The 288,358-nt window shown below is 42.9% G+C and overlaps 7 protein-coding genes and 1 long non-coding RNA gene across 22 annotated transcripts in view; 4 read left to right on the top strand and 4 right to left on the bottom strand.

Annotated features, from left to right (window-relative positions):
* hlcs (holocarboxylase synthetase (biotin-(proprionyl-CoA-carboxylase (ATP-hydrolysing)) ligase)) overlaps positions 1-7,083 on the bottom strand; it is a 146,371-nt gene extending 139,288 nt beyond the window's left edge. The window contains exon 1 of the mRNA XM_078232760.1: positions 7,006-7,083. The gene's annotated coding sequence lies outside the window, so the exon portion shown is untranslated. The remainder of the gene's footprint in view (positions 1-7,005) is intronic.
* A 77-nt stretch (positions 7,084-7,160) lies between these two features.
* ripply3 (ripply transcriptional repressor 3) lies at positions 7,161-10,948 on the top strand. Its single transcript, XM_078232761.1, has 4 exons — positions 7,161-7,299; positions 7,717-7,783; positions 10,152-10,210; positions 10,506-10,948. Exons 1-4 carry the CDS (start codon positions 7,205-7,207, stop codon positions 10,705-10,707), a joined length of 423 nt encoding a protein of 140 aa, XP_078088887.1. The 5' UTR covers positions 7,161-7,204; the 3' UTR covers positions 10,708-10,948.
* A 24,437-nt stretch (positions 10,949-35,385) lies between these two features.
* pigp (phosphatidylinositol glycan anchor biosynthesis, class P) lies at positions 35,386-42,999 on the bottom strand. The gene is made up of 5 exons (XM_078232019.1): positions 42,865-42,999; positions 41,392-41,506; positions 39,499-39,571; positions 38,653-38,771; positions 35,386-35,698 (listed from the first exon to the last, which is right to left on the bottom strand). The coding sequence occupies exons 2-5, from the start codon at positions 41,471-41,473 to the stop codon at positions 35,490-35,492; spliced, it is 483 nt and encodes a 160-aa protein (XP_078088145.1). The 5' UTR covers positions 41,474-41,506; positions 42,865-42,999; the 3' UTR covers positions 35,386-35,489.
* A 15,985-nt stretch (positions 43,000-58,984) lies between these two features.
* On the top strand, positions 58,985-65,973 carry sh3bgrl3 (SH3 domain binding glutamate-rich protein like 3). Its single transcript, XM_078231886.1, has 3 exons — positions 58,985-59,032; positions 61,824-61,991; positions 65,666-65,973. The coding sequence occupies exons 1-3, from the start codon at positions 58,985-58,987 to the stop codon at positions 65,792-65,794; spliced, it is 345 nt and encodes a 114-aa protein (XP_078088012.1). The 3' UTR covers positions 65,795-65,973.
* A 4,820-nt stretch (positions 65,974-70,793) lies between these two features.
* Positions 70,794-115,622, bottom strand: sh3bgr (SH3 domain binding glutamate-rich protein). 15 transcript variants are annotated; one of them, XM_078232738.1, is made up of 12 exons: positions 115,417-115,622; positions 93,902-94,087; positions 92,776-92,856; positions 87,832-87,894; positions 83,181-83,276; positions 81,628-81,720; positions 77,954-77,983; positions 77,512-77,541; positions 77,225-77,251; positions 75,202-75,234; positions 73,817-73,888; positions 70,794-72,582 (listed from the first exon to the last, which is right to left on the bottom strand). In XM_078232738.1, the coding sequence occupies exons 1-11, from the start codon at positions 115,459-115,461 to the stop codon at positions 73,862-73,864; spliced, it is 711 nt and encodes a 236-aa protein (XP_078088864.1). In that variant the 5' UTR covers positions 115,462-115,622; the 3' UTR covers positions 70,794-72,582; positions 73,817-73,861. The 15 variants fall into 15 exon arrangements, with proteins under 15 accessions (XP_078088864.1, XP_078088865.1, XP_078088868.1 ...); XM_078232739.1 differs by having other exon boundaries at positions 81,649-81,720; XM_078232742.1 differs by lacking the exon at positions 75,202-75,234.
* Positions 115,623-142,916: 27,294 nt separating this feature from the next.
* On the top strand, positions 142,917-221,085 carry LOC144506068 (lebercilin-like protein). Its single transcript, XM_078231885.1, has 6 exons — positions 142,917-143,426; positions 161,882-162,019; positions 168,810-168,903; positions 191,236-191,345; positions 196,638-196,743; positions 220,280-221,085. Exons 1-6 carry the CDS (start codon positions 142,917-142,919, stop codon positions 221,083-221,085), a joined length of 1,764 nt encoding a protein of 587 aa, XP_078088011.1.
* Positions 221,086-232,198: 11,113 nt separating this feature from the next.
* get1 (guided entry of tail-anchored proteins factor 1) lies at positions 232,199-274,245 on the bottom strand. The gene is made up of 5 exons (XM_078232754.1): positions 273,819-274,245; positions 242,688-242,853; positions 241,190-241,257; positions 239,598-239,712; positions 232,199-235,887 (listed from the first exon to the last, which is right to left on the bottom strand). The coding sequence occupies exons 1-5, from the start codon at positions 273,906-273,908 to the stop codon at positions 235,814-235,816; spliced, it is 513 nt and encodes a 170-aa protein (XP_078088880.1). The 5' UTR covers positions 273,909-274,245; the 3' UTR covers positions 232,199-235,813.
* An 80-nt stretch (positions 274,246-274,325) lies between these two features.
* LOC144506517 (uncharacterized) lies at positions 274,326-277,454 on the top strand. Its single transcript, XR_013499920.1, has 6 exons — positions 274,326-274,656; positions 275,419-275,442; positions 276,017-276,049; positions 276,129-276,179; positions 276,257-276,361; positions 276,436-277,454. It is a non-coding gene; the product is annotated as an uncharacterized LOC144506517 (long non-coding RNA).
* The last annotated feature ends 10,904 nt before the right edge of the window (positions 277,455-288,358 follow it).

Below are 288,358 nucleotides of genomic sequence, written 5' to 3'. Positions count from 1 at the left end.
AATGTCCTGGGGACCACAGCTTTGGCTAATTCAACCAAGACTACCATTTTTTATTGAAGGCTATTTATATCAATTCCTTTTTTGGAGGCTTTGAATTATGTTGGGGTACAAATTTTGGCACCCCGCCCTTACTTCAACAATCATTCAAGAGTGAGCCTACACATTGATCCTGCCCTGATACAATGTCCAAATATGCATGCTTTCCAGTAGGAGCAATTGGATAGTGATCAAAGTGGAAACCCTGTTTGATGTTCCCCGCCCTAGTCCAGAGGGGCCTTAACTGTTGTCGTTATCTAACTCTGCACAGACCATAAATTAGAGATTGACTCATCCAGACATTCTGCCTCAGCAAACTGAACAATGCGACACTTTTAAAAGTGATTACCTACCAGACCTGCATCTTTGTACCCCCCCACCACCCCCCAATCCACCTAACCTGATACCTGCAATAGGCACTCTCTCAGAAATGGTCAAAATCTGTTAGAAGGTGACCTTGTCCCAAATTATCCTTTAAAAAAATCCTTGGCTTCCACTTTGTACTTTCTCCCTGCTAACAATTACATACTTGATATGGTTTTTCCACTTTGTAGAGAATCCAGGCGAAAGGTTGCAACATCTCCATTTTTAAAACAACCAATTTTAATGCTAATACACCCTACCATGGTGCTGCCACAGATTTTGCTTTTAAACCTGACTTTATTTAATCAAATGCAGAAAAAACTCAAAATACTCAATAGATCAGATAGCATCTGGGAGAAACAAGTCAGTCAACAGATAGTTCAAGATTAAACACCCAAGGGGGGCAGATTTTCACAACTTGGCAGAACCACCTTGATTGGAAGTGTTTTGCTCCAGGGAATAGGCAGTTGCATGACCCTCAGGGCTTCTGCCCTGGAAAGCAGATCAGTGGTAGCCACAGGGGTGGCCAAGTGCCAAGGCAGGCTGTTTAAAAGGGACTTTCTCAGTCGCTCCGAATTCATCCCAGTTGTTTGTTTATATTTTATGCGCTCTGGCCCTCACCTCTCATGCACCCTCCCCCCTCCCCCCACTCCTCCTGCTGCTTCCATGCCAACACATGCTGTCACCCACTTCCAATGGCCTTTCATATCCGCCACACCAACTCATCCAGAATGCATTCTGTACAGAACCAATAAGCCCTATGTTAGCAATGACATGTGTGGAACTGCTTAAAAAATGCCCATTCTTAATTTTCTTTAAAAGAAAACATTGATGCTAAAGGCCTATTAAAAAGTCAATCAACCAGACCTTTAAAGCATCAATAATAGAAGCTATGACCATTTTATACCTCATTACTTTGTACAGTTAAACATTGAGCCATTGACAAAGGAGATTACACAGAAAATAGCTTATTATAACTTTACAAATATGACAATCTTCTCTGCACCTGTGTCAACAAACTCACTCACATAATGTAGTCTGAGCTCTCATATGGTTTGGCTGAGTTGGAGGATATGAGGGGCCTATAGATGAGTGAAGTTGCATGAGTTGGCGTGGAGAGGGCAAGGTGGGGGCAAGGTGTGGGCATGGAGAGGAGTACGGGTAAAACATTTTGAACATAGCTTTCAAAAGATTCACAAATCCAGGCTATGGTGATACTCCTCTGAGATCCATGGAGCATGAATCATGCAGAAGCTGGTCCAACTTTGTGATAATTGTGGAGGGGCCAGGATATGCCTACACCTGCAATGAAGCCAGCCAAGTCGAGACCTCTGGGTGTGGGGTCTGCATCTGTATCCTGCGGCAGCATACATTTGAGGTGCCGGGAATGGGGGCAGCAATCGAAGAATCATGTCATGAATGCCATTTTAAAATCCACCACCCCTGCTCTGACATAGTCAGAGGCATGGAAATCCAACTCCCTGCCTCAGACCTGCTTGAGTAACCTCACTTTTTCTGTTTTTATTTTCAGATTTCCAGTATCTACTCTATTTTGCTTTATGTTGGCAGACTGGTACAAAAACTAAAATCACATGGGATCTGGGGTGGGCTGGCTAGATGGATACAAAACTGGCTTGGTCATAGAAGACAGAGAATAGCGATGGAAGGGTGCTTTTCACAATGGAGATCTGTAGCTAGTGGTGTTCCGCAGGGATCAGTGCTGGAATCTCTGTTGTTTGGAGCATATATAAATGAACTGGAGGAAAACGTGGGTGGTCTGATTAGTAAGTTTGCGGATGACATGAAGATTGGTGGAGTTGCTGATAGTGCCAGGGATACAACAGGATATAGACAGATTGGAGACTTGGGCACAGAAATGGCAGATGGAATTTAATGCAGACAAATGCGAGGTGATGATTTTGAAGGATCAAATTTAGGTGTGAATTATACTGTAACTGGCAGAACCCTTAGGAACATTAACATACAGAGAGATCTGGACGTGCAGATGCACAGTTCCCTAAAACTGGCAATGCAGGTGGCCAAGGTAGCCTCTCAATATGCAAGGCAGTGAGCCCTGCTCTTCTTTGATTTGATTTATTATTGTCACATGTATTAACATACAGTGAAAAGTATTGTTTCTTGCGCATTATACAGACAAAACATACCGTTCATAGGGAAGGAAACGAGAGAGTGCAGAATATAGTGTTACAGTCATAGCTAGGGTGTAGAGAAAGATCAACTTAATGCAGGGTAAGTCCATTCAAACGTCTGAAAGCAGCAGGGAAGAAGCTGTTTTTGAGTCGGTTGGTCCATGACCTCAGACTTTTGTATCTCTTTCCCGAAGGAAAAAGGTGGAAGAGAGAATGTCCAGGGTGCGTGGGGTCCTTAATTATGCTGGCTGCTTTGCCGAGGCAGCGGGAAGTGTAGACAGAGTCAATGGATGAGAGGCTGGTTTGCCTGATGGATTGGGCTACATTCACAACCTTTTGTAGTTCCTTGTGGCCTTGGGCAGAGCAGGAGCCATACCACGTTGTGATTCAACCAGAAAGAATGCTTTCTATGGTGCATCTTTAAAGTTGGTGAGAGTTGTAGCTGACATGCCAAATTTCCTTAGTCTTCTGAGAAAGTTGGTGGGCTTTCTTAACTATAGTGTTGGCATGGGGGGACCAGGACTGGTTGTTGTTGATCTGGACACCTAAAAACTTGAAGCTCTCGACCCTTTCTATTTCGTCCCCATTAATGTAGACAGGGGCATGTTCTCCTTTACGCTTCCTGAAGTTGATGACAATTTCCTTCGTTTTGTTGACATTGAGGGAGAGGTTATTTTTGCCGCACCATTCCCAAGTTCTCTATCTAATTCCCGTACTCTGTCTCATCATTGTTTGAGATCCGACCCACTACGGTGGTTTCAGCAAACTTGAAAATTGAATTGGAGGGGAATTTGGCCACACACTCAAAAGTGTATAAGGAGTATAGTAGGGGGCTGAGAACACAGCCTTATGGGGCACCAGTGTGGAGGAGGTGTTGTTGCCTATCCTTACTGATTGTGTTCTGTAATATTACAGGATTTTACCCTCCTGAGATTGAAGTCATGTGGCTGAAAAATGGAGTGATTAAGTCAATTAAGAAGGCATATGGCAAGCTTGCCTTCATTGGCCATGGCATTGAATACAAGAGTTGGGAAATCATGTTGCAGCTATATAAAGCCTTGGTTAGGCTGCATTTGGAGTATTCTGTGCAGTTCTGGTCACCACATTACCAGAAAGATGTGGAAGCTTTGTAGAGAGTGCAAAGAACATTCACCAAGATGTTGCCTGGTCTCGAGGGTGTTGACTATGAGGAGAGGTTGAATAAACTAGGATTGTTTTCATTGGAAAAATGGAGACCTGATAGAGGTCTACAAATTTTTGAGAGGCATAGACAGGATGGATGGTCAAAGGCTTTTTCCCAGGGTGGATGTGTCAATTACAAGGGAGAACAGGTTCAAGGTGAGAGGGGGAAAGTTTAAGGGAGATGTGCAGGGGAAGTTTTTCACGCAGTGTCTGGAATGTGCTGCCAGAGGAGGTGATGGAAGCAGGCACATTAGCAACATTTAAGAGCCATCTGGATAGGTACATGAGTGGGGAGGGAATAGAGGGATATGGATTGAGTAAGGACAGAAGGTTTTTTGTAGTTTAGTTAGGGCGCCATGATTGGCACAGGCTTGGAGGGCCGAAGGGCCTGTCCCTGTGCTGTACTTTTCTTTGTTCTGTTCTTTGTCTGTACATATATATTATTTCCCCTTAAGCTGAGAGTAGCAGATGTAAGTCTAGACATGAAATTATAATTGATTTGTATCTACAAATAAACACTTCAATCCTATTAAACAAGATTAAGCAGTTACTGGATAAGCAGTAGGTCCTTACTGGTATTATACATCTGAATTGGGTATTTAGAATCTAAACTGCTCTTATTATGGTGAAATGCAGACCTTCTGTTTTAAAAGGAAATGGGTCATTTTTATGCTCATCACAGGAAAGAATGTTTGCACAGGGGAAATGGGATACTTTCCCACTTTAAGCATCCAGTGTCGGCATCAAGCACTTTCACGTCAGGTTCCAGTGCAGCAGCCAGCTACAGAGTAAAAATATATTACTCTGTCCTAACGAAGTATCGAGCTCCAACTTAGACCTAACCTCAGAAACACATTCTCTATTGCACCAGTGTGATATTTCCACCAGTCCATAGTCTTTCTAAGTGACACCGATTTTGTGCTGGGGACCGCTGGTCGCAAGGAATGAGATTTTGATTCAAAAACACAAAGTGCCAGAAAATATTCTGTTCTGATGAAAGGTCACCAGCCTGAAGTGTTACCCCCGGTTTCTCTCTCCACAGATGCTCTCTGACCTGCTGAGTATTTCCAGCATTTTCTGTTTTAATTTTGATTTCCAGCAGCGTTATTTTTGATTGTTCAAATGAATTTCACAAAGGATAAAAACTTAATAGTCAATACAGAGGGGACTTTCATCCCATCATTCAGAGAGCTGTGTTTACACTCTAGGGCCAGTGGGAGCACCTGAGGCTCTGGGTGGTTAGCAGACCCGCTGAGAGAGGTGGAGGACGCCAACCTTAAGGTGAGGTGCCCTCTGTTGACTTGTCAAAGATACAATATATCCTGTGGCCCCCAGCTGCCAGATCGTTATTGTACAGTGGGGACCTGTAACTGTGACTGTGACTGCTCTGCCCCCCTCACCCAACCGTCTGGGATTATAGAACACACTCTCTAGTTCCCCCATGCCACTGGTTACCCCGAAATCCCTAGCACCTCCTTAAACTCTCTGCTCCCCCTAACCCCCCGATACTCTCCAATCACTCCAACCCCCGCTACCCTCTAAACCCTGCTCTTCCTGCTACTCCATAACCTCTACTACCCCCTAAACCCCCACAATCTCCAATTCCTCCCCCCCCCCCCCCCCGCCCCACACACACACACATACGTAACATTCCCTGAACTCTCTGTCTGCAGCCGGGATGCCGCTTCCTGGCCGGAGATAGGGGCAGTGGGGAAGTTGCTGACATTCCCGCCCCCAAAGCCGCTCCAACTCGGGATGTGGGTGCAAGCTGTGGCTTAACTGGACGGTAAAATCTGTGTTTTTCTAAGTCGCACTCCCTGAAAAGTATGGCTTTCCACTGAGAGCACTGGAGCCTGGAAATATCCCGAGTACACACTCAGTTCCAACAGAGTGTGGCTCCTCATTCTACATAATCACAACTAACTGCTCATTTGTGGGTTGTCCACATAACATATTGTGTGGGTCACATAGTATGTGCATCAACTGGCTAATCCCGTGTACAACACACAACAGGCCTGTGTCACCTTGGTTTTTTTAAAAATCCGATGTGTAACTCATTACAGACGTGTTTAACTTAACTTTAATTGTGAACTGAATGTGAGGCGTTAGAAAACGCTTCAGGCTTCCCCATCTCCGCGTGTTAACCAAGAGAGACCCAAATCTGCTGGGAATCCCAGAAACTGTGAGGTTTTGACAAGCTGTGTGTATTGTTTACCCCGTCCAGCTTCAAGTGAATATCACATCTAATCTCATTCAGATAGCGTGAGACTCTAATTTTGCTGTAAAATGCCGGCTACTTTTATCTACCCAGTGTTCTGAGTTTGAATGGGTTGGGTATCTCATCATGAATCCATCCATTACCATGCTGACAGTTCTACTCAAAATTTGGAGAACTATGTCTTGCATATTAATTTATTATGGTATTTGCTACCAAATAAACCTGTTGGACTTTAACCTGGTGTTGTGAGACTTCTTACCGTGTTCACCCCAGTCCAGCGCCGGCATCTCCACATTATGAATTTAGAAGCAGGACTAGGACAGTGAGCCTGTTCCACCATTCAATAAGATCAGAACTGACCCCACTACAACCTCCGATAACCTTTCAGCCCCTTGTTAATCAAGAATCTATCTAGCACTGCATTAAAAAATATTCAAAGACTCTGTTTCCACTGCCTTTTAAGGAAGGAATTTCCAAACACTAATCATCCTCTGGGGGGAAAATACATTCTGATCTCTGTATTAAATGGGCGGCCCCTTATTTTAAACAGTGACCCTAGTTCTAGATTCTGTCACATCCCCTTCACATCCACCCTGTCAGCATTTTAAGTGTCCTGTGAAAAACTCCGTTCAAAAATGAAAACAGGTACTTTTCTTAGAATGCCACCCATATTCTGTTATCAAAAGTCTTCCTTAATAGTAATTTGACATGACAGGGTAAGTTATATTCAGTGTGGAGAAGATTATTGATCCGAACGAGGACAGATCTGATTCATGGGGCTAGTTAATGGGGGCGGGGGGGGGGGGGGTGGGGGGAACAGGAAGAAATGTGTTTGTTGAAATCTTCAAATGCACGATAGATAGTGGGAGGACTCCCAAAGCAAACTGGTAATTGTTTTGAGCAGAAGCAGAATTAATGCTTTAGAACACTAATTCGTTAGAAGAATGCGTTTCCCGCTGGGTTTGTGGAATTGGTTGTAACTGTTAGGGCTGAGGGTGTAGGGAGGGAGTTTCAGGGATCGCATCTGCAGCTAAGGAGCCTGGCGTGAGCACTTACCATCAAAATAAAGGAATCCTTCAAAGATGCTGCAGCGGAGGCTAACGGAAGCACACGCCTCCCCTCACCCCTCCTCCATCACCCTCGGTGGGTTTATTTGTCCTGTCGGAGGAAACTCAGATAAGACTTGCAGCGTTTGGGTGATGAGATGTCATTTGTCGACTGGGCTCTGTAGCTGGCTCGCTGGAGCAGTGGTATAATGGCCCTTTACTGTGTCCGGCCCAAAGTGAGTCCAGCCTGCCAGTGCTGCAGGGGCGGCCAGGCAGCAGCACGGAACCCCGGGCAGCCTCACAAGTAAGCTTTAACTCTTCCATTCATTCATAAAGCAGGCGAAGTGTAACTAAGAGAAGAAATTCCCATTTGAAGTCAGACTTTAACTCATTGGATTAAAGCGAAATATTTAAATGTCAGTTAGTAACGTCAGATAACATGAACAATTACAAATGTTTAAAAGATCTGTTCAGTTCCTGAAAACTAAAACAAATTAAAGATCAGCTAAGAAACGTTTAATGGTCTTTAACTTCCAATAATGTGCGGATTGAGTTTTACTATAATGAGTTCTCTGACACCCCTGGATTGCCCTTGAATCGGTAGTTGCTTCATGTTATCATTTAAAAAATGCAGCAAAGGGAATTTAGTTCCTTTCCCGGATTTATTTTTGATGAATTAACGACGCCTTGCCTTGTTGTCCTTTTGCTTCTTCGTGTACAGCTCCTCCGCTTTGTGGAGACCCTGGATAGCGACAGCCAGAGACACCGAAAAGCAGAGGCAGATCTCGGTAAGAAAGACATTCCGGTGTCCTCGCCTGTTCGCTCTGGGTTATCTGAACTCGCTAGTGAAGTCACTAAAGCAATTTAGATTGAGCCGCCGCCACCTATTATTGGGGTTTGATTTGATTTAATTTATTATTGTCACATGTGTTAACATACAGTGAAAAGTATTGTTTCTTGCGCGCTATACAGACAAAACATACCGTACATGGAGAAGGAAAGGAGAGGGTGCAGAATGTAGTGTTACAGTCATAGCTAGAGTATAGAGAAAGATCAACTTAATGCAAGGTAGGTCCATTCAAAAGTCTGATGGCAGCAGGGAAGAAGCTGTTCTTGAGTCAGTTGGTACCTGACCTCAGACTTTTGTACCTTTTTCCCGACTGAAGAAGGTGGAAGAGAGAATGTCCGGGGTACCTGGGGTCCTTAATTATGCTGGCTGCTTTGCCCAGACAGCAGCAAGTGTAGATAGAGTCAATGGATGGGAGGCTGGTTTGCATGATGGATTGGGCTACATTCACTACCTTTTGTAGTTTCTTGCACAATTTCGCACAAGAGGAGATTGTACATGAGATGCATGTCTCATGCAGAGATATTAACTGGAGCCAGTACAAAAAACAATCAAAAACAGGGGATGCCGAAAAGAAATCAATGTCGTTTCATCATAACTGAAAACATATCTTTTCACTTACAAACGCCCCTTAATCTGTCTTGTATATCCAGCATTTCCAGTCATTTCTGCCTCAGGTGTCAAACTCTAGTTTTAGTTATTTTTTGTTGTCTTTATATATACCCACCATTTTCTGTTTGCCTATCGGCTGCTTGTATATATAACATTTTCTGTTTGCCTTTCCAAAATGTATAAGCAGCAATTTATATGAACTGTATATGTTCAGCCTTCTCCTTTAGTATCTCTCCTGTCCACATCCAGGGTTCCCTCCAGTGTCCTTATCAATCATTCGTTGTTTGTATGAATATATATATACCCAGCATTTTCCATTTGGGGACCCTGTCTCACCAATGACTAAATGTTTTGAGGTGATGAAGTTGGTGGCTGATGGAAGCCTTGTAGACGTTGTTTTAAGTTTAAGTTTATTTATTAGTGTCAAAAGTAGGCTTACATTAACACTGCAATAAAGTTACTGTGAAAGTCCCCTAGTCACCACACTCCAGTGCCTGTTCGGGTACACTGAGGAAGAATTTAGCATGGCCAATACACCTAACCAGCACATCTTTCAGACCATGTGAAGAAACCGGAGCACCCGCAGGAAACCCATTGCAGACAGGGGGAGAATGTGTAGACTCCACACAGACAGACAGTGACCCAAGCCAGGAATCGAACCCAAGTCCCTGGTGCTATAAGACAGCATTGTTAACCACTGTGCTACCATGCTGCCCTTGCCAAATAACCTCTGATAAATTGTTACACTCAAGAGTACTAGGTAAGGTGGCATCTTATGATATTTGACCACTGAGATTAGATTAAATAAAGAATTGATTGCATTCACAAATACAGAGGGCAGTTCTCTAAGAGGGTCAATCAGTATTGGAAGCCAAAGTCAGCATTTTTTGTGGAACCCTTTACCTCCTTTATTACCGGTCTGAATAAAGGCACTGGGGCAATGATTCACAAGTTTGGGATGATGCAAATACATTGGGAGGGTTGAGGACCTAGGATCTGGGGAATAGACCTGTGCAAATGTCTTTCCATATAAACAGGTGACGTATGTTGCGCTTGAGCAAGGACAGTTGCAAATATCAAGAATTACATACTGGAGCTTACTGAGCAACTTAAGAACCCGAAGTTGTACTTAATGGATGATTGAAGATCCATGATCACTATAGCAAGACTGTTGAAAAAGCAAGTATGATGTGTTGCCAGGACAATTCGATTATAAAACTGAACATTAAACCTTTCCTGATACGAACGTGGTCGATCTGTATCGTGTCCAGTTTGACCCTCACACATAATGGATGATATCAGAAACTAGGGGAAAGGGTCAATGCATTTGACTGATACCTCTTTCAAGAGACTTTATTTCTAAGTACAAAAGAAATAGGATCGGGAATTGACCATCCGACCCCAGTACGATTACGGCGTTCTCGTCGACAAACTTGACTCCTTCACAGACCCAAAAATCTGAGAGTGTCAGTCTTAAATAATACAACAGTAGAACACCCACGACTCTCTGAGGTAGAACACTGGGTGCAGATGTTTTTATAAGCCTACGGGCTAAAGTGTGTCCGCAGAGGACCTGTTTTTTTAGGTGCTTATGATAATATGCTCTCAGTTGTTCGTGTCCAACAAGGTGTGTTCCAATGTTCATAACTAAACAGATATTTTTCGAAGAAGTAATATATATTTTTTACTCCATCCAGTTTGGTTCTGGGAGCCCCCCTGAGTCCAGAAAACCCTTAGGATTTCAACACCCAGTCAGGTGGGTAACAACCACAGGCCATTCTTGCTCTTACTGGCTGCCTGTAATCTTCATTGCAAATACTCTTTTACAACAATTCATAGCCACCAAGACATATATATGTATATATATATATATAGCTGCATTTATCAGTCCAATGTAAAACAATCAAACATGTTAAATGCGGGACTAGTAAATGTCGGTTTTACAAACCACTATATTATTGGGACAGGTATCAGCAAACTAAAATCAATGCAGATTGTTTTAAATTAATCTCATGGGGAAGTCCCGTTAATCATCGTGTTTGGCTTTGCAGGCTGTATCTACCCAGATCCAAAGCCGAGCATTATCTGCTTCATATGGGAGAAAAGGTTCTAGCCAGCTTCCCTGTCCAGGCAACAATTCATTTCTACAATGACGATTCAGAGACCGAGGACGAGGAGGAGGAGGAGTTCATGTCCTGTGGCTTAGAGTCAGAAAATGACCCGGAAACAAGAGGAATGTTTTGGAAACAGTGAGGAGAGTCAGAGGAGGAGACGGATCAGCTTCAGAGCGGAAAAACCTTGTCTTCCCGAAGTGATACCACAACAAAACTACAGGACAACTCAGTCCTCTGCTCTCCATTCTTAATTGTAGCTGTAACTTAGACAGGGGCAATTAGATATATTATCGCCGCAAGGAAATGACAATTTTGCACTGTTGTGGATGTATATATGAATATATTTTGTACAATTTATTTTATTACTGTGAGAATTTTAAAGAAATAAATCTTTCACATGGGGGTCAAATTTAACAAAGCGGATCCCACGAAACACAGCGACTTTCTAAATCAGTCTATTGTCTAATTAATACAATTGAAATAACTTTTTAATTGGTATGAAATAACGTTATGTGTGTAGATCAGTGCCTGTAGGTGGTGCAATGGACTCAAATATCGTCCATTTACAGTTAGAGTCGAATCATAGAATCCCTACAGTGCAAAAGGAGACCATTCGGCCCATCGAGTCTGCACCGACCACAATCCCACCCAGGCCCTATCCCCCTAACCCCATGTTTTTACCCTACTAGTCCTCCTGACACTAAGGGGCAATTTACCATGACCAATCAATCTGGCCCGCACATCTTTGGACTGTGGGAGGAAACCGGAGCACCCAGAGGAAACCCACACAGACACGTGCAAACTCCACATGGTCACCGGAGGCCAGAATTGAACCCAGATCCCTGGCGCTGTGAGGCAGCAGTGAGTTAGAGTGAAGAATAGAGTATCTGGACATTTACACCAACACTGTAGAATTGATACAAAGTACTTTCACCTCACACAAGTGTTGCATTAATAATGTAAATACACCCTGAATTAGGAGAGAACCTCACACTAGACCTTCCTACCTCTGCACTACTGACACAATGGAATGTCAGAAAGGAAGGGAAAAATTTCTACAAACAGTTGAAAATAAGATAAGGTGGAATCCATTCTACATAATGCTTTTATACAGTCTGCTAATGTTGAGAAATGAAGCCTTTTCCCTCTGCATCCATTGCGCATCACAAGTTGCTGTGTCGGGTGTGACGGTACCTTATGGTTCACTGACAGAGTTTGAGTTACTGTGGCAACATGCACCTTTTGCATGCATGTTATTATGCAAAAGGAGGCCATTCGACCCATTGTGTCTTCACCAGCTGTCCAGATGAGCATTATGCCATTCTCTTGCCCTTTCCCCATATCCCTGCACACTCTTTCTATTCAAATAATAATCTAATGCCCTCTTGAATGCCTTGAGTAAACCTGCCTCCACCACACTTCCAGACCCAAAGCACTCACTGTGTGAGGAAATTTTTTCTCACATTGCTTTTGCTTCTTTTGCAAATCATTTTAAATCTGTGCCCTCACATTCTCCACCTGCCTTTTACAAATAGGAAGAGTTTCTCCATATCTGTCCAGCCACCTCATGATTTTGACACCTCTATCAAATCTCCCCTTAAACTGCGCTCCAGGGCGAACAATCCCAACTTCTCCAATTTATTCGCATAACTGAAGTTTCTCATCCCTGAAACCAATACAAGTGTACTTAATATACCCAGAGTTTAATTTATGAAAGTGTGACAGCAATTTCATTGGTTTTTCAGTAACTAATTTTAAAGCCAGACAAAATTTAAAGTAAAGTTAAAATTTATTTATTAGTTACAAGTAAGGCTTACCTTAACACTGCAATGAAGTCACTGTGAAATACCCCTAGTCGCCACACTCCAGTACCTGTGCAGGTCAATGCACCTAACCATGTCTTTCAGAATGTGGGAGGAAACTGGAGCACCCAGAGAAATCCCACACAGACATAGGGAGAACGTGCAAACTCCGCACAGAGAGTGACCCAAGCCGGGAATTGAACCAAGATCCCTGGTGCTGTGAAGCAGCAGTGCTAACCACTGTGCTGCACCGTGCAACACCATTTAATCAAATTTAATCAATTTGAGCAAAATACAATGGATGCTGGAATCTGAAACAAGAACAGAGGATGTTGGAAAAACTCAACAGGTCTGGCAGCATCTGTAGGGAGAGAAAGCAGAGTTTGTCTCTGATGAAGAGCCAGGTTTGCACCAACTCTCCGACAGAGCATTCCACCAGGCCCTATCCCTGTAACCCCACTTATTTACCCTGCTAATCCTACACTACATGGGGGGAATGCTCCCATCCTGCCCACCATGGGAATCGTAGTAGGCAGGGGTCAGACCACACAATGGTCCATTGACCTCGGGCAGGATTCTCCAGTTTTGGGGCAAGCATGGTCATAGAATCCAACCCTACATCTTTGGACACTAAGGGGCAATTTAGCATGGCCAATCCACCTAACCTGCACATCTTTGGACTGTGGGAGGAAATTGGAGCATCTGGAGGAAACTCACACAGACACAAGGAGAACGTGCAAACTCCACACAGACAAGGCCAGAATCTAACCTGGGTCCCTGGTGCCATGATGCAGCAGTGTTAACCACTGTGCCACTACTGGATAGTCGGAATTCAGAACTTAAAAACACAATGCTTGAAACCTTCTCAGATGTTGAATGATTTTTAATTGGATTTTCTATTGGGGTGTAGGAGTGAAGATGACTTTCTCTGGAATAATGTACTTTGTAATATAGTTAAATAAACAAAATTCAAGCTATGCACCATTTGGAAGTATTATGAATTTTGAGCATGATAGTGACAGAATTCAAGAGGACATAGACAGATTGGTAGAATGGGCAAATACATGGAAGGTGGAATTTGACACAGAAAAATATGAAGTGATTCATTTTTATAGGAACAACAAGGAGATGCAATATAAACTGGAAGGAACAGGGGGAGAAGAACCTGGAATATAGGTGTGCAAATCATTGAAGGTGGCAGGGCTGGTTGAAAAAAAATGGTTGAAAAACCATTTGGGAGCCTAGGATTTATAAATCAAAGTGTTCAAAATCATGAGGAGTCTAGGCAGAGTAGATAGGGAGAAATCCTTTCCATTGGTGGAGGGGTTGAGAAGCAGAAGGTACCAATTTAAGATGATCGACCAAAAAGCAAAGGCAACATGAGAAAACCTTTTTTTCCACAGTAGACCTGAATCTAGAATACACTCTCTGAAATGAGGCAATGGCCTAGTGGTATTATTGCTGAACAATTAACTCAGATTCAAATCCTGCCATGGCAGAAGGTGGAATTTAAATTCAATAAAAAAGTTATCTGGAATTAAGAATCTACTGATGATCATTAAACCATTGTTGATTGCCAGGTCAGCCAAGTGATGCCCACGTCCCACAAATTAATAAAAAAATGTGGTGGAGACAGATTCAATTGCATTTTTCAAAAGGGAACTTGATAATTATCTGAAGGTAAAAACTGCTGGAGGTTATGGAAAAAAGGTGGAGGTGGTGCTAAATTGATCTAGTAGATCAACACAGACTCAATGAGTCGAATGGCCTCCTTCTGCGCTGTAACCATTCTGTAATTCTATAATTTCTTGCCTAGGATGTAAGAATCATCCTTTGAACAGAGGTAAATGAAAGAAGTAAGAGGAATTAGCTTGAATTCCTGCAAGTTGTGCCATGTGCATGTTTCATTGTAGATGTTCAGTTGAATGTTATTGTTCACTGATCATAGAAGTCATTGACATCTATAATTAGTTCTTTGAAGTTCTGTTGATAATCATAAAGATTCCAATGCAGATTACAAGAAAATAATTTTCTCTCCACTTCCATAAATTAAAAGAAATGCTTCAACTCATATAATATGTAACATTGAAAAGCAGATGCAACATTATGGATCCAGGATCTCTGCTAAATTATTCCTCGGTATCTGCATTTTGAGACTTATTCCTATGCCTGCTCTCTTATTTGAGTGTTACTTGTAAAGGCTACATTTTCCAAGTGCATTTTTATACTTACTTTATGTTTTTACATTTTGAGCTCACAATTGTTTGACTCAGCTGACTCTCCACTCTCATTTCAGAATATTTGTATTTACTTTCAGTAATCTATGCTTATCAATCTTCCTGGACTCTCACTGTTATTAATACAGAATTTGACCCAGGACTTGTGGACACTCCTTAGCTACAGTTGTGAAAGCATCAAAGAGGATGCAGTTGGTGTGGATTCTCTTCCTGTCCTCAAGTTACTAACATGAGGAAGTAATGGCCATTCTGCAGTGGGTGTAGCTGTTTTTCTGAAAATGATAGATGACTCCAAGGGTCATTAAATGCCCCTGAAGTCTAACTATTGACATTTGCCAAAGGAACTTGGCCACAGGTCTAGGTCTCATTATCAGTGGGCAGTCACAACCCTTTTGTGTGGGTAAACAAAGACATTCACCGGAATTCTCTACTTTACTAATATAGAGGTCAGTACATTGCAGCTAGTGGTTTACTATTATGTTCTATGGATCCACTCACTGAAATGCCATAACTATATCTGTCTGTAAAATCTTCCATCTTGATGCCATGAAAAAATCTATAAAAGTTAACAACATTGTAATTATGCAGGTAAAACTTGAGGGGAAAATAGTTTTTTGTGGCTTGTACAGCCTTTAAGTGGCATTGTGATGTATTCTTCCCAACTATCAACAACATAGAACAACATCTTGAGGCACTTCACAGAAATGTAATCAGATACAAATAGACAAGGAGCCAAAGAAGGGATATTAGAAGGTTTGACTGAAAGCTTGGACAGGTGACAGCCTTGCTAAGTGCCAGTCTTGGTTCAGTGGTAGCACTTCTGCCTCTGAATTAGAAGGTTGTGGGTTCAAGTTTCACTCCAAAAACTTGAATTGATTCAGGCTGGTGCTTCAGCACATTACTGAGGAAATTCTGCACTGTTGGAAGAGACATTAAATCATAATTCCTATCTGTCCATGTGGATGCATGTAAAAGAACATGTGGCAGTATGAAGCAGAGGTTTTCCCTGGTGACCTGTTCAATATTTATCCGTCAATTCATATCACTAAAAACAGATAATTTGGTTATCTCTTATTTATGGGACCTTGCTGTGTATGGATAGCCACTGTGTTTACCTACATTACAACAGCAACTGTACCTTATAAGATGTCCTGAGGTTGTGAAAGATTTTACCCGTAATTTTACCGCCCCACCCGCCATGGGAATCGGCGCAGGCGAGGGGCGGACAATGGGAAGGTCCGTTGATCTCGGGCGAGATTTTACGGTTTCGGGACAAGTGAGGCCATTAAATCCCGCCCATCTTCATGTAAATCCTTTTTCCCTTTATTTTGGTGATGAGATAAGTTTTAAAGATGGTCTTAAAGATGAAGAAGGAGATGGTGCAATGGATAGACAGAGAGACGTGAGGAGGGAAATCCAGAGCATCCTAGATGGATTGGTGGTTGAGGGTTGAAAGCATAAAGGAACAGAATTAGAGGACCACAGAGTTTTTAGAACATTGTAGGGTTGGAAGAGTTTACAGAGATAGAAAGCAGTGATGCCACAAAGCAATTTAAACAAAAGAACAAAAACAAACAAAGAACAAAGAACAATACAGCACAGGAACAGGCCCTTCGGCCCTCCAAGCCTGTGCCGCTCCCTGGTCCAAACTAGACCATTCTTTTGTATCCCTCCATTCCCACTCCGTTCATATGGCTATCTAGATAAGTCTTAAACGTTCCCAGTGTCCCCGCCTCCACCACCTTGCCTGGCAGCGCATTCCAGGCCCCCACCACCCTCTGTGTAAAATATGTCCTTCTGATATCTGTGTTAAACCTCCCCCCCCTTCACCTTAAACCTATGACCCCTCGTGAACGTAACCACCGACCTGGGGAAAAGCTTCCCACCGTTCACCCTATCTATGCCTTTCATAATTTTATACACCTCTATTAAGTTTCCCCTCATCCTCCGTCTTTCCAGAAAGAACAACCCCAGCTTACCCAATCTCTCCTCATAACTAAGCCCCTCCATACCAGGCAACATCCTGGTAAACCTCCTCTGTACTCTCTCCAAAGCCTCCACGTCTTTCTGGTAGTGTGGCGACCAGAACTGGACGCAGTATTCCAAATGCGGCCGAACCAACGTTCTATACATCTGCAACATCAGACCCCAACTTTTATACTCTATGCCCCGTCCTATAAAGGCAAGCATGCCATATGCCTTCTTCACCATCTTCTCCACCTGTGACATCACCTTCAAGGATCTGTGGACTTGCACACCCAGGTCCCTCTGCGTATCTACACCCTTTATGGTTCTGCCATTTATCGTATAGCTCCTCCCTACATTATTTCTACCAAAATGCATCACTTCGCATTTATCAGGATTGAACTCCATCTGCCATTTCTTTGCCCAAATTTCCAGCCTATCTATATCCTTCTGTAGCTTCTGACAATGCTCCTCACTATCTGCAAGTCCTGCCAATTTTGTGTTGTCCGCAAACTTACTGATCACCCCAGTTACACCTTCTTCCAGATAGTTTATATAAATCACAAACAGCAGAGGTCCCAATACAGAGCCCTGCGGAACACCACTAGTCACAGGCCTCCAGCCGGAAAAAGACCCTTCCACTACCACCCTCTGTCTTCTGTGACCAAGCCAGTTCTCCACCCATCTAGCCACCTCCCCCTTTATCCCATGAGATCCAACCTTTTTCACCAGCCTACCATGAGGGACTTTGTCAAACGCTTTACTAAAGTCCATATAGACGACATCCACGGCCCTTCCCTCGTCAACCATTCTAGTCACTTCTTCAAAAAACTCCACCAGGTTAGTGAGGCATGACCTCCCTCTCACAAAACCATGCTGACTATCGTTAATGAGTTTATTCCTTTCTAAATGCGCATACATCCTATCTCTAAGAATCTTCTCCAACAACTTCCCCACCACGGGCGTCAAGCTCACCGGCCTATAATTACCCGGGTTATCCTTCCTACCCTTCTTAAATAACGGGACCACATTAGCTATCCTCCAATCCTCTGGGACCTCACCTGTGTCCAGTGACGAGACAAAGATTTGCGTTAGAGGCCCAGCGATTTCATCTCTCGTCTCCCTGAGCAGCCTTGGATAGATTCCATCAGGCCCTGGGGATTTGTCAGTCTTTATATTCTCTAACAAACCTAACACTTCCTCCCTTGCAATGGAGATTTTCTCCAACGGTTCAACACTCCCCTCCGAGACACTCCCAGTCAACACATCCCTCTCCTTTGTGAATACCGACGCAAAGTATTCATTTAGGATCTCCCCTACTTCTTTGGGCTCCAAGCATAATTCCCCACTTTTGTCCCTGAGAGGTCCGATTTTTTCCCTGACAACCCTTTTGTTCCCAACGTATGAATAAAATGCCTTGGGATTCTCCTTAATCCTGTCTGCCAAGGACATTTCGTGACCCCTTTTTGCCCTTCTAATTCCCCGTTTGAGTTCTTTCCTATTTTCTTTGTACTCCTCCAGAGCTCCCTCCATTTTTAGCTGCCTGGACCTAACATACGCCTCTCTTTTCTTTTTGACCAGTCCCTCAATTTCCCTGGTTATCCACGGTTCTCGAATCCTACCCTTCCTATCCTTTTTTACAGGCACATGCCTGTCCTGCAGCCCTAACAACTGTTCCTTAAAAAGACTCCCACATGCCAGATGTGGATTTACCCTCAAACAGCCTCTCCCAATTAAGAGCTGCCAATTTCTGCCTAATCCCACTAAAGTTAGCTTTCCCCCAATCCAACACCTTACCCTTGGGACACCACTCATCCTTTTCCATCACTATCCTAAAGCTAACAGAATTGTGGTCACTATTTGCTACATATTCCCCTACCGAAACTTTGAAGACCTGAGGACAAGAGGATGACTATTTTAAACTTGACGTATGGTAGCACCAGGAATCATTGTGGATCAGCAAATACATTGGTGATGGATGTCTAAGACAAGGCACGAGATTGCATCCAGGCAACAGAGTTTCAGATTTGCTGAATTATGGAGGGTGGAGGATGAGAGGCTGGCCACTGGCTAACTCAAGAAGTTGCTGTCTCTGAGATAGTAACATCAGAGGCACTTTGTGGTCCAGGCCGCCGGTGGCATTTTCTGCTGCTGCCAAAGACAATGGACATTTGGTTGATTCACTGCAGGGGTCAGAAAATCCCACCCCATGTGTTTCCATTAATTTTACCACCTCTGTCCCCAACACAAGGTAGTTTTATTCCAGGCCCACAACCCCTGCAATTGTAGGATTGGTGCAGCTGGAAGTGCTTTTGTTTATTGAAACCTCCTATTCTCATTTTATTGTTAGAATGGCCCTTTCCCTGAGAGGTTTGTGCTTTAATGGCAGATTGAATGATGCTAAGCCATAGGCAATTTCCAATTATTGATTAATTTCTTTTTTTCTGGTGACAAAGTGCTTAGTTTCTAGCGAGAGCTGTTGAGATGTTTTCTTGCTTAACTTTCTTGCTTTTCTTGCTACTGGCAACAGATTGTCATTTGATTTTATTTCTTTGATTTTATTTTACAGGATTTTGCTACCAAATAAACCTGTTGGACTTTAACCTAGTGTTGTGAGACTTCTTACTGTGTATGTATATCCACAGTGATGTTGGGGAGGGATTTCCAGCAGCAGTGAAGGAATGAATATGAATAGTTCAATGTCAATATATTGTGTGGCTTAGTGGGGAGTTTACAGGTGGTGATGTCCCCATGGATGTGATGTCCCCATGGATGTGCTGCCCTTTTTCTAGGCAGTATAGAATGTGGGTTTGAAAAGTGCTGTCAAAGAAGGTTTGATGAGTTTCTGAAATGCATTTGTATGTGGTGCACACTGCTGTCACTGTGTGCCGAGGTGGAGGGAGTGAACATTTAAAGTGGTGAATGGGGTGCTGATCAAGTGGGCTACTTTATCCTGTTGACTGCTGTACTTTTTGCGTTGTTGGAGTTACACTCATCCGGGCACCCATCCTTTCTTCATTATCCACTGCCAGTCATCTGCTCCATGAGCAGTGTGCTCAGTTTGCTTCATCTATCACATGGTGCTTTTTGTCAAATGCCACTTCTTTATGCTCTGGGGATGGATGGATTTGGACTTGCCTCTCTTCCTCATCTCTAGAAGGAAGGACAAATCCTTACCACATTGGAAAATTGTGCAGCATGCAACTGCAATGTTGGGTTTTACTGCAGGACTTCCTTAGGACGGATGAAGTAGGATTTTGCATCCTGCAACTAAAATTATGCCCTGCTCTTACTTTGTTGGACAGTTTATGCAACTTACTTCCAAGATTTCTAATGCTACCAAAGTCCATACTCGGAAAATCATCACCATCTTCCTGTTTCTCCTGAAACTCAGTGATAATCTTCTCAGCAAAGCTGTAGAAAAATAACAAGAATGTAAAACTTTGTAACTTCAGACAGTACATTCCCTAAGAAAGCTTCTTTAAAATAAAATAATGGATGAATTTAGGCATTGATCTATCTTTGAATGATCAAGCTCCTATAATACAGATAGAAGTCGACAATCAACATCGTTTACACTGAGTTGTGGGCTGCACAACATTATATTAGCATCATATGATAGTGACATGTAATTGTTAGCTTTAGTTGTTAACTTCATACAGTTAATGTGATTAAAAATATAATACAACTTGGATGGAGAAGAGGCCAAGTGGCTTATTAGCCTGTTTCTTGTGCAGCCCATGCACGATCACCTCAAGAATCAAACCTCTGGCACTTTCCACCCAGCCCCTGGAGTGGATCATAATATTTTATTCCACAGAATCAAATGATCTAAAATTTAAAAGCAGCATCCAAGCACTCAGTGTGAATTCCCTTCTCCAATTACTGGAAAAGTGAGTCAACTCTTCCTGTCGACAATGGCCAGCTTATGTACATAAGGCACATCGAAATGAAAGATTTGCATTTATATGGAACCTTCCAGGGTTCAAGGTGCTCCAGAGCCAATGCAGTGTATTTGAAGTGCCGTCACTGTTATAACATATCTTAGACTCTTTCCTGTCTTGCATATTTATTATGAGCTGCTTTTAAACATGTCTCTTTCCTGGGCCATTTGGGCCCTTTCTCATTATCCTTTTTAATACTAGAAGCTTTGTTTTCCCATTGCCGTTATGTTATCCCTGACATTTCATCATCCTTGGCCTGCAGATGCAGATAATTTATGTTTGGACGCAATCATTTCCTGATTTAATAAATTGGTCAACTGCAATCCGAAGCTCCTCCTGTCCAATGGCGTTATGTCATGTTTTGGCCTCATGTAATTTTCCAATATTTACTGACAGCAAAAGTTAATTTACACCAGTTAATCAATGTGGAAGGAATGGATTTCCTATTAAATTTGCGTGGTTCCAATTAACTTTCCACTGGTTGGCTTCACTTAACATAGATAGCAAATTAAATAAAAAGAAAAACACATACTAATCATAGAATCATACAGTGCAGAAGAGGCCCTTCGGCCCATTGAGTCCGCACTGACACATTAGAAACACCTGAACTCCCACCCAATCCCATCTGCCTGCACATGGCCCAAAGCCCTGAATGTTATGATGTGCCAAGTGCTCATCTAGGTACTTTTTAAAGGATGTGAGGCAACCCGCCTCTACCATCCTCCCAGGCAGCATATTCCAGACCGTCACCACCTTCTGGGTAAAAAGGTTTTTCCTCACATCTCCCCTAAACCCCCTGCCCCTGACCTTGAACCCATGTCTCTTCAACTAAGGGGAACAGCTGCTCCTTATCCACTCTGTCCATTCTCCTTATAATCTTGTACACCTTGATCAGGTCGTCCCTCAGTCTTCTCTGCTCCAACGAAAACAACCTACCCAACCTTTCTTCATAACTTCAATGTTCCATCCCAGGCAGCATCCTGGTGAATCTCCTCTGCACCCCCTCCAGTACAATCACATCCTTCCTATAATGTGGTGACCAGAACTGCATACAATTCTCTAGCTGCGGCCTCGCCAGTAGACAACTCCAACATGACTTCCCTGCTTTTGTAATTTATGCCGTGATTGATAAAGGCAAGTGTCCCATATGCCTTTTTCACCACCCCACTAACATGTCCTTCCACCTTCAAAGATCTGTGGACAAACACGCCAAGGTTTGTTCCACACAACTTCCTAATGTCCTACCAGTCACTGAATAATTCCTTGTCAAATTACTCCTTCCAAAGTGCATCACCTCACACCTTTCAGGATTAAATTCCATCTGCCCATTTGACCATTCTGTCTATATCTTCTTGAAGCCCAAGACATTCAGCCTCAATATTGACTAGTGACAAATATTCAGACAAAATCACCTTGGCATAGTACCAAGGTGAGATTATATTTTCACCATTATTTCTACCCAACATTACCACATGCTGTTAGACTGCTGATTTAACTGTCTGATTAAGACTGAAATGGAATCTATAACTAGTGCAGCACTCAGCTAATCAAAAAGGAGCAGATTAAATACTATTCTAGTGACACATACTCAAGCATGTTAAAATATATTTGAGTATTATTTTTCATCATTTTGTCAATGAGACCAATTTAAACTGTTAAGAATTAAGTCAGCCAGAAATCTAGTTAAAATTGAAGACAGCTCAGGCAAGCTCTATGCTATGTCTTGAGACAAAGTTCCATGAAAGAAAACAACAACAAGATGAGCAAGCGTATGGATCCATGAGCTTTAGAACTGATAGTTTATTAAAAATTCCACAGCTCACTTTTTAAATCCTGTGCTGTAGAATAGTTCTCCCTCTTTTTATCCACTACTTTTATCCTCTTCTGATGATACTGACTCAATACTAAGTATCATTCCATAGGTGAGTGACTTTTTAAAAATTCATTCGTGGGACATGGGCATCGTGGGCTGGCCAGCATTTATTCTTGCCTGAGGGCAGTTGAGAGTCAACCACATTGCTGTGGCTCTGGAGTCACATGTAGGCCAGACCAGGTAAGGACGACAGATTTCCTTCTCTAAAGGACATTAATGAACCATATAGGTTTTTCCGACAATCAACAATGGTTTCATGGTCATCAGTAGATTCTTAATTCCAAATTTTTTATTGAGTTCAAATTCCACCATCTGCCGTGGTGGGATTCGAACCCAGGTTCCCAGAACATTAGCTTAGTTTCTGGATTAATAGTCTAGCGATAATACCACTAGACTATCACCTCCCACATGTTCCTAAATAAATCATAAACTATATAAATCAATCTTTATTCTGCTGTGCTTATTTAAAAATAAACTTTGCTGAACCAAAAGATGGTTACTACAAGTCACCTGATGTCTAGAATTGTAAGATGATCACTGAGGTATTTAATGGCTTGCACTGAAGACATGCCTGACATGTTGCTCATGGAATCTCACACCTGGGACTGTCAAGGAACTATTGAAAGGAAATGTATGTCATTTGCACCCTTGTAAGCTTACCCTTCTAGTGGAGTCCAAGGGTCTATCAAGACTAAAGTTACCCAGAACAGGGTCATCAATATGGATAATGACACTTTTAGAGGCAAATGGCTAGACATTACAAGCCACCAAAAAAATCCAGATCCAGATGCTGGATATGCATCCCTTTATGAACTAACTAGGGAAGAAAGAGTCCACATGACTCAAGTGACCATTTTGAATATATATATTCAGTTGAGGACTCAGAAACAAGCAGTCTGCAGATTTACATCTTATCTGCAAGACCAACAACAGGACCCCAGTTTGACCAAGCAACCTGCAATAAATCCTCCTCAAAAGGGATTGTGGTCGGTACGGACTTGGTGGGCCGAGTGGCCTCCTTCTGCACTGTAGGGATTCTATAAAAACTTGTTTACCTGGAAGTCTCTGACCATCACCCCCTTCACCCAATTACCTCATAAATTTATCTCCTCCCTGGCTTTTCAAAATGTTTGGGACCTTTAAATTTACCTGGTTTACAGCAACAAGTATGGTAAAAAAAAAAAGAGGGTGTGGGTTCACTTACCCCAACAGGCTCCAGAGCCACTGCACTATATCTTGCATCATGCCCAGGACAGAAGTTCAGGCTAGAAATGTGCAGTTCCAGACTAAAGTAAGGAAAAAAGAGTGGAGTGGCAATCCAACTGTGATTGCCATTCTACTGAAGTTCTGGCTACAATAGTTTGCTGTATGAAACTGTGGGGCCAGTAGATTCTTATTGTCTGTCTTATGCTTCCATAAGAGTTTCATGCTAGGAACTGTTGAAAATAGACCCCTGCCAAGATATTTATACCCCTTGCATTCTAACACTGCTTCACGCATTAGGCAGTTCACTAAAAAAGATTGCAGTGCAACCTTATATTGGTGATAACGAGCCTATGATCAAAGATGGCTAAGGGGTGAGATTGAGGGCAAGTTTAGGTCTATATTGCCTCCCTCCCCCACCAGACCAATCCTTAAAAACTTTGGACATATGATCTGATTCCGTTTATCTTAAGCTCCTGAGTAAATCATTACACTGGGGACCCTGCTCTATGATGGAAGTCTTGTTTGTTTGACTGCTTTATCTAAAAGCAGTGATGACAGTTCAAAGCCACTGAATTGTCTGTGTTCTGTGTAAACTATGATAGGCCTGGGCTTAGGTGAAATTCTGCTGCTTTGTACTGATTGAAAAGCCATGGTGAAAACCACATTGATAAAGATCAACCACGTATTTCACTTGCACCCCTAAGATTCGGGGTCACGGACTGTAAGCTGTCACTTTACGTTGTGGCTGCTTCTGTGCACTGAGTGATCACAATCTAGCACACCCTAGTCGGAGAGCTAATAGTAACAAACCACAACAGTATTAATATCAATGAACTAGTTCAGAAAATTGTAAACTAGCGCCTTAAAAGAGCGGCATTGTGGTGCAGTGGTTAGCACTGCTGCCTCACAGTGCCATGGATCCGGGTTCGATTCTCGGCGTGGGTCACTGCATGTTCTCCCCGTGTCTGCGTGGGTTTCCTCCGGGTGCTCCGGTTTCCTCCCACAGTCTGAAAGACGTGCTGGTTAGGTGCATTGGCTATGCTAAATTCTCCCTCAGTATATCAGAACAGGCGCCGAAGTGTGGCGATTATGGGATTTTCACAGTAACTTCACTGCAGTGTTAATGTAAGCCCTACTTGTGACACTAATAAATAAACAATTATAAAGCAACCTCACAAACAATGTACAACTGGATATTATTCAGCATTTTGACCTTGCATTCAATTGTTTTATATTAAGTTCTGTCAGTTCAATGTCTGCCACAAAACTGGCTAAACTCACTCAAATATGTCACTGAATGTTTACTTGACAAGAGCTACGAATCCATAATCTTCCTGAGCACTCAGGGTAGGAAGTATGGTGAGTTTGTAATGGGAATGCTGATTGATGCCATGGTCCCAAAAATTATTAATCTGTCACTAGATTTCTGGACCCATTACAACATAGAATTGCTAGATAGGGATCCTCAGTCAGATATTCACCAGGCTACTAGTTCTCTACGGGATTTTATTTTCCAACAAGGGGAAAGGTACTTTAATGGAAGGATTGTGTAAAAGTAAAATACAGGGCGGCACGGTGGCACGGTGGTTAGCACTGCTGCCTCACAGCGCCAGGGACCCAAGTTCAATTCCAGTCTTGGGTCACTGTCTGTGTGGAATTTGTATGCTCTCCACAAGTCTGCGTGGGTTTCCTCTGGGTGCTCCGATTTCCTCCCACACTCCAAAGATGTGCAGGTTAGGTACATTGACCATACTAAATTCTCCCTCAGCATACCCATACAGGAACTGGAGTATGGCAACTTGGGGCTTTTCACAGTAACTTCATTGCAGTGTTAATGTAAGCCTACATGTGACACTAATAAATAAACTTAAATTTGAAACTTACTGTGGATGTTGGAAATACCTCAGCAGGTCAGGCAGAACTGTAGAGTGAGAAACAGAGTTAATGGGCAGGACTTTCAGGCCTCGCCCGCCATAGAACCAAAAATTCCCAGCCGAAGTCAACAGACCTTCTGCTGGTCCATCACATTTTCCATCCCGCCTTTGATAATTCCTATGGTGGGGATGACTAGACAATCCCACCAATGTTCAGGGTCTGTGACTTTTCATCAGAACTGGGAGAAGTTAGAAATACACTAAGTTTTGAGTGCAAGTTCTGTGAATCTAACCTCGAAACCTATTGCATTTCTAACGTCTCCTGGTGCTGAGAAAAGGCCTGAAATATTAACTCATTCTTTTTTCTTCATCATGCTTCCTGACCTGATTTGATTTGATTTATTATTGTCACATGTATTAGTATACAGTGAGAAGTATTGTTTCTTGAGCACTATACAAAGCATACCATTCATAGAGAAGGAAAGGAGAGAGTGCAGAATGTAGTGTTACAGTCATAGCTAGGGTATGGAGAAAGCTCAACTTAATGCAAGGAAGGTCCATTCAAAAATCTTTCGGCAGCAGGGAAGAAGCTGTTCTTGTGTTGGTGGTACCTGACCTCAGACTTTTGTATCTTTTTCCCGAAGGAAGAAGGTGAAAGAGGGAATGTCCGGGGTGCTTGGGGTCCTTAATTGTGATGGCTGCTTTGCTGAGGCAGTGGGAAGTGTAGACAGAGTCAATGGATGGGAGGCTGGTTTGAATGATGTATTTGGCTACATTCACAACCTTTTGTAGTTTCTTGTGGCCTTGGGCAGAGCAGGAGTCATACCAAGTTGTGATACAACCAGAAAGAATGCTTTCAATGGTTCATTTGTAAAAGTTGGTGACAGTCCCCACCCTGCTCCCAGTATTCTTTTGAAGATTGAAGTAAGGCCTTTGATTGCATTGTGCCTGTAACAAATGCTAAAGTTTAAAAAGCAACACATCTCATAGCTGTCAAATGCCTTGTCTTGGTGCTAACACTCTCATCTCTGAGTTGCAAGGTCACTGGTTCAAGCCTCAAAGACTTGAGTGCATCATCCTGACTCCCCAGTCCAGCTACTGAGGGAATGCTGTGATGACAGATATGTTGTCTGTTAACTGCAATGTTTAATTATCCTCTCAGGTGGACATAAAAAAAATCCCAAGACATTTTTCAAGTAAGACAGCACAGTTCATCAGGTGTCCTGGCCCTCATTTATCCCTCAACCAACATTGCTAAAAATTCTGCTCTAGGGAACACCTCCATTTAGATCACAAACACATCCGGAGCTTCCAGTCGTGTTGGTCTAATTCTCTGCCCACTCCCACTCTGACCTCTCACCCTCGGACTCCTACATTGTTCCAATGAAACTCCACATCAGCTCAACACCCCATCATCAAATCCAGCATTTTACAGCTTTTCGGACTCAACGTCACCAGTTCAATAATAACAGCAGAAAATGCTGGAAATACACACCAGGTCTGACAGCACTTGAGGCGAATCTGATGAATGGCCACACACTTGAAGTGACAGTTTCGTTCCACACAGATACTGCCAAATATACTGAATATTTTCAGCATTTCTTGTTTTTATGTCAGATTTCCAGCATCTACAGTATTTTGCACATGTATCAAATTAAATAAATTCACATCAGACCCTCATCCCTTTTTCTTGTTCCTTCATCCATAACTGTTGGTGTTTCTGCTTTTCCCATTTACATAGAAAATAGAAGCAGGAGCTGGCCAATCGGCCCTTCAAGCTTGCTCCATCATTCATTATGATCATGGCATCAAATTCGGTACCTGCTGCATCTTTTTCCAGTTCTGAAAAAAGGCCATCATCTGATGTGTTAACTCTTTCTCTCTCTCCCTAGATGCTGCCTGACCTACTAAGTATTTCCTGCATTGTTTTTATTTCAGATTTCCAAAATCCCTTGTATTTGGATTATAAAATTAGATTATTTAATCATTTATCTCATTGCTTTTTTGGGGATATTGCTGCCTTCAAAATGTCTGTTGTGCTTCCCTACATTTCAGCAGTGACCAACTTTGAAAGACTCGATTAGTGTTATGGGATGCCAGTAGAGGCACAATATAATGCAATTAATATTTCAAATATTCTAATTGGCAGCTTTATAATAGCATTACATGATTTGATTTATTATTGTTACATGTATTAGTAAACAGTAAAAAGTATAGTTTCTTGCGCACTATACAAAGCATACCATACAGAGAAGGAGAGGGTGCAGAATGTAGTGTTACAGTCATAGCTGGGGTGTACAGAAAGATCAACTTAATATAAGGCATGCCTATTCAAAAGTCTGGTGGCAGATGGAAAGAAGCTGTTCTCGAGTCGGTTGGTATGTGAACTCAGACTTTTGTATCATTTTTCCTGATGGAAGAAGGTGGAAGAGAGAATGTCCGGGGTGCGTGGGGTCCGTGATTATGCTGGCTGCTTTTCCGAGGCAGCGGAAAGTATAGACAGAGTCAATGGAGGGGAGGCTGGTTTGTGTGATGTACTGGGCTTCATTCACGACCCTTTGTAGTTTCTTCCGGTCTTGGACAAAGCTGGACCCATACCAAGCTGTGATACATCCATAAAGGATGCTTTCTATGGTGCATCTGTAAAAGTTGGTGAGAGTCATAGCGGACATACTGAATTTCCTTAGCCTCCTGAGAAAGTAGAGGCGCTGGTGGGCTTTCTTAACTATAGTGCGGCGTGGAGGGACCGGGACAGATTGTTGGTGATCTGGACACTTAGAAATATTAGCATGGAACCCAGCGATAAGTTCGTTTCCATCCTCTCAACCATGGAACAACGTGTAGAACAAAGGAAGCAAGTGGGAATTTATAAGATTGAGAGGACAGGATTCTCCAGCTATTCACGCCAGTGGGATTCTCCCATTCCTCTACAATGAAAGATTTGGCTGAGTGCCAAATTCTGTCCACTCTGGCAGTGGTGGCAGGGATTGAACGGCCAGAGAATTCCAGCCTGGAAAACAGTTGTGAATTTGCATGAACTATCCTACGCTGTTGGGTCAAAAATGTTTGCTATCTACTGTATTATGCCTTCCATCAAACTCTACATCATTTATTTCTTTGTTTCTGGTTTTGCACTTTGAAGTTTCAAAAATTTGTTCAACTGAGGTTTTAACTGACAAACCATCTCAGGACCAAAACCCATGACCTTTTGTCTTAAAGTCAAGTGATGAACTTAAATAAGTGCATATATAAAAGCATAACTTTTAAAAAATATATATTTTGAATTAACAATTGAATTTTCTACCATCTTAAAATCATATGTACCCCTGTTTCCCTGTGCTTTGTAATGCTCATTGCACTTGTTTCCAGATCTCTGTTAACATTAAATGGCTGCTGGAAGATGCTATAAAATGATCCCGTTGAACAGGGTCCTCTATTTTCTCTCCCAACGGCTGAGTTGAGATTAGAAACCTACTGGATGGAAAACTGCAAATTTAAATCCATAAAACATCAATCTCTACTGCAGATTACATGTTTGTCGCCTGCTGGAGCTAATGACACCTGATGATGAAAAAAACACTTGTGAAGTGTAGTACTGATGTCAGGCAAGACAGTGAGTGGCGGGGGGGCTACATTGGTCTTTGTTACCCTGAATAAAACACCCAACCATGGTTCCTAATCTTGGTCACTGTCTAGCAACCCATGATCATTAGTGGGGAACAGAGGTGGATTCAGTTATAACAAATTTGTGTGGCCTAAGTCCCCACCAGTCCCATATATCAGAGAATATATTAATTCCCAATGTCAAAATTGACACTTGATTGAGTTAATGTGAACCCACTCATGGATTTACATAGATTATACGGCTTAGAAACAAACCATTCCACCCAACTAATCTGTGCTGTTAGTTAGATTTCAGCCGCGTCTCCTCCCATTCCAGCTATCTCATTTTGATCTTTCAACATAACTTTATATTCCTTTTTTTCTCTTGTAATCATCAAGTTTCCTTTTTGAAGCATCTAAACTTTTTGGCCCAATGGTCCCTGTGGCAGCGAATCCATATTCTGACCATGCCAAGTAAAGACATTTCTCCTGGAAAAGAATGCCTGAGACAATAATCAATGAAAGCATGATTGTAAAAGAACCAAGGGGAGATATTTTATGTGAGATAAAAAATGCTGAAATTTATTTTATCAACGTGGTTTAGCTTACGGTTGTGAATGTAAAGTGAGTTTAGTAGCCAGCTCAGTGTACCAAAATCTTAAACTTGGTGTTTGCGCATACTGACTGTTAGAAATGATCTTGTATTTATGGCCCCGAGTTTTGGATTCTCTTTGAAGTGAAAATATTTTTTCCACATCTATTCTGTTCAATTCATCCATAATTTTAAAGACTTTTATCATATCTCCTCTTACAATCAGGAGAGAAAAAAGAAGATTTTAAAAAAAGTTTCACAAAGAGAATGTCTATCAAATGTAACTGTCGCTCAACTATGACAGATAGGCAGGTAGTTTGAACAAGTAAATTATCTCACCTGGACAGATGGCTCCAGCTTGTCTCCCCCTAGCTAACCTTATTAGCTTTTCCCATCATCGTAGCATTTCAACAATTAAACAAAATGACAGAGTCTGCCTTTAGCAACAATGATAAAATCTTAAAGTGGAATTTACAGTTCTCTGTTACCCCTCTCCCACACCCTCAGGTGACATCAGATTACCTGCCACGTCTAAACTATGGCCTTGAAGGAAAGACAAAGAATATGCAGTCACGATAATTTTTTGTTAAATGCTGATGAGCTTTCTTTTTACTTTGAAACACAAATTGCTAATTTTTCCATAAAGTAATCTCTTGCCTGCTGAGCAGGCAGTTTTAAAAAAAATCTCATTCTACATATATAATCCCAGTAACACAAAATAACTTCATTCCCCAGCCTCTCACTTATCATCTCTTACAACAATGCTGATAACAAATTTGTGAGGTTTAAGTTCTCCATTTGAGTTTTATGGAGACCTACAAAATGAGTGAAACTCAAAGAACAAAGAACAATACAGGACAGGAACAGGCACTTCGGCCCTCCAAGCCTGCGCCGCTCATGTGCCCACTAGACCATTCTTTTGTATCCCTCTATTCCCAGTCTGTTCATGTGGCTATCTAGAGAAGTCTTAAACGATCCCAGCGTGTCCACCTCAATCACTTGCTTGGCAGTGCATTCCAGGCCCCCACCACCCTCTGTGTAAAATACGTCCCCCTGACATCTGTGTTGAACCTTGCCCCCCTCACCTTGAACCCGTGACCCCTTGTGTTCGTCACCTCCGACCTGGGAAAAAGCTTCCCACTGTTCACCCTATCTATGCCCTTCATAATTTTATACACCTCTATTAGGTCGCCCTTCATCCTCCATCTTTCCAGGGAGAACAACCTCAGTTTACCCAATCTCTCCTCATAGCTAAGACCCTCCATACCAGGAAACATCCTGGTAAACCTCCTCTGTACTCTCTCCAAAGCCTCCACGTCCTTCTGGTAGTGTGGCGACCAGAACTGGACACAGTATTCCAAATGTGGCCTAACCATCATTCTATACAGCTGCAACATCATATGCCAATTTTTATATTCTATGCCCCGTCCAATAAAGGCAAGCATGCCATATGCCTTCTTCACCACCCTCTCCACCTGTGCTGCCACCTTTAAGGATCTGTGGACTTGTACACCCAGGTCCCTCTGTGTGTCTATACTCCTGATGGTTCTGCCATTTATTGTATAGCTCCCCCTTACATTAGATCTGCCAAAATGCATCACTTGGAATTTAATCCAGATAAATGCGATCTGCCATTTCTCCGCCCAATGTTCCAGCCTATCTATATCCTGCTGTATTCTCTGACAACTCAAACATGAACTCTTGACTATAAAGGTTGCAAATTGACACCAAGGAATAAGTTGATGTCAAATGAGGAGTTAAGAGTTCATGGTGAGGCAGCAGGTTTGGATATTTGACATGGTTCTATAGGTTTGATTTTAAAAAGGAGTCCATATTTTTCTTTTTAAGGGGAACTTCCTCGAGCCAGTAAAGTTTATTTATTAGTGTCACAAGTAGGTTTACATTAACACTGCAATGAAGTTACTGTGAAAATCCCCTAGTCGCCACACTCCAGTGCCTGTCGGGTGCACTGAGCGAGAATTTAGCCTGGCCAATGCACCTAACTAGCACAGCTTTTAGATTGTGGGAGAAAACTGGAGAACCCAGAGGAAATCCACGCGGACGTGAGCACAACATGCAGATTCCGCACAGTGACCCAAGCTGGAAATCAAACCCGGGTCCCTGGCACTGTGAGGCAGCAGTGCTAACCACTGTGCTACCCCAGTAGTTAGTTAATATATAAAATGGCTGAGTTTTAAAATGTGGTTAATATGCTCTACTCTGCACTTGAACTGCAATGCTTTTAAATGCACTGAAATATTCCGTTGCCTTGGTTGACCATCATTGAGGCATATGACTAAATGTCCCCTGATTCAATTCCTGAACTGTGCATTGTTAGCTTACTCAACTGTGGCCAAAATCTATACACCTGCCTTTGGCTCATATGCATGAAAAACATTGCTTAACAAAAAATTATCTATCTCAGATTTAAAGATAGCAACTCATCTAGCGTCAACTACTGTTGTGGAAGAGAGTTCCAAACCTCTACCACCTTTTGAGTGTAGAAATGCTTCCTAACATCTCTCCTGAATGGTCTGACCCTAATTTTTAGACTATGCCCCCTAGTTCTAGAATCTCCAAACCAGTGGAAATAGTTTATCGTTATCCACCCTGTCTTTTCCTGTTAGTATCTTGAGGACTTTGTTCAGATCACTCCTTAACCTTCTAAATTCTAGAAAAAACAGGTCTAATTTGTATAATCTCTCCTCATAATTAAATCCCTGAAGTCTAGGTATCATTCTTATAAACCTACGCTGCACTTGCCCCAAGGTTAAATTTGTCCTTCCAGATCTGCTCACAGTACTCCAAGTGGGGTCTAACCAAGATTTTATATAGCTGCAGCATAACTTCTATATCCTTATATTCCAGTCTTCTAGATATAAAGGCCAGCATTCCATTAGACTTCTTGATTATTTTCTGCACCTGTATATGACATTTTAAAGATATATGCACTTGAACCTCCAAGTCTCTTTGGACCTGATTTGATTTGTAATTGTCACATGTATTGGTATACAGTGAAAAGTATTGTTTACTGCGCGTTATCCAAACAAAGCATATTGTTCATAGAGTACATAGGGGAGAAGGGTACAAAATGTAGTGTTACAGTCATAGCTCGGGTGTAGAAAAATATCAACTTAATATAAGTCCATTTAAAAGTCTGATGGCAGCAGGGAATAAGCTGTTCTCGAGTCAGTTGGTAAATGATCTCAAACTTTTGTATCTTTTTCCTGACTGAAGGTGGAAGAGAGTACGTCAGGGGTGCGTGGGGTCCTTGGTTATGCTGGCTGTCTTTCTGAGGCAGTGGCAAGTGTAGACGGAGTCAGTGGATGGGAGGCTGGTTTGCGTGGACTGGGCTACATTCACAACCTTTTGTAGTTTCTTGCGGTCTTGGTCAGAGCAGGAGCCACACCAAGCTGCGATACATCTGGAAAGGATGCTTTCTATGGTGCATCTGTCAAAATTGGTGAGAGTGGTAATGCACATGCCGAATAGCTAATGTACTAACTTCATAACATCTAGAAAGTACTCTCTATCCTTTTTTGGTCCAAAATTAATAACTTTGCACTTGCTTAGACTGAAATCCGTCTGCCAGTTTTGTCCATTCACCTAGTCTTACCTTCTAACATTGACCGGAATCTAGTTGTAATGTTGAGGGTCCTGATGTTAGAACTGGAATGCATGAGACTTCTGCTCGCAGGCTGGACAGCTGACCACATACAATCACTTGGTAGCCCACAAATTAGATATTCACGGACCAAGTGCCCAGCCAACAGTGCAGTGGGGAGGGGAAGGAAGTCGACAACCCCATCCTTACCTCACGGGTTCAAAGGTCTGGGCACCATATTTAAAAGGGCACTCGGGCATTCATTTATTCCCTGAGATCCAGCAGCATCAATCTTGTTGTGTGGATGGAGGCCTTGAGACGACAGCTGCTGATCTCCCTTCACTGCCCTTCCCCAGATAACCTGAACTGCTGCTACATCTGCTCATACTCCACCTCCCAACCCCCTCCCCCAGTTAACTACAACGGTTGTTACCACCTGCTATTCTGGAGTTACGTCTCAAAACAAAATGAGTAATCTTGCTGTTTAGCTATGTAGGTTCTCCTCCAGTCCATCCAGCTGAAATTATTGCATGCTTCTTTTCCATTGTATACTACCCATTGTCTTGAACATGCCAGACAGTGGCAATGAGGGTGGATTTCCACAAGTGTAGCATTTACATGGCTCAAGAAGGAATATTAAAGTTACTGACTGTAAAATACATAGGCCTTTTGCTGCAACTGCTGGCTCATGTTAATGCCTGGATTCTGGTAAATCCAACTTCTACCAGGGCATAATCCTAGTTAGGAGAAAGGACACTGATCGTTTTTACCTTTCTCCAGAGACACCAAAGCCTATATGACATGTCCAACCAGTTTTCCTTCCTAACTGAACTTCTCAGTATCCAATGCAAGTGGTCCCATGTTCAAGGTTCAGGATCAAGCTGCGAGATAAACTTATGGCAAGAAAGGGGAGTGGACATAGGAATGAGGATTTCAGCCTACTCCTACCTAATAAAAATATCTTGGGAGGGGAAAGACAGCCTCAGCACAAGCATGTTACTTTACAAAAGCCCTCACAACAACCTAGGTTAAGCATTAAATGAATAAGGCTGGTACTCAGCCAGAATTTGGGTGTCTGGAACATCAAGGTGGTTGGCATAATGCGTGCTGCCCTGTTTTTGATCCTTCCACCATGCAAAATTGAGATTTCTCTATTATCTATTACCCATAGCTACTGAAGAAAGTCAGATTTAAGATGACGGCTACTGGAAAATATTACCTGGAGGAAAAAAGTGAGATTACATACCTGTACATTCATGTTTTGATGTTTCTAATTATTTGCAAAGAGACAAATAACTGCTCACATTTTGTGTCTGCAACTGCTGGAATCACTGCTCGATTGGGTATGGTAAGTCTGTGGTGTGATCATACTGTGCACTCACTTTTCACAGTGAATTATACTGTTCACCATGTATCTAGTGAGGGGCTAGGAGTACCTGCAATGGTCCAAAACCATACTTACCATTTGTCTAACCATCAACTCATGAGCAGGCTCTCTTTCAAATCAATCCATCTCCATGTCTGTCAATGGAAGTTCAGAACAAAGTAGGAAACCTGGAAATCAATTACCTAAAAGGAGCAAGTCAGCAGTATTTGGTTAATGCCTGATCGACTAACCTAGCTCACTAACAGAATCGGGAGGTATAAACCAGTTACTAGAGGCCAGAATCCTTCCGAATGGACTCCAGATAAACTAGCAATGGGTAGGAAAATTCTAGATGGATAAAAGTGTCAAACTATTACAGAGTACAAAAAAGTACCGATTTAGCTGACTAAGATCCAGAAATACCTATACATATTTGGCATCGGTGTCAAACTGTATTCAAGCTTTCTGCACATAAACACATGCGGTGTGATTCCCTCATCAGACAAAGAGAAATCTTACATGTCACAGGGTGATAGATTTACATTTCAAGACTTGCAAATCATGGTCATTTTTTCTTCTACCTTACCTCAATGATGTTGTTGCCAATTGTAGCTTCCTCACTCCCACTTAATTCAACACAATTTGTGGACTCAGCCTTGGTCCTTCATAGTTTGTATGGCCCAGCTTCATACAGCACAGTGCATTTATTTAATGAGTCTTTGATGGAAGTAAAAACATTATTTTCTAGAATTTTGAAATATAATTTAATTCAGAGTTATAAACAAGTGTAGAATCAGAATGTTTTTGTTGACAATATTCTTGAATAATACATACAACATTATAATTACAAGTTAATTAGTGGTCAGAAGTTTCACTACAGCTCTCAGTGAAAGAATCCATATTCCTAGCAGCAGATGAACGCCATACAAGTGGCTGGTCGCCTGGTGACTCGTAGGATGAGGAAAGGAAAAACATTCGATTCACTTCACTGATGGAAACATCTTGAAGGCCTGGGATTGCTCCTTCAACATATGGTTTGCTCTGTTGGCTTCTTGCATAGATGTCTGAAAGAAAGAACGAATTGTTCCTGATAAGAATTGCACAGATAATGAACTTACTACATAAAGTAACAGATGTATCAATCACTGACATCTAATATTTCACACTATCCAAACTACCCCTCTCCCATATGTATGCATACAAATACAGAAGTGAATGCAGTTTTGGGCATACAGCTTTTAGAGAGACCAGAGAAGCTACTATTGTTCTTACTTACATGTCTTTCCAGTTTCTCTCCCAATGCCATCTCTGAACTCATCTTATCCACAAGGCCCACAATCCTATGTTCCTCAGCTCTATTCTCACTAAACTGCTGACCAGCCAACAACCCTCCCAGCCCCCAGTCCCCATGTTAGTTGATATTGTTAATGCTTCTCTCCCTTCAGATGTTGTCTTTCTGCTTTAAATGTGCAACCATCAAGCTTCTCCTCAGAAAATCAAACCCTGACACTACCATCCTTTTACTGGCCCATCCTCTCACCAAAGTTCTGGACTTTGTTGGTTTCCTCCCAAATCCATGTCCAGCTTTCCTGCATCTTTTTGAATATTTTTAAATCTCTCCAATCAGGTTTCTGTCCTTGCCACTGTGCCAAAATAGCTCATGTTAAAGCTATAAGTGATATCCTACGTTATTGTGACCAAAGTAAACATTCACTCCTTGTCCTGCTCGACCTGTTTGCAGCCTTTGACACAGTTCACAACACCATCCTCTTTCAAACCCCTCCACTGTCATCCAGCTGGGGACGACTGCTCTCACGTGGTTCCAATCTCATCTATCCCATCGTAGCCTAAGTATCATTTGCAATGTCTTCTCTTTCTGCTCCCACACTGTTACCTCCAGTGAATCCCAATGATCTATTCTTGGCCCTCTGCTATTTCTTATTTACATGCTGCTCCTCAGCAACATCATCTAGGAAGCACAGCATTAGTTTGCACACTTAGACACGGCTCTACCTCACCACCACCTCTCTTGACTCCCACACTGTTGCTAAATTATCAGGCTGCTTAACTAACATCCAGTGCTGGATGAGCAGAAATTTGATCCAATTAAATATTGGTAACACTGAAGCCATTGTTTTCAGTCCCTGCTACAAACTGCATCCCCAGCTACTGACTGCATCCCACCCTAGGGCAATAGTCTGAGATTAAACCAGTCTGTTTGCAATCTCCATGAAATATCTGACCCAGAGAGAGGCTTCTGTCCACAATTCATGCTATTGCTGAAATCATTAATTTTCATATTTATAATAACCCCCAACTTTGACCCTGTCTCAGCTCATCTGCCACTGAAACCCTTTGTTACTCTATATTTGACTATTTCAACACACTCTTGGCTGATACTTCACATCTTACGTCTGCTGCCCGAATCTTAATTGGCCCAAATTGAGTCTACCTATCATCTCTCTGCCTGTGGACTTACTTTGGCTTGCAATTAAACAATGCCTTTATCTCATTTGATTTCAAATCCCTCCCCATATCTATATTCTCCCCTAGCCCCAGCTGTGCTGATTTAATTCTAACCTCGAGTATCCTCAATTCTAATCACTCAGCCGTTGGTCGCTGTGTCTTCAGCTGCTTAGACCATAAGCTCTGGAATACCTCCCTATACTTTTCCATCTCTCTAACCTACTCCATAAAACCTACATTTCTGACCAAGCTGTTGCTCATTGAGCTTAATATCTCCTTGCATAGCTCAGTCCATGATTTGTTTTATAACGCTCCTGTGAAGCAGTTGCATTAAGTAGTTGTTGTTTGTAACCAGGAAAGCTCAGGGAGAAGATTTAACGCAGGTGTTCAAAATTATAAAGTGTTTTGATAGAGTGGGTAAGGAGAAACTGTTTCCACTGGCAGAAGGGTTGATAACCAATCACAGATTTAAGATAAGTTGCAAAAGGATCAGTGAGGAGATAAGGAGAAATATTTTTGCACAGCAAGCTGTTGGAATCTTGAATGAATTGCCTGAAAGGCTAGTGGAAGTCAATTCATAAGAACATAGGAAGTTGGAGTAGAAGTAGATCATTTGACCCATTGAGCCTGTTCCGTTATTTCAGTAAAACCATGGCTGATCAGATCGTTTTTCTGCCTATCCCCGTAACTGTAGATTCTCTTGTAGATCAACAATTAGTCTAACTCAGCCTTGAATATATTCAATAACCCATCCTCCATTGCTTTCTGCGGAAGAGAATTTCAAAGGTCAACGAGGAGAAATGCCTCATCATCCCTATCTTAAATGGGAGACCCATTACTTTTAAACTGAGCCCCTAATTCTAGGTTCCCCCCACGAGGAAGACATTCTTTAAGTGTTTACCCTGTCAAGCCCCCTCAGAGTAATTCAATTCAATGACATTGAATATATACCTGGTGAAGATAAATCCACAGTTCTATAGGTAAAGAGCTCTTTCAAAGATCAACAATCAACTAAATGGCCTCTTTTTGTGCTTTACGATTCAATGAAGTCATGTTTTGTCATATGACAGATGTAATGTCTAAATTAGTGTAGGATATAGATTTAAAAGAAACATTTCTTCCAATAGGCTCAAGGTCAGAGCACAAGACTGCCCTAATTCTGTATGAATCAACCCAAAAGTAGGAATGTCACATTAGTAAAGGAGGGGTTATCAGAAAGGCCAGAGCTGAGGACTGCTGCAGAGACATCATACTCTGATTCTCAAACTGTATTCTTTAGGTAACTTCAGATCACTGGAGCCAAGAACTGGATGCATAAAACTGAAGAGTACTTTCTATCCCTATCTGAATTCTTGCCGGAAAATCAAACATTCGGCATAAATTTTCATCAAAACATTTTACAAATGATCAGGACTGGTGGATTTAAAACAAAAGGAAACATTCCCAAATGGAAGAAATAAATTAATTAATGATCACATAATTCCATGAGAACTTCCAATACTGCTGACTTGCACAGCTATTTCTTATCACATATGACACAGTCAGGACTCACCTGTAACAGTATCTACAGAGTCCAGTGGAGCAGTACTCATCATGTTAATTCCACAGAGTAAAATGTAAGCAATCACAATGACGACAAGGACATAAATGGGCAAGGCCACAGCCCAGTACCTATGAGAAAAGTTAGTAATGTGTTAAATCATAACTGAATATATATTGTGATGCTACAACTTTAAGAGGAAAATTAGTGCATGTTTTGTTAAGAAGAAATGTGCAATTCTGATTGCCAGGAAGGTGGGTTTTAACATTAAAATGGTTAATTTTATTACCAATATATATCTGGCTTATTCCTATTTCCACACTTATACTTGCTGTGGATTTCCAGAGAAACATATTTCAGGCAAAATAATGACAGAAGCCGAGATATTTCAAAACTATTTGTACATTTTCTTTCTTTTCACTGAGGAGAGCAAGAATGTCGGTACATAACAAGAAGTAAAGAAAATAGTTTCATCCATATAGCATCTATTTTATCCTCAGGATTTCCCAACACATACCATTAGCCTGTTAATTACCTTTGAAGTGTTACCTTTCATTGTGTACAGCAAGTATGTGAAGTGGGAACAACCAACATTTGTTATTGTTAATTTTGTGCTGAATTGCTGCTCAATGCTATGCTATGGTTTAATGTAATATATTTAAACAATTAATGCTGAAACTATTTAAAGGAAGCAAACCCTTATTAAAACATTTTTATAATATTACTTGAAGCTGGGATCTTTCTGGTTCAGGTACTCAATGAATAAATACACAAATATAGAGATGTCAATAGGATAAATGTTAAGAGCTTTAATGTGGAGCCCCAATTAATCTCAACATAATTTACATCGATACTTACTTCTGTGGCCAATAAGTGAGTCCCACCGAGTGTAGCCAAGGTTCTGGAACATAGGCCCATACTAAATACAGAACTGTTAAATGGAAGAACAAATAAAAGAAAAGCCATTGCAAAAAGAGAACAAGTAACATAGTAACAGCCTGTATCATCAACTCCTACATCTTTAAAGTTTAAACAAATTTCATTGTGCATTTTTAAACAGTTTCAGTATCATTTTAAATAACTTTAATTAGCACTATTAGCACCAGCTTGACCTCTTCAAGCTGGCCAAGGCCAAAATTACACATTCCAGATCTGTTTCAGTTCTGGGAGTTTGCCAAACCTCAGGCCCAAGCTGCTCTGATCCTAGAGCGGCCAAAAGAGCAAGCATTTTAATAAACCCTTTGAGTCTGTTCTTCTCTTGGGTTGTAATTGTACAAAGAACAAAGAAAATTACAGCACAGGAATAGGTCCTTCGGCCCTCCAAGCCTACACCGATCATGCTGCCCGGCTGAACTAATATCCCTACCCTTCCAGGGACCATATCCCTCTATTCCCATCCTATTCATGTATTTGTCAAGATGCCTCTTAAAAGTCACTATCGTGTCTGCTTCCACTACCTCCCCCGGCAGCGGGTTCCAGGCACCCATCACCCTCCGAGTTGCCTCGTACATCTCCTTTAAACCTGGTTGCTCGCACCTTAAACCTATGCCCCCTGGTAATTGACTCTTTCACTCTAGGAAAAAACCTCTGACTATTCACTCTGTCCATACCCCTCATAATCTTATAGACTTCTATCAGGTCACCTCTCAACTTCTGTCATTCCAGTGAGAACAAACCAAGTTTCTCCAACCTCCCCTCATAGCTAATGCCTCATACTGCCTCAATATGTACGACACTATAGTGATATAAAATTATTTTGACTTAAATCAATACTATAAATATATGCTAAATACAGTCTGAATCCAGAATCAGTGATAACGCAATCTGATTCAACACCACCAAATGAAATGAGATTATTTTATTAGAAAGGAGTAAATGGAACAGTGGTTGTTACCAGACTAAAGTTTTTTTCAGCAGGTTGGTACCAGTAAAAAAAAGTGACAATTATAAAACTAGTTCACTGTGTTCCTTTACTTAAGGAAATCCATCATCCTCACCGGGTCTGGCCTATATATGACTCCAGTGCCACACCAAAATTGTTGACTTTTAACTTCCTCCTCATAAGCAATTAGGAAGGCTTACCATTTTCACCCATCTGGGCATCAGGATGGGTAATAAACTTCAGTCTTACAAGCAACACAAAAAAGGCAAGTAGACTTGCTATTTATTAATCCCTGGGAGAATTAATGACATTGGGTCAGTGCATTGGTCTCAGCCGTAAAGTTCCTTATGGTCAAATAGCTTACCCATAGTTATAAACAGTTTTTTCTGGGGGAGAGAGGGAAATAGATAAATCAAAGGGCAACAATTGTTCTCAGCAAGAAGCCTTTGGAAAAGAGGGAAAATTAACAGAGAAATTGATGAGAAAAAAAGATACAGCCTCTCTCCCCTACTCCAGATCTCATTGGTATCAGTCATCAGCTCCACTTGTATTTTGCAACCGGTTCTTGTCAGATAAAGACTCTTGTAGAACAAAATAATTCCCAAACGTTCTCCAATTGCAGCTTTTGTGCAAGCTTCCCATTGATTTTTTTTAGTCCTAAGTTTATTTAGATAGGAGCATCTTTCAGGACTTACATGGGCATGAAGGAAGCATTCTTGTTATAAATACTGACCAAAATAAAGACAGGAAGGGAGAGCAGCAACAACAGTTTAAATTGAAACATGGTAACTACCTTTTGCTATTCGTAGCAAATTACACTTGCAACACTGAAATTAATGCATTTTAATTTAGTACTTAATGTTACTTACTGAATGCAAATTTTGAGGCGAGGAATAAGACAAATCCATAAATGGCCCTTTCAGGTAATGGCGAAGGGGAGCTCACCACCATGGCTCATTTCCAAGAAATGAGAGTTGGCTTTCACTGGGAATACAAAAATACCATTTGGTGAGATCCTGTAACATCATACAGCTGAACAGCTACAGTGCAAATTAATTCACACGTTATACATCGAATCCTCAGTTAACATTGCAGTTGTGTTTCTGAAAAGTGTGACTTTTAGCAAAATAGCATTAAGCAAATCAGATTTTCCCACAAGAATGAATGTATAATCTGGAGTTAGGTTCCATTGGACACATTTACAAAATATTATAGATACAAATAATATTTATGTCTGTAATAACAATCCAGTAATAAGTTCAATCATGGCCATAAAACAGCGAGTTTACTGCCACCAGGAAAAAAAGGTAAAAGACAAAAAATTGTGCTATCTTACAAAGGCATAAAACCATAAGACCATAATAATAGCCTCTCCATAACCACTCCTCAAAAAGCTCACTGACAGTTTTATGGTGCATTGTTTATGCTTACTATTCCATCCCAGCTTTTTAACTCTCGCTGCAATTTGATACTCGTATTCCATAAGCCTCTGCCAGGACCAACATCAAACTCAAGCCTTACAGGATCGCTCCCTTTCACACCAATATGATTCATTTTACAGATTAAATATCCTTGAGGCCACTTTGGGATTACATTTATTGTAAGATCATATAGAGACTGACAGTTTAATTTAACCCATCAGACTGGATTCAATTCAAACCAAAGTCACAGAGATCAAAGTTTATTTTGCTTTTTCATTCAACTGTATAAAGCGGGTCAGTTTTTCTTTAAACTGTTCTATTTTTTTTATCTCAGACTATGAGGTAAAGATAATGATAAGGCAAATGGGATGATTTTTCCCACTGCAAAACGATTGCAACATCAATTCAATCATCATAATGTAAAAGGATTGTAGATCCCCCTCAGCTCAGTTAGCATGTTGATCTTAAATACTACCCAAGCTGCTCACTGACGCCAAGCCTTCCTGTCAAAACAGCTGATCTCAATAGGAAACGAGTTTTTAAAAATCAGTTGTATCAGTTTCTGGATCTCGCAGTTGGGCTGATTGAAACTTGGAATTCCTCAGCCAGGTTTCAATGAATCTTCAAAGTAAACATGAGAATTCCCACCTACTACCATCCTATTCTGTTCTTTGCCTAAAAGTTTAACTTGGCAAAATCTGAGATACCGATTGCACTTTGATGCGATCTCCCTCCCTTCAATTTCAATTTTAGATAACCATAAACCAATAAAGTGCTGACAACAGTCACTGTCGCCCCTACCCTTATTCTGACACCAAACCCATCCCTCCATCTCTCCCTCCCTCTGCCATTTCCTCCTCCTCCTCTCTCATATCGATGTTCTCAGGGTAATTCCGATATTGCATCAACTTTTTCTCCTACCTATAAACAGTGGATAGGGATCAGGTGCGAATTTGGAATCGGACTCAATCTCCAGTTTTAATGTCAACTAAAAGCTCTCAAACATCAAACTGTCCCGCACCAACATGGCGGTGCTTCCGGCACAGCACGCATGCGCCAGACTGCCCCCTACTGTTCTCTGCGCAGCTGTAACACAGACTGGATAATGTGGAGCAATACACACTGCAGATACTGTACAGGGGCAGCTTTAACACAGACTGGATAATGTGGAGCAATACACACTGCAGATACTGTACAGGGGCAGCTTTAACACACAGACGGGATAATGTGGAACAATACACACTGCAGATACTGTACAGGGGCAGCTTTAACACACAGACTGGATAATGTGGAACAATACACACTGCAGATACTGTACAGGGGCAGCTTTAACACACAGACGGGATAATGTGGAACAATACACACTGCAGATACTGTACAGGGGCAGCTTTAACACACACAGGACAGTGTGGAGCAATACACACTGCAGATACTGTACAGTAAGAAGTTTAACAACACCAGGTTAAAGTCCAACAGGTTTATTTGATAGCAAAAGCCACACCTACCAAATAAACCTGTTGGACTTTAACCTGGTGTTGTTAAACTTCTTACTGTTTACCCCAGTCCAACGCCGGCATCTCCACATACTGTACAGGGGCAGCTTTAACACAGACAGGACAGTGTGGAGCAATACACACTGCAGATAGGGTACAGAGGCAGCTTTAACACACACAGGACAGTGTGGGGCAATACACACTGCAGATACTGTACAGGGGCAGCTTTAACACACACTGGACAGTGTGAGGCAATACACACTGCAGATACTGTACAGGGGCAGCTTTAACACACACTGGACAGTGTGGAGCGATACACACTGAAGATATTGTACAGGGGCAGCTATATCACACACACTGATAGTGTGGGGTAATACATATGCAGATATTGTATTGGGGCAGCTGTAACACACACTGGACAATGTGGAGCAATAAACACTGCAGATATTCTACAGGGGCAGCTATACAAACAAGAACAAAGAAATTACAGCACAGGAACAGGTCCTTCGGCCCTCCAAGCCTGTACCGACCATGCTGCTCGACTTAACTAAAACCTCCTATCCTTCCGGGGACAATATCCCTCTATTCCCATCCTATTCAAGACGCCCCTTAAAAGTCACTACTGTATCCGCTTCCACTACCTCCCCTGGCAACGAGTTCCAGGCACCCACCACTCTCTGTCTAAAACATCTGCCTCATACATCTCCTTTAAACCTTGCCCCTCGCACCTTAAACTTATACCCCCTAGTAATTGATTCTTCCACCCTGGGAAAAGCTTCTGACTATCCACTCTGTCCATGCCTCTCATAATCTTGTAGACTTCTATCAGGTCTCCCCTCAACCTCCGTCACTCCAGTGAGAACAAACCAAGTTTCCCCAACCTCTCCTCATAGCTAATGCCCTCCATACCAGGCAACATCCTGGTAAATCTTTTCTGTACCCTCTCCAAAGCCTCCACATCCTTCTGGTAGTGCGGCGACCAGAATTGAACACTATTCCAAGTGCAGCCTAAGGTTGTATAAAGCTGCAACATGACTTGCCAATTTTTAAACTCAATACCCCAGCTGATGAAGGCAAGCATGCCATATGCCTTCTTGACTACCTTCTCCACCTGCATTGCCACTTTCAGTGACCTGCGTACCTGTACACCCAGATCCCTTTGCCTATCGATACTCTGAAGGGTTCTGCCATTTACTGTATATTTCCTATCTGTATTAGACCTTCCAAAATGCATTACCTCACATTTGTCCGGATTGAACTCCATCTGCCATCTCTCTGCCCAAGTCTCCAACCGATCTATATCTTGCTGTATCCTCTGATGGTCCTCATCGCTATCCGCAAATCCACCAACTTTGTGTCATCCGCAAACTTACTAATCAATCCAGTTACATTTTCCTCCAAATTATTTATATATATTACAAACAGCAAAGGTCCCAGCACTGATCCCTGGGAAACACCACTTGTCACAGCCCTCCAATCAGAAACACACCCTTCCACTTGATCGACATGATGTGGAGATGCTGGTGTTGAACTGGGGTAAATACAATAAGAAGTCACACAACACCAGGTTAAAGTCCAACAGGTTTATTTGGTAGCAAAAGCCACTAGCTTTCGGAGCACTGCCCCTTCATTTGACTGAGCCAGTTTTGTATCCACCTTGCCAGCTCACCTCTGATCTCATGCATTCTGCACCAGTCTGCCATGAGGGACCTTGTCAAAGGCCTTACCGAAGTCCATGTAGTCCACTGCTCTACCCTCATCAATCATCTTCGTCACTTCCTCAAAAAATCGATCAAGTTCGTGAGACAAGACCTCCCCCCCTTCACAAAACCATGTTGCCTCTCACTAATATGTCCACTTATTTCCAAGTGGGAATAAAGCCTGTCTCGAATAATCCTCTCCAATAATTTCCCTACCACTGATGTAAGGCTCACCGGCCTGTAATTACCTGGATTATTCTTGCTACCCTTCTTAAATAAAGGAACAACATTGGCTATTCTCCAATCCTCTGGGACCTCCCCTGTAAGAAGTCTCACAACACCAGGTTAAAGTCCAACAGGTTTATTTGGTAGCTAAAGCCACTAGTTTTTGGAGCGCTGCTCCTTCATCAGGTGAGTTGGAGTTCTATTCACAAACAGGGCATATATAGATACAAACTCAATTTACAAAATAATGGTTGGAATACGAGTCTTTACAGGTAATCAAGTCTTAAAGGTACAGACAATATGAGTGGAGAGAGCGTTAAGCACAGGTTAAAGGGATGTGTATTGTCTCCAGACAGGACAGTTAGTGAGATTTTGCAAGCTCAGGCAAGTCGTGGGGGTTACAGATAGTGTGACATGAACCCAAGATCCCGGTTGAGGCCGTCCTCATGTGTGCGGAACTTGGCTATCAGTCTCTGCTCAGCGACTCTGCATTGTCGTGTGTCGTGAAGGCCGCCTTGGAGAATGCTTAACGGAAGATCAGAGGCCGAATGCCCGTGACCGCTGAAGTGTTCCCCAACAGGAAGAGAACACTCTTGCCTGATGATTGTCGAGCGGTGTTCATTCATCCATTGTCGTAGCGTCTGCATGATCTCCCCAATGTACCATGCCTCGGGACATCCTTTCCTGCAGTGTATCAGGTAGACAACGTTGGCCAAGTTGCAAGAGTATGTACCGTGTACCTGGTGGATGGTGTTCTCACGTGACATGATGGCATCCGTGTCGATGATCTGGCACGTCTTGCAGAGGTTGCTGTGGCAGGGTTGTGTGGTGTCATGGTCACTGTTCTCCTGAAGGCTGGGTAGTTTGCTGCGGACAATGGTCTGTTTGAGGTTGTGCGGTTGTTTGAAGGCAAGAAGTGGGGGTGGCCTTGGCGAGACGTTCGTCTTCATCAATGACATGTTGAAGACTCCGGAGAAGATGTCGTAGCTTCTCCGCTCCGGGAAAGTACTGGACGACGAAGGGTACTCTGTCCATCGTGGCCCGTGTTTGTCTTCTGAGGAGGTCGGTGTGGTTTTCCACTGTGGCGACAAACACGGGACACGGTGGACAGAGTACCCTTTGTCGTCCAGTACTTCCCCGGAGCGGAGAAGCTACGACATCTTCTCCGGAGCCTTCAACATGTCATTGATGAAGACGAACATCTCGCCAAGGCCGTCCCCACACCCCCACTTCTTGCCTTCAAACAACCGCACAACCTCAAACAGACCATTGTCTGCAGCAAACTACCCAGCCTTCAGGAGAAGCGACCACGACACCACACAACCCTGCCACAGCAACCTCTGCAAGACGTGCCGGATCGTCGACACGGATGCCATCATCTCACGTGAGAACACCATCCACCAGGTACACGGTACATACTCTTGCAACTCGGCCAACGTTGTCTACCTGATACGCTGCAAGAAAGGATGTCCCGAGGCATGGTACATTGGGGAGATCATGCAGACGCCCAACATTGTAACACACATTGGACAGTGTGGAGCAATACATACTGCGGATATTGTCCAGGGGCAGCTGTAACACACACTGGACAACATGCAGCAATAAACACTGCAAAAAATGTACAGGAGTAGCTGTAACACGCACTGCAGATATTGTACGGTGCAGTTGTAACACACAGACTGGACAGTGTGGAGCAATAAGCACTGCAGATATTGTATAGGGGCAGCTGTAACACACACAGGACAGTGTGGAGCAATACACACTGCAGATATTGTATAGGGGCAACCGTAACACACACAGGACAGTGTGGAGCAATAAGCACTGCAGATATTGTATAGGGGTAGCTGTAACACACACTGGACAGTGTGGAATAATACTGCAGATATTGTACAAGGCCAGCTGTAACAGACACACTGGACAAAGTGGATACAAACTATAGATATTGTACATGGGCTGCTGTGAGAGAAAATACAGACAGTTCATGTATCCTGGAAAAGACTGCGGAGGGGGGGGGGGGGGGGGGGGGGGGGGGGAACGATCTTACCAAAAAATTTGAAGCGCAGAACAAGCGTGAAAACGGGAGAATTTCAGATCTCTTTTTTTCAGCAAGGACACAAATGAAACCATATGCCATTTTGTGCAAAAGATGATGCACAATCTGATTCCCACCAGTAGAGACAGTGGACAGTCTAATTTTGCCGGAAAGACAGCAGCTCACACTAGAAGGTGCTATTGCGCATGTTCAGATCAGTCTGTTCTGTGCAACAGGACAGAGAAATCGATCAGGCACACCACCTCCCCCCCAACCAGATATTCCCCCCGATCGCTGGCCTCCCCAGCCTATTGCACCCCCCCCTCCCCCCAGCCCAAGCCGATTGCCAGTTTCTGTGCTAGAAAATCTCTGTGATGCCCCAGCTAAGAAACAGGGTGCACCACTGGAACAAACAAGTATAAACACACTCTTCACTATTCCATACTATGTCAGCAAACCAACCTTTATGCCACAAGTGAACATTATGAATGTTTCTGTATGTACGCATGCGTGCCTGACCACTTGTGGTGATTCTGACGTCTAGCAATCCCTCGAATTGAGGATCCTTGCCACAGAGCAAAGACCATGGCAAGAGCTTGCATGGGGAGTCTTTTAAGAAAGGGGAGCTGCTGCGCTACAGCTACCACATGGTTCTGTCTGACCAGAAAACTCTCTTCCTCTTACCACCCATCATAGGTGTATCGGAAGGAATTTACATGTTGATAATCAACCTGTTTAGCTAAATTATGAATGCACCTTCTGCTGTCATCAAGTCCTGAAGTGAGATTTGAACCTGGAGCTTCTGGCTCAGGTAGGGATGCTACCCACTGCACCACAAGACTTCCCTTTTGTGGTAATGGCCAAGAAAAATAATAAGCACCTAAAATCTATATTTTGCTCCCCCATATCATAGTTCCTGGTTCAATCCCAAGTACAGTATATGGTGATTATTGATCTGTGTCGTCAGAGGGGCACCATAATTGCCTTCAATAATCCTAAATCAGCAGGAATAAAACCAGCCAGGGTTTCCACTTTCTGCAAAGTTTGCAGATGTCACATGAAGATATGTTCAAATTCAGGGTGGTGCCCACCAAAGTTGAGTAATCTGATGACAATCAATGCTGACAGTTGGCCAGCATTCAAGCAGGCTGTCAGTGGAATTATAGAAAGAGACTCTTATTCAAGCAAGGGGGCATTAGGAAGGGAGACAAAGTTAGGGTGATAAATATTTTACAGGTGCACTTTGTCTCAACTCAGCTAAAAACTTAAATATGAACATTCTCACTTTCCACAGCCATCACAAATACCTGTGACCGTTCTTCTACACTAGCTGTTGCAAGTGAATATCAGGTATTGCTGCAATCACTCAACACTTAAGTTTTAATGGAGGTTTAGTCCATTACAGAAGAAGTAATCAATAATGAGTCTGTGCTATGTTAACAGAAAGTGTTAAAATACTTTCAACCCAGCCAGTGAAGATTTGTCCACTAGTCACCCTTGTCTAAGTACACAAAAACGTAATAACATATCTGATCCCCCCGCAGTGCTCCATTAGAGAGGCACAAAACGTGATGACACATCTTGCACTGATCTTTGATAAGCAAGGGTCTGAGACCAGCAGGAAAATTAAAGTCAGCAAAAGTTCATCATTGCAGTTGACCTTTGTATGCCCTGTGTGGACATTCCCGGTCAATGGAATGTCAGAGGGTCACCAACTGGTCAGTGCAACAATCAGTGATAACAGAGGTCTAATGATCTCTCAACTCTTCTGTTTTAATAAGGATGCACTGACATTGAGCAGCAGTAGTGTGTGCGAGACTGCAAAATCAGCTGATCTGCTGGTTAAACAGAAAACCAAAGCTCTACCGCAATGTAATCCAAATTTCACCCTTTCAACACGTTGGAGATTGAGAGATATAGCCTGTTCTCCTTCCAATCATCATTCACAACAAATCTGACATCAGAACTATATATGCATTTTTGTTTTAACATATGCAGATGCATTTTTAGAGTGAATACTTTTCCTTTAATCTATTGGCTATATTGATTAGAGAGGCTGGAAGTACAAAGCATTCTGTTGTCTCAAACCAAAACAAACTATTGGTTTAATACTAAAATAATACACTGGAAACTCTTATTATCCCCACATAATAACAAAAATGTTATATGAGTGAGTTGGATACAATACTCAGGATATTGAAATTCCTTTCTACATGGCTGATCCAAGATAGATGTTGCAGTTTGAACTCCAACTTGTGTTGGACTAGCAATAAATATTTGCCTCCTCTCTGCCATTCACCAGATAGTGTACTTAGTCCGCTTGCAATCTCACCAAAAAGCCTAGATGTACCTGCATATTCTTATCAACCATAACAACTTGGTTTTTAAATTCTCAGAATATGGTTGATGCTCCAAAGCTGTATTTATCACCTATCACTATTTGCCTTCAAAAGACGGCAGACCTCCTACCAGCGCTCAGTTTGTACAACTGAGAGGCTTGCTAAGTCACCTCAGAATGCCCTAAGAGTCAAATAGGTGGTGTGAACTGAAGATTCCTGTGGGCTAGGCCAGGTAGGACTCAAGTTGGATTTTTGCAACAATGATCATATTTTCTAGTACCAGACCTCTGCCAAATTTATTGAATTAATCCCCTCTGAGTTACTCACCCAATAGTATAACTATCATACAATCATATTTGGCAATAAAAAGAAAACTATAATTTATTCCTAATTTATTCCATGACAGTTCTTTTCCCCAGAAAAACAGCTCTGGTTTGAGATTTATGGTATTATCCAAACTTCTTGACGAGACTGCTGCCGTCTGCATTTTTCCTTCAATTTTCTAAATGCTATTAACACATTTCACACTATTACTTAGGAGTGTAGGGACATTGGTACTTTGGCAGAAACAAAAACCATTCTATTCTGCACAGGCAATGTCCCACAAACAGCAATAAAGTTTTCTTTTGATGGTATTGGTTATGAGAGAAATGTTGTCTAGGGCACTTGGACAGTTCCCTGTTCTGTTTTGAACAGTTTCTGTCAATGAAGCACTCTTCAAGTATTGAACAAAGTGTTAACTCAGTTGTGAGCTAAAGTCATGGTGCATTAGTATCTTGAAACTTTTTATTGTGTAAAAGGCACTATATAAATAGAAGTTGTTGTGTGGCTTAAAATAACAAACTTCTGATTTAGAGTCCAGAGGGCAATACACTGAACCAACTTCATACTGCTTGCAGCTCTTTCTCCCATCTCCCTGAGCTTGGGCACCAGAAACATCTGGAACCTTAACCAACTCATGAGCCTGTACAATGATGAGCATTAACAAACTATTCATTGATGGGGGGCATCACAACTCAATCAAATATATATATATATATATATATATATATATATATATTCAAAGTACTACTATTATTATCCTTCCTGAAATAAGCAAATACAGCAAAGACAAGCCCAACCCATGACTTCCTTAAATAAAAGCAAAATACTGTGGATGGTGGAGATCAGAAATAAAAACAAAACGTGCTGGCAAAACTCAGCTGTTTGGCAGCATCTGTGGAGAGAGAAACAGAGTTAACATTTCAAGTCGAACATGACGGTTCTTCAGAACTGAAAAGATGTAAGGATGTGATGGAATTATGCTGTTGAAAAATGGAGCAGGAGCAGATGGATCGAAAGAGAATGTCATGGATAGGTTAGAAGGTGGGGGGATATTAAATGACAAAGATGTCATGATAGAACACAAAGCAAAATGAGTGGTAATGGTAGTATTAAATATACAAATCATTGGTCCAGAGTAGGTGTTCATAGCAGAATAAAGGTCAGCGTGGTCTGAAAGCAAAAACATGATAATCAGACACAGATTAGCACTTGGGGGAAAAGAAGAAAATTCAAAATGGAAGACAGAGTTCATGGTCTGAAATTGTTAAATAACTGATGAGTTCAGAAGGCTGAAAAGTGTGTAATTGGAAGATGAGGCGTTTGCATTGGGCTTCACTGGAACATTGTCACAGGCCAAGGACTGAAATGTGAGCACGAGAGCAAGATGGTGAATTGAAATGTCAAACGACCTGAAGGTCAAGGTCAATTGTGGACTGAGCAATGGTGTGTTTGGTTTCCCCAATGTAGTGACTGCATTGGGAGCAGAAAACAAAGTAAACTAAATTGAAAGTACAAGTACTCACCTGGAAGGAGTGTTTGGACAGTGAGGGGGGGAAAAGGTAAAGGGTAGGTGTCACACCTACTGCAATTGCATGGGAAGGTGCCACGGAAAGAGGTTGAGGGGATGAGAGAAGAGTGGACCAAGGTGTCATGTAGGGAATGGTCCCTTCGGAATGAATGACTTTCTTGATTTGAATAGCTGTGCAGCTTGCATGATCTACTGTATTAAGTAAGGCAGGAGGAGTAATAACAACTCGTATTCATATAGTACCACCAACAAAACATCCCAATGCAGTTCAGAGGAGCATTATCAAACAAAATGTAAGCCATGTAAGGAGGTATTAGGATAGGTAACCAAAAACGGTAAGTTTTGACGTAATCAAAGACGTAGGTTTTAAGGATAATCTTATGTAAGAAAACAGAGTTGTGGGCATATGGGGAGGAACTCCAGCTCCTTGAGCCCAGGCAGCTGAAGACCGGATTAAAATTGAATTGCACGAATCCAGAAATGGAGGAATGCAGCTGATATCACCAAGAGTCGTTGGATTGGAGGAGATTGCGAGGATACGCACGCATGAGATCATGGTGGGATCCAAAACAAAGATGAGAATTATAAAATTGACAGACTGGAACCCAGTAAAGATCAGCGAGCACAGGAATGAGGGGTGGCCAGGACCTCATGCAAGATCAAATATTTGCAGGGTTTTGAATGAATTTAGGTTATGCAGGTTGGGAGATCAGCCACATGGGCACTGGAATAAACAAAACTAGATGTAACAAAGGCAAAGACCTTTCAGCAGTTAATGAACAAAGGCTGGACAGAGACTGGCAATATTAGAATGTGGAGTGTAAATGATCTTAGTGGTGAAATGGTATGTGGTCAGAAGCTCATCTTAGGGTCAAATACGACACCGAGGTTACAAATGGTTTGGTTCAGCCTTGGACAGGGACCAGGGAAGGAGATGGAATGATGATTAGGGAATGGAGTTTGTGACAAGGATGTAAAACAACGGCTAGTCTTCCTGATATTTAGCTAGTGGAAATTTCTGATCATCCAGGTGGGGCGGTATAGTGACACAGTGGTTAGTACTGCTGCCTCACACAGCACCAGGGACCCGGGTTCAATTCCAGCTTCAGGTCACTGTCTGTGTGGGGTTTGCACATTCTCCCCATGTCTGCGTGGGTTTCCTCTGGGTGCTCCGGTTTCTTCCCACAGTCCAAAGACGTGCAGGTTAGGTTAATTGGCTATGCTGGTGTTAGTGTCAGGGGGATTAGCAGGGTAAATATGTGGGATTACAGGAATAGGGCCTGGGTGGGATTGTGGTCGGTGCAGACTTGATGGGCCAAATGGCCTCCTTTCGTACTGAACGGATTCTATGATTCTATGACTAGATGTTTCAAAGTGTGACTAATCAGACAATGAAGGGGGCATGAAAGGTGATAATGAGGTAGAGCTAGGTGTTATCACTATACAGTGGAATCTGACATTGATGATGTGGAGACGTTAAGATCATCAAGGAGAAACAATTACATCGTATTCAGAAAATGTTGTTGAAGGGCAGCATGAGAAATAGGCGCAGGCCAAGGATAGATCCTTGAGGGATGCCTGAAGAAACAGTGCAGGGACTAGAAGTTATTGCACGTGATACTCTAGCTGTGATTAGTTTTCACCAGGTGAGGGTAGTCCCAGCCAACTAAATGCCTGAAAGTTATAAAAATGTTGTACTGTCAGACCATAATGCAAGGACTGAGCGGTCATGGAGACACAAAATAATCACCCACCCCTGGGTGCAATTCAGCAAAATGACAAAAAACTGATTGCATATGATGCCCCCTCGAAGAAAGACTGGAAAAACAATAGCTTTTCAGCTGAGCAAGAAGCAGGTTTCATAAGGGTGACGTTCCCAAATTATACATAAATATTTCGGAAAAGGGGGATCTATTTCAAATTAAACCATGACAGGCAACATGATCTGTGCATGGAATGGACTTTTGGATAGTGGAAATGAAAATCCTGTTATTATTTAGCAATAGTTAGATCCCTTGATGGGAAGAAAGGTCAAAATCTTCTAGACAAAGGCATAAACTAGCTATATTTCTTTTCACATTTGTATCTTTCTTTCTGATGATCTCTATTTGCAAATACTATAAGGTAGAACAGACATGAAGGACATAACTCTGCAAATTCAGATATCATTACTAGATACTTCATATCATTTTATCCCTTATGGTGTCACATTGTGTTTTTTAACATGGATCTTCCAACAGCAATATCAGATTCCAAGCCTAGGGAACAGGAAGGGATAGTGGAGAAATACAACTTCCACACACCATTGCTCTTTCTTGTAATTCTAAAGCCAGTCAGCCTCCAGAAGAAGAGCAATGGGACTATAACAAGCTCTCTCAAGTTTCTTTGTTAATGGAGATTGTTCCTTTTTTTTACTCCATTCTTAAAGTTACAAAGCCAATGCTCAGAGTGGAATGAGCAGACCCAAATCCATTCCTTGCTTGCTTCCTCCAAAACCAAATTCAAATTTCAATTGAATCCAATTCGTGGTCCTGACGAGACAAAGGACCGGGTAAACCCAAATCCATTCCTTGCTTGCTCCCAAAACCAAAACCAAATTCAAAATCAAATTCATGGCCCCCACAAGAAATATAAACAAGATCCAAGTTGATAAGATACCGCATTGAGCTTGATCTGGCCCACAAGGGACAGAAGCAATGGAGATTGATTGAAGACTTAATTTGCTGTCAGCACCGGGCATGCGCAGTTGTGTGCGTGGCCGCCATCTTAACAAGGGAGGTGCAGTATTAAAGTCCCGAGTTAAAGCATCCGGTGCTCAATAACGGCCCCCGTCACTCCTCGTGAAATACAATGGCACTTTCTCCGAGTGTCAGTAAAATGCTTGTGAGCTAGATATTCCAAACAACTGGCAACAAACTGGTGCATTTGGCTCCACCAACAAAGGCGGAGAAATTAAATGGCAACTGGCGTTACTAGCGTTCCTACGCATGTGCAGTGCGCGTGCACGGAGCAGGGCAGAGCGCATGGGCAGACGGGCCCGGGCGGCCATCTTGTGTTGGTAGCCGGCGGTGTCCATTAGAAGATGCAGATGGAGAAGATGGCATTTACCCCTCTGTGAGAAACACAAGAAAGATCAATAAGATAAGGCATTGCACCCCGTATTGGGCTTGACCTAGGCCCAGAAGCAATGGAGATTGATTGAAGGCTTTATTTGCCTTCCCTAAACACTCCCAGAAAATTAACCCTGCCAGGCATTTGTTAGGAGCCATTTGTACTTCCTCCATGCAGAGATTATAGATGAATGATTAATGAATTTACAGATGTTGAGCGGAAAATTCTGTTCAGGACAGAGAGTCTCTGTTCTTTGGCTAATGTATTCAAGGCTTCTGAATCCACCTTAGGATTTAGTTTAATATCACATCCAAAGAAGAACACATCCCAGCAATGTAGCTCTCCCTCAGTGACTCAGGGGAATGCCCTCCTAGAACAAAGTGTACAAACCACTGACCCTTAAAGCCACAACTTTCTTAAATAAAAGCAAAATATTGCAGATGCTGGAGTCGAAAATAAAACTTTTTGTTTCCAAAGCTGGAATTTCACCAAGACAGGTGATAGTGAGGGAGAGGTGGGCTTGGACAATCTTCTATTTTAAAAAAAACAAAGGCAAAATACTGCAGATGCTGGAATTTGAAACAAAAACAGAAAATGCCGGAAAATCTCAGTAGGTCTGACAGCATGTGTGGAGAGAATAGAGCCAATGTTGAGTCAAGATGACTCTTCATCAAAGTTTATTTATTACTGTCACAAGTAGGCTTACGTTAACACTGCAATGAAGTTATTGTGAAAATCCCCTAGTCGTAACACTCCAGTGCCTGTTTGGGTTCACTGAGGGAGAATTTAGCATAGCCAATCCTCCTAAACAGAACGTCTTCCGAACTGTAGGAGGAAACCGGAGCACCCGAAGGTGAGAACGTGCAGACTCATCCCGGTACCAAAGAAAACGTAGCGTGCCTTAATGACTCATCTGGTAGCTCTGACATCCATCATCATGCAGTGCTTTGAAAGGTTAGTCGTGGCACAAATCAATTCTGGACACTCAGGTTGCCTGGATCCACTACAGTTCGCCTACCGTCGCAACAGATCCACAGCAGACGCCATCTCCCTGGCCCTGCACTCAACCTTGGAACACTGTTGATTGACTACAGCTCAGCCTTCAACACCATTATTCCGACGAAACCCATCTCCAAATTCCATGGCCTGAGGCTTGGTTCCTCCCTCTGCGACTGGATCCTGAACTTCCTAACACACAGACCGCAATCAGTAAGGATAGGCAACAACACCTCCTCCACGATCACGCTCAACACCTGTGCCCCACAAGGCTGTGTCTCCACCCCCCTTACTCCTTATACACATATGACTGAGTGGCCCAATTCCCCTCCAACTCGATTTTCAAGTTTGCTGATGACACTATTATTTAAATGGTTAAAAATTGCAACATGCTGCTGAGCAGAGGGACCTGGGTGTCCTTGGGGATGAATCACAAAAAGTTGGTTTGCAGGTGCAGCAGGTAATTAAGAAGGCAAATAGAATTTGGTCCTTCATTGCTAGAGGGATGGAGTTTAAAAACAGCGAGGTTATGTTGCAGCTGTATAAGGTGCTGGTGAGGCCACACCTGGAGTACTGTGTACAGGTTTGGTCTCCTTACTTGAGAAAAGATATATTGGCACTGGAGGGGGTGCAGAGGAGATTCACTAGGTTGATGCCAGAGTTGAGAGGGTTGGCTTATAAGGAGAGACTTAGTAGACCGGGACTATACTCATTGGAATTCAGAAGAACGAGGGGAAATCTTATAGAAACATAAGATTATGAAGGGAATAGATAAGATAGAAGCAGAGAGGTTGTTTCCACTGGCAGGTGAAAGTAGAACTAGTGGGCATGGCCTCAAAGTAAGGGAGAGCAGATTTAGGACTGAGTTGAGGGAGGAACTTCTTCACACAAAGTGTTGTGAATCTGTTGAATTCCCTGCCCAGTGAAGCAGTTGAGGCTACCACATTGAATATTTTTAAGGCAAGGATAGATAGATTTTTGAACAGTAATGGAATCAAGGGTTATGGTGAGTGGACGGGTAAGTAGAACTGAGTCCATGAAAAGATCAGCCATGATCTTATTGAATGGCAGAGCAGGTTCGAGGGGCCAGATGGCCTACTCCTGCTCCTAGTTCTTATGTTCTGATGTAAAGTTTAAAGTTTATTTATTAGTCACAAGTATGGCTTACATTAACACTGCAATGAAGTTACTGTGAAATTCCCCTAGTTGCCAAACTCCGGTACCTGTTCAGGTCAATGCACCTAACCAGCACGTCTTTCGGACTGTCGGAGGAAACCAGAGCACCTGGAGGAAACCCACGTAGACACGGGACGAATGTGTAAACTCCACACAGTCAGTGACCCAAGCCGAGAATCGAACCCAGGTCACTGGTGCTGAGAGGCAGCAGTGCTAACCACTGTGCCGCCCATATACTGTATAATGTTGGAGAAATTCATAGTAGTTTAGAGAAATTTCAAATAATCAGGGATTTAAGACACTAATAAAACTACCAGCACTGAGTTAAATGACCTCAGATCAGACTCTCAGTCTAACGGGAACTGTTTGCACGAAGACAGTATGAACGCAGTAAGAGATTTAAATAAGTGAGATTTGAACAAGTATTTCTGATTTAAACATGTATTTCGGATTTTTAAATGTATTTTAGCTGTATTTTTAAAGTAATTGTACACTTTAGCCAAAGACAGGCTGCTGTGAGGCACCATGGGATGAGGAGTTAGCAGACAAACTACATTCTTTGGAACAACGAAACTGCAGAATGTGCATAGTTTTATCAGCAAAAGTTACGAACAGTATGGTTCCCAAAGCCACTTTATGAATAGGGCTGTTCAAGTTGCCCTGATAAGACAGTTCTCCTCAGACCTGTGAATGTCAGCTGTCTGGTTCAGCCACTGATGCAAATAAGAGTTGGTGGGAACAGTAACTTTGACCTTTAAGTGCCTGGGGTTGCTAAGCGATGGGGAAGAAGCATCTAGATTCTATGGACCAATGAAATCACCAGATGTCAGAGGGTAGAATGCAATTGGCTAAGGTATGTGACAATTGTTAACACTGATTGATTTGTACTAATAATGACTGGTTCATAACTACCAGATGGGCAGGAAAGTAAACCTTGAGAAATGTATAATTAATCTGTTTGATGCATTGTAACTTCAGAGTGATATTGGAGTGTTCAAGGCTTCTTCTAGTGAGGCATTGGACTGCCCAATGCTCATTTTCCCATCGATCATTGATTTGATTTATTATTGTCACGTATTAGTATACAGTGAAAAGTATTGTTTCTTATGCGCTGTACAGACAAAGCATACCGTTCATAGAGAAGGAAACAAGAGAGTGCAGAATGTAGTGTTACAGTCATAGCTAGGGTGTAGAGAAAGATCACCTTAATGCAAGGTAAGTCCATTCAGAAGTCTGACAGCAGCAGAGAAGAAGCTGTTCTTGAGTCGGTTGGTAGGTGACCTCAGACTTTTGTACCTTTTTCCCTGAAGGAAGAAAGTGGAAGAGAGAATGTCCAGGGTGTGTGGGGTCCTTAATTATGCTGGCTGCTTTGCCAAGGCAGCGGAAAGTGGAGACAGAGTCAATGGATGGTTTGCATGATGGATTGGGCTACATTCACAACCTTTGGTCATAAAGATGTCTTTAACCCCGGGGGACACTGCTTTGTGAGTCTGTGTATTAGCTTAAGTTTCGGCATTACTTAGTCTCTGATAAGACTCACAACAATACTAATACATGTGACAATAATAAATCAAATCAAACCTCTGCACAGACGGTGACCCAAAATGGGAGTCGAACCCGGATCCCTGGCACTGTGAGGCAGCAGTGCTAACCATTGTGCCACCCCTCTCCACAGATGCTGTCAGACCTGCTGAGATTTTCCAGCATTTTCGGGTCTTGTTTCTCGTTAAAAAGACTTGATATCCAGGTTACAACCCTTGAACCATCCACCCACCCTATGCAGGATCGCACATATGACACCCAATTCTCAGGATTGTCATCTTTATCCAGTTCCTGTTCGTTGATTTTTACGTAAGGAAAACACGTGGTTCAAGATTACTTTTGTATTAATGATTAATGTATTAATAATTCCAAATAATCTGCGATGGCCGGTGTCCAAAACTTTATCTTGATTTGAGCAATACTGCCTACGCCTTTTAAAGCACATTCTCGTCAATAGAATCTCTTGCAATTCTGGCAGTTACGCGATTTGCGGAACGGACACAACTGAAGCTGCTGCTAGTGGTTTGGGTTAACAAAAAAGCGGCCAAATCGTTTAAGTTAAGGTTGGACGAGCCATGTCTGGAGTCCAATTGTACATCTCCAGTGTGTCCTCATCGAGAGAGGTGAGGACGCAGGGCGGTGACCGAAACATGTATTATCATCATTAATAGAATTTACTCTAAACATCTCGGATATTAATTCTGCTATCAATTATTAAGTGTAACTTGCTCCCTATTGAAGTGTGGAAAGATTTCCCAATTTCATTCATCTGAGACCATTCACGATTACCTTGGAGATAGTATATATACTGGTAAGGTATTTCGGCACAAAATCATTTGAAAGGAGCTGGCCAGATCCGCTGGAACTTTTTCGAGTTTAAAACTAAACGAAGACTCTTGGATCTCTCGCCACTATTGAAAATTTGCGCCCATTGTCTCAGTCGACCACCGCCACTGGCACGCACCACATGCACTATCATTTCAAATACTGGTCAACTTCACCTATTCTTGGGTAAGTGGAACCTATGGCACATTAAATCTAGAAATGGCTGTTTTGATTCCTGCTCTAAGAGATTCATCAATTTCAGCCGGGTTGCCCCGAGCAAGACGATTGGCCTAAACTAAAAGCAAAATACCGCGGATGCTGGAATCCGAAACGCTGACGAAGGGTCATTCTGACTCGAAACGTTGGCTTCATTTTCTCTCCCCAGATGCTGTCAGACCTGCTGTGATTTTCCAGCATCCGCATCTTCCTGAAGATGACTGGCCTGTCCTGTCAGCAAGGGATTCTCTCCTGGTTTCTGCCCCGTGATTCAGAGAACGATACAACATACTTTGGATAACTCCTTAAAGAGTGACACTACGTTTTCAACTTCCCTCTCTTTCCACGTAGTCTATCAAATCTTTCCCTTTCAAAGGTTATTATTTACAAACAGTGCAATCCAGGTGACAACTCGCTGCATGATTTTCCCCACATGTTGCCTCGAGTTCTTTCGCCACTTACCTTAAATATCAGTTGCTCGGTTACCAACGCTTCTCCTTATTTACTGTATCCAAACCTTTCATGATATTGAATAATCTCTGCTACTGTGAGAACTCCAATTTCTCCAGTCTCTTCATGTAACAAGCCTTTCAATCCTGATACAATTTGAGTAAATTTTCACTGTGCCCTAAGGCCTCAACATCTTTGCTAAAGTATGGACCCCAAAATTGGCCACAGTTAGTCGTCACCTACCTAGTATTTTCTATAAGTGAGCTGTTTCAGCGACTGATTCAAAAATATTCTCATCTTCAATAAATAGAAGGTATAATATTGTAGACTACTCCCAATGTGGAGTTACAGAGCCTCGCACAGAATAGATTCCTTGGCAGGCTCTGTTCCACATCGACCCTTGAGACAACAACACAATCTTTAGAGACATTATCAGAAACAAAACATAATCCTTGTAAACTCTTATATGCCTGCCAAGGGCGGACTTATTTATTTTTAATGATAAATTACTTGATGGTTATTGCTTCCCAGAAACTAGTCCTTACACCCATAAACAGATGGTAAAAACGTTTATTACTGTCACAAGTAGATTTACATTAACGCTGCAATTTAGTTACTGTGAAAATTGTATTCTCACTTAGCATGGTAAGTCCTATCCACTTCTGGGAAAGATGAACTCTTATAACCTTAATGGTGATTGGGCCCCAATTTATCACAGATCACATGTAGTGGTTGGAGATTGCAAAAAACAATTTTCCACTGGTCCTCCAACAAGGTCGAGAGAGAAATAGGTGCAGTAAAAAGACCAGATTGGATAGAGATAGCAGTTTCCTTTTTTTTGGAAATACATCCATGAACTAGTTATACTTTCCAGTAAGTAGTTGGCATTTTTCTGGTGTCAGCTACAAATTTACTAGAACTGTACATTCAACTTCAGAATCATAGTGAGTTTTGAACTGAAATAAAAAGGTTATCACAGTGGTACATTCTCAGTCACATCTGCCATAAGAGCGTCGCCAGCCTCTCACATGACGATGATGCAATACACAAGCTAAAAGTCCCAAAGTGATTCTCATTTTAAATCAGCTTTCATTGGAAAGGGAAAAAAATGTTCCCCTAAAGGTTCAATGGATAATTGCAGCTGCCAATAATGTGCTGAGTTCACAGTAAGAAGTTTAACAACACCAGGTTAAAGTCCAACAGGTTTATTTGGTAGCAAAAGCCACCAAATAAACCTGTTGGACTTTAACCTGGTGTTGTTAAACTTCTTACTGTGTTTACCCCAGTCCAACGCCGGCATCTCCACATCATGACTTCACAGTAAGAACCCATGTTTGGTGCTCCCATCAGTTTGAGCCCCGACAAATTTGAATTCAACATTACATATTAAGATTACAGAAAATTTGCAGCATAAACTTAAATATACCTTCCATGACTATCACCAGGATTAGTTCACCAAAAAAATATTGCTCTGTAATACAAGCCCATCTGTCATGAATGAATTTGAGGGTTTATGGTCCTTGAGAGAATTTCAATACTATAACACACTAGCGAGAAATTGTTTTTAAAAGTTATTATGGGATGTAGGTGGCACTGGCAAGACCAGCATTTATTGCCCATCCCCAATTGTCCTCGAGAAGGTGGTGATGAGCTGCCTTCTTAAACCACTGCAGTCCCTATTGTACAGGTACACCCACACTCTTGTCAGGGGAAGGGATTTCTGGAATTTTGACCCAGCAACAGTGAAGACAACAGGGCTGTGTTGTAGTTGTTTATGGTACCCAATTCAATGCTGATCGATCTGGTTTCATTCCTTTTTGTTGACTTTGTAACACTTTGATACATCTGTATACATGAATCATGACAAGTGTCAAAATTGGTTTACTAGTTTAGTTCTTAGTAAAATTCTTTTGCTGCTCCTAGGTCAGGTCGCAACAGTCAGAAGTGGAAAGGGTGCTGGACATTAAAAAAATTAAGTACAAGCGGATAGATATCTCAGTCAGTGAAACACTTCTGGAAGAAATGAGAAGCAAAGCAGGCGACCCCACTGCTCTTCCACCGCAAATATTCAATGATGACAGTTATTGCGGGGTAAGAGATCTTTAATTTGGCATTATGACCAGTGAAATAAAACATAGCTTTTATTAAATACATACATTTAATGGATAAAATCTTAGCTTAAAATTCTCCAGTCAAATTGCCACCCATCAGAAATGATAGGATAAAAACTTAAAAGATTGGCAACAAAGGCAAAAAGGTCAACAGGCCCAGAGAGAATACATTCTAAGCTATTGGAAAAAGTAGGTGTTGAAACTGTCGAGGATCTGACTGCAATGTGCTAATCTTCCTTAGATTTAGGAATGATGCCAGAAGATGGAGGATGGCCAATGTTGCACTCCTATTTATTTATTTGTATCACAATGTCAGAGGTAATAGTGGATGCGTTAGTGATTATTTATCAAAACTCGTTGCATTCTGGGGTAGTGCCGGTTGATTGGAAAACGGCTAATGTTACGCCGCTGTTTAAAAAAGGAAGGAGACAAAAGGCGGGTAACTATAGGCCGGTCAGCTTAACGTCTGTAGTAGGGAAAATGCTGGAATCCATTATTAAAGAGGAGATAGCAGGGCATCTGGATAGAAATGGTTCGATCAATCAGACGCAGCATGGATTCATGAGGGGAAAGTCGTGCTTGACGAACATGTTGGATTTTTATGAAGATGTGACTAGGGCGGTTGATGGAGGAGAACCGGTGGATGCGGTGTTTTTGGATTTCCAAAAGGCGTTTGATAAGGTGCCCCATAAAAGGCTGCTGAAGAAGATTAGGGCACACGGAGTTGGGGGTAGTGTGGTAAAGTGGATTGGGGACTGGCTATCCGACAGGAAGCAAAGAGTCGGAATAAATGGGTGTTTTTCCGGTTGGAGGAAGGTAATTAGTGGCGTGCCGCAGGGATCGGTACTCGGGCCGCAACTGTTTACCATTTGTATAGACGATCTGGAGGAGGGGACGGAGTGTAGGGTAACGAAGTTTGCAGACAACACAAAGATAAGTGGAAAAGTGAATCGTGTGGAGGACGGAGAAGATCTGCAGAGAGATTTGGACAGGCTGAGTGAGTGGGCGAGGATATGGCAAATGGAGTATAACGTTGATAAATGCGAGGTTATACACTTTGGAGGAAATAATAACAAATGGGATTACTATCTCAATGGAAACAAATTAAAACATGCTACCGTGCAAAGGGACCTGGGGGTCCTTGTGCATGAGACGCAAAAGCCCAGTCTGCAGGTACAACAGGTGATCAAGAAGGCAAATGGGATGTTGGCCTATATCGCGAGGGGGATAGAATATAAAAGCAGGGATGTCTTGATGCACCTGTACAGGGCATTGGTGAGGCCGCAGCTGGAATACTGTGTGCAGTATTGGTCCCCTTATATGAGGAAGGATATATTGGCATTGGAGGGAGTGCAGAGAAGGTTCACCAGGTTGATACCGGAGATGAGGGGTTTGGATTATGAGGAGAGGCTGAGGAGATTGGGTTTGTACTCGTTGGAGTTTAGAAGGATGAGGGGGGATCTTATGGAGACTTATAAGATAATGCGGGGGCTGGATAGGGTGGAGGCGGAGAGATTCTTTCCACTTAGTAAGGAAGTTAAAACTAGAGGACACAGCCTCAAAATAAAGGGGGGTCGGTTTAAGACAGAGTTGAGGAGGAACTTCTTCTCCCAGAGGGTGGTGAATCTCTGGAATTCTCTGCCCACTGAGGTGGTGAAGGCTACCTCGCTGAATATGTTTAAAGCGCGGATGGATGGATTCCTGATCGGTAAGGGAATTAAGGGTTATGGGGATCAGGCGGGTAAGTGGTACTGATCCACGTCAGATCAGCCATGATCTTATTGAATGGCGGGGCAGGCTCGAGGGGCTAGATGGCCTACTCCTGCTCCTATTTCTTATGTTCTTACAAGGCTTACATTAGCACTGCAATGAAGTTACTGTGAAAATCCCCGAGTTGCCACAATCCAGCACCTGTTCGGGTACACAGAGGGAGAATTTAGCATGGCCAATGCACATAACTAGCACGTCTTTTGGACTGTGGGAGGAAACCGGAGTACCCAGAGGAAACCCATGCAGAGTGACCCAAGCCAGGAATTGAACCCAGATCCCTGGTGCTGTGAGGCAGCAGTGCTAACTACTGTGTCACGCATACTATCAAAAAACAGGAAGGATAAACAGTTACTGCAGGTCAGTCAACCCAATGTTAGCCGATACAACCCGGAAATATAGCAATTGGTGAGGATGGTAACAAACTACATAAAGACACAAGCATGATGGTCTGGAGACCAAAAATTAAAACTCGCAAGTCCATCACTTAGGGCAAAGCTAACAACATTAATAGTAATGGAAGCACAAGAAACATTCTTGCAATAAGTTCAATTACTGGTCTGTGCTGTTAGCCGATCTTCACAATTGATGCCAGCCCTTGAGGGGAAAAAATCACATGACTCAGCCCGAGTGACTTCTATCTAAAGGTGTGCAGGTTTTGATGTCAACTGAGGTAAGCTTAGCACTAATATTGAGAGTTCTTGAATGCCCTGCAGACATCTATTACTCAGGTATATAACAGATGGCTATGGTACCAATGTGTAATGAAAAATCAGCCTCAGTTTTTGGGAATAGTTCTCGATGAAAGGCAATGAGAATACAGTTGACTGCTATACACTATAAATTGTGGGATGGACCCAGATCAAAACTGAGTTTTATTTACCTATCATATTATGAAGCATGTGCATTGAGATGTTTTAAAATTACACCAATAGATAAATACTATTGCCGTGAATTTCTGGGCCCATTCGCCTCTCAAGAGGGCCATAATGGAATTTGCGCCGAATGAGATCTTTCCCGCCCCCGCCAGCGATGTAATCAGGGCCACACCCAGCAAGGACGTGAACCTGATTACCATTAATTTGTACGGATTTAAATATTCCTAAATGGCTTTCAGGAGTGTAAAATGTTTTCTCCTGCCAGTGTGACATCACACCAGCAGGAGGAATCACTATTGCTTTTCAGCAGTCAAGATGACAACGCCAGGGGCATGGAGGTCAGTGTAACCTCCGGGTGGTCAGGGACATAGGGACATGGTACTGCCGGGGGACGGGGTTTGTCGGCGAGGATGGATGATGGGTGGGGGAGGGGGTAAGATTGCCAGCAAGGATGGATGGGGGCCGTCGCAAGACCTGCCCACCTGCTTTTTACTGATGGTGTCAGAAGACCTGGAGTGGAAACTGGCATGTTTCTCCCCACAGTCAGAACCTGACACTTTGCCATTTTCTGGTAAAATTCCGCCCTATGTCCTAATCCTGCATTTGAGCATTCTACCAGCTGAGAGCTTGCCCCCGACTGGTTTGTTTGGAGTTTTCACACATACTTCACTACCTCCATGTCAAGATGCTGATGGGTGCACCAATTGGAGTGGATGTATTGTAGGGCAGAAACAAATAGGATTGTACCTTGGGTCACATGAGAGAATGACACTACCAGCTATGGAAATCTTCACCTGTCCCTGTGTCCATTACAAAACTCTTGATTCTTGGCAAACTAAAGATTCTGGTAGCCAGAACCCTTCTCCCTCCCAACATCCATCACACCCCACCCACCAAATCACCCAATTGACGAGCAGTGAACTTGTTTAAATAATTTTGGAAACATTATAGCTTATAAAAACTAAAGGGCGAGTTATTTAATTCACAAGCCTTTAAAACCTCTTTGCAGGGTTACTTGCAGTTTTATGATGCTGTGGAGAATGACGAGATCAATCACTTCTTAAAATTGATACAGAAAGTGCAACATGGTTGTGATATTTCAACAGACTTCAATCAAACTTATGCTGCAGAAAGCTGATTCAGTGGATGCAGTACTGTAGCACCTTTGTGCTGATTTATCTGCTATATATTTTGAGTTGTGATATGACAATATAATTTAAATCAGAAAAGTTGGTCTTTTGATGTAACTGATACACAGTTAATAAAATTAAAACTGCCGCAATTTTTAAAAAAAGATAATAAACTTCTGGCGGCACCAAAAGAGATCCTCTTGTTCTTTTTCCATGCTGCTACTAATATCAGAGGTTTGATATTGCAGAGCAGGCAGTGAGAGTGAAGAACACAGTGAATTACGTGAAGGTAAGCCACAAAAGAAGTCCACGACCCAAAAGATCCTGTCCTTTAGTTTGGAAAAGAGCACTCTAAAGTCACTACTTTATAAATGTAACACAAAAGTGCTTCACAAACTATAACCAGACAAACATTAGCATCAAACCAAAACAGCAGTCAGAGCAGTTGCCTAAATGCTTGATTGATTTGGCAGGTTTTAAGTAAAGTATTAAACAGAGGTGGAGAGGTGAAGAGATTTGCAAAGAGATTTACATATTTTGGACAGCTGAAGGCATGATCACCCAAAGAGTGGTGAGCCTGTGGAATTCATTACCAGAGGAAGTAGTTGATGCCAAAACATTGAATGTATTAAAGAGGCGGCTAGATATACCATTTGGGGCGAATTGGATCAAAGGTTATGGGGAGAAAGCAGGATTAGGCTATTGAGTTGGGCAATTAGCCATGATTGTGGTGAATGGCGGAGCAGACTCAAAAGGCCTCCTCCACTCCTATCTTTTATGTTTCTATGAGTGTAGAAAACAGGGGTGCAAAAAAAAGCCAGAGTGGGAGAACAGAGCTTTGAGAACTAGAGGTGCCCTACCAAACAAATTTGAGAACATAACTAGGAATAGGAGTAGACAATTCAGCCCCTTGAGCCTGCACCACCATTCAATACGATCATGGCTGATCTCATCTTGGCCTCAATTCCATATTCCTGCCTGTCCTCCATAATCCTTCAACCCATTAAAAATCTGTTTCTTAAATTTACTCAATGTCCCAGCATCCATAGGACTCTGGGGTAGTGAATTCCAGATTCACGACACTTTGAGTAAAGTCATTTCTCCTCATCTAAAGCTATGACCTCTCAGGTAGATTGCCCCACAAGAGGAAACATCCTCTCTGCATCTACCCTATCAATCCCCTTTTACCTCAATTAGATCTCCTCTCATTCTTCTAAACTCTAGAGAGCATAGGCCTAAATTGCTCAATCTTTCTTCGTAAGACAAACCCCTCATCTCTGGGCGGCACGGTAGCACAATGGTTAGCACTGCTGCTTCACAGCTCCAGGGTCCCGGGTTTGATTCCCGGCTCGGGTCACTGTCTGTGTGGAGTTTGCACATTCTCCTCGTGTCTGCGTGGGTTTCCTCCGGGTGCTCCGGTTTTCTCCCACAGTCCAAAGATGTGCGGGTTAGGTTGATTGGCCAGGTTAAAAATTGCCCCGGAGATGCGTAGGTTAGTGGGTAAATATGTGGGGGTAGGGCCTGGGTAGGATTGTGGTTGGTGCAGACTCGATGGGCCGAATGGCCTCCTTCTGCACTGTAGGGTTTCTATGATTTCTATGAATCTAGTGAACCTCCTCTGAACAGCCTCAAAAGGGGACATAAACTGTATGCGATATTCCAGGTGCAGTCTCACTAATGCCTTGTATAGTTGCAGCAACACTTCCTTACTTTTATATTCTATCCCTTTAGCAAGCATTAAATGCCAAAATTCCATTTGCCTTCCTTATTACCTGTTGTACCTGCATACTAGTTTTCTGTGATTCATGCACGAGGATACCCAGATCCCTCTGCACTGCAGCACTCTGAAGTCTCTCTCCATTTAGATAATAAGTTGCCTTTCTATTTTTCCAACCAAAATGGATGACCTCACACCACATTAAACTCTATCTGCCAAATTTAGGCCCATTTACCAAAACTATCCCTATACATTTGTAAATTTTCTTGATTGCAACTTTCTATTCCAACTATTTTAGTGTCATCTGAAAATCTGGATACAGTACACTCTTTCCCAGCATACAAGTCATTAATATAGATTGTAAGTAGTTGGGGCCCCAAGGACAGAACCCTGTGGCACACCATTAGCTACATCTTGCCAATGAGATGATGACCTATTTACTCTGACTCTCTGCTTTGTATTGGTTATGATGTGGAGATTGGTTAGCCAGTTCTCTATCCAAGCTATTAAATTACCCCTAACCCCATGAGATCTTACCTTGTCCATTAACCTTTTCTGTGGCACCTTATAAAATGCCTTCTGAAAGTCCAGATATACTACATCTACAGAATCCCCATTATCCACTTTGACTAATTTGCCAGAGCTCTTCAAAGATATAACAAGCAAACACGATTTACCCTTCATAAAACCATGCCGACTCTGATGGATTGCATTTGGATTTTCCAAATGTCCTGTTATTACTTCCTTTACGATGGATTCCCAACATTTAAAAAAACTGGTCTATAATTTCCTATGTTCTGCCTCCCTCCCTTTTTGAATGAGGGCTTCAACAGCCATACATGCAAGGGATTTTGTGCATTCCACGAATAGAATAGCAGTTGGATTTGGCTGAAGATTACCTGCTGAGTAGTGACACCATCTTTAGCAGAAATGGCAATGTCTCCGAGAGGAACAGTACACCAATAATACATTAAGAAAGGGAAGCTCAGTCTTGTTGGAGAGATTTGCGATTTGCAGGTTTCGACGGATCTTGAGGCCCCACTGGCAATCTCATGGACAGAGTACCGGCCAACCCAACACAATTTACTCTCGTATAGAGGATTCATGCCACTAAAATTGCATTGCAACTTGATAGTCTTAATTAAATTTTGGTGAATCATGCAGTTATTTATGATTGCATGCAGACTTTGTACAAACTAGAACCAGTTCTGTCGTACAATATTTTGGAACAGCATTTCTAATTGGTTTTAAGAAACAAATTTATTTTTCTAATTTTTATGGTATTCACAAGTCTGCTTGAAAATCACAGCTGATATTTTCTTTGATCTAACTTGCAGATTTAATTCTTAAAGGTCTACTATCTATACTCAAAAATATTAGTGCTATAGCAGGGCATCTACCAGTGTCTGCCATTAGTTAATCATGTACTTGCACAGAGGGAAACGGGGCTCTGGAACTTGAGTGAATATGGAAAGCAATCAGGCATCTCGTTAAGGAATCCAATTAGAGGACTGTGAAATCAGCAATGCGAGGACTGGGAAGGAACTGTAATTTGAAGTAGGTGTACAAAATTTAACTCAATCATGAGTATAGTTAATAGCTACCATAAAAATACAGCAACTCCCAAACTATTTAGTGAAAGCAGACTTTGCAAAGCTAATGGCAGAGTGGCACAACTCAGACAGCAATCTTTGAGTTCACCTACACATCTGTCTCTCTTCTGGAACTGCTATACTATTTATACATAAAAAGCGAGAAGTTATCGTCTTTCCATTAATTTGACCCTGGTAACTATTTTACATTTCTCAATGACCTTGGTAATTGAACTTCCCTTTCTTCTTAATGTATTATTGGTGCATGTTCCTCTCAGAGACATTGCCATTCCTGCTAACGATGGTACCTCTGAGAGTAAGGCAAGGCTGGATGGTCTTTACTTTAATGCTGGAGGGTAATAGGTAAGATTGATGAGTTAAGGGCATGGATTGACACATGGAAGTGTGATATTGTTGCAGAAACATGGTTGAGGGAAGGATGGGGATGGGTAGCAATGCCAGGTTCCTGGCTCCAAGAGTTTCCGCCCTGCCAGAGCGACATTGCAAACCACGTGCACTATTTTTTTTTGCAGTTAAAGGGACAAGATCTGGAGAGAAACAGGCCAGTGGAGCTGGAGAGTTCCACGCCAGCTCTCTCACCAGGATTGACACTTTGCCAAATTCTTGTAATATTTTGCTCAGTCTGGTGGTTTTACCAGGCCAGAGATTACGTCTGTACCAGGGAAGGCAGAAACTAAAATAATCACTACTGCTTAAGCACTCACCCCAGAAACACCTAAAAACGGATTCACATTCCTGCTCTACCATAGATTAGTTAACTGTCCTCTAATGATATTATTTACCTTCATATGTGAAAAATACAAGATTTATTTTGTATGTATTTTCAAAGCTGTTAAATTTCCCCTTATGGCTGCATGGGTGAAGGTAATTCATTATGCAATACTGAGAATCAGAAGTTCACAGGTTTCATTCCCACAATATGCTGATGTAGACAGCCTCTATCACAGCAGCCATGGGTTACTACTATTAGCCTCATCGCCTTAGGTCAAGGAATGGAAAGGTCTGCCAGTGTTCTTGCTTCCAACTGCTATCCAGAGACAGTTTGATATTGGCTGAAGACCAGAAGGGGCACAGCTGTGGTAATCTCTATGTAAAATATTCTGACAACACTTACATAGTAGGAACGGGTACTAGAATTTAAATCAGTCTTGAGAGAGGAGATAATTTGTAAAAACTTACCGTGTTAATTTTAGATTACAGAAAACCTGTGTTTTACCAGCAGCAAAAGCCAAATTTCATACATTGTACAAAATGTATTATAAATTGACACTCAGGTTGCTTTAAATGGACCACCCATGAAATCGAAACAGGGATAGCTGTGAGAAATAGTATATGGAGGGGCTAACTGAAATTTAAATCAAAACGTTAAATATTTACCATAATTTACATAGCAATGCAATGAAAATATTACCTGAATCCACCAGAGGTCATCCGAAAATATACTTCTGTAGGCCAGGATTTCTTCACACAAGCGTACAGTCCCAGAATGACCCCAGTGAATTATTATTGGAAAATGCTGACATTTGTATTTTTTTGTGATGCAAGTAATTTTTAAAAACCACATAAAGACACACTGGTGCATTGAACATAAATATAATTGTTGGGTGCAAGGGAATTAAAGCTTTGAATGATCACTTTTTTTTGGTGGTAGCACAGAAGAAACAGGTTTTACACGTGGGCAGTAAAAAGGGTATTTAATGACCATTCCAGAAGAAGCCAACAGTAGAATCATTAGCTGTATGAGAGTTGTTCCATCACTTCATGTTAGCAGGTCCTCCAGCCCGACACCTCTCACAAGGAGCACAATTACAATGCTGCATCTTTCAGTCACATTCCATTCTGGAAAGTAATGTAACGTGGTCTACTTTCTATACACAGCAAGTGGTAGGCAGATTTGATAAGGGCCAAAAATCCTACCCATGTTGTAAGTTCCTAAAAAAAACAAAGGAACCAAATTCTTTTAGTTATGGTGTTTAAAGAATGCAGCCATAGCACCGGGTCTCTCTTGCTGTTCATTTGATATTTTTTAAAAATGGAGAATGCACTCCCAATGTTAGAAGGCCCCACAGGTCAGTAATTTGAAAATTGAGATGAAGCGTTATTTGTCCCATAATCACAGAGAAAATCCAAGTGATATATGAGGTGTTGCACTTTAAACTGAACAGTGTTAGGTCCTCATTTGCATTGTTGTTGTTTAGGCTCCTTATTGTTGGAGGCTAAACGGATACAAAAAGGCATGTGAAGAGACAAATCAAGGAACAATTCTAACTTACACTGCTGGGCAGTAAACACAGTCTTGCGTGTCCACTATGTATTATGCAACTCACCCAATTTCAATGGACAAGTAGGCAAGTGACACAGCAAGTGGCTGATCCACCTTGTAGGGTTTATTGTCCAGGAACGAAAGTTAAAATCAGGTTTAAGCACTATCCACCATGGCACTGCCACCTTCAAAACTTGACAAGGGGCAAACAAGTACAATGCACAGGCAACCACATGGTGATTCAAATTTATACTCTAACTTTCCTTTAATACAAACTGAAAAAAGAAAGAAACTTTTGGTAAGAATATTGGGCAAAATATTTCATATCCAGGAGTCATTTTCTCAAAAAGCGGACTGTCATTCACAACTGCTGCATGTGATTCATTAGAGTACAGCACACAAAACACCACAGAACAGAGAACAGCCCAGCTGTCTGCTTCAAGACAGAAACTGCATCTAATAATCTAGACCCACAATAAACACTTTCCAGATCTGGGGATTGATACTTGAACACCTAAGAGTGTGAAAAGAGATGAAAACTTTCCATTGGATGATGCAATTTAACCAAAGTTTTTTTTCCTTTTTAAATGTTGTGAGACCAAAATGTGCTATTAAACTAAAATACACCACTGGAGGAGGAAAAAGGATGCAACAAGGAGATTTCTTTTTTAAAAAAAACTTCATTGCATCATTGATCAGTCGTTACTCTCTCCAACATTCACAGCAACTGATTTTCAGTGAACATTGGCAAAAATTAATCGGAAACAGAGGCAACTTGGCATAATTGAGAAGATGAGGCAAAACTTTGGAAAAGGTTGGCAGTTCTTATTGTGAAGGCAAGCTTTGATCTAAGGCTTTCACTGGCTGCTCCAAGGAGGAAAGTCTCAGGTGTTAACAATGCCACGTTGTTGGGAGTGCTTAGATCAGCTTCCAAAAACCTAATTCTGCTTCTACAAAGCTCACTGGCTCCAAGCATAACAGCAGCTAATCATCTACAAACAGAAGGAAAAGGTTGACTACGGCTCAATATTTGCAATAAAGGAGCGATGTTCGGAGGCTACTCCTCTGTTGAAATCCATGTTTGTTTTAAATTGAAGAACTTCTTGGGCAGTGCCAATGTTTTTACTGAGGTTACCATGGGTGGTGCAATGTTCCTGGATCAAGTTCTTACACTTGCTTTTGTTCTGCAAGGGCTTCTGCTTCCTTTAAAAAACAGAAAAAGAGGGAATTAAATAAATACCACTACTGAATCACAGAAATCAATGCAACTCTCCACGAGGCCAACCTGTAAGTCCATCAATAATATTTGAAATATATTCTCACATCGAAGCTGGAATTCAAAATCTATTTTAACAGAGAACAGTTCTCAACGTATAAAAATTCTTTTTGTTGTTTTATATAGCAAGCACTAGTAGTGGACATTTTTAACAGTTCACATTTAATTAAATCTAAGTATCTAGCCTAGCTGACAGACTGCTTGTGTCAAGGTGCAGTGGAAAAGATAGAAAGGAGGCAGCATCCTCTGACCAGATGCTCCAATCCAAATACAAAGTTCCTCCCTGGTATTAGATCACTGAGATAAGGGCAGTGTCTTCAAAATTGGAAGTAAAAAATAAAATTCTTGAAATGTTGCATCTCAAACAAGGAAAACTTGAGATAGTTTTATATCATCAATTTTAACTTCCTTGTGGTGACAGAGTTTAAATACTGCCACTTTTCACAGTAAAGCATAATCATGAGTGTTTTGGCTTGTGATAAAAAAATTATATTGAATGATATGTAACTAAAAGGCAAAGGACTTAAGCCACAAGTCAATAGTGATAGCTTCTCAAGACAAAATTAACATAAAACAGATAAGGTGACTAAAAAACAAAGTTTCATTATTCAGTGTCAAAAACCTAGAGCCATTTACCTGAAACCTTGGAAAGTAAACTTAGAAAATAACATTTTACAAATACATTTTTCAAACTAATGTACAAACTTCAGTCAGCTGAGTGCAGGCATAATAAGCAATACAAGGGTAACATTCTGAGCAAGACCGAATTTAAAGCTTTACATTCTTAGGGATTCTTAAAATACAAAGTGATATTAAATAAACAGAAATAGACTGAAAGCCAAACAGCTGTGTGTAATTAGTTCCAAGCACTCCATTCCAGCAGACTCGCTCTGACGATAGGATGCAACTTAATGTAAATAGTTCATCTACAGTACAACCTTCAGAATCAAACCGAACTCTTCAAATGGAGGATGCATGGGAAGATTAGTCAATAATAACACGTAAAACATAGTCAGATCGCTAGTCATGTTATAGTCAAAAGCGACATACCACCCACCGAGGCTAGTTATGTCTCTCAGTGTCAACAGGCAAGTCATCAATTCTGCATGCTTAGTTTGAATGTTGGAATTAGGTGGCCAGGTGGGCATTCTCTCTCATTACCTTAAACCCTTGTAGATTAAGTTATATAAAAGCAAAATCATTTTTTTAAGATTCATCCACTTCATCCTCATCCTAATCAATAGAAAATAAAGAAAAAGAAAAAGGAAGAATGAGCACAAGCATATAGATTGTAGAAAATTAGTGGAACATAAAGCAGCAACAAAGGAGATCTTGGTTACCAACACTATCCATGCATATTATTTGTGTCACTTGCATGTTTAGGCAAAGATTCTAATATTTTTATAACCTAATGGTTTTCCAATTTAAAAAAATCTACACAGTCTTTCCTGCAAAGATTTTAAAATGAGCTTTTTAAAACAAAAGAATTAGTGAATCTTTCTGAATGTAAGATAACTCTAAGTTATCAAACTATTTTCAAAGTTAATGAAATTTCCACTCGTCATCAACTAATAATTATTGAACTTGAAATTTCCACTCGTCATCAACTAATAATTATTGAACTTGAAGATGGACTTCAACCCGGATAAGTGTGTGGTGATCCATTTTGGCAGATCCAATGGGATGAAGCAGCAGTATAATATGAAGGGTACCATTCTTAGCAGTGTAGAGGATCAGAAGGACCTTGGGGTCCGGGTCCATAGGACTCTTAAATCGGCCTCGCAGGTGGAGGATGCGGTCAAGAAGGCGTACGGCGTACTGGCCTTCATTAATCGAGGGATTGAGTTTAGGAGTCGGGAGATAATGCTGCAGCTTTATAGGACCCTGGTTAGACCCCACTTGGAGTACTGCGCGCAGTTCTGGTCACCTCATTACAGGAAAGATGTTGAAGCCATTGAAAGGGTGCAGAGGAGATTTACAAGGATGTTGCCTGGATTGGGGGGCATGCCTTATGAGGATAGGTTGAGGGAGCTTGGTCTCTTCTCCCTGGAGAGACGAAGGATGAGAGGTGACCTGATAGAGGTTTACAAGATGTTGAGAGGTCTGGATAGGGTAGACTCTCAGAGGCTATTTCCAAGGGCTGAAATGGTTGCTACGAGAGGACACAGGTTTAAGGTGCTGGGGGGTAGGTACAGAGGAGATGTCAGGGGTAAGTTTTTCACTCAGAGGGTGGTGGGTGAGTGGAATCGGCTGACGTCGGTGGTGGTGGAGGCAAACTCGTTGGGGTCTTTTAAGAGACTTCTGGATGAGTACATGGGATTTAATGGGATTGAGGGCTATAGATAGGCCTAGAGGTGGGGATGTGATCGGCGCAACTTGTGGGCCGAAGGGCCTGTTTGTGCTGTGGCTTTCTATGTTAACTTATGTGGAAAATATTTCAGTGAAAAATCAGGTCGTCAAATTAGTTTGTTTAGATACATTTATAGCCACTCTTAAGCATGATGAGAAAGAGACTCCTTATATATTAACTGCTCTTATATTAGTACCTCCTCAGTCACAGGTTCTTCTTCATCCTCTTCCTAAACATATTTTAAAAAAGAGTGGGTGTGGGAGAGAAAAAAAGGAGGGATATAACTTAATGAAAAGGAAAAAAAACAATATAGAAGAAAATATCTCAACAGAACCAAAGATGAATTCAACGGATGAAGAATAGTAATGGATGGAACTGTAGCAAAAGGAAATAATGAATGTGGTTAATTGTAGCAAAATGAAATAATGTGATTAGAATATGGAAGTTCCAAATATTCTCATAAGGAAGAGACTGATACCTTAAACACCTCTTTCCATTTCCCCCCCCCCCAAAAGCATGTTCAATATTTCCATGTTGCAAACAGGGAAGAGCAGGACTGAGCATGGATGTGTGTTTGCAATGTTCAATTGTTTAAGTTTATTTTTTCACTGACTGAGTTATTGGCAATTGCTCACGTTTTCATTTTCAAGAGCATTATGCAGAGGGATATTTAGCGTTCAGTCATGCCATCAACTCATTAAATTTGTAAACTGAAAATGTGGAAAACATTATGTAATAATCAACAGCAGGAAATCCCTAGCTATCCCAGAATTGTAAAACCAATCATTTCTATCCAAGTATGTTTACACCATTTTTAGTGGTGAGGGACACTTACAGGGTTCTTTAATGCAATAGGAAGGCAAGATACTCATACTTTTGAGTTTAATATTTTAAAATATATTTTCTTCAGCTATTTCTTCCCCTCTCTCATGATGCAAACTGTTTGCTTGGGTACAGTTCCAAACCGACTAGCATTTTTTCCTTTGTGGCGATTATTCATGTGCGTCTCTTGCTAGTGGATGTTGAACCAAGACAGGCATTGAAGTAGAATCTGAATATGCTCTTTGTTGATGCATACTTTCATGGGCCTTACTGGCTAGCCCAACACCATAACTGCCAACTGCCTGAGATCAGCTGAAATCAAACCTCAATCATTGCTAGTCTGCATGGAGTAACAACTATGGTTGTAGAATCATCGTAAATTTTATTTCTCACTCCATTTTAGGTACTTACTGGGCTCCAGCGGAGGTAAAAGGAGTTGGTGATGAACATTTTCAAAGGATTTTCCTTTGTAATTGATGACTTGTTACTTAACTCATTGTTGATATGTTCAATAACAACTCAAGACTGAAATAAACATCCTTCCTCCTCAGCCAAAAACAAAATATTCTATTAGTCCTCCATGTATCCTCAACAGTGTTGAAGACTCGTTGTGGTCGTCTACTCCTGGTGCAATCTAAAACTCAAGGTTATTACCTGCTATGTACTCCCCAATTTATCTCAACTTCTCGCCTACTTTTTTTAAACCTTAGCAACAGACAACACCATGAGTCCTAGTCATTATGATAGGTAAAACCCATCATTAATGCTCAAGTTTTTTTTATTCATGAGGGTCACAAGTAGGCTTACATTAACACTGCAATGAAGTTATTGTGAAAATCCCCTAGTCACCACACTCCGGCGCCTGTTCGGGTACACTGAGGGAGAATTTAGCATGGCCAATGCACCTAACCAGCACGTCTTTTGGACTATGGGAGGAAACCGGAGCACCTAGAGGAAATCCACGCAGACACAGGGAGAATGTGCAGATTCTACACAAACAGTGACCCAAGCCAGGAACCAAACCTGGTCCCTGGCACTGATGCAATGGTGTATTAGTTAACAATCTGCACAAATAGTGTTTTCAAAAGTATAGTTGAAAATGAATCCATGGAACAATAAGATTGTCAGGCAGCTGATTACAAATATTATTTTTCTTAAAAAAGTAATCATAATTTTCCTTATGTTTAAGACACTTGTAATTAGAACATGGTACAATCCCATAAATGCACCAAATTTCTCGACAGCCTAGATGTTTTCTGGTAACAGTCTATTCCAGTTCGTAAGGTCAACAATTGGTCAGTGCAAAATATGTCAATGAAATGGAAACGCTATAAAAGAGGATGATTAATGAGCATGAGATGACAAAGACTGATGAATCATTGGAACAGATTATCTACCTCAGTTACAGGCTGCTCTTCTTCATCCTAAACAAGGAAAGGACATTATAAAAAGAAAAAAAAGAGCTGGACAATTACAAACAGAAGTGTGAAATATATTGCTCAGTTATAATGAGAAAGGGACAAAAAGACACGTAATCTGTCTAAATCTAATGAGAACACCTTCAAGCAGTTTGTATCTGAAATGCCAGAACATGCAGGAAAACTATGATTGTTACATAAGATTATATGGTAATTAATTTTTGAACCAAAAGTTTTGAGATGCCTATAGAAATTATTGATCGAACCTCTGTTACTGGCTCCGCTTCTTCTTTTTCCTAGCAAATTATAAATAAAAGCACAAGAGACAAAAATCAAGAATAACATTGCAGGTTAAGTGTAAAAGCACACAGCCTCTCAAATAACTGTCACCTGCAATAACTCTCCCATTATGACTCAGCATCTACTCCATTTATCTAATTATTATATTTCCTCCGTCAACATTATTTCCTTAGACTAGGTCAACAAGGCCAGATGCACATGTGTTGGTGTTGGAGCAGAGCCCACGGGAATATGGTTGGGAGAAGAGAAGAATAATAAAAGACTTTTTTTTTAATCTCCCAACCCGACCCAACATTGAAGGGAGAAACACTCCCAATACATTTTCCTCTCGTCAAATGTATTACACCATCGTACACATTTAGAAATTATTCCAATAAATCCTTAGAAAAAAAATACTATAGGTCCAACCTCTGATTCTGGCTGCTCCTCTTCCTTTGCCTGGCAAAGTTATGAAAACAAACAGATGAGACAGAAGAGTTGGAGACAGGCAAACTTCTGCATTCAGGTAATTAAACCAACACTACGAATTGATGGCTCACTTGAGACAGATATAATTATTATATTGAATGGGAAGAGCCCATTCCCCCTGACATTGTTCATAGGTACTCAAAGATCAAAAGAACATGCTTAAAGTAGTTAGTGGTTTACATAACCCACTCCTACCTACAAGGCAGGTATTTCCTGTGGGGAACTGGTTGAAGCCCTGGACTCAACTTTGTGGAACTCACTCCAACATTTTCCCTCTGCTCCTCCCCACTCCACCACCACCTCCCCTCTCTCCATCTTTAAGAGCTTAATTAAAGTCCACCTTTTCAACAAACAACATGGTCATCTCTCCTAATGTTTATAATCTTTACTTTTCTCTCCATAAAGCATCTGAAAATGTTATTTTACATAAATGCAAGTTGTGGTTTGATAAATTTAAGAAAGGTTGTAGAGATAAGCCAGGGAACTACAGACCAGCGAGTCTCACGTCAGTGAGAAGGAAACTATTGGAGAAAATTCTGAAGGAGAGCATCCATCTCCACTTGGAGCCAAGGCTCGATCAGGGATAGTCAGCATGGCTTCATCAGAGGGACGTTATGTCCAACAAATTTGATTTAATTTTTTGAGGAAGTGGCCAGGTGTTTAGGTGAGAGTAGTGCAGTTGATGTAGTTGATTTGGATTTCAGCAAAGCCTTTGACAAGGTCCCATATGGGAGACGTACAAAGGCGGCAAATACACATGGGATACAGGGCAACTTGATAAAGTGGATTCAAAATTAGCTCAGTTGTAGGAGACGGACTGTGATGACAGAAGTGACTGGAAACCAGTGTCCAGTGGTGTACTACAGGGATCTATGCTGGGTCCCCTATTATTCGTCATTTATATAAACAACATTGACGACTATGTGGGGGGTAGGATTAGTAAGTTTGTGGGTGGCACAAAGAATGGCTGGGTGGTTAACAGTGAGGGGTTACAAGAATATACAGACAGGATGGCCAAGTGAGCAGATAAGTGGCTGATGGAATTTAACTCTGAAAAGCAAGAGGTGATACACTTTGGAAGGAGTAATTTGACAAGGAAGTATTCAATGAATGACAAGATACCAGGAAGTTCTGTGGAACAAAGGGACCTTAGCGTGTTTGTCCAAAGATCTCATGTTAATAGGGTAGTGAAAGAGGCATATGGGACACCTTTATCAATCAAGGCATAGATTACACAAGTAGAAAAGTCATGCTGGAATTGTATAGAACTTTGATGAGGCCATAGCTAGAGATGTGTGTGCAATCTGGTCACCACATTATAGGAAGGCTGTGATAGGGGACTGGAGGGATGCAGAGGAGATTCACCAGAATGCTGCCTGTGATGGACCATTTAAGCTATGAAAAGAGGTTGGATAGGCTTGGGCTGTTTCCGTTGGAGCAGAGAAGATTGAGGGGCAACCTGATTGAGGTGTACAAGATTATGAGGGACATTGACAGAGTGGATAAGGAGCAGCTGCTCCCCGGAGTTGAAGGGTCAATCACGAGGGGACATAGGTTCAAGGTGAGGAGCAAGAGGTTTAGGGGGAATGTGAAGAAAAACCTTTTTACCCAGAGGGTGGTGACAGTCTGGAATGTGCTATCTGGGTAAAGGCGAGTTGCCTCACATCCTTTAAAAAGTACCTGATGAGCACTTGGCATGTCATAACATTCAAGGCTACAGGCCAAATGCTGGTAAACGGGATTAGTTGGGAGGCCAGGTGTTTCTCACGTGTTGGTGCAGATTGATGGGCTGAAGGGCCTCTTCTGCACTGTATGATTCTCTAAATGCTGCAGTTCACAAAATACAGCCCCCACCTTCCCCCACCCCACATTCACCTCCAAGACTAGTCTCTAAATGAAAAAAATTGGAAAGTACAAAATAAATTAAAATAGAAAACATGCGTATTTTAATACAATAACAAGAAGTTTTAAAATATGTTAGAAGTGTAGAAGCATATGTGTTTGACTAGAAAGGTGGAAATGAGCTGAACACTATAAATGAACATGTTAGTTAATGGAATGCGTTATTCATGTGCCCAAAATGGTAAAGTAGTCATTCCACACCATCTGAAAAGGTAAGAGTTAATACAAGCACTCTGTAAACAATGCAATATGGCAGACACAGCAAGTCTTTGATACTGGTACAGTGTCCCAAAACCTTGGGATCAAGGTATCATAGGATTTCAGGTTATGAATGGTTTGGTTCAGGTCAAGGTGGGTTAGGTAGAAACATAGAAAAACTACAGCACAAACAGGCCCTTCGGCCCACAAGTTGTGCCGAACACATCCCTACCTTCTAGATCTACCTATAACCCTCCATCCTATTAAGCTCCATGTACTCATCCAGGAGTCTCTTAAAAGACCCTATTGAGTTCGCCTCCACCACCACTGACGGCAGCCGATTCCACTTGCCCACCACCCTGTGTGTGAAAAACTGACCCCTAACATCTCCCCTGTACCTACCCCCCAGCACCCTAAACCTGTGTCTCTTGTAGCAGACATTTCCACCCTGGGAAAAAGCCTCTGAGAGTCCACCCGATCTATGCCTCTCAACATTTTATACACCTAAGATAAAGGTAAGATAAAGGGTTGCTTGGAGCATGGGAATAGACTGGCACTTCAAGTGGTGAAGAGGCTAGCTTGTCAGGCATCACACCGCACCAATGAAGGGGCACATTCTAACAACATCTGGTTTTCAGACAACTCCAGCTTTTGGACTGCCAGGTTTGAGGCACTGTATTGTATAATGGAAACTGACAAACAAACTACCACCATTATGGCACTTCTCCACACCACATACTGTGATTGTCTTGATCCTAGAGGTCTAACGTTAAACCTATTCATCTGGTTAAATATTCGCACTCGGTGTTTTTATTGGAGAGAGATCTTCCTTTCATTGACATGCAATGATGCTGTCTGGTCTTTTCTCGGGGTGTTGACAGAAGCAAAACAAGGAGGAACAAACCACTATAACCAATGATATTTCCGAATGCTATGCTTGGGTTCTTATTACCTCTTCACTTGATTTAAGGAGCTGGAAAGTAAAGCTGCCACGCTATAACAATCAACTCAACAATACAATTCCAAGAATGCTCCAAAATTATCTAGGCATTTTGAACAATGAGATTGAGTGACACCAACTGCAGATGGGAGAAGTCAAAAACAACTTTGGCAAGTCCAATACGTTTATCAATAAACCACGTTCGCAACACCAGATGCAACATAGCATCAAAAGCATCATGTACCAGAAGTACAATTTACCGGAAATACTATTTTCAGGATATTTACATTCCTGATTACAGAAAGGACAATTTCTATAACACCATCTTCTCGTGGCCCCCTTGCAAATCCTACACCAACTTTAAAATTAAAAATCAATGTTCAAGCTTCCTCCCCAACTCTATATAAAATGCTGAATTTAATCAACTGACCAGTTGTAATTAAATTGATTATTAGATGGTTAAGTGACCTGTGGATTATTAGTTTGCCTTGTTAATTGAAATTATTTGAAGTGAAGATTAACATTGAGAATGAAATGGTTAAGCCACTCAAATGGAAAAAATAGGACCGTTTACAGGTGTGTGAAATTCTCTTACAGCCTCCTCTGGTTCAACCGTTTGATGAACGGATTCCTCATCTTTCTCAGCTTCATTCTCACCAATGTTTTCCTGCACACACCAACATCAATATTCAAAAAGAAAGCAAAGTCCACAAGAAAAATAAAATTACCAAATTCTAGAAACTTGGACAAAAAAAAAAGAGAATTGTAAAAGTCAGGAAGTTGAAACAAAACTGGGAATACTGTAAGCACTCAGCAAGAACTGAAGAGAAAGTAGACATGCTGATGTTTAATCAGAATTGGAAGCTATTACCAACAAACACCATTCAAAAAGGAATAAAACAAAAAAGAATGAAAACTGATGTACACACAAAATAAAATGTGAAGAGGTTGAGTGGAAAAACATGAGACAGTTAAATGGCAGAAGTGATATTAACATGAAAGCATGTCATCTCTTCCTTTGATGTAAGGAGTAAACAAAATCTCATCCTATTACTCTCTTTTCTCATGCCATTACTTCTTTCCCACTAAAAAGATAACCAATGCTGGAGCAATTGTTAAGTTTAAATCTGAGATCGACAGATTTCTGTTAACCAAAGGTACGAAGCATGCGCACATCAGCCACAAGCTCACTGAATGGCAAAATAGGCCATAGAGGCTAAATGGTCTACAGGTGCTATGATGTAAGCAGGTGACATCAACTTGTCTTCTCTCAACAGATGCACCCTGGGTCACTCAAGTGCTCCAGTACATTTCATTTTTGTTTCTCAAAGTTATGAAGCAGTTTGACAAAAAAACTACAAGCTAATAGAATTGATATTCAGGAATGGTTATCACACAGTCATTTTATTAAGGGAATTAAATATGACTCAAGTTTTAAAAAATCTGAACTCCCAAACTGAAATTACAACCTTGAAGTTACTGTATATGTATGATTGTATACATATATTTCATTTTCAAATGGCATAAAAAAAACAAGTGATAGAAACAGTATAATTCAGCAGCAGAAAATACACTTTTTAAAATAAATGTTATGGTCCGCATTAGGCACGTTGCATCAGAGGTCTGCAAATAAAGTTCTGTCAAAAGATGTCAGTTACAAAGTATTTAAGTTACAAAACACCTGAAGCAATTCAGGCTATTATACAAAATACCACACTATACAATTATTTTGCAGACCACAAAATGTTGAGATGAGAATCTAACAGTCCAGTATAATACTTTAACATTGAACTGTGTTAAAGTGGAACGAATTTTTCCACAATCCTTCACTTAATTTATTCTTGCTCCCAAGGAGCACTCTCTCATTACAACTGTAGATTAATGAATAAAGGTGTTAAAATATATTGTTTGTCTATGAGACATCCATTGTGGCTTAAACCTCCTTACATCAAAAAAAATCAAGTGAATTATTTTCAATTTTCTTTGAACTAGGACTTGATGACTTCCACCCACACACACAATTATAGATCAAAGTTAAACAAAACAGAATGAGAGAGTAAAAAAAGCACACACAAACCATATACCACACGCACACACAAAAAGCAATGCAAGCAGATACATAATTACATTTATATCTGTTGACTGTTCAAAATGATTATGCAACATTTCAATAGCTTCTTCAGGCTGATCTTCCGCAGCTATATGCAAATGCTTCTCACTGCCCTACCAAAGTGAAAAATTGAGATGAGGGAAAACAGTTGCATCATGCAAAGATGTCGCAGACAAATAATTGAGACAGAGGCAGCATTCTTTTCTGTTAACCAAGCTAAAAATGATTAGAGACATTAAAAAAATGCACATTGCATCCTGGCTTTTCTGTATTCCAGTTTTTACAAATGCCTGTGATTAGAGTAATTAAGATTAGGTTCTTACAGGTTATCACTGATCATGCCACAAAAGAAATGTGGATTCAATTAAATTCAGGTTGTTTCCTAAATACACAAACCTCCTTAATTTCCCAGCTTTTCCTTAATAAAAATCACACCTGGAACAAGCTGATCCCTGAACTTCCTTGTGTTGATATTTATCCTTAGTATAAGCAATAGTCTTAATCCAATGTGCCTGCGGTTTCCAAATTCCTTTACTTCCCTTTCCATCAATCATCCATATTAAAAGTTGACATTGTCTCTTGGAGTGTATCCACAGCCTCAGATTCCTGTGTTAAAAGATTTTTTACGTTGTATCTCCTGAATCCTTCCACATTTAATATTTTATCTCTGATATGCATTCCTATTTTAAATACCCCAATCAGTGGAAGGGATCCAATTCCGTCTACAGTATTCCTGCTTAATTTTAAACATCTGCATCAAATCATCCTTGAATCACCCGTGTTCAATGTTAAAGGAGAAACTATTGAGGCAATCATAGACGGAACTTTCAGTGCCCGCACGGTGTGTTTCGTGGCAGTGGAGGCATCTCACCATTGGCCAGTTTGGGGGGGGGTTGCTGCTATCAACGGGGTTTCCTGTTGTATGAACCCCCCCCTCACCGCCTCAGCAGGGGTTCACCATTGGCCAGACTGCAAGATCCCACTGGAGGGAATGGCTGGAAAATTCCGGAAATAGAATCTTGTACCTCAGAAGCATTCAGCATATTGTGTCAGAGAAATCCCTTGAAAAGAACTAGACAATTAGTAACATTACCCTAATCTTTCCCCACAGACCTGCAAGTTTCTCCTGTTCAATCAAGTCCCCTTCTGAAAGTTACGACCAAAATTGCTTGCAATATGCTTTTGGGCAGTGCATTCCAGATCACAACTTTATTAAGTTCAATTATGGAACATGGACATCACTGGCTGGCCAGCATTTATTGCCCATTGTGTAAGATAAAATTTCCTCTTTTTTTTGCCCATTATTTTAAGTTTTAAGTCAGCGTCCTCTGGTGACAAACACACGAGTGGAAACAATTTCTCCTTCATAAATCTGAACACTCCAATAAATTATCCTCTGCTCCAAAAAACAGTTCCAGCTTCTCTAGTCTCTCCATTTAACTGAAGTCCCACATCTCAGGTTGTAGGTTTCATTTCAACTGTATCCTCTTGATACCTTTCTGAAAATGAAGTGGTCAGAGTTCAAGATGAAACCAGTTGAGGCCCAATTAGTGATTTATAAAAAGAATCAGCATAACTTCCTTTTCCAACCATTTCACTTTTTCTAATACCAAAGATCAACAGTGATCAACTCTTAATCAAAGATCTCGCATACCTTTTCCTTTTTAGTGGCTTTATCAACTTGTCCTTCCACCATCTCTCTGTACCTGCACCCCCTTTAAATTAGTACAGTTTATTTTTATTGTCATCCCTCATTCCTCCATCACTTCCTGGCATTAAATTTAATTGCCATTTGCCTGTCCAATTCATCAGTCCACCTAGTCCTTTACTGTCCTCCTCACACTGTCTTATTTTAAGCACCTCTCTTGAATTCCCTCTTAATCTTCTCCTATCCAAGGAGAACAGCACCAACTACTCAAACCTATCCAAGTAACTGAATTCTCATCCCTGAAACCATCTCATGAATCTTTTCCGTTTCCTAAAACATAGTGCCCAGAACTGGGCACAATCCTTCAGCCTCAACCAGAGTAATATTTTACACTGACTCCCATGTTCTTGCATGCTATGCCCCCATTTATAAAGCCTAGGATCCTGCATGCTTTATTAACCACTTTCTCAACCTGCCTTGCCACCTTCAATGATTTGTGCACATATACCTCCCTCTGTTCCTGCATCCTTTTTAGAATTGCACATTTTTATTTATGTTGTTCCTCTTTGTTCTTCCTACCAGAATGAAGAACTTCATTAAATTTCATCTGCTATGTGCCCGCCAATTCCATCAGACCCTCTCTTCTAAACTTATCACTGTTGTAGGAGGATATTGACCCAGTGAGTGTGAAGAAACAGTGATATAGTTCCAAATCAGGATGGTGTGTAGCTTGGAGGGGAACTTGCAGGTGGTTTTGTTCCCATGCACCTACTGCCCTTGCCCTTCTAGGTGGCAGAGGTCATGGCAGATGCAGTACAACATGACTAAATGTGAAGTTATACATTCTGGTGTGAAAAACAGGAAGGAAGAGTATTATTTAAACAGTAATATATTGGGAAATGTGGATGTGCAAAGGGATCTGGATGACTTGTACACCAGTCAATGAAAGTGGAGAGGTGGTGCAGCAAGCAATTAGGAAGGTAAATGGCATGATGGTCTTCACTGCAAGAGGATGAGAGTTCAGAAGTAGAGATGTTTTACTGCAGTTACGTGGGGCCTTGGTGAGACTACACCTGGAGTACTGTCTGCAGTTTTGGTTTCCCTACCTAAGAAAGGGTATACTTGCAGGTGAGTTACTCTTTGCAAAATTACCAACCTCTGAACTGCTCTTGTATCAACTGAACTGCTCGTGTTAATATAGCCCAGTTCAGTTTCTGGTCAATCAAAATTCCCAGGACGTCGATAGCGGGGGATTCAGTGATAGTAATGTTACTGAATGACTAAGGATGTTGGTTGGACTCTCACTTGTTGGAAATGGTCACTAGTTGGCACTTGTGTGGCACGAATACTACTTGCCAACTGTCAGCCCAAGCCTGAATGGTGTCCACGTCTTGCTGCATAGGACACAAATTGCTTCAGCATCTGAGTCGTCAGTGCTCAATATTGAACAATGAACATCTCCACTTCTGATCTTATGATGGAAGGAATGTTATTGATGAAGCAGCTGAAGATGCTGGGCCTAGAACATTACCCCAAGATATCTGGGAATTAAATGATTGACCTCCAACAACCATAACCACCTTCCTTTGTGCTAGTATGACTCCACCACACTCAGTCAAATGCTGCCCAGATGTCAAAAATTGCAGAACTTAGTGGGAGAGAGATCTGGGTGTTCTGGTAAGAGAGAGAAAAAGTTAACTTGCACATCTAGCAATTGATTAAGACGGCAAATGGAACAGACATTTATCATGAGTGGAATGGAATGTAAAAGTATGGAATTTTTACTGCAGCTGTACAGAGGTTTGATGAGATCACGTCTGGAATATTGTCTACGGTTTTGATACCATTCTTTAAACAGAAGTTCATAAAAAGGATCAGTTGGCTCTTTCCTGGGCTGAAGGACTTACGAGGAATCGTTAGGTGGATTGGGCCTATATCCATTGGTGATTAGAAGAATGAGAGATGATCTTATGGAAACTTGTAAGATCCTGAGGGGACTTGATTGTGTGGATACAGGGAGGAGGTTTCTCTTTGGGGGGTTGGTTGGAAACGTAGTTTAAGTTTAAGAAAAAGATATCTCCATTCTAAGACTGAGATAAGGAGATGTGGAACTATCTTCCCCAGAAGGCAGTGGAGGCTTGTTCCCTGAATTTATTCAAGGCAGAGTTAGATTTCTGATGCACAAGACAGTCAAGGTTTATGGGGGGAGGGGGGCAGACAGTAAAGTGGAATCAAGTGGAAACAACCAGATCATTCACAATCTTATTGAATGGTGGAACAGGCTCAAAGGGCTGAATGGCCTACGCCTGCTTCTATGTTCCTACATCAACCACATTGCCCTCATCAACTCTTTCTATTGCCTCATCAAAAAAGCAAATTAGTTAGACACAATTTGCTCTCAACAAATTCAGGTTGGCTTCTTTAATTAATCCACACTTGGCAAAGCAACTGTTAATTTTGTGTTGGATTATTGTTTCTAGAAGCTTTCCCACCACAAAGGTTAAACTGACTTGCTGCTGGTTGCAGGGTTCTTCTTCAAATGTTATAGCCCTTGTTTGAAAGAGTGTGTGGAATTCTACAGTCCTCTGGCCTCACCCTGTATCTAAACAGGCCAATCTCGAGTGTAACAGATCACCTCTGCAATACTGATAACAACAGGACTATAAATATCATGAGAAAACGGATACTTGTAAAAACTGGAGACTCTCAGGCTACAACATTGCTTCAGTTGGACGAGTTTACAGTTCAAACAAAGCCCCCATTTTGCTCCTTCTATTGTCCCACACGGTTGCTAGTTGTAAAACATACCCTAAGCAGATTCAGACTCTGTTCCATTAATACGTGCCAACCAAGAAGCAATTATGCAGCTTCTAAACAGGGTTCCAACCAGAAAATGATCTGCACTGCATGCTTCAAAAGCACCAAAGAAACACACTGACGGCTGGGTAAGTGTTAGTTCAAATGAGGAAGTGGAGCAAGTCAGAAAACATAAAAGCGAAAGAAATTCTATGCTTAATTACTAAGTCTCCTTTATCACTTTCTGGAACTTCGCCGTTCTGGATGATTGCAGCCTGATGTGCTTCCTGTAGCAGAGCAAAATAAACAAAGGAAACTCTGAATTATATATAAACTATTTCATTAGCACGCAAGAGCAGAAGATTTCAGTAAATTTCTCCACCTCAGATTCAGTGTAATACAAATGACAAAACTGATGCTCAGTAAGTTTGACTGTTGGCCATTATCCATTAAGAATCAAGTCTTCAAGAGGTTTGGAAACCAACTTTTCTGAAGTTGACCCTCAAGTTTTAGATTAAACCAATAAATATTAAGCATCAGTGGGAAACCATTTGTCTTAACCTACATATAAATGATCTACAATAGCACGATATATCCCAATTCCTCCAATACACTGGATCTGAAATAAGAATGTGCAAGTCAAACATGAAAACAAAAAAAAAAACAGATTGACATAACATTATATAAATCATTTACCTATCTCACACGTAACAGTATTTATAAGAATGCTATTTTCATATTAACAGCAATATACTGAGCTTGCAACATGCAATCCAACATTGTGACCCGAGTTAATTCCCAAGACTCTTTCTACTTACTATATTCAAGAAATTGATTAAAATAGCATATTTGGGGAAACTATGCCTTGTGGAGATAGTAACATTATTCTCAATTCTGGAATCTAGGCTCGTATGCAATTCAGACAAAGGGATGAAAGTGACCTTACACCCACTATCACGTGAAAGGTATTGGATAATTTCAACTGATGTTTCTGCGATGGTTGTTGGCCCACAGGGTATAAAGTGGCACTTTGTTGGCAATCTCACTCAGGCAGGTCATAAGAATGACTGGTGTTCCAAACAGAAAAGAATCATACTGGTGCTGAGATGATGGCCTTCTTCTGAGACTGGGCTTAAGGCAGAGATAGAGAAAGCTTATTTTTGCATCCAACCATCCTGTACCCAGCTGGAAGTAATTGTTACTGACACTGTGTTCATAAAACTAAAATCGTGTTCCTTTTCCTGGCCCTCAAATCTCACGATGATTAGCACAAAAAAGTGCATGGGACAAAAAAAGGACAAGAGAAAGCAAATTCTTTTCCCTCTGCAAATTAGACAGGCAAAAATAAAAATTTTGTCTTCATTTTTGAGAGAAAATAAATAATTGAGTGGTACAGTGTGCTAGATCTCCAGTTTCTGGAGTCATGGTGTAAGGGAATGCCAATTTTACTGCAGAAATCTGGACATCATTCTGTTGTATCTACTCTCAATTTTATAAAGAAATAAAATTTATTTCATTTTATAAATTAAAATAATATTTGCCCCTTTTCTTTGCCTTGTTCTAACCATACCACATATGAACTTTTCACTTGTTTATGGCCTAGGAATAGGTTGCCCAAAAGGTAGGGAAGCACAAAAATCCTTTACAAGTTAAAAAAAATGCATTATTCTTTAAAAAATACATAGATTTAAAGATTTTGGACTGGGAGTTTCCTTGAGGTTGTGTTATTTTAATTTAGCACTATTTGCTTAAAATGGGCCAAATCAGCACAGAAGGATCACTAAATTTCAAATGCAAATTTCATCTGGAGCTATTTTGCACTAGTTTTTTAAAAATCACTCTGGAAGCCAATCCAGCCCACAAAACTGGCCATGCCCCAGATCAAATTAATCACCCTTGCCAGCTTCTGCTAATTACATCGACCTGCATGTTTTAGAAGGTGTAGAACATAGAACAGTACAGCACAGTACAGGCCCTTCGGTCCTCGATGTTGTGCCGAGCTTTGTCCGAAACCAAGATCAAACTATCCCATTCCCTATCATTCTGGTGTGCTCCATGTGCCTATCCAATAACCGCTTGAAAGTTCCTAAAGTGTCCGACTCCACTATCACAGCAGGCAGTCCATTCCACACCCCAACCACTCTCTGAGTAAAGAACCTACCTCGGACACCCCTCCTATATCTCCCACCATGAACCTTATAGTTATGCCCCCTAGTAACAGCTACATCCACCAGAGGAAATAGTCTCTGAACGTCCACTCTATCTATCCCCCTCATCATCTTATAAACCTCTATTAAGTCGCGTCTCATCCTCCTCCGCTCTAAAGAGAGAAGCCCTAGCTCCCTCAACCTTTCCTCATGAGACCTATCCTCCAAACCAGGCAGCATCCTGGTAAATCTCCTTTGCACTCTTTCCAATGCTTCCACGTCCTTCTTATAGTGAGGTGACCAGAACTGCACACAATATTCCAAATGTGGTCTCACCAACGTCCTGTACAGTTGGAGCATAACCCCACGGCTCTTCAACTCAAACCCCCCCCGTTAATAAACGCTAACACACTATCGGCCTTCTTCACGGCTCTATCCACTTCAGAGATCTGTGGATATGAACCCCAAGATCTCGCTGTTCCTCCACACTCTTCAGAGCCCTGCCTTTGACCCTGTAATCCGCATTTAAATTTGTCCTCCCAAAATGAATCACCTCACACTTATCAGGGTTAAACTCCATCTGCCATTTTTCGGCCCAGCTCTGCATCCTATCAATGTCTCTTTGCAGCCTACAACAGCCCTCCACCTCATCCACTACTCCACCAATCTTGGCGTCATCAGCAAATTTACTGACCCACCCTTCAGCCCCCTCCTCCAAGTCATTGATAAAAATCACAAATAGCAGAGGACCCAGCACTGATCCCTGTGGTACACCGCTGGTAACTGGTCTCCAGCCCGAAAATTTTCCATCCACCACCACCCTCTGTCTTCTATGAGATATGATGTGGAAATGCCGGCATTGGACTGGGGTAAACACAGCAAGGAGTCTAACAACACCAGGTTAAAGTCCAACAGGTTTAATTGGTAGCAAACGCCACTAGCTTCGTCGAAGGAGCAGCGCTCCGAAAGCTAGTGGCGTTTGCTACCAAATAAACCTGTTGGACTTTAACCTGGTGTTGTTATTCTATGAGATAGCCAGTTACTTACCCAATCGACCAAATTTCCCTCTATCCCACACCTTCTTACTTTCTTCATGAGCCAACCATGGGGAACCTTATCAAATGCCTTACTAAAATCCATGTGTACAACATCAACTGCTCTACCTTCACCTACACACTTAGTTACCTCCTCAAAGAATTCAATCAAATTTGAGGGGCAAGACTTCCCCTTCATGAATCAGTGTTGACTATCCCGGATTAAATTTAGTGTCTTCAAACTAAGTAGTTCTTTTGGGCAGAAGGGCATCAAAGCTTTTGAATTTCTTTTCAATATACTAAAAAACTGACTACTATACAACAATATAATTAGCAAATGGTTCTTTTTTTTAAAAATTGGGTTACTTATGGGTGAACCAGACACTCCCTTAAAAAAATACTATTTTTAATATAATTTTCAGCTGTATTAATCAAACTGTACTATTACCACTTTTAAATATATATTAAAGCAATGTTTTCTATCAAAAGTTACATTCAAAATTGTTTAGAATCATAGAAACCCTACAGTGCAGAAAGAGGCCATTTGGCCCATCGAGTCTGCACCGACCACAATCCCACCCAGGCCCTACCCCATATGCCTACATATTTACCCGCTAATCCCTCTAACCTACACATCTCAGGTCACTAAGGGGCAATTTTTAGCATGGCCAATCGACCTAACCCGCACATCTTTGGACTGTGGGAGGAAATCACAGCACCCGGAGGAAACCCACGCAGACACGAGGAGAATGTGCAAACTCCACACAGACAGTGACCCAAGCCGGGAATCGAACCCGGGTCCTGGAGCTGTGAAGCAGCAGTGCTAACCAGTGTGCTACCGTGCCGCCCACGTGTTGTCCAATTGCATAGCTTCCCACCTCAACCCTCATCTCACCACACCCTTAGCATGTCTCAACTTGACCTCTCTTGCTCCACAGTAAGTGCCAGACAATGATCACCAAAAATGGTCACATCCATTTGACTACTAATGGTATCAACATTGCTGAGTAAACACCATCAATAACTTGAGGGCACCAATAACTAGAAGTGAACTCAACCAGCCACATCAACAATGGCTACAAGGACAAGGCAGAAATTGGCTTCTTCGCTTCCTGATCCCGCAAGGTTTAACCACAGTCTACAGGGCCTAAGTCACAAGTGTGGTGGAATGCTCACCATTCACCAGCTGGATGCAGACTCAATAACACTCTCAGCATTTAGCACAATGCAGGGCAGAAAAGCCAATTTGATTGGTGTCCTTACCATCATATTCAATATCCACCCCTCCCTCTACCATCAGCATACTGTAGCTGCAACTTAAGAGGATACAATGCAGCAGCTTATAAAGCCCACCTTTACCATAAGAACATGAGTTCTGAGAACACCATCACATCCAGGCTCCCTTCCAGGTAACCACAGCAACCTAACCTGTACATCAATTGCACCTTTAGTTACATCAAGATCTTAGAAATTCCTACTTAACACAATTGGGGGAGAAACTGTGCATCACACAGTAACTCTAGTAAAAGGCCCAACACCACCAACTAACCATCAATAAGTGTAGATTTTCTAGCATTTTTCACATCTAGAGAGCAAGCAAAAGATGCCAGCCCTGTGCCTGGAGTCAGACCACCAGATAATGCCCAGAGATGAAAACTGTAGATGCTGCAGACTTTAATACGCTAAGTACTTAGAGGAATACTCAAACTAAATTCACAGTAGAACGCTTGGAGCTGGCAGAGATTAAAATTTCCTCCCATCAGTCTATTCTGTTTTAACTTCAAGCCTCAGGGGTGCAAGATGAACTAACCTAATATTCTTCCCAATCTACTCAGGAAAGGTAGTTTTAATATTTCAGGAAAAAATATTTTTTACTAAAAAGTTATATACTTATCTTTGGATAAAGCAATTTTATGGTGTTATCAGACGGGGAATAGAACCTTGATTTATAAGTCCCAAACTGTACACAGGTGAAATGAAGGCATACCTTTGAACCAGGAGGTGGTGCCAGACCAAGAAATGCATAAACTCCATTATCTTCCTTGGCATTGAAGAAAGCCTCGAAGTCCTACAGTGTCAAGAAGATTAGCGACTTAAAAATCCAGAATGTGTTGGCATTGCATTAACAAGGAGGTTTTTAAGATAACACTGGAAATGTCAGTAAAAGATTACAATAAGATATGATGTAAGAGTCTGAGGTGGGGTTATAATTGGGAAACCAGAATATCACAATGTTCTTCATTTTTTAAGATCTTAATCTTTTGTTCATATTTTTTCTTCAGAACAATGTCTAATCTGATGAATCCTGATAAAAGTGTTCAGAACATCTCCTTATAACAGCAAATGACCCAAAATTCTTATATCTTTGCAAAGTAGGTCTAGATTTAGAATTTTGAGAGTGATCTCCTGGAGTAAATTTTAACATTAGGTTTGCTGTTGGAGGCAGGAAGTATGCTCGAAATGACATGGTTCCATTACTCAAGGTGCTTTTTACTAAAAATTGCGTGATGTCAGAGACATAGCTTTTGTTTCTGGTGACCAAGCAGGTTTCAATGCTAACGGTTTAATGGCAGTCTCTTATTAACTGGATGAAGTTGCCCAGCAAAATATAGTAGCAGTATAGTATCACAAAAATGCTGAGACGGCATGCAGTAATGATAAAGTCATAACAACCAAATTATAACAAGAATCAACCATACCATTCTCATTTGGTGTTAAAAGGAATCAGAGAGATGTGTTATGGCATATAATAGGCTCACACACTTCTTCATTTATGACTAGGGAAAAATTACTGCTTCCTCTGGCCCAGGGATAATTACTAGCAGCAATGCAATCATGGACAGAATTCTCCAGCTGTTCACGCCAGCTGGATTCTCTGGTCCCGCTGGCAGCATACACCTACCTGCTGGTGTCCCAGCAGCATGGGGTGTCTTTAATGGCAAATCGCATTGACAGCGGCAGCACCAGAGAATCCTGCCATCAGCGAATGGCACTACGCCTTCCACCACAGAAACATACGGCTGGAAGGTTGGAGAACCTTGCTGCACTTATAAAGGATCGGGGTGGAATAATATAAATTAAGATTTGCAGCCAAAGTAAAGAAAATAACTTACCCCACAATACAGTTCATCATTGAAGATTTGTGGAGGGAGAGGAATGCCATTTTGTGGGCGCTTTTCTCCTGGAACGTTTTCCCGCATCCACTTTCTGTTGTCTTCATTGGCTGCTATGTCCATTTCTTTAAACTCAATTTTGTTGGCTTCTAAGAAGCCCAGAACATCCTGTTGTTTCTTCTTGATCTGTGAACAAGATCACAGTTGAGTTGTGCACATGGAAATAAGTCAAATAAACAAAGCAGAGGAGGAACAGGTGACACAGCCTTATTATCATTTCACTTAGCAATCTTCATAAGTACTTATCACATAAACACAATTGCCACGAGCGGTTTATTACTGGGTGGTGTTAGGGTTCCGGACCAGAACCCCAAGTTATATTATGAAGCCAGACTAGATCCTAACAATGTTTCCATTTTGGCATAAATGAGAGGAAAGGATTCTTCACTCCAGGAGTAATTCAACTTACAATTTAGGGATTTTTAAAAATCAAAACAAGCTTTGTTCATAACAGTTTAAGTATAACTCTAACAAAATGAAGCAGTTTAACCTTAACAGTTGAACAATCTTTAAACATCAAAAGAAACAATTCTAATCTCTAAATTATCACTATTTCAGTTCCAAATAAACAACATTCTTCTTACAGACTTAAAGCCCCCTTCAAATATAGTTAGTGATCACAAATATATTTGTTATATCAAGTGTAGATAATCTTGGATTTTTCGGAGAGATATAGAGCTTTCAGAAGCCTGCAAAATTCTCCTAACTTAAACTAGAACAGCCAAACTCCCACTCCTTTCTGCAAAAGCCTGTTTCTTTTTCTACAGATCCAGGACTTAAACCACAACATCACATGAGCTTGTCGATCACTTTAATATGAAACCCCGGGGGAATTAAGTAAACAAAAGTCCATTAATTCTACTTAACATAACCACTTGCAAGGTTGAAATGAGCAATTATCCTGCTTCCCCGGCATGAGCCCATTCCTTCCAAACATGCCGACTACCAGTAGAAAAAACACTGAACTTATTCTCCTAAAACACAAAAAAAACCACACAATATATACACATATCATTTGCATACTTTCAGCACAGTGGATACTCCTTCCAATAGCACATTTAAGAATTTAACTACACTGTACATAAAGATGGTGTATGAGACATCAGCTAGAGAACAGTAGATATACATTTCAAATTACCCAAACCATTTGCTCAACTTATCAATAACAGTCTGTGTTTTGATGTAATCTGAATAACAATTTGTCAGATATCTAATTTTACAGCAAGGCCCCAACATTGATGAGGAGGTTTGATGAGTACTGTTGGTTGGAGGGGTGAAGATGTGGGGGAGGAGTGAAGATATGGGGAACGGTCGTGCAGTTTCAGTCCCAGTTTTCCAGGGTTTTTAAAAAACATGCTGTGGAGTTTTGATTTCGCACAGCACACAATTTATTTTGGGACATCACCGCCACCTGGAGGTCACACCTAACTAACAGGCTTGACTTCCAACCAATTGGGGAGCACTCGGAGATCAAACCACTGTTAAGGTGCCTGATCAATTTTAGAGAGGACAATAAACTTGTTGGGCTTTGAGGTGGCATGGGGGGCTGAGGGGAAGCACTTCTGCTCCTCTAGGCCCAGAAGCAGTGCTGTGAGGGCACTTAGTTTTTCCCCATAGGTGTCCTCACTGCCTTGGGGGCTGGGTTTCCTTGGTACTCGGTGAGCTAGGGTTAAACTTGGACCAAGAGCTGGAAAGTGGGATTAGCTGAATAGCTCATTTGCAGCTGGCTGAAGCATGATGGCGTGAGTAACCTCCTTATGTGCCATAATATTTCTATGGATGCAAATCACATTAAAATGAAATTTCCACACCTTCTGGCAACAGATTACATTAGCACCAATGGCATTTGTTTCTTGAATGCGTACTATCTACAATATTTTACATAGATCCGCCCACCTCTGCAGCTAACCTTAAATAACCAATTTCAGAATAATTTCTACTCCCATTATTGAACTTCAAAATGATTCTAATCAAAACAGCATTACACCTGTTCACAAAATCTGAACTGGAATAAACTGCTCATGGTATCTTAATCAGGTGATGAGAATTCTAACTGATTTCCAATTTTTGGAATGAATGGATACATTGAAGATCAGTGAAAACACTACCAGAAATTTTGCATGGTAGCAAGCTGAGTAGTAAAGAGAGGATGGCAATTGAATTTTTAAAGATCTTGGAGGGGAGGAATTTACAGAATGAAGAACATAATGAAATATAATACAGATCGGATATATGGGCCCGAATCTTATCACCATTCACGTTGGTGGGATCTTCCCAGCCCGCTGCAGTAAATGGGGATTTGGCTGGCCATCAATTTCTCCAATCTTGCTACAGTGGGAGCATGGCATGAACGGCCCGTAAGATCACGCCCATCAAGTCTATAAGAATCGCCATAAGTACAAGAATTCCAAAATTGCTTATATGAGCAGAAATGGTCTTGACACAAGGGTTTGAATAAAACCTTCTCCAAAAGGAAGAACCACGCAAGAGAAAATATGTGATTAAGCTCAGATGAGCAATAAACAAGTCAGCAATCTCAGATCAACAATAATTTAGCCTCCATTGTATAGTTTAGGAAAGGGACCAAAGGGGCACAAACAGGAAATCTTTAATGACTTCTTCCTTTTTGAAAACTGTAAACTAAGTTTTAATACAACAGTTATTAACATACCTTCTCAAAAAGCTTTAATTAAAATAAATAGAGTTGTGAAATTTGAACAAAGAACAGTGCAGCCACAGGAACAGGCCCTTCGGCCCACCAAGCCTGCACTGATCAATTTGTCCTATGTAGACCAACCGCCTGTATCTTTCTATTCCTCACCTGTTCATGTGTCTATCCAGATAAGTCTTGAATGTCACTAACATGTCTGCCTCAACCACCTCACTTGACAGTGCATTCCAGGCCCCCATCACCCTCTGTGTAAAAAAACTTCGCCCACACATCTCTACGGACTCCTTCCCCCTAATCTTGAACTTGTGCCCTTTGTAATTGACATTTATGCCCTGGGAAAAAGCTTCCAACTGTTCACCTTATCCATGCCCTACTCTATGAGTGGGCCTACTTTGTGTAATCATAAGATCATTGTTTAACAGCAACTAAAAACCAAATTCAGTTTAGACAATAAGGATTGAATTAAGTTTTACTAGTGTTCTGGGGATCAAGTTCTGAGATTTATAATTAGTATCACTTGTTTAGATTGACTAAATATGTGAAATTTCTGTTCATAAGGATTAGGATTTTCACCACTGATTTGAGATGTTCTTTGCGCGATTATCATTTTCTTTTACAACGGAGAATAATATTCAACTAGAGCCTTGCACAATTTGCATTTTTTAATGGAGAATAAAATTCAATCAGCAATGTCGGTTAATATTTATGTTGGAGCTAAAAATGATGATTTAAGTCTATAATTCTCTAGTGTTGGCATGGTTCAGTTGATTGTATTCTCATCTGTGAATCAGGAGTTGTGGGTTCAAGGTATAAACTGATAGTGCAGAGAAAATCGAACACATGCAACTTTACTACTGCTGCCAATATTTGAATAAGATACTGTAGGCTGGTTTGCTCCTTTGCTTGACATGAGATGACTAAAAGGTCCAATGGCACTATCCAAGAGAAGCAGCAAGCTCTGGTTGATATTCTTCTCTTAACCAACACCACCACCGAAAAAAGTGATCTAGTCATTGGTCTCAATGCTGTTGTACAATCTTGCTGTGTGCAAAATGACTTGCTGCATTTGCCAAGACAATGTTCAGCACATGTATAATTAATTAATTAATTATTCATGATTCACCTAGGAGAGGTTACTGACAGATGTGAAAGGCACTGTAAAAAAAAGAATTATTTGTTAAGAACCCTCTCTGGTAATTGCACCGCAATAAAGTTGCCCATAATACTCACTAGAACTATTTAACAAGTAATATAGTTGCAGAATCAAGCCTCAAGAGACTAGAGTCTACTGAATTGGAGCGTCTGTAATACCACAGATAACAGTAACTCTTTTAATTAAGGATGACAGTACAATAGTGAGAGATGACCTTAGCTCTAAAGATCAAGATGTAGGATCAGAATATGCTGGAAAACCTCAGCAGCTCTGGCAGCATCTGTGGAGGGAAACAGTTAATGTTTCATGTCCATATGACTTTTCTTCAACACTAAAGAAAAGGGAGAAACGTGATGGATTATATACTGTATAAGATTATGAAAGAGACAGATAGGAAGGCATTGTTTTCCATTATTGGAGGGGTTAAGTAACTGAGGGACATAAATTTAAGGTAAGAGGTAGAAGGCCAGAGGAGAGTTGAGGAGAAACCTTTCCATCCAGATGGTTGTGGGATACTGGAACTCACTGTTTGAAAGGGTGGTTGAATCAGAAATGCTCGTAACATTTAAGAAGTATTTAGATATTCCTTAATGTTGCCTCCAGGGATATGGGCCAAGCAAAGGAAAATGGGATTAGTGTAGTCAGATCTTTATTGACCAGCATGGGCAAAATGGGCTAAATGGCCTCATTCTGAGCTCTGAAGGTCTATGAGGCAAAAATGTTTTGGATTTTTTTTTGTAAAGAGGTCGAGATGGAGGAGAAAGTTGTTGAACTGAATATCGAGACCCAAAGGCTGTAATGTGCCTAATCATAAGATGAGGTGTTGCTCCTCCAGTTGATGTTGGGCTTCACTGTATATTACAGCAGGCCAAGGACAGACAGGTGGACATGACAACAAGATGTGGTGTTGAAATCAAAGGCGACTGAAAGGTTGGGATCGTGCTTGCGGGCCGACTGAAAGGTTGGGATCGTGCTTGCGGGCCGACTGAAGGTGTTCCACAAAGCGGTCACCAAGTCTGCAGTTAGTCTCCCTAATGTAGAAGCCACCACTTTGGGAGCAGTGAATACAACAGACCAAATTGAAGGAGGTGCAAGTGAAATGTTGCTTCACCTGAAAGGAGTGTTCAGGGGAAGATGTGTTTCATGGTTTCGTCACTTCCAGCAACTCTAGCATGATGCCACCCCGCTTTTTTTGTTCAAAGCTGTTCTTTGTCACAATGAGATTTGGTCCTGTGCAATGAGACAGGATTAATTAATGACATCATTTTAAAGAAGACCCTAGATAGCAGTGATCATGAGTGAATTTCACATTCAGCCTGAGGGAGAGAAGAATGGGCCCAAGACTAGTGGGTATGAAGACAGAGCTGGCTGAAGTGAACTGGGAAAATTAGGTTAAGGGTTACATCAGTAGTAACTCAGCAAAATTATATTCCAGTGAGAAGATAACTCTAAGAGAAGGATGAATAATCTATGGCTAACTAGGGGTGTTAAAGAGTGTATCAAATTGAAAGAAAAAAGTATACTCTTCTGCAAATGTTAGTGGTAAGTCAGAAGATTGAACCAGCAAAGAATGACTAAAAATATACACAGCTTTCTCTTATAATGAGAGAGAAATTAAACGAGAAACAAGAACAGATGGTAAGAGATTCTACAAGTATTTACAAAGGAAAAGAGAAATAATTGAGTGTTGGTCCTCGAGAGAGCGCGAGTCTGGGAAATTAAGAGTGGAAAATAGTGTAAGTGTTGTAGAAGACACAAATAGTACCCCAGAAATACTTGTAAATCAAAAGGTGAAAGAGTGAGAGGAGCTTAAGACATTTCAATCACGAGGTAAAGGGTCCTGAAAAAAATTAAAATCTAAAGGCTAACAAGACCCCAGGACTCGACAGACTTCATTCTCAAATCTTAAAAGTAGCAGTGGAGATAATAGATGCATTGGCAGTAATTATCAAAAATTCCCTAAGTTCTGGAAATCATATTACAAAGCAGCAAACGTGACTCCTCTATTCAAGAAAAGCGGGACTCAGAAAGCAGGAAACTACAGACCAGTTACCCTAACATCTGTCATGGAGAAATTGCTATGATGTGTTAAGGAGGTTACAGTAAGTCATCGAGACAATCTTAATGTAATCAGGGAAAGTCAATATGGCTTTGTGAAAGGTAAATCATGTTTGCAAGTCCTTTGAAGTAGTAACGAGCAACATGGGATAAAGGGGAACTTGTAAATGCAGTGTACTTGGATTTCCAAATGGCATTTGATAAGATGCCACATCAAAAGGTTAATACACAAAATAAGAGCTCATGTGCAGGTGGTAAAGTATTGGTATGGATAGAGAAACAGGAAGCAGAGAACATATATAAAGACGAATGGGTCACTTTTCAGGTTAACAAGATGTGATGAGTGCCATAGGGATCAGTGTTGCAACCTCAACTATTTACAACAGTGGTTCCCAAACTTTTTTCACTGGGCCGCACTTTCGGAATAAAAATTTGCTCGCGCCACACCAAATTTTTTATTGATAAGAAATATATTCAAAAACAGAAAAAACAACTCCTAGCAGTGCTCGATTCATAACATAGAACACAACTACTTTATAATATCATGGGACATCCATGAAAGTATAAAACAATGCTTGTTTAGACCATGTTTAAATGTTTCTTTCATTGTCCTTGAATCTTCCCAACACACTTGCCATCCTCTCTCGCCGCACCAGTGTGGCGCGCCGCACCCTTTGGGAACCACTGATTTACAATCTACTTGTGTAAAGGGACTCAATGTAGGGTTGCTAAATTTGCTGATGTCACAAAGACATAAGTAAGGACAAAACAGCCCAGTTGATTGGCACCCCATCCACCACCTTCACCACTGCCAAACAATGGCAGCAAGGTAATTCACCCCACCTTGACACATTCTCAAAACAGTCAAAGATTTAACTTGTATGTTTCGCCTACTTCCACTTACATTATGCATAAATCCTGCAAATTCAATCACTGAGCCTGCACTAAACCAGGAGTGCAGGGCCAATTAACTTGGCACTTTATTATACTGGTAATATGGATTTACTGGATTCAAAAGGTCATGCAAAAAATTAATTACATGCTCTTGGAACAAAGCCAGCCGTACATGGTAATGCTAGATTGCTTACATTCACCACTCAGTCAAACTTTTCACTATTCATATATTTTCCCCATAAGTTAGTTCCAGAAAAATTCAGTTAATTTGCTATCACAGTTGTGAAAAAATAATCTACAAATGGAATCCAACTTTAATTTGCTATGCCATTCAGCAACTTACCAGCCGTATCTGTGACACAGGAATGCAAGTCAGCTCCTCTCCTTGTCAAAATGCAACACACCCATAGCAGAAGAATCTGTTATGAACCATTGCTGACACCATATCCCCTCCCCACCCCCTGTAGTGAAACATGAGCTACTGTACGAGGAGATATGGCATTCCAACTCATCAGCCTGAACTTCAAATAGAGTACTTAAACATATTAAATCAGCAAAGAATTACTGAAGTCTTTCACAAGCTTTAAAACATTTACATTGTGTCCCCCTTTTGCACTGTCTAAGACTATCACAGATTTATAGTTTGTGAGTACACTGTAACAAAGACCCATACAAATTTGGAGGTTTTGTATAATGAAATAAAATATAATGGATAATTAATGATTTTTCACTCTAAATTGACCTGGATTGTCTCCTTGTCGCACAAAGGCTGAATATACTAACTACTTTTATACTACACAAAAACCATTCCAGTGGCATCAACTCCCACAGGGCAGATCTCAAAACCACTGCAGTGAAAGGTGAACTTCCCTTTGGGTTTTACCAAGCTCCATCGAGTAAACACAGCCAGGCAAGTGTACAAGGTCAACTCTTTAAAAGTCACAGCCATTAGCATAGTTCTCATCACAAAATAAAGGCAGCTTGGTGTGAGGGATATTGACGTGCAGGACTGCCCATCACTGCTCTGGACTCAAAAAGGCACACAAGCTCTTCAACACCAAATCAGTGGAGGTATTTGTTTATGCCAATAAGCCTACATCTAAGTTTTAACATAGAAATCATAGAAACCCTACAGTGCAGAAAGAGGCCATTTGGCACATCGAGTCTGCACCGACCACAATCCCACCCAGGCCCTACCCCCATATCCCTACATATTTACCCACTAATCCCTCTAACCTATGCATCTCAGGTCACTAAGGGGCAATTTTAGCATGGCCAATCAACCTAACCCGCACATCTTTGGTTTTAAAATATTAACGCAACAAACTAACATGTATAAAAAGAGAGTCATCAAAACTGGTAACTGACTTTTTTGACCAGGAATATAACTATCAATGCTACATAGTAATAAATGGTCACTAATGTTTCAACAATTAAAACTTTGGGATCAGCGTTTTTAAAAAATTCATGAGACAGGACAACCAATTACTCTTAATTCAAAAGTACTCTCCATCGAAATACTGTGGAGCTATCAGTTCAACTCAGTAGTTGTTTTTCACCTCGAAGTCAGAAGATTGTGACTTCAAGCCCCACATTAGAATCTGAGTACATAACCCAAGTAGACATTTCCACACTGCACTGAGTAAGTGCTCATTGTCAAAGGTGGTGCTTTTCAAATGACAAAGATCTTGCCTACCCTGTTCATGTGGAAATGGTATTATTGAAAGAAGAGCAGGGAATTCATTAACATACAAGTTGTTGGTTTCCCACAGAGAGCGATTGGTAATCTATCTAACAAATGTAGGCAAAATAGTGGTTTTAGTGATAGAGAAGATATTTCCTGAACTTCTCGCACCAACGTATTTTACAAATTCTAAATGGCAAGTTTCCACTGCTAGTTAGAGGCATCATTCTAATCCTTGGAGGTGACTTGAGCAAGAAACCTGATAGTAAAACAGGTCATTAAGCACCAAAGGCGGAGGGAACAGCATTGTTGAGGATCACATGGCTATGTAGACTGAAAGAACTTTTACCTTATATAGTTCAGTATATAATAAAAACAAGGCAGCTAAAACTGACAGGAAACCATTTTCAGGATGTGGGTATAGCAGGGCCAGAAAAACACAACTTTGCAAAGAACAAACCAATATTTTACTTGCACGTCCATCTGCCATAAATTTACGCTGTAACACAAAAAATACTGGATACTGCAAAACATTTATTGGGATTTCAATTTAAGAGCCATAAAACTATATATCACGACTATAAATCATTACACTCTTCATCTAAGGGCGGCACGGTAGCACAGTGGTTAGCACTGCTGCTTCACAGCTCCAGGGACCTGGGTTCGATTCCCGGCTTGGGTCACTGTGTGGAGTTTGCACATTCTCCTCGTGTCTGCGTGTGTTTCCTCCGGGTGCTCCGGTTTCCTCCCACAGTCCAAAGATGTGCGGGTTAGGTTGATTGGCCATGCTAAAATTGCCCTTAGTGTCCTGAGATGCGTAGGTTAGAGGGATTAGTGGGTAAATATGTAGGGATATGGGGGTAAGGCCTGGGTGGGATTGTGGTCGGTGCAGACTCGATGGGCCGAATGGCCTCTTTCTGTGCTGCAGGGTTTCTATGATAAGTTTATTTATTAGTGTCACAAGTAGGCTTACATTAATGCAACAAAGTTCCTGTGAAAATCCACTAGTCGCCACACTCTGGTACCTGTTCTGGTACACGGAGGGAGAATTTAGCATGGCCAATGCATCTAACCAGCATGTCTTTCAGATTGTGGGAGGAAATCACCCGGAGGAAACCCACACAGACACGGGGAGAACGTGTAGACTCTGCACAGACAGTGACCCAAGCTGGGAATCAAACTCAGGCCCCTGGCGCTGTGAGGCAGCAGTGCTAACCACTGTGCCACCCCTCTGGGGCACAACTTCAAAACTCCATATCTGAAGTACGACAAAAGGTCTAAAACAGACTGGCAATATCTGGCAAACTGAAATTCACAGAGCATCGTCAAAGCTAAAACACAATGGGTGTTTTCACTTTGCTACCACAGGGAGTCATTGAAGTGAATATTTTGGATGCATTTAAAAGGGAGGTCAAACAAGCATTTGAGGGAGAATAGAATAGAGCACAAGTGGCCCAAGGGCCCTTGTGAGCAGCTTCCAAAATGTTGGTTAGAGGAGTGGAAGATTCTGAATGAAACTTCTCCAATTATAGGCTGTTCTTCTCCCCGCATTTGCTGCAGATAGGCACACTCGCGAGCTTGTCAGCAGCAATTGTGGGGAGAAGCTGTCTGCGATTGAAAGAGCAGCAACATTGGGAAGTGTGGGGGTTTGTGGAGTAAGAGAGAGGCACTGGCTGCTGGGCTGGGCAGGGTAGAAAGATGCTACCAGGCCATAAGAGGTTGGATGTGGCAGTGCATGAATGTGAAGAGACTCACTGCCTGGGGGCTGTGGGCAGATGTGCAAGTGAGCACCAGTGCGAATGAAAGAGCATGCAAAAACATGTGAAAATGTAGGTGTGGGAGAAACTGAGTGAGTGACCGTAGATTGTGTGTGTCTAGCTCACTCACTAAGGTTCCCATTCACCCTCATCCCCACACACCAACACAAAATCACACCCACTCAGAGAATGGGTGAGGGTGAGTGAGTGAGCTAGAAGATTGGGAGTGAGCCAGAATTTGTCCCCCTCTCTCGCTAATGGTGATCTTCATTAATTACTCTTTATAAATTATTTATTGCTTCGACATGCTTTATTTTTAATTAGCAAGTTGTTTTTGATTCTTCCTATCTCAACTTTATTTTGAAAACCACGTTTAACATGGTGCCAAACCTTATTTTTCAGAAATTTGCTCCTCGGCCCCTAAGTGACAAACAAATGCAAGTGTGCCCTCCCTAACACACACAAGTAAAAGGATTGGACAAACCTGGAATGAAGATGAGTTGCGGCTCCTCCCGTTTCTGTTGGGCTTCACAGGATGCCGAATTGAAATGGCAAGCAACAGGAACGTTGGGGTCATGCCTGCAGACTGAGCGAGTGGGTTCCAAGAAGTGGTTACCTAGTCTGAGTTAAGTCTTCCCAGTGTAGGGAAAACCGCATTGGGATGCAGCAATTTCAGTAGACCAAATCAAAGGAGGTGCAAGTGAAATGTTGCTGTATCTGTAAGGAGTGTTTGGTGCCTTGTACGTTGAGGAACAAGGAGACATAGGCAAACATGTCAAAGGTGGCATCATCAGAACAGACGGTGGCGGAAGAACTGGGAGAATGGGATGAAGTCCTTACAGGAAGTAGGGTGTGAGAAGCTGTAGTCAAGGTAACTGTGGGAATCGGTGAGCTTGTAATGAAGATTGGTGGCAAGACCATCACCAGAAATGGAGACATAGAGGTCAAGGAAGGGAAGTGTCAGAGATGAGAGGGGTAGAAATTTTTCCAGATCCAGATGCAAGCATGAAATGGCGCTGATAGTCATCGATATAACGGAAAGAGCGTTTGGGAGCAGGCCTGAATATGGCTGGCAAAATACTGACAAATCCGACACTGCCATAACTATTCTGAAAGGATCTATCAGGAGGTACAGTGGAAAGGTAACTGTCCCTAGTGAAACCAATAAATTGTGAAAATTGTTGGCTGGGTTTCCTGCATTACACTATTAACTACACTCCAAGTATTTGATTCGCTGTAAAGTTCGTTGGGACGTTGAGCTCATTAAAGGTGCTATACAAATGCACGTCTATCTTTCAGTGATGGAGTTCAAATTAAATCCACAGTCTTCTGATTTGAGATTAGAATGGAACTGAAACCAACTGGCATTTTGGAGCTTGGTTCTTTTCTGGATTTAGGAATCAGCAAGTGGATTCATAAACACCATCAGATTTCTGAATTTGCTGTTCTTGTTATGTACAAACACCAAGCAGTTAAGAGATCTTTCTGCCCTGATAGCATTGTTTACATTTTGATGGCTGGCATTCTCTCTTTTGGTAGTTAAGGTTACAATGCTCTCTGGAGTGTGTTCATATTTGCATGCTGTCCCCAGAAATATATAAACATTAGGGTGATGTCATCATTTGGAGATCAGGTGCCAGAATTGCAACGGAGCTAACAGAATGGAGGGAGAAGCTCAGCAAAATATATTTATAAAGCAACGTTGGAAGATTTTTCATGACCATTATTGCAGAATGAAGCTTTCTAGCAGAACCATTGCACGTTACAACACAGAACCATCATGTCAGTGTCTTTTTCCAAAGGCCTCCTACTCCAATCAGAGCCTCCTGCTTGCTCTCCACATTTTCCCTCTTCAAGCAAAGTATGTGGATCAATGATTCAGTAAACACCTGTTCCTCCAGAGGTGCAAGAGTGGCACAAGGATTTACCATCTGTGTTTCCATACTAGACAGTGAGGCCCATGTTCGTTCACACCGTCTCCAACAGTCTGTAGTTTAGCCAAAAAAAAAAGAAATGGCATCAAACTGGACTAGGAAGGGGAGTTGGGAGCACAGTGGGTGATAATACTAGTATCTTAGTCTGTGTATTATCTGAGACAGCTTGAACTTCTCCTCCTAACAGGCAGCGAGCTCCTTCATGGCAATTCAGCTTATATCAATAGACTGAGGTAGAATCCGAGTGCAGCTAGGTTCCGGTTTCTCCCACCAGTATCAATACTATTACAGGCATGGTAAAGCAGTACTGTATCCACCTTCACACTTTGCCCCAGAAATCAGAGAATCATAGAAACCTTACGGTGCAGAAAGATGCCATTTGGCCATTGAGTTTGCATCGATCACAATCTCAGACCTTATCCCAATAAGCCCACTTATTTACCCTGCTAACCCCCGACACTAAGGGGCAATTTAGCATAGCCAATCAATCTAAGCCACACATCTTTGGACTATGGGGGGAAACTGGAGAACCGGGATTGTGGTGAACCATAGTTGGTTACCACTATGAGTGCTGAGCCATGGATGGTCAGCACTATGGAGTTTGTAGATATGTTACTGTAATTACTGTTGGTGTTAGGGTTGGGCTGTTCTACCTGTTGATATTGTTCTGTGGTACACTCCAGTTGGCTCCGCCTACCAGGGGAAGTATAAAGGTCACTGCACTGCCTGGAGACCCTTTAGTCTGGGATTGTATTGTATATAGTGTGCTCCATTCTTGTCAGTAATAAAAGCCTTTATTTCCCGGGAACAATCTAGCCTCCCGAGTGATTTAATCGCGCATCACGGGAGGAAACCCACGCAGACACAGGGAGAACGTGTAAACTCCACACAGAGTCACCCAAGCTGGGAATCGAACCCGGGCTTCTGGCGCAGTGAGGCAGCAGTGCTAACCACTGTACCATCGTGCTGCCCCAGTGAAGTACAGTATGCAGAGCAATACTGTACCTCACATCCTGGAAAATGCTTGAATTCTTCATTAGTTTGACTTACTATTATGGCATGTTGGAGCACTTGACGTAGACATCTGAACAGAATTTACATGCACAAAAACATGTCATTCAAGACAATAGGTTTGTGCCAATATGTATGCTCCACACAAGCCTCCTTCCACCTTACTTCATAGAAATCATAGAAACCCTACAGTGCAGAAGGAGGCCATTCGGCCCATCGAGTCTGCACCGACCACAATCCCACCCCACATATTTACCCGCTAATCCCTCCAACCTACGCATCCCAGGACTCCAAGGGGCAATTTTTAACCTGGCCAATCAACCTAACCCGCACATCTTTGGACTGTAACCCTAGCTGTGGGTCCTTCTATTCCTTTCTCCCTCATCTACTTGTCTAGTGTTCCCTTCAACGATCTCTCTATTCTTTGCCTCAAACATTCCATATGTAATCAAATTCCATATTCTAAATCACTCTCCAAGCCAAATAAGTAATTTACAATTGGGAGAGAGCTGAAATGTACTTTGGGTTTAAAGGACATGATTGGACTGCAGTGGTTCAAGAAGTCAGCACACCACCCACCACATTCTCAAGGCAATTAGGGATTGGCAATAAATGCTGGTCTAGCCAGTGACGCCCACATCCCTTGAATGAATAAATACATTTTCTTTTAATTGCTATGACAAAAAGTCTACACAAAAGTTATCTTTCTTCATTTCCTCCCAGTTGAAGATGAACTTCACCCCATGCATCCAATTACATGTTTCCATGGAGATGGAGGACAGAGAACGTCTGAGGTTGTAGCAATCGATGTTCAGACCAAAGAGCACAATGTCCTCAAGGGAAAAATGAGCAATTGTTTCTGTGTGCCTTCAGCTTAGTTGGATTATTGTAGGAAGTCAAAATACAGAAAGGTTGTGTAAGAGGCAAAGGCAGATTTTGTGCGGAAACTTCATGTTAGAACACAGTTAGTCCGCTTTGTCCCTTTTTGAGTGCTGGAAAAGTCATTCTATACCTTTCAGCATAATCCATAGTGTGGTAAATATATTTGCATTATAATTTAAAAAAAGAAAACTCCTGTTTAAATTGCAAGAAGAACTAAAACACTAATCTTACCGGATTGGTAACAAGTAAAACACTAAGAAGTTCTTCTGTCCAAATTAAAGCATTGTGAGAACAATAAATGTGGAATGGAGAAGAGAAATGCATAATTTAGGTCTGCCATTGGCGACTGTTTTGAGTGCTGCTAAAGATCCACAAAGAGGCTGATCCTCTATTTGTAATGAAGGTTTTCACTGATACTACTCCCCTCAACTTTCACTGATAATCTCTATTCCTTTCATAAATCAGTCGAATATATTAACATCTTGAATATTTCTGTAGAAGCAAAGAGTACTGATGACACCATTTATCTCAGAATAGATAAACATATAACGAGAACCTGCCCTTAGTTATTGAGTCTGTGTGTAAGTTAATTAGTATCAGGAGTATAAACCTTCTAGTATTTGAACACTTACAAAAATCATACTTGGGAACTAATGTCAAGCTATACTGTCCCGCTATTAAATCAGTATAAACAAAGCTAAAAGCCAAAGCAATTAAGTTTAAAATATGAAAATGGAACGGTTCCAGGTAATTAAACTGTGATTGCAGCAACTGCCAAGAAAGATTCAAGAAATACATTTCTGTTCTTCCAACAAATTGGTCACATGTATAATACCGACAGACACTCTCTCAATATTACCAACTCCACCATGTTATCAAAAGCAATGTAACTCCTGCATTCAACGTCCCAGCATATTTATTTTGCCATATTTTTGTGCCCATTTGTGAAGAACGACTTCAGTACTTCAATCCCTTGCTTTCCCTTTGGCTATTGGTTTTCATTGTCCTCAAGACATGCTGGACTCGATGGTGTTCCACCATTTATTCCACTCTGTATGGAAGCGCAAGAATGGCCTTTTTTTTAAAAATCATTCATGAGATGTGGGTGCCGACATTCATTTCCCATGCCCTTTCTTATTGCTTGGTCAATCTGGAACCAGAACAGGTAAGGATGGCAAATCCCTAAAGGATATTAGGGAACCAGATAGGTTTTCACAAAAATAAAAAAAAGAGTTAATTACAATCAACTTTTAATTTCAGATTTTTTTGGAATTCAAATTTCACCATCTGCCATGGAGAGATTCAAAACTGGGTCATCTGGATTACTACGCCAGTGACAATACCACCATCTCCCTGATCAATAATAATAAAGCTAGATTAAAGCTCGAATTTTGCATGAAAATGAAATGCATCCTCAATATTCACAAGAACATTGCCGCTTGAATAATTTATATAGCACCTTTTCACATTTCTTAAAGGTATCTCAAAATGGTTCACGCATGATGAATTTTCAGAAGCACTATGTAGGCAAAGGTAGCAACAATTTTATTCATGGAGATAAATGATTGGTACATTTCTTTGGTGGTATTGCGTTGAATCATCCGAGTCAGCTTCATAGTCATCAAATCTAAAAGCACCAGAATTTTACTAAAATTAAAACAAAAGGATGCTGCTTCTAAAATTGCCACTCATGTTAAAGTAGATTGCATGCTGAAGTTCTAGTGCTTGATTGCACTTTTTCCAACTCGAAAACAAGAGTGCTACCAATCAATAATTGAGATCTGAGAAATGGCCATTTATTCCATTTTTCTTACTTTATTGATTCTATACAGGCTATATGTACATTAGTATTACTTCTACTGTTTATTGGAAAATATATCAAAGAGCTGCAGTGCATGGCCAGTAACTGGTTCATCTTCATTAGTGACATTTGTTTTAAAATTGTACATTTGATTCTCTACAGACATGAATGAAAAATGCAGACAGAACTGATACAGTAATGTGTTGCTATTAAATAGCAAATGGCCTTTTTGGGCTGAGAGTGCGCTTTCCCCTATCTTAACTCAAAAGACACAGGGAAAATATCCACGAGTGGCAGAGCGCCCAGCTACTTTGCCAAATTGCTGATTCTTTAGGCATGTCTTAAAGCCTGCTCTGGGAATAAATGAAATGTTGCGAACAGCAATGCACTCTCTTTATTTGGAAACTAATAACTTTCTAATATTATACAACTGAGTCAGGCTCAAGTGCTTTGTGACAAGAGACATGTAAATCAAACTATGCTGAGACATTAAGAACTGGAATAGAAAGGGCCAAGATTGCAGCAGGATTTGTAAAGCAACAATAACTCGTTAGGTTAGGGAACAGGGAAGTAATGAAGCTTAGCATGGACAGCAGTAATGAGAGTGCGCATCTGAACTCAGAGTTTGGATTAATTAAAGTTTGTAAAGGTTGGTTGGGAGGCCGATTAGTAGGATATTAAGAAGTCAATTTTTAATTGATGAAGGCACAGATGAATGAATGCTGCCCATTTGACCACATTACTTCAGAGTAGCTTTTGCTCTTTACAGCTTTTTAGTGTCTACTTGAAGAAACAGAACCTTGGCATTACAAGACAATGGGCCAGAATTTGCTGTCCTTACTTTGACAAGTTTAACTTGCACATTAATAATGTGTAAATCATTCAGTAACTTGGAGATGCATCTTGAATTGCAAATGTTGCTGGATGATTGGCAGTGCTTCACCACTGGCCTGTCAAAAACAACTGCTTGTCCTCAACCTTACCCCAAGTTTCAGGAACTGCTACATTTGTACATAAATTGCCAATTAAATTCACTGCAGAAACTTAGGACTAGTACTCAACAGTGCAAGTACTGTTTCAATAATTAATTAGGAAAGCTAATAGAAAGTTATAATTTATTGCGAGAGGAATCGAATATGAAAGAAGAGGGGTTATAGTTCAGTTATACAGGGCATTGGTGAAATCATATCTGGAGTACTGTGTACAGACCTTTTTAAAGGAAGGATGTAAATGCATTGGAAGCAGTTCAGAGGTTTACTAAACTAATACCTAAAATGGGCTTATGAGGAAACATTGGACAGGCTAGGCTTATATCTGCTGGAGTTTAGAAAAGCAGCACGGGCCTTTATTGAAGCATAAAAGAGAGCATGAGTTGGATATGGAGAGGATGTTTCCTCTTGTGGGAGAATTTAGAACTAGGGATCCCAGTTTATAAAGAAGAGGTTGCCCATTTAAGACAGATGAGGAGATTTTTTTTTCCTCTTACGATAGTGAGAATTCGGAGCTCTCTTCCTCAAAAGGTTGTGGAAGCAGAGACAAGAAATATTTTTGAGGCAGAGCTAAATAGATCTGTGGTAAGCAAAGGGGTGAAAGGTAATCGGGAGTAGATGAGATTGTGGAGCTGAGGTTACAATCAGGTCAGCCATACTATTACTGAATGGCAGAGCAGCCTCAAGAGGCCAATAGCCTACTCCTGCTGTTAATGGGTATTTGCGTATGAGTTTTATATTTCTATAATGCCAGCTAACTCTCCAACCCAATCCTTCCTCTACCAAAAAACCCAATCTGTGCCTTCATCCCTGAAAGACTGATTTATTTTCTAACTGGCCTCATTTTATCTTTTCTTTACAAAATGCAATTGATCCAAAACTGCGAAACCCAGGCTCAGATCATGCACTCCCATTGCCAGGATCCATGCTAAGCTTTACTATTTCCCCACTCCCGAAAAATTTCGTGTTTCGCACCCTTATCTAAAAATCTCACCGCAGCCCTGAACCTTTTCTTCAAGCGATCTACTGCATTCTTTGACCTAAAGGCAAAATACCGTAGATGCTGGAAATTTGAAATATAAACAGAAAGTGTTGGGAAAAATACTCAAGCAGGTTAGGCGGCTTCTGTGGGAAAGAGAAAGAGTTAATGTGAGTCCATTAGGAATCTTCTTTAGACGTTAACACGGTTTCACTAACGTTAATTCTTTCACCCTCCATAGATCTTGCCAGAGCTGCTGACTTTTTCCAACACTTTGTTTTTATTTTATGCATTCTCTGGCTCTGGCTCACTGCTTCCAAGTTTCTTAGTCAATAACCCACATATTCCATAGTCAACAACCCACACGTTCTAATTCACTTCCACCTCTCATTAACTGTTGTAACAGCAACGGTATCCACATGGCAGACTTACAATGCTAAACCTGATCCTACTTTCACTGAACATAAATGTGAGCACTTTGCAGCAGAGGCCACGGAACAGGAATCAGGTGTAGAGACCCTGGCAGATCATTTTTCTGCTCTTGGCTCAGAGTACCAAGATCAATTTTAGCATCCTGCCCCTGAAATCAGCTAATTTAGCAATGAATCAAGCCTAAGACTTTCTAATCTATATGACCATGCTAGGTAGAACATATGATGCATTGAACACCAAACCCACTGACAGAAATATTTTAAAATCTCATCATAACTAAATTTTGAAACAACTGAACTTTTGCCCGGTGCCTCTGGGTACCATATCAAGACACCACAATGAACTACACCGAAAGCTACAAACCAACAACCAAAGAAAAAAAAGACTGTTTAGTTGCATTTCTCTTCCCCCTCCAAGCTCCATGTTTGCAATAATGGCACCATTAAAAAGATCTGCATTTACTAAAGGACACTTGTAATCCTTAAACAGATGGCTGTGAACCATCTCTTTGAGCCATAACTACCTGTGAATATTTTTATTCAGGCTATCTTTACCCAAGAGAGAATGGGTCTCAAGAGTGAAAAATCAAATCAAAATAGGAAAGCCAGAGGATGTACTTTTAAATGTGTAAGCAGACCAATGCCCTGCAGTAGTCAGGCCTCAGCAATGGTACGTCACAAAATAGACACAGAAGAGACAGGCCATTGGGCCCATTTTTAAACAGACTTGCAGCAAGACCAGCATTGATTACAGTAGATTTCCTTTGAGGGGAAGAAGATTATTATTACTGTTGCAATTAACAAAACCCCATTAACAAATGTAGTACATAAATTACATAAAAAGCATATAGGTAGAAAGCAGAAACTGGATCTTGTCATTTGCATACAAATGTCATCGAGATTTTATATGTTTGAAAATGGGGATGCAAAATATCAGAGCATTTTACCCTTCCTGCTCCCTTCCCAAAAAAAGATTTAAGACAAGGATTAAAGTTTAAATGTCTGTCAGTTGTAAAATTAACTAGTAAAACAAACTTCAGGCATGGGTATAATGTTATTCCTCAATCAACATCACAAAATCTGATTAGCTGGTCATTATTATGTTATAGTTTGATGGAATTTGCAGTGTGCTAATTGGTTGCCACATTTCATCGTTACAACAGCGATTACACTTTGAAAAGTACTTAGATTGGTTGTAAAGCACATTGGGATGTCCTATGATTACAAAACGTGCGAAATAAATATGTCTTTACTTTCTACAAATTCATAGTTTCCCCCTAGTGCAAAAGTGAGGCAAGACTGTATGTAGTTTGGATTCCCCATCCATGCCCAAGTGGAGTTATTAGTGTCACAAGTAGGCTTACATTAACACTGCAATTAAGTTACTGTGAAAATCCCCTGGTTTCCACACTCTGGCACCTGTTCGGGTACACAGAATTTAACATGGCCAACGCACCTAACCAACATGTCTTTTGGACTGTGGGAGGAAACCAGAGCACTCGTATGAAATCCACGCTGACACGGGGCAAACACACACAGTCAATGACCCAAGCCAGGAATCGAACCCAGTCCCTGCCGCTGTGAGGCAGCAGTGCTAACCACTGTGCCACCATGCTGCCCTGTGAATACCATGGAGGATTGGAGGTGATGCATTAATGCACAAATTATATATATGCAACCCCACCTATGGACACTTTTACAGGGGTTGTTTAAATTGCGATCAATAGTGCAAACTCAAGCTGATATTTCCCCTCCTAGCTCAGGTGGACTGAAATTGTTGTTGTTTCCAGGGAGGACATGCAAGGAGCGAACAAAATGTCCATCGAATATGAAAACTGGATTGCATCGTCCCATCAACACAGCACTAGAAAACAAAATGAAACTGGCCACTCGCTTGCTCTCTCCCTCAATAACCAGATAATGATGGATGTATAAGGCTAGGCATCATTTCTGTCAATTTTGTTGTTAAAAAGTGCAACATCCATACAATTTAGAAGCACCGTTTTTCTTGCAAATGAATCCAAGAAGCATAACCAAAAGGAGAATTGTCTTTTGTCCTGTACTTAAGGATTCTGCTCTTTATTCCATTAACTATTAGGGCTTAATAAAAAATATTTTAAAAATAAATATTGAATTTTAACTTAAAATTCAGACTGTGCCTCCTCTCAAAGTTTTTCCCCTGCTTTTCGGAATCCATTGACTCTGATCAGTTTTACTGATGGTCACTACGCAGGATTTTGCCATTCTTGATTTATGCAACAAATGAAAATTGCCAGACAAATTTACCAAAAGGGCAGCAGTGCCAATCCTCATTTAGCTTTTAGAAACCCACGCACATTTTCAGAACAAGTTACCAGATTATGATCAGGTGCAGAAACCCTGGCTGGTGTTTCCCTGTCTGAAGTCAGGGTTATCACTCCCCTTCCTCCTCCCCCTCCCCTCCAGTTTGAGACCAATTAACTCTGCAGAGACTAGAGTAGCTTGTAGCTAGGGCCACATTTATGCAGGTATGCTGCCAATATGGACCACTAGATAGCAATCTACGCCAGGAATACTAAAGAAAGGAGTTTCTCTTCCCCAGGCCTGGAGTGCTGAAGGCCTTTTCTAAACACCAGCACACTCAATGTTACTGAGGTCAACCAACTTAGTGATCAGTGACTGAACTCGATACCTTTCGGCTCTGTACAGCTCAGTCCAGTGTATTGTCTTAACCATGGTGGAAACCCAAAACTTGTAATCTGTAGGATACTAAAATGCAGTCCTGGCACTGCCACAACAGACTGTTAAAATGAGTGAAATATAGAAACAGGAAGCATGAGGCCATTCAGCCTTTCGAGCCTGCTTCACCATTCATTTTGATTATGACTGACAATTGAATTCAATATCCTGATCCCCCCTTTAGTCCCAAGGGCTTTATCTAATTTCTTCTTGAAATCAGACTACATTTTAGCCAAATGCTTTCTAAACCACAACAATTAATAATCCAATGCACAATCATTTGACTTTTCTTTTAGAAAAAAATACTAAAAAGTAAAGATGTAAGTTGAAGTTCTGGAAAATTATGTGTGCAGTATCTGTGTGGGGGAACTATCTGTGTTTGACTGATTGCTACTCTGGATCTGGTATGTGTTATCAGCTGTGCTTTGGATATAAAAAGAAACGCTGAATGGAGGAGGAGGAGGGGGGGTAACTTAAAATAAGGCTGACTTACCGCGGTGGAACCGGACTGGCTTGCAATAAAGACCTTGATAACCATGATTTCTCTCAGCGACGATTCCCCTCAAAAGAAATAGAAGCCAACAGGGAACAAGGCAAAGAGATCAGCACCGACTCCAACCTGCTAAGGTTTCCCACCCATGCACCGGGGGAAAGGCAGCTCCAGCGCAAGGCAGCCAGCTCCCGCCCCCCCGGAGCGCCTTGATTGGCCGGGAGGTGCTGGGGCGGGGAGGTACCAATGGTCAAAGGATTGGTGAGTGGCCAGTCGGCCCGTCAATCATTACCTACCCCCTCAACAGGGGAGAAGGAGAGAGCGCTGCACCCTCCCTATATGGCAAGTGAACGGGACAAGCCAATGAGATTGTCGGACAGCAACTGCAGAGGTGCAGTGAGCGCAAGTTTTGGAGAAGTTAAACATTGACTTTAATCATTTTAAATGCCCGCCTTTCGTCCCTGCTTCCTTAACAAAAACAAACTAAACCACAATGGTACTCAACGATGCATTTACCTGATCCATTTACCTGAAGTTAGCAGCCGCAATTCCCTCTCCACTTCGTAAACGGGGTTTTGGTAGGAACGGGCAGATTATTTGAAAGAAAGTTTTATTCATTACTGTCACGAGTAAGCTTACATTAACACTGCAATGAAGTTACTGTGAAAATCCCCTAGTCGCCACACTGTGCCACCTGTTCGGGTACACTGAGGGAGAACTAAGCACAGCCAATGCACCTAATCAGAACATCTTTCGGACTATGGGAGGAAACCGGAGCACCCGGAGGAAACCCATGCAGACACGGGGAGAACGTGCAAACTCCACACAGACAGTGAACCAAGTCGGGAATTGAACTCGGGTCCTTGACGCCATGAGGCAGCAGTGCTGTGCCTCCCTCAAGTCAATATAGATTAAAAAAACTAAACCCACCAGTGTTAAATATCCAAACTATAAACAAAGAATTAAAAAAAGTAATTTTACAGCAGGTGACTGGTTGACCAGGAAATTGGCCGAGGTGTGAGTTGGATATAAACTGATGTGGAAAGCGAAAAGGCCACATAGAATCATACAATACAGAATAGGTCCTTCAGTCCATCCAGTGCACCAACTTTAGAAACACCTGATCTCCCATCGAATCCCATTTACCAGCACTTGGCCTGTAGCCAAGTGCTCATCCAAGTACTTTTTAAAGGATGTGAGGCAACCTGCCTCTACCACCCTCCCAGGCAGCGCATTCCAGACTGTTACCACCCTCTGGGTAAAAAAGGTTTTCCTCACATCCCCCCTAAACCTCCTGCCCCTTACCTTGAACCTATATCGTCTTGTGACTGACCCTTCAACTAAGGGGAAGAGCTTCTCCTCATCCACTCTGTCCATGCCCCTCACAATCTTGTACACCTCGATCAAGTCACCCCTCAGTCTTCTCTGTTCCAACCAAAACAACCCAAGCCTATCCAGCCTCTCTTCATAACTTAAATGTTCCATCCCAGGCAACGTCCTGTTGAATCTCCTCTGCACCCCCTCCAGTGCAATCACATCCTTCCTATAATGTGGCAACCAGAACTGCGCACTTTACTCTAGCTGTGGCCTTACCAAAGTCCAATGCAACTCCAAAATGACTTCCCTGCTTTTGTAATCTATGCCTCGATTGATAAAGACAAGTGTCACATATACCTTTTTCACCACACTACTAATGTGCCCTTGTTGTTCAACAATATTTTTAAAATGTAAAAAGTGCAGAATATATGGACAACCACTTCAAATTTTCAAAGAGCACTGTAGACAAACAAAAGAAGATAACAAGTAAACTAAAACTGAAGAAAGCGCGTGAGCATGTACAATAACAACTTACATTTATGTAGCCCCTTTGGAGCGGTAAAACTGTCCAAGACATTCCACGGCAGCGTGATCAGACAAAACGGAATCTATGGTGCTGTTCTATAAAACCTGACATCAAGCCACATCAAAGAAATATTGCGACAGTTGACCAAAAGCTTGGTTAATTAAGTAGGTTTTAAACGAGCGTACTGCAGGAGGAGAGGGAGGGAAGTAGAGATTTTTGAAGAGAGTATTGCACAGATTAAGGCCTCAGCAGCTAAAGGCACAGCTGTTAATGGAATAATGTTGAATATCAGGGTTATGCAAGAAGCCAGAATTGGAGGAGGGACAACATCTCATCGGGTTGTGGAGCTGGAGGAGGTTACAGTTAAAGAAGTGTTTGTCATGGAAGGATTTAAATACATGGATGAGATTTTTGTGTGGCACAGTGGTTAGCACTGCTGCCTCACAGCACCAGGGACCCAGTTTCAATTCCGGCCTTGGGTGACTGTCTGTGTGGAATTTGCACGTTCTCCCCGTGTCTGCATGGGTTTCCTCCAGGTGCTCTGGTTTCCTCTCACAGTCTGAGGATGTACAGGTTAGGTGGATTGGCCATGCTACATTGCCCCTTAATGTCCAAAGATGTGGAGGTTAGGTGGATTGACCATGGTAAATGTGTAGGGTTGCAGGGATAGGGCGGAGGGGGAGCTGGGTTCTTTCAGAGAGTCAGTGCAGACTTGATGGGCCAGATAGCCTCCTTCTGCACTGTAGGCTTTCTATGGTTCTAAGTGTTTGTCCTATTGGGTACCTCTGAAGGTCAGTGAATATAAAGGTGATGGGTGAACAGGACATGATGTAAGTTAGAATACAGATTGCAGAGTTTTGGATGCAGTGAAGTTTACCGATGGTGTAAGGTGGGAGGCCAGCTAGGAAAGCATTGCAATAGTCACGTCTGGAGGTAACAAAGGCATGGTTGGCACTCTAATCATTGGAATTTAGAAGAATGAGGCTTGATCTCACGAAACATATGGGATTCTTAAGGGGCTTGACAGGGTAAATGCAGAGAGGGTGTTTCCCCTCATGAGAGAGTCTAGGACCAGAGGGCATAGTCTCAGAATAAAGAGGCACCAATTTAAAACAGAGATGAGGAGGAATTTCTTCTTTCAGAGGGTTCTGAGTCTTTGGAACTCCTTGCCACAGAGAGCTGTGAGAGTCCTTGTGTATACTTAAGGTTGAATAGATTTTTGATTGGTAATGGAATCAAGAGAAAAGGGCAGGAAAGTGGACATGAGGAATGTCATATCAGCCGTGATTCTACTGAATGGCAGAGCAGGCCCAAGGGGCCAAACGGCCTACACCTGTTCCTATTTCTTATGGTCTTAATTGGAGGAAATTTCTGCTCAGCTGGGCATTAGACAAGCTGTGTGACGTTTCAGAGGCAGTGGAGTTGTTGGCAGAGGCAGTGCACATGTCAACCCTGATGTGTTTTCAGATGATGTCCCTGTAGAATACTTTTTGGAGGAGACATGGGCAGGGCCAAGGATTTATCCTTTGGCATTGAAAGGTAACAATGCTGGAGCAGGAAAGCATTGAAGGGATTCACTGTTTATAATTGGATAAATAGGAATGGAACCAGGTGAGGTAACTCCCACCCAACTGGACAACAGACTCAACAATGTCAAAGGATGAGAACATGTTCATAGAAATCATAGAAACCCTACAGTGTAGAAAGAGGCCATTCAGCCCATCAAGTCTACACCGACCACAATCCCACCCAGGCCCTACCCCCATATCCCTACATATTTACCCGCTAATCCCTCGAACCTACCCATCTCAAGACACTAAGGGGCAATTTTAGCACGGCCAATCAACCTAACCCGCACATCTTTTTGGACTGTGGGAGGAAACCGGAGCACCCGGAGGAAACCCACGCAGACACGAGGAGAATGTGCAAACTCCACACAGACAGTGACCCAAGCCGGGAATCGAACCCAGGTCCCTGGAGCTGTGAAGCAGCAGTGCTAACCACTGTGCTACCGTGCCGCCCTCATGTTGACAAGTATGAGGAGGGATAGTTCACCATGATCACAATCACGTAGGATGTCACTGTGACTTTGAAGAGATCGGTTTCAGGCTGTATGCTCATCCATTGATGGATACAGGGATACAGATAGAAAGACTTGTATTATATGGATGTCTCAAAGCACTTTACAACCAATGAAATATTTTTGAGATGTAGTCACTATTTTAGTAGAGGAAATGTGGCAGCCAGTTCAAACTCAGCACACTCCCACAAGCAGCAACGTGATAACCACCAGATTATCTGCTTTTGTGCTGTTGCTTGATAGATAAATATTGGCCAGGACCCTGGGGATAAATCCCCTGCTGTTCTTTGAAATAGTATCACGGGATCTTTTACATCCATCTGAGTTTGGTTTAACTTTTCATCTGAAATGCAACACCTCCAAAAGTACAATATTGCCCCTCAGTACTGCACTGCAGTATCAGCCTGCTGTGCTCAAGCCTTGGAGTGGGCCTTGAACCAAGCCATGGTGGATACTGGAATACATTATATCACAAGTCCAAGTAGCTTCAGATCAATGAATTTTGACTCCACGATGCAAGTTGCTCAAATATGAGTCAGAAAAGCGTATGCCTGCTCTGAAAGCAGGCAGTTGACAACAATGAGAGAACGCTCAAATGTAGTGCTATGCTACCTGAAAATTTTGCTGACTCAATCTGGGATAAAACGTGTGCATCTCAGTTGGAATTCATGTAGACAGGGCCATAAAATACATTATTAGAGACATTTAACCTGGATTGGACATATTTCTCTTTGTTCTTGTTTTGTGAGTGATACTGGAAAGGCTGCATTTATTTTCCATCCCTAGTTTCCCAGAGAAGATGGTGGTGGACTTGCTGCTTGAACCACTGCATTTCTTCTGTTCATGTTTTTCCACCATGACTGGGAATTCTGGGAAAGTGGCAATAATGGAATGTTGAAGTCTTGGAAGGGAAGTTGTTCCCATGACATTGCTGTCCGTGTCCTTCTCAGTGGTACAGCCTGTGGGTCCGAGAAATGCTGTTGTAAATTTGTTAACCTGCTGCCCATCATCCTGTTGAAATCTTATACCACAGAATCAATGGCCGGAATTTTACCAGCACACCTACCCCGATTCCGGGGGCGGGCAAGGCTCGGAGAACGGCATTCTCCGTTGGCCTTGGGTGGGATCGTGCCAACCTCGAGCGGACGTGCCGGTAAAATTACACCCAATGTGTCAGTGCTAGAGGGGTTGGATATTGGTGTAAAAGGCAGAGTTGTCAATCAAGTAGACTGCTTTGTCTTGAGTGGTGTCGAACTTAGTGAGCGTTGTGTGATGGCATCAATCCAGGTAAATGATGCGCATTGGACCAGGGTGAGATTGTTGTCGGTGTAGGCTCGATGGGCCAAATGGCCTCCTTCTGCACTATAGATTCTATGATTCTATTCTATGATTCAGTCATGATCTTGAGTTGAGCCTTATAGATCATGGAAAGGCACTTAGGCAGTTAGGAACTAAGTAATTCATCGCACAGTATCTGTCCTCCTGTTGTAGCCACATTGTTCATATAGCTAGTACAGTTAAGATTCTGGTTAGTGATGAGCACCTCGATGAGTGCAGCTCTAACAACACGCAAGACGCTTGACACCATCCAGGACAAAGCACCCCACTCAACACCTTAAACATTCACTCCCTCCACCACTGGCAAACAGTGGCAGCAGTGTGTACAATCTACAAAAAGCCCTACAGAAATTCACCAAGCCTCTGTTAACTAAATCACACTTTATGGTAAGCACTGCCCAAACCCACAATCTCTACCACCTAGAAAGACAGGGACACCAGATGCACAGGAACACCACTACTTGAAAGTTCCCCTCCAAGCCACACACCATCCTGACCTGGAACAATATTTCTGTTCCTTCACTGTCACTGGATTAAAATCCTGAAACTCCCTTCCTATGGCCGGAATTTTACCATTCCGCCCGCCACAGGAGTTAGAGCAGGTGAGGGGTGGACTATGGAAAGGTCCGTCGACCTCAGGCGGGCTTTTACAGTTTCAAGATGGGCAAGGCTGTAAAATCCCACCCTATGAGTATACTTGCACCGCAGGCACAGCAGCAGTTTAAGAAGTTGGCACACCACTACCTTCTCAAGGACAATTAAAATAGGCAACAAATGCAGACCGAGCCAGCGACACTTAAATGCCATTTTTAAAAGTGATGCTGCAGAATTCAGAGACATTGAGAAATGTGACTAAGTTTTGACTCATAGATGGTCACTGCGTGGTACTTATGCAATATAATTGTTTAAGACTTGTCAGCCTAAATCTGGCTGTTGTGAGCTAGAATTGGCAGTAAACAGCCCTGTTCCAATGATGAGTTGGGCCATAAGTAGCTAAGCTGCAGCTAGGAATAGCGAAAAGCAGGATCACAGCTAAGTTTTCAAGAGTCCTCTCAAACTGGTGAGGCAGACTTTTGCATATCTGCCTCACCGACTGCATATTTGCTGACTTATGGTGCTGTTACTGATCCAACAACAGCTCAAATTACCATGCCTCCCCCGCAGCCCCCCCACCCGCAATATATCTGGAACCTTCTTCAGCCCAATGACCCTCAGAGATTATTGCAAAATATTGCGGATGCTGGAATCTGAAACAGAAACAGAAAATGCTGGAAAATCTCAGCAGGTCTGACAGCATCTGTGGAGAGAGAATAGAGCCAATGTTTTGCGTCTGGATGACCCTTCGTCAGAGCTAAGGGCAAAGAAAATCAGAAAAGATTTATAGTATGAGGGTGAGGGGAAGGTGCTGTAAAAGGACAAGGGGAATGTAAATGAGGATAAAGACGGCTGAGAGGGGTGCTAAAAGTGTCCATTAAGAGATCAGAATGTGTGAATGGCAGAACAGAGGTACAGATCATTAAGGCAGTTGGCCTGAAGGGGTGGGGGGGGGGGGGGGGGGTGGGGGTGGGGGGAGGAGAGGGGGTTGTGGGCGGGAGGGAAGCAGAGCGTAAATGGAGAAGTGGAAAAATGGAAGTGAGAAAGAAGGATGATAAAAATGGGTGAATGAGATGAAAAGAAGAAATAGAATGAAATTAAATAAATGGAAATTGGGTGAAGGTGGAGGGGGGAGTTCATGCTCTGAAGTTGTTGAACTCAATGTTCAGTCCGGAAGGCTGTAAAGTGCCCAATCGGAAGATGAGGTGTTGTTCCTGCAGTTTGCGTTGGGGTTCACTAGAACATTGCAAAAGGCCAAGGAGGGACATGTGGACAGGAGAACAGAGTGGTGTGTTGAAGTGGCAAACGACAGGAAGGTCTGGGTCCTGCTTGCGGACGGAATGAAGGTGTTCAGCAAAGCGGTCACCCAGTCTACGTTTGGTCTCCCCTGATGTAGAATAGATCACATTGGGAGCAGCGAATGCAATAGACCAGATTGAAGGAGGTGCAAGTGAAACGCTGCTTCACCTGAAAGGGGTGTTTAGGACCTGGGACGGTGAGCAGGGAATGAGTAAAGGGGCAGGTGTTGCACCTCCTACAATTGCATGGGAAGGTGCCGTGGGCAAAGGGTAAGGTGTTGGGTGTGACGGAGGGGTGGACTAGGGTGTCCCAGAGAGAACAGCCCCAATGGAATGTTGACAGGGGGAGTGAGGGGAAGATGTATTGAGTGGTGGGATCATGCTGGAGTTGGTGGAAATGGCAGAGGATGATCCTTTGAATGCGGAGGCTGGTTGGATGAAAAATGAGGACAAGGGGGCCCCTCCTGGTTCTGGGGGGGAGGGGAGGGGGGCGACAGCAGTGGCCTGGAGGATGGGTCAGATGCGTCGAGAGCCCTGTCAACCACAATGGGTGGATAACCCTCAGAGATTTCTGCCTTCTCCCATTTCTGATCAACCCCAATATCCTCTGCCCCACGATGGGTAGCTCTGCCTTCAGCTGCCTGAGCCCTAAGTTCTGGAATTCCTTCCCTCCGGTAGCAAAGTGGTTAGCGCTGCTGCTTCATAGCGCCAGGGACCCGGGTTCGATTCCCAGCTTGGGTCAGTGTCTGTGTGGAGTTTGCACATTCTCCCCGTGTCTGCATGGGTTTCCTCCGGGTGCTTCATTTTCCTCCCTCATTCTGAAAAATGTGCTGGTTAGGTGCATTGACCCGAACAGGCGCCGGACTGTGACGACTAGGGAAATTTCACAGTAATTTCATTGCAGTGTTAATGTAAGCCTTACTTGTGACACTAATAAATAAACTTTAACTTTAAACCATTAAGACACGCCTCGATGCTTCCTATCGTGTTCGCCAATTTTTTTGGTCACCTACCCTAACATTTCCTGATCTGCAGAGGCGACAAATTCCAATGAAGTGCCTTCGGACGCTTTCCAACGTTAAAGTCGCTATGCAAATGCAGACGGTTGTTGCTATTGTGTATTGGACCCAGAGCCGCTCCTCCTGTGCTGTAACCATTGCAGGATTCTAAATGTAACCGATGTTTATCAATAACTTACTTTGAACAGCAAAGGCTGATCCCGGTGCTACATGTATAGGTTTGCAGGAAGATTCTTTTTGGTCCCTCGGATATGTGTGTGTGTGTGGAGGGAATGTAAAAAGAAGAAATTAACTACAATTCCCTGGAGTCTACACAGAGTATGTGCACTGAGCGCTGCTTCGCTCGTTTCCAGGGTGATGGCTCTAAATATTTGATACTGTATTCATTCGATTCCCGCGAACTATTGTTGCGCAGGTTGTGACATTTCAAAGGAATTCATCCTTTGAGTCCGCCTCGCTGCAGGTACATGTCCTATGGACATTTCGTGTTTCCTTCTGCGGTGCCTTATAATAAACGGGTAAGTTACATTAATGACTAGCTTCTATCTACTGAAAGATGCGGGATGGATTCCATCAGCCTCTCTCTCTCTGTGGTACATTCTGCTGCATTGTCCCGAGGTTGTTTCTGCTTAGATTCTTAGTAAGGGGCATTTTTCGAAAGCTGTTTGTTGCAAATCTTATTGTGACACCCCACCCCTCCCCCATGGTCACTTCAAAGAGGGGGGAAAGCTTATATTCAGAAAACCTTCCGTTTAAAATTAACCTCAAACCTCAGAAAGAATGGCCATCAATGTAGATGGGTGTTTCTTTTATTTTTGTTTGAATGGTGAGTGCTGATGACATAATTCAGAAACCGATAGAGAGAAGTTTTACTGTCACCCACAATGTAAAGGAGTGAAAGAAATATTGATAGTGATGAGGCTAGGTCGGTTATAAATCCACTGATGTCCATTCCAGTAACTGGTATTTTTCCCGATGACATCAACATTCAAACGAAAACAAACAGATACGAGCAGAAGGTTGTACCCACTGCCTCCCCCCCCCAACCGCCTCCCCTCAGAATAAAGAGACTTGTACTATATTTAACATTGATTTCATATTAGCCATTTCATTTTTCAGAAGAATATCTCTTAAATGGGTAATTCTGCTCTTAATACTTTAATTTATCAGACAATTATGTTCAACAAAATGCTCTCGATTTCATGTTGGATATGTGGAAGTTTCTACAGCTAGGAGGGTCTATGACCAGAGGACACCAGAGAATCTGTGGCAGGAAGAGAGGAGATACCAACAGACGAGTTAGGAGTAGGAGTAGGCCACTTGGCCCCTCGAGCCTGCTCTGCCATTCAATCAGAACATGGCTGATTTGATTATAACCTCAACCCCTTGTCAATCAATAATCCATCTAGCTCTGTCTTAAAAATAGTCAAAGATTTTACTTCCACTTGCCTTTGAGGAAGAAAGTTCCAGAGACTCATGATCCGCTGAGAGAGAAAAAATCCTAATTTCCGCCCTAAATGAGTGACCCCTTATTCTTAAATTGTGACCCCTAGTTCTAGATTCTCCCACAAGAGGAAACATTCTCTCCACAACCACCTGCCAATACCCCTTAGGATCTTAGAGGATCTTCTAAACTCTAGTGGACACAAACCTAACCTGTCCAACCTTTCCTCATAAGACAACCCACCCATTCCTGGTATTAGCCTACTAAATCTTCTCTAAATTGATATCACATTTACATCTTTCCTTAAATAAGTAGACCAATACTATACACAATACTCTCACCAATGTCCTCTACAACTGAAGAATAATCAATTCCCATCACAATAAATGATAACATTCTATTAGCATACCTAATTACTTGCTGTACCTGTATACTAGCTTTTGTGAGTCATGCACTAGTACACCCAGACCCCTCTGCACCTCAGAGCTCTACAATCTCTCACCGTTTATATAAGATTATTTTTTATTTTTCCTGCCAAAACTGACAATTTCACATTTGCCCTCATTATACACCATTTGCTAGATTTTTGCTCACTCACCTAACCTATCTATGTTCCTTTGTAGCCTCCTTATGTCCCCTTCACAATTTACTTTCCTGCCTGTCTTTGTGCTCCCAGCAAATTTAGCACCCACAACTTCATCCAAGTCATTTATATAAATTCTAAAAAGTTGAGGCACCAGCATTGAAGCCTATGGCATACCACTCACCACATCCTGCCAACCAGAAAAAGACCTATTTATGCTTACTCTCTGATTAGCTAGCCAATTACCCCCGTCACCATGAGCTTGTATTTTACACTGTAACCTTTGATGTGGCACTTTCTCAAATGCCTCTGGAAATCTAAGTACAGTACATCCACCGGTTCTCCTTTATCCACACCACATGCGACTCCTTCTAAGAACTCCATTAAATTGATTAAACATGATTTTCCTTTCACAAAACCATGTTGACTCTTTCTGATTGCCTTGAATTTTTGCAAGTGCCCTGCTATAACATCTTTAATAATGGCTGCTAACATTTTCCCTCTGATGTTAAGCTAACTGGCCTTTAGTTTCCTGCCTTCTGTCTCCCTCCTTTTTTGAATTATGGAGTTACATTTACTACCTTCCAATCAAATGGAACCTTCCCTGAATCTAGGGACTTTGGGAAATTAAAACCAATGCATCAACTATTTCATTAGCCATTTCTTTCAAGATCTTAGTGTGAAGTCCATTCAGAGTCAGGGATTTGTCAGCCCACAGACCCAATAATTTGCTCATTACCACTTTGATGGTCATCGTAATTTCCCTGAGTTTCTCCCTCCCTCCCATTTCCTGATTTACAGCTATTTCTGGGATGTTATCTGTGTCCTCTGTCATGAAGAAGATGAGAAGTCACATGACACCAGGTTATAGTCCAACAGGTTTATCTGAAATCACAAGCTTTCTGAGCGCTGCTCCTTCATCAGGTGAAGTCACCCTGGCACAGAGCAGGCAGCACAGCTATCTGGCATCTCACTCCTTGCTACTCAGATCAGTGTCAATCCCCCTCACTATGCTGCCCCCTATTACCACTACATTCTTATGTGCTCCTCCCACTTGAATGTCTTCCTGAACCATGGTATCATGGCCAGCCACTTCATCCAAACTGCACCCCATTTTCATTCACGCCCTCTGGGTCCCCTTACCTGCCTCACTTGCAGTCACGCTTCTTGTCCCTGACCACTAGCGAGATCAGAAGACCCTATTCTAAGAGGTGTGACTGCCTCTTGGTACAAAGCATCCAGGTAACTCGCTCCCTCCCTGATGTGTTGCCGAGTCTACAGCTCAGCCTCCAGCTCAATGACTCTGAGCAAAGTTCCTCGATCCCCAAGCACTTACTAAAGCCGTGTTTGCCCCGGATCACAATGTTATCCATGAGTACCCTCGATCACCTGCCTCGCCATCTTAATGTGCTTTAAACAATCACTTCATTAAATGATTTGCTTATTTGTGATGCTTTATATATATTTCATTAACTTCATCACCAAGTTGTATATTGTTTTAAGCCTTAGGGATAGAGTAAAACTTACCCACTTACCAGATTCTCACCAAGCAGCTAGCCCCTTTCCCTTTAGTAGAGTAAGAGCCAGTCCTAAAGGGTGAGAACATTAGAAAAAGCGAAGGGAAACACACACCTGCTTCCTCCAACCTTCAATGAACTCCCCCACTTTCCAAACTCCAAGTTTGCACTCAGCTTTCTTGCTGCACTTGTTTTCTTTCTTTTTTTATTTATGCAGTGAATTTTTATGATCGGGAATGCACCTCTTGAAAGGGTGGTGACATAGATTCAGTAGTAACTTTCAAAAGGGAATTCAACATCAAATTGAGAGGGGCATACAACTAATTGAATAACTCTTTCAAGCAACTGGCACAAGTACAATGAGCAAATGGTCTTCTTGTGTTTATCATTCAACAGTCCTTATGCAGGGTTACAATATGTTTCAATGTGTTCCACATTAATAGTCATTATTTCTTTTTCCAGTGTTTGTTCCTGAAGGTGTGCAAGTGCCTGTACATATTTACACAAAGGCTGTACCTTAGTAGCCATTTTGTATCTATGAACTGAGATAGGGAGTGTTGGGCAAGACATTTGATTATCAAGAATAGGCAATTATATCAGATCTAATTCCGCAAATGTTCTTCTTATATCAGGGGTTGCCTGATAATAATGAGTTGTGGGAGCCTGACTTAATATTGCCTCTTCCGAGCCTCAGGATCTTCAGACCCAACTGCTGTTCGGCCTCAGATCAACAGACTCAGCACAGATCATTCAACAAGTCTCTGCCATTTTAACTAAATAGAATACCATTTACTTACTAAGCTACAGAAAGAGCCTCATATTAATTGTAAACAAGTGGGGCCATGTTATAATAAATCCTACCACGTTTGATCAGGAAATTCATTTTAAATTAAGCCCTGGTTGAATCTATAGAACATAATTTTAAAAAGGCATGGACAAGAAAGATCAGGGAGACTCATTACTCTAGACAAGGTCAATTTTATTACTTTACTTCAAAAGTGTCTTCCAAGTAAACTGTAAGGAAACATTTGAAACTGAAATTTAATACTTTACTGCTGTAGGAGCTGTTGATATCTGTCAGGTGAGGTTTATGTTGGCAGGTTTACCAAAGATCCTTAGACAGCACCTTCCAAACCCACAACCACTTCCATTTAGAAGGACAAGGGTAGCAGACACAGGGGAACACCACCACTTGCAAGCTCCCCTCCAAGTCACCCACCATCCTGACTTGGAAATATATCATTGTTCCTTCACTGTCGCTGGGTCAAAATCCTGGAATTCCCTCCCTAACAACATTGTGGGCCAACTCATAGCATGTGGTCTGCAGCATTTCAAGAAAACAACTCACCACCACCTTCTCAAGGGCAACTAGGGATGGGCAATAAATGCTGTCCAGCCAGCGATGCCCATGTCCCATGCATAAATTTTTTAAAAAATGTTTAGTGATATTTTCAGAATTGTTTGGTGAAATAGTATTTTCTAGTGAGACTCTGAACACAGAGCAATGCCCCCAGGATGTGAAAAATACACCTGGCCCCATACGTAAATAAAGGGCTTAACACCTGATCTAGGACCATGGTTAAGTGGCCAGTAGCCTGATTCACTCAATGCAGTAGAATTAAGAAGCAGCCACCAACAATATCAGTGTAGTTTTTTTAAGTTTAATATGGAGTTGGGAGAAGCAGTCTTGCACTTCCTGAGGGCACTTAGCTGTTCCTCTTTCACTGTCTTCTTCTCTTCCCAATACCTAAGGGTTGCTGATGATGAGCCAAGCAAAACAAGATTCATTCTCTTGAACAGGGAAAATGGAGGCACAACAGGTTACCAGCAGCTCACCCAGATATTGAAGTGAGTCTGATGGCTCAAGTTGTAGCAAGCCTCAGGCCTCCAGCTTGGTACATGGAAGCTATCTATCCCCCTTTGCCGACAGATACCAAAAAGCAGGCCATAACAAATTTCTACCTCTCTCTGTTTGCTTCTTTTTTCAGTTGTAGTTTGTCATAGATAGCTGTTTAGCTACCATGTTTTGCAATACCTTGCTCCCACTTCTTATATTCCCCTATCACAGTCCATTAAAGATATTCTTCCCAATCACTTAACGGCAAAAGTAAGTTACCACAGCAGTTTCTAATCTATCCCTCTATACATGCTAAAAAATAATTCAGCACTGTTAAGAGTAGAAATAAGATTTTAAAATACGCTTTTTCTGCAAGATCATTTACCGTTGTATTCATATTCAAGCTAGCCTCATTAGGCATCTCTTCTGTCGGGCCTCTGGCCTCCCCAACTAAGTAAGAAGTTTAACAACACCAGATTAAAGTCCAACAGGTTTATTTGGTAGCAAAAGCCACACAAGCTTTCGGAGCTCCAAGCCCAAGGGGCTTGGAGCTCCGAAAGCTTGTGTGGCTTTTGCTACCAAATAAACCTGTTGGACTTTAACCTGGTGTTGTTAAACTTCTTACTGTGTTTACCCCAGTCCAACACCGGCATCTCCACATCATGACTCTCCAACTAACACAGGTCGTTAATTGGACTGTTAGCTGTTAGCTTTACAATCACCTGTAGCACACTACTGTATTTAATGAGCATATGCTCTGTTTTTGAACACAACACCCACTCACCTGATGAAGGGGCAGTGCTCCAAAAGCTTGTCGCTTGTGCTACCAAATAAACCTGTTGGACTTTAACTTGGTGTTGTGAAACTTCTTACTGAGTTCACTGCATGACAGGGAGCAGATGACCATCTGAATCTTAAAGGGAAATCACAACATCCATCAGAAAAGACTAAATGCGAAGAAAAACAGGAACATTTTGTTCTTTCATAGTAAACAGTCTACCCTGTATCCTCAGACAGGCTCTGGCACCCCCACCATCCGGAACATCCTCCTCCCATCAACCCTGACTATTCCTGTTAGAATTTTATAGGTTTCTATAAGATTCCACCTCATTCTTCTGAACTCCAGCAAATATAATCCTAACTGACTTGATCTCTCCTCATACGTCAGTCCTGCCATCCCAGTATTCAGTATGGTAAACCTATGTTGCACTCCCTCCAGGCAAGAACATCCTTCCCCAGATAAAGAGACCAAACCTGCACACAGTATTCCAGGTGTGGCCTCGGCAAGGTCCTGTATAATTGCATCATGACATCCCTGTTCCTGTACTCAAATCCTCTCGCTATGAAAGCCAACATACCATTTTTTGCCTTTTGTATTGCCTGCTGCACCTCCATGCTTATCTCCAGTGACTGTTGTATGAGGGCACCCAAGTCTCTTTCCATATTCCCCTCTCCTAATTTATGGCCATTCAGATCGTAACCTGCCTTCCCGTTTTTGTTACCAAAGTGGATAATCTCACATTTATCCAAATTATACAGCATCTGCCAATCATTTACCCACTCACGCAATTTGTCCAAATCACACTGAAGGATCTCTGTATTTTCCTCACAGCTCAGCCTCTCAGTGCTGGGCCGTCTTGAAACTGGGAGTGTTTCAGATCCGATTTTTAGACCCGTTCTCAGGCAACCCCAAACACACTCTGCCTGAAAAAATACCAGCGATTCTGAATCTCGCTGCAGAAGCTTGTGGGTGGGTCTTAATGCACCCAAAACCCTGCAGTGCCTCCAACTGCGCATGCACAGAAAAAATTATTGAATGCCACACTGCCCCCGGGCCGGATAATGCCTCCCCCAGCCCCCACATACATTGCCCCACCCCCCCAACATTACTCACCCCCTTATCCTCCCCCCCCGCCACCCAGACTAATTGTGGGCCCCTCCCGCTTCCCCCTCACTGATCTCAGGCACAGTGGCAGCAGACCCCCCCTTCCCCCCCCACTGATCTCAAGCAGAGTGGCAGTGGACCCCCCCTTCCCCCTCACACTCATCACAGGCAGAGTGGCAGCGGACGCCCCCCCCTTTCCCCTCCTCACTGATCTCAAGCAAAGAGCCGTCGGATGCTCAGCGCTTATCTCCTCAGTAGCTGGAGCGCCTGAATCGGACTTTTGTAGACCATATCTGTTTCACGCCGAATCTGGATGGGCGAATGCGGTCGTGAAGGGGGAAGTGCCGGAAAGGTTGGGTGTGCAGCCCATTAAGTCAATTTAAATGCATTTAGATGGCCGTCGTGCCCGTTTCGGGCACAGTCCTGATCGTGGCCATTTTTGAACCTTGTTAAAGGGGGAACCGGCATGGAGGCGGGCACAGATCGCGCTACGCGCCTCATGCCTGACTTTACCAAGTTTTCGCGCCTCAAAACGGGTGCAACTTGATGATAAAATCGGACCCATTACATTTAGTTCCCTCATCTAAATAATTAATATATATATAGTGAATGTCTAAGATTACTGCACTGATCCTTGCGGTATCCCACTAATCATTGCCTGCCATTTGGAAAAAGGCATGTTTATTCTTACTCTTTGTTTCCTGTCTGCCAACCAGTTTTCTATCCATCTCAATACACCACCCCCAATCCTATGCACTTTAATTCTAAATGCTAATCTCTTATGTAGGACCTTGTCAGAAGCCTTCTGAAAGTCCAAATAAACCATATCCACTGACTTCATTGAGCAGAATTAGAGTTGTGTAGAATGACATTCTTTTGTTTTAAACTCTGAACCTTGTTGCTTCATTCTTTGAGTAAATAACTGAATCATAACCATGCACTCATGATTATATGGTGAATTTCTGTTACATCAGGAGAGGAAAGTACTTCATTAATGCTAAACAGACCATTAAATCAGAGAGTAATAATCCCTTCTTTGCCCCTTCTAATGAAATTGACAGAGGCTTGTGAACAAGATTATTGAATTTAGGAAACGCAAAGAGAGGGAAAGAATAATCTCAGCCTTTTGGCTAAGATCAAGTGTAGTTTTGGTATCCTTGCACTTGGTTGAAGTCATGAGGTTACACTGAGGCTTTATTTGAAGCAATTTTTTAAAGCGGCATCTAGGCCTTTTGGCTAAGATGCAAATGAGATCAAACCTTGGAGAAGGTGCAATGCCTACTCCAATCAGCTTGGATCATGTAGATCAAGCCCAGGACAGGAAGTGGGATGCCTGTCTTGTCAGCTTGGATCTGGAATGTCTCACTTGCTGAAACTTTGAATTGAACTTTGATTGGATTGAATTGGATATTTTTAAAAATTAGAATTAAAAACCAATCATTAAAAAAAACATAGGAAATGCCAGGATGGTATAATGATTCAGTGCCGTGGAACAATAATATTCTACAATACAAAATGATGGGACAGGGCTGGTACCTATGGCTCTCCAAAAACTTGGCCATGTCTTAGCTATATTATTGTGGGAAGGAAGTGAATTTTCGCCACAAGAAAGGTGAGTCAGACAGTCAACCCAGGTCATACTCACATACATTTTACAAGCTGATCATATAACAGCATTATTAGAGGCTTGAGTTATGACTATCTGTCCATCTCTGTCTATTTGTGGTTCTAACCAAGTCCTGTGTGGGGCTCAGGAAAGAGAAGGGAAATAAGTAACTATATAATAGGCTTGTTAACAAAATTAATGCATTTGGGATTAAAGAGCTAACATAAGCATGATGAGTTGAATGACATTCTCTGTGATATATAATTGTATGATTCCATGGAAAATGAATGAATAAACATAATGAGTAAACAAATAAAAACTGAAAGTGCTAAACAATGCAGCAGAAAATGGTGAAGCAACTTTTTGAGGAAGATAGTCTGATTTGTTTTCTCTTTCAGATTCAGCTCAACAAGAATATATCTAGAATATATCAAAATTATATATAGATATATTCTGATTCAGATGCTGTATTTCTCTAGGATTTTCTACTTCTCTGACATTTGCAGCTTATCTTTTTATCTCAACAGAAGCTGCCCATGATACTATAGCTTTCAGAAAAAACACTCATTACAGAAGGATTCACTGCAATCACTGGTCCAATGTGAACATCCGTGGATTCACAAAGATGCAAAGAAGTTATATTCCTGATCATGGCCAGTGAAAACAGTTTGCAAGACAGCTCCTCAGATCAATCCCCAAGAAGACACAGGGCAGATTCAACTTCAAGCAGCAGCATTTCCAGTAAGAGGACAAAGAACAGCAGCAAAAGCAACAAGAGTCAAAGAAGGAGTGCATGCACGGAGTATTCTGAGGATTTTGAAGATCACAGCAGTATTGCAGAGTCGCTCAAAGAAGAGAGCGTCAAAAGCAAACACCAAGCAATAAAGAAGGAAAGTATTAAGAAAAACAATAACCAAAGCAATCAGAAAATAGGTAAGCTACTTTTCCCCACTCGTTAACATTAATGATGTAAGATTCCTCAAGTTAGAAATGACAGTTCAAGGAATTATTCAGAAAGCATGTTGGTGACAGGAGTCGCACCAATTTGGCATTTTAACAAATTGGAACGGGAACACTGGCGATTTCTCAAATGTGAATTCCTGACTTTGGCCTAGATCAGCTGGAAGAGCTGCCAAAGAATGGGTGGAATGGTAATTTATGCCTCACCCCTTCCCCCTGGTTCCTGGGTTCGAATCCCAGCTTGGGTCACTGTCTCCCCGTGTCTGCGAGGGTTTCCTCCAGGTGCTCCGGTTTCCTCTCACAGTCTGAAAGACGTGCTGGCTAGGTGCATTGGCCATGCTAAATTCTCCCTCAGTGTACCCGAACAGGTACCAGAGTGTGGCAACTAGGGGATTTTCACAGTAACTTCATTGTGATGTAAGTCTACTTGTGACTTTTGGAATACTGCGTCCAGTTCTGTCGCCACACTACCAGAAGGACGTGGAGGCTTTGGAGAGAGTGCAGAAAAGGATGTTTGTTGCCTGGTATGGAGGGTATTAGCTATGAGGTGAGATTGAGTAAACTAGGGTTATTCTCCCTGGAAAGACGGAGGTTGAGGGGCGACCTAATAGAAGTTTATAAAATTATGAAGGGCATAGATAGGGTGAACAGTTGGAAGCTTTTTCCCAGGTCAGAAATGACAAACACAAGGGGTCACAAGTTCAAGGTAAGGGGGGCAAGGTTCAATACAGATATGCGGGGGACGTATTTTACACAGAGGGTAGTGGGGGCCTGGAATGCACTACCAAGCAAGGTGGTTGAGGCAGACACGCTGGGATCATTTAAGACTTATCTCGATACCACATGAACAGACTGGGAATAGAGGGATACAAACGGATGTTCTAGTTAGGAACACATGATCGGTGCAGGTTTGGAGGGCCGAAGGGCCTGTTCCTGTGCTGTATTGTTCTTTGTTCTTTGTGACTGAATAATAAATAGGGGTAGGCAGAAAAATATCAACAGGTGCTTGACTGTTCCAGCACACTTATAAGCCAGCTGGTCCCATCCGTATCATTCATTATATTGCAGACTGTGTGTGTAAAAGGTTCAGGTAAGGCAGTTGGGAGCGAGTAGTTTTAATGTACTCAACCTGTGCATATTTAAAAAGTTATATCTGCTAGTACCATTCTGCATGAAATTAGTAAGAAAAACAATTTGTACACCTTCCTTACAGACAAAATTGGTCAAATATCCTGGATCTGCTCTGAGCTGCTCAGTTGATACTGTAGTTGATCAAAATTGGCAAGTGGTGGGGACACTGTACCAGGCTTCAATGTCCCAAGATTTCCAGGGAGAAGATGGGGAGGAGCTGGGGGAGATTGCTCGTGGAAGTATATAATTCTGAATTTGTTCAAGTATATCAGAATTGACAAGGTGGACATGGAAAGGGTGTTTCTTCATGTGGGTGAGTCCAACACTAGGGGGCACTGTTTTAAATTTAGTGGTTGCTCTTTTCGGACAGAGATGAGGGGAATTTTTTCTCTCAGACGGTAGGGTGACATTGAAACTCCTGGGACACGATCTTACCATTGCACCAGGCTGGCCGATGGACGGGGCGAGCTAGTGAGATCGCGAGAGTTGGGAAATCAGGTTCATGCCCGATTTCCTGCCTCTCACGATCTTATTGGCACCAGATAGCCGGTGAGGTCAGCCCCATGCCCATTTCCGGTGCAAGGCTGAATAATTTAATTAAATAATATATGAATCTTATTTTACATTGAATTAATGAGCCTGGGACGTTATCATCCGGGCTCACTTGCCCCTGTGATCCTGCCAGGAGAGGTTCTCTCCGCGAGAATCATAGCTGGTTCCCAGCAACGGGGACAAGTTGTGAGGGCCTCGCTGGTAGAACTGGAGGCCATTTATGCGCCGCCAGGAGGGTAGAGGCAAGGGGGAATGCCCCTAGTCAGTACCAGCCTGGCACCTGGTGGGCAGTGCCAAGAGGACAGGGCCTCCTGGGGGGTGGGGCCAGGTTGGTGGGGGGGGGCGTGGCTGACCGTGGGGGAGGGGGAGGGGGGGATTGGTTCAGGTAGATGGGGGGGGGGGTTGTGGGGATAGATAGGTCCAGGCAGAGGGGTCGCGATAAGCCACAGTCCCCTGCGGTAGCTGGAGGGCTGCTTTGTTTCGGCAGGGAGACTGGCTGAGAGCAGCAGAGACTGAGTGACAGGCCTCTGCTGCTAGAGACTCGCACATGCGCAATGGCTCCCTCTCCTGTTCTCTGCCAGCGCTCAGGTAATTTATGCCTCACCCCTTCCCCCATTGGCGAGAAAATGTTTCTGCCATTTTTCTATACTCTAAGTGGCTAAGATCGCAGATTTGAACTCACCCAAAAAACAGATCAGAAACTCTCCCATTTTCATGCCCATCCTGAACTTAGAATCCTTTTGATAAGATCCCCCCCACGCGCCACCCCCATCTCAGAAGGTGGTAGAAGCAGGGTCATTAAATATTTTTAAGATGGAAGTAGATATATTCTTGTTTGGCAAGGCAATCAAAGGTTATTTGGGGGTAGATGGGAATGTGGAATTTGAAATATAAACAGATCAGAACATGACCTTATTGAAGTTGGCTCAAGGGGCCAAATGGCCTACTTCTACTCCTATTTTGCATGTTCATATTTTCATGCTCACAATCCATATATATGATAAATCTGAGCATCAAGTTTCAGCAACTTTAATATTTTATTACGAAATACAAAATTTAACCTCTGCCTCTTATTTCGATCTTTCAATTGGCTTGCTAACTTTGATTAATGTGTTCCAATACACTGAAGCAGATAATTTGTTGATTTAATATGTAAGTCTTAAGATTGACCTCTAATCTCCTTAATTCAAGCTACCCAGAGGCCAGAAGAATACTATAATCTTTATATGTCTTCTACAACACACCTACATTTGGTCACAGGATGTGATGTAGCCAAAGCACTTTGTGCTATTTTCTTTGTCTAAGAAATGGTAGAAATCAGTTTTGTCTAATTCTGCTGTACCGACATTAGGCCACGTAGGAATTAGGAACACGAGGGGGATCAGGCCCCTTCACCCTGACCCACCACTTACCATGGCTGGTCTGACTGTAACCTCCTGCCTCCCTCGATAACCTTGTCCTTAAGAATCTATCTATCTCAGCTGAGAAAAATGCAAAGACTCTGCTTCCACTGCTTTTGAGGAAGGAGGTTCCAAAGACTCATGACCCCTTGAGAAAAATTATCCTTATCTCCACGGGCATCCCCAAACTTTTAAACGGTGAACCCCCCCCGCCGCATAGTTCTAGATTCTCCCACAAGAGGAGACTTCCTCTCCACATCCACCCTGTCAAGACCCCTCAGGATCTTATGGATGGATTTTATAGCCTTGCTTGCCCCAAAACCATAACGTCCCACCCGAGGTCAATGAACATTTCCATGATCCGACCCTCACCCGCTCTGATTCCCGAGACAGTAAAATTCCGGCCTATATGTTTAAATCAGGTCACCTCTTTTTCTTTTAAACTACAGTGGGTACAAGTCTGGCCTCTCCAAACTTTCTTCATAAGACAACCTGCCCTTTTCGGGTATTAGTCTATCTAGTAAACCTTCAACTGAGAACATTCCCAAATGTTTCTCAGTTCATTGCTTGTCACTAAGCAACAACTGGAACTTCCCTGGCAAAGACAGGACTGAAATTGACTTACTTTAACCCTTTAACTTATCAGATAAGCATTGTATTTATCTATAGCTAACTTTCCTTCTGCTAATTATTTTAGTTCTTCTTGTAATCTGTTAACTCCAGCTATGGTATTTCAATTAATCTCAGCAGCCTTAGACTAGGGCTGGATGAAACAAACAAATCTGTGCTCTTGATCATTAGTGACCTCTTCTGGATAGTGGTTAGATATGACTATCAAATCAGAACAGATCCTTGTGTGATGTGCAACATTGTCAAATGGAATGCTTACGCCCATACAGAAAGGCTGATCAGTTGATTGAGATACATAGATGGCTTTTGATGCCCATAGACCTCCAGCTACCGAGATAGATAGAGATAGATACCGCAGCAGATATAAGGATCTTCGGGAAAGGAAGCGAGGTTAAAAAGAATGGTCCTCTGTGGTACTGGAGAGATTCCGGTTGCAGTGAAACAGTATAGAATGTGAGACACAGAAAAGGAAAAGGTTGGGAAAAAAATGTTCCAAAAAAGTCAAAGTCAATATTTATTTATTAGTCATAAGTAAGGCTTACATTAACACTGCAATGAAGTTACTATGAAATTCCCCTAGTCGCCACACTCTGGCAACTGTTCAGATCAATGCACCTAACCAGCACGTCTTTCAGACTGGGGGAGGAAACCGGAGGAAACCCATGCAGACACAGGGAGAATGTGCAATCTCCACACAGCCAGTGATCCAAGCCAGGAATCGAACTTGGGTCCTTGGCGCTGTGAGGCAGCAGTGCTAACCACTGTGCCACCGTGCCGCCCAAAATTGTATGCGATGAGTCATTCAATGTCAGAGATGAATGATAAAATGTCACAAACATCAGAAGAAAAGCTCATAACCTCAAGGAACCATCAATTACCTGTTAGTCATTCCTACATCTTAATTACATAATATTAATGCCAGACCGTGGAACTGGTGGGAGAGTTTTTCTATTTGGTTTTGTAGTGGCGTATTTTACACGAGACATTGGGCAAGCAGTTTATACTCAATTACATCACCATTGAAAAATGAAAATTGTGATGTAATCACTTCAACGTTACTGGAGTTTAATCTGCTGTAGTCCACTCAAAAATAATATGGATGACTATTATCTTATACGCCGTTGGTTTTCCCGTGAGGTTGCTTATGGTAAGTCACAGAATCAGTTATTATAAAGACAATGGAGATATTATTATGTAACACACAACATATTGCTTTGTTGCTGAGGTAATGCTGTGATTATCTAGTTTGTCCCTAAGTCAAGCTGTCATGAATAGGCATGGCCTGAGGTCAGTTAAATACAAATTCTTATTAAATCCATTCTGAGGTTAATTCAAGACGAACTGCTTTCTTTTTAAGCCACTACTTCGCATTTGTTAGGATCTCTATTGCTTAGCTGTGAATTGCTGTTGTTTGATGAACATGATATTTGAGTCAATCTTGCCCTCGCTCTTGGATGTTGAGGCAGTGTTTGTATTTTCCTGAGGCCTTTCCAGATGTTTCAGGAAGGACAGGGAGGGAGGCAAGAGAGGGGGGGGAGTGGCACTGTTGATCAGGGATAGTGTCACGGCTGTAGAGAAGGTGGACGCCGTGGAGGGATTGACTACGGAGTCTCTGTGGGTGGAGGTTAGGAACAGGAAGGGGTCGGTAACTTTGCTGGGTGTTTTCTATAGGCCGCCCAATAGTAACAGAGATGTTGAGGAGCAGATGGGGAAACAGATCCTGGAGAGATGTAGGAATAACAGAGTTGTCGTGATGGGAGATTTTAATTTCCCAAACATAGATTGGAATATCCCTAGGGCTAGGGGTTTGGATGGAGAGGAGTTTGTTAGGTGTGTCCAGGAGAGTTTCCTGACACAGTATGTGGATAAGCCTACTAGAGGAGAGGCTGTACTTGATCTGGTGCTGGCTAATGAACCTGGACAGGTGGAGGATCTCTCGGTGGGTGAGCATCTTGGGGATAGCGATCATAATTCTATCTCCTTCACGATAGCATTGGAAAGAGATAGGATCAGGCAGGCTAGGAAAGTGTTTCTCTGGAGTAAAGGGAAATACAGTGTCATCAGGGAGGAAATTAGACGGGTAAATTGGAAGGAGGCATTCTTGGGGAAAAGTACCGAAGGAAAGTGGAGGATTTTCAAGGAATGTTTGTCTGGAGCTCTGCATGACAACGTTCCGATGAGACAGGGGGGTGTTGGTAGGGTACGGGAACCGTGGTGCACGAAGGTTGTGATGAACCTGGTGAATAAGAAAAGAGAGGCGTACAGAAGGTTCAGAGAGCTAGGAGGTGTTAAGGATTTAGAGGAGTATACGGGATGTAGGAAGGAGCTTAAGAAGGAAATTAGGAGAGCGAGAAGGGGTCATGAGAAGGCCTTGGCGGGTAAGATTAAGGAGAATCCCAAGGCTTTCTACAAATATGTCAAGAGTAAAAGGATGAGATGTGAAGGCATAGGACCCTTAAAAGGTGAAGGGGGAAAAGTTTGTGCGGAACCGTTAGAAATGGCGGAGGTGCTTAATGAATACTTTACCTCGGTATTCACGGTGGAAAGGGATCTGGGTGGTTGTACTGCTGGTTTGCGGTGGACAGAAAGGATCGAGCATGTGGACATAAAGAAAGAGGATGTGTTGGAACTATTGAATGGCATCAAGGTTGGTAAGTCGCCGGGACCGGATGGGATGTACCCCAGGTTACTGTGGGAGGCGAGGGAGGAGATTGCGGAGCCTTTGGCGATGATCTTTGCATCGTCGATGGAGACGGGAGAGGTTCCGGAGGATTGGAGGATTGCAGATGTGGTCCCTATATTCAAGAAAGGGAACAGGGACAGCCCGGGAAATTACCGACCGGTGAGTCTAACCTCAGTGGTTGGTAAGTTGATGGAGAGGATCCTGAGAGACAGGATTTATGATCATCTAGAGAAGTTTAGTATGATCAAAAGTAGTCAGCACGGCTTTGTCAAGGGCAGGTCGTGCCTTACGAGCCTGGTTGAGTTCTTTGAAAATGTGACCAAACACATTGACGAAGGAAGAGCGGTGGATGTGGTCTATATGGACTTCAGCAAGGCGTTCGATAAGGTCCCCCATGCAAGACTTCTTGAGAAAGTGAGAGGGCATGGGATCCAAGGGGCTGTTGCCTTGTGGATCCAGAACTGGCTTGCCTGCAGAAGGCAGAGAGTGGCTGTGGAGGGGTCTTTCTCTGCATGGAGGTCAGTGACCAGTGGAGTGCCCCAGGGATCTGTTCTGGGACCCTTGCTGTTTGTCATTTTCATAAATGACCTGGATGAGGAAGTGGAGGGATGGGTTGGTAAGTTTGCTGACGACACCAAGGTAGGTGGTGTTGTGGATAGTTTGGAGGGATGTCAGAAGTTGCAGCGAGACATAGATAGAATGCAAGACTGGGCGGAGAAGTGGCAGATGGACTTCAACCCGGATAAGTGTGTGGTGATCCATTTTGGCAGATCCAATGGGATGAAGCAGCAGTATAATATGAAGGGTACCATTCTTAGCAGTGTAGAGGATCAGAAGGACCTTGGGGTCCGGGTCCATAGGACTCTTAAATCGGCCTCGCAGGTGGAGGATGCGGTCAAGAAGGCGTACGGCGTACTGGCCTTCATTAATCGAGGGATTGAGTTTAGGAGTCGGGAGATAATGCTGCAGCTTTATAGGACCCTGGTTAGACCCCACTTGGAGTACTGCGCGCAGTTCTGGTCACCTCATTACAGGAAAGATGTTGAAGCCATTGAAAGGGTGCAGAGGAGATTTACAAGGATGTTGCCTGGATTGGGGGGCATGCCTTATGAGGATAGGTTGAGGGAGCTTGGTCTCTTCTCCCTGGAGAGACGAAGGATGAGAGGTGACCTGATAGAGGTTTACAAGATGTTGAGAGGTCTGGATAGGGTAGACTCTCAGAGGCTATTTCCAAGGGCTGAAATGGTTGCTACGAGAGGACACAGGTTTAAGGTGCTGGGGGGTAGGTACAGAGGAGATGTCAGGGGTAAGTTTTTCACTCAGAGGGTGGTGGGTGAGTGGAATCGGCTGACGTCGGTGGTGGTGGAGGCAAACTCGTTGCGGTCTTTTAAGAGACTTCTGGATGAGTACATGGGATTTAATGGGATTGAGGGCTATAGATAGGCCTAGAGGTGGGGATGTGATCGGCGCAACTTGTGGGCCGAAGGGCCTGTTTGTGCTGTGGCTTTCTATGTTCTATGTTCTATGTTCTATGTTGCGCCGACCAGTGGTACCAATCTAAAGCCAATCTTTACCAATCTAAACAGATTGCTTTGTGTAAGGCGGGATGTTAGAGTGAGCAAGATCAGAAATCTGAACTCAACCCAGCCTGTCTGGAATCTGCCCGTTTCCACCACTAGCTGAAGCTGAAGGGGGGAATGGTGACCAATTTGCTCCCAGGATGTAGGCTTCCCTTCTAAATACCTTACTGGGCGCTTCAGATTTGAGCTTTAAGGCTCGATGGCTAGGTTTCCCAGCTGAAAGCAAGAAAGAACTGCTGCATGGAAGAGTTAAGTTCTTGCCCAAAGAGCACCATCCCTACCCACATAGAATCCTACAGTGCGAAAGGAGGCCATCATGTCTGCACCGATCACAATCCCCCCATGCCCTATCTCCATAACCCCATGCACTTACCCTAGCTAGTCCCCTGACACTAGAGCCAATCTGCCAAACCCGCACGTCTTTGGACTGTGGGAGGAAACCGGAGCACCTGGAGGAAACCCACGCAGACATGGGGAGAATGTGCAAACTCCACACAGACAGTGACCCAAGCCGGGAATAGAATCTGGATCCCTGGCGCTGTGGGTCAACAGTGCTAACCCACTGTGCCACTGTGCTGCCCTTACATCCCCACCATGCGAACCTGTTCCTCACCCCACAAGATCAGAGCCCCTCCCTGCCCACAGTGATTGGGAATACCTCCAATCCACACTGTACCCCACCTCAGTCCCTCCTGGCCTCTACACAAGCATCAGGAAAGCTACCTTCAGTTAAGCCTTCTATGGATATATAGATGGCTTTCCTTCTGTTAATTGTGTTATTTCTTATCATTGTGTGGTAACCACATATGTGACTTTACAATTAATCTCAGCAATCCTAGGATAGGGACAGAAAAAAATAAAACAACAAAGTGACTGCTCTCCATCACTAATGATCCCTTCTGGAAAGTATACAGCTGTGACCTGAAAGGAGATATCCTTATTTTGGTTATTTATTTCCCTGGAGTGGTGCATTTCTGAGTGTCTGCTCACATATGGCATTACTTCTGAGATTAATGGGAACAGCTTGTCCGTGCCCTGAAGCTGCTTCCTTCACTTAAATGGGAACAGATATTTTGGACAAGGTTGAGTTGGCAGAAAGCAGCTGATGGCAGCTTTTCCTGGCCCGGGGAGTTCTGGACTGAGCTCCAGACTAGTCCAGAGCAACAGTTTCCATGGCAACACATGTAAATGGCAATAGAAAATATGGGAAATGAAACAAACGTCGAGAACAATTTTATCCTTTCTCAGATACCCAACCTGACTTTGCTTTCGATATTACAACTGGAGAGTGCTTTGCCCTGAGCCCGGCTTTCACTTTCCCCTCACCTCTTTCCCACTGGAAAATTAGAAATTAAACAGGCTGAAGCCATACTGATAGCTGTATGGAGATGGATCCAGTGACAAATATCTTTGAATATAGACGTAACTTTATCATTTGTATCATTCAATGTAGCCAATATAATGACAGGGTCTTGTTTCACCTTTTCTTTCCCTTCTTAGCACAAGCAAAACCAACACTTAAAATGCTGCAACATTTGAACCAATCTGCAGTGAAGAATAAATCACAAAACTACACCAAAATGAAACCCGCCGGACAAGAGTTTGATCCAGTGACTCGCCACATATTGTCAGCCAGACTGCACAAAACCAAAGAGCTGAAGAATGAGGTGTGCGACCTTCAGCGGGAACTGGAAAATGCCAGGCTGGAAAACAGACTGCTCAGACAGCTTCAGTACCGACACATGAAGGCCTTGGTCAGGTTTGAGAACGAGCAGAACAACTTACCTCAGCTGCTAGTCAGGCACGAGGGCGAGGTGCAAATGTTGAAAGAAATGCTGCGCAAGTCAAAGGAGCAAGACCGGAACGTTTCAAAGCAACTGAAAGAGGCAGAAACGGAGCTGTGGAAAACAAAGAACTCCCTGCAGAAGCTGAAGGTGCTCTGTGACAAGAAAAACTTGGGAGAACGGGACGAGCTGACTTGGCACCTAACAAATCTCACAAAGAAACTTGAGCTCGATCAGCAAAAGATCCAGGTGAGCCGGCAATAATAATTGATTGGCAGAAAGCAATAGGGTGACAAAATGCGTCTTGCCTGAAGTGGTCTCGAATGACATCTCCCACTTCATTGTGTTGTCAGTACACGTCTACACTGGCTGAAATGTCATTGGCAGCCAACATGGCTGACCTTAGTATCCTATTGGATTGCGAGCTGAACTACCAAATGCACATCCTCCTCATAATATTCCGACCCTGTAACAATCCGCACCTCTAGCCTACTTCAGCCCATTACTGCTGAAACCCTCCTCCATTCCCTGAAACTACCAAATTAGAATTTCCTCCAACCTCCGTAAACATCAATTCATCCAAAACTCTGTTGCCTGGATCTTATCTCAGTGGGTTTAAAGCTCTCTTAGTTGAAATGGATTTGGTTTAAAATGGGTTAGAAGTCATGGGCCCCCAACCCCAACTAAATTATAATGCTATACAATGCTCAAAATAACTAGGTGAACTTGTATCTTTGAATTTAAGCAGTGGTAGTTCTTCAATATTTAAAAGCCTGTTCGGGTACACTGAGGGAGAATTTAGCATGGCCATTGCACCTAACCCACACATTTTTCGACTGTGGGAGGAAACCGGAGCACCCGGAGGAAACCCACGCAGACACAGGGAGAACATGCTGACTCCACACAGACAGTGGCCCAAGCCGGGAATGGAACCCAGGTCCCTGGCGCTGGGAGACAGCAATGCTAACCACTTCCTGCCAGCTGCCAAACATTTGAACACTGCTTTACTTTATCACAGACACCCAGCCCTGCTCCAGAAAGTGCCTCTGGACGCCCAGGAGCCATGAGTGAACCTTTCAGCAGCAAATGCAGGGAGGAACCAACCTGTGATTTGATCTGAGCAGCTTTGCAGCATTTTTCAAATATCAGTCACTTGAACATCCGGGTTCGGTGGGTCACATTGAGTTTCCAAGTCTGCTTGAAATCGAAATTTAAATTGCTCTGGTGTGCCTCAGCAGCACCACACCACTGATCCCACACCAATTCTGCATTCCAATCACCTGACTGACCATCTATTGGCTACCAATCCTCAAATTTAAAATGCTCCTGCTTCTGTGAAATCTCTTCATGACACTAACCTTCTGTATCACCTCCCCTGAAATCGCTAAGACCCTTGTGTATCCCTTCATCCCATCAGTGATGTCGTAACCTTCAGCTAGCTAGGCACTGGGCCTGTGAAATTCCCTCGCTATACCCTACCAGCTCTTCACCTCTTTCTCTTCCTTTAAGACAACACCCCTCCACCACCTCAACCCCCGCCCCCCCACCCTCATGTCCACCCCATCCAAACCCTCTTCTGTGATGAAACTTTCAGTTATCTTCTTATTACTGTACCTCCTTTCGATCAGCATTTATTTTTATTCACTCCAATCTCCCTCAAGTGCCTTGTGATATATTTTTCTATGTTTTTTATTCATTCATGGGGTACTGGCAAAACCAACATTTATTGCTCATTCTTAAAGGTGATGGTAAGTCACTTTTTGAACCGCTGCAATCCTTGTGATATAGGTACACCCGCATTGCTGTTAGCAAGGAAATTCCAGGAATTTAATCCAGCAACAGTGAAGGAACAACAGTATATTTCCAAATCAGGATGGCGAGTGCATTGGGAGGGACCTTGCAGGTGGTGGTGTTCCCAATATCCTACTGCACTGGTTTTTCTAGGTGGTCACAAGTATGGAAGGTGCTGTAAAGGAGCTTTGGTGAGTTGTTGCAGTGTATATTGTCAATGGACTTATGTTATTGTGTGTTGTTGGTGGAGGGATAAATGTTTGTGGAAGGGGTGCCAATCAAGTGGGCTGCTTTGTCCTGAATTAAGCTTCATGAGTGTTGTTGGAGTTGCGTTCATCCAGGCAAGTGGAGAGTATTCCATCACATTCCTAATTTATAGTGGATGGTGGAAGAGCATTGGGGAGACAGGAGGTGAGTTAGTCACTGCAGATATCCCAGCATCTGACCAGCTCCTGTAACCACAGTATTTCTGTTGCTGCTATGGTTAATGGTGAACCTCAGGATATTGATGCTGGGGATTCAGCAATGGCAGTGCCATTAAATGGCAAAGCGAGATGGTTAGATTTTCTTTAGTTGGAGAAACTATATTGAAGAAGCTGCATGAAACCAAATTTTTATTATGGACATTTTATCAGGACAGTAGCAGAGATAGAGGATGACAAACGGTTTCCAAAATAATTTGGTTATTCACCTGGGCAGAGGTACAACTGAAATTTAACACTTAATATAGATTAGAATAAATGCTGATCATAAGTATGCAATGAATGGGATTCATTTAGCACAGGGACATTTAGAAAGGTGTCTGAAAGAGATAGTAAACCCTCATTTTCAATGATATGACAAAACAACGAAATAAATATGAGAATTCTGGATATTTAGCCAGAACAGAAGAGTACAATATATTCTACCTATGAGGGTCTAAGATCTTACCATATACATTTTTTAATATGTAGTGATATGCTCATTGCTATCTCTTAACAACTTAAAATTAGACGCAAGGCTAAAATGGTTCAATCTATGTTTGCCCGAAACCCTCGAACAAAAGAAGCTACCTGACAGCATCAGAGAAACTCATCCATTATCTCTGAAAAACCACGAATGATTCCCTGTGGATTGCACAGTCTAAATTTAAAGAGAACTATCCAAAGGCCATCTGCGTTTCGTAACCCAGGGTGGCCAACTGAAGTCCATTCATTTGTAAAAGGGCTCCACAACCTTCCTTTCAATTCTAAACGGTTGAGACATTTAACCATCTGAGGGACCCAGATGAGGGATACGCACCCTTTGCAAAAACAATGTGGAGAGGTGGGAGTCATGTCACATGGACCTCATGTTTGTTGAAGCAGTAATATTGCCTTGTGAAACTGCAAAGTCTCAGTCTGCTATTTACCATCCAAGTAGCCTCACAGACCAGGAACTCTGCCCAGTTGAACCCCTGGTCCCATCTACTGGAACTTCTATACCATCACCTACAAGACTGATTCATTCTGTGTGCCTATCTCATCTTGTGAAGTCAACACCACCAGAAAAGGGAATTATACAGCATCAGTTTTTAGGCAACTGACTTCCATAAAGAATATCTCATTGGACCTGATTCTGCTCCCTGGAACCTATGTGAAATAATATTTATTTTCTCTGTGGTCTCTTGCATTATAAACATTTCTTTTCTCACTGTACGCATACAAAGGGGGGCAACAATGTAACTCTTCCTGCATTTTAAGTGTGCACCAATAAACTAACCCTTTGAGTTCATCCTATTTCAGGTTTACTGTGGAGTTATTAATGGAAATTAGGACCATAACAAAACTGAGGGGTTAGGAAATAGACCACCGTATATAAAGGGGGAGAATAAATCAGAAACACCTTCAGTGCTGCCTAAATTATCCCCCCCGCCCTACTCTGTCCATTACACACCACATGTCGAGCTGGTTGTCAAGTGTTATATGGGCTGAAATTGGGTTGGGACTTGAAACATCGGTGCCAGTAATTTCTGTGCCCATACTCTTGTTCCAATTTAATTTCTGCAGACACTCTAAGTGCCTACCTAATTGTAAGCAGGCATAAACCTAATTTGCATCCCAGCATTGTCCCTACCCCTTTTCTGTTGAAAGGCTAACTAATGGATTTATTATCTCTAAACCTGAATATTTCAACACCCTGTTGGCTGATTGTAATGTCTTAAATATGTTAGGCGTTGTGGGTTTTACACAGAAAGAAAAGCTGTGGGGGTGGAATCTCTCATTCGGGCTGGGAGACTCAAGTCGAGGCCATTTCGCGGCTTCCCGCTGGGCACCATGACCTCCGTGGTTCTCCGGCTGCCGGATTTCTGGTGCGGAGCTGATGGCTCCGCACCAGAAATCAGAGCGGAGCTGAAGAAGTTAGGCAAATCTGAATTTAAATGCATTTTAAATATCATTAGCAGGCCCGGGACTGAACTCTCCAGACCCGCTAGCGTTCTCCCCCCCCCCCCCCCCCCCCCCCCCCCCCCCGCCCCCACTAGGAGTGGTTCACTCCGGTGGGGTTTAGTATAGCTTCCCACTTATGGGGAGCTGATGGCCCAATCCCGCTGGAGTGAAAGGGGACAATAGAGGGTCCCAGCCTGGGCCCCCTGTCACTGCCCAAGGGGAAAAGTGCCAATGCCCAGAGGGCACCTTGGCACTGTCCACCGAGCATCGGGCTATACCAGACTATACCAGGATGCCCTTCATGTAGTTATTCAAGAACTCTTCCAACCAGACTAGGAGGAATAATCACTAGGATTCCACACAATAGACACTCATCTTGGATAGTCAACTCAAGCTTTCTTGACACATGTGATGGTTTCAAATCAGGATGTGGACGATGCATCCCAGCTATCATTCCTTTCAATACCATATCCATCCCCTTCCCCGTCATGAGATCATTTCTGGTATGTCTCTGAACTTGAGAAGCTGTCACAAGCAAATGATCTACTTAGCGAAAAATATGGAATATTAGCAAAACTAGTTGGTGAAACCTGTTCATTAGGTAAAGGTAAGTGTGGTTATGCATCAGCATTTGCATGGCACTCTGACTGATGATACTTTATATCATAGGAGTGTGCAGATAGGATCAGTGACCATCTTTGCAATCGGCCAGCAGCTAATGAAGGTATGCCTTTATACAGCCCAAAAATAATAGTGAAGGGTTGATGATCAGTGAAATGAAGACCATATAAATAATGATGATATCTGGGTGATGGCCGGCCAGAGTAGAGGTAGGCAGGTAGTGCAGGTGTGCAGGAGTCCTCTGGGGGGCGCCATCCACTGCTCAAATAGATATGTTGCTTTGGACACTGTTGGGGGTGATGATTTCTCAAGGGAATACAGTGGAAGTCCGTGATACCACAGGTAATTCATCTGCACAGATTGGGAGGAAAAAGAGGGATAGGGCTATAGTGATAGGGGATTTAATTGTAAGGGGAACAGATAGGTGTTTCTGTGACCACAAAAAGTGATTCCAGGATGGCATGATGCCTCCCTGGTGCTAGTGTCCAGGATGCCACAGAGCGGTTGTGGAACATTTTGGAGGGAGAGAGCGAAGAGCCAGCAGTCAGGGTGCACATTGGTACCAGTGACATAGATGGAAAAAGAGATGAGTTCCTGAAAGCTGAATACAGGGAGTTAGGTGATAAATTAAAAAGTAGGACCTCTGAGGTAGTAATTCCAGGACTTCTTTATTCTTTTCTTTCCTGGGATGTGCGTGTCACTGGCAAGACCAGCATTTGTTTCCTTTCCAGAATTTTCCTTGAACTGAGTGGCTTGCTAGGCCATTTCAGAGGGCAGTTGCATGTAGGCCAGACCAGGTAAGGATGGCAGATTTCTTTCCCAAAAGGGACATTAGTGAGTGAACCAGATGTGTTTTTATAACAATCGATTATGGTTTCATGGTCACCATTACTGAGGCTAGCTTTTAATTCCAATTATTTTATTAATTGAATTTAAATTACACCAGCTGCCATTGTGGGATTTGAACCTATATCCCCAGCGCATTAGCCTGGGCCTCTGGATTGCTAGTCTCGTGACATTACCACTATAGCGCTGTCTGCCCCTGCAAAGAGATCGAAGCTGGAAAATCAACATTCACTCATTTTTACTCTTATGTGAGGAATAAAAGAATGACCAGGGTGAGGTTAGGGCCGGTCAAGGACAGTAGTGGGAACTTGTGTATGGAGTCAGTAGAGATAGGCGAGGTGATGAATGAATACTTTTCTTCAGTGTTCACCAAGGAGAGGGGCCATGTTTTTGAGGAAGAGAAGGTGTTACATGCTAATAGGCTGGAGGAAATAGATGTTCGGAGGGAGGATGTCCTGGCAGTTTTGAATAAACTGAAGGTCGATAAGTCCCCTGGGCCTGATGAAATATATCCTAGGATTCTTTGGGAGGCAAGGGATGAGATTGCAGAGCCTTTGGCTTTGATCTTTGGGTCCTCACTGTCCACGGGGATGGTGCCAGAGGACTGGAGCGTGGCGAATGTTGTTCCTCTGTTTAAGAAAGGGAATAGAAATGACCCTGGTAATTATAGACCGGTTAGTCTTACTTCGGTAGTTGGTAAATTGATGGAAAAGGTCCTGAGGGATGGGACTTACGACCATTTAGACAGATGCGGATTAATCCGGGATAGTCAGCACGGATTCGTGAAGGGCAAGTCGTGCCTCACAAATTTGATCGAATTTTTTGAGGAGGTAACTAAGTGTGTTGATGAAGGTAGGGCAGTTGATGTCATATACATGGATTTTAGTAAGGCGTTTGATAAGGTCCCCCATGGTCGGCTTATGATGAAAGTAAGGAGGTGTGGGATAGAGGGAAAGTTGGCCGATTGGATAGGTAACTGGCTATCTGATCGAAGACAGAGGGTGGTGGTGGATGGAAAATTTTCGGATTGGAGGCAGGTTGCTAGCGGAGTGCCACAGGGATCAGTGCTTGGTCCTCTGCTCTTTGTGATTTTTATTAATGACTTAGAGGAGGGGGCTGAAGGGTGGATCAGTAAATTTGCTGATGACACCAAGATTGGTGGAGTAGTGGATGAGGTGGAGGGCTGTTGTAGGCTGCAAAGAGACATAGATAGGATGCAAAGCTGGGCTGAAAAATGGCAAATGGAGTTTAACCCTGATAAATGTGAGGTGATTCATTTTGGTAGGACTAATTTAAATGTGGATTACAGGGTCAAAGGTAGGGTTCTGAAGACTGTGGAGGAACAGAGAAATCTTGGGGTCCATATCCACAGATCTCTAAAGGTTGCCACTCAAGTGGATAGAGCTGTGAAGAAGGCCTATAGTGTGTTAGCTTTTATTAACAGGGGGTTGGAGTTTAAGAGCCGTGGGGTTATGCTGCAACTGTACAGGACCTTGGTGAGACCACATTTGGAATATTGTGTGCAGTTCTGGTCACCTCACTATAAGAAGGATGTGGAAGCGCTGGAAAGAGTGCAGAGGAGATTTACCAGGATGCTGCCTGGTTTGGAGGGTAGGTCTTATGAGGAAAGGTTGAGGGAGCTAGGGCTGTTCTCTCTGGAGCGGAGGAGGCTGAGGGGAGACTTAATAGAGGTTTATAAAATGATGAAGGGGATAGATAGAGTGAACGTTCAAAGACTATTTCCTCGGGTGGATGGAGCTATTACAAGAGGGCATAACTATAGGGTTCGTGGTGGGAGATATAGGAAGGATATCAGAGGTAGGTTCTTTACGCAGAGAGTGGTTGGGGTGTGGAATGGACTGCCTGCAGTGATAGTGGAGTCAGACACTTTAGGAACATTTAAGCGGTTATTGGATAGGCACATGGAGCACACCAGGATGATAGGGAGTGGGATAGCTTGATCTTGGTTTCAGATAAAGCTCGGCACAACATCGTGGGCCGAAGGGCCTGTTCTGTGCTGTACTGTTCTATGTTCTATGTTCATTCAGGGTTATTTGACTTTTAGGAAGGACAGGCAAGAAGGAAATGGTGGTGGGGTATCTTTGCTAATAAGAGAGGGAATTAGTACAGTTCTGAGGGACGACCGGGGTGTGGGTGGGGGGTGGGGGGGTAGGGGCTCAAAATCTGGTGAAAACTGGAAATTGCAAATCTCACCAACAAGATCGTGTTCTCTGATTTCCCCGCCCCTTGTTGGTGACAGGCGGGTGCTAGCCTGGCAGTGCTAACCTATGCCAGGGGCATGTGCAGAGACTTGTCTGTTTGTTGTGGTGGGAGGAGAGGGGTTGTGGGGATGATTGGGGGGATGCGGTTGCCAGAGATGATTGGTAGGGTGAGGAAGCCCCAGATACCTCTGTAATGGAGGAGATTAATTACTATTTGTGATCGTAGTGTGGGGAGTGGGGGAGTGCTATGTTGTGGCTGTTACGACGTTGTCCGGAGATTTGTTCGGAACAAGGAGGTATTTATTGATAAAGAGAAACTTAGGTACATGAGGATGTTGCAGCATGAAGCTGCTTTTGAGCAGAGCTCCAAACTTTACATGTTTACTTCATGGATGCTGGATGATTCTACTTTAGAGAGGACTCTGCCTTCTGGTGTGATCACTCACTCTTCAGTTTCCATTGGTCCCTCAAGTTAGGTGACTCACTTCTGATGTACTGTCTTAAAGAAAGTAAGGAGTCTAACAACACTCCTTACTTTGTTTACCCCAGTCCGACACCGGCATCTCTACATCCTGTCTTAAAGAGACAGACACCACACACACAACAGGGAGTTATTTCTTATTTGTGACCAAGGTGTCCTTTAAAAATGGTGCTCCGATCTGAAAGTCCCCGCCCCACCAGAGTGACGGTGCAAACCCCGCCCACTTTTTTTGCTTTCAAAGTGTCAAGATCTGGAGAGAAAACCAGTGGAGCTGAAGACTTTCACACTGGTTTTCTCAGTTTGATAAATTCTTGTCAGATTCCCCCCCCAATAGATGAGCGGTGACAGACCGCTCCGCAATGTGTTTGATGCAACCTCCAGTCATGACAGCCCCCAGACACCCCCCATCCCCCACCCCCACCAATACACACACACCCACACACTGCTGCTCTGCCCCAAGGTTCCCTGCTCTTCGACACTGCTGCTCTTGCCCCATGGTCCCTTCTTTCCTGCACTGTTGCAGATAACCCAAGGTTCCCTTTCCTCCTCTCCAGCAGAGTTGTGTGTGTCCAACACCACAAGCCAGCCACGAAGCAACTGTTGTGGAGATTTGCCCGCGACCATCCAATTCTGCAGTGCCGCTTCCTTGTATCAGGACGTTCGCGAGCACCACACTAAGTTGTATGCACTCACCTCCAAATTTCCTCAAAGTTCAGATGCACGCTTTTTAAGAGCAGTTGCAAATCGCACCAGTCTGAAATCACACTGATTTGGGATTAAAATTTGACTCGGGGGGAGGGGGGGGGTGATTCCAGAGTGTGGCCACGATAATGAGGTGCAAATGTATTAAAATTTAGCTTCCGACATTCGTTGGTGGGAAATACAATCCGCCATTGATGGGGGAGGATACAGTCACTTCCTGGATTTACATCCCCAGGAAATGTGTCCAACTTGCTTTCTCCATGTCTTGCCTGAAATCCTGTCTGTGGTTATCAATGGCATTGGGATGAACTTATGCAAATATATACAGAGTGTACAGCCGTGGGTCCACTGACCTACCATACCAGATCCACCCTAGAAAAAGATCTGATTATTGACATTGTCCATGGTTTCAGCTATGATGGCAAAGTCAATCAGCAACTTACTAGTTATCCACCATCATCAACTGATCCAGAGTGGCTGGAGCATGGATTGTGCCACTGGCACCTCTTCAGTGTAACTCTGAAACATGTCAGGTCTGACAATATCCATGGAGAGAGAACAGAGCCAGCGTTTTGAGTCTTGGCCTGAGATCTGAAAAAAAAGGGTCACCCAGATTCCAAATGTTAGCCCTGTTCGCTCCCCACAGATGCTGTCAGATCTGCCTAGATTTCCCAGCACTTTCTGTCTTTGTTTCAGATTCTGGCATCTGAAAGCATTTGCTTTTATGCGAATCATTTCCTGTGCTTCCAGTTCCCTGGGGTTGAGAGGGAAAAGTGCTGGTCATTCTGGAGCAGACACAATGAGATGAATGTCTTCCTTCTATGCTCGTAAGATTTATACCCTTTATTGATTTTTTAATTCAGTAGCTACAAAGGATGATTGCACACATGGCAAATGAAGGCAGGATTGGACTTGCCTATTCCACTGTAGGAGAGGCTGCCTAAGCTTAAGAAAGAAAGGCTTTACATTTGTGTCGTGCGTTTTACATTCTCAGCTCTTCCAAAGTCCAATGTTCAGGCAAACATAGCCAATTTATTCATAGCACGATCCTACAAACCTCAATAAAATAAATGTTTTTAGCGGTGTTTGTTGAGGGATAAATGTTTCACAGGACATTTGGAGAAGACCCCTGCTTTTCTTTGAATAATGCCATGGGACCTTACAATATACCTGGACAGGGAATGGCCTCAGTTTAATGCGCCTTCTGAAGTGCTGGTTGATCATATAGAAACATGGCTTGATCAGACAGAATCATGGCTTGGCCATACAGAAACATGGCACCTACAGAGTTTCTCAGCTGCTTGAAATTCAGAGCACAGCAGTTTGCGACATATATTGCCAATGGGTGAGATTGCTCAGCTGTGATGTTCAGGTATAAGTGACATGGTCCCTTTGTTAGATACGTTATCACATGAAGAATGGTGTCATGAGATGAGGAACTACTGAGGGAAAACTGAAGAAAATTGTGTACCTTCATTTGCTTACGTGATGTTATTAATTTTGGAATAATTGTGCACCCCAGACACCAATAACTGAGAGTATGTGAGGGATTTGGATTTCTGCTGAAGAAACAAATGTGAACATCCTCAAACTGCTCCTGGATTATGAGTTTAGAAAGATTCATGAATGTAAATACATGCTGATGTCAATCCCACCACTAGGCGTCACTGTGGCCTGCCCCCTTTTCTCAGTTAAGTTCGTGTTCACAAATAGCAGTCCACCAATCAACGTGCCAGTGTTTTAATTTTAAATAAGAGAGTAAACTACGCAAATGTGAATGATAATTCTGGGAAAAGAAGAACTTTTAATTTTGGTCATACATTGTAAGCAACTACCATTCCCAGGTATCACACTGCAGCCATGGACTCACAAGGTTGTTCAACCTAACTTATTAAGTACCAGTATAATTGCTTTCCATTTTCCATACTAACAGCTTCAGGAAAGAAATGTACAATTCCTCTTTCATATCAATGTCAATAGCAGGTTTGCTCAAAGAGCCTGAACCCATCTGGAATTTTTTTGCAAGCTCATTCCACATTCTAGCCTTGAAACCATCAGACAAAGGCCTTCAACCTACCAATCTGCCCTGGATTCAAATCCATTTCCGAAGAAGGGAAGGTATATATCTAAGCCACTTACACTATCTAGTTCATTGTAAATGGGACCTTTTGATAGCATGTGGTGCCTTGCATACCAGAAAGATCAAAGAACCAGCTGAGAGTCTCACTACATACAACTATAAGAAATTATTCTAATCCTTTACTTGCCCTTGGTGCTTGGTGATTGTAGGGAAATCTGTATTTAAGTGGAAGTGGAGCAGTATTGAGATGAAAATCGCTCCATTGTTTTTCATTTGCATCCATCCTTTATCCATCGCTTATTCCTATCTCTTTCTCATTTCTGGAATTCCTTCTATTCCTCTCAAAGAATGGGGTAATCTCTAGAGATATCTATTAGATGACCTCCGCTTCTTACTGTAATAATTCCACCCTTCCCCCCATTGTATTTGCTCAGATGTCTCCACTTACTGCACACAACGTCTGAACTTTCCCTTTCTCTCTGCCGTGAGTTGTCCTCATCTCTGCTCAAGAAGGCCCTTGATTGTATCTATCCCACTTCCCATGCCTCTGCTCCCAATGTCCTGGCCTTCCATTTCTCTGAATAACAATAAGTTGCACTTATATAGCACATATAATGTGGTAAAACACCCCAAGATGTTTCACTGAAATTTTATCAAACAAGAATTTAGGTTAGAAGGGAGTATAGATTTTAAGGAGCAACTAACAGAATGAAAACAGAGGTGGAGAGATTTTGCTTGACAATCAACTCGTTACAATAGCAGAAACACAGCTCGAATGTGTTGTGATCTGGCAGAGTATTGGGTTCTGTCATTCAGCATTTTTATTGTAAGATTCAGGCAGCAAAAGTATTTCTAGGTGAGAAAAAGATTGATCTCTATTTGCGATAGTATTTGTAGCATCCAGTGGGATCAGAATGTCGTGTTGAAAAACCTTTGGATGAAATGAATGTTACATTATTGATCTCCTAAAGCAGTGATCTGCTCTTAGGTAAAATCATCAGGCATCAAATATTTTGAGAGTTTAAAAAAAGCAATTAACTTTTTTGGAAAGGAAAATACTAAATCTCAGATTATGATGGAAACTACCTGCTTGTTTACTTTTCAATCTCATTGTGAAGGGCACTTCATCTACTGGTTTACAGGATAATAAATTTATGGGACTTAAGATGAAGTATTCAGAGTTGCAAGTAGAGGTAGAAATTAAGATTGACAAAGAATTCTGAAGAAAATTCATTTTTACCATTTTAGCAAGGTAAATATGTGGGGTTATGGGGATGGGGCCTGGATGGGATTGTTACTGGTGCAGACATGATGGGCCGAATGGCCTCTTTCTGCAGTGTGGGGACTCTATGATTAATCGGTGATATCAGCAGCATCTCACAATCTGCTGTCCAAACTGCATCTCCCATTCCACTGATGCCTTGTTTTCCCAGCTACGACGAGTTGAGGCAGTCAAACACAAAAGGCTGTCGGGTCCACTGTAGCAGCTGGATGCTCACTGGTACAGGGAGTCATTGACTGCGCACATGTGACAACACCCTCAAGTTTGCTGACGACGCCACCATAGTGGGTCAGGTCTTAGACTATGACGAGACAGAGTAAAGGAATGAGATAGAGAACTGGTGCGACAACAATAATCTCTCCCTCAATGTCAACAAAACGAAGGAGATAGTCATCAACTTCAGGAAGCGTAGTGGAGAACATGACCCTATCTACACCATGGAATTATCAGTGCTTCAAGTTCTTAGATGTCCAGATCACCAACAACCTGTCCTTGTCCCCGCATGCCGAAACTATAGTTAAGAAAGCCCACCAACACCTCTACTTTCTCAGAAGACTAAGGAAATTTGACATGTCAGCAATAACTCTCACCAACCTTTATAGATACACCATAGAAAGCATTCTTTCTGGTTGCTTCACAGCTTGGTATGGCTTCTGCTCTGCCCAAGATCGCAAGAAACTATAAAAGTTCGTGAGTGAAACCCTGACCATCACTCAAACCAGCCTTCCAACCATTGACTCTGTCTACACTTCCTGTTGCCTCAGAAAAGCAGCCAGCACCCTGGACATTCTCTCTTCCACCTTCTTCCGTCAGGAAAAAGACACAAAAGTCTGATGTCACGTACCAACCGACTCAAGAACAACTTCTTCCCTGCTGCTGTCAGACTTTTGAATGGACCTACCTCGTACTAAGTTGATTTTTCTCTACACCCTAGATATGACTGTAACACTACATTCTGCACTCTCTCCTTTCCTTCTCTATGAATGGTATGCCTTGTCTGTATAGCGTGCAAGAAACAATACTTTTCACTGTATACTAATACATGTGACAATAATAAATCAAATCAAATCAAATCATTCTGCAGCAGTCACATCGAATCATAGAATCCCTACAGTGCAGAAGGAGACCATTTGGCTCATCAAGTCTGCACTGACTCTTCGAAAGAGCATTTTACCCAGGGCCTATCCCTGTAACCCTGCATATTTACCCCGCTAATCCCCTAACATACACATCTTGAGACACTAAGGGTGGAACTTTCCCGTCCCACCCACCACGGGAATTGTAGCAGCAGAGGTCGGACCATGCAAAGGTCCGTTGACCTTGGGGTGGGATTTTCCAGTCTTGGGGATGCACGGCTGGAAAATTCCACCCGAGCGGACAATTTAGCATGGCGAATCTCCCACTGGTTTTTATTTCCCCACAGAGCATCAGCAGCTAGTTTCTTGGAGACCAGGCTACCCTCTAAAGGCTTGACTGATAACTTCTGTAAGGAATCCTACCAGTGAACTAGAGGAGAAATATAATAGGAATTTACATAATCAGAAGGGCATTAGTAGAACAAGCCATGGGGTTGCTAAATATGTCCTTCTGGTGCTTTGGCAGATCTGGAGGTGCCCTTCAATTTGCCCCATCTACGATCTCTAGAACAATTGTGATCTTCTGTACCCTTCATAACATCAGACTGCAGAAGAGGGGTGGAGCTGTAGGAAGAGGAAAGTGCAGATAGATTGGCATCTGAGGAGAATGAAGAACAGGAGGAGGGTAATTGTCATGCCAGCGATCTGTGATTGTCAATAAACTGAGAAATTGGATACTAAAGATATGGCAGAATTACAGAGCAGTGGCAGAGTCCTCTTCAATTGTAAGTGGTTACCTGACCCACAACACTGCTACATGCAATTCAGGACAGGTAAAGTTCCAACCAATGTATTTGTACACAATTCAGGCTGTGCTGTATTGTAAATACATCAACACCTATATTGCTGTATGTGCCAAAGGAACAGAAAATCGCCCTTCCCATAACAATAATTAAGTAATCAGTGTGATAGTAATGTGTCTTTCTTTTGCAGGATGTTTTGTCAGCACCTTGTTGTTTGTAGCAGGTGTCCTTTATTCTTACTGAGGCAGTATAATTGGTATCATGTTGATTTTAACCTGAACTAATGCAGTGTTCTGTGGTTTTAGTGGTCTTTGAGGATTGCTGAGTAGATCTTGATTTTTGGATAATTAACAGGTCAGATCTGCGAGGGGACAGCTGTTTCTCCTAGAGCATTCCAGGTTTTAGTTTCGTTTTCAGAAGCAGCTTGAAGCTAAGAGAGGTAACAGTGGTTTTACTCTCCCTGGAGCTGGAGGTTTCGTTTTTTAAGTGTTGCTATGTTGGAAATTATGATGTGGAGATGCTGGCGTTGGACTGGGGTAAACACAGTAAGAAGTCTCACAACACCAGGTTAAAGTCCAACAGGTTTATTTGGTAGCACAAGCCACTAGCTTTCGGAGCGCTGCCCCTTCATCAGGTAAGTGGGAGTTCTGTTCACAAACAGGGCATATAAAGACACAAACTCAATTTACAAAATAATGGTTGGAATGCGAGTCTTTGCGGGTAATCAAGTCTTAAAGGTACAGACAATGTGAGTGGAGAGAGGGTTAAGCACAGGTTAAAGAGATGTGTATTGTCTCCAGCCAGGCCAGTTAGTGAGATTTTGCAAGCCCAGGCAAGTCGTGGGGATTACAGATACTGTGACATGAACCCAATATCCCGGTTGAGGCCGTCCTCGTGTGTGCGGAACTTGGCTATCAGTCTCTGCTCAGCGACTCTGCGTTGTCGTGTGTCGTGAAGGCCACCTTGGAGAACGCTTACCCGAAGATCAGAGGCCGAATGCCCGTGACCGCCGAAGTGTTCCCCAACAGGAAGAGAACGCTTTTGCCTGGTGATTGCCGAGCGGTGTTCATTTATCCGTTGTCGTAGCGTCTGCATGATCTCCCCAATGTACCATGCCTTGGGACATCCTTTCCTGCAGCGTATCAGGTGGACAACGTTGGCCGAGTTGCAAGTGTATGTACTGTGTACCTGGTGGATGGTGTTCTCATGTGAGATGATGGCATCCGTGTCGATGATCCGGCACGTCTTGCAGAGGTTGCTGTGGCATTTTTGTGTGGTGTCATGGTCACTGTTCTCCTGAAGGCTGGGTAGTTTGCTGCAGACAATGGTCTGTTTGAGGTTGTGTCATTGTTTGAAGGCAAGAAGTGGGGATGTGGGGATGGCCTTTATCCCTCTGAAGTTTGGCTGTTTGCAGAATATATCCTTCTCTGCAAACAGCTGGCCTGCATTTCTGTATATGGGTGTTACAAAGCTGAAAATCCAGCATCAAGTGAGTATACTCATTTTGTGCTGACTAGATTTGTGTCTGTGGGATGTTGCTTTACCTTGGAACAACAGAGATAGCTAGCTGTTAGGAGTTATACTGTGTCACATTTAAGTCTTGTAATTAGTAAAAATTATGCTAATTCTTTTTGTTATATTTTAACTGTGTTCGTAAATAAAGTTTGTTTGATAAAAGCTTCCTGGGGGTCACGTGAATCACACCTGCAGTGAAGCACCTTATGCTCACCCATGCCAAAATCATATGTAAAACCTAGGGTCTAGGCTAATGTCACAAAACACCTTGAAGTTTCTGGCCTGATTTTCTCCATCAGCATTTTAAAAAACAACTAAAGCAGAGTACGTTTTAGTGTTTATTAAGGTCATCAATAATAGTGTTATATAGTTTGGAGTAGTTTGTAATGCTATTTTGTCTTTCATAATTGTACCAGACTCTCCCAGGCCATCGCATTAGTACACATTACATGCAGGATAAAGCTGCTCCTGTCTACCACCCCCACACACTCCCACCCCAAACTTGTTAAAACAACTCAGTTGTGCTCCAGTGATTTTTTTCCTTTTCCACACCAGCTGTTCAAATGGTCTCTTTAGGTGTATATATTTTCCATTATTCATTCATTATAATAATGTAGGTATGAATGCAAAATGGGATTCCCTTATTAAAGTTTGTGTCAAACTCAATAAGATATGCCCCTCTGCTTATCATTTAGGCATGATGTGGAGATGCCGGCGTTGGACTGGGGTAAACACAGTAAGAAGTCTAACAACACCCAGGTTAAAGTCCAACAGGTTTATTTGGTAGCAAAAGCCACAAGCTTTCGGAGCCCCAAGCCCCTTCTTCAGGTGAGTGAGGACTCGTGTTCACAAACAGGGCATATAAAGACACAAACTCAATTTACAAGATAATGGCCCACCCATTATCTTGTAAATTGAGTTTGTGTCTTTATATGCCCTGTTTGTGAACACGAGTCCTCACTCACCTGAAGAAGGGGCTTGGGGCTCCGAAAGCTTGTGGCTTTTGCTACCAAATAAACCTGTTGGACTTTAACCTGGTGTTGTGAGACTTCTTACTGTCATTTAGGTACCAGATTATTTATCGTGGACTTTCAACAGGTTTGTGATTTGTCAAATGTATTTTGTTCAGGGTTTGCATAGTCTCCTGGAGAAATTCATCTCATCAGTTTGGATTGGATTTGATCCCTGAAGTGGAAAAGTACTTAATCCTTTTTAGTCCACTATTTTATGTTCTTATTTGGTAAATTCCCTTTGTCTAATACTCCCAAGGAATCATTTTAGCAAGGGCAAACCTCTCCATAACTACCGGATTCAATCCTTCATGGGATGTGAGCATCACTGACAAGGCCACCATTTATTGCCCATCCCTAATTCTCCTTGAAGAAGTGGTGGTGAGCTGCCTTCTTCAACCATTACAGACCATGTGGTGTAGGTACACCTACATGTGCCTGCTACCCATGTCTTTCTAGGTGGTTGCGGGCACAGGTTTGGAAGGTGCTGTTCCAGGAACCTTGGCAAGTTGCTGCAGTGCATCTTGTAGATGTTACACACTGTAACCATGATGCGTCAGTGGTGGAGGTGGAGTGAGTGAGTGTTTAATGGGGTGGATGGGGGTGTCAATCAAGGGGGCTGCTTTGTGCTGGATTGCATCAAGTTTCTTAAATATTCTTGGAGCTACGTTTATCCAGGCATGCAAAAAAGTAATTAGGAACTGAGGTGACACGGTGGCACAGTGTCAGCACTGCTACCCTCACAGCGCCAGAGACCTGAGTTTGATTCCTGGCTCGGGTGACTGTCTGTGCGGAGTCTGCACATTCTCCCCATGTTTGTGTGGGTTTCCTCCGGGTGCTCCAGTTTCCTCCCACAGTCTGAAAGACGTGCTGGTTAGGTGCATTGGCCATGCTAAATTCTCCCTCAGTGTACCTGAACAGGCGCCGGAGTGTGGCAACTTGGGGATTTTCACAGTAACTTCATCGCAGTGTTATTTTAAGCCTTCTTGTGACACAAAAAAATAAACTTAAACTTACATTTTAATCAGGAGCCCTCATATTTTTAATCAAGATTCAGTTTCAGTGAAGTTGAATATATATAATACCCCCCCCCACCCGCCCGCCTTACTGCTCCTCTCCCACTGCAACTAAAATATATCTGATATGTTTCTGAATCTTTTGTTAGGAGTTCACCTCAAAAGAGTCTTGTATGCTGTGTCACCACCAGGTGATGTCCTGAACACTCCCATGTGCACGGGCTTTTTATTTGCATTGTTGTTGAGGTTTACATAGCATTCTTTTTTCTAAGAGAGTTTTCAAGTAATATTGAAACATTGGTACCAAGAAACTTAGTTATCTTACACATTCTCAATGGCGACATTGCATTTTAATCAGTCGTTACATGCTAAGCACTTCCACAGTCATTACTTTGTCACTTGGCAACACCAGAACTGGACATTGTGCCATTAGAAAGATCCAGGTTCAACATCTGGCCGGTGCTGAGTTGGCTGATCAGAGATGGGACATCAATAAAGGCACTAAAACTGATTTGATCACCTGGTCTTGGGAAGATTTCCAGCTCCTGCTTGCTATGCACCAGTAGCTACTGAAAAATGGATAAATGGGCATTGGGTAAAGATAGATGTAGTTTGGTTTTGAGACCTTTAATTGAGATGCCCCCATGATAGAATAACCAACATTTTACACTGTGCTCATGGATAGTCCAATTGGCCACGGTGTCGAAGGGTTGCTGGTGCCTGAGGAATCATTCCACTTGATGAATCTGCGTCTTCAGGAAAGGAAGGGATGTATGAACACAGAAGTATTGTCTTCAATGGCAATTATCCCATGATTTTCCTGAGGGTGCTTATTTTGTTCACTGTGTCTCTAGGACCTGGAGAAAATTCTGGAATTAAAAGGTAAAAGTTTCGATCATCAGCTGGCTACAGAACACAGAAAGACACGGGAGGCCCTTGATCTGATAAAGAAGCTAGAATTGGAGCAACGCACTCTGAACCAAATGCTGACGGTATTGCTTTAACTGACCCATTGTAACATCATTGGTTTGTTTAAAACTTCAGCAATGAAAAAGTGAAGCATAATATTAAATCTGGGTAAAATTTGTGTAAATGAAGATATCAACCCCAGATAAATTAAGTTTACAAAGGTCCGATATTGGTACAGTGGGAAGCAAAATTAATCGATCAATATCTTTTGTATTTCTAAAGAGAAACCAACTTTTGCCCCACCAAGCACCCCACCTCATCCCCAACCCCTGTCATCCCTTCCCCACCCACTTTACTGACTCAGGAAATTTCCAGCAACCCTTCAGTACGTTGCCTAAATGACCATTTTTCATAAGCGTACCTAGATAGTGAGTATTGGGAGGGTTATTTCCATGTTGGGCATCATAGTCAACCCTAAAGCCTCTCCTTATCCAATGCCCAGTTGGGGGTCACTAGAAAATGATCCAGGAGGAGAAACTCTATCTGAGGTTTTTTTTCTCTTTTTTTAAGTCTTGTGAAGCAGATGTGGCTTTAGTAATGCGTCCTCGAAAATATAATTAATGTGAACTGAACATGTTGGCAAGAAATGTCTCAGAGCGACTTTTCAGCAGCAACACACATGGAAATCCACATCCTTCCTGAACTATAATAACATTATTCCCAATAACATTGAAATCTCACAAGCCATGTTGTTTACGGTTTGAGTCTTATCCTGCCTTTAAGAAAAAGTATTATCTCTTTTAATTGCAGACAAAGCAAATTAGGTCTTTGAAGGTGGGTCTCTCCTGGGCACTTAAGTAGCACACCTCTCTGCAGGCGCAGTGTTTTTCCAGCGTCAGATATACAGAGGGATGTGGTGATAAAGCTCTGCCATCTGTCTCAGTTCAGCATTGGGTCAGAGCGAATGGCTCCATCTGTCTCACAGAGCTAGCTGAAAAATAGTAGGCTTGCAGTCAGGGTGGAAGGACCAACTCCATATCGCCATTTTCCAAAAAAAGAGTGAATTATTTTTACAATAAAATGCCACTAGATTTACTCTGATGTTGTTAACACCAATAAGATGTACTTTTATTTTTGAATTCTTTGCACTCGCTACACTGTGAACAGGATGTTTGGAAATAATACAGGTTGTTCTGAACCCAATTCTCAACTGACATTCATCCACGTTATGTATTTTATAGCTGGGTCACTGGATCACAGTTTTCCCCATCTGAAAGAAAGTGAAGCTAATTTTAGTATTCCAAGACTGTGCAATCCGAAATTGACCAGCTCAGCATTAACCAGAGATACAATTTGGCCCTTCTGATCTGTGGGGTTCAGTATCGCACTGTGCAGTGCATTTACCATTGAAGGTGATCACTGGTTCTTTTCCATTTGTCCACATGGACTCGTTGCTGTCACAGTATAATCTCAGTAAGAAGTTTAACAACACCAGGTTAAAGTCCAACAGGTTTATTTGGTAGCAAAAGTCACACAAGCTTTCGAAGCTCTAAGCCCCTTCTTCAGGTGAGTGGGAATTCTGTTCACAAACAGAGCTTATAAAGACACAGACTCAATTTACATGAATAATGGTTGGAATGCGAATACTTACAACTAATCCAGTCTTTAAGAAACAAAACAATGGGAGTGGAGAGAGCATCAAGACAGGCTAAAAAGATGTGTATTGTCTCCAGACAAGACAGCCAGTGACACTGTCTTGTCTGGAGACAATACACATCTTTTTAGCCTGTCTTGATGCTCTCTCCACTCCCATTGTTTTGTTTCTTAAAGACTGGATTAGTTGTAAGTATTCGCATTCCAACCATTATTCATGTAAATTGAGTCTGTGTCTTTATAAGCTCTGTTTGTGAACAGAATTCCCACTCACCTGAAGAAGGGGCTTAGAGCTTCGAAAGCTTGTGTGGCTTTTGCTACCAAATAAACCTGTTGGACTTTAACCTGGTGTTGTTAAACTTCTTACTGTGTTTACCCCAGTCCAACGCCGGCATCTCCACATCACAGTATAATCTGTCAGCCGTGTGACTTTGCTTGAGTCTGGCTGAATCTTGTTCAATGGAAAAACTTGAGCCATTATTTTAACCTCGGGTCATTTAAGATCAAGTTACCCGATGTCTTCCCTTTTCTCGTATTGTTTGGTTAATTGCTTTATTTCCCCATCAAAGCCCCCAGTAAACCATCATTAACAAAACAATGTCATGGCCAGGATTCTCTGCTCCCATTAGCGTCTGGGCGGGTTTGGCGACAAATATTGCAAAAAGGCCAAAGTTGCGTTTTACGTCACCATGAAGGCTTGACGCGATCATCCCCTCGCCAGTGTTCGGTCGCATTCCCTGCCAATCAACGTTGGGAACCTCATTTGAATACATTAGCATCTCATTATCAAGCCCATATGCCAGGTTGCCCCACCACCCCCAACCCCCCAGATCAAAAAGTCCACCCAAATCCATCCATGGCAGTGTGATGTCAGAACAGTGTGAATCATGACTGGTTTCAAAAGGCGAGGACCCGTCTGAGGGGAGGTCAGAGGTGGGCGCAGCAGAGCGGCTCTATGTATTCAGGGAGGAGAGGAGTTACTGGAGTTTGACTGGGGGGGAGGGGGATGGTGGTGGGTGACCAGGCTTCACCCAGAGCTACTGAGGTTTGACTTGAGGTTGAGCAGCCTTTGATTTGAGGAAGGCTGGGGTAACACTGGAAAGATACCAGAGGGAACACTCCAGGGTACCGGGGGAACTACTCAGGGGAGACCGCGATAACATTGGAAGGGCATTGGGGAAGGCTCCAGGTTATTGGGGAGCCATAGTCAGAGGAAACTAGGGTAGCACTGGAAGAGTGTCAGAGAGCAGACTCCAGGGTATCAGGGAAAGGCTCAGGGGACCACTGTGGAGGGGAAGACTGTCAAGTGTGAGAAGCATTGTTCTTGAGACGGTCTTCTGCTAGTGGGCCACAGACTTCATATAAAGGCCTCATAGAGGGAAGGGAGGCCTAGGGCAGTGTGGTGGGTGGTGGGCAGTCAACATGGACAGACAGATCCACTCAGATTATTGACAAGAGCAAGGCTAATGGAAAGACAGGTCAGTAATAATCACCCTGTTGTTGCTGGGATTGTTCACCCTAACGCAATTGACCTGCCTGGAATCTACCTACTGATGCAATTATGCTCATTCAAGCACCACTTATGTGTGTGAGTGTCACTGATTACTGCTCAGCGTTTAACCCTTGACGCGCTGACTTCCAGATTCTTTGACAGCCATCGTTTGCCTGGACCATTGGCCGACTGTGCAAGCAAATAAATTCCCTTAGACAGATGGCAGTGGCACACTGCCCAAGGAGAGCTCCAAACCCCTGGCTTTGTGCTGAGGTGTATGGACCAGGTTGCACATAAGCCCTTGGAGTGAAGCATCTGCACTCTACACTCCCCACTCTGGTGCAAACAAGGCCAGGGGTCCTGCAAAAGGATATCATTGGCACAGATCTGTGTGCAGCCATTGTGACCATCCCAGAAAGGAAAATAAAGTGTTCCGGAATTTCTGCTTGATCCCACTCCACTGCTGTAACTGCACCAGAGCCCATGGATAAACCAGATTTCCACCACATTGCTGGTGTAGTTGCGAGGTTGGAGTGGGAGTAACTCAGAAGCAATTCTGGGCAATGATGTGCTTTGAATAATAATTAACTCAGGTTCTCAGACTAAACTGCCAGGCCGTAATGATGTGACTGTGTGTTATAATCTTTCTGCTGTTTGGGACTCTTCACACGGTGCACCATTCTCCTTCAGAGAAACTTTCTCCCTGGTCTCTCTGAATTATGTTTAGTAAAGCAGCTAAGCCAAGGAATGAGAGTTTTCCAAGTTGATACAGGAGAGAGAAGCTTGTGTTGGCTTGTTCCCTGTTACCTTATCTCATTTGACACAGGCAGTAAGACAACCTTTTCGACTAAATAACTAAATTAAATCAAATTAACTGAGCCCTCAAAAAGAAGGGAACCACCCGAAGCAAAAGGCAAAGTAGAAAGGACACTTATCACATCAAACTAAAATGTGATTAAAGGGGTCGATAATGTACCCCAACCCCTGCGGTGCCCAACGGCAGTAAGTCTGAGCCAACAATTGTAAGTTGCCCTTAAATGCACACAGATGTCCTATTTTAAGAATACATGCTCATGACAATAAGACTCATCCACTAGGGGCACATATCAGGAAACCTCAGGTGTGCTCCCTACAATTTTCCATCCATTAAAACTAATGAGTGGAAAATCATAGCGAGAAACTTGCAGGAGTGTGATTTCATAAACCCAACCCCCTAAACTAAACAGGTCATTCTGCCTTCACCTCTCAGTGCAGGTGATGTGCGATTACAGGTTTTCAAAAATAATTTTCCATCTACTATTTTCATGTCAGGCTGGGGAACAGTTCCAAGGGGAAAAGCAGATTACTGGCATCTTGCCTACATGGTTAATGCTTCATGAGTTGGATTTTATGCTCCCCCACTGACAGGTTTGAAGGGTGGGGTGGGGGTGGGCACATGAAATCCAGCAGGCAGCCAGCCCGCCAAGGCCAATTCAGGTGTTAAATGGGCAATTAGTTCCCATAATAGTTTTTGCTACAACCACGATTTAATCCCCCCCCCGAGTTTCCCTCCCTCCAGTTCCCCCCAAAGTTTCTTTTCCCCCTTGGCCGTTCCTTCCTCCCCTTTTGCCCCTTTCACTCTGTTCAGCAGGGCTTGCCAGCTTGGCACCCAGAGAACACCCCTGACTCAGTCCCGGGTTCACTGAGTGTTTGCTGATCCTTCCCTTTAGGCACACACTGGTTCTTCCTCTCTTCAATATCATGCTGGAAATCTTTGTTTTAAAGTTTAAAATTTAATTAGGCTTACATTCACACTGCAATGAAGTTACTATGAAAATCCCCTAGTCGCCACACGCCGGCGCCTGTTCAAGTACACTGAGGGAGAATTTAGCATGGCTTGCACATCTTTGGACCGTGGGAGGAAACCAGAGCAAACACACGCAGACATGGGGAGAACGTGCAGAGTCCACACAGACAGTCACCCAAGCCGGGAATCGAACCCGGGTCCCTGGTGCTGTGAGGCAGCAGTGCTAATCACTGTGCCACCATGCCACCCGCCAGTTGTCACTGCTCCTGGTGGCGCTGCTGGTACTGGAGAGCTGCCGGCTTCTGAGTGGCTGCAATCTCTTGGCGGGGGGGGTGGTTCCTGTTCCTGAGGGGTGGAAGTCCTGCTTCACCTCTCTTAATTGGCAACTGGGCAGATAATGCCAGCATAGCAGCTGTCATTCTCTGGAGTGGGCAGATCGTCCCTCTGACTTTATAGCTGGGTGAGGTAGGAACTGAGGCACCCAGTAAAATCCAATCCCATGTGTGAGACTTGGTCAGGGCATTAGCCTGTATTGCTGTTCTACCGCTCAATGTCCACATGTTTGTAAGTATCAGTGCGAGACACTGTAATCAGCAGTAAGATTTCTGGCCAGTTTTCCTCCTTTACGCTGTGGGATTCTGATGCCACTATTGAATTTCCAATTTGACCCTGTCTAAGGTCAGCCAACGCAGGACAGACCAGGGGCTGAAACTGGGATTTCCCTAGTCCATGTATCTTAGCATCTTAACACAATGAATAGGGTGACCTTTTCGTACGGAGAATATTCTTAATTCTCACCTCCATCTTTTCATCTGTGTCTTCCTTTTAGCCAAGTAAAGAATTAAATTATTTTCTTTGTTCTTGTTAATACGAGGTGTGGGGAGAAAAACAAACCCTTAATACATTTATATACGTTGGAGAAATCCAGAGCAGACCGTTCTTATAGATTTTGCTCCTGATTAACTGTAGCATTGCTCTGGACTAAACATTATTAGTTAAATTGTCACCAGGGACTGCCATGTAAAACTTGCTGCCAACCTCACATCTCACAAAGAAAACCCAACCAGTCAGTATAGATGCTAATAGCTTTTGACAGCTCTGCAAATTCAGCAAATGCAATACATGCTGCCTGTACCAAGTATTTGAATGTGTTCCCACAGGCCTTGGACTAATGTAGCATGTGTGGGAGTTAACTGACTAAAATCTCTATCGTCTGGCTTGGAGCCATGCAGTCTCAGGCATGGGGAACTGAATTACAAGCGCGACATCCCGTCACCCCAATTCCCAGAGGCTGTTCTGACTGTGAAAGGAGTGACTGGTCCCTGAGGTTGGGTGTTTCGAAAGTTATGGAGATATGGGGACCATTTCCATTCTTTGGTTGGCCCCACTTCAACATGCTTTTGAGACTGGGAAAGATCCAAGTGCAAAAGTCAATCAAGGTAGATTATCTTTTAGGTTTCTGAACCAAACTGCAATAACAAATGCTCACATTTTGCTGCCACACTCTTCCCTCAAACATGTTTTTTGCGGAACTTTTAATATTTCTTTTCCACCAACTCCTCAGACTACACTTTTGGCCTGGAGGTGCAGAATGACAGCTTATTCTTAGGTCTTGACTTGTGTGGAGTTGCAGCTATTCCTTCAGGTAAACTAAGACAGGATAAATTGGCTTGCTCTCAAAATCCCCAGCTCTCTAAAAAGAGGTCAAAATCCCCAGCTCCCTTGTGAGCAAGCAGACCCTGTGTCACTTACACTCACTGCCTCTCATGAAACCTCAGTTAAAGTCAGAAAATCAGAGACATAAACATCCTGTTAGAGACCCTATGAACCTTATTAAAACTCATTCTCTGGAATACAGCATGTGAAGCTTCCAGTTAGATGGCTTTTCATATGAGTGATTGCACTGTGCATGTTTCTGACAATAGTTCTTAATTTTTCCTAGGAAAAAGAACGCCAGCTAGGAATTAAAAATATCTATGCCAATCGGATGCTGCAGGACCATCCAAAGAGCAACATGTCATCGCCAAGACATAAAGGTAGATTCGTCCAGGTGTATTCACACAATTTAAAACAATGTTATTCCATAATATTCTGTCAATCGCTTCAGATTCCAATCTCTGTTGTGTTTCAGAGCTACTGTTCTATATGTTGCAGCACCAGAATTGGTATGATTCTTTGTTGGAAGGCAGTGAGTTCAAGTCCTGCTCTATGCCCTCAATATAAACATAGAAACATAGAAAGTAGAAGCAGGAGTGGGTCATCTGGCCCTTTGAGTCTGCTCTGCCATTCATTTTGATCATGGCTGATCATCGAATTCAACATCCTGATCCCCCCTTTCCCCCCATATCTCTTGATCCCTTTAGCCCCAAAAGCTATATCTAATTTCTTCTTGAAACCACACAACATTTTAGCCTCAACTACTTTCTGTTGAAGTGAATTCCACAGATTCTCCACTCTCTAGGTGAAGAAATTTCCCCTCACCTCAGTTCTAAAAGGTTTACCCCTTATCCTCAAACTATGATCCCTAGTTCTGAACTCTCCCACCATTGGAAACATTCTTTCTGAATCTACCCTGCCTAACTCTGTTAGAATTTTATAAGTTTCTATGAGATCCCCTCTCACTCTTCTAAACTCCAGTGTATATCATCCTAACCGACTTAAGTCTCTCCTCATATGACAGACCTGCCACATGGCAAACCTTCACTGTACTCCCTCTATAGCAAAGACATCCTTCCTCAGATTAGGACACCCCAAACTGCACACAATAGCCAGAATTTTACCACCTCGCCCGCCCCGGAATTGGGCGGGGCGGAATTCTCCTTTGGCCTTGAGTGGGATTTTACGAACCTCGCCCGAGCGAGGTCTTAAAATCCTGCCCAATATTCCAGGTGTGGCCACACCAATGCCCTATACAATTGCAGCAAAACATCCCTATTCCTATACTCAAATCCTCTCGCTATGAAGACCAACATACCTTCTTTACTGCCTGCTGTACCTGCGCGCTTACTTTCAGCGACTGATGCACGAGGACTCCAAGGTCTCGCTGAGTATCTACCTCTTTCAACTTACACCCATTCAAGTAATAATCTGTCTTCCTATTTTTGCTACTGAATTGGATAACATTACTTTTATCCGCATTATGCTGCACCTGCCATGCATATGCCCATTCACTCAGCCTGTCCAAATCACACAGAAACATCTCTGCATCCTCCTCACAGCTCACCCTCCCATCCAGTTCTGTATCATCTGTAAATTTGGAGATAGTACATTTTATTTCCCTAGTCAGAATCATTAATATATAACAGGCGGGAGAGAGAAACAGAGTTAATGTTTGAGGTTTGTGAAATTTTCCTTTGCCAATCACGGTCTCTCTTCAATACCTGGGATACTATCCACCACCCTTGCCACCACAACCGGCATCACCAAGCTGTAATCAGCAACCCTGAACTCTCCCAATTGTTTGGACCGTCCCTGTCAATCTGTCTGTATGCCAAACAGGAAATGAAAACGAAAATGTTAATGAGGTCCTTCCACTATTATCAGCAGGTGGTCTGCGGTCTTCAGATTTCGGGGTTTTAGGCATAACCCCTTGCTCCTCTGAACCCTTCCTGCCTCCCTGAAAAACCTGACCACATAGTCTTGGCAAATGCTTCAGTGAGGGAATGGCAAACTATTTGAGATGTCTCTCTCCTAATGGGACATTAAATCAAGGTTCTGTCTGCTTCTTCCGGTGGTTCCTGTTAGAGATCCCTTAATAGTCTAAGTCTAACAGATTGTCTTGTCTTTTTGTTCATGTTCTTTATTTTAATATTGAACACGGAAAATGTTTATGTAACCAATTTGTAACGGTTAGCACTGCTGCCTCACAGCGCCAGGGACCCGGGTTCAATTCCAGCCTTGGGTCACTGACTGTGTGGAGTTTGCATGTTCTCCCCGTGTCTGCGTGGGTTTCCTCCAGGTGCTCCGATTTCCTCTCACAGTCCAAAGATGTGCGTTTTGTGGTGAACCACTGTAATACTGTCTGTGTGTGGGATGTGCCTGGGCACGCCCCTGCTGCCTTGGTCCGGGGCTCCGCCCTCCTCGGGGTATAAAGGTGGCTGCTCTCCGCCCCTTTGCCTCAGTTCGAGTTAGCCATCGGTTTGGGAGTGCTTCTGTTCTTGTTAATAAAAGCCTGTTGTTCCGCAACCTCTCGACTTTGCGTGTATCAATGGTGCATCAGGGTTCGATTGATTGGCCATGCTAAATTGCCCCTTAGTATCTGGGGGATTAGCAGCGTAAAGATGTAGGGTTATGGGAATGGGACCTGGGTGCAGTTGTTGTCGGTGCAGGCTCGATGGGCCAAATGGCCTCCTTCTGCAGTGTAGGGATTCTATGATTCTATAATAAGAATTCCCCCTTTAAACGGGCCCTAGTGACATTGAACTTGCAGGCTTCAGTCACTAGATGTCATTTTAGCTCCACGCTATCCTGATTGCTATAACCCTCTGACACTGAGTAATGCCCTATTTGAAGAAGAGTCTGGTGCAATCTTCTTGCTACATTCAAATTGGCTGCCTACCTAACAAGCCACTACACTTCAAAATAGTTCATTGCATGTGAAGTACTTTGAATTGTTCCTGAATTAGGAGCAGAAGTAGGCAAATTCAGCCCTTCGAGCCTGCTCCGCTATTCAATCAGATTATGGCTGATCCCTCCCTGGTTTTAAATCCACCTCCCCACCTGTTCCCTATATCCCCCTATCCCTTTTTTATTAGAAATATATCTAGCTCCTTCTTGAAATCATTCAACGATTCAGACTCCACTGCGCTATGGGGCAGCGGGTTCCACAAATTCACCACCCTCTGCAAGAAGTAGTTCCTCCTCATCTCAGTTTTAAATCTACTGCCTCGCAAACTGTACCTGTGACCTCTTGTTTGAGATTGCCCCACAAGGGGAAAAGTTTAGCCTACATCAATCTCTTTTAAAGTCTTATATATCTCGATCAGATCCCCTCTCATCCTCCTAAACTCCAGCGAGTATAAGCCCAAACTGTTTAATCTCTCCTCATGCGTCAATATAAAGTGGCGAAGAATCATTAAGAGCTGCTGCATTATTTAATTGTGATGCTACAAACTGTACAGGAGGGGGTGCAATTGCGCCACTAAGGCACATAGGCAGCTAGATAGGGAAAATGTTTTAATTCTAAGAATGTAAATGGTCCCAGTCCCACCAGTTCCTCCATCTTAGGTGTCCATAAACACATAGCAATGTGATTGAATATTAAATATTCTGAAATGAATACCTTGACGCCAGGTATACATATGCACAATTGTGAAGTGTGTCTAAAGTGCGTAATTTATTTAAAAAAAGGTCACTTGTCTCCATTCTCCTCAAGTCAAGTTGTTCCACCTAAATAATTGATGGAACTTGTTGTCTCCTGATTGAAATAATACAGAATCAGCGTTCTCCCCCTGAGTGAAACCCTGTTCCTCTGTGACGATGCTCTGCTCTAGTGGCCCAGCTAAGAATCCAAACTGATCGCAACAGGCAGATTAAAATTACTGGTGCAGCTTAAAAGTGCAGCCACCTGCAGGAAACCCTAGCAGGTATAACTCATAACATCACTATGCTTGTTATTGGAATTAACTGGATAAATGTATTTGTGGAAAGCTCACAAACTAAAAGGAGGCATTATGGGTGGCACGGTGGCACAGTGGTTAGCACTGCTGCCTCACAGCGCCAGGCACCCAGGTTCAGTTCCCGACTTGGGTCACTGCCTGTGTGGAGTTTGCACATTCTCCCCGTGTTTGCGTGGGTTTCCTCCAGGTGCTCTGGTTTTCTCCCACAGTCCAAAGATGCGCGGATTAGGTGGATTAGCCATGCTAAATTGCTCCTTAGTGTCAGGGGGACTAGCTAGAGTAAATGCATGGAGTTATAGTGATAGGATAGGACCTGGGTGGGATTATGGTTGGTGCAGACTCAATGGGCCAAATGGTCTCCTTCTGCACTGTAGGATTCTATGATTTAGTGGAAGGCAAAAATGGACACCAAGCAAGATTTGAGAGGCATGGGGAGGTGACTGAAGTCACCATTAAAGAGAACGGCCTCTGGGTGTGTTTAAAAGATGAGGAGAGGAGTTGGATGAGAGATGATGAGGAGAATTTCAATGATCACTCAAGGCTTTAACATTGATGATGGTGTGAAGGGAGGTTCAGACTCAGGAGGGTGAATGCCGTGAGCTGAAACACAGAACCAGCAGAGAGGACATGTCATTACAGAGAGGTTTGTAAACAATGGATCCGGTTTTTAACATCAGTATGTAAAGGGAAAGAATGCTGGAAGAGGCTGGAGGACTTGGGGAGTGTGATCAGCAGCGTTTGGGAATGGTGCCAAGGCTGATGTTGTGGGTGAGTTAGAGTTTGCGAGGTGAGTTGGATAGCTAGGTCACCCGTTGAAGTTGAGTCTGAAGATCACAAGAATGTGGATAAGTGTTTGAGAGGCAATGGGATAATGATGGAGGTGCATGGTATGGTGTTTTGGAGATGGAATCAGATGATCCGTAATGTGTGTTGATGAAAAAAGACAGTGGGTGGGGTTTTACTGCCTCACTCGTCCTGAAACCGTAAAATCCCACCCGAGGTCAACGGACCTTTCCATGGTCCGTGCCTCACCCGCTCCGATTCCTGTGGCAGGCGGGATGGTAAAATTTCAGCCATTTTGATCCTTTTCATCTTGCACTCATCAGGACAATCACAAGAACATCAATTTCAGGGGAAACTTTATACTGTATGGGAGGAGGGTGCTCAGTGGTTGGCAAGTGAACACTGATTGGTAGATGAATTGACATAGAGAATGCATCGGTTGATGGTGACTGATAGTTAACTGACAAACATTGTTTGAAATTTAAACAAGGCAGCTTGACTCTGATTGATCAATGTATTGCCCTGTGGAATGAACCAGCGAATGGCATTCATTCAGTTTGTTTAGCTGAAACAGGCACAATGTGTGTACATATTCTTCCTGTCTGTAAAGAACAGGGCCCTGTGTATTAATACACGTAGCCTCCAGTACACGCAAATGCACCACACTGGGTCCTGACTAATGATTGGTCTCAGCATAATTCTTAGCACACTGAGGATTATTTAGAAAATATTGCCCAATCGTGGAATCATATCAAATGTTGGATGCTGCGTTTTACATTTTGCAAGTAAGGGCTGGTTCGGTACGGTCTGTACTTAGGCCTTTGCAAACAGCAGAAAGGACATGTTGTTTGAGACAATCCACGCCAGTCCTTGGGATGCCTGGCCTACATACCTAGCATCAGTCTGGCACTGAAATATTACTTATCTGTGTGACAGGATGTCTTTGGTGTGACCTATTTCAGCATCGAGCTTGCATGGTGAGCAAATGGCTGACTTTACAAGGTTGCTGATTGTGGTGAACCATAGATGGTTATCACTATGGGTACTTGTACTCTTGTATGTTACTCTTGTTACTGTTGGGGTTAGGGTTGGGGTGTTCCACCTGTTAGCATTGTTCTGTGGTACACTCCGTTTGGCTCCGCCTCCTTATAGGAGTATAAAGGTCACTGCTACTTCCTAGTGGCCCTGAGTCTGGGATAGTATTGTTAAGCAGTATGCTCTATTCTTGTTGCGAATAAAAGCCTTTATTCCCGGGTACGTCCTAGCCTCCTGAGTGGATTAATCGCGCATCAATTTTATTCGCAACAAAATACCGAAATTTTGTTCGGAAGAAAAGAAAATGGAGCAGATGCTGAAACCCGATCGGCTAACCTTGGATCCGCGTGCCGCGGGAGCGTCGAACACTTTCGACCATTGGTTGAAGTGTTTCCAGGATTACATCGACGCCTCGACAGCAGTCCAGACCGACACCGACAGATTGCGGGTCCTCCACGCAAGGGTAAGCGACACTGGGTATGCAACAATCCGTGATTCCCAAGATTACAAAGAGGCCATCGAATTACTCAAGAAGCTGTACCATAAACCGCCAAACGAAATTCATGCTCGTCACCTATTAGCCACTCGATGGCGGCAGCCCGGCGAAACTACGGGACAGTACCTGCGCGAACTTCAACAGCTAGCCAGAGCCTGCAATTGCAAGGAGGTGTCGGCTACTCAATACACCAACGATCTGATCCGAGATGCGTTCGTGCCGGGAATCGGCTCATCCTATATTCGTCTACGGCTGCTAGAGCAGGGTAACTTGGACCTGGCTAAGACGGTAGAATTGGCCGATGCGATGGAAATGGCCTCCAGAAATCTTGAAACCTACCCCACTGACCACGTGGGAACATCGTGGTAAGTACAGCCACCGCCTCAACTGTACCCGGCGGCTCCTCGGAACTGCGCGATAATGCTCTCAACTTCAGACCTGACGGCTGCAGCAGCTCCTGGAGGCCCACCGTGCTATTTCTGCGGATTGACGAAGCACCCTCGTCCGAGATGTCCGGCCAGGATGGTGTTTTGCTCCGCCTGTGGGAAGAAAGGGCACTATGCAAAAGTGTGCCGAGCAAAGACCCCTTCCAAGCCTAGCAGTGCTGCGTGTGACTCCCCAGGATCCATCTCCTCGTCTCCGACCTCGTCGATGTCTTCAACCACGTGCGATTCACGGGCGCCGCCATTTCTGATGACGACGACGCAAGCCACGTGCGACCTGCGGGTGCCGCCGCTTTCAACACCATCGACCACGTGCGATTCGTGGGCGCAGCCATTTTGGTCGACACCGGCCGCAGAAGACCAGCAGGGGTCCTCGTCGTCGACTATCTCAGCTGCCTGCAGTTACACTCGGGATCCAACAGTGGCGTCAATGATTCTGGACCAGGCCAAGCCTCACAGACTCGACAAGTCCATGATGGACATAGAGGTAAACGGGCGCCTGACACATTGCTTGTTTGACAGCGGGAGCACGGAGAGTTTCATCCATCCGGATACAGTGAAACGGTGCGCTCTCCGCGTGCAAACTGTCAGGCAGACAATCTCTATGGCGTCGAGGTCCCGATCTGTTATTGTTCTTGGGAGCTGTGTGGTAACCTTAACGGTGCCGGGCACAGTTTACGAGAACTTCAGGCTCCTCGTGTTACCGCACCTTTGCGCTCCGGTACTCTTGGGGCTAGACTTTATGGTCCACCTGAAGAGTGTGACCCTGCAGTACAATGGGCCACTCCCTCCACTTTCAGTGGGAGAACAGCAGCCTCCAAATTGTCCAGCGCGCTCCACATGCAGTCTCTCGACACTCAAAATTACCCCGCCTTCCTTATTTGAAAATTTCGTGCCAGGCTGCAAGCCCATCGCGACTAAGAGCAGGCGTTACAGCGCTGAGGATCAGATCTTTATTCGATCTGAGGTTCAGCGGCTCCTCAGGGAAGGGGTCATTCAACCTAGCACTAGCCCATGGAGAGCACAAGTCGTGGTGGTCAAGACTGGAGCCAAGCCCCGGATGGTCATAGACTATAGTCAGACCATTAATAGGTACCCGCAGCTGGACGCGTACCCTCTCCTGTGCATATCTAACATGGTCAACCAGATTGCGCAGTACCGGGTATTCTCCACCATCGACTTGAAGTCAGCCTACCACCAGCTCCCCATTTGCCCAGAGGACCGAAAATACACGGCCTTTGAGGCGGATGGCCGTCTCTACCACTTCTTAAGAGTCCCTTTCGGCGTCACTAATGGGGTCTCGGTCTTCCAGTGTGAGATGGACCGAATGGTGGACCAAAACGGGCTACGGGCTACCTTCCCGTACCTGGACAATGTCACTATCTGCGGCCATGACCAGCAGGACCACGACGCCAACCTCCAGAAGTTTTTACGCACTGCGTCTCTCCTGAACCTGACCTATAACAGGGAGAAGTGCGTATTTAACAAGCACCGCCTAGCAATCCTTGGATACGTGGTGGAAAACGGGGTCATCGGCCCCGATCCAGACCGTATGCGTCCCCTCCTTGAACTTCCCCTACCCACTGAGAAGATGCTTAGGCTTCTTCTCGTACTATGCACAGTGGGTTCCCAATTACGCGGACAAAGCCCGTCCGCTCATAAAGTCTACCTCTTTTCCCCTGACAGCAGAGGCTCGCCTAGCCTTTGAAGGGATAAAAGCCGACATCACGAAAGCCACGATGCACGCTGTCGATGAGTCCATCCCCTTTCAGGTGGAGAGTGATGCATCTGATTTCGCCCTGGCCGCCACACTTAACCAGGCGGGCAGGCCCGTCGCCTTTTTCTCTCGCACCCGCTAAGGCCCTGAAATTCGGCACTCCTCTGTGGAAAAAGAGGCTCAGGCCATTGTGGAGGCCGTACGGCATTGGTGCCATTATTTGGCTGGCAAACGATTTACCCTGCTCATGGACCAGCGGTCCGTGGCCTTCATGTTCAACAACACGTTAAGGGGAAAAATTAAGAATTATAAAATCTTGAGGTGGAGAATCGAACTCTCCACCTACAACTATGATATCATGTACCGTCCGGGGAAGCTCAATGAGCCCTCAGATGCCCTGTCACATGGAACATGTGCCAGTGTGCAGGAGGACCGGTTACAGGCCCTCCACAATGAGCTCTGCCACCCGGGGATCACTCGGCTCTTCCATTTTGTAAAGGCCCGGAATCTGCCCTACTCCATAGAAGATGTCAGGTCGATAACTCGAAGCTGCCAGGTATGTGCAGAGTGCAAGCCGCACTTCTACCGGCCTGACAGGGCACACCTCATTAAGGCCACTCGCCCTTTTGAACGACTGACTGTCAATTTCAAGGGCCCCCTTCCTTCGACAGATCGGAATGTGTATTTCCTCAACGTGGTTGACGAGCACTCCCGATTCCCTTTTGCCATCCCCTGTTCTGACATGTCCTCTGCCACGGTCATCAAAGCCCTGCGGAGTCTTTTTACCCTGTTCGGCTACCCCAGTTATATCCACAGTGATAGGGGTTTGTCGTTTATGAGCGACGACTTGAGGCAATACCTGCTCTCTAAAGGAATTGCCTCAAGTAGGACTACGAGTTACAACCCCAGGGGTAACGGGCAGGTCGAGAGAGAAAACGCTACAGTCTGGAAGGCTGTCTTACTGGCGTTAAGGTCTAGGGGTCTTCCAGTCTCCCGTTGGCAAGAGGTACTTTCTGATGCGCTCCATTCAATCCGGTCCCTCCTGTGTACGGCAACCAACGCTACCCCACATGAACGGATGTTTACCTTCCCCAGGAAGTCTTCCTCTGGGACCTCACTGCCGTCTTGGTTGACGTACTCAGGACCTGTCCTCCTGCGGCGGCATGTTAGGGCCCGCAAGTCCGACCCTTTGGTTGAACAGGTCCATCTCCTCCACGCCAACCCTCAATATGCCTATGTGGCATATCCTGACGGGCGAGAGGACACGGTCTCTATCAGAGATCTGGCGCCTGCAGGGGACCTGGAAACCCCCGTCACTCCCGCACCCCTGGTTAGGATTCCTTTGCCCATTCTCTCCCCTCCTGACACGGCGCGGGCAGCATCAGGACCTCCACTTAATCCTCTTACTCCCGTGTGCAGCTTGCCTTAGTCCAGGAGATTGTCGCCACCTTGAGGTCCACAGGTGCGTGAGGAACTGGAGGAGTCACTGGACATCACCTCGGAGAGAGGGACACCACGGTCACCAGAACTGACACTGGAGCCAGTGCTGCGGAGGTCGCAGAGATGGTGCGGACCTCCGATACGACTGAACTTGTGAACATATGGACGGTTCGTATTGTCTCTTTACCCCACCGGCCTTTGTTTTTAAAGGAGGGGTGAATGTGGTGAACCATAGATGGTTACCACTATGGGTACTTGTACATATGTTACTCTTGTTACTGTTGGGGTTAGGGTTGGGGTGTTCCACCTGTTAGCATTGTTCTGTGGTACACTCCGTTTGGCTCCGCCTCCTTATAGGAGTATAAAGGTCACTGCTACTTCCTAGTGGCCCTGAGTCTGGGATAGTATTGTTAAGCAGTATGCTCTATTCTTGTTGCGAATAAAAGCCTTTATTCCCGGGTACGTCCTAGCCTCCTGAGTGGATTAATCGCACATCACTGATAAGGCCAATCCTAGCACGTGGAACTGTAAAAGTCCCATCGCCTGTATTGACCTACCAGTGAAGGTAGGCTTGCGGTCGACCAAGGTAGAGAGCCTCCCCGCCACCCTGTAGATTTCTCAATGACTACATCAAGGAAAGAGGGCTCATTTGACTGCTCCATTTTGAAGGTGGATTTGAACACTGGATGGAGTCTTAGAGCATGTAAGGAAATTATTACATGCTGCTGCTGATTTAAATATAGCGAACGTATCATCCACACAACAGAAAAATGCACAGGGTCGGAGGTTAGGTGGCATTCCATCGAAGACATGTTTCTCATGGAACCCAGCAAATAAGTTTGTGTGGTCTGGGCTTAGTGGGGAGCCTTCAGCAACACCATCTACTTGGGCATATAGGTATCAGTAAATCTCAACTCAACTGTGTGAATTGCCGAGTTTATAAACTCAATCAATGGTGATTCACGCAATTGTGGCAGGTCTTGGTATCCATGGTGAAATAGGGTAGCATCAAAGGCATCCTGTGGGATAATGGTTACCTTGATTGGATTGTTTCCTGCTGTATATTGCACAAACACATGAACGGGCCTAAGAAATCACTTTTGGCCCTGAAAAGTTCCTAATCTATTTTAGATTACCCTCAGAAGGGTATCTGAAAAATCTGAGCAACAGGTGAAGCTAGCTGTTTCACACTGCTACTATGTAGGAGCAACATGAGTGGTAGTCGCCACTAATAGGATGCTGCCATTAAGCCAAAAAGATGTTCTACCTATCCCACAAATGAATTTTTAAAAATTAATTTACGGGATGTGGGCGTCGCTGGCTAGGCCAGTATTTATTGCCATCCATTGTTGCCTTTCAGAAGGGAGTGATGCGCTGCCTTCTTGAACTGCAGCAGTTCCTAAGGCGTAGGTACATTCACAGTGCTGTTGGGGAAGGAATTCCAGGAGATTGACCCAGCAACAGTAAAGGAACACTGATATATTTCTAAGTCAGGGTGGTGAGTGACTTGGAGGGGTAAGTCCAGGTGGCGGAGGGAGGGAATCTGCTGCTCTTATCCTTCTAAATGGTAGTGGTCATGGGTTTGGAAAGTGTTGCTTAAGGAACCTTGAGTTCCTGCAGTGCATCTTGTAGATGGTGCACACGGTTGCCATTGTTCGTCGGTGATGGAGGGAGGGAATGCTTGTGGAAGGAGTTGCAAACCAGCAGGCTGCTTTGTCCTGGATGGTGTCAAGCTTCTTGAGTGTTGTTGGAACTGCACTCATACAGACAAGTGGAGTGTATTTTATTACACTTCTGACTTGTGCCTCGTGGATGGTGGAGAGCTTTGGGGAATCAGGAGATGAGTTACTTGCTGCAGGATTTCTAACCTTTGGCCTGCTCTGGTAGCCACAGCATTTATATGGCTAGTCCAGTTCAGTTTCTGGTCAATGGTAACCCTAAGATGTTGACAGTAATGGTTGTGCCATTGAATATCAAGGGGCGATGGCTCGATCCTCTCTTGTTGGAGATGGCCATTGCCTGGCACTTGTGTGGCGCAATGTTATTTGCCACTTGTCAGCCCAAACCTGAATATTGTCCAGATCTTGCTGCATTTGGACATCAACTGGTTCAGTATCTGAGAAGTCGCGAATGGACTGAACATTGTGCTATCACCAGCAAACATCCTCACTTCTGACCTAATGGAATAAAGGTCATTTATGAAGCAGCTGAAGATGTTTGGGCCTAGGACACTGCCCTGAGGAACTCCTGCAGTGATATCCTGGAGCTGAGATGATTGACTTCCAACAAGCACAACCATCTTCCTATGTCACAGGTATAGAAACATAGAAACAAAGAAACTATAAGCAGGAGTAGGCCATTTGGCCCTTCGAGTCTGCTCCATCATTCATCTTGATCATGGCTGATCATCAAATTCAATGTCCTGATCCTGTCTTCCGCCCATAACCCTCGATCCCTTTAGCTCCAAGAGCTATATCTAACTTCTTCTTGAAATCACACAACGTTTTTGCCTCAACTACTTTCTGTGGTAGTGAATTCCACACATTCACCACCCTCTGGGTGAAGAAATTTCTCCTCACTTCAGTTCTATCCTCAAACTATGATCCCTAGTTCTGGGCTCCCCCACCATTGGGAATGTTCTTTCTGAATCTACCCTGTCAAACTGTCTGTGTGGAGTTTGCACATTCTCACCGTGTCTGTGTGGGTTTCCTCCGGGTGCTCCAGTTTCCTCCCACAGTCCAAAGATGTACCGGTTAGGTTGATTGGTCAAGCTAAATTGCCCCTTAGTGTCCCAGATATGTAGGTGAGAGGGATTAGTGGGCAAATATGTGAGGCAAGGGGGAGAGGGCCTAGGTGGAATTGTTTTCGGTACAGACTCGATGGGCTGAATAGCCTCCTTCTGCACTATAGGGATTCTATTCTATGAAACCCTGTTTGAATTTTATAGAATCCCTCCAGTACAGAAGGAGGCCATTCAGCCCATCGAGTCTGCACTGACCACAATCCCACCCAGGCCCTATCCCCATAACCCCATGCATTTACCCTAGCTAGTCCCCCTGACACTAAGGGGCAATTTAGCATGGCCGATCTAACACGCACATCTTTTTGGACTGTGGGAGGAAACGGGAGCACCTGGAGGAAACCCACACAGACACGGGGAGAATGTGCAAACTCCACACAGACAGTGGCCCAAGCTGGGAATCGAACCCGGGTCCCTGGTGCTGAGAGGCAGCAGTGCTAACAACTGTGACACCGTGCTGCCCCATTTCTAACTTTCTATGAGATCCTCTCTCACTCGTCTATGCTCCAGTGAATATAATCCTAACCAACTTATATGACAGATCTGCCATCCCAGAAATCAGCCTGGTAAATTTGCGGTATACTCCCTCTGTAGCAAGGACATCTGTCCTCAGATAAGGATACCAAAACTGCACACAATACACCAGAGGTGGCCTCACCAACACCTTATACAATTACAGCAAAGCATCCCTATCCCTATACTCAAATCCACTCGCTATAAAGGGCAACATATCATTTGCCTTCTTTACTGCCTGATATACCTGTGCGCTTACTTTCAGTGACTGATGAATGAGGACACCAAGGTCTCGTTGAGTATCCACCTCTCTCAATTTACATCCATTCAAGTAATTATCTATCTTCCTATTATTGCTACCAAAGTGGATAATCTTACATTTATCCCCATTATACTGCATCTGCCATGCATATGCCCACACACTCAGCCTGTCCAAATCACATTGAAGCATCTCTGCATCCTCCTCACAGCTCACCATCCCACCGAACTTTGTGTAATCTGCAAATTTGGAGATAATACATTCAGTTCCCTCTTCAAAATCATTAATATATCATGTGAACAGTTGGGGTCCCAGCACAGATCCCTGCAGAACCCCACTAGTCTTTGACTGCCAATCAGAAAATGATCCTTTTATGCCAACTCTTTGCTTCTTACCTGCTAACCAGCTTTCTATCCATCTCAAGACACTATCTGCAATCCCATGTGCTTTAAATTTACATAGTAGTCTGTTATGTGAGACCTTGTTGAAAGCTTTCTGAAAGTCTAAATAAACCACATCCACTGGTTCTCCTTGGTCAACTCTATTAGTTACATCCTCAGAGAAATTCAATAGAGTCTAAAAAAGTAAATCCGTGTGTTCCCCAACCGGAAACCATGGATGAACAGGGATATCCACTGCTTGCTGAAGTCCAGGTCTGAGGCGTTCAAGTCAGGCGACACTGACCTATACAAGAAAGCCAGATATGATCTAAGAAGATTCATCAAAGATGCCAAAAACAGTACCTGACCAAGCTAGAGTCCCAGGCTAGCCACACCGACCCTGCCGACTTTGGCAAGGTCTGCAAGACATAACAGGCTACAAGATGAAGGCATGTAAAATCGCCGGCTCCAACGCACCCCTCCCTGACGAGTTCAATGCATTCTACTTCCGTTTTGAACAAGAGGTCAGCGAGATCATGTCCCCCACCCTTGAAGCCCTGGATGAACCTGCATCTGGGGTCACCATTGCAGATGACAGAGCAGCCTTCTTGAAGGTCAACCCACGGAAAGCAACTGGCCCGGATGGGGTACCCGGACGAGCACTCAGTTCCTGCACGGATCAGCTGGCGGAGGTATTCACAGACATCTTCAACCTCTCTTTACAACAATCTGAGGTCCCCATCTGCTTCAAGAAGATAACCATCATCCCGGTACCTAATAAAAACCAAGCAGTGTGCATAGGAAATCATAGAAACCCTACAGTGCAGAAGGAGGCCATTCGGCCCATCGAGTCTGCACTGACCACAATCCCACCCAGGCCCTACCCCCACATATTTTACCCACTAATCCCTCTAACCTACGCATCCCAGGACTCTAAGGGGCAATTTTTTTAACCTGGCCAATCAACCTAACCCGCACATCTTTGGACTGTGGGAGGAAACCGGAGCACCCGGAGGAAACCCACGCAGGAGAATGTGCAAACTCCACACAGACAGTGACCCGAGCCGGGAATCGAACCTGGGATCCTGGAGCTGTGAAGCAGCAGTGCTAGCCACTGTGCTACCGTGCCTTAGTGACTATCGGCCGGTGGCTCTGACATCCATCATTATGAAGTGCTTCAAAAGGCTAGTTATGGCACGAATCAATTCCAGCCTCCCGGACTACCTGGATCCATTACAGTTTGCCTACCGCCACAACAGGTCCACAGCAGATGCCATCTCCCTGGCCCTGCACTCAACCCTGGAACACCTAGATAACAAGGACACCTATGTCAGACTCCAATTTATTGACAATAGCTCAGCCTTCAACACTATTATTCCCACAAACTCACCTCCAAACTCCATGGCCTGGGCCTCGGCACCTCCCTCTGCGACTGGATCCTGAACTTCCTAACTCTCAGACCACAATCAGCAAGGATAGGCAACAACACGTCCTCCAAGATCATCCTCAACACTGATGCCCCACAAGGCTGTGTTCTCAGCCCCCTACTATACTCCTTATACACCTATGACTGTGGCCAAATTCCCTCCAATTTGATTTTCAAGTTTGCTGACGACACCACCGTAGTGGGTCGGAACTCAAACAATGATGAGGCAGAGTACAGGAATGAGATAGAGAATCTGGTGAACTGATGCGGCAACAATAATCTCTCCCTCAATGTTAACAAAACGAAGGAGATTGTCATCGACTTCAGGAAGTATAAAGGAGAACATGCCCCTATCTACATCAACGGGGATGAAGTAGAAAGTGTCGAGAGCTTCATATTTTTTGGTGTCCAGATCACCAACAACCTGTCCTGGTCCCCCCATGCCGACGCTATAATTAAGGAAGCCCACCAATGCCTCTACTTTGTCAGAAGACTAAGGAAATTTGGCATGTCAGCTACGACTCTCACCAACTTTTACAGATGCACCATAGAAAGCATTCTTTCTGGTTGTATCACAGCTTGGTATGGCTCCTGCTCTGCCCAAGACCGCAAGGAACTACAGAAGGTCATGAATGTAGCCCAATCCATCAGGCAAACCAGCCTCCCATCCATTGACTCTGTCTACACTTCCTGCTGCCTTGGCAAAGCAGCCAGCATAATTAAGGACCCCACGCACCCCGGACATTCTCTCTTCCACCTTCTTCCTTTGGGAAAAAGATACAAAAGTCTTAGGTCACGTACCAACTGACTCAAGAACAGCTTCTTCCCTGCTGCTGTCAGACTTTTGAATGGACTTAGCTTGCATTAAGTTGATCTTTCTCTATACGCTAGCTATGACTGTAACACTACATTCTGCACTCTCTCGTTTTCTTCTCTATGAACGGTATGTTTTGTCTGTATAGCGTGCAAGAAACAATACTTTTCACTGATGTTAATACATGTGACAATAAATCAAATCAAATAGAGTCGTAAAGCATGATTTCCCTTTTGTAAGTCCATGCTGACTTTGTCTAAGTACACCTCTGCCTTCCAAATGCTGAGTTATTGAAGCGGAGAAATCCTTGATAATGGACTCTAGCAACTTCCCCAATACCGACGTTAGGCTCACTGGTCTATAGGTCCCTGTTTTCTCTCTACCTCCATTCTTGAATAGCAGGCTTGCATTAGCTACCCTCCAATCTGTAGGAACTATTCCACAGTCCAAAGAATTTTGGCAAATAACCACCAATGGATCTACTATTTCCAGGGCCACTTCCTTAAGTACTCTGGGATGAGGATTATCAGGACCTGGGGATTTATCCACCTTTAATCCCATCAATTTCCCCAAAACCATTTCTCTGCTAATGCTGATTTCTTTCAGCTCCTCACTAAAACATGTTTCTCTCTGCACTTATTAATGCCTTCCTTTATGAAGACTGGAGCAAAGTACAAATTTAATTCCTCAGCCATTTTTTAATTTCCCGATATGAATTCTCCCATTTCTGACTGTAAGGGGCCGACACTTGTTTTTGTCAATCTTTTTTTCTTTACATATCTATGGAAACTTTTACGGGCAGTTTTTATGTTCCCCCACTGGCTTGCTTTCATACTATACCTGTCCCTTCTTAATCAATCCCATGGTCCTCCTTTGCTGAATTTTAACCTGCTCCCAACCCTCAGGCCTATTGCTTTTTCTTGCCAATTTGTATGCTTCTTCCTTGAATATGATACAATCTCTGGGATTTGGCCACAATTTCCTTACCGCTCTTGCGCCAAACAGGAATAAACAACTTCTGGAGTTCACTTATTCATTCTTTAAATGCCTGCCATTGCCTGTCCACTGTCTTTCCTTTCAGTATTGTTTCCTAGTCCATCATGGCAATTCATGCCTCAACAATAACTCCAACAATTATGACTCCAACAAATGGAGAGTTTTCCCTTGATTCCTATTGACTCCAATTTTGCTAGGGCTTCTTGATGCCACACTCGGTCAAATGCTGCCTTGATGTCAAGGACAGTCACTGTCACCTGTCTCTGGCATTCAGCTCTTTTATCCATATTTGAGCCAAGGCTGTAATGAGGTCAGGACCTAACTGACCTTGACAGAACCCAAACTGAGTATTTGTAAGCAGGTTATTTCTGAGTAAGTGTCAGATGATAGTACTGTTGGTGACTCCTTCCATCTGAAGATCGAGAGTAGACTGATGGGACAGTAATTGGCCAGATTGGATTTGTCCTGTTTCTTATGTACAGGTATATTACTGGTGCCAGTGTTGTAGCTGTATTGGAATAGCTTACTGAGGGGCGCGGCAAGTTTTGGAGCGCAAGTCTTCAGTGTGATTGCTGGAATATTGCTCGGGCCCATTATCTTTGCATTATCCAATGCCGTCAGCCATTTCTTGATATCATGTGGACTAGCACCTGTGATGATGGGAACCTCAGGAGGAGGCCGAGATGGATCATCTGCCCAGCACTTCGGCTAAAGATTGTTGCAAATGCTTTGGTCTTACCTTTTGCACTGATGTGCTGAGTATATGAATTTCAGTGCCAGTGTGATGCTAGATATGTAGGCTGTACATCCCAAACAGCATGTCGCTTCCACTGTTCACAAAGGGCAATGTACAGACTGTACCCAACCAACACTGCACTCAAAAGGCAAAACAGTGCCCAACATTGGATGTGATTCTGCGATTGGGTAACATTTGCTCAATCATCGTCATTGTGTTCAATATTACGCTGACGAGCAATTTAAGACTGTCAGTCAGGCTTGGAGTGTGGCACACTTGCGTGTACTGGAAGATATATATTAATACTCAAGGCCTGGTTCTTTGCAGACAAAAACAACATGTATTGACACACTGCCTGTTTCAGCTAAACAAAATAAGTGATAGCCATCCGTTGGTTCATTCCACAGGGAAATGTCTTGAACAAACAGAGTCAATCTGTCTGATTTAAATTTAAAACAATGTTTGGCAGTTAACTATCGGTCATCATCAACTGGTGCATTCTCCATGGCAATTCCTCTACCAATCAGAGTCCACTTGCCAAAAAATCAGCATCTTCTCTTACAGAATAAAGTTGTTGTTTCTCCTGACATTGGTATTCTTACAGTGTCCTGATGAGTGCAAGATGAAAAACTTTGACAAAATGTATTTTTGCAGCAATACTCAAGCTTTGTACTACCAAATGATGAGAGGCAATGCCCTGGATTTGGGGATGACTTTTATGGGAGGGATATATTGCTCAATATTACATATTGAGCCAGTTGTGAGTCTGCCCACTCTCATCTGCCTTTCACTGCCAACCACATTATGGCAAAATAAGTGGAATTAAGCTTATGATGAAGCCATGGTCGGCTTATGATGAAAGTGAGGAGGTGTGGGATAGAGGGAAAGTTGGCCGATTGGATAGGTAACTGGCTGTCTGATCGAAGACAGAGGGTGGTGGTCGATGGAAAATTTTCGGATTGGAGGCAGGTTGCTAGCGGAGTGCCACAGGGATCAGTGCTTGGTCCTCTGCTCTTTGTGATTTTTATTAATGATTTAGAGGAGGGGGCTGAAGGGTGGATCAGTAAGTTTGCTGATGACACCAAGATTGGTGGAGTAGTGGATGAGGTGGAGGGCTGTTGTAGGCTGCAAAGAAACATAGATAGGATGCAAAGCTGGGCTGAAAAATGGCAAATGGAGTTTAACCCTGATAAATGTGAGGTGATTCATTTTGGTAGGACTAATTTAAATGTGGATTACAGGGTCAAAGGTAGGGTTCTGAAGACTGTGGAGGAACAGAGAGATCTTGGGGTCCATATCCACAGATCTCTAAAGGTTGCCACTCAAGTGGATAGAGCTGTGAAGAAGGCCTATAGTGTGTTAGCTTTTATTAACAGGGGGTTGGAGTTTAAGAGCCGTGGGGTTATGCTGCAACTGTACAGGACCTTGGTGAGACCACATTTGGAATATTGTGTGCAGTTCTGGTCACCTCACTATGAGAAGGATGTGGAAGCGCTGGAAAGAGTGCAGAGGAGATTTACCAAGATGCTGCCTGATTTGGAGGGTAGGTCTTATGAGGAAAGGTTGAGGGAGCTAGGGCTGTTCTCTCTGGAGCAGAGGAGGCTGAGGAGAGACTTAATAGAGGTTTATAAAATGATGAAGGGGATAGATAGAGTGAACGTTCAAAGACTATTTCCTCGGGTGGATGGAGCTATTACAAGGGGGCATAACTATAGGGTTCGTGGTGGGAGATATAGGAAGGATATCAGAGGTAGGTTCTTTACGCAGAGAGTGGTTGGGGTGTGGAATGGACTGCCTGCAGTGATAGTGGAGTCAGACACTTTAGGAACATTTAAGCGGTTATTGGATAGGCACATGGAGCACACCAGGATGATAGGGAGTGGGATAGCTTGATCTTGGTTTCAGATAAAGCTCGGCACAACATCGTGGGCCGAAGGGCCTGTTCTGTGCTGTTCTATGTTCTATGTTCTAAGCTTTTAATTGGCCCTTTAATTGGGCAGTTAAGGGCCTCAATAGGCCAAGGGATGGGCAGGTATGCAGGTGACTTGCCCACCCATTGCACTATGGGGAACAGATTGGGGGTGGGCAGGAAGGCGTTGGTCTAGTCCACGCCAGAAACAAGCCTGGCTCAAGGGCATAATATTAATCTCCAGGAGTTGGAAACTCAGCTGAAAATCAAATGGGATTGCACATTGTTGAATTCATTGAGAAAAAGGGTGGAACTCATTGCAATTGTGCGAAGTATCTGGCAAGAACCGAACAGTAAGGCTCCAGACTCGTCAGTACCTGGCTAGAGGAAGTTCTGAATTGTGCATAACTGACTATCGGACAAACATCACAGGAACACCCTGGATTTGAGGGTGATGAGTGAGAGGTAAAATTGCTATTACTTCAGTATAGACACAGGTTTTGACGCAGCATGCTTACAGAAAGTGACCTGGAAATTGTGGAAGTTGCACATCAAGCGGTGAAAGCCGTGAATTGGATCTTTTTAAATGGGAAAAATCATATTTTTGCACAACAAGTTGTTGGAAGTTTGTATAAGCACCACGAGGCCAGCAGGGCAACTGCGACCTCATGAACATCAGCTGCCCCTCAATTCGAGGATGATATCCACTCAGGGTCATTAGTTATTCCTTGGGTTTTATGTGACTGAACAGGCCAATTATTGACTTGTGGAACTTTAGGGCAGGAAATCCCACAACGTAGTGGAATCCTGAGCGTAGGATTTGCTTCCTTTCTTGCAACTGCTTTGCCTCATCATGAGAGTTATTGGACTAAAAGCATGATGTAACTTGATGAGCAAGTTTTCACCATGTTAAGCGACTGGTAGCAAGCTTATCCCAGTCATTAATGTTATTCTTCACACACTTCAAGGAAAGCTTCAGAATATCTTTGTATCATTTTCTTTGATCTTTCCTGGAATACCAGCCATTTGAGAGTTGAGAAAATAGGAGCTGGTGGGTGGGAAGCTGTGTCGGCCATCTTGTCACAGTATCCAGTCCATCGTGGTGGATTTTGCAGGAGTTTTAACTGACTGCTTGTGGAGCTGGCTCCAAGAAGGACGTTACAGTTTGTTCCAATGGCCTATCAATGTGATTTAAGGAGAGCGAAAGAAACAAAGTGAATAAAAGTAATGGACTTGGGGTGAATTAGAGTGAAATTAGATACAGAAAGAGTATGAATTAAGGGAGAAAAAGGGACAGAAAGGAAACATTAAAAAATTAAAATTAAAATATTTAAAACTTAAGAAACCCATCTCTCCACAGGTACCCTGCTCTGAGAAGGCATTGGTGACCATGGACTTCCAGGTGTTGATCCATGGTTAAACTTGGCAAGGTACTGCAATGGTTTGCCATTGCCTTCTGCAGGTTCTAGCTGACCAGGAGGCGCTCTCACTCTTACTGCCTACCATAGGAATATTGGAAGGATTAACAGGTTGATAATCAGCCAGGCTGGTATAACCTATATCATTATCTCTATGACTTTATCTGAAAGACAGCGCCTCTTCTGCATTTACTCGCTACTCTGGAGAAGTGTCAGCCTAGGTTTCTGCAATAGGATGTGAATCCAATCTGCTGATACTCTTGGCTGGGATAGTAAATCTAGAAGCTTGCAATTAAAATGTAAATGCTGAAGTTTAACAAACCAGTTAAATGTAATTTTAGGGTGTTGTTCAAGAAATTTTTCTCCACATCGAGAGACATCAATACTTGGAATAATAAGCTCTCAAGTGGAATAGTGGAAGCAAAGTCTATGGATACAATTAAAAACAATGGATGTCAAATGGTCTTCCCCATCTTGTGAAATAACATACAACTCGGGAGAGGATTTAGCTTCAAGTCAATAAACCCTTCCTGTAACACTTTATTTCCTAAAGGGCCCAATGTGATTTAATCCCCATTTGCAGAAATGCATCACTTTATTACATCAGAATAAATGTTTTCAACATCAGCACCTAGATAGAACATAGAACATAGAAAATAGCGCCCAAAAACGTGGAATTCATGTATTGAGTCCATTGGAAATTTTAGAAATGCGGAAAATTCATTTGACAACGTTTTGGCCTCAATTACATTCGGTGGTGCAATTCACTACCATCAAATGGAGTTGAGGCCAAAACGTTGTTTGATTTCAAGAAGAATTAGATATAGCTCTTGGGGACTAAAGGGATCAAGGGATATGGGAGGAAGGGTGGGAATCAGGATACTGAATTCGATGATTAGCCATGATCAAGATGAATGACGGAGCAGGCTCGAAGGGTCGAATGGCCTACTCCTGCTCCTTGTTTCTATGTTTCTATGATGCAGAGTCCTTTTATTTTCATTAGGTAAACTTCATCTACCTGCCATGGTCCTCAATCACCTTGACAGGTGTTGTTATTACCTCCTAAACCCATCTTCTCTCTCCACTTTATGCCTTCCCTGATAATGAGCCCACAGTTCTTTTACCAGTTGACTGGAAAACTTCTTTTTGACTTACTAGTAAATAATATACCCCTTCTCAATTCTAAATTCAGAATCTTTAACTTGTGTCCCTGGGTTAACAAGGGTAAGTCATCAGCACTCAGGATCAAATTCGATGGTTCCAAATTGCTCCACTTACAGTTTCCCATATGAATATATGTCGACTATTATTGCCATTTATTTGCCCTTTATTTGTATTCTATTTTGTTTTGTGGCTGTGATATTCTTTCCTCCCAATGCACACTTGTACTCTGTAAAATGAAACAAATATATTTGGCATTCCAATCTTCCAACAAGCTCAGCAGCACTTCAAACAAAATTGAACAGCAATTTAAATGTGATGCGGTGGAATAAAAGTTAATGCTATAAATCTCACTTTCATCTAGCCTTTGTGCAGGTTCAGAGGATTTCTGCAGTTGTATTTATTGTTCTCTTTTGTTATACAGCTGAAAATGTAGCCAAAGCAATACAGACAGAAGAATGTTTTTCTCCCATCAGCTCCTTTTCTCCCCATAACGTTCTTCCAAATTTAGAAAAGAAGACTGTTCATTGTGAGGTAACCTTTCCATTGATTTTCTGTTCCAACCACACCTCTGAAATCAGATGCCCTGTCGCTTGTCTATTGACTGATTCAAAATGTATTTCCATAATCGCTACAGTATAATTCTATCAGATCATTTCCCGTTTCAAGTAGATATGGACAATTCTATCACAGCGATGGTTCCATTGACACACCTTCGGTTGCAATTGAGTTGTAACCAATTGGAAAGACCCTGGTTTGTGCTGAGTCAGCTGATTTTAGTGAGGTTACACCCCACAATTGGGTTAAGGAGGGAGGGGGAATGAAATCAAGTTGAGTTAATGTTGCTGACTGTCACAGAAGCTAGAAGCAGGAGTAGGCCATTCGGCCCTTCGAGCCTGCTCCGCCATCCATTTTGATCATGGCTGATCATTGAATTCAATATCCAGAGCCCCTCTTCCCCCACATCCCTTGATCCCTTTAGCCCCTAGAGCTATATTTAATTTAGTTTTGAAATCAGACAACATTTTGGCCTCAACTACATTCTGTGGTTACACACATTCACCACCCTCTGGGTGAAGAAATTTCTCCTCACCTCAGTTTTAAAAGGTTTACCCCTTATCCTCAAACTATGACCCCCTAGTTCTGGACTCCCTCACCATTGGGAACATCCTTTCTGAATCTACCCTGTTAGAATTTTATAAGTTTCTATGAGATCCCTTCTCATTCTTCTAAACTCCAGTGAATATAATCCTAGCCAATATAATCCTAGCCAACGAATTCTAAACTCCAGTGAATATAATCCTAGTCTTTCCTCATATGACAGACCTGCCATCTCAGGAATCAGCCTCGTAAACCTTTGCTGTACTCCCACTATCGCAAGGACATCCTTCCTCAGATAAGGACACTAAAACTGCACACAGTACTCCAGGTGTGGCCTCACTAATGCCCTATACAATTGCAGCAAAATATCCCTATCCCTATACTCAAATCCTCTCGCTATGAAGGCCAGCATACCATATGTCTTTACTGCCTGCTGTACTTGCGCGCTTACTTTCAGCGACTGATGCACGAGGATTCCAAAGTCTCACTGAGTATTCACTCTCTCGTTTACACACATTCAAGTAATAATCTATCTTCCTATTATTGTTACCAAAGTGGATAACCTCACATTTATTCACATTATACTGAATCTACCATGCAAATGCCCACACACTCAGCCTGTCCAAATCACGCTGAAGCATCTTAAATCCTCCTTAGAGCTCACCCTCCCACCCAACTTTGTTTAATCTGCAAATTTGGAGATAATACATTCATTTCTCTCTTCCAAATCATTAATATGTAATGTGAACAGTTGGGATCCCAGCAGTAAGGAGAATAAGGAAATAGGCAGAGAAATCAAGGGCCAGAGTCAGGTCAAGACCGAGTAAAAAATAGTAGGAAAGGGAAAAGTTATGTTGAAAGTGCTCACTTCAAGGTTTTGTACCTGAAAGCTCGGAGCGTTCGAAACAAAATGGATGAATTTTGCGGAACCCCACTAGTCTCTGACTGCCAATCAGAAAATGACCCATTTATGCCAACATTTTGCTTCTTATCTGCTAACCAGCTTCCTATCCATCTCAAGACACTACTTGCAATCCCATGTGCTTTAAATTTACATAATAGTCTGTTATGTGAGATCTTGTCAAAAGCCTTCTGAAAGTCCAAATAAATCACATCCACTGGTTCTCCCCGGTCAACTCTACTAATTACAACCTCAAAGAATTCCAATAGATTCGTCAAGCATGATTTCCTTTTTGTAAGTCCATGCTGACTTTGCCTGATTACACCACTGCCTTCCAAATACCAAGTTATGAAATCCATGATAATGAACTCCAGCAACTTCCCCAGTACCAACATTAGGCTCACTTGTCTATAGGTCCCTGTTTTCTCTCTACCTCCCTTTTTAAATAGCGGGCTTACATTAGCTACCCTCCAATCTGTAGGAACCAGTCCAGAGTCCAAAGAAGTTTGGAAAATAAGCACCAATGGATCTACTATTTCCAGGTCCACTTTCTTAAGTACTCTGGGATGACGATTATCAGGACCTGGAGATTTATCTACCTTCAATCCCATCAATTTCCCCAAAACCATTTCTCCACTAATGCTGGTTTTATTCAGCTCCTCACTAAAGCATATTTCTCTTAGCACTTCTGGTACATTATTCATGTCTTCCTTTGTGAAGACTGAAGCAAATTTAATTCCTTGGCCATTTCTTTATTCCTCATTATGCATTCTTCCATTTCTGATTGTAAGGGGCTTACATTCATTTTTGTCAATCTTTTTCTCTTTACATTTCTATAGAAACTTTTACAGTCAACTTTTAACTTCCCCGCTAGCTTACTTTCATACTCTACTTTTCCCTTCTTAATCAATCCCTTGGTCCTCCTTTGCTGAATTTTAAACTGATCCGATCCTCAGGCCTATTGCTTTTTCTTGCCAATTTGTATGCTTCTTCCTTGAATCTGAAACTATCTCTAATTTCCCTTGAGAGCCATGGTTTGTCCAAAATTCCCTTATCACTCTTGCATCAAACAGGAATAAAAACTTCTGGAGTTCACCTATTTGTTCTTTAAATGTCTGCCGTTGCCTGTCCACTGTCTTTCCCAATCCATCATGGCCAATTCATGCCCCATACCATCATAGTTACCTTTACTGAGATCTAGGACCTTGGTCTCAGAATCAACAACGTCATTATCTACGTTGACAAAGAATTCGTCCCCAAGGGTTCTCTCACAACTAGATTGCCAAATAATCTTTTCTCATTGCACAACACCAAGTCCAAGATGGCCTGTTCTCTTCTTGGTTCCTCAACGTATTGCTCCAGAAAACTATCCCATATGCACTCCAGAAATTCCTCCTCTGTTGTACTGTGACTAATTTGACTCTCCCAATCTCAATGCAGATTAAAGTCGCCCATAATCAGAGATGTCCCTTTGATACTTGCATCACTGATTTCCTGTCTAATGCTTTTCCCAACATTAGCACTACTGTTTGATGGTCTGTATACCACCACCACCAATGTTTTTTGCCCCTTGTTGTTTCTTAACTCGACCCATACAGATTCCACATCATCTATGATAATATCTTTCCTCAAATTGTATCTATATCATCTTTGATTAACACTGCAACTCCACCACCTTTTCCTTTCTGTCTGTCCTTCCTAAATACTGAATAACCCTCAATGTTTAGATCCCATTCTTGATCACCATGGAGCCACGTCACCATAATACCAGCTATATCATACCCCTTTACATCTATCTGTGCAACTAATTTATCCATTTTGTTTCAAGTGCCCCGAGAATTCGGGTACAAAACCTTAAGGTGGGCACTATTGACATTTCTTTTCCCTTTCCTACTATTTTTTACTTGGTCTTTATCTGACTCCGGCCCTTGATTTCTCTGCCTATCACTTTCCTTCTTCTCCTTACTGTCATCTCTTCATTCCTGCAGGAGCATGCATATGCATATGTGTACACACACACATGGGTACCAGGTGTGGCTGGAATAAGCCCGCTAACCCCGACAGGCTGACTAATCTACTGACACTCACTGTTTAGGCTTGTAGTTGAGGTATCAAAGAATGACATATTCTCAGCATGAAACTGTGCCTTTAAGTAAAGAATTTGTTCACCTTATGTTAAATGACGCACTGATGGGGGGGCATTCTGTGTGTTCATTTTGTACCATTACCCAAAGGTAAACTGCACGATTTAAATTAAGTGAGTCCCGTCCTACATAACAGCTGTTCTGTATGTTCACATTACTGCGAAGTAAAGCAGCTTAACAATTTGAATCTGACCTCATCTAACCAAGTGTTTGCTTAGTCTGCCTTCAATGAGATTGAACATGTACAGACACAAAAGAAACAGATATTCAGGCCAGCTCACAACAAGGAGATCTGAATGTTGACAAAGCAGATATGGCAAAATCCCAAAAATATTGACTAGGTCAAAAAATGGCAGAGGCAGGAATGATACATTTAGTGGCAGAAGATAAAAAAATAGTGAGAAAAATAGAGAGAACTAGAGAAAGAGGTAGATTGATAGAGGGAGAGAATCTCAGCCAAAGGATCGAGAGTTTAAGTTGAGGAAGCAGGAGCTTGAACTGGAGCTTATACAGGAGAAGAGCAACACATGTGGGAAGCAGAGGGGGAATGAGAGCAATGCAGACTGCAAGAAGAGAAGCAAGAGTACGAATTCGAGATCAGTGAGAACACGAGGTCAGTGAGGGGCGGCAAAGTGGCACAGTGGTTAGCACTGCTGTCTCACAGCGCCAGGGATCCGGGTTCAATTCCCGACTCGGGCCACTGTCTGTGTGGAGTCTGCACGTTCTCGCCCTGTCTGCGTGGGTTTGCTCCGGTTTCTTCCCACAGTTCGAAAGATGTGCTGGTTAGGTGCATTGGCCATGCTAAATTCTCCCTCAGTGTACCCGAACAGGTACCGGAGTGTGGCAACTAGGGGATTTTCACAGTAACTTCATTGCAGTGTGAATGTAAGCCTAAATAAATTTTAAACTTTGAAACAAAGATTACCAGCATGAGATTGAAGAGAGGAAGAGCCAGTGTGTATCTAAAGGGAAGGATCAGCAAACACTCACTGAACCCAGGACTAACAAACTTTGAAGGAAGAGATAACATTGAAAAATGAATGGGCCGGCTAACTCTGACATTACCAAGCAGCAAAGCATTTCCTCACATCAATTCTGCTGATCGGAAACATTCTGATATTATAAAGTGTGCTATTTTCTATGCTGATGATTTGACATTTCAGTCAATCCTAATCCTTTCTTCACTACTCACAGGTAATTTCCAGAGTAGACTTTCAGATAGAAAACAGGAACTGGGAATTCTGTTAAATATTGCAGTCCCTCACTCCAGTGACATTGCAGCAAACTATAATATCCCCCTCAACTACTGCCAGTTGAGGCCTGATAACTTAGTATAAACCAGTGATAAAATTGGGGAACTTTCTGGTCTGCACATCAGACAAAACCCATGCCTTAGTACATCTTTCATTATCATTGCAATGTTTGTATAGGCTAACATTGAATAAAATGCCTCAGTGCGGAGATTTTTGTTTTCTTTCTTATCTTCAATTGAAGTGGGACTCCAGAGGAGAGTAGTAGCAGCTGTGTGATGCTCGTCATATGGTGAAGTTCAGGACAACTGAAAATAATCCCACGATGAAAGTGGTGCCACAATGCTGCTATTACACTGCCCTGGAAACCACAATCTTCAGAGATACACAAAAGTTTTGTTTATTAAATCACTATTTTACAATACAATAGAAGGAAACCCCAAATGAAACTGATGATGAAGACTACAAAGCATCAAAAAGACAGCTCAGGAAGGAAGATGGTGAAATGGAATCTGAGGTGGAGAGATTAAGAAAAGGTGAGCATTTGGTTTACGTTACAGTAACTCACCTAGACTGTAAGTTATCAGTTTATATGAGATGGCACGAGAGACAACTACATCTAATGTGTCTTTAAGATTTGAGCTCTGAGGTGCTGCATCACAGAGAGTGCTTTTTTTAAAGGTCTCCATTTAGGATCTTACTTTGTGTCACTGGAAAACAGGAGAGATCAGAGTGGGGAGTGGGGAAAATGGGAAGAGAGTAACATTAGGGTTCTCTTGCTAATTCTGGGGAAGGATCCAGTATCTGACCAGTTGGCCAGGTACAGTATATATCAGAAGAAACAGGAAGAGGAGAACTCTCTCTGGGAAATAGAAATGTCGTGAAGATTGTTAAGTTGCACCTTTTGAACGGGCAAGATCTTGTATTGGTGTAACCGTTAATCACATTTAGTCTTCACTAATGCCAATAATATGAATAGACCAAAACATACGTCAGTTGAGTTATCAACTTTTGTGTTCTGTGGTTTACTTTACCAATAATGGAAGTTCATCCAAAACCTCAATAGTCAGAGACTTCACATCATCGATCAGATGTAAGTGAAGAACATCAGCTTTATAAAAAAGAACGCATTTTCTGTCTGGTTATTGGATGGTAATTTCGGAAAAGTTCAGATTGTCCTATCAAAAGAGTAGAAGAATGGCACCATGGACGCCAATTATTATTCTTCACAACATCACACATATTCAGCTGCTACGGTAGCACAGTGGTTAGCACTGCTGCTTTACAGCTCCAGGGACCTGGGTTCGATTCCCGGCTTGGGTCACTGTCTGTGTGGAGTTTGCACATTCTCCTTGTGTCTGCGTGGGTTTCCTCCGGGTGCTCCGGTTTCCTCCCACAGCCCAAAGATGTGCGGGTTAGGTTGATTGGCCATGCTAAAATTGCCCCTTAGTGTCCTGGGATGCGTAGATTAGCAGGATCAGCGGGTAAAATATATGGGGGTAGGGCCTGGGTGGGATTGTGGTCGGTGCAGATTCGATGGGCCGAATGGCCTCTTTCTATACTGTAGGATTTCTATGATTACCATTTTTATTAGTCAGTTTATTGTAAGGAAGGACAAGGATTGGATAATGTAGTGGTTCGGGGTAACAGTGCTCCATCATTGGTATCTGGGTTCAACCCCGCCTCAGGCTGGTGGAGTGACTACCTCATCTTCTCGCCAGCTGTAACTTGGGCAGTAAGAATGTGGCCTCATATCCACAAAGCAAATCGCTAATCTTCCACTCATTGGCAGTCTTACTTTGAGCAGAGTTATAAGAATGGAATGGAAATGTCATGGTAATGTAGTAAGGGCTGCTGTTCTTTTGTTGTGATGTGGAGATGCCGGCGTTGGACTGGGCTAAGCACAGTAAGAAGTCTCACAACACCAGGTTAAAGTCCAACAGGTTTATTTGGTAGCAAATACCATAAGCTTTCGGAGCAATGCTCCTTCGTCAGATGGAGTGGTCTCTGTTCTCTGTTCTCTGTTCTCTGCCCTCTTTTGTTGGGCAGAGGAAGGAAAGATGAGAGGAAAGAAAGCTCATTTGTTTGGCACTTAATCAGTTCTGGAATCCCAATGCAATCTAAAACCAATCAACTACTTTTTGCTGTGTAACCACAGGCAAATGCCAATCAGCTCACAGAAAAAAACTGATGCACGAGTGGCTGGATTATCTTTTTCTCTTTTAGGTGATGTTGTGTGAGGGAGAAGCCAGGTCAGTGCCCTGCTCTTCTTCATCCACAAAAAAACAGTGCCTTATTGTATCCGGATTGATGGTGCTTACTTCAGTTTAATTGTTTCTTTCTTTCTCCGCAACAACTCTGCCCACCCAGGAACTGTGGGATCTTCCACACAGTGGCACAATGGTTAGCATCGCTGCCTCACAGTGCCAGGGGCCCGGGTTCGATTCCCAGCTTGGGTCACCGTCTGTGCGGAGTCTGCATGTTCCCGGCTTGAGTCACTGTCTGTGTGGAGTCTGTATGTTCTCCCCATGTCTGCGTAGGTTTCCTCTGGATCAAACCTGTGTTATATCTGATCTTTTGAACTTGAATCTCTAAAATGGGCAAATGCCTATCCTCTCAGTGTGATATTCTCCCCTAATAAGCAGAAAAGAGCATCCTAAATGCTTTTGTGGGAATGTTTTGATTGCAAATTAAGCTACACTCCAGGAGCCATTGCCAGTAATGCAGATTATTTGGCAAGACACAATGAAATGATGTCAGAACAAATTTTTATCCATACGGTAAGAAATCAAAGAGAATAGTTAGTTCAGTTTAATGCTTCCATGGGTGAAAATCACAGAACAGCACCAAGGGCTAGAAAATTATTCTGCCTGAAATAAGTTAACACGATGAGTGTTCATTGGAGCATGCTTGCTGTTCTGAGTGTCAGCTCTGAGAATGCTGCAGGGGTGAAGATTGTCAGACTGAAAACAGCTTATGATTACAATTTGACAGAAAGCCTTCTTCTTGGCTAACATGGATTATCTGGCAAACCTCATTGGTTGGATTTGCACCAGGATTAACAAGTGGTAAAACCTCCCTTGTACAAAGACCCAGATAAACTCAGCATTCTCCAGTCAATTGCAGACAAACAATACTGTCTGACATGCCCTCTTGTTCAACATGTATTAATTTCTGTATGTTGCCAGAGTATGCGGGCAAACCAAAACAGAAACATCAGAGATAATGGGCGGAATTTGACGAGATTCTTTCTAAGTGTCCAGCTAGTCTGAAAATTGGAGACTTCCAAATCTGTTTTTTGGGTGAGTTTTCACACCCAATTTTATGCACTCTGCCTCTGAAATAGTCTGTTTCTGGCCACAGGAGGCAGTGGGTGGGGCTTAACTCACCAGATAGCCTGCCGCTCAGATTGGAGCCACAAACTGCGCATGCGCAGAAAAAGCGAAAAATAAAGCAGCCCTCCTGGCAGAACCCTCCCAGGCCAGATACAGCCTCCCCCCACCATCGCGTCCCCTCATGGACATCAGAGCTCCCCCAAAATTACTGACCCCCTTACTCCCTCCCTTGCATACGGCACCCCCCCCATCACCCCTGGCCCCGATTGTTGTCTGAAATAACCCTCTCTCTCTCCTGCCCCCGATTATCACAGAGGCACAAATTCTCCTCCACCCCTGCCCCATCAGCACACCTGCAAGCACTTGACTTGGCTTCCCTTCCATAGTAACAAGGCAAACTTCATTAAACTTGCAGGAATAAGAACATAAGAACTAGGAGCAGGAGTAGGCCATCTGGACCCTCGAGCCTGCTCCGCCATTCAATAAGATCATGGCTGATCTTTTCGTGGACTCAGCTCCGCTTGCCCACTCGCCATAACTGTTAATTCCTTTATTGTTCAAAAATTTATCTATCCTTGCCTTAAAAACATTCAATGAGGTAGCCTCAACTGCTTCACTGGGCAGGGAATTCCACAGATTCACAACCCTTTGTGTGAAGAAGTTCCACCTCAACTCAGTCCTAAATCTGCTCCCCCTTATTTTGAGGCCATGCCCCCTAGTTCTAGTTTCACCCGCCAGTGGAAACAACTTCCCTGCTTCTATCTTATCTATTCCCTTCATAATCTTATACGTTTCTATAAGATCTCCCCTCATTCTTCTGAATTCCAATGAGTATAGCCCCAGTCTACTCAGTCATAAGCCAACCCTCTCAACTCTGGAATCTCCACTGCACCCCCTCCAGTGCCAGTATATCTTTTTTCAAGTAAGGAGACCCAAACTGTACACAGTACTCCAGGTGTGGCCTCATCAGCACCTTATACAGCTGCAACATAACCTCGCTGTTTTTAAACTCCATCCGTCTAGCAATGAAGAGTAAAATTCCATTTGCCTTCTTAATTACCTGCTGCACCTGCAAACCAACTCCTTGTGATTCTTGCACCAGGAGACCCAGGTCCCTTTGCACAGCAGCATACTGCAATTTTTTACCATTTAAATAATAGTCCATTTTGCTGTAATTCCTACCAAAATGGATGACCTCACATTTACCAACATTGTAATCCATCTGCCAGACCATCGCCCACTCAATTAGACTGTCTATATCTCTTTGCAGACTTTCAGCGTCCTCTGCACACTTCACTTTGCCACTCATCTTAGCATCCTCTGCGAATTTTGACACACTATACTTGGTCCCCAACTCCAAATCATCTATGTAAATCGTAAGCAATTGCGATGAGGCACACCACTAGTCACTGATCGCCAACCAGAAAAACATCCAGTTACTCCCATTCTTTGCTTTCTGTAGTTAACCAATCCTCTATCCGTTCTAATACATTACCCATAACACCGTGCACCTTTATCTTATGTAGCAGCCTTTGGTGCGGCACCTTGTTAAATGCCTTCCAGAAATCCAGATACACCACATCCACAGGTTCCCCATTGTCCACTGCGCATGTAACGTTCTGAAAGAATTCCACCAAATTAGTCAAACATGACCTGCCCTTCATGAACCCATGCTACGTCGTACCAATGGGACAATTTATATCCAGATGTCTCGCTATTTGTTCCTTGATGATAGATTCAAGCATTTTCCCCACTACAGAAGTTAAGCTAACCGGCCTATAGTTACCCGCCTTTTGTCTACCTCCTTTTTTAAACAGTGGCGTCACATTTGCTGTTTTCCAATCTGCGGGAACCACCCCAGAGTCCAGCGAATTTTGGTAAATTACCACTAGTGCATTTGCTATTTCCCCCGCCATCACTTTTAGTACCCTGGAATGTATTCCATCAGGACCAGGAGGCTTGTCTACCTTTAGCCCCATTAGCTTGCCCAACACTGCCTCTTTCGTGACAGTGATAGTTTCCAGGAATGCTTTAACAGGCACTTGATCTGCCCAGACTGCCTGCAGCTGATCGGCCCTAGCAAGGGACAGGTCCATAAAAAGCCCCACGGATAGACAGGCAGGCAGGCAGTGCAGGAAGGAATGGCCTCCAGCACCCAGATTTTTGGAATCTGACCTGGCCAGATTGCTGGAGGTGAGGTGGGAGACCCTCTTCTCCCCAGCAGGACTTCATCCCAAGGGAAGCGATGGAAACGCAGCCTGGGAGGCTGTGGCCATGTGTCTTCGGGCATTGGCCAGGAGAACTGGGAAGCAGTGCTGGAAAAATATGAATGACCTAATCTGGGCAGCAAGGGTGGGTGTTTAACCCCATCTAACATCTTTCCCCTAAATGACCCCTAGATCCCCCCACCCCCAGCACCTTGCATGAAGAAGAAAAGAAGAAGAACAACAAAGAAAATTACAGCACAGGAACAGGCCCTTCGGCCCTCCAAGCCTGCACCGACCATGCTGCCTGACTGAACTAAAACCCCAAAGAACAACAAAGAAAATTACAGCACAGCAAATGCTTCCAGCCCCTGACCCCCAAGCACCTTCCTCCTCCACCCTAAGAGTACCACAGTGCTTGCCCTCTGAGGGCCACTCCCTGAAATCCTACAGGACTTGTGCCATCAGATTTTTCATGGCTCCTTCTGTCCCCACAGGAGAAAAATACCCATAACCATCTGAAGAGGGCGAAGACAGGGGGTGGTGAGCCTGACCTCCAAGTCCTCACCCCCTTTGAGGGGTGGGCGCTGGAGCTTGCGGGAGACGAGGGGATGAGGGCCATTAGTGTCAGCATGATTGGGCTGGAGCATAGAAGTGAGCACCTGCCAATCCTCCACTTTATGGAGAAATGTCAAGTAAGTCGCATGCAGCCCAAATTCCTCTCCCTCTCTTGCACTTAACCTTGTGTCCTGTGTTGCAGGAAGTGACCCTGATGCCCCTGGGCCCCAACTGCTTTCCCATCCATCCTGTCCCTGACAGTCCAGAGGACTTCTCTGAGGATATGGGTGAAGGCACCTCCGAGGGTGGCACCTTTTTGGTGTCAGCTTCCACCTCGCCAATCACCATCCCACAGATTCTCACTTCGGTGGGTCCAGTTAGTGGTGAGGTATCTGAGTCACTCTCTGGCGAGCACAACACATCGGATAATGTACATCGAGTGGAGATGGGAACGTCCGAGACCTCTGACACATGGGGGCCTGCTGGAGGTGAGGACTCAGCTAGCCCCAGGCTACATGCTGGGCCTCTAAGATCACTTCTCCCTCAGCTGCTGGAGATGCAGCAACAGAGTCAGGGAATGCAGAGAATGTGTGATGGCCACACTGCACCAACTGAGAGGCTGTTGGGAGGAATCCCAATGTTTTCAGGCGGATGAGCTATTGCCTGTTTTGTGCGGTTCCCAGGCCAACACTGCAAGGGTGGCGTCTGCAGTGGAAAGCCTGGGGCAGGGGATCCTCACCATGAGTGGCATGCTCCAAGCGATGGGCAAATCACAGCAGGCCACAGTTGAGGGCCTCAACAGATTTCTCGAGATTCTGCGGCCCATGGCTGAGAGGCTCGAGAGCTTGCAGGTGACCCAGTGGGACAGCACTGAGACACAGCGGGCTATGGCTGCAGCCTCTGAGAATGTAGCCCAGTCACAGAGGGTAATGGCTGAGAGGCTGCAGAGCTTGCAGGAGACACAGTGGGACAGCGCTGAGACACAGCAGCAGTCCTTGAGAACGTGGCCCAGTCGTAGAGGGCCATGGCTGAGGGGCTGCAGAACGTGGCCCAGTCTTAGAGAGCACTTGCTGGTGCCATTGGCACGTGGCCCATGACTCAGGTGGCCATCGCAGGGGGCTCGACTACCATGGCTAGACACAGGTGGTCCTCCAGGACTGGCAGGGCCAGGTAATGCTGGAGCTCACTGCCGAAGCACTGCCTTCCCATAGAGTGACCCAGGGGCCCACAGGAACACTGAGGGAGGCGGAAGGGCTCGAGACCATGCTGGGGCCTTCCAGCCAGGAGACTGTGGCTGTGGCTACAACTTCCAACTCCCCCCTTCCTGACACTGGGGCATCTCAGGGGCAATGGGGTGAAATGGAAGCAGGCCAGGATCCTCAAGGTCCAGGCCCTCCAGAGGACACTCGCCAAGAGCATCACAGGCCACGGGGCGAAATAGGCAGCTGGCCTCCTCCACCTCTGATGTACATCCTGGGGAGACACTGTGACATTGTGGTAGGCCACATAAAGTTAGGAAGTTGTAGCTCAGGTGAAGGGCAGCAGTAGGTAGATAAAGTATTTATGCACTTTAATGTTTCCTGTTCACATGTTTTTATGTTATCATTTATCAATAAGACACTTTGATTGTCACCAATAAATGTTATTTCACCGCCCACCTGTGACTAATGTGTCTCAGATTTGCCTCTAACAGGAACGTTCTGACTCTGACAGCCCCTGGAGTGACCACTCGTGTTGATGTTAGTGGGGGGAGGCCCCTCAATGCTGTGTCACTGAGAAAATGAAGGTGCTCAAATAAATCACTGGCTACAATGGGTGGCATGCATTGGCAGTGACTTACAGCATCTGCCTTTGCATCCCCAGAACTGATGAGAGATTCCCTCTCCTCCCCCACCCCACCCACCCCGGGGCCCTGTGAGGGGGTTTAGTGATCCCTTACCCACTACCCAGGATGGAGCAGGAAAAGGGAACCCATGTGTGGCAATACAGCCCCCTATTGCCCAAAGCAAGTGTTGATCAGGGCCTCCTTCACCACCCTCGCATGCCTGACCCTGGTTGCCACCAGCCCTTCAGTGCCTTGGTTGTGTTCTCTTCGTCATCCTCCTCCTCCTCCTCTTCCTCCCCTTCCTCCTGCTCAGCGGCCTCCCCCAGCGATGTCTGGCTGGTCAGCCTCCATGTTTGGGTTTAATCTCAGTTGTTTGGGTTTAATCTCAGTTGTTTGGGTTTAATCTCAGTTGTTTGGGTTTAATCTCAGTTGTTTGGGTTTAATCTCAGTTGTTTGGGTTTAATCTCAGTTGTTTGGGTTTAATCTCAGTTGTTTGGGTTTAATATCAGTTGTTCTGGGTTTAATCTCAGTTGTTCTGGGTTTAATCTCAGTTGTTCTGGGTTTAATATCAGTTGTTTGGGTTTAATCTCAGTTGTTTGGGTTTAATATCAGTTGTTAATATCAGGGATTTGTTCCCAGGAGCAGGCTGAGGGTAAGAGAGTGGGTTTTCTGACTTTAATTAATTATTTATTTTTTCAGTTAATTTTGGGTTTAAAATCGGAGGTTTTTTTCAAAACCGGAAGTCGGGCCAGGAGAGGCCTGGGGAAGTTTTTGGAGGGTTTAAAAGCGCACCAAAGTATACAGCGGGCAGCATCGTAGCGGGCAGCAGAGTGAGTGGGAAGTTGAGTGAGCTGTCAGGGCTTTGGCTCACAGGGCTTGGACGAGCAGGGCTGAGTTTTTGTTTCCTTACACTCTTATTAACTTTTCACTGTCTTACTTGACATAAAGTGTCCAGTATGAGTGTGAAACCAGTGTGTTGTTCCCAGTGTAGGATGTGGGAGGTCCTGGAGGCATCTGGCCTCCCGGACATCCACATCTGTGAGGGGTGTGTCGAGCTGCGGTTCCTGAGGGACCGTGTTAGGGAGCTGGAACTGCAGCTCGAGGATCTTAGGCTGATGAGGGAGAATGAGGAGGTGATAGACAAGAGCTATCATCAGGTGGTCACACCAGGGCAACAGGAGGAGGCCAAGTGGGTGATGGCCAGGAAGGGTAAGGCTAGGGTGGTTGAGAGCACCCCAGTGGATTTGCCCCTGCACAACAAGTACTCCTGCTTGAGTACTGCTGGGGGGGACAGCCCGCCTGGGGAAAGCAGCAGTGGCCGTGTCTCCGCAGTGGAGTCCAGCCCTGTAACTCAGAGGGCTAAGGAAAAGAGGAGGAAGACGGTATTAATCGGGGACTCGATGGTGAAGGGGACAGACAGGCGTTTCTGCGGAGGTAGGCGGGATTCTCGCATGGTGGTCTGCCTCCCTGGGGCCGGGATCCAGGATGTCGCTAGTCGCGTCCCGGAAATCCTGAGGTGGGAGGGAGAGGAGCCTGAGGTAGCGGTACATATTGGTACCGCTGATGTGGGTAGGAAGGGAGAAGGGGTCATGAAAAGGGAGTACAGGGAATTAGGGAGACAGCTGAGAAAGAGGAAAGCAAAGGTGGTAATCTCATGATTACTGCCTGTGCCACGGGAAGGTGAGGGCAGGAATGGAGTGAGGTGGAAGATGAATGTGTGGCTGAGGGACTGGTGCAGGGGGCAGGGATTCAGGTTCCTGGACCATTGGGACCTCTTTAGGGGCAGGGGTGATCTGTATACAAAAAACGGGTGGAACTTGAATCACAGGGGGACCAATATCCTGGCCGGTAGGTTGGCTAAGGCTACTGGGGAGAATTTAAACTAGATAGGTTGGGGGGAGGGGAGCTAGAAGAGTTGACTAGGATCAAGGAACTAATTGATGGGGGGGAGGATGCAGGGGTAAGGGGAATTACAAAATTAATGGTAGAGGAGAGGGTGCAAGTGAATGAAGGCGGTAATTTAGATAAGGGAGTAGAGGGAGAGGGTGTTCGCGACTCATCAAAGCGGGTCCAGATAAAAGCTGGAATAAGGACACTTTGCCTGAATGCACGAAGCATTCGGAACAAGGTAAATGAGTTGATGGTGCAAATCAGCACGAGTGGGTACGATCTAGTGGCCATTACAGAAACGTGGCTGAAAGGTGACCAGGACTGGGAGATGAATATCCAGGGGTATCAGGCGTTTAGGAAGAATAGACAGGAAGGAAAAGGTGGTGGGGTCGCGCTATTAATAAGAGATAATATCAGGGTAGTACTGAGGGATGACATAGGCTCTGAGGAACAAAACGTGGAATCATTATGGGTAGAGATGAGGAATAGTAGAGGGAGAAAGACACTAGTAGGTGTGGTATATAGGCCCCCAAATAATAATGTTGAGGTAGGGAGGGCTATAAATAAGCAGATAAGGGATGCGTGTAAAAACGGAACGGCAATAATCATGGGGGACTTCAACATGCACATTGACTGGCAGACTCAAGTCGGTAAGGGTGGAATGGAGGAAGAGTTCTTAGAATGCTGTCGGGATAGTTTCCTTGAACAGCATGTTACGGAACCGACGAGGGAACGAGCTATTTTGGATCTGGTATTGTGTAACGAGGTAGGTAGAATTAAGGATCTTATTGTGAAGGACCCTCTTGGGTCTAGTGACCACAATATGGTCGAATTTCTGATTCAGATGGAAGAGGAGAAAGTTTGGTCCCAAACCAGTATCCTCTGTTTGAACAGAGGGAAATATGATAGGATGAGGGATGAATTGGCTAAGGTAGACTGGGAGAGCAGGCTGGCAGGTAGGATAGCTGAGGAACAGTGGAGGATTTTTAAGGAGATCCTTTTCAGTTCTCAGCAAAAATATATTCCAGCAAAAAACAAGGATTGTAAGAAAAGGGAGAACCAGCCGTGGATAACGAAGGAAATAAAGGAGAGTATTAAAATAAAAACAGCTGCGTACAGAGTGGCCAAAAATAGTGGAGAAACAAGTGATTGGGAAAAATTTAAGAAACAACAAAGAGAGACTAAGAAAGCGATAAAGAAAGGAAGGATAGACTATGAAGCTAGGCTAGCAATTAATATAAAAAATGATAGTAAAAGTTTTTATAAATATATAAAAAGGAATAGAGTGGCTAGAGTGAATGTTGGACCCTTGGAGGACGAGAGGGGGGAGTTAATAGTGGGAAATGAGGATATGGCTGAGTCTTTAAATAAGTTTTTTGTGTCGGTCTTCACGGTGGAGGTCACAAATAGTTTGCCAAATATTAACGATAGAGGGTTGGCAGCAGGAGAAATACTTAATACAATTAATGTTACCAGAGAGGCAGTGCTGGGTAGACTAATGGGACTGAAGGTGGATAAGTCCCCGGGTCCGGATGGAATGCATCCCAGGGTATTGAAAGAAATGTCAGAGGTAATAGTGGATGCGTTAGTGATTATTTATCAAAACTCGTTGCATTCTGGGGTAGTGCCGGTTGATTGGAAAACGGCTAATGCTACGCCGCTGTTTAAAAAAGGAAGGAGACAAAAGGCGGGTAACTATAGGCCGGTCAGCTTAACGTCTGTAGTAGGGAAAATGCTGGAATCCATTATTAAAGAGGAGATAGCAGGGCATCTGGATAGAAATGGTTCGATCAATCAGACGCAGCATGGATTCATGAGGGGAAAGTCGTGCTTGACGAACATGTTGGATTTTTATGAAGATGTGACTAGGGCGGTTGATGGAGGAGAACCGGTGGATGCGGTGTTTTTGGATTTCCAAAAGGCGTTTGATAAGGTGCCCCATAAAAGGCTACTGAAGAAGATTAGGGCACACGGAGTTGGGGGTAGTGTGTTAAAGTGGATTGGGGACTGGCTATCCGACAGGAAGCAAAGAGTCGGAATAAATGGGTGTTTTTCCGGTTGGAGGAAGGTAACTAGTGGCGTGCCGCAGGGATCGGTACTCGGGCCGCAACTATTTACCATTTATATAGATGATCTGGAGGAGGGGACGGAGTGTAGGGTAACGAAGTTTGCAGACGACACAAAGATAAGTGGAAAAGTGAATCGTGTGGAGGACGGAGAAGATCTGCAGAGAGATTTGGACAGGCTGAGTGAGTGGGCGAGGATATGGCAAATGGAGTATAACGTTGAGAAATGCGAGGTTATACACTTTGGAGGAAATAATAACAAATGGGATTACTATCTCAATGGAAACAAATTAAAACATGCTACCGTGCAAAGGGACCTGGGGGTCCTTGTGCATGAGACGCAAAAGCCCAGTCTGCAGGTACAACAGGTGATCAAGAAGGCAAATGGGATGTTGGCCTATATTGCGAAGGGGATAGAATATAAAAGCAGGGATGTCTTGATGCACCTGTACAGGGCATTGGTGAGGCCGCAGCTGGAATACTGTGTGCAGTATTGGTCCCCTTATATGAGGAAGGATATATTGGCATTGGAGGGAGTGCAGAGAAGGTTCACCAGGTTGATACCGGAGATGAGGGGTTTGGATTATGAGGAGAGGCTGAGGAGATTGGGTTTGTACTTGTTGGAGTTTAGAAGGATGAGGGGGGATCTTATGGAGACTTATAAGATAATGCGGGGGCTGGATAGGGTGGAGGCGGAGAGATTCTTTCCACTTAGTAAGGAAGTTAAAACTAGAGGACACAGCCTCAAAATAAAGGGGGGTCGGTTTAAGACAGAGTTGAGGAGGAACTTCTTCTCCCAGAGGGTGGTGAATCTCTGGAATTCTCTGCCCACTGAGGTGGTGGAGGCTACCTCGCTGAATATGTTTAAAGCACGGATGGATGGAATTCTGATCGGTAAGGGAATTAAGGGTTATGGGGATCAGGCGGGTAAGTGGTACTGATCCACGTCAGATCAGCCATGATCTTATTGAATGGCGGGGCAGGCTCGAGGGGCTAGATGGCCTACTCCTGCTCCTATTTCTTATGTTCTTATGTTCTTATGTCCTCCTCCTCAAGAAGGTCTCCTTGCTGCTTGATTGATTTATAGGATGTGGGTTTTGTTGGCTGGACCAGCGGCATGGTGGCGCAGTGATTAGCACTGCTGCCTCACAGCGCCGGAGACCTGGGTTTGATTCCTGGCTTGGGTCACTGTGCGGAGTTTGCACATTCTCCCTGTGTCTGCACGGGTTTCCTCTGGGTGCTCCGGTTTCCTCCCACAGTCTGGAAGACGTGCTGGTTAGGTGCATTGACCATGCTAAATTCTCCTTCAGTGTACCCGAACAGGCACCGGAGTGTGGTGACTAGGGGATTTTCACAGTAACTTCATTGCAGTGTTAATGTAAGCCTACCTGTAACTAATAAACTTTAAACTTTAAAAACATTTATTGCCCATCTCTAATTGCCCTTGAACTGAGTGGCTTGCTAGGGCATTTAAGAGTCACAGGAGTAATGTATAGACCAGCTAAGGGTGGCAGATTTTCCTGATTTTAGTGAACCATGATAGGTTTTTATAACAATCGACAGTGGTTTCATCATTAGACTTTTAATTCCAGATTTTTATTGAATTCACATTTCACCATCCACTGTGGCTTCTAACCTGGGGCCCCAGACCATTACTTTGGCTCTCAGGATTACTAGTCCAGTGTCAATACCACGATGCCATCACCTCCCATTGTAGGAAACGGAAGAAAATAAGATCATGAAGGACTCCTCCTCCTGATTATCTTTCAGTAACCTCTACTGGCAGGCTCCTGTGAATGTTAGGTAAGAAGAGGAATCATTCATTCACCTGTGATGCTCTTCAAGATTTAATAACCAGGACTCACTTCAGTGGCATGGAACTTTTACTGAAACACTGGAGGGATTCCAACACCTGGGAAAAAACCGAACCAAAAAATGAGTCAGCACCTTCAAGAGAGGAATAGAAAGCATTAGAAAACCAAAGTTTTGAAAGCAATTCATAAGAATAGATGACATTATGAATATGCCCCAGGAACAGCGAAACACGCTTGCATTCACTTCACATCCTGTGCACACTCGCAGTGGCAGACTTTGGGGCATCCACTACTTTATTGGATAGTTATAAGAAGAAAAATAATTTGCTGTGCAATGGGGAAAAGTGTGTGGGAGGGTGGGGAAGGAGGGGGTGTTGGGCTGGTTGAGTTCTTGCACAAAGCCGGAATGGGCCGAATGGCCTCTTTCTGTGCTGTACTCAGTCAATGATTCAGCATTACTCTGCAAGTAATGCAGGCACACTGGCTTTGTATATTTAGTTAATGTTAGAAAATCCTACATTCAAGAAGAGCCACTGTTTATCAAATCATTTGTAAAAATGTAAGTTTTAGTCTTGTGCTTGAGAACAGGCTTGCTAGACAAACACAAGAGCCACTTTTGTTGAGTAGACTGATGCAGGCAGACAATTTTAATACCTTCATGTAAAAAATGAAATAGGCATTAGGCAGACAGAGGAGGTAGTAATAAACATAACAAAATGATTCATTCATATTTTTTAAAAATCCAACCCAGGAAAAGGATGTTCCTGCTATGAAAGCATTGGAAACATGTATTACTTTATATTGATTATATCAAATGATTTACCAGATGGTATAATAGAACAGCTGTTCTCCTAAAATTAGTAATACATACAAAAGCACATAACATAATATCAACATTTCATTTTCTGTTGTGAGTAATTTGATCCCAGCAACCGACTTTTATATTCAAGTTCAAACTGGTAATTCTGGTATTAATGCAAATTCCTGTTCCAAATTTAAATGCTATTTCTGTCAACTTCACCCATTAATTTGGAAGCATGATTGGGGTTATTAATATACCTAAGGCCTTAACAGACATGTTTCTTTATGTCCAAATGAGTATTTCAAGCAAGTTGTTTTTTTTTTCTACATGGATAACTTTCTCTACTTGAGAGGCCAAGAACACAAAAGTAAAGACCCGCCCTTTTCTACACACTACTGTGTAGCAAGAGCTCAATATTGAGTCAAAGACTTGCAGTTATAAAGCATCTTTCACTACCTCAAGCATTCCAAAGCTCTTTACTGTTCATGTCACACTTTTGAAGTATAGTCGCTAATGCAATATAGGAATCACAACAACCATTTTGCACACAGCAAGCTCCCACAAACAGCAATGTGATCATGACAGAAACTGCAGGAAAATCTCAGCAGGTCAGGCAGCACATGTGGAGAGAGAAACAGATGCTGCTTGACCTCCTGTCAAATTTCCAGCATTTACTGTTTTTATTTCAGATTTTTAGCATCGGTAGTATTCTGCCTTTTGAGATAGATGTTGGCCAGGACACTTCCCTACTCTTCAAGATAGTGCCAAGAATAAGGAACAAAGAAAAGTACAGCACAGGAACAGGCCCTTTGGCCCTCAAAACCTGTGCTGATCATGATGCCCTAACTAAACTAAAAGAAAACCTGCCCTTACTCGGTCCGTATCTCTCTATTCCCTCCCTATTCATGTACCCATCCAGATGCCTCTTAAATATTGCTAATGTGCCTGCTTCCACCACCTCCTCTGGCAGCGCGGTCCAGGCACCCACCACTCTCTGCGTGAAAAACTTCCCCCGCACATCTCCCTTAAACTTTCCCCCTCTCGCCTTGAACCTGGGCCATTGGGTTGTTTTAGCTCACTTGACAAGAAAGGTCGGGCCTAATTTTTCTGATCCAAAATCGAGCTCTCAATTTGTTGCTACATTTGAAGGAAATGTGAAATCATCTCTTGTCTTGATACCTCGATAAAAGTTTACACCATTGCCATGTTTTTTTAAACTATTTAACCCAAAAGGGATTTTTGATCAATTTAAATTTTAGAGCATGTTGTGGATTTCCATAGGGTGACCCAGATTTGAGCCCTCATTATATCATCATAGATGGAGCTTCTCAATTTGTATAATGTTAATTTAGAAAAAGCATAGCTACGTCAGAAGTTATTTGGCACTCAGCATGCACATGCTTGCTTATCGCTGAAGGGAACTGTTTAATTATGAAGTCAGGCACAGATTACTGGAATTCTTCCAAACGTTTGCGCATTAATCAATGTATGTAATTAGAAGGTGTATGGCATAACTATGTCAAAAGATATTTGGCAATCTGGATTGAAAAATTAATTGTATTCTCAAAATGCTGATAGTTGGCACATATATGCAGGCATCAAAGACCCACTAACTGCAGATTATTATTTCCACATCTGTAACATTGCTTGTCATTGCTCATGCCTCAGCACATCTGCTGCTGAAACCCTTACCCATTTCACTGCTACTTATTAACTTGACTATTCCAATGCCCCCCTGGCATAAACTTGAACTCATCCAAAAGTCTGCTACCCATATTGTAACTTGCACCAAGTTCTATTGCCCATCACTCCCGTGCACCGGCAGTGCCTCAGTTTTAACATTCCCATCCTTGTATTTGAAAGTTTATTTATTTACTAGTCACAAGTAAAGCTTACATTAACACTGCAATGAAGTTACTGTGAAAATCCTCTAGTCGCCACAATCCGGTGCCTGTTCGGGTCAATGCACCCAATCAGCACATCTTTCAGAATGTGGGCGGAAACCAGAACACCCGGAGGAAACCCATGCAGACAAGGGAAGAACGTGCAAACTCCACACAGACAGTGACCCAAGCCAGGAATCGAACCCGGGTCCCTGGCACTGTGAAGCAGCAGTGTTAACCACCGTGCTACCGTGCCTTCCCTTTCTCTGTACTCTCCTCCAGTCCCACAATCCTTGGCAATATCTGTTTCCCAAATTCTGTCCTTTTGCACACCCCTAACTCCCTCCCTCCACCATCAGAGGTCATGCCTTCAGCTACCTAATCTCTAAGCTTTGGAATGTGTTTTTGCAAAAATATACTTTATTTGTAAGGTGTCTGCAAGAACATTACAAACATTCCAAAATGGCCATCACACAAAGTGCAAAAATACTCAGGTTCTCTGCTTACATTATGTTGCATTCTGAGGTGCTTCAATACAGTCAAAGAAAAATGACAAGCATTTCAAAATGCTCATTACAAATGGTGCAAAGGTATTTAAATTGTCTACATAGATCAAATTGCATTGAGATACTTCAATACAAATGTGATACATGTAATATTCACTGTATACATTCAATGTGGGTCATACAGCCCAGGGGGCTTTTATACAATTTCCTTCCCTTCAGTTAATTTTGTCTGACTATGGAATTCCTTTGCTGAACTTCCCACTCTTCTCTCTCCTTTATGTTGATCCTAAAAACTTACCTCTTTGACCAAGCTTTAGATCACCTGCCCTAATGGAGTTTGCTGTGGAATTTTGTTGAAAACACTGTTGAGAATCACCCTGGACAATTTAATTACTTAATTTGGCTTCCATTACATTATTGTGACTCAGATGCTATCTTAATACTGACAGGACTGGAGCAGAATTCACCGGGACCATCACCCCTGCACTGACTTGAATTCGAAGGATCACTGTCGTTTTCAGATATGATTTGTTCATCTAACTCACAGTGCCTCAGCATTTTCAGATAGTTTTGCTCCTTTATTCTGGATGGATGAACAGTCAGAAGGCGAGCAGCTGCAGCAATAGCAACAGCAAACTTCATCGGCCTTGACACGCGGGATGAGCAGCAGCTGTCAGTGCAGGTCCGAGGGACTGCCCAAGGCCTTACCCAGCCCACAGGATCTGTAGGCCTGGAGATCCTTTCCTGGAGATGTCAGGAGATTGAGCTTCTCCAGGCATGTTTACTGTAGGTCAGTGCAGCCTCCTATAGCAGGATGCCACTGCCCTCAGTCTTTTCTGCTGAATCTGCTTCCAGACTCCCATATCAGCTGCATCTCCCAGTCTGCAGTAAGGAGGTCAACAGAGCCAATCAGTACAACAGATGGAAAATCAGCATGAGAGCACACTGGCGATTGCAGCAGGGGCCAGTTTCCCTTGTGAACAGGGATGACATCATTGACTATCAGCTTGTAGCTATCAGGAAGCCAGAAGATGAGTCAGGAGCTTCTCTCGACAAGAAAAGCATTCTAGCAATAACTGTTGTATATAATATGCTGGATTCTGTTATGATATTTTCATCCTGAGATACTCATCCATTCCTCCCACTATTCCACCCTAACTGCTCTCCGCCCCCCCCCCCCACCACATCACCCTGCCCAAGCAGCACAGACACATTAATAGCCACAGGGAGGCCAAGAGCAATAATTGGACAGGCCTTCGAGTTGCCAACAGTCTGATGCTTGATCAGCCTGGGCCTTAACAAGCAGCAACTCTTGAGAAGCTGGGTAACTCCTTTAGGATACATGGGTTGCCTGAAATTATTGTCTCTGACAATGGGACAGCTTTCACCAGTGCAGAGTTTCAGATTTTCACGGACCTGAACAGAATCTGGCACAAAAAAGACAGCTCCTTGGCATCTTTCGTCAAACAATCTCGCTGAGGGAGCTCTTTAAAGCTGGTATGAAGGATTGTGATGAAATACTCCCCACTTGCCTGGATGGGTGCAGCTCCAACAACACTCAAGAAGCTTGACACTATCCAGGACAAAGCAGCCCGCTTGATTGGCATCACATCCACAAACATCCAGTCCCTCGACCACCGACGCTCAGTAGCAGCAGTGTGTACTATCTACAAGATGCATTGTAGCAATTCACCAAAGATCATTAGGCAGCACCTTCCAAACCCACGACCACTTCCATCTCGAAGGACAAGGGCAGCAGATAAATGGGAACACCACCACCTGCAAGTTCCTCTCCAAGCCACTCAACGTCCTGACTTGGAAATATATCACAGTAAGAGTTTTAACAACACCAGGTTAAAGTCCAACAGGTTTATTTGGTAGCAAATGCCATTAGCTTTCAGAGCGCTGCTCCTTCGTCAGATGGAGTGGATATCTGCTCACAAACAAGGCATGATGTGGAGATGCTGGCGTTGGACTGGGGTAAACACAGTAAGAGTTTTAACAACACCAGGTTAAAGTCCAACAGGTTTATTTGGTAGCAAATACCATAAGCTTTCGGAGTGCTACTCCTTCGTCAGATAAACAAGGCATACAGAGACACGAACCCAAGTTACAGAATACTGATTAGAATGCAAATCTTTACAGCTAATCAAGTCTTAAAGATACAGACAATGTGAGTGGAGAGAGCATTAGGCACAGGTTAAAGAAATGTGTATTGTCTCCAGACAGGACAGCCAGTGAGATTCTGCAAGTCCAGACAAGCTGTGGGGGTTACCAATAGTGTGACATGAACTCAAGATCCCGGTTTAGGCCGGCACACGACAGCGCAGAGTCGCTGAGCAGAAACTGATAGCCATGTTCCGCACACGAGGACGGCCTAAACCGGGATCTTGGGTTCATGTCACACTATTGGTAACCCCCGCAGCTTGTCTGGACTTGCAGAATCTCACTGGCTGTCCTGTCTGGAGACAATACACATTTCTTTAACCTGTGCCTAATGCTCTCTCCACTCACATTGTCTCTATCTTTAAGACTTGATTAGCTGTAAAGATTCGCATTCTAATCAGTATTCTGTAACTTGAGTTTGTGTCTCTGTGTGCCTTGTTTGCGAGCAGATATCCACTCCATCTGACGAAGGAGCAGCGCTCCGAAAGCTAATGGCATTTGCTACCAAATAAACCTGTTGGACTTTAACCTGGTGTTGTTAAAACTCTTACTGTGTTTACCCCAGTCCAACGCCAGCATCTCCACATCTTGGAAATATATCGCCATTCCTTTGCAGTCACTGGGTCAAAATCCTGGAATTCCCTCCCTAACGGCATTGTGGGTCAACCCACAGAACATGGACTGCAGCGATTCAAGAAGGCAGCTCACCCCCACCTTCTCAAGGGGGACTAGGGATGGGCAATAAATGCTGACCAGCCAGCGACGCCCATGTCCCACGAATGATTAAAACAAATGAAGAAGTTGTTGAGTGGAGGCTCATCTTTCCAGATTCCTCCTGAGTTAGTACAAGGTCACAGAGCCGCTTGCACATGTCTGAATTTCCCAATTTGGAGGGGAAGGTGAGACAGAAACAAAATGCTCAGAAACTGAACCACAACCAGACAGTGGAGCTTGTACATTCAAAGCAGGCAACCCCCTGTGGAAGTGGATCATGTTGGAGTCCAGGATCCATCATTTCAGAAACGGTCCATTGTCATTTCCAGTCTAAGTTGAGAATAAAGTGACATACAGACATGTGGGTCACATTTGAGCAAGAGAAACCTCCCAGTGAATGCAGCGTTATCTTGTGATTGATGTTTCGCTGTCAACCTCTGAAGAGTGTGGTCATCCTCTGCTGTTATTCCCAACACACCCAACAAGCTGTTGAATACAGAACCACCTGGTTCTAGTGAGGCATCTTTTCCTGCTGCTCGAGAACCCATTACTCCTGTTCTGGAACCTCTCCCCAGGGGAGCTGCATTACTCTGACAATCTCTGCAGAGCTCCTCAGAGAAAATGTTCCATTCTTTGTTCACAAGAGAAATTAAGGACAAGAGACATTACAAATGTTTTGTTAGTTTTCAGACATGCTGTTGCAGTAAATGTATAAGGAAGGGGGAGGATATGTAGTAATTGATTTGGATGTCCCTCCTTCCTGTCAACTAACTGTTGGAGCGGTATAGGGGGAAAGATGGCAGTAAGCATCACAATACATGTTCTCAATAAAAGTTAGGTTTACATGTTCCTCCCTCAAGTTATTACAATCCCCAATTCTGATAACTGTCTGAAGCTGAACCATACTGTTTGTGTGATTTTGATCTTCTGTGTATCCTGAACTGAGTCGAACCCTGGTGTTTCACATACAACACTAAAATTGATAGTAAACTTTTCAAACTTTGTACAGCTTGCTGCCATTACTGTCATATTCCTGACTGGTCAAGATAATAAGCTGAAGGTTATGCATGTAGAACAAAAATCCTGCTTGATATTGTGGATGGGGACGTAAAGAAACTTGCCAGTATCTCACATTTTTCATGGAATCAGAGGTGATATATGACTCTGAGATGAGCTTCTGACTCCAAGCCTGCTCCATCACCAAGACTGACTATCCACTTGTGTAGCATCGCCCAAATCTACCCCTGCCTCAGCCTAACTGCAGCTGAAATGCTTGACCATGTTTTTGTTACCCTGAGACTTGACTATTCCAGTGCTCTCTTGACCTGCTCCCATCTTCCACCCTCCATAAAATTCAACTCGTACAAAGCAGCACTGCCCATATACTGACTCAAACCAGCTCCTATTTACCCATCACCCTTGAGCTTGCTGACCTCTTCCCAGTCCAGTGATACCCCAGATTTAGATTTCTTGTCCTTATGCTTAAATCCCTCAAGGACCTCCAGAGCCTCCTTCAGCTCTTTAATTTTCTGAGAACTCTGCATTTCCCTAACTTTGGCCTCTTGTGAATGCCCCACTTTCTTTTGTCCAGCTATGGCAGCCATGCCTTTAGTTGCTTAGGCCCTATACTCTGGAATTCCCACCCTAAATCTCTTTGTCACTATACCACTCTTTCCTCCTTTAAGACACTCAATAAAATCTATCTCTTAGACCAAGTTTTTGGTCACTTATCCTATATCACCTTGTATCTCATCAGCCTAACATAATGGAGCTGATTTTTTAGGGTCCCAAGAAGTGTGCTTGGATGTGGTTGGGGAGCCAGGAAAATGGGCATAGCCATGCCAGGATGGCTCCTTGACACGTGCTTGCCACTAAAGAGCTTTCCTGGTGTGGGATGGAAGTAGGATCTGGTATGGGATGGGAGTAGGATCTGGTATGGGAGGCGAGTAGACTGGCCTCCCCTGGAAGGTGGGCGGGCAATTAAGATGCTCAAGGCCACAATTAGGGCAATTTTATGAGCAGCATTAAGCCACCATCAAGAGTCTCAACAATCCCTCGCCCCCGCGAGGAGATGCAATCTCCTCAATGGAGACCCAAAGAGGGATGGGACAGTGCACAGGAAAGGTTTCCCCTCCACTCCCAAGGATCTTATGGCCTCACCCCTCATACTTTTGATTTTAAATCCACACCTTCTAGGATGCATCCATGTTGAGGCGTTCTTACCTCAACCTGCCTCAACAGTACCCACCTCTCCCAGATGGCAAATGCAGAGGTGGTCAATTAAGGGACTGTCTCTCGGAAGATTCTGGTCTTGCAGCTGGTTAGTGGAGGACTGGGACCCCCAATTTAGTTTCAGACACTCGGGCCCTAAATCATGCAGCAAAATCCAACCCATTAACTATGTTGCTTTTTCCACAAATGGTGCCAGACCTGTTGTTTATTTCCAGCATTTTCAATTTATAGATTTCTCGCAGCATTTTGCTTTGGTATCTCCTCATGTGGCTCGGTGTGAAATTTTGTCCAACATCTTGTCAAATGCATGGGGGACATTTAACTGCCTTAAGGTGCCATAGAAATGCAAGATGGTGCCTTTGCTTATCTTTCATAATCTTCAACACCCTTGATTTACTTCAGAAAATGTATTTTTGTATAAATGCACATATGTAGGAGAAGTTCAATTTTGTTCGTCACTTAATCCTGTATCTTTTGGTCAATCCTTTATTATTCCCATGACCCCATATACAAACATGCACTCCATTTTTGTATCTCAATTAGCAGCATTCTGTAAATAGCAACGGGGAATAATGTGATGCAAACCTGTTTGACTTGTCCATCAGGCTTTCTCACCCTCCCTTGTTTAATTTGCCACCATCAACCCTTTCTAATCTCATTATTATTACCACTATTTTCTTCTACTTCTAATCTCCTGTCTTTTTCCACCTAGCTTCTGCTGTCCAATTTTAGAGGTGGGATCATCTTGAAACAAAACATTTTGATTGAACAAAAACCACCTCCAAAGGTTGGGGGTGCGGGAGGGGGGGGGGGGGGGGGGGAGCGGCGGTGGCATTTGAATGAAGTGAGCTTTCAGGGAGCTAGCATAGGATCAATGTCTTCTTTCATTGCTGTAAAACTATAGCAGCCATTTTTTTAAATGGTGGAAATCCAGTAGAATGAAGACCAACATAGTATTGATGGGTATCAGTAAATATACTCGGAGGAACACGTCTATGCAATTAACTCTATCATATTGCAGAGGGATACAGGTTAAACATTAAGGGGGCGATTTTAAAAAAAAAAACCAAGTGCCCAACGGGTAGGAAATCGGGAGATTTTTGGGCAAACTGAGTTGGTTGAATTTCCGGCACTGTGCTTCACAGAGTCCACTGGGGGTTCATGCCAGTAGTGGGAGGGGGTAGGTTGCGGGAGGCCTAATCCTGCCAAAGAGGCCAGCATTAGCGCGCTGAGTGGCCCACTGCACATGCCCAATCTCCCAGTAGGAAATTGATACATGCACACTGCCCCCCCATTGCCAGCCTCCTGATGGCCAGCCTGACCCCACCCCTGCCGCTTCCAACCGTCAGTCCCAGAATACAAAACTTTGGTTTGGGCTCTGCACCTTAGAACTGATATATTGGCCTCTGGCTGCATACAGCAAGGATTTACCAGAAAGATAACAGGGCTCAAAGGGTTAAACTATGAAAACAGGTTGCATGAACTTGATTTATATTCCCTTGAGTTTAAAAGGTTACGGGGGTGATCTAATTCTGATTCTTAAAATGATAAAGGGATTCAAATCGGGTAGTGAAGGGATTCTATTTCCTCTGGCGGGGAAATCCAAAATAGGGGAAAATAATCTGAAAATTGTATGTGGGCCATTTAAGGGTGAAACCAAAAAGTACATTTGCTGCAAATGAATGTGGCGGCTACCTAGAATACTCTTCCCCAATCTCCAGCACCGCAACATCCTCCAAATTGACCCACCCTAGATCAATTTTCAGTCCTGTGATTGCAGATTTTAGTTAGTGGAAGGGATCTGTTGCAGAGACATGTAAATGAAGCTGATGTACAAATAAGTTATGATCGAACTAAATGGCAGTGGCTTGAGGGCTGAATGGCTTACGCCTGTTCCTATGTTGTATGACAAAAATAAAAATCAACCATCTTTGGGCCTGAAAAATCCCAGATAATCTCAGGTGACTTGTTGTTCGACATCTGATATTATCCGGTCTATTGCCAGATGCAACAGGAAGATTAGCTGAAGTGAATCCATTCATAAAATCATGGAAGTGTTTCTTTTTCCCTTCTTTAGAATACGAGCAGGCAGAGAAGAGATGGAAGGAAATGGCGGAGAACGACATCTTGGAAAACTTGGAAAGGGAAAAGAGAGAAAAACAGGAGAAGGAAAGAGCTGCTCAACTTTTGAGGGAGACCTTCGAAAGGGAAGAGCCAGGAGAAGAGGAGCAGGGCACCAAGGAAAGAGAGCAGCAAAAAACAACAGAGGAGAACAAAGATGCAAATGATTCACAACTGGACGATATCAGGGAGCGAGGTGAAACATTTGCAATGATCGACAGCCCCAGTAAAACTCCTTCCAGACTCAGAAGGCGCTACAGGTTCACAGAACAAACTGAGAATCTCCACCAAGGGCTCCCTGTTTGCAAAATATCTTATGCGACCCATATTGGCAGCAAAAAAAGACAAGACAGGCAAGAAAGTAAGGATTTTCTGGACTTAAACTCTTCGTTCAGTGGTTACGAGCCTTCTTTTGCAAAGCTGTGCAATCGGCCAAGTGAGTTGAGGCACCAAGTTGGTGATGGGTTCAGTGAAAAATCTGAAAATTGCCTTCAGTCAACATCAAGAAACGATGCGAAAAGCAGCCTCATGGAGAAGTTATTTCGATCAGGCAGCACTTTAGAAAATAGAGCTGCCAAAGACGACGAAGTTAAGGCCGCGGACAATCTAAAACAGTTACAGAGAAATAAGCAGACAAGTCGAATTCAGGTTACTAACAAAAGTAGATTGAATGTCCTGGATCCTGACTTGCTGCCTGTGAGAGTTTTAGAATCATCTACTGATGAAAGTGAAAAACTGGTTTTACAATCTTTAAATAAATAAATAAGTAAATAGAAATACAAACTTCTTTTAAGTTTTGTTGCATTTAGAGTTGTTGAAACTCCCTTCTCTCCAGAAACAACGTTCAATGGAAACAATTGCCAAGCTGCTGATCTTTCACATGAATGCACAGGGAAAGAGTGAGAGTTGTCTTTGATACCGACATTCAGATATTTGTATTTTTTCCAAGCAGTAAACAAATGTGGAAATGTTTTACAACTTGTCTGCACTGATGTAACTTTGTTTTATATCACTGGTCAACTCAGAGACCCATTTAAATTACCAGTGCTATTATGCTACCGATGATAGTTTAAGATGAGTACCTCGGTGTAGCTAGCAAACCTGAGTGATACTATTAGCTCTGCAGCACCCTTTGGCATTCAAAGTCAGTTAAATGATTCAAGATCAACAAAGAAACTTACAAAAAGGTCAGTTCGTTGCTAGTGTTAATCAGTTTAAAAGTGACTTTGAAATGTTATCAAGCAGTTAAATCAATCACCATCTTCTAAAAATTTGCTTCTCATCAAGCCAAGTGTCTGATTAAGTATCGCATCCCATTCTAAGAGATTTCATTTGGCTATTTGTTTTCAATTGGCCTCAATGAGAAGCCCTGACCCTCTGCAGTAATATAAACTGCTGATAACTGGTGCTAATTATACAGTCAAATGTTTTGTTACCATCCCAGTTGATGCTGGCCAGAATTCTCCGACCTCGCTCCGCCGCTGGGATTATTCTGTCCCGCTGCTGTGAATTGAGATTTGGCTCAGCGTCAAATTTTCCGTTCCCGCTGGCAGTGGTGGCGGGGCATGTGAGACCAAAGAATTCCGGCCATTTTAAGTGGACAGGAAGATTCCAGAATGGAACCCTGGCTCAAAAGACCATAACTTTTACTTTTTTTAAGAAAACATGGAGGAACAGAGTCAGAGGGCTATCAATTAGCTTTTAATAATAAAAAAAATTATTAAAAACAAAAAGTTTGACTATAATACAATACTCCTTCGCTCCCACTTATCTTTACAAATATTCACAGCTTTTCAGGATAACACAGGGTATCTTATGCCATAATGTTCTTGGTAAACACACAGTCCCTGTAACCCAACCGGCTAACTGTGGTCAAACAGCACCCCACTCTGAAACCAAGTGGCAGATACCACCCAATCAATCTTCCATGGATCTTTCCTCAAAGTTCCAGATGATTATCACATGGGTGTTCCTGAATTCCACTCTCAAAAAGACACATTTTAAAATCGTCTTCCAAATCAATGCTTTCTCTCAGCTGTTTTCATCAAGGATCCACCTCCAGGATTTCCAACTATTCTCTCAACTGTTTTAGCAAAGATCCAACACCAGGTTTCCCAACTCTCCTTTCATTGTTCCTAAACTCAACTATGCAGTCCCCAACAGAATACTGTTTTCACAGGTTGTAGGTCAGGACACCAAGCTTATGATTACTTCAGATATGTGGCTTTTCTATAGCTAACCTCATCAGCTTTTTTATTGCCAGGTCTGACTTTAACTTCAATGAGCAATACCCTGTTCCAATGGCAGTTCCTCTTTGTTCCTTTTTACTTCAATTTTCCTGTAGCTTCTTTTCCATTCCCTGATTTCTAGAACCAGCTGTCCTTCGGTTCATCTGGAGCTTGCTTTCATGCACATTATTCCATTATATGGCTTTCCTATTTCCAGCAGAGCTGAGAACTATTTTCTCTGTAGCTTCCTATGCCAATTGTCTGGATCCAATTAAACACTAAAAAAGCTCAAAAGGTCTCCTGCCTAAAGTGACGGTAGCTAAGCAACATCACATTCTTTCCACAAGCTCTTATTTACTTTTCCCTTTGTAAACACTCTCAGCACAATAGAAACACAGTTTGAATTAAATCCAAAACCCCCTGACATGCAAACACCTTTGTTTAACATGAATCTAACTCGAGTTGCACCCTTATACAAAAACACTACATTAAACCCACTTAACTCTATATCTTATTTTTAATATTTAACAATATAAATAAAGATCATTTAAAACTTCCCCTGTTTGCTGATGGTTTACTGGCAAGCACTTAACATAATGCAGGTAGCAAAGTGCTGCATCACATCCTCCATTGCAGAGTAAAAACATTCAGAGCAGTGAGTCCTCACACAGTAAGTTCTGCCATGAGGCAATGTTGCAGCCACAATTCCTCCTGGGAAAGAGAGATGTGCTCATCCAGACTTGAGGAAAGGCGATGGCCTAGTGGTATTATCGCTAGACTATTAATCCAGAAATTCAGCTAATGTTCTGAGGACCCGGGTTTGAACCCCACCACAGCAGGTGGTGGAATTTGAATTCAATAAAAAATATCTGGAATTAAGAATTTACTGGTGACCATGAAATCATTGTTGATTGTCGGAAAAGCCCATCTGGTTCACTAATGTCCTTCAGGGAAGGAAATCTGCCATCCTTACCTGGTCTGGCCTACATGTGACTCCAGAGCCACAGCAATGTAGATGACTCTCAACTGCCCTCCAAGGGCAACTAGGGATGGGCAATAAATGCTGACCAGCCAGCGACGCCCATGTCCCACAAATGAATAAATAAACTGGAGAGTATTTCATCAATCCTGACTTGTGCCTTGTGGACAGGTTTTGGGCAGTCAGGAGGTGAATTACTCGCTGCAAGATTCCCAGCCTCTGACCTGCTCTTGTAGTCACAGTATTTATATGGCTGGTCCAATTCAGTTTTTGGTCAGTGGTACCCCGAGGATGTTGATAATGGGGTATTAAGCAATGGTAATGCTATTGAAGGTCAAAGGGAAATTGGTAGATTTTCTCTTGTTGGAGATTATCATTGCCTGACACTTGTGTGGCAAGAATGTTACAATATCCAGCTCAAGGCTGGATATTGGCCAGACCTTGTTGCATTTGGACATGGACTACTTCAGTAACTGAGAAATCATGAATGTTGCTGAACTTTATGCAGTCACCAGCAAACAACCCCATTTCTGATCTTATGATGGAGAGAAGGTCATTGATGAGGCAGCTGCAGATGGTAGGGCCTCGGACACTACCATGAGGAACTCCTGCAGTGATGTCCTGGAGCTGAGATGACTGACCTCAAACAACAACAATCGTCTTCCTCTGTCCCAGTTATGTCTCCTACTAGCGGAGAGTTCCCCCGATTACCATTCCCAATTTTGAAAGGGCTCATTGACGCCACACTCAGTCAACTGTGGCCTTCTGTGGTAGGGATATGTTCGGCACAACTTGTGGGGCCGAAGGGCCTGTTTTGTGCTGTAATTTTTCTATGTTCTATGTTTCAATGTCAAGGGCAGTCATTCTCACCTCACCTCTGGAGTTAAGCTCTTTTGTCCATGTTTAAGCCAAGGCTGTGATGAGGCCAGGAGCTGAACGACCCTGGCAGAACCCAAACTGAGGGTCTGTGAGCAGGTTATTGCTGAGCAGGTGCCGCTTGATAGCACTGTCGATGACCCCTTCCATCACTTTACTGATGATCGAGAGTAGACTGCTGGGGCAATAATTAGCCAGGTTGATTTGTCCTGTTGTTTGTATATAGGACATACCTGGACAATTTTTCTTATTGTTTTACAGATGCCAGTACTGTAGAGGTACTGAAGCAGCTTGGCGAGGGGCGCAGTGAGTTCTGGAGCACAAGTCTTCAGCATGATTGCCCGAATATTGTCAGGGCCCTTAGCCTTTGCAGTATCCACTGCCTCCAGCCATTGCTTGATATCACGTGGAGTGAATTTAATTAACTGAAGATTGACATCCATGATGTTAGGGGCTTCTGCAGGATGCCAAGATGGATCACCTACTCGACACTGAGGCAATGATATGAATACATGCAATAAACTGGGATAACTTGTACATACATTGGATAAAGACTTTGTGGGAATGTTGTAGGATCTGCAACATGAAAGTGTTAATGTTGGATTGAGTACAGTATTGCCCCCACATGGCGATGTAAGAGAATACATGACTCACACCTCGGGTTCAGTGAAGTTTTGGAGCCATTTGCAGAAACAAGCTAGCTTGGAACTTTACTGTATCAATGTATATAATATCTAGTAAATACTTCTTATTAAACTACCTAAGACTATCTTAATAAGACCTACTGAACAACGTCCAACACCTTACAATAAATATATTCAATGACCCAGCCTCCACTGTGCTCTGGGGAAGAGAATTCCAAAAAAAAACTAGCCCGAGAAGAAATTCCTCCTTGTCTCATCTCTCTCGTCCTTTGCCACCTTCCACCCCCCCTCCCCCTTTTTAAAATGTTCCTCCTAGTTCTAGATTCCCCTGCGAGAGGAAACATCCACTTGGCACCTATCTTGTCAAGCTCCCTAAGAATCTTATATTTTTCAATAAGAGCACCTCTCATTCATCTAAACTCCAACTGTTTGAGGCCTAATCTGTTCAACCACTTCTCATAAGTCAACTGCATCATCTCAGGAACCAGCCCAATGAATCTACTCTGAACTGTCTCCCTTGCAAGTCTGTCCCTCCATAAGTGCTCTCACTAATGCTCTGCACAGTTTGTAGAATGACATCCCTACTTTTGTTCATTGGTATAGTTGCCTCAAACAATTCAACCTCCCCTTCCCTAACCTCTCCCCGGTCCCCTTCTGAATATAAAGAACAACTTTGTCTTTTCATTCCCCTATTTGTTGCTCTCCCTTTTCTCCGCCATCTAAATGCTGATCTAGTTAATGAGACTCACCTCTCGATTGTCTGCCTGTGCAGCTTCTGTATGCAACACCTCTCCCTAGCCGTCGTGCAAATTCTATTGTCATGGTTCCCCTCTTCAGGCTATTGACTTCAAAACTACCATCATCAACCCTTCCTCTTAGAAACACAACCACAATCTAGATGTCTTCTCAAGGTATGAGTCCAGCCTTTCCTTTCTAAGGTCCTAAAACAACTCCAGAGTGTATACTTAACTCTTCCTATCCAAATCTGTTAAGTGATCACAGATTCAAAGCACTAAAATGGCTGTGACTAAGAATGATATCCTGTCAGATTGTGATCAGTGTTTTATCAATAAGTTAACCGCAGCATTAATATTGTTGATCTTTCAGGCTGCTTTTGCACCTTTCCATTCCTACCCATCTGAACATATCTGCACCTTTAGCTTTTATATCCTTTCCACAGAGTCCTCCAAAGACTTATCTCTGGCCCTTCCTCTTAATGTTTTACTCTATTGAAGATGTGCAAACTTTGTTGGTGACCTTTCTACAATTTTGCTTCTATTGTCCATGGTGGTAGAGTCTTGATGGCAGGAGTTAAGGGCATGGGGGGTGCTTTGGAAATAAGGGTGGCGAATTGTTATAGTACATTCTAAAGATGGTCTATCCTGCAACCACAGTCCAGAAACAGTAGACACAGAGTTCAGTCCAAGGAGAATGATCCTTCCTGGGTGTTGTTGAGCTTCTGCAGTATTGTCACAGCTACATCCACCTATTTGAATAGAGGATTCCTTCACACTGCTAATGTGAATGTGAAAGTGAGAGAGAGTGCGAGAGAGTGCGTAGGGGGGTAATTTGGGGCTAGGGGTTTAATGGTCAGGGAGTGAATCTTGGAACAATTCCAGCCAAAAAAGTTGAAGATTATCACCCAGTTTTGATACCATATGAATTGATCATGTTCCCATGTGATGTTCTCCCTGTGTGTAGATACCCTGGGAGCCAACTCAAAGCGCTCTTCATGGCGTTCCTGATTAAAACAGTATTGGGACTTGGCTCTGCAATTCCACCAATATTATGCTCATCTAATGGGTAGACTCCACGAGAGTCATGGGAGCCTAAGCCACAGTCAGGGCTGCCCATTCCTCAGAAGCCTCCGACCAATTCATCAGCTTCAATTCTCATCAGCAAGGGATGTTTTTAGAATGCACTTTAAATTCTGCCTAAGGATATGGGATGTTGCTACTCCCTCACTTGGCTAAAATCATATTGCAGCAGTCCAGTTGTTGCCATCTGCAAATGGAAGAGCCTCTCTTTTGCCAGATGGGCAGATAATTGGTCAGGGATAGGCATGTAAGGCAACTATCAGAAAATAGTCAAAGGCTTTCCCTTACTAGTATTTGGAGGATTAAGTTACTGCTGTCCATTCAGCTTCCTATGACAATCAGCCTCCCAACAATTCATCAGGCTTCGAGGCCCTACTACTGTTCACAAACTCGAAATCCTGATCTAGGTGCAATATTCAGCTTCCATTCTACTCGTGTAGCCACAGTGCTGAGGTAAGCTCTGTAAATAAATTGCTCTTTCAGTCTTAGTGATCAATAAAGTCCCTGCCTAGAGGCACGGCAGGGTGGTTAATTAGGCAACTAGTTAAGACGTTGGTTCATTTGCCAACAGTGGCTGACTCATCAAGTACAGGGAGTTCAGCACACATGCAAAATACGTTTCCTGGAGGTGCAGCTGGCGACTGAATGCTTAAATCTGGAAATTTGGTAAGTGAGGAAATTCAGCGCAGTGAGGGAGGAGATATCGTTTTTGCCTTTTACAAAATGGGTCCAAGAGAGGAAGCTGTGGACAGTGATACCCGAGAGCAGAAGCCTGGAGCATTAAGTAGGTGTGTAGGTAGGTAAGTGGTGAGTTTTAAACTATTTTCCCCTCTAAATTAGGGCAGCAGTTTAAGCTGGTCTTGTGTCCCCAATAGAACTAGAAGCTTTGTGTTCGAGTTGCATTCCAGGACTGGATGGCCACAGAAGGTGCATTTATCACATGGTCAAACAGTTGAGTATGAACCTGTAAAATGTGCCTCTGGCAGGGCTTCAGAGCAGGAGTGTCTCCTGGTCAGCCAGTTTTGATGAGGAACGGCACCTCTCAAACTACAGCCTTTGGTGATAGGCTAGCAATCTCTCCCAGGAAGAACAAGCTACAGAAACAGACAAGCATGTGCTTTGTCAACCCCACATGCCACCAGGCTTGGGAGGCAAAATAAAGATATTTTAAAATCAACGAGTGATGCAAGTCGTCTTGTGCAAGTTACTGTTGTGCATGAGGAAATAGCTCCAATATATTAAAGGAAACAATAAAGTTATGCTGGAATAGTGGAGCAGGGATAAAAGAACAAAAGACAGACAGTTCAATTGTTGAGTTACTTCACTAGTTTAGAGCATCATTTGCATGCAACATGTCACGTCATTCTAGATTCTGGAAACAAGTGACAACTACTTAGAATTTTAGTCACTTCCGTCTGTGGCTTTGTTACTCTATGATTTATATCAAATTTTTCTGCTAATCTTTTCAGCATTGATGTCTCAACACAAGTTTTTACAAGGATGGAGGGGGAGGGGAGGGGCAGTTGAGACTTAAGGGGAAGGATTATCTCACACTCATTCCTCAAAAATCGGGGCTCCAGCTTTTGTAAGTGGAAGGGTCAGATGGCCCTTCCACTTACATATCTATCTGGAAATCTTGTTTTGTGTACGATAGTCCATGACCATTCCCCCATGTTTAATTCCCAATTTTTCTTCATTATAAATCCCAGCAGGAGCTTCTATACAGCAAGGAACACAAGCAAAAATGGGAGTAGAATTTTTTTTTGGGGGGGGGGGGGAAACTTAGTGGTGTTTTTTAATTTAATAGAATTAAAAGAGCATTTAAGCAGGTCACTGGAGAATGGTGGGTAGCAACAAAAATGCCAAGGAATTGCAACATTGGAATTTAAATACAAACAATACAATGCCCTATTGTGCTAGTGTAGAGGCACAGTCATTCAACATAATTGTGGTCTGTGTTCTCTAATGGTAGCCTTCCCCTCTTTTTGCTATGAATATCCCACTCAACCTAGTTACGCATGTTCTTGCACTTAAAGCAAACCAAAAGCTGGTATCTCCTCATTACAGCAAAAGGGAGGGGGGGCGGGGGGGGGGGGGTGGTGGTGGAAAGAGAGAACAACAGCATATGTGCAGGACCATGTATCAATGTATGAAGTTATTGTTTCAGACCTGGCAAATGTGTAAGTGCAGTAATAATGAATACACATACAAACTAAATAGAATTGGGGGGGGGGGGGGGGGGGGGGCAGGTAGAATGTGAGGAGAAATTGGCAGAGGAGGGAACAATACCCATCCTTGGCTATGGTAGCACAGTGGTTAGCACTGCTGCCTCACAGCTCCAGGGACCTGGGTTCGACCTGGCTTGGGTCACTGTCTATGTGGAGTTTGCACGTTCTCCCCGTGTCTGCGTGGATTTCCTCCTATAGTCCAAAGATGTGTGGGTTAGGTGAACTAGCTATGCTGAACTGACCCTTAGTGTCCCAGGTTGGAGGGATTAGCAAGGTAAATATGTGGAGTTACAGGGATTGTTATCGGTGCAGACTTGATGGGCCGAATGGCCTCTTTCTGCACTGAAGTGATTCTATGATTCTACTTGTTTTGTAATATTTTGTATATATCTGCACTTAAGGCAGGAAGTCTCGTCAAATATTGCAAGGGGAGGGGATGAGCACAAGAAGAAACTCAAAACTGTGTGTTTCACAAAAGCTAAAATTATAAATTGAACATGGAAAGTAATAGAAATGATGGGAGAATTCTGTAATGGATTAGTGGTGCTTTTTCACAGCATGCTGACATTGATGTGATCAAAGTCTTTATCTGCTTTTGTACCACAGGATTCGGATGCATGTCCTCATTGCTGCTGACAGCTAATGTAAAATAAACTCACCAACTTGGTTATAGCTGAGGACCAGGAAACATGTTTCACTCAAAATTTCTGGGACTTTTTTCATTACTGTTGGTCTAGTTGACCTCAATAAAAAAAATGGAGGACACAACTGCCATCATAATTTGGATATACATATTGATTGTCAATTGCCCGAGATCTCATATCATCTGGGTAAACATCTTTTTCTTTGGCCTTCATGGCAAGAGGATTTGAGTACAGGAGTAGGGATGACTTGATGCAAAGAGACGGGGCCTTGGTGAAGCCACACCTGGAATCGTGCGCGCAGTTTTGGTCTCCTTATCTGAGGAAGGATGTCCTTGATCTCGAGGGAGTGTAGAGAAGGTTTACCAGACTGCCGAGGGAAGTGAATGTACTTGTGCAAAGTATGCCAATGATAAAAAATAGATGGGGGTAACAGAGTCCACAGAGGGATATACGCAGTTTGAGTGGGTAAAATCTTGGCAGATGAAATACAATGCAAAAAAATATTAAGATATGCACTTTGGTCGAACCATAAAACCCAACAGTGCAGGAGGCCATTCAGCCCATTCAATCTGCACTAACACTCCAAAAGAGCATCTTACTCAGGTGCACCCTCCCACCCTATCCCTGTAACCCCACGCATTTGTCACGGCTATTCCATCTAACCTACACATCTCTGGACTATGGGAGAAAACCGAAGGAAACCCACACAGACATGGAGAACGTGCAACTTCACAGTCAGTCACCCAAGGCCAGAATTGAACCAGAGACCATGGCACTGTGAGGCAGCAGTGCTAACCACCGTGCTAACTACGGAAGAATAAAGGAGTTGAATGTTATTTAAATGGAGAAAGGCTGCAGAAAGCTGCAGCACAAATGGATTGCGGGGGAGGGAGGTCCTCATGCATATATCACAATAACTGAGTATGCAATTTCAGCAGGTAATAGGGTAGGGCAAATGGAATGTTGGCCTTTATTTCAAAAGGAATGGAGTATAAAAATAGAGAAGTCTTGTTAATACATTACAAGGTTAAAACTATACTAGTTACATCACACCTGAAATATGGCAAAGTTTTGGTTCCATTATTTAAGAAAAGATGTACTGGCATTGGAAGCAGTCCAGAAAAGGTTCACAAGGTTGACCCCCTTTTTTCTTATGAGGTTGAGCCTGTACTCAGAGGTGACCTTATAAAGACGTATAGGATTCTCAGGGGGCTTGACAGGGTAGGTGGTGAGAGGTTGTTTTTCCCTTATAGGAGGGTCGAGGATCAGAGGGCATAATCTCAGAATAAGGGGTCACCCATTCAAGGCAAAGATGAGGAGGAATTACTTCTCTCAGAAGCTAGTGAGTCTGTGGAAACCTTTACTGCTGAGGGCTGTAGAGGCTGGGTCGTTAAGCATGTTCAATGCGGAGATAGATTTTTAATCAGCAAGGAAATCGAAGGTTATGGGGATAAGACAGGAAAGTGGAGTTGAGGATCATCAGATCAGATATGATCTCATTGAATGGGAGGACAGACTCAGTGTGCCAAATCGTCTACTTCTGCTCCTAGGTCTTATGGTCCAAAACTTTAGCCTCTGTCAATCACAATAGTCTGTATTCAGTAATTACGCACAATATAATGATGGCTCTAAATTATCAAAAACAAAGTGTCAAATAAAGACTTCATCAGCATCCATTGTCTACTTCACATCCTTGCCACTATGTTTTGGTAGGCAGAATGATCAGAGCAATGACAGCTTGTGAAAACATTTGCCAATTCCTCACGTCAAGGAAAGGGTAACCTAGAACAGAAAGGAGACAAAGCAGTTGTTCAGTTTCCCAACCTGAAGCCTTTAACCCACCTGAAAAGGAATGAGGCTCGATCTGTTGGATACTAGTCCACTGAGCTCATGGAAACAGTAACCCACATCTCCATTGCTGTTGCTTTCATCTCTTGCTGAATTTATATATACCTGAGCATCATGACAGTTCAAGGCCACCTCATCTCAAATTGTGATTGCAGCTAGATAACTGCAAAGGAATACTATATTTGAAGCACAACTATAGATTGATAAGTGCAAGAAACACCTTGCAAGGTATGGGGAGTGATACAGAAGGTCTTGTGCAGAATTCACCCATGTACGATGGGAACTGCATTAAATAGGGGGACAGTATGATGAATGGGAATAGAGTGGCTACTTCCGCAATTCAAGCATCAATCTTCATGTTTAGTTCTCACAGCATACTAATTCAATGAAAACTTCTTATTTGCAAAGACCATTGCTACACAATTCCATCTGAGAAGATACCTGCTGAACAAAATTGAGATTTTAAAAACTAATTATGTGGTGCCAGGTGGGACATAGTTACCCAAATTGTTTTAAATTTCTCCTTTGAGTTATAGATCAATAAGAAAACCAATGTCACTGCTGTATGCTCACTGTAGACATTATAAAAAATTCAAAAACCCCCACATAATTAAGCAGCAACCAATGTTTATTAACAGGTATTACAACTAATTAGGTACAATACAACTATTAATGCAAAAGGCTGTGATAGATTTGCTTTCATTACCTCTGCTAAGTGTATGGTGCAGTCATCTTCATATAACCATTTTGTCCCCCAACTAAGTTTATTTTATTTATTAGTCACAAGTAAGGCTTACATTAACACTGCAATGAAGTTACTGTGAAATTCCTCTTGTCGCCACAGTCCGGCGCCTGTTTGGGTCAATGCACCTAACCAGCACGTCTTTCAGAATGTGGGAGGAAACCGGAGCACCGGGGAGAATGTGTAAACTCCACACAGACAGTGACCTAAGCCGGGAATCGAACCCAGGTCCCTGGCAATGTGAAGCAGCAGTGCTAACCACTGTGCTACCATGCCGTTAAGTTATAAAACTTAATTTGTTTTACATAAATGATGTTCTTCTGACCTTACTACTCAATGACTCGCACATAACAAGTATTGCTGGGGAAGGTATGGAAAAGTATCCTTCCTTTCAATTTTGCCTTGTGAACCTTAGCAAGATCAAGACTGCAGTAGATTGGGAGGGGGATTAAACTGGTGTCCTTATTTGAGGCATTACATACTGCAGCTCCAATGCGCTGTACCACTGAAAGAGAAGTCCTACACTTAATCACTTCTGTAGAACAAAACACGTTGAGGCAACATACACTAAAGGACATTCTCTTGCAGCCACTGTACTGTGAAGATCATAGATAGAGAATGGGCAACTGGGTCAGGTACCTAAGGCAACCTACTGCCTATGGGAAATGTACCTCATTGTGAAGTTGACTTCAAGAGGGGAGAAAATGGCTCTGGCAAGAGAATACAAAATAATGGCACGTGCCAGCTGAGCAACAATACATAAACAGTCTCTTTTTTTTCCAAACAATTGCAATGTTAACAAATACTGGTGTAGACTGAAAGAAAAAAATACATTAATGGGCACTGTGTTCAACTCCAAACAACACTCAAACATTGAAACAAGCATTATTATTCAGAACAGGCAAGGTATTTTCATGTTAGAAAAATGAAGGCAATTAGAAATCAATTCAGGGACTGCTTCTTACATGCTAGGAGAATGTTAAAAACTAACAAACATTTACATCAACATATCCTTTAGACCTTGTTTATTCTCAGGTTAGTAGTAGCTTCAAGAACAAAAAAAAACTTGATATTTAAAATAACGAAAAACTATTCCCATTAGTTGATAGTACCAGGTATAGATTTATGGTATCAGGCAAGAGATTCAGGGAAAATGTGCAGAAGAACTTATTTTTAAAAAACAGTGGTAATGGCCTGGAACTTGCTGCCAAGAGGGTGGTAGAAGCGGAGATGATTAATTCAAAAGAAAATTGGACAGTTACTTGAGACAAATAAACTTGCAGGCAACAGGGACTGGGGATTGGGACTAACTGGAGTGCTCTAGGAAGAGCCAACATGCACTTAATGGGCCACATGATCTCCTCCTATGCCAAATGACTATGAACACAGTAAGAGTTTTAACAACACCAGGTTAAAGTCCAACAGGTTTATTTGTAGCAAATATCATTAGCTTTCGGAGCTATGACATATGACTATGAAACCAGGGGATGTAGATGGTGTCAAAAGACAAGTCACGCCCAATAGAAAATATCATTGTGTGAACTCCAGATTTCTTAAATCTCATACCCTACTGGCATCTTGCGAACAACTGCAACTAAGGCTACACAAAATGACCATTTCATCATCTAGAGACTGCCACAGCAGTACTAGTTCCATCTATGGCACTTTGCCCTTCCATGCATAGGTGTAATCACTTTTCTCTGTGCTATTTGTAATTGGTGCATGATCTCGATATAAGTTATTCTGGGGAAGAGCAAATGGAGACCTGGGATTCAGTTCAACTGAAGTGAGTAATGAAAGCAAAAAGTCATTCCTGAGCCTCTGACCACACGGCACTTAGCAACAAAATAACAACAGTATTAAGGAGCAAGAAGTGTCCAAATTCCCTCAGACTGGGACAGCAAAACGCACTGACTTTTCTCCCCCCTCTACTGAACTACAGCTTTGCAACTCTCTACGGTTGCCACTAATCTGCCTGTAGTAGATAGGAAACCCCCACTCTCAATTTTCTGAAAAATAACACATCTGCCCATTGGCAACTGCCAGTTGGAGCAAAGATTTTTTTTAAACAAAGGAACCCAAAATTAACTCAGTTGAATCAATAATTTTCTTGCAAGGTTACCTACATTGTTCTTAAAGTGAAAACTCTTGCTGAAAGATCCCTCACTTATCAGTTTCTCTGTTATTCATAGAAACCCTACAGTGCAGAAGCAGCCCATTCGGCCCATCAGGTCTGCACCGACTCTCCGATGGAGTATTCCATCCAGACTTTATCCCCATTACCCCACTAATCCACCCACATCTTAAGACACTAAAAGGGCAATTTTAGCGTGGCCAGCCTAACCTGAATATTTTTGGACAGTGGGAGGAAACCGGAGCACCTAGAGGAAACCCACACAGACACGGGGAGAACATGCAAACTCCACATGGACAGTCACCCAAGGCCGGAATCAAAACCCGGGTCCCTGGCGCTGTGAGGTAGCAGTGATAACCACTGTGCCGCCCAATTGTTTTAGGTTTTCAAAAACATCTAGTCAAGTGACATTTGCATAAGATTTGCTATGTGCAGCCGCTCACTGCTAGGCTTCCTGTAGTTTGGATATTTCCCTTCAATTATCCACTTTCCTCTGTCAGACATAACATTTCACCTCGAGATAGGATTTCAAGAACACCTAATGAGCTGCTTTCATGCTTATACTAAGATAGTGATTTTCAGTGGGCTATTTTTACCATGAAATCTATTCCCAACTCCCTTTTGCTTCATCAGATTCTCACCCAATATCCTCTCAAATTTCCACCTGGAGCACGTGACAACTTTCAGGATGCGAAACGCACCAAACTTCTCCACTCCTGAGACAAGTTTTGGCACCTCATTGTTTTTAACGACCAAGATAGCTAATGACAAGGTTTAAGCTTTGCTAATGATGCGTGCTTAATATACCATTCAAGTTCTGTTCAAGCTCTTATTTGAATTACTTAGTCTCCTGCCAACATTGGGCATTGTGTTTTGTATTTACAATAGAGAGTCACCATTTGAAACAAATTGCTACGAGATGTGAACCAATGATCAAATGAATATAATGCAACTCCTCGACAGCAGTTCCTGAACTGGCTCATACAGACCATTACTAAATGCAGTTTGGCATCACAACTTACGATTCGTGCTCTCTCAGGCACACAAAAAAAAGTTGACAGAGATTGTCATTCACAACTATCCTTAAAGACCTCCTTCTAATTTCAGAACAACTAAAATCTTCCAATTCCATGACCACTGGTCTCCAAAACTACATACTTCACAATATTTAATAACTGGGCTCCTCTTCACCATCTCCATTTAAATTGATGCAGTTTAAAAACAATTTCTTTACAAAATGGCTTTGCAAGCAATTTAGAAATCACAAAGAAAACCATTAAAAAAAAAACTGAATCCCCGATTCCAAGTAATAAATCAAATACAGGTTGATGGAATTCCCAGGGTCGCATTTCAGCCAAACGGTTGCAATGCTACAGCCACGACTTTATTGCAGACCAGGAGCCAGCAGGTAATTCCAACTCCACCTGTAAAGAAAAACAAAGCAAGTTAGATGTGCATCTTAATACAGAGTCCTGTGCATTTATAACAAAGCCTGCGCCGGTTTACATTCGTGGTCACTGAAACACGAAGCAGGATCTGTGCTGCAATCTGTAAACCAGTGGGAAAGCATCCATACAACATAAAGTTAGCTGTGAAAACTCAAATCTTCTTGTTCATCTTTCCCTCCTACCTCAATAAAGAAATACATGACATACTGATTCTCAGCAACATGCAAGCTAGTCAATCAACTGCTCCAACATGAGTTGATTATATATTTACTCAGATGACTCTGAAGGTTCTTGTATGTACACAAAGGATCAAATACTCACAGAATAGTTTCTGTGCTGCTGGAAACATGGAAGGCATAAAGCGACAGGACAGGGTTAAATAATGGAGAAACACAGATAGATGGGAAAGTTAGATATTCTGGATTTTTGCTCAAAGAACAGTACAGCACAGGAAACAGGCCCTTCGGCCCTCCAAGCCTGTGCCGCTCCTTGGTCCAACCAGACCAATCGTTTGTATCCCTCCATTCCCAGGCTGCTCATGTGACTATCCAGGTAAGTCTTAAACGATGTCAGCGTGCCTGCCTCCACCACCCTACTTGGCAGCGCATTCCAGGCCCCCACCAACCTCTGTGTAAAAAACATCCCTCTAATATCTGAGTTATACTTCGCCCCTCTCACCTTGAGCCCGTGACCCCTCGTGAACGTCACTTCTGATCTGGGAAAAAGCTTCCCACCGTTCACCCTATCTATCCCCTTCATAATCTTGTACACCTCTATTAGATCTCCCCTCAATTAAAGGAATGGGGGGAGGGGAGTTGCCTGGACACTTTGTTCCAGAAGGCTGTCACTCCCCTCAGGTTATACAGAATTTATAGTCAGGTACAGGAGCGTGTGACTGAATCAGGCAGGTCAAGGAGAACCAGCATGTAGTGATTGGAAGGCACAATCCCTGACTTTGCCAACAAGCAAAAGGGGCTTGCTACCTGTGTGGATGAGAAGAAGGTGGATGAGTTAACTGACCATGGTGAAGGATACTATTCAAGAGGGGAGAGCAAAGCGGAATGTGGTCGTGATAGAAGACAGTATAGTCAAGGGAATAAATGCTGTTCTCTGCAGTCAGCAGTGAGCCCTGTGTTGCCTTCCCAGTGCCAAGGTTAAGGGCATTGGGTCTGGGCTAGAGAGGAACTTGCACCAGGAAGGGAAGGATCTAGTGGTCATGGCCCACATTGGTACCAACAACATAGGTAGGGCTAAGGAGGAGGATCTGCTTAGACAGTATGAGCAGCTAGGGACTAAAATAAAAATCTGAACCTCAAAGGTAATAATCTCTGGAATATTACTTGAGTGACAAGCAGATTGGCATAGGGAAAATAAGATTAGACAGTTGAAATTGGTGTGGGAGAAACACATTGTGGTTCCTGGTGCACTGGTAGCGTTGAGGAAAGTGGGAGTTGCACTGTTCGGACCGTCTTCAATCTGTGCTGGGATCAGTGTTCCGGCGAGTCTATAACCAGGGCAGTGGAGAGAAATTTAAATTCAACAGTGGGATGAGGGGAGATATGATAAGACTAAAGAGAGGGGAGTAGATAAGAGAACAGGATAGCAATGAGGGAAATGGTTCTCAAAGTGTGTCAGGAAGGGACAACACAGACAAACATAAGAGTGCACCAGCAGATAAGGCTACAAATTGTAAAAATAAGAAAACTAAAGGCACTCCACTGGAATGCACACAGCATTTGCAACAAGACAGATGAATGGACAGCACTAATCAATGAAAATAGGCGCGATTTAATTGTCATTCTGGAGATATGCAACCAGGGCTGGGAACTGAAATTTCAAGGGTATTCGACACGTAGGAAGGATGGGCAAAAAGGAAAAGGCGGTAGGATCTCACCATTAATAAATGATAGTGCATTATGGAGAGGGAATCTTAGACCAGAGATCAAGATGTAGAATCAGTTTGGGTGAAGCTAAGAAACAGCAAGGGGCAGGAAACTTTGGTAGGAGTTGTTTGTAGGCCACTAAATAACAGTGGAAATGTAGGGCATTGTTTAAAATCAGGAAATTAGAGGTGCTTGCAACATGGGTAGTACAGGAATCATGGGGGACTTCAATCTACGTGTAGACTAATTAGCACAGGTTTCCCTCCCCAAAGGCCATTAAACACCCAGATGGGTCTTAACGACAATTGGCAATGGTTTAATTTTGAATTCCTTAAGCATTATTCTGGGTTTCTGGATTGCTAGTCCAATGACAATACCATTACATCACTGCTAATGCACAGATAACTGAGTTGGGATAAACAGATCATTCTCAGGTTGCAAAGCTGTGACTAGTGGGATACTGCAAGGATCAATGCTGGTGTCCCACAATCTACATCAACAATTTGAAGATGTGACCATTGTGTGGAGGATGCAGAGTTTTCAAGGAGAGTTGGACACACTAGTTTAGTGGGTAAGAACATGGCAGATGAAATATGATGCGGAAAATTTGAAGTTATCCATGTTGGTAGGAAAAGCAAATGCAGAGTATTTCGTAAGTGGGGAGAAATTGGAAAGTGTTGATGTTCAAAGTGTTCTTGGTCATAAGTCAGATGAAAGCTAACAAGTGGGAAGGAAAATGGTATTTACTGCAAGGTGATCTGAGTACAGGAGTACTACTGCAATTGTGTAGTGAATTGGTGAGACAGCATTTGGAGTAGTGTGTACAATTCTGGTCTCCTTACCCATGAATGGATATACTGGCTATAGAAAGTGCGCAACGTAGGTTCACCAGACTAATCCCGGGATTAGTGGGGTTGTCCTCGGAAGAAAGATCAAGAAGACTGGGCCTGTGTTTGCCAGTGTTTAGAAGAATGCGAAGTAATCTCATTGAAGCATATAAAATTCTTACAGGGCTTGACAGGGTAGGTGCAGGAAGGATGATTCCCCTAATTAGGGGATCTAGAATCAGGGAACAGAGCATCAGAATAAGAGGCATGGCCTTTAAGACCGAGATGAGGAGGAATTTCTTTAGTCAGAGGATGGTGAATCTTTGGAATTCTCTATCCCAGAAGGCAATGGCGACTCAGTCATTGAATCTGCTCAAAGCAGAGATCGACAGATTTCTAGATACCAATGACACCAAAGGATACGGGTATACTGTGGAAAGATGGCATTGAGGTAGAAGATCAGTCATGATTTAGTTAAATGGCAGAGCTGGCTAAAGGAGCTGAATGGTCTACTCCTGCTCCAATGTTCCTACAAATTTCACATTCACCCCACTTCTCTGTTGGTCACCACCAGAATTTGACTGTTGGAGTTAAACTTGTTGCTGAATTTCTACTGACCTTATTGCAATGGATTTTGATTTAGTCAGTCAGGTGTTCCATATGTATAAAGCTTATCCCGATGATTACAAGTCTTCAAACCAAAGAGCTCTTATTTACCAGATATGGAGTGCACAACAAGAAAGAATAATGACAAGCTCAGTTGTCCCTACCAAGGTTGCGAACCTTCAATAATTTGCACTGATATTTGGAAAAGTCATTTCGGTGAGATGCCAAGGATGGAATGGAACAATATGGAAGAGTTAGTTATGGGAGAGAGAGAAAAAGAAAATAAAATAAATAAAAGACACAAACCTAACCGAAAGTTTTTTTTAAAAAATGGACAATTTAAATGGAACTCTTCTTAATCATACTGCACCTTCTACTCCAGTTGGGAAAGCTACCATCCGCTCCAAAGGCGCCATCCATTTTCGTGGGAGCACAGCAACAGGCTCTGAATAATACTTCAGTATCAGGGAAATCATTAAAACTGCCTGAAACAAAAGAATACAATCATTTAAATAATGGTTGCTACAGGACCCATAATTCCTGCACTCAGAATCCGCCCTATTCGTTGCTTGGTTTTATTGTAGCGTGACAATGCTGCTTGGATCCAGGGTTGTTTGTAGCTCTTCTGCTTGTTGGAAGTCTGGGAAAACACTCAGGTCATTTTTCGCTCAGGTTTCCTGTGAGATTAATTTGAAGTTTCCCAGGAACTTTAGGATAAGCCGGGGGGCTGACTACCATGTTTTTCACCTTCCTGTCTCAGGACTGAAGCATCACTATGATTCTCTATGACATAACAAGGGCCAAGTGCTGATAAATGGGATTAGACGGGAGGTCAGGTGTTTCTCGCGTGTCAGTGCAGACACACGAGTATGAATCATATACGAGTATGATTCCATGATTTACACAATGGGGATTTCAGCAAAGAATAATATAATTTGCATGCTTCCTCCTCAAACTCAAGCATTTTTCAATAGTCAGCATCAAAGACTTCTCTCAGCAAACTATCGTGTAGCTTTACCTACAGCCAATCAGCCATGAAATAATGCTGGGTCGCCTGTGATTCTAAATCACAGATTATGCTGCTTTGTGACAATGGTGGTGCTACTGAATTTAAGGGGGTGGGGTATTAATGGGATCCTTGCCAAAAGTGTATGCAATGCGCAAGGCTTTCAACACATCAATGTTTGTCCTCCAATTTCCCATCTGCAAAAGGGAATAATCTGGATTCCTTTATTTACTGAGTTAGAAGATATTACAACTGTTGCATTACCTTCCAACTCCAATTTTACCTTTATTCTCATTTCAGCTTCTGAGCACAACTAGGAATTTCCTCCCATTTCCCCACTGTCTTGCCCTAAGGATTGCACCAATTTCCTTCTTTGGCTTCTGTGAATAAGCCAAAGATTGATTCAATCCTTCTATTTCAATATCTTGCAATATTAATCTAGGCCCCTTTTTGCTGGGCTATAGTCTGAATCTGAATGACGTGAAGATATTCTCTCTTCGCCAGAAGTTTCTATCCTTTGTACAATGAGGTTGGGCAGTCTGCATGACTGAAGTCTAGATTCCAGATTGCAAACCAAAGCTGTACATCCTGACATTCTCAAAGAAAGTGTGATGGCTAATGTAAGAAGCAAGTATCATATTGGTACAGCCAGACTTTTAGTAACATTTGGCATTAAAGTACATTGCTAAGATAAGGATACATATAGAACTCTGCATATAGGAGAGCTCAATGATGACATGATAACAAATAAAGGTTAATCTCTCAATAGCATTCCTTAAGTGAGCAAAAATTTCACAAACTCAAATTTATATATCTCCAGAAATATCTCCAATAGTTACTTTGAAGTGCAGCAACTTGGGGCAACTATTTTCTATACAGCAAGATCCGACCGATAGTGATGTGATGTTAAAAATATCCAAAATTCCACATGTATTTTTTTTGAGAAATGCACTTACCTGAACAATATAAAATACAATATTCACCACCCACTTGATCTTCGCTAACTGTGCTGTCCTTGTTTTGACTGTAAAAAGAAGGCACACTACTCAGTACAGCTCATCAGGCAATAGACAGAAGATAAATTTTATTTCATGCTAGCGAGGTTCTAATTAGTGCAAGCCAGAAGCCATCATTTTACAAGAACAAAGAAAAAATGAAGGTCATGGAGTTCCTGTTCATGGAAAAAGGCATTCTCCTTTGTAGCATTAAATTTTATTGCCTCAGCTGCTTAATCAGAATCAGCTACTCCCTCATAGTTGGGATTTCCTTTGAATGAGGTGCACTGCTTGAAAGGCTGGTGGGAGCAGACTCAATAGTAACCTTCTGGATGGAATTGGATGAATACGAGAAAAGGAAAAAATTGCAGGGCTATGGTAAAAGGGTGGAATTAATTAGATAGCTCTTTAAAAGTACATTTGGGACAAATGCATCCTTTGGTGCTGCAAGGTTCAATGCTGCGATGAGTTTCTGAATTTCTGTTAATTAGAAAAACTCAAACAACAACACAAGATAATCAATGAGAGTAGCAAGGACAAGAAAACACCGGAGCAAAAGGGGAAAGAAAACTGGTCACTGAAGTGTCCGTAAATATCAATCAAGCATGGGTCTGGTTTCATTAAAGGTTCAGGTATAAGAAGTCACTGGCTATGGTGATCTGCAACAAATAACCAACCTGGTTTTTCCTCCTCCCTGGCAGAGATTATTAAATCTTGGAGAACGTACTCTTCACCTACCACAGAACTGGAAACAATTGGAGAGCTGCTGTTCCTCAAGCTTTTTAGGCAGGATATTATGCTGCCTTCTGGAATGGGTCACAGTGGAAAGTATAACGGACTTTCGAAAAAAAAACCCAAACTCCATTTTTCTCTACACTGATATTGACAGACCTGTTGAGAATTTCAAACATTTTCTATTTTTATTTCAGATTTGCAGCATCCGCAGTAGTTTGCTTTTGCTCAGAAAAACTCATTTTGTTTTTGTAAAGGTAAAGAAAATGAATAGCTAGATAGCAAAATTGCAAGACAAAAACAGGGATGTGATCCTACCCGAGTTAATTGATCTCAGCAAGGGCAATAGGATAGGTTATTATTGAAGCTGGATTGGGGGCGACTGGGAGAAATGGGTACTGTTGGAAATGTTCCTGATCATGATGTACAGAGACTTCCTGAAAGTTGGCAAATGTGTACAGTGGAAAAGAAAATGGATTCGATTCCATAAGATATCTTCCATAGTCATCTGGCATCAAACTTTATAGTTCTCAGATGAATAAATGAGCATTTTAACAGAGCACCAAAGAGCTGCACCTCTGAGGGAGTTAATGATTTCAGAAAAACAGGGGAGGGGGCACATCTTTTTGATTCCCCATAACTCAAAAGAAAAAGAAACTGAGTGATTGTCAGTTTTTTGCTTTTGCCTGCTGCAGTCTTACTAAAACAGAAACAAGCTTGTCCGTACCGTGAGTTTTCAGTTTATCGGTCATTTTGTTGATCTTGCGCTCCAGCCGTGCGTACCGAGCAAATTCATCCATCATACTGATCATTGCTAACTCCTGCTTCATGTTTCCAATTTCAATTCTCATTTGAAGCTCAGTTTCTCCATCCTTCTGCAGAAGTTTAGCGACCTGGGAAAAAAACAAGCACCCATTAGAAAGAGGCAGCATCATTTTCTGAGCATACTTAGTAATGTGCCATTCATAATCTCTGTGCATTTGATTAAATGTTCTTTGTACAAGTCCCATCAACATGCAAAATAAGATGACAGTAAAATCCCGAGGAGAGTTGTTCCTCTCTTGTCTAGTTCCGCTTGTTGGGATCTAGGCATGAACTGATCTGTTGACTGGTTGTTGATAAGTAAATTGCTACTAATTCAGAGATGAAATAGTATGGAGGTTATTTGTATTTGAATGGCCATATTCTAATGAGGGCAGTAAGTGATGGGTTTCAAGTTCCATTAAACAGGATGTGTAATGGAGATCATGTATAATGTGTAATATATGCTTTGTACATAGGACATCAGGACCAAATACCATGGAAGTATTAAACAACAACTGTGGATGCTGGAATCTGAAATAAAAACAGAAAATGCCAGACCTACCAAGCGTTTTCAGCATTTTCTGTTTTGATACTGTGGAAACATATTGGAAAACAAGGTGAAGCATACCAAGAAGACCACAGCTTCAGTGCTTCTGCTCCCCTGGATTTAACCAATCTGTACCCATGGTCGGGATTTTCCAATCCCAGCAATAGCATTACTGGAAATTCTCACCCAAAGTCAATGGCTGCTTTTTAAATTTTTTGGTCCCCCACCGCTTGCAGCAACTGGTGTGACTGGGAAATTCTGGCCCAATTATTTGAATCCTAGAATTATAGAAACTTGCAGCACTGACGGCTGATTGGCCCAAAAAAGCGCTTTTGACCTCTTGGCCTGCACCCCTGTAGGTTATGATACTTCAAGTGAACACCAAAGTGTTTTATTTTAAATGAGATTAGGATTTCAGCCTGTACCACCCTTTCAGGCAAGGAGTTCCAGGCCCAACACTACCTTCTGGAGGGAAAAAACAAAATCACAATTCTCCTCTAATCTTTCTACGAGTTACTTTAAATCTATTCCCATCAGTTAATAACCTGCATGCCAAGGGAAATAGGTCCCCCCTATCCACTCTGTGCCGACCTCTCACTTAAATCACCCCTTGGTCTTTTCTATTTCAAAGAAAATAGCGCTAATCTATCCAATCCTTCCTCATAGTCAAACTTTTCCACTTCTGGCAACACCCTCGTACATTTTCTCTGTACCCACTCTGGGAGCATTCACATCCTTCCTATACTGTGGTGATCAGAACTGCGAAATGTCCATCTATACATGTTTAACAACTTGAAACCTCCCATACCCAAACCACAGTTAAATGAAATAGGATCAGACTTGACTTCGAGTCAAATAATAATTTTATTTAGCCTCTTCAATGTAATAAAACATCCATAAAACATTTGAGGCATGATAGAACAAAACACAAAAACAGAGCCATTTAAGATATTGGAAAAAAAAGCTTAAAGTTTATTTATTACTCACAAGTAGGCTTACATTAACACTGCAATGAAGTTACTGTGAAAATCCCCTAGTTGCCACACTCTGGCACCTGTTTGGGTACACTGAGGAAGAATTTAGCATGGCAGCCAGCACGTTTTTCGGACTATGGGAGGAAACCAGAGTACGTGGAAGAAACCCACGCAGACACGAGGAGGACGTGCAAATTCCACACAGACAATGAACCAAGCCGGGAATCGAACCTGGCGCTGTGAGGCAGCAGCGCTAACCACTGTGCCACCGTGCCACTCCAGGCACATAACCAAACACTTGGTCAAAAAAGACAGGGTTTAAGCAGTGTCTTGAAGGAAGAAAGTGATGTTGAGAGATTTGGGGAGAGAATTCCAGAGCTTAGGGCCTTGGCAGCTGACAAAAAGCTGGTGACACATTTACAGGACTGGTGCGAGAAAGAACATGGGTGGCAAAGCTTAAAATGGCCTCAAGGTTACAGACAGTAAAATGTAAGAAACCAGCCATGAGTGGATCAAATCTAGAAGTAAAAAAGGCATGGATTAGCCATGATAAATTGTCCTTTAGTGTCCCAAGATGTGTCGATCAGGGGATTAACAGGGTAAATCCATGGGGTTATGGGGATAGGGCCTGGGTAAGGTGCTCTGTGAAGAGTTGGTGCGAACTTGATGGGCCAAATGGCCTCCTCCTGCACTGTAGGAATTCTATGAGGATTTTAGCAGCAAAACAGTTGAGGTGGGGCAGACAAGTGATGTTAATGAGGCGGAAAAAGGCACTTACAGATGGCACAGACATTTGGTTGAAAGCTCACCTTTTGCCAATACTCACTATTTATGTTTATTTAAAGAGTGTCCTCTTGGGCAGGGTTAAAATATTTGCAAGCATCTTCAGCCAAAAGTGCTGAGTGGATGATCCTACTCAGCCTGATCTCCCCACCATCTGTCTACCTTCAGGAGAATTTGGTTTAGTTCACAAAGTGGCAGACACTGACAATATCCTGCTGGTAGTGTTGAAGACCGGTGCATCAGAGTTAATTACTCGCCACGCTGAACTGTTCCAGTATGGACACTGTCATCAACCAGACAGACAAGTGGAAAATTGCCAGGCAGTCCTATCCAGATATAAATTTATCCCAGTCAATTTCTGTCCTCTCAGCCTGCTCCAATTGGCAATAAAGTGATAGGAGCCATGAATAGGCTATCAAACAATAGCTGCTCAAAAATGTTCATTAGAACTCCAACAAAGCTCCTCAGCTCTATACTTCGCCACAGCTTTGATGTAGACACAGACACAAGAGTAGAAAGCCAGGGGTAAAGCTGCCTTCAGCATTAAGGAAGCATTCATTATCTAGGCTTTCCAAAATTAAATTGGGGTCAATTGGAGGAAAAGTCCTCCGATGATCAGAATCGATCCTGACACAAAAGGAAGGTAGATGTGGAAGTCAGAGAACAACTATCGCGGGAGACCCTCAAGGAAGCCTTCTCAGTTTAATCATTTTCTGTTTCATTGGCAAATTTCCCTCTACCACAGGATCAAGAGTGGGACCGTTTGCGGACAACACTGGTGATCAGCTACATTCTCAATACCTCAGGTAATGAAGCTCAAGACAGGAAATGGATATCCAGACTTGGGATGATAAGCACCAGGTAATAGTTACACTGCATAAATGATGAGTAATGGCCATCTCAAAAAGAGAAAACCCAACCAGCCACCCTGCCCCCCCTTGACCATAAAATATAGAAAAAGAATTAGGCCATTTGGCCCATTGAGTCTGCTCTGCCATTCAATCATCATGGCTGATATGATTCTCATCCCCATCCTCCTGCCTTCTCCCCATAGCCCTTGATCCCTTTATTGATCAAGAACCTATCTATCTCTTAAAGACAGTCAATGACCTGGCCTCCATAGCCCTCTGTGCAATGAGTTCCACAGATTCAACACCCTCTGGCTGAAGAAATTCCTCCTCATCTCAGTTTTAAAGGAGTGTCCCTTCACTCTGAGGTTGTGCCCTCTGGTTCTAGTCTCTCCCACTAGTGGAAACATCCTACCCATGTCCACTCTATCTAGACCTCAGTAATCTATAAGTTTTAATTAGATCCCCCCTAATCCTTCTAAACTCCATCGAGTATAGACCCAGATCCTCAACCGCTCCTCATTGATTGACTGGACTAGCCACATCAACTATGCAGCTGCAAGAACAGGACACAGGTTGGGTACTCTGATGAGTGACTCACTTGCTGACTGTTAAAGCCTTTCCACCATCTAGAAGGCTCAAATCAGGAGCGAAGTGGAATACTTACCAGGATGAATGTAATCACAACACTACAAAAGTTTGATGCCATCCAGGAAAGAGCAGATTGTTCAATTTGTGCCCCTTCCACTGGTTATACACCCCTCTATGACTTGTATACTTTGGCTGCAATAAGGATAACTTACAGGGTGCAACTCACCTCCAACTCATCACCTCCAAGTAAAACACCACAACCGGAATTTTACCACCCTGCCTGCCATGGGAATCGGAGCAGGCGAGAGGCGGACCATGGAAACGTCTGAAGACTCCGGGCGGGACTTTACAGTTTAGGACGTGAGAGAGGTTGTAAAATCCCACCCCACATCTTGGCCTGTTATTCACCAGATCGGGAGCCTGGAATTCTCTACCCAACCCCATGATGGGAGCAATATCCCCACATGGATGATAGTAGATCAGAAGGAGATCTATCACCATCTTTAAGCAACTACAGAAGGGAAACAAATACTGCCTTGTTCACATTACAAATAGAACAGAACTCTGAGGAGCTGCCAATGCCCTTTGAATCATGTCCAAAAATGAATCACGGCTTCAGGACTAAACTTCAAAAAGGGGCAAAAAAATTCTCACTCTAATTAAATTAATGGAAGTTAAATGCCCGAATCCATAGACATAGGATGTAGGCTCACATTTATAGTTCCTCATAAACTCGAACAGTTTGTTGGGAAGGCAAGTGTCACAGGGCAAAAACATCCACAGCATTCCCTTATACTTCCCAGTGCCTGGCTCACGAGTGGCACAGTTATCAATAAGATGGCAAGCAACAATAGGTGGGTCCTTCATGAGCAATTCCTAGTGGACAATTTAAGAACAGCATTGAGAAGTGAGGGAGCTGTCATTTGATAAAGGAATTAATTAAGAAACACCAAGAGGACAAACTTTTTAAAAAAAAAATGAACTCTTATTTAATTCTAATCTTGAAGTCACAAAATATATCACTTCTATATATAAAAAACAAAAATACAAATGGGTTATTTTGATATTTTAAGCTTCAAGCTGACTTTACCAAAGGCATCCCTGTCTACAAGGTCATTATATATTATATAGTTTTCCTAAGGACTTGGGTCAGTCCAAAACAAATCTTAGGATTGGGTTCCAACAACAAATGGGAAAAGACCTTGTTGTTTAGAGCTGGATTTGAAAGTTAAATCATCCCCAATCCAATTTACTCATCCAAGATTAATTTTATACGTGGACTAGATTTACACCATTCTGCATCAAGAGAAGGTGCAGACTCACTCGTTCTGGAAAGGTCAACAGTAATTTAGCTCAGTGCACAATCTTATTCAAAAGGACAAACTTTAAAGGAACTCGAGATGTTATCACCTGACATTAGTAGCGTTGTTTCCTCCTCAACTAAAATTGCACCTCCTCAATTTGCAGTTCTTCAACCACTACACTGTTTTAGGCTATAACACTGTCAGTTTAATCTCGATTGAATCAATGAAATGAATGGATTCAGCAACTCAAAAAGGTATTGGTTTCAGGTCAATAATGATTTGGGAAAATGTTCTTTCATTTCATTCCCAGGAGCCAATAGTTTATAGAAAGTTGCCGTCAAAACGTACCACACAACTAACTCAAAGCAAGTGCAGATGTAGCTCACACTAGTAAAATGTTGCAGCGATGGGTGAAAAGGAAAACACTAGTTAACAACTGACTGTAATATTAAAGAGATCCAAACAAAAGCTTGCATTTATATAACACTTTTACCATAACAGACAATTCCAAGGTGCTTCACAGGAGTGTTATCAAATAAATTTGACACTGAACTACAGAAAAAGATATTAAGACCAAAATCTTGATTACAGGGATATCACATGGGCTGAAGCCATGGAGGGATCTGAAAATAAAGGATGATAATATTAAAATCGAGACTGGACTGGGAGCCAACTAGCACAGGGTTGATGCGAGTCAGGGTTCATGCAAGCAGTGTTTTCAATGAGATCAAGATTATGGAGGGTACAAGATGAGAACTTTAGCAACAGATAACCTGAGGTAAGGGTGGAGATGGATAATTACAGAGATGGATATAGGTAATCTTGGTGACAGAAAGGATAGGGGCTCAAAAGCTCTCTTTAAAGTCAAGTAGGAGTTCACATCAAGGGGAATTTCACAGTAACTTCATTGCAGTGTTAATGTAAGCCAACTTGTGACACTAATAAATAGAAAAAAGATCATATTGGACCGAAAAGGGCTGAATTATATCTTGAATTGTTTTTTTACATGTATTGTGATCATTCAGATTGAGAAACTTTGTATAGAATTAAATTTACTGGTTAAACTCAATTGGGAATTCATAATTCTACGCTGATTCCATGGAAGCAACCCAAGTCCAAGAAAATCTTGAGGACTGGCAAACTAACACAATGCAAAATTAAATGCACAATTTCACACTACAACTCTCAAACCCTAAAATTTGGAATTAAAGAGGGATGGGAGTTATTTCATTATCACAGTCCTCTTGTAATAAGCATGAGGAGTTCAACAAGTTGAATGCCTAACGATGGACTTCTGCACCATCATCCACAGTAGCAGAACCGTCATCACCTTAATTAGTCTCCATTTAGGTAGATTATATATGTGTAATATACTAACTGGCCAGCAGTGACATGTACTCAGCAGCGTTTAGGGTTTCAACAGCAAGTATTATGAATAGATCCCTTTGTGTGTTTATGCACAGACAGTTTTTCTGGGATAGTGACAGCTGGTAAATGTAAAGGATTTATGCAGATGATTAAGACCAAGGCACAGCCTAAAGTGGAAATCTGGCCAACCTATGTATTGTGGGCATACAAAACATATGAAGCAAGAACACCACAGCACATCTGCTCTTTTGAGAGCAATATATGGTACAATACAAAATCAGAATACTGCTGCTCTGATTTTAAATAGTCAGCAATTGAAATTTCCAAAATCATTATAAATGCGCTAGATATTCTGGCGCAAGTGTGGAAAGAGGAGAACAAAAAGGGACAAGGTCTTATTGTCACTCTCTTGGGAGTAAACAATTAGACCCCCACACTCCGAGATAATAGAGAAAACATGAAGGCAAATTGCAGAGGTGAACAGAAAAGGACATTAGCCTAAAATTAACTCACAGGCTCAGTGTAAGAGGTATTGAGAGCACAGAATTCGGAAAGTGCACTGGGACAAACCTTTTCAGCCAGTAAATAGCAAGCCCAGAGGGACAGTTTTGGACTTGATTTTAGGAAATTAAGTTGGGCGGATGGGAGGGGTATCAGTGGGAGAGCATTTTAGTGGTAATGATCAGAAGTCAGTTAGATTTAACATTGTTATGAAAAAAAAATAGACCAATAGTAAAAAGTTTAAATTGGGGAAAGAACAATCTTACTGAAACGTGAATTGGTGAAAGTGACTGGAAATGACTGCCCAAAGGCAAATCTGTGTCAAAGCAGGGGTAAACTTTCAAAGGAGATAGAAGGCTCAGAACAAATATGTTCCCACAAAGAAAAGGTGAGACTTGCAAATCTAGACATCTCCCCCTCCCCAAATGTGAAAGAACATATAGGGCGGCACGGTAGCGGTGGTGAGCACTGCTGCTTCACAGCTCCAGCTCCAGGGTCCCGGGTTCAATCCCCGGCTCAGGTCACTGTCTGTGTGGAGTTTGCACATTCTCCTCGTGTCTGCGTGGGTTTCCTCCGGGTGCTCCGGTTTCCTCCCACAGTCCAAAGATGTGCGGGTTAGGTTGATTGGCCAGGTTAAAAATTGCCCCTTAGAATCCTAAAATGCGTAGGTTAGAGAGATTAGTGGGTAAATATGTGGGGGTAGGGTCTGGGTGGGATTGTGGTCGGTGCAGACTCGATGGGCCGAATGGCCTCCTTCTGCACTGTAGGGTTTCTATGATTTCTATGATATAGGATAAGGCAGAAAAGAAAAGCTTTTTAAGGCTGCAGAAAGCCCAGAGGAGCTTAGAGCTGAGAGGTTATACTCAAACTGTATAAAACACCAACTAGGCCACAGCTAGAGTACTGCATACAGTTCTGTTCACCACGTTGCAGGGATATGATCATTCTATATAGAATACATAGGAGATTACAGCAATGTTGCCTGGAATGGCAAATTTTAATTGTAAAGAAAGATTGGTTCTGCTGGGATTGTTCTCCTTGGAACAAGAGTACGCCAAGAGAAAATTTAATTGAGGTAGATAAAATTACAAGGGGTCTGCAGGGGAAGAATCTATTATCCGAGGTCCCTCTGCTTATCTACACCCTTTATCGTTCTGCCATTTATCGTATAGCTCCTCCCTACATTATTTCTACCAAAGTGCATCACTTCGCATTTATCAGGATTGAGCTCCATCTGCCATTTCTTTGCCCAAATTTCCAGCCTATCTATATCCTTCTGTAGCTTCTGACAATGCTCCTCACTATCTGCAAGTCCTGCCAATTTTGTGTCGACCGCAAACTTACTGATCACCCCAGTTACACCTTCTTCCAGATCGTTTATATAAATCACAAACAGCAGAGGTCCCAATACAGAGCCCTGCGGAACACCACTAGTCACAGGCCTCCAGCCGGAAAAAGACCCTTCCACTACCACCCTCTGTCTTCTGTGACCAAGATGTGGAGATGCCGGCGTTGGACTGGGGTAAACACAGTAAGAAGTTCAACATCCTCTGTGTAAAATATGTGCATAATAAACCTGTTGGACTTTAACCTGGTGTTGTTAAACTTCTTTCTGTGACCAAGCCAGTTCTCCACCCATCTAGCCACCTCCCCCTTTATCCCATGAGATCCAACCTTTTTCACCAGCCTACCATGAGGGACTTTGTCAAATGCTTTACTAAAGTCCATATAGACGACATCCACGGCCCTTCCCTCGTCAACCATTCTGGTCACTTCTTCAAAAAACTCCACCAGGTTAGTGAGGTATGACCTCCCCCTCACAAAACCATGCTGACTATTGTTAATGAGTTTATTCCTTTCTAAATGCGCATACGTCTAAGAATCTTCTCCAACAACTTCCCCACCACGGACGTCAAGCTCACCGGTCTATAATTACCCGGGTTATCCTTCCTACCCTTTTTAAATAACGGGACCACATTAGCTATCCTCCAATCCTCTGGGACCTCACCTGCGTCCAGTGACGAGACAAAGATTTGCGTCAGAGGCCCAGCGATTTCATCTCTCGTCTCCCTGAGCAGCCTTGGATAGATTCCATCAGGCCCTGGGGATTTGTCAGTCTTTATATTCTCTAACAAACCTAACACTTCCTCCCTTGTAATGGAGATTTTCTCCAATGGTTCAACACTCCCCTCCAAGACACTCCCAGTCAACACATCCCTCTCCTTTGTGAATACCGACGCAAAGTATTCATTTAGGATCTCCCCTACTTCTTTGGGCTCCAAGCATAATTCCCCACATTTGTCCCTGAGAGGTCCAATTTTTTCCCTGACAACCCTTTTTGTTCCTAACGTATGAATAAAATGCCTTGGGATTCTCCTTAATCCTGTCTGCCAAGGACATTTCGTGACCCCTTTTTGGCCTTCTAATTCCCCGTTTGAGTTCTTTCCTACTTTCTTTGTACTCCTCCTGAGCTCCCTCCATTTTTAGCTGCCTGGACCTAACATACACCTCTCTTTTCTTTTTGACCAGTCCCTTAATTTCCCTGGTTATCCACGGTTCTCGAATCCTACCCTTCCCATCCTTCTTTTTTGCAGACACATGCCTGTCCTGCAGCCCTAACAACTGTTCCTTAAAAGACTCCCACATGCCAGATGTGGATTTACCCTCAAACAGCCTTTCCCAGTCAAGAGCTGCCAATTTCTGCCTAATCCCACTAAAGTTAGCCTTCCCCCAATCCAACACCTTACCCTTGGGACACCACTCATCCTTTTCCATCACTATCCTAAAGCTAACAGAATTGTGGTCACTATTTGCTACATGTTCCCCAACCGAAACTATGAAGACCTGACCGGGCTCATTCCCCAGTACTAGGTCCAGTATAGCCCCCTCTCTAGTCGGGCTATCTACATATTGTTCCAAAGAACCCTCCTGTACGCATTTTACAAATTCCTCCCCATTCTGAGTCCCAGCTCTCAGCGATTTCCAGTCTATACCAGGGAAATTGAAGTCTCCCACGACAACAACCCTATTTTTCCTGCACCTATCCAGTATCTCCTGACATATCCGTTCTTCCACTTCCCTCGGGCTGTTGGGGGGCCTGTAGTATACCCCCAACATAGTGACTGCGCCCTTCCTGTTTCTAAGCTCCACCCAGAGTGACTCGTTACATGACCCCTCTGAATTGTCCTCCCTCTGCACCGCTGTAATATGCTCTCCAACTAATACTGCTACTCCCCCACCTCTTTTGGCCCCTCCTCTGTCTCGCCTTAAACACTTGTACCCCGGAATATTCAGCTGCCAGTCCTGTCCCTCTTTCAACCAAGTCTCTGTCACCGCAACCACATCCAAATTCCTCGTGAGCATTAAGGCCCTAAGTTCGTCTGTCTTACCCAGAGTGCTCTTCTTCTTTGCCAGCCTTGTCCCAGCCCCAAGCTCGTCCCCAGCCTCTACACTTGTAGACCTAATATTTTGATCCCCACCCCCCCTGCCATACTAGTTTAAACCCCCCCGAACTGCACTAGCAAAACTCCCAGCCAGGATATTCGTGCCCTTCCAACTTAGTTGTGACCCGTCCTTCTTGTACAGGTGCCATCCTCTCCTGAAAACTTCCCATTGATCTAGGAAAATGAAGCCCTCCCTCCTGGACCAGTCCTTTAGCCAAGCATTCAATTGTACTAACTCCCTATTCTTAGCCTCACTGGCACGAGGCATTGGGAGCAGCCCAGAGATGGCCACCCTGGAGGCCCTACTTTTTAGTCTATTTCCCAACTCCCTGAATTGCTCTCGTAGGATCCCCCTGCTCTTCCTATTTACGTCATTTGCACCAATGTGTACAATGACATCCGTTTCTTTATCTTCCCCTTTTAGGATGCCTCCTATCCGTTCGGTGACATCCATTACCCCAGCACCAGGTAGGCAGACTACCAACCTGGAGTCCCGTTCGCACCCACAGAATCGCCTGTCCGTGCCTCTAACCGACGCATCCCCCACCACTATTGCTCTTCTAACCCCTCTTTTTCCTTTCCGGGCCACAGAGCCTGACTCTGTACCAGTGACCTGGTCACTGTGGCTTACCCCTGGAGAGTCATCCTCCTCCACACTATCCAAAACAATATACTTGTTTTGGAGTGGGACAACCACAGGTGACCCCTCCACTAATTGCTCACTCCCCTCCCCTCTCACACCTGTCGCCGAGCCCTTCCTATTATGAGACAGCCATTGGAGTACTCTCTGGTCCATTACCCTTCTGACCTTTACTCCTAACTGTGACCCACGTGTCTTCCTCCTGATGCCCCGGTGTAACTAGTTCCCTATAACTCATTTCAATTATTCTCTCATTCTCCCTGACTAGACCAAGGTCAGCAATCTGCAGCTCCAGTTCCGTGACGCGGTCCCTCAGGAGCTGCAGTTCCACGCAACTGGCGCAAATGTGGTCCTCCGGGAGGCGAGGCATTTCCAGGAACTCCCACATCCCTCACCGGAAGCACCGAACTGGCCTATCACTCATAGTTACCCTTATCCTATATAGGTTTGGATAAAAGTAACTTACCTTGCCTCGCCTTTACCACCTAAGCCCTGTGAGCCAAAGCCCTGACAGCTTTCACTCAGCTTCCCACTTACTCCACAGCCCGCTCCTGACGCTGCCCGCTGTATACTGCAGCCTACCTTTTATACTTTGCGCGCTTAAAAAACCCTTCCCAGACTCCTGAGCAGCCCACTTCCGGTTTTCACTTTAAACTTAAGAAAAATACTACTACAAAAGTAAAGGCCAAAAAAAACACACACTAACTGACTAATTAAATAAATAAATAATTCAATCAATCTCTCACCAGCACTCAGTTCTGAGAAGTCATTGGAATTTTTTATTCGAGACACAGTGATCGAGTATTTGGAAAAATATGAAATATGGAAAAATACTGGACTCTGGGGACGTGCCAGCTGATTGGAAAACAGCTAATGTAACGCCACTGTTTAAAAAAGGAGGTAGACAAAAGGCAGGTAACTACAGGCCGGTTAGCTTAACATCTGTAGTCGGGAAAATGCTGGAATCTATCATTAAGGAAGAAATAGCAGGACACCTGGAAAAGAATGGTTCAATAAAGCATACGCAGCATGGATTCATGAAGGGAAAGTCATGTTTGACTAATTTACTGGAATTTTTTGAGGATATAACGAGTGCGGTTGACAGAGGGGAACCGGTGAAATGTGGTGTATTTAGATTCCCAGAAGACATTCGATAAGGTGCCTCACAAAAGGTTGCTGCATAAGATAAAGGTACACGGAGTTGGGGGTAAAGTGTTAGCGTGGATTGACTAACAGAAAGCAGGGAGTCGGAATAAATGGGTGCTTTTCCGGTTGGCAATCAGTGACTAGTGGCGTGCCGCAGGGATCGGTGCTGGGACCTCAACTATTTACCATATACATAGATGATCTGGAGAAGGGGACCGAGTGTAAGGTAACAAAGTTTGCAGATGACACAAAGATGAGTGGGAAAGCAAATTGCGTGTAGGACACAGAGTCTGCAAAGAGATTTGGATAGGCTAAGTGAGTGGGCAAGGATCTGGAAGATGGAGTATAATGTTGGTAAGTGTGAGGTTATCCACTTTGGAAGGAATAATAGTAAAATGGACTATTATTTAAACTGTGAAAAATTACAACATGCTACTGTGCAGAGGGACCTGGGGGTCCTTGTGCATGAAATCACAAAAACTCAGTTTGCAGGTGCAGCAGGTAATCAAGAAGGCAAATGGAATGTTGGCCTTTATCGCGAGAGGGATGGAGTATAAAAGCAAGGAAGTCATGCTGCAACTGTACAGGGTACTGGTGAGGCCGCACCTAGAGTACTGTGTACAATTTTGTTCCCCTTATTTAAGAAAGGACATATTAGCTTTGGAGGGGGTACAGAGAAGGTTCACCAGGTTGATTCCAGAGATGAGGGGGTTCGCTTATGAGGCGAGATTGAGTAGACTGGGCCTGTACTCATTGGAGTTTAGAAGGTTGAGGGGAGATCTTATGGAGACATATAGGATAATGAAGGGGCTCGACAGGGTAGAAGCAGCAAGGTTATTTCCACTTACAATGGAAACAAGAACTAGGGGGCATAGCCTCAAAATATGGGGGAGTCAATTTAGAACAGAGTTGAGGAGGAACTTCTTCTACCAGAGGGTAGTGAATCTTTGGAATTCTCTGCCCAATGAAGCAGTAGAGGCTACCTCGTTAAATGTGTTTAAGTCACAGATAGATAGATTTTTAACCATTAAGGGAATTAAGGGTTATGGGGAGTGGGCGGGTAAGTGGAACTGAACCCACTATCAGATCAGCCATGATCTTATTGAATGGTGGAGCAGGCTTGAGGGGCTAGATGGCCTACTCCTGCTCCTATTTCTTATGTTCTTATGAGCTTAGAGGCCCAGCTTGGATTTGTAAAGGCCCCATGTCTAACAAATTAATTGAATTTTTAAAAAGGACATAACTAATGTGGTTGATGAGGAATGTTATTTGTACGGACTTCCAGAAGGCATTCAACATAGTTCCACATAAGAGACTTAAAAACTGAACAGACATGGACTAGGAGGCAACCAACTGACTTGAAGAGAAGTCAGAGAATAAGGATAATGGGAATGTATTCAAAATCAGCAGAATACGAATAGGGCTGCTTCTGGCCATCTATACAGGGGACGCAGCTTTCCACTACATTAATAACATAGAAAGGAATAAACATTCTCACAAATTCATGCCACATTACTACCAGCTAATGACCATCACTAACAACAGTCTAACTAGTCTGGCGTCTTCTTCTTTATGCTGGTGGTAATCTCTGGCGATTTTGTCTTTCCACCATGCGTGTTGACATAGGAACTAGAGGTTGTATATCATCAGTAGATGAGATGCTGCTTACCTCAATGTCTATTGGTGCAAGGGTTGTAGGAAGGTTTAGGTCAGGACTTTGTATGGTTGAATCTGGATTCTCAGCAGGTTCTGATTCCAGTGGATGTTCTCCAAGCCGACAGTTGGTCCTCATGTCTCCACCATATAACGTCATCTGGTCTGGACAGTATAAGGGACAGGTCCAGTCTGTGCAAGGATTGTGGCAGAACCCATTTCTCTCCTGTGGAGTAATTCCTACCCTAAACTCCTTGTCCTTGGTGGAAAACTCTATGCTTTGTTTTCCCGCCATTCTAATTGACCTTATTGTTATACGATCTCTTTAGTTTTAAGAGGTTTCAACAGATTTCTTCAAACTTTTTGAGGCCTGATGCTCCATTGGTTACCATGTTGACTTGGGCCCAGTTTAGTCGAATCTTCTCCAGCCATGTACAACCCATCAATGCTGGATAGTTGCCCTTTGCTATATGTAGAGACAAATCTTTTGTTTGCCCACAACTACTTTGATGCAGCTCTTCAGTGGAACCTCTTCACCTGTGCACGTCTCCAGCACTATCCTTGATAGTTTCTAGGGAATGCGTTTAGGTTTCTCCTTGTAACCAGTCTCTGGCACCAGAGAGACTGCTGCCCCAGTGTCAACTTCCATCCTTACTGGTTGTCCATCCAGCAGTGGAGTCACCCAGCCTCAGTGTGTAGTACCAGTAATGGCTCGCACATTCAGCGATAATTCCTCCTCAGACCGAGTCGCTACGATTTTCTTGACCTTTTTGTGCAGCATGAACTTTTCTCCTTTTGTTCTGTTTAAATGCTACCTTGGTTTGTTTTTCTTTCTTATTTTTACTTAGAACTTGATTTTTCTTCCAGCAGGCAGTGTGCCCTTTTCTCCCCACAGCTTCGACACTTAGTTAGGCTGCACTTGGAATCTAGTGTTCAATTCTGGTCGCCACACTACCAGAAGGATGTGGAGGCTTTGGAGAGGGTACAGAAAAGATTTACCAGGATGTTGCCTGGTGTGGAGGGCATTAGTTATGATGAGAGGTTGCAGAAAATTGGGTTGTTCTCACTGGAATGACGGAGGTTGAGGGGCAACCTGACAGAAGTCTACAAGATTATGAGGGGCATGGACAGAGTGGATAGTCACAAGCTTTTTCCCAGGGTGGAAGAGTCAATTACTAGGGGGCATAGATTTAAGGTGCGAGGGGCAAGGTTTAAAGGAGATGTACAAGGCACTTTTTTTTAATCCAGAGGGTGGTGGGTGCCTGGAACTCGCTGCCGGGGGAGGGAGTAGAAGCAGATACAATAGTGACTTTTAAGGGATGTCTTGACAAATACATGAATAGGATGGGAATAGAGGGATATGGTCCCATGAAGGGTAGAGGGTTTTAGTTCCGACAGGCAGCATGGTCGGTGCAGGCTTGAAGGGCCGAAGGGCCTGTTCCTATGCTGTAATTTTCTTTGTTACCATGACTTTGCACCAACATTCAGCTCCTGGATACCCTGGCTTTACACGCTGGTGACATGTTTGAATTTTGAGGTTCTTGGGTATGGATTCAGCCACCTTTCTATATATTAGAGTACACAAACTCAATTGCTGAGCTTCCTTTGTAGCCAGTTCCATAGAAATAGCAAATTCCACGACTTTTTTCAAATTCACCAGAATATCAGGGTTACAAAGGTTAAGTAAGGAGAACTGGTTGCATGGACGAGGCTTGTATCCTTTTGCGTATGGAAAATTTAGGAGTGATCTATTGTAAGACGATTAAGGGATTTGATAGCTTCTTTCTATATAGTCTATTTCCTCTCCAGAACAAGGCAGCAAGACATAAAAATTAGAGCTAGGCCATTACTGAATCTTCACTTTACCATTTCCGTTGTTTGAATACTCATCCTATAATGTAAACTACACGTACAGCAATGAGAAAGGAATTTAAATATAGGCTGCAGTTTGGTCATGAGGCCTGTTACTATGTGCAACTCTAGTGGGGTACTGGGGGAATGTTGCAGGTGCTGTCTTTTGGATGAGAAATGAAATCAAACCCTGCCTGCCTTCTTTCAGCACCAAGAATGGGAGTTTGCCCCAGTCTCCTAGCAAATACTCATCCCTAGATCAACAACACTAAAACCATTACTGTCAGTGGGAGCTTGCTGTGCACAAAAGGACTGCCTTGTTTTCTACATTGCAAAAGTTACCACACTTCAAAAAGGTACTTGCTTGCGCTGTAAAGCACTTACTTCATTAACCCGAGGCATCCTGAGGTCATGCAGGACACTACAAAAATAAAGCATTTCTTTTTAATCAGTTTGCTCATGCCTCAAACTATTTCATATTTTCCTTTTTGTATTTTTTCTACCCACACTTGGACCTGGAAATGTACAAGAATAATATTGTTTAAGAAACACTTAAGTGGACTGGGGCTGATCCTTTTCTTAAAAAAAACTGAACAACATTTCCCAAATTAAGATTCAGATTGGAAATAGCAAAATTAGTCAAAGATAATTTGTTGTGCTAGAAATGAGCAATCTGCACACACAAATTTCCCCCCCCCCCAACTATCAAAACCACTTTTTTCCTCAGCTAATGCAAGGTCTGACTTTTGGGTCAGGGAGGTTGATTAAAACCCAAGGAACATCCATTTTCACATCTTGGGGAAGGCCAGAATGTAATGGTATCTTTGCTCACATGGTCAGATCTTGGTTTTCCCCAGCCTCACGCTGACCAAAGTACATGATACATTTTTGGCTTTGAGCTGTTAGACCTTGCGTTGCATAAACCAGGATAGTATGGGAAAGAATGATGCAAGCAAATATGGCAATGTCATCAGTTGTATGCTACTACATAACTTTTTTGTGGTTCTAAGTGTTGGGGGTTATTGTTCAGTAAAAGGCCATTCAGCCCATTGTGTCTGCATTGGCCAAAAAAACCCAAAAAGAAACTAACCGCTCAATTTAATCCCATTTTCCAGCATATGATCCGTAGCCTTGCAGGTTACAGCACTTGAGATGCAGATTCAGGTACCTTCCTACCAATCGGATTAAAGCTATGCCTCCTGATCATTGACCCTGCTAGGAGAAGCAAGATTTTCTGTCTAGACCCCTCATAATTTTGCACGCCACAATTCAGTCACCCCTTGGCCTCCTCTGTTCCAAGGGAAACAACCCCAGCCTATCCAATCTCTCCTCATAGCTTCAAGTTCTGGCAACATTCTTATAAATCTCCTCTGCAGTCTCTCCAGAGCAATTATGTCCTTCCTGTAATGTCGGATCAAAACTGTACACAAAACTCTAGCTGTGGCCTAACCAGTGTTTTATGCAGTCCTATCGTTACATCCCTGCTTTTGTGTTCAATACCTTGCCCAATAAAGGAAAGCATGCCATGTACCTTCCTGACCACCTTGTCCACCTGTCCTGCCACCAGGACCTGTGCACATGCAGTTCAAGGTCTCTCATTTCCTCAACCTCTCTCAACATCTTTCCATTTATTGAGTATTCCCTTTCTTTGTTTTCCCTTCTCAAATACATTATCTCACATTCTTCCAGATTGAATTCCACTTGTCAGAATGGAAACCATCAGCCTCCAGGACTTGGGCCACCATCTACATTCTGAAAGCTGTAAACTAAAGCTGAAGGCTGTAAACACAAAGCCCAAAGAGCATATAGCAAAGTCAGAATGACTGGGCTCTGTGTTTACTGACACCTTAAGGAGTCTAACAACACCAGGTTAAAGTCCAATAGGTTTATTTGGTAGCAAACGCCACTAGCTTTCGGAGCACTGCTCCTTCGTCAGGTGAGTGGGAGATCTGCTCATAAACAGCAAACAGGGCATATAAAGACACAAACTCTATTTACAGAATAATGAATAGTGATTGGAATGAGAGTCTTTACAGCTAATCAAGTCTTGAAGGCACAGACAATGTGAGTGGAGAGAGCAATAGCACAGGTTAAAGAGATGTGTATTGTCTCCAGACAGGACAGCCAGTGAGACTTTGCAAGTCCAGGCAAGTTGTGGGGGTTACAAATAGTGTGACATGAACCCAAGATCCCGGTTGAGGCCGTCCTCATGTGTGCGGAACCTGGCTATCAGTCTCTGCTCAGCGACTCTGCGTTGTCGTGAAGGCCGCCTTGGAGTATGCTTATCCGAATATCACAGGCTGAATGCCCGTGACTGCTGAAGTGCTCCCCAACAGGAAGAGAACAGTCTTACCTGGTGATTGTCGAGCGGTGTTCATTCATCCGTTGTCGTAGCGTCTGCATGGTTTCCCCAATGTGCCATGCCTCGGGACATCCTTTCCTGCAGCGTATCAGGTAGACAATGTTGGCCAAGTTGCAAGAGTATGTAATTGAGTTTGTGTCTTTATATGTCCTGTTTGCTGTTTATGAGCAGATCTCCCACTCACCTGAAGAAGGAGCAGCGCTCCGAAGGCTAGTGGCGTTTGCTGCCAAATAAACCTGTTGGACTTTAACCTGGTGTTGTTAAGACTCCTTACTGTATTTACCCCAGTCCAACGCCGGCATCTCCACATCTTTACTGACACCTGCCAATAACCTTTGGTCAAGTCTGAATTTGCCACATACTTAGCAGATCTCTTTTACAAGGCTTACAATAGGCACAGGAATTTGTCAGATAATTTAGGATTCGCTAATCAATGTTCCTCACTTATTCATAGTTTATCCACTTTCCAGAATAGTGGGAAACCTAGTTTATAGTTTTCTCTTAATATCGAAAGAAATAATGGGACATAAAGCAGAAAGTTAATGACTAGAATAAAAATAACAGGACATCTTGTTGCATCTTAAAAACATGCCCTAGAGCTTCAGACAAGTGCAGTGACAATTGAGAGAAAACAGGACGGCCACTTTGCAAACAGCATTCTGCTGACCGAAGATGACAGAAGAACCAACACTGGCCAGAAAAATTCTCACCTATGGTGAGAATTCTCACGTACGGTGTGTTAGCTTTTATTGGTAGAGGGATTGAGTTTCGGAGCCAGGAGGTCATGCTGCAACTGTACAAAACTCTGGTGCGGCCGCATTTGGAGTATTGCGTACAGTTCTGGTCGCTGTATTATAGGAAAGATGTGGAAGTGTTGGAAAGGGTGCAGAGGAGATTTACCAGGATGTTGCCTGGTATGGTGGGAAAATCGTATGGAGGAAAGGCTGACGGGCTTGAGGTTGTTTTCGTTAGAGAGAAGAAGGTTAAGAGGTGACTTAATAGAGGCAGACAAGATGATCAGAGGATTAGAGAGGGTGGATAGTGAGAGCCTTTTTCCTCGGATGGTGTTGGCTAGCACGAGGGGACATAGCTTTAAATTGAGGGGTGAGAGATATAGGACAGATGTTAGAGGTAGGTTCTTTACTCAGAGAGTAGTAAGGGTGTGGAATGCCCTGCCTGCAGCAGTGGTGGACTCGTCAACGTTGAGAGCGTTCAAGTGGTTATTGGATAAACATATGGATGATATTGGAATAGCGTAGATTAGAGGGGCTTTAGATTGGTACCACTGGTCAGCGCAACATCGAGGGCCGAAGGGCCTGTACTGCGCTGTAATGTTCTATGTTCTATTATCAAATAGTTCCATGGGAACTTATAATGTCCATCTGAACTGCTGGGATGGATTTAACATCTCACCTCAATGTCTCATACATTAGAATAACATTTTCTTCGTACTGCAATGCAGTGTCTTCTGAGGTCGAGGCTGCACCCAGCCCTTTGAGACTTCAGTGCAGTACTGAAGAATTGCTGTACTCTTGAAGGTGTGGTCTTTCAGGCGAGACATTAAACAAAACCTGTGACTGCCTCTCAGATAGATGTAAAAAAATCCAAAGCACTGCTCAGAGACCTCAGGCCATCTGACTGCTTAAACATTATTCATTTGAGGCTGGAAAGAGAAGTTCTGAGACTATTTCTTAGTAAGAAAAACGTAATATTATTCCACAAAGTACTAAAGGAACCCTGAAATAAATATGAAAAATGGCAAAATATTTCAGCGGTCAGGCAGCATCTGTGGAGAAGAAAATGGTTAATGCTTCAGGTTGATGAGTTCTGGGCAGACTGTTTCATTAACCAATACCAAAATCAGAGTTAGATGGCTTTTACAGCTATGTAGCTCTTTAAAACAAGTTGGTACTAATCACAATGTGATCTGATCTAGCAACTATACAAACAGCATCCCATATTTTACAAGTGACATTACCCAATTTAAAGCTAGAAAACCATCACAAAGTAAAACTGCACCAAATAATGCACTGTTTTGTATACATGATTCAGAAACATCTCTCATTGGGATGATAGTACCAAACAAGAACACACAGACAACCAGTTCAAGTTAAATCAGTACCAAAGTCAAATGCCAATCAAGACTGATAAGGCAGGTGATTCTATGCAGCACCCACCAATTCCAGAAAAATAAGAAGCCATGCGAGCATTTAAAACAAAGACATTACTGGAGATATCACATATAGTTTTGCAAAATAGAGGTTATGTACGATAAATTGTGGTCAAGTGTCTTTGAAGACATGATTAGCATATTGGGTGGAGATATGAATAAGTAGTGATTATCACAGAATTGTTAGTACAGAAGGAGGCCATTCAGCCCATTGTCTCTGCACCAGCTCTCCAAATAAGCATAATCTCCTTGCTCTTATACGCAAAGCCACCATTAACAAAACCTGGGATACTGTATGCTTTATTAACTGCTCTCTCCACCTGCTCTGCCACCTTTACTGACTTATACACTTGTACACCCAGGTCCTCTGCTCCTGTCCATCCTTTAGAGTAGTAACCCTTATTTTATATTGTCTCTCCATGTTCTTCCTACCAAAACAACTCACTTCACACTTCTCAATACTGAAATTCTTCTGCTACCCATCTGCCCATTCCACCAACTTTTGAGTCCTTTTGAAGTTCTACACTGTCCTCACAGAGAACAATGCTTCCAAGTTTTTAAATTGTCCCCTGCACACTAAGGTCTAGATCATTAATATACATCAGGAAAAGGGTCCCAATACCAACCCCTAGAGAACTCTGCAACAAACTTTACTCCAGCCCCAAAAATATCCATTACCATTAGGGCGGCACAGTAGTTAGCACTGCTGCTTCACAGCTCCAGGGACCTGGGTTCGAATCCCGGCTCAGGTCGCTGTCTGTGTGGAGTTTGCACATTCTCCCCGTGTCTGTGTGGGTTTCCTCCCACAGTCCAAAGATGTGCGGGCTAGGTTGATTGGCCATTCTAAATTGCCCCTTAGTGTCCCGGGATGCATAGGTTAGAGGGGTTAGTGGGTAAATATGTAGGGATATGTGGATAGGGCCTGGGTGGGATTGTGGTTGGTGCAGACTCGATGGGCCGAATGGCCTCTTTCTGCACTGTAGGATTCTATGATTCATTTCTGTTTCTTATTACTCAGCCAATTCTGTATCCATGTTCCCACTGTCCCTTTTATTCCATGAGATATAAATTTCCTTAAGTCTGTAATGTGGAACTGCATTAACTGTGTTTTGGAAGTCCACATATACCAATCACTTCAATAGCAACTGTTACCTCTTCTAAAAATTCCAGCGAGTTAAACAGGATTTTCTCTACTGCTGTAGGAAATTCTCCTGAACATTATCTTGGAACACTTGCCCGTCTCTGCCCTTTACACTACCTCTATGCCAGTCTACATTTGTGTAACTGAAGTCCCCCATTATAACTACTCTAATGTTTGCAACTCGCTGTAATTTCCCTACATATTTGTTCCTCCATGTCCTTCCCACTAGTTGGTAGTCTATATGCTACACTGAGCAATGTGATTACACCCTGTCTGATCCCCGTCTATGGAATCCCCAATCACTATTAATCTTCCACTTCTCTTCCTCCCCTCTGTGCAGCTGAGCCACCCATTGTGCCACAAACTTGGCTTTGGCTGCACTCCCGAGGAACCATCCTTAGCTCTAGCCGAATGGATTCTGTCCTTGAACCCTCTGGGGCATCCTCCTTCTCCAGAACTGCAATGCTCTTCTTAATCAATACCACCACCCCCCCTCCTTTTTTTTCTTTCCAATCTTTTCCGAATACCTTGTATCAAGGAATATTTAAAACCCAGTTCTGTCCTTACTTGAGCCGGTCTCTTATCACATCATAATTCCACATGGCAATCTCTGCCTGTAACTCAATCTTATTTATTATACTCTTTGGATTGACATGCATGCAGTATAATCCTGATTTAAACTTCATTACTTTCTCCCTTCCTCCAACTCCATCTATTAACTTACTAACCTCGGAGTTTCCCCACAGGTTCCCAGCTTCCTGACAAACTAGTTTAAACCTTCCCCAACAGCACTAGCAAATTTCCCTGCAAGGATATTAGCCCTGGTCCTGTTAAGGTGCAAGCTGTCCAACTTGAATAGGTCACATTTGCCCTAGAACCAGTCCCAATGCCTAGAAATCTGATGCCCTCCTTCCTACACCAATTCTCCAGACACCTGTTCAATAGCTCAACTTCCTCTTCCTATGCTCACTTGCACGTGGCACTGGGTTAATCCTGGGATCACTGCTCGAGGTCCTGCCTTTAAATTTCCTTCATCACTCCCAAAAAATCTGCTTTCAGGAGCTCATCCCTCTTCCTACCGATATCATTGGTACCAATGTGGATTACAACTTCTGGCTGTTTCCCCCCCTTCCTCTGTAACAAACTCGACTCCGACACCAGGGAGGCAACAACACTACATCCAAGAGTCAGGTTTATTGTCACAGAAATGCCTCTGTGATCCCCGGACTACAGAATTCCCAATCACAATTGATCTCCTTCTCTTATTCCCTCCTCCTCCTGTGCAGCTGAGCCATGCATGGTGCCACAGACTTGGCACTGGCTGCACTTCACCCTCACCAGAATGGAAAGCCAATTAGCAAACAAGATAGACTCAGGGGACTCGTGCCTAGATGTCAGAGCGCCTTGTGGTCACCCATTCCCTCTTTTGCATGCTCCTAACTTGTAGCTGATCACCTCCCTAAACATGCTATCTACATGGTTCTCTGTCTCGCACTTTCACAATCGTGAATCCAAACTCTGAAATCCAGAGCTCAACCTTCTGCAGTTGGCCACAGTTCCTGTAGATGTATTCAATGAGGACACATGCTGCATCCATGACTTCCCACATAGCGCAGGATGTTCATTCCACTTAACCAAGCTGACCTGACATATAGTAACTTTAATTGTCATTAACAGATTTTAAAGGAGAATAAATTTACCAGTCACTCACCAATCAGCTCCCACCCCACCCCGCTACCACCAGCCCCCCACTGCCCCCCCCCCACCCCGCTACCGCCAGCCCCCCACCCCCCCGCCAGCTGTAGCAAAGTAGGAACCAGTTATTGGAGGCTGAGAAAAGGTAGGAAATGAAAGGAGCACTTCCTTCTCTCTTCACCAAACTCCCTCACTCACCAAACTCCAAATTATTTGGATTTTCAAAAGACTTCTGATAAAATGTCATGAAGCACAGAAAGGAAATTAAGTCATGAAATATAGGGATTGAAATGGGAACATGAATCTTATGAAACCAGTTGGCTGAGGCATTATAAGTGAAATTTTAAGCTCCAGACGAGACACAATTTCCTCTAGTTAAATAGCAGGCAAGCAAAGCTTTTGGCTCCCATCACATCTGTCCTCAAACCACTGAATCTGACCCATTTCCCAGATCACTGATTCAGGTGGAACCAGAGACCATTTACAACCTGATTTGACTGAACGGAGGATACAACCTGACAGACAGTTCATCAAAGATTGTCTGCTACCACCTCCTTAACAACTTCCCCCTACCTCAGCTTGGTTGCTGCAAAAGTCCTCACCCATGCCTTGGTTACCTCCAGGCATGACCATGCCAATGCTGTTCTGGCTGTACTCTCATCCTCCATTGGCCAATTCATCCAAAACTCTGCTGCCTTCATCATAACCCACACCAAATCCTATTCATCAATCACCTCGCTGATACATATATTGGGCGAGAGTTTCCGGCCTCACTCACCCCAAAACCAGAAAATCGCACCCAAAGTCAACGGACCTTTCCATGGTCTGCCCCTCATCAACTCCGATTCCCGTGGCAGGTGGGGCGATAAAATTCACCCCATTGAATCTGGGTTTGCCAACACTAAGCCTTAAAATTATCACTGTGTTTAAATCCCTTCATTGGTTCATCATTTCCATCTTTGTAACCTGCACTGGTCCTGCAACCCTCCAAAAGCTCTGATCCACTGTACATCTCGAATTTCCATGGCCACACAATTAAAGAACATGCCCTCAGCCAACCAACTAGGCCCCCAACTCTGAAAATCCCTTTCTAAACCTCTTCCTTGAAGCTCTGGCCAAACGTCTAATTCCCTTTAATATTTAGTGAGTTTTGCTGATTATGCTTATGTACAGCACCATGGGACATTTTCTATATAAATGTTGTTCTAGTACAGTGAGTGCTGCGGTCTAAGTTTCATTAATGATTGTTTGTCGGAAGAGGGAACACCACTGCAAAGGAATTTGGATAGATTGCGGAAATAGATCCCAATGGACCGCAAGACTATTTACATTTTGAGTAAATTGAGGCTAATGGAGGGTGCAAGATAGGAGGCAAACAAACTGCTGCCACTGGAAATGGTGGTTGTTTAAACTGGTGAATGGGAGTATCAATTGGACTGCTCAGTCTTAAGATGGCAATTAAAGCAAATACTGCAAATCTGAAATAAAATACAAAACGTGCTGAAGTTGTACAAGTCATTGGTACAGCCACACTTGAATACTGTGTACAGTTCTGGTCACCCTATTATAGAAAGGATATTATCAAACTCGGAAAAGTGCAGAAACGATTTACTAGAATGGTTTGAGTTGAGAGACTGGATAGACTGGGACTTTTTTCTTCTGGAGCATAAGAGGCTTAGGAGTGATCTTAGAGAGGTCTATCAAATAATGAGGGGGCTAGGTCACCTAGATAGTCAACATCTTTTCCCAAAGTTAGGGGAGTCTAAAACTAGAGGACATAGGTTTAAGGTGAGAGATGCAAAAGGATCCAGAGATGCAATGTTTTCCACAAAGGGTGGTGAGTGTCTGGAGCGGCCGGAGGTAGTAGTAGAGGCAGATACAATTTTGGCTTTTACATAGAAACATAGAAAATAAAAGCAGGAGTAGGCCATTCGGCCCTTCAAACCTGCTCTGCCATTCATCTTGATCATGGCTGATCATCAAATTCAATATCCTGATCCTCCCTTCCCCCCATATCCCTTGAACCCTTTAGCCCCAAAAGCTATATCTAATTTCTTCTTGAAATCAGACAACATTTTGGTCTCAATGACATTCTGTGGCAGTGAATTCCATACATTCACCACCCTCTGGGTGAAGAAATTTCTCCTTACCTCAGTTCTAAAAGATTTACCCCTTATCCTCAAACTATGACCCCTAGTTCTGAACTCCCCCACCATTGGGAACATTCTTTCTGAATCTACCCTGTCTAAACCGGTTAGAATTTTATAAGTTTCTATGAGATCCCCTCTCGCTCTTCTAAATTCCAATGAATATAATCCTAACCGACTTTGTCTCCCCTCATATGACAGACCTGCCACCCCAGGAATCAGTCTGTCAAACCTTCACTGTACTCCCTCTATAACAAGAACATCTTTCCTCAGATAAGGACACCAAAACTGTACATAATACTCAAGTGTGGCCTCACCAATGCACTATACGATTGCAGCAAAACATCCCTATCCTCAAATCCTCTCGCTATGAAGGCCAACATACCATTTGCCTTCTTTACTGCCTGCTGTACCTGTGTGCTTACTTTCAGCGACTGATGCACGAGGATTCCAAGGTCTCGTTGAGTATCCACTTCTTTTTTTTAATATAGTTTTCCAATTCAATCAAATCAAGTCCAATTCAGAGTCTCAACAAGTTGAGACATTTCCGATCCAAGCTGACAAGACAGGGCATGCGACCCTTTACCCTGTCTTGGGCCTGATCCACATGAGCCAAGCTGATTGGAGTAGGCAGACGTCTCCGCCCCCAAGGCTTGATCTCATTTGCATCTTAGCCAAAAGGCCGAGATGCCGCTTTTAAAAATTGCTTCATATGAAAATGAAGCTTAAATGCAACCCAATGGCCACCACCAAGTACAGCATCAGCAGACTACACTTGATCTTAGCCAAAAGGCCGAGAAGCGATGAGTATCCACTTCTCTCAATTTACACCTATCCAAGTAATAATCTGTCTTCCTATTATTGCTATCAAAGTGGATAACCTCACATTTATCCACATTATACCACATCTGCCATGCATATGCCCACACACACAGCCTGTCCAAATCACGCTGAAGCATCTCTACATCCTCCTCACAGCTCATTCTTCCACCCAATTTTATCTCATCCGCAAATTTGGAGATAATACATTCAGCTCCCTCTTCCAAATCGTTAATATATAATGTGAATAGTTGGGGTCCTAGCATAGATCCCTGCGGAACCCAACTGGTCACTGACTGCCAATCAGAAAAAGACCCATTTATGCCAACTCTTTGCTTCTTATTTGCTAACCAGCTTTCTATCCATTTCAAGACATTCCCTGCAATCCCACATGCTTTACATCGTAGTCTGTTATGTGAGACCTTGTCGAAAGCATTCTGAAAAATTAAATAAACCACATCCACTGACTCTGCTTGGACAACTCTACTAGTTACATCCCCAAAAAATTCCAATAGATTCGTCAAGCATGATTTTCCTTTTGTAAATCCATGCTGACTTTGTCTGATTAAAGCATCGCCTTCCAAATACCGAGTTATGAAATCCTTGATAATACTCTATTATCAAGTAGGCTCACTGGTTTATAGTTCCGTTTTCTCTCTACCTCCATTAGCTACCCTCCAATCTGTAGGAACTACTCCAGAGTCCAAAGAATTTTGGAAAATTAGCACCAATGGATCTACTATTTCCAGGGCCACTTCCTTAAGTACTCTGGAATAAAGATTATCAGGACCTGGAGATTTATCCACCTTCAATCCCATCAATGTTCCCAAAACCATGTCTTTGCTGATGCTGATTTCCTTCAGCTCCTCACTAAAACATGTTTCTCTCAGTACTTCTGGCACATTATTCATGTCTTTCTTTGTAAAGACTGAAGCAAATTAAAGTTTAATTCCTCAGCCATTTCTTTATTCCCCTTTATGAATTTTCCCGTTTGACTGTAAGGAGCCTACATTCATTTTAAAAAGCATTTAGACAGTTACATGGGGTAAGATTGGTATAGAGCGATATGGACCAAATGCGGGCAATTGGGACTAGCTTAATTGCAAAAATTGGGCGGCGTGGACAAGTTGGGCTGCAAACCTCTGACTCCTTCAGAACTCTTTTCTTAAAAATAAATTTTCTTCTGAACAAGAACGCACAAATTTAAGACATTTAGTAAAAGGCGACATGATGAGAAACTTTGTATTAACACAATGATTGATTAGGATTTTTAATGCATTGCTTGATAGAGCAGTGGAAATAGATTTAAAGCTAGCTTTCAAAGAGGGAATTAAATAAATACTTGGAAGAAGAAAAATATAGTCGGTATATATGGGGAAAAAGATGGTGAGTGGGAAGAGCCAGTGCTGACTCATGGCCATGTGCAGTACCATTCTATGAATCGATAACATGGTGACTAGCTTGACATCTTAACTACCATAGAAAGCATTCTTTCTGGTTGTATCACAGCTTGGCATAGCTCCTGCTCTGCCCAAGACCGCAAGAAACTACAAAAGGTTGTGAATGTAGCCCAATCCATCATGCAAACTAGCCTCCCATCCATTGACTCTGTCTACACTTCCTGCTGCCTCGGCAAAGCAGCTGGCATAATTAAGGACCCCACTCACCTCGGACATTCTCTCTTCCACCTTCTTCTGTTGGGAAAAAGATACAAAGGTCGGAGGTCACGTACCAACTGACACAAGAACAGTTTCTTCCCTGTTGCCATCAGACTTTTGAATGGACCTACCTTGCATTAACTTGATCTTTCTCTACATCCTAGCTACAACTGTAACACTACATTCGGCACTCTGGTTTCCTTCTCTATGAAAGGTATGCTTTGTCTCTATAGTGTGCAAGAAACAATACTTTTCACTCTATACTAATACATGGTGACAATAATAAATCAAATTCAAAAAAATTAGCAATCTTTCCCCCCATAATTCCATTTCTGCAGAGAAGATAATAAACAGAATAGTCTTTCAAAAAGACAACAGGCAGATTTCTGGTGACCACAACATACAGAAAAGCAAGTAATTTTGGAAACTAGTGTGACTTTAAGACTTGGAAACAGAGGATTTTTTGAAAAAACTCTTGAATTAACTACACATCTCTAGCTTTTGCCTCTCAGGAGACAGCTGAAGACCAACAGGTTGCTTGACAAGCATGAAATCAGCCAAAGTATGGGGTTGGCACATATGGCTTCAATGGCCTTTCCTCATTGTGGATTCAAACACAGAGTTTAGACTAACAGCTGTCTTTTAATTTATTGCTTTGTGCAGGCAAACTAAATGCTGTTTTAAATATAACCCAACACGCACTTTGAGTACACAGGACCAAGTGCTCATTGATCAGTTCTGATAAAATGCAGAAAGAGGTCTGATAATCACTCAGCTAAGTTTAAAACTGGCCATCTCCCATTACCCAAGTAGCATCTACAGTTGCTTTGGCACAACTGTTATTTTAGCCACCTGATGAACTTGTCAGTGTTTGCTCCAACCAGTTAAAAAACGTCAACCCAAGTTTTCCCATTTCAGATTATGAAAATAATTACCAGATATCAAAATAATTGCAGAACCATAGACTTCCACTAGCACATTTCATCAATATGGCAATGTTTCAACAGAATGAAAATGGCTGTTACACTTCTATTAAAAAAAAATTCCAGTCGACCAACATTCCTGTTACCCTGTCAAGCCACCATGTCTCGTGCCTGCAGTAAAGGCAGTACATGGGATAGAGGGGATACAGCTGACTCACAAGTAACCCCACCACCTTGATGCATTGGTCAAAACAGAAAACCTATTGCATGTAGACTGCTTTGAAGCATCTTCTTTAAGAATGAGTTCCTTTAATAATTTTACATTTTTCACAAAAAAATTAGTACCACTATTTTTCCAACTTTATCCCCTGCAATCTGAAAACAAATCTGAAAAAATGTTCATCTCAAAGAAATATTTAGTGGAGTCCACAACTGAAGCCACTGGAGACCCCAACATATTACAACATATGGCAGCAAGCTATGGCTCCCCATCAATGTCACCAGACGTACGGTGGTACTTGTCCTATCTCTTCCTACATGCCAGAGTGGACAGAATGTTGCTAGTTTTTTAGTTTATTTATTAGTGTCATAAGTAGGCTTACATTAACCCTTCCAAGATGCTACTGTGAAAGTCGCCACACTCCAGCGCCTGTTTGGGTACACTGAGGGAGAATTTAGCATGGCCAATGCACCTAACCAGCACATCTTTCAGACTGTGGGAGAAAACCGGAGCACCCGGAGGAAACCCACGCAGACACGGGGAGAACGTTCAAACGCCACAGACAGCCATCCAAGCCGGGAATTGAACCCAGTTCTCTGGCACAGTGAGGCAACAGTGCTAAGCACTGTGCCATCACAAATTTGCTTCCCGCCCCAGAATCTATGCATTTTGCAGTTAAAATAATAAGTATTTTCTTGTACAATCTATTTTCTCAAAAAACCTGCTAGATGATCGCTTATTTCTGCCACACAACTATTAATTTCGAAATGTCACCAAAGATGACTCAAAGTTTTCTGAATGAAGTTGACACATTCATCAGATAACTGAAAATTAAAATCCTTTTCACAAATTATGAGGAATCTTGTGTTCTGTACCTTCAGGTACTTGTAGACTGCAATTTTATGTTACTGCTGCGTCATACGGCGTTTCTCAATTAAATTCAAGTAATGGCATGCACTACATGTAGGAACAAACAATAGTACTATAGGTGTCAACATGTTCAGTGGAAAATAAATTTAACCACATACAAACGTTTGATAGACTATTTCTTCAAGATCTGTTTTATTTTAAATTATGAAAAAATCATCCAAAAATGTTACTCCATTTTCCCTCTTTTGCATGCTGCTTACTGTCATACTATTGTCCATTTCTGTGTACACTGCTTTTTCATCTAATAAAATACTATGACAAGTTATAGTTTTAAGCTCTCGTTTCATCCCAACACTTTCTTGTGGGGGGGGGAGGGGGGGGGGGAATTGCTGGTTTGTCCACCCACTTGAATAATTTTGATTGTGAAAATGGTTGAAGTCAATTACAAATTGAGTAAAATTGTTATTTCACTTTTTTAAAAAACCAGATCTCTAGGCCAAGTTGCTCTTCAATTTAGCAATTTTCACTTTCCAGTAATATCAATTTTAAATAGGCATAAAGTTACCAGGCTCCTCTTACTTTGGATGTTTGAAGAAATATATTTCTTAAGTTTACCCCAGATGCAATCTCTGCTTTCAACTGACCATGTTGCACATATTCATTTAATCAACATTCTGAATCCACACAATTGATTAAAACTAAACTAGCAAAACATTTTAATTATGGCATTACAGTGGACAAAGTCTTACTTTCTTACAGTTGCTCAGTATTTGATATATTTGGCAACTACCATCTGGATTTAATGTAAATAATAAATTTTGTTCTGCAGTCTTTATGATCAGCTTTATTCGTCTTCCCTAAATTTACAAAATAAATAAAGCCACAGAATACATTCACAATAAAAGTGAGTTACACAATCAGTTTCTTACCAAAAGGTAAACATGGCCTTCCATAAATATATACATTTCTCAAGCGATTGGCAGTTACTCATCAATCCGAGGTAATTACTGTTTTAGACTTAATAGGTCACAAGAACCATTCACTTGAGTTTACAACACACCTTTCTCCACAAATCTTACTCTTTCTAAATAACTTTAGCTTCATGTTTATGTTCAGTATAAATCAACAAATGTTATTCAAAAGGAACTCATCGTAAGGGCTTTTGCTTGGAGTGCATTTTAATTTTGCCCAGAACTGAAAACAATTAAAATTATAGCTTATTTTCAAAACTCGACTACGTTTTCCGCTTCTAATTAAATATTTTTCTTCATTGCAATATTTGCACAAAAAGGGGAGGGGAGGGGGGGGAAGGGTTGACATTATAATTTGAAACGATCACATATTGCAACTAGAGTATTCTGACCGTTATTGTTGGTGCAGGCTTGCAAATGGATACTTACAAGCGAGGACAGGGTCGGCAGCAGCATCTTGAACAGACTGCATAGCAAAACTGAGCCAAGCACTAATAACCACGCATAGCTCTCCGCCATGTTGCTGTCATTTAACTCCACCCCAAAAAAAAACACACAAGAGTGGAGTTAAACTCCAGGCATTCCTTTCAGTGTCTCCCCTCCTCCCCCAACTAAATTTAAAAGGACGTTAGCTTGTCAGTGGGTCAGTTTGAAGGAAGGACGGCATTAAATAAATAGAGTGGAGGGGAGGTGGGATGCAAATGTTAATGCACTTGATGGAGATTTTTTTTTTAAAAAGGAGACGGATGGGTTTTCACGGTGCCTTTGTTGAGAACAGCAGCTCCCTCCCTCCTTCCCAATGTGAGAGACACAGAGGACATCTCCAATCAGCAGCACAGCTCCTCTCTGCACGCCCGCCTCAACCAAACATGGGGAGGGAAGGGGGCGGGGAGTGGGCTGATTGACAGCGCGCGAGCGCCAATCGGATGGCCGGTTGTTATTTGAAAGTATGTTAATGAGGCGGGGCAGCCAATGGGGGCGCGCGGGAGGCGCCAGCAGGTTGGGTGACATTGAGTGGAGGAGCGAATCTGGTTGGAACTAGTTGGTTTGGATGTATTAACGTTCCATAGTTGTATTGTAACAAGGTAGTTGTATCAGATTCGGGGGGCTGGCTGGCTGTCTGCTTCCACAACTTGATGTTGAAGGAGTGAAATCTGTTCGCCTTTTAGCTTTAATTTTTTCCCCCCCCTCCCCCAAATTTTAATTTTTCGTTATAAATATTTTTTTTTAAAAAAACAATAACTCTCCAAACATGCCTAAGAAGGCGGTGAGTAGTTTTAACTTCGTTTATTTTTTTGGTTTTTTAGAAAAAAAATTGCATGTTTGACTTGTGCGTGTTCAGAATTCTGCAGTGTTTTTGGGGCAAGGGATTTAATAGCGCATTATATGTGTGTGTGTGTGTATATATATGTACATCCTGTTGTGGCGAAGTAAGACGAATTGTTTTTAAAAAAAATCTGGAGCAATCCCTCGGCACAAACAGGCTGGAAAAAAATTGCGCTTCCGTGAATTCTTTGGAAGGGTAATAATTTTTCAGTAAATTATTCAAATAGTGGGTTAATATCTGCCCCACAAAAAATGTTGTAAATGTTTTCTTTCTCTCCATACCTTTTTTTTAGGCGGGCTTTTCCCGCAAACAAAGGGGGGGGGGGGGGAGGTGGCGGGTTGGTGGGAAAGAGCCATGTTGATTCTTTTCGCTTGTCGCTGCGCCGCTCTGCAAACTGGCAGCTCCATTCAGAATCTGGAATGTTCTCTATAACCATTTGGAGGGGTGAGAATGCAACACGGAGTTCTGAAGTTCGTCCAGCAGGTTGCAAATAGGCGGGAAGGATTTGCATTACGTCCTTTACTGCACTCTGCATCCTCCCCCTCCCTCCCCTGTTGCCTACATCTTACAGGCTCTACTGTTTGCAAACACTTCAGCAGTACCATCCTTGTCCTGAAGGCTTTCTCTTCCTTTCTCTCCGTGACGTTGTTTGTTGAGCTGTTAAATTATTTATTTTTAACTGTCCTATCTTTTATTTAACAGGCCTCTGATACAGTAATAGACAAAGTAAGATGCCTTTTTTATTATATTGCTGGCAAAGTCTTAGTCCAGATGTTTGGTAGTATAGATGTGCCTTGTCTTAGGTTGCAGTTGTGCAACAGGCTTGCTGTGTTTTGAAACATTAAGATCTCATTACCTTCACACTATAAATATCTCGTTAGAATTACTAAAAGAGCTATGTAACCACCTTGGCCCTTCACGAACATCATATACCTAGTTAGAAATTTTGCTTTTGGCTTAAGTGATGTGTAATTGCCCCTTCTATATAGTACTGCACCACTACTGAAAATGTAAATTGCTTGCTAGTTTTTTTCAGATAAATGAAGTTATACTGCTTTTCTTGTGTGTGTGAGTTGCATTAATACCTTGTTATTAGGAAAGTAAATGTTCAAAATCATTAAGATTCTTGACTTTCATTTGCCTTCTCCATTTCCTCTTACGTTTTTAAGATGCTGAGCTTGGTTGTGATGTTTATATTGATGTGTATGTGAGAGACGAAAAAAATTAAGTGCAAGATGTCAACTTTTGGGGAATATGTATTTCTATTTTCTTAACTTACTAATTTTTTGTTCTCTTATAGCCTCTACCATCAACTTACATGCAGTTGAGGAAGGTAAGGTGTAAAACCAAATTAACTTTTTATTCAAGTAATTTTTTTAATGTGGCTGACCTATTATCTTTTGCCTTCTCAGAGACGTATGAAACAAACCATTGAAAACCCAAAAAAGAAACTGGCTGCTCAAGTGAGTTCTGGTTGTTTTTCTAAATTATGAAGCTCTTTTTTTCTGAAACATGCTGTAGAACTGCTTTTCTTCTGCAGAAGAAAACCAAGGCCAGAGCAGCAAAAGCAAATCCCCCACAGGCTAATCAAGAAGCCACTGATGATTCTGTACCCGCAGAAAATGGTGAACGGAAAAACAATGAGGTAAATAGATTAATCAAAATTATCATATGAATTTTTATTTACTTTGGATATTAATGCAAATTCATATTTTACAGGCACCTGCTGCTGGAGAGAACGAAGCCAAGGCAGAATAACACCTGTCTTGTCCCTTATCTTTGGTCGATGTACCTCTTGTACAATTCAGAGGAATATTTTTATCAACTATTTTGTAAATGCAAGGTTTTAGTAGTTCAATAATAGGCAACACATTTTGAAATAGGAGGGAATCCCAGCACAACTACACCTGTTCTTCCCCCGTCACCCATTTTACATCTAAAGGTGTTCATGTCTGTAAATGTTAATTTTTTTATATTAAAGATAAAAGAATTGTGTACTTGGATGTTACAGGGATTTTACCATGAAATCCACAAACACACTATTGAGATATATTAGTGAGTTTGAAAGTCACTTTTTAATCCAGATATAATGTAACATTCCATGGGAGCGGGTGGAGACAGTTTGTTAACATGACTGTCGTGGACATTTAAAGGAAAAATCTTCAATTTTGGCTTTTTTTTTGAAAATATTTTAGACTCATTTGTATGTTAAACAATCTAAATGTCAGGTAACTTGCGTGCCCACTGTTTGAAATTTTAATAGATAACTTTGCCTAATAAAACCTGCTTTAGTCATTGATTTCCCTCTTAATCTGTGGCAATGTTGTCTTGGCTATATCTGTGATAGTGTTTCTTGGATTTCTCTTTTCTTCTGTAAAACTGCTGTGAATGGGTTCGGTAAGATAGTTTTGGGGGTTTATAGTGTGACTTGTCAGCAGTGTGAATAGGTGAAGTTGCCTACAGAGAAAGATTGACCACCATGGCTGCATAACAGGAGTGTTATACATATTCGGTCGACGTTTCTGTCCCATAGTTACTGACATTGTTTTCAAAAACATCATGCTGAAAAGTCACTGGAACTTTTAGAATTATGGTATTAACATTTAACTACATGTATTGGAGGCATTCAGTTTCTATTTCAGTACAGGTTCTGTGTAGGATTGTACAGACTGTTCATAGCTGTATCTCTGTAATGGTGGATTTAAAAAAAAATCAATAAAATACATGGCTTAAGTGTGGACTTTGTGGCTTTTTAGATTATAGAAATAGGCTGATCTTTTTTTAAAAATAAATTTTGATTTGGATATGGAACATTGATTTTAAGATAAGCAAAAACAACTATTTACAATAACCTGCATTTGATAGAGTTCTGTTAAATGCTGAAAGGTTTCCAGGCATTTCGCAGGAAGCGTTATCAGAATATTTGACACTGAGCCACATCAGGATATATTAGGACAGTTGAAGGTAGGTTTTAAAGAGAGACTTTAAGGAGGGTGGAGAGATTTGGGCAAGGAACTGCATAGTTTAAGGCCTTGATAGCTGGAGGCTTGACAGACACTGGTAGGGTGAAGGTAATAGAATGTACAAGAAACCAGCATTGGAGGAACAGTGTTGAGGGTTGTAGAAATGGTGAATGTTGGAGAGTTTGGGAGGGGACTCAACCATGAAGAGATTTGAACATGAGGATGAGAATTTTGAATTACATGTCAGAAAGCAAGGGTGGTGGTTGAACGGGACTTGACAAGTTCGGATACAGACAACAGTTTGGGATAAACTGGGTTAATGGAGGGTGCAAAGTCTAGGAATAAGTAGCTTCATATAAAACATCTGATGGAAGTTTGTCTGCATTCAGTGTGCAATAATGTGGGCATGTACATACAGGACTGCTGGTGTGGGACAAAATAAAGAATATCACCAGTGCAGTGAGGATGCATATAAGGTTGGTCAAAACAACTTTATTTTCACGTTGAGTGCCTGATACAAGAAGAAATTCATTCATTATCGCCAGAAGTTGGAAGAAGTGTTGCATGCAAATTCCAAGATCTAGTTTATGCCTTCCTACAAATCTTGTATAATCTTAAAGATTTTGTGATGGATTTGATGCTGGCACATCTAATGTGTAAGTAATTGATGTGCTTTGCTATTTTTAGTGTAATTCTTACAATATGACCTTTTAAAATTATGCAACACTTGGATCCACAAATCTAAATTTATATGAACATGCAATTCACGTTTGCATCTTTTATATCCTGGCATGGTGTTCTGTTTAGAATTAAATTACCTAAGTAATGAGTAGAAGCTGAAGCATGCATGGATGACATGAAGATTGGTGGAGTTGCTGATAACGCCGGGGACTGTTAGAGAATACAACAGGATGTAGATAAATTGGAGACTTGGGACAGAAATGGCAAATGGAATTTAATCCAGACAAATGTAAGGTGATGCATTTTGGAGGATCAAATTTAGGTGTGAATTGTATTGTAAATGGCAGAACCCGTAGGAATATTAACATACAGGGATCTGGCCGAGCAGGTCCACAGTTCCCTAAAAATGGCAATGCAAGTGGTCAAGGTGATTAAGAAAGCGTATGGCATGCTTGTTGTCTTCAGCAGCGACATTAAGTACAAGAGTTGGGAAATCATGTTGCAGCCATATAAAAGCTTGGTTAGGCCGCATTTGAGTATTGTGTGCTGTTCTGATCATCACGCTATCAGAGGGATGTAGAAGTGTTGGGAGAGAGTGCAAAGAAGGTTCACCAGGATGTCTGGTTTTAAGGGTGTTGGCTATGAGGAGAGGTTGAATAAACTAGGATTGTTTTCACTGGAAAGATGAAGGCTGAGGAGAGACCTGATAGAGGCCTACAAAATTATGAGAGGCATTGACAGGGTGGGTAGAGGCTTTTCCAAGGGTGTAAATATCAATTAAAGGGAGCACAGGTTCAAGGTGAGAGGGGGAAAGTTTAAGGGAGTCGTGCGGGGGAAGCTTTTCACGCAGAGAGTAGTGGGTGTCTGGAATGTGCTGCCAGAGGATGTGGTGGAAGCAGGCACACAAATTTAAGAGGCACCTGGATGGGTACATGAATAGGGAGGAAATCGGCATAGGCTTGGAGGGCTGAAGAGCCTGTACCTTTTATATGTCCAAGATTATTTTGTATACGAGGGTGAGACTACAATTTTGCTCTTAAGACATTTATTAATACTGGGCAATTAAATGGACAGCCCTCGTGTTTCAATTCAGTGTGAACTTAATAGAAAGCAGTAGTTGGTAGAGCAACTTGAATACATTCCTACATTAGACTGTAAAGTGACTGCTTTAAACGTCTTCATTGGCTGTAAACGCTTGGAATGTCTGGTTGTGGAAGGTGCAGGATGAATGCAAATATTTCTGACTTTCATGTAAAAGTCATTGGCTAGCATATCGGGAGGGTTGCAGGAGTTCAAAATGAATTAGCAATTGTCTGCAGACTAACTCGAACAAATGTGAATACTTGACAATTGGCTTCAAACTTTGAGGAAGGGCCAATTCTATTTAGATTTAACAACTAATTTCCAGTGTCATTCCAATGCAGGAATTCTGAACAATTGTTTGGAGTATCAGTTACCTGAGGTAGATCAACCATATCATTATGGTCATCAGCTGGAATCTAAAGTGCAGATGATCATATTGGCTTTGGTTCCGAGTAAGCCTTCATTTTCTAATTCCAGTCTATCGACAAAATACCATATAGATTACAAAAGATGGAGATGCTATTTACTGTAATTCTTTAAGTTGCTGCTACATCTTTGCTTTCTTTACTTTTGTCGCATAAATCAATATGCTTGATATGAAACTGATGTGATGCAGGACTGCTCCTCCAATATATGGGAATGATGGTATACAAAAGGTGATGCTGTAAGATGCAATTATTTATAGAGCGGTTTTCTGTTTATTGCCATAGGCTTTCTATCAGAGCCTTATCTAAATTTTAAGGCCAGTGACAAAAACACCGTTGCAACTGTAGGGAGCTAAAACTCAAGTGTGACAGTAAAGTTGCCATAGTCCCAGATAACCATAGGCTGAGTGGTGATCAAACCTGAGGATCACCACACCTCAGTTGAGGGACAAGGTTGAGAAGGTGGGGCCTTCATGCATAATCTCAGCCAGTACAGGAATTGAACCCGCGCTGTTGGCGACACTCTGCACCAGAAACCAGCTGTCCAGCCAACTGAACTGACCACTCTTTCTCTTCTCCCTCCTGCCGTGACTAATCTTATTCCTAAATGTCACAAGATGCAGATTTAGCTACGGAGTCATCTTTCACAAACCAAGTTGAATAGCCCAGCTTTAACATCTTTGAGACATGGGGAAATGATGGCCTAATGGTATTATCAGCAGATGATTAACCCAGAAACTAAATTAATGTTCTGGGACCCGGGTTCGAATCCTGCCATGGCAGAAGGTGGAAATTGAATTCAATTTTTAAAAAAAGTTGGAATTAAGAATCTACTGATGACCATGTCCCACGAATGGATAAATGAGCATTGCTGCCAACATTTGCCCTTGCGAAGCAAGGTTAACCACCTTGAACCATTGTAGTCCATATGCTACTGCGTGGCGAGTTCTAGGATTCTGACTGGTGATGAAGCACTGGCAGTCTGCCCAACTCAGAATGGTGAGTGACTGAGATGGCATTCCTTGCAACTATTGGTGTCTGGAGGTGCTACTGAAGAAATCTGGTTGTTGCATTGCATGTTTATAATTTACATGAAGAATGAATTATGTGTGTTAGAAGCCCTGTTACCTCCAACTTGAGTTGCAAAATAAAATGCTTAGTAGTGTTTGAAGCAGGTACCTGTCATTTAGAATGGGGAAAAAAATAGTAACGACCCTTATTGATGCAAGAAATACTTGTATGCTTGAGCAAAATAATATTTTTCTTGGAGCCAGCAGAAAAACTATATTTGTGGCTTTCTGTTAATCTACAAACCATTGCCGTTAAACCTGCAAAGCTTTGTCTCCATCTCATGTTGTTAAATGTTCGCCCTTCCAATTTCCCACTGGTGACAGTCCTCTGGAATCTGCCAATCAACAATATTCCAAATCCCCAGGTTTTTATTGGGTATTCTCAGTAAATGTTTTAGAACTCAGTGGAGGAGAAATTTCTTCACCCAGAGGGTGGTGAATGTGTGGAGTTCACTACCACAGAATGCAGTTGAGGCCAAAATGTCTGATTTCAAGACGAAATTAGATATAGCTGTTGGGGCTAAAGGGGTATGGGGAGGTATGGAGAGGGGGATCAGGATATTGAATTTGATGATCAAAATGAATGGCAGAGCAGGCTTGAAAGGCCAACTCCTGCTTCTAGTTTCCATGTTTCTAGGAATCACACTTTGACGTACTTTTAACTGGCTCAAATTATGTTCATAGTTAATTATAAAACTTGTCGAACGGACTTTCTCTATATGAATATAAGATACAGCACTTCACATATAGAACAGTACAGCACAGAACAGGCCCTTCGGCCCACGATGTTGTGCCGAGCTTTGTCTGAACCCCAAATCAAGCTATTTCCTCCCTATCATCCCAAAGTACTCAATGTGCCTATCCAATAGCTTCTTAAATGTTCCTAAAGTTTCTGACTCCACTATCCCTGCAGGCAGTCCATTCCACACCCCAACCACTCTCTGAGTAAAAAACCTACCTCAGACATCCTTCCTATATCTCCCACCATGAATCCTATAGTTATGCCCCCTCATAACCACTCCATTCACCCGAGGAAATAGTCTTTAAATGTTCACTCTATCTATCCCCCTCATCATCTTATAAACCTCTATCAAGTCTCCTCTCAACCTCCTCCGCTCCAAAGAAAAAGCCCAAGTTCCCTCAACCTTTCCTCATAAGACCTACCCTCCAAACCAGGCAGCATCCTGGTAAATCTCCTTTGCACTCTTTCCAGTGTCTCCACATCATTCTTATAGTGAGGTGACCAGAACTGCACACAATATTCCAAATGTGGTCTCACCAAGGTCCTGTACAGTTGCAGCATAACCCCACGGCTCTTAAACTCAAACCCCCTGTTAATGAACGCCAACACACTATAGGCCTTCTTCACGGCTCTATCCACTTGAGTGGCAACCTTCAGAGATCTATGGATATGAACCCCAAGATCTCTCTTCCTCCACATTCTTCAGAACCCTACCTTTAACCCTGTAATCCACATTTAAATTTGTCCTACCAAAATGAATCACCTCGCATTTGTCAGGGTTAAACTCCATTTGCCATTTTTCATATACTCCAAGTTTGTTGCTGGCATGTGGTTGTTGGTGGCAAGGCCACTTTTTATTGTTCATCCCTAATTGCCCTTGACAAGGTGGTTATGAACTGCGGTGGTTTACAAGGTGATAGGGAGTTCACAGAGTTTGACGAGCGATGATGAAAGAAGAGCAATATATTTCCATGACAGGATGGTGTGTGACAGGTGACTTCTCCTCCTGGGTAAAGGTTGCAGGATGGAAGGTGTTGTCAACAAAGCTTTGGAAAGTTGCTTCATTGTATCTTATAGATGGCACACACGATAGCCATTCTGTGGGAGCAATGATAGTCAAGCAAGTTGCTTTCTCCTGAATGTTCGAACTTGGAGATGCACTCATCTAGGCAAATGGAAGTTATTCCGTTGTGTTCCTGACTTGTAGATGGGCGGCACGGTAGCACAGTGGTTAGCATTGCTGCTTCACAGCTCCAGGGTCCTGGGTTCGATTCCCAGCTCGGGTCACTGTCTGTGTGGAGTTTGCACATTCTCCTCGTGTCTGCGTGGGTTTCCTCCGGGTGCTCCAGTTTCCTCCCACAGTCCAAAGATGTGCGGGTTAGGTTGATTGGCCAGGTTAAAAATTGCCCCTTAGAGTCCTGAGATGCGTAGGTTAGAGGGATTAGCGGGTAAAAATATGTGGGGGTAGGGCCTGGGTGGGATTGTGGTCGGTGCAGACTCGATGGGCCGAATGGCCTCCTCTGCACTGTAGGGTTTCTATGATTCTTCTATGATGAAGGGAAAGCTTTGGGGATTTGCGTAGTGTTTCACTTTCCATGGCTACTCTTTTGGGTACAAAGTATACGGCTGGTCAATGATGAAATCTGTGATTGTGATGGTGGGGGAGACAGCAATGGTAACTTTTAAATATCAAAGAAAGGTGGTAAAATTCTCATTAGGGATGGCCAATGCCTGACATTTGTGAATACAGAATCTGAAGCAGGATCAGTGACACAAATTTACCTGTTGTAACAAAAGATAACGGATTCCCTGAACCATTTTCAGCTCCACACAAGGAATGTGGATTCCTTTTACAGTCAAAATAACAAACAGGTTGGGGAGAATTTGTCCTTTGCTTCTAGATAATATGATTCCATTTTACACCTCACTCAATTGTCTTTTCTATAATTGGGCGAGGCATATAACTGGCTGCTCAATCATTAACTTCAATTTGTCTGATATCCTATTCTGGACTAAGTGTTAACATTATACTTAATGCATTTTGTAGTTCTGTAACATTTTTGTAAAAGATGCAAGTATTGTATATTAAATTTGGTAGAACATACAACCGTTTCTGTACACCTATTAAACCTGGTGGTAGTGGTGCAAACTGCTTCAAAGCTAAGGTTGTCCCAGTTTGATCACAAAATCATTCAGGCTTGGGCGATATACAATAGATATTATTGCTGATGTCGGGAATGCTACAGCAAATGAAGCACCACTTACGTAGAAAATAGAAGCAGGAGTAAGCCAGTTGGCCCTTCAAGCCTGCTCTGCCATTTTTGATCATCAAATTCAATATCCAGATTTCAATTCCACACCCCCCCACACCCCCGCCATATCCCTTTCGCCCCAAGAGCTATATCTAATTCCTCTTGAAATCACACAATGTTTTGGCCTCAACTACTTTCTGTGACAGTGAATTCCACAGATTCACCATTCTGGATAACCCTAATGCTATGTGAGACCTTATCGAAAACCTTCTGAAAGTCTAAATAAACCACATCCACCAGCTCTCCCTGGTCAACTCTGCTAGTTACATCCTCAAGGAATTCCAGTTGGTTTGTCAAGCATGATTTCCCTTTTGTAAATCATGCTGACTTTCTCTAATTATACCACTGCTTTCCAAATGCTGTGCTATGAAATCCTTGATAATGGACTCTAGCAAGTTTCCTACTACCGACATTAGACTCACTGGTCTATAGTTCCCTGTTTTCTCTCGACCTCCCTTTTTGAATAGTGGGCTTACATTAGCTTTCCTCCAATCTGTAGGAATCATTCCAGAGTCCAAAAAACTTTGGCAAATGACCACCAATGGATCTACTATTTCCAGGTCCACTTCCTTAAATACTCTAGATTATCAAGCCCTAGAGATGTATCCACCTTCAATCCCATTAATTTACCCAAAACCATCATTAATACTAATTTCCTTCAGCTCCTCACTAAAACTTGTGTTTCTCAGAACTTCTGATACATTATTCATATCTTCGTTTGTGAAGACAAGACTGAAGCAAAGTATAAATTTAGTTCCTCAGCCATTTCTTTGTTCCCAGTTATGAATTTCCCCATTTCTAACTATACGGGGCCTACGTTTGTTTTTGTGAATTGTTTTCTCTTTACGTACTATAGCAACTTTTACAGTCAGTTTTTATGTTCCCCACCATCTTACTTTCATACTCTACTTTCCCCTTCTTAATCAATCTCTTGGTCTGCCTTTGCTGAATTTTAATCTGTTCCCAATCCTCAGGTCTATTGTTTGTTAATTTGTATGCTTCTTCTTTGAATTTAATACTATCTCTAATTTTGCTTTTAAGTCATGGTTTGGCCACAGTTCCCTTTCCACTCTTGCACCAAGTAGGATAAGCAACTTTTAGAGTTAATCTATAGTTCCTTAATTGCCTACCATTGCCTGTCCACTTTCTTTCCTTCCAGTAATGTTTCCTAAGCTTGGGAAAGAAAACACTTCGATCCCAAAGCCTTTTGATTATCTACAAGTTAGGAATGTGGTGAAATACGGTACTGGGTGAACAATCCAGAGTGTGATAATAGTTACACTAACAATCAATCTAAGATAATCAGTCAAACTCGTAAAGTGGTTTATTTACACTTGCTAGAAGTGATATAGGGACCCGTTCTCGGCAAACAAAAGGAATGTGTTCAAACCTTGTGCCTCTATTTGAATTACCTGGAAGTGTGGTGAGTGTATAGTTCCCCATGCTTTCTCCATGCCAACACCTCAACCAATCACCATCTCCTTCCCAACCATTCTGCACCCTCCTGCAGTATAAGTTGTGTTCATTTGAAATTTGCCATTCTGGTAGTGGTCCTGATGAGTGCAGGATGAAGGGCTTTGGCCATGTGTCTCAGTAATATTCAAGAAAATACTTAATTGTTATTGCATTGGCCACTGGGTTTCCAAACATCACTTGCAATCCTTGCTGAAATTTTTGTCAACCATTTTTTTTCAGTAACTGAAAGATATAGGGCAGAATTCACTCAAGCCCCTGGTGATGGGTTCAATGGCAGGCAAGGGGGAGAATTCGGCAGGAGGCCCAAGAATCAGTTCTACACCAGTGTGAATTTGCAGCAAGATCTTTGGTTGGTGCCTGCCATGACAAATGGAGAAACCCACTGGAGCCTGGCATGAAACTCATTTGCATCCCACTAATAGATGAAGATCGGACCATACCCAATTCTCCACAGTGCCAGTAGGAAAACACGCTGGTGTGAAAGATATTTGGAACAATGTGGCGTGCAGAATTTGCGACTCGCCTGAACGATGCCTGAGGCTGCCTCCAAAGTTCAGGATGGAGCCTGCTGGAAACCTTGGATTCCGGAACATTATAGCAGTGGTTGGGGAGGAGTATCTATAAGTGTACCTCCCAGATTCTGAGGAGGTCCACCAACTAGCCTCAGAATGTTCCTGGAGATCCATCTTCATTTTCAGGTGGTCCATCTTCAATAGTGGGTCAGTGATGTTGGGCACCTTTTCAGTAAGGTACCTGGATGCAATGGCAGACTACACACCATCTGCCCCTCTGTGGAGTACTACATTAAACACCCAACTGCATAATTAATGAGATAGGTGCTGGAAGATTTGGTGTGCTTTCCCTTCTGCCTCCACAGCAGGAAACATTCCATGTTCCTGTCCCGGCCACAGAACTTAGTCCCCAGATGGGAAAATTCCAACCATAGTTCTAGTTGTTTAAACGAAGTAATACATTGCATAGTTGACAATACTCACTTTTAAATTATCCTTGGTGTTTTTTAATACATTCAGTAACATTTTTGTGTGGAAGTTTCTGTCTTTCCCAAAAACCTGGACTAACACTTGACACACTCCTTATCTGACATCCAGTATTGAATGAGCAGAAATTTCTTCCAGTTAGATATTGGAAAATTATCAACTCTGTTCCCTGGGCAATGTCTCCATCTCTCTCCATGGCCACTATCTGTGGCTGAAGAAGACTAACCATGATGTCCAATGTGACCTTCTGACATCAATCTCAATCACCAAGATTCCCTGCTTACATATCTGCAACATTACCCCTCTCTACCCATCTCACTGTGCATCTGCTGCTGAACCCCTCAAACTTGTTTCCTCTAAATTCCTGTCTCAGTACACTCTCTGCTAGCTTTCTGTCTTGTATCCTCTAACTCTCTTCCTTTAACAGGTCCATCTTTTGGTCAAGTGTTCTGATAATTACTTTATGTGGCTTGGTGCCAAATTCTGTTTGATAATTGCTCCTGTGAAGCATCTTCTAGTATTTTACGACATTAAATGGGCTATTTAGATGCAAATTGTTGTTTTTTCAGTAGCTATGACTGTGTGCTGAATTTGGATTGTGTCGTATGAACGTGTGCAGTGTACTTGTAGAATGTATCAGTACCATTTATTTAGGTGCACTGATGTATGTTTTTTACTTCCTCGCACTTTCTCTTCAAAACAAGACATTTTGAACCCTTTATTGAGACAAAATTTATTTTTTTTAAAGTGGTTTTGTGTGTGGATGTATTTATATCTGAGAGAAGGAGGAAAAACTAACTGTTTACTGATGCACATCAGTCATAGATTTTCTGTTCTACAAATTCAGAAAGTGTATTAAGTAGAGACAATGAGGATTCAGATGAAGAATGAGAAATAGTGGATGGTGGGTGAGAGACAAAGCAAGAGAGAGGGAAAGTGTCTTAATGATTTCAACAAAAGAGTTTAATTTGTGTCATCTGTTTTTTGTTTACAGAATGCTGATTGCTTGCACTATAAAATTCTTACATCATGAGACAGAGACAAATAGGGAGAGATGGATTCATGCAGATGTAGGAAGAGGCACTGACACAGTTTGTATTGAAATCATTTTATTGATGGTCAGCTGTGGCTCTGAGTCACAAGGTTTCTGGATGAAGTCCCATTCCGGGACTTGAGCAGAAAAAAGTAGGCTGATACTCTAGTGCAGTAGTCACTGAGTACTGCATTGTTGTAGGTGCCATCTTTTGGATGAGACATTAAACTGAGGCCCCATTTGCCTGCTTGGGTAGATGTAGAAGGTTCAATTCCATTATTTTTTTAAAAACAGAGTTATCCCCATAGCATCACAAAAACAGAATATGATCATTATAACATTGCTGTTTGTGAGAGTTTGCTATGTGCATATTGTCTGCTGTGTTTCAAGCACTGCAACAGCGAGTACCCACCAAGGCATATCTCATTGGTTTGTAAAGCACTTAGTGATTTTGGACACTGGGAACCCCCATGTAAATGCAAGTTGTTCTCTGTTTAAATCTGCATATTTATTCACTTCCCATTCTCTAACCCCATTTCACCTGAACTTGGAATAGGAATTTCCTAGGAGCTCTTTCTGCTCTGCCATCATAGTTTTATTGCCAATACAGTGAAAACTGTGATTGTATGTGGCTCAATTCTGAGGAAATTATTTGCCTTAGTCTTGACTTTGCATTTTTCATGCTTTAGGAGATCAACTATACTGTCTCTGCACAATAAATAGTACAGATACCTGATCTATCACAGTGCTATAAAAATCATCCTTTTTCCTTTTGTGAAGATAAAGACAATGCAAGGGTGTAGTTCCACAGGCCTCACAGCTTTCAATGATTCACATTGGCCTCTTCAGGGTGTCACTG

This window comes from Mustelus asterias, chromosome 17 (assembly GCF_964213995.1).
Source record: "Mustelus asterias chromosome 17, sMusAst1.hap1.1, whole genome shotgun sequence".
NCBI lineage: Eukaryota > Metazoa > Chordata > Chondrichthyes > Carcharhiniformes > Triakidae > Mustelus > Mustelus asterias.
Note: the sequence above shows the minus strand (reverse complement) of the source record. Positions and strands in the feature narration are given on the sequence as shown.

Excerpts from the sequence above, each read along its gene's own strand:
- LOC144506068 (XM_078231885.1), top strand. The coding sequence starts at position 142,917 with ATGCTGCAACATTTGAACCAATCTGCAGTGAAGAATAAATCACAAAAC. Across the intron at positions 191,346-196,637 it reads AGAAGACTGTTCATTGTGAG|AAGGAAACCCCAAATGAAAC; the intron begins GTAACCTTTCCA and ends ACAATACAATAG. Across the intron at positions 196,744-220,279 it reads GGTGGAGAGATTAAGAAAAG|AATACGAGCAGGCAGAGAAG; the intron begins GTGAGCATTTGG and ends TCCCTTCTTTAG.
- ripply3 (XM_078232761.1), top strand. The coding sequence starts at position 7,205 with ATGGCCCTTTACTGTGTCCGGCCCAAAGTGAGTCCAGCCTGCCAGTGC. Across the intron at positions 7,300-7,716 it reads AACCCCGGGCAGCCTCACAA|CTCCTCCGCTTTGTGGAGAC; the intron begins GTAAGCTTTAAC and ends CTTCGTGTACAG. Across the intron at positions 7,784-10,151 it reads AAAAGCAGAGGCAGATCTCG|TTTGGTTCTGGGAGCCCCCC; the intron begins GTAAGAAAGACA and ends TACTCCATCCAG.
- sh3bgrl3 (XM_078231886.1), top strand. The coding sequence starts at position 58,985 with ATGTCTGGAGTCCAATTGTACATCTCCAGTGTGTCCTCATCGAGAGAG. Across the intron at positions 59,033-61,823 it reads GTGTGTCCTCATCGAGAGAG|GTCAGGTCGCAACAGTCAGA; the intron begins GTGAGGACGCAG and ends TGCTGCTCCTAG. Across the intron at positions 61,992-65,665 it reads ATGATGACAGTTATTGCGGG|GGTTACTTGCAGTTTTATGA; the intron begins GTAAGAGATCTT and ends ACCTCTTTGCAG.
- get1 (XM_078232754.1), bottom strand. The coding sequence starts at position 273,908 with ATGGCGGAGAGCTATGCGTGGTTATTAGTGCTTGGCTCAGTTTTGCTA. Across the intron at positions 239,713-241,189 it reads TTGTATTTTATATTGTTCAG|GCAGTTTTAATGATTTCCCT; the intron begins GTAAGTGCATTT and ends CTTTTGTTTCAG. Across the intron at positions 235,888-239,597 it reads TTTCCCAACTGGAGTAGAAG|GTGGAGTTGGAATTACCTGC; the intron begins GTGCAGTATGAT and ends TTTTCTTTACAG.
- pigp (XM_078232019.1), bottom strand. The coding sequence starts at position 41,473 with ATGGTGGTGAGCTCCCCTTCGCCATTACCTGAAAGGGCCATTTATGGA. Across the intron at positions 39,572-41,391 it reads CGCCTCAAAATTTGCATTCA|TTCTGTATTTAGTATGGGCC; the intron begins GTAAGTAACATT and ends TCCATTTAACAG. Across the intron at positions 35,699-38,652 it reads CTCTGTAGATACTGTTACAG|ACATCTATGCAAGAAGCCAA; the intron begins GTGAGTCCTGAC and ends TCTTTCTTTCAG.
- sh3bgr (XM_078232738.1), bottom strand. The coding sequence starts at position 115,461 with ATGGTTATCAAGGTCTTTATTGCAAGCCAGTCCGGTTCCACCGCG. Across the intron at positions 94,088-115,416 it reads GCCAGTCCGGTTCCACCGCG|ATCAAGAAGAAACAACAGGA; the intron begins GTAAGTCAGCCT and ends TCTTGTTCACAG. Across the intron at positions 77,542-77,953 it reads AGGAGCAGCCAGAATCAGAG|GAAAAAGAAGAAGCGGAGCC; the intron begins GTTGGACCTATA and ends ATAATTTGCTAG.